The sequence below is a fragment of the Meriones unguiculatus genome, chromosome 2 (genome assembly GCF_030254825.1).
Source record: "Meriones unguiculatus strain TT.TT164.6M chromosome 2, Bangor_MerUng_6.1, whole genome shotgun sequence".
Classification (NCBI taxonomy): Eukaryota; Metazoa; Chordata; class Mammalia; order Rodentia; family Muridae; genus Meriones; species Meriones unguiculatus.
The window spans coordinates 51,194,861-51,483,218 of NC_083350.1; the positions used below are offsets into that span (position 1 = coordinate 51,194,861).

Here is a 288,358-nt window from a genome sequence, read left to right on the forward strand (position 1 = left end):
AGATTAGAAAATGACCAGATTTCTGCATTTCTGTTGGGTGTAGTAACATACGCCTGTGGTCTTAACACTTGAGACATGGAGACAGGGAAGAGAAATTCAAGCCTGTACTACATAGTTTGAGGCCAGCTTGAACTGTGTGGAGATTCTATTTTAACAACAAAAACTAGATTAAGGATATATATGGTTTTTGACACAGGGTTTCTTCTTAGCCTTTGCTGTCCTGGACTCATTTTGTAGAGCAGGCTGGCCTACAAAATTCAGTGATCCACCTGCTTCTGCCTCTCTGAGTGCAGGGATTACAGGCACGTGCCACCTGATCAGTGATATTTGAACCCTTGGAAGAGCTGCCGTTGCTCTTAACTGCTGAGCTGTCTCTAGCACTCTCCCCAAAGTAATTTCTAACACTTAGAAACAGCTGGGACCAGAAATGTACTGGTGGTTATGCTGAGAAGAGAGTATACAAGGTTTCTGCCATTGAACTGGGAATTGGTACTTAGAGGTAGGACACAGAAAAGGCAGGGGGAGAAGTCAGGGATGCCTATAAGCTGAAAACAGTATCTCTTCCAGGATAGTGAAGGTCCAATTGCAGGATGGCCGTTTCCTGGAAAGACAGGAAAAGGCTCAGACTGTTGCTGTTTATGGCCTGATAATTCCAGCAGCCTTCCCTCATAGCCTGCCTTAAGTCCTATATGCTGCTGGAAGTGGGACAGTGGGGGCTGGGAACAGACTTGGGGTCTCTTAAGGTAGTTGGGTATCACAGTTGTGCAGATGAGCATTGAATACTGAGGAGAACAATGGAGCCAAGACGTTTCTTTAAATGTTTACTAAGCAGCCAGAAGGTGACATACTCTGTTCCGCAGTGCCAGCCCTGAGGGGACAGCCAGGGTTTGGGAGGAATATGTACAGACTAGAGAAAGCTAAAGGCTTGTCAGGTTGTCTAGCTGCCCCAGAACTAAAGAGAGCCCAGAACCAACAAGTCACTCTTTTCCAGATTAGATGAGGCCAGGTGGCCCTTGGATACCCTAGAAGAGGTGGTGGCAATAGTGGCATAAGAGTTCCTTTTGTAATTTCACACAGGTCATCTCACACTGGATTACATGTCCATCTCAAATTGTTCGTCATCTGGGGAGAGAAGGCAAGAGAGCACAGTTACCCATTTAAGTTTTTGTAAGTTCAGCTAGTATAGGAACCCCTCTTGGAATTGAACCCCAACTACACTTCACAAAGGCAGTTAAATAGCTGTTCCTATTTTCTTTACCGGTTATCTCTTCCTCTGTTTGCTTCTCTTCCTTCAGCAACTCCAGCTTGGAGGGTGGTACTGTTGGGAGAGTTGTGACCCCGGGAATCTGAGGAAGGCAGCATGGAGGTGTCCGGGCAATGGGTGAGTTCTTGCACTCTAGCAGGAACTTTCGGTCGTAGATGATCCTGGTGCCTGTGATGGAGGACTGAAGAGTCAGGAACTTGAACACATTACTGCCCAACTAAGATTCAGCTGGCAAATGCTCCCAACCAAGTTTAGTCTAAGCATCAATTAAGGCAAGTTGAACATTCTGGCTAGTCCTAGCCTTAGGCTAGGATGGGTCACAGAAGTAGGGGTCACAGTCTTGAGGAGGAACACCACACTTCAAACTAGTCTGCAGGTTACAGATCTCATTGTTTTGGTGTATCAAGTGGGGCCTAACAACCTCTCACCAAAAAGTTCAATAACATTTCCGAATTCCATCCAGTGTAGTCTCCTGGGCTCTCACCTCTTGCAAGGGGGACTTGGCACTCCTTGGAAAACATGATGCCCCACCCCCAGTCCTTTAGGGCTAGTTAGCCTCACCCATGGGAATGCAGCCAAGTGTCCTCGAAGAGCCCTGCCCTGTTCTTGCTGCTCTCTTCTGCTTCCACATGGCAGGAACCTGTTTGCCAGCCTAGCAGCTCATGGCCCAATGCTGCAATCACTACATAATACTTGCTGCTTTATGTTGAGCCACCTATCGCAGCACTTCTCAGCCTTTGAGTTGCGACCCCTGGGGGTTTGCGTCAAACAAACTTTTCACGGGGGTCGCCTAAGACCATAAAAAAACAAAACCCATGTTTCCATCACATTAATTAACAGCAGCAAGGTAAGTTATGCAGTAGCAACGAAAATAATTTTTATGGTTGGGGTCACCACAACATGGATTGTATTAAAGGGTCACAGCAATTGGAAGGTTGAGAACCACTTGTTCTATTAGGACTTAAATTATTCCCCAGCATCAGTGATTTGGTGCAGCGTAGGCATGGAGCACAGCAGAGAAAGAATTGCTACAAAGTGGGTTTAAAGCATTGTTGCGCTGCTCTAGAGTTTTTTGAGAAAACAAGTTTTAAATACTTTCCTTCAACGCTATAATTTGAAGAGGCCCCGGGAAGCAATTCCAAGGTCAACCCTACCCCACCCTCATACAGTCCCTGTCCGCTGACCTCCCGGGGTAGTTGCATATAGTGTACCGCCCGGCGTGGTGCTGTAGCAGTCTGGCAGCCGGTCCTGGCACCCCGGAATTGGGCAACTCGTGAACGCAGACATAGCGAGCAGCAGAAGGTAACAACAGGTGCCTTGAAAGCGCGGAAAACAATTCTGGGATATAAGCAGTAGCGCGTGGCAGGAGGCAACACTAGGGCACGTCACACCCGGGGAGGGCCATTGGCCCGTCACTTAACTTGAAGGCTCCGCCCCCTTAACCTGAGGGCTCCGCCCACCCGCCCAGGGAACTCTCAGGATCTGCACAGACCGGAGAGATGTTGAGTTTATTTATTTATTTACTAGTTATACCTGGATGTTGTGAGGAGTAATATAGCATTACTATTAACCATGCTTTTTGGTAAAAGTATGCCCTCAGAGCTTGTAGGAGGGGAAGACAGGCTCCCTCTTGAGTGACTTCAGCTTAGCTTTGTGGTGCCTCTGATAGCAATTTGGTCACAGTGCCATTAGATGGTCTGCCCTTGAGCACAACAGGAAGGTCAGAGGCTTTGTGACTGTCACTTAAGGTTCAGTAAACTAGGGAATGGAGGAGGGGAAGGCTGTAGTCAAGAGAGGCCAGCCCTTTGATCAGACACAGCTAACTAAGGGCGTGGTGAGGATGAGGAAGCTTAGCTAGTTAGCGCTCTGGAAAGGAACATCAAAGATAGGCTTGTTAGAGAGTAGATTTAATTTTTTAAATTCTTATTTTTTAGACAGGATCTTACAGTCCTAACTGTCCTGGAACTTGGTATATAGACCAGACTGGCTTTGAACTCAGCGATCTATATGCCTCTAAGGATGCTGGTCTTTTTTGTTGTTGTTTCAAGACAGGGTTTCTCTGTGTAGCCTTGGGTGTCCTAGACCAGGTGTTGTAGACCAGGCTAACCTTGAACTCACAGAGATCCTACTGCTTCTGCCTCCCCCAGTACTGGGACTACAGGCATGTGCCACCATGCTAAGGGTGCTGGTCTTAAAGGAATGCACCACCAAGCCTGGCTGAGATTGAATTTTAAAAAATACTTAAGCACAGTGATATGACAGGCAATTCCTGTTATTGCAGAAACTGCAGGTTTTCAGAATCACATTTCAGGTAACAAGTGTACATTTATTTTTATTATTCTTTAAAAGGTATATTGGAGTCTCTTAAAAAGTGGTGCATGTCTAAGCAGACTGGGTAATTGTCTGACAATTTCACTTTTGTTTGTTTCTTTGAGATAGGGTTTTTCTGTTTTAGCCGTGGCTATCCTGTAGACCAGGATGACCTCAAACTCTCAGAGAGTTTGTCTGCCTCTGCCTCCTGAGTGCTGGGATCACAGTATGCACCACCACTACCCAATGACAATTTCACTTTTAAGCAAAGTGAGAAAGTAGCTAAGAGTGGGGGCATGGAGGATGGTGATACTGAAGATGAGTTCATTGGGCGGTGGCAATGTAGACAGAGAAATGGATGAAATTCAGATACACAGAAGGACAAAGTATCGGCTAGTGAGATAGCTCAGCAAACTAAGACACTTGCTGTCAAGCCTGATGATATAAGTTCGATCCTTGGAACTTTTATAAGTGGAAGGAGAGATCCAATTCTTGCAAGCAGTCCTCTAATCTCTATGTAGGCATGGTGACATGCACGTACCCCTCCCCCCAATAAATGTAATGAAAATTTAAAGGTGAAGGATAAAGTAATCTGGTCAAGGGCAGGCTAAGGAAAATGGAGATAAGCTAACTTCGAATCTCCTGGCTTGAGAGTCTTGGTAGCTGTAACTGTAAAAGGGAAAACAAAAAGGGGCATGTCTTACATTTAGGAATGAATACTGTGTGCAGAGTAACAAAATAGAGTAAGGAGCTGAAATAACTGGAAGTTCAAGGGGAAAACTGTGTCTAGATAGGAATAAAATGAAATACAAGAGTATGGGATGGCATCATCTGAGAAGGTGCAGAACAAGAAAATGTATAGCACACCAATATTTAATAATAAAGTGATTCACCAAAATAGACTGAGAAATAGAACTCCAGGGGCGGGATGTATGTGGCGCCATGCTTCTTTGCTCCCCCCAGCACTGGGAAGGCAGAAGCAGGCAGATCCCAAGTTTGAGACCAGCCTGGTCCACATAGTGAGGCAAACAACAGAAAAACTAAAGGGGCTGAAGAAGTAGCTCAGCTGGTAGAGTGCTTGTGTGGTACGCTCAAGGTTCCGGTTTGATCCCCAGCAGTGCCAAAATGAGAACAAAACCCAAACAAATTCTAGGTTTTCTTTCTTTTTATTTTTTAAAATAATTTATTTCTTTTTTAAATTTTATGTGCATCGGTGTTTAGTCTGCATGTGTTTCGGTGTGAGGGTGTCAGCTCGGCGTTACAGACAGTTGTGAGCTGCCATGTGGTGAACCAGCGTCCTCTGGAAGAACAGTCAGTGCTCTTAACTGCTGAGTACTCTCTCCATCCCCCTAGAGGTTTTCAAGAAAGGTGCATGATGTGAATGAGGTCCTCCTTGAATCTCTATTATAAAACAGCAGCCAGTCCTACTACTATTGCTTTTCTTACGTTACTCTTCTATAACATACTGTCAGGGCTAGGAAACTAGCCAGATTCCATATCCACACAACCTCACAACATGGATAAAGCATCAGAAGTTAAAGTTACAGAGTTAACACTAATTACTGTTTGATACAGAAGCAAAATCAACCAACCAAAAATCAAAACAAAAACTATGAGTAGGACATTTAAGCCTATAAGGCAAACACAAGATATCTACCACTTAAGCAAATAGCTTTGAATTCCTAGTAGTACCACCAAAAACAAAAACAAAAACAAAAAACCTGGTTATGGTGGCATAAACCTTTATTCCAAGTACTAGGCAGGCAGATCTTGTCTGTACGTGAAAAGTACACACAGACAAGTTTGATATCAGCTAATATGTTCAAGATCATGTCCTCTAATTCAGGTCTTGAAGCCCAGGCTCATGCCCTCAATTATTATTTTGATATGGAGGACTTCATATGTTGTTCAGATTAGTATTGAGCTCCTAGGCTCAAGCGATTCTCCTGCCTCAAGCAGAACTTTCAGGCAAATGCCACTATGCCTGGTTTCATGACCCTTATTGGATGTATTAACATACTTAGGATTTTGATACTTCATTTCCTAGAGAGTGAAGGTGAAAGATTAGGATTTTGATACTTCATTTCCTAGAGAGTGAAGGTGAAAGACCTAACCTGTGTTCAATTGCCAAATCACTGAGGGTAAACAGAAAACACAACGTCATCATCAGCCTTCATCCCAGGACAGGGTCCTCGGGAAGATATAAACAGCTGTATTATTTGGTAAAAGTACTAGTCATAGAACAAGATGTTCAGAAGCTGTTTTCATACAGGCTTGTTTGCCTCTTCTGGGTTTACAGTGTGGTCCAAAGGTCTTCAACACCAGGATAGAACCATGCATAACAAGTTCCTCCTGTTTGGACTTTTGCTGGGGAGGTGCAGGAGGAGCTGAGATAAGCATCTCATGGAGCCGAGGCTGGTGTTAAAATCCTGACCCCCCTTATCACCACATAAGGATGCACCACATGCTGGACTCTTTGTTTGGCTTAGAACTCATATGCCTAGCTTTCCCTTTCTACAAGCAGACAGACCTTTTGTGTGTTATGGTTGGGAGGAGGATAAACAGAAACCATAAGGTTTAATTAAGCTTTCTTACCTCTGGTTAGAAGAGGCCACCCCTGGCTGTCCAATTCTCTTCTTTGGTCTCATTAGTTGAGGTGATGGAACTTCCCCCTTGAGAGCAGGGACTGAAGAAAGCACACTGGCCTATAAAAGGGCAAGTCAGCACACTGTAGCCACAACAGTTTTAAAGGGTTCTAAAACATCAATAATTTTATTACACTGGACACTACTTGAAAGAAGTGGATCCGGAAACCTTGAAGACAGAATTTAATTCCCTGAAAGAGTTTTATTCTTATGGGGTTTGACATGTGCCTTACTTAGCAGGATTCACTAAAACTTAAGGGCTCACTATGGATGTGTAACATTCTTCTGCTTCCACTAACTTCCATATCAATACTGGTCTCTAGAATAGAAGGCTTTTGATTACAATTATCAGATCAAAACCTCAGAACTGTAAACATTTGTTTTCAGTATTCCCAATGCCATCTATCCATTTTCATCAACAAGAAAAAGAAGAAAATCTGGGTTAGAACTGCAAGACTCCTTTGGTTAATTTGTTTGATTTCATGTTCAAATGGGGAATCTGAAGCCCAGAAATGAGATGACTTGCCTAAAGCCACACAGTTGTAAGTGACAGAAATGAAAATAGGGTTTAGTCCTTTAACTTTCACTCCGTTGTACCCACACTGCCTCCCTCCATCCCTTGTATGTTTTGAAAATAATCAAGTTCTTACCTGAGCTAGGTTTTATCCAATGTTCAAGTTGGTAAAAGAGCAGTAAAGTAATGTCAGGAGAGGCAGGAAGAGGAAGAAGAGATTATAGCAGGTAAAATAGGGCTGGGATTAGGCTACCAAGATCCAAATAGAAAGGGGATGATGTTGGTGAAAGGGAAGGGAGGAAGGTCTCCCCAGGAGCTCCTTCTACTGCACAATACCTCTTTTTCCCTAATTCTCTGAGTTTCTCCTTCCTTTCTCTTCACGGATTCTAGTCACTGAGACAGAATTTCTTCCTCTGTTGTGTTGAAGGTTTATAAATAGATTTTAAGGGCTCCTCCAGATCACTCAAATACTTTACAAGATATGTAGATGTTCAAAGCGATCATTCTACCCTAGAGTGAGATGGATTCTGGATGTGGTCACTATAAAGACAATGAACTTCACAACCAGTGGCACTTTCCGGATTAATCAAACACAGAAAAAATAAATATGTAAAATGTTATGAAAGACCAAAGAACCCACATGTGGTAGTTCTTACACAGAACTAACAAGGTATTTCTGACTTGGTGATGACTTAGGACCCAGGCAAAGATTATTAAGAATTCTTCAGCCAGGCGCAGTGGTGCAAGCCTGCCTCTGGGAGGCAGAGGCAGGCAGATCTCTGTGAAGTTGAAGCCAGCCTGGTCTCCAAAGTGAGTAGTGAGTCCAGAAAAGCCAAGGCTACACAGAGAAACCCTGTCTTGAAAAACCAAAAACAAACCAAAACAAAAAACCAAACTTCATTGCTGACAGAGTAGAAAAGTGCTGCTTGCATAATTTTCTGCTCTTAGTTGGTGTGTGTCTGTGTGAGTGCTTTCTCAAGTCCCCAAAATTGTGTTTTTTAAAAATACTGTTTATAAAGCTGAGATACTGAACCACATTAAAACACAACTGATAACCATATGCTTCAGTTTCCTTTCTCTGTTGTGTCAGATTCTTGGCATAGTATGGTATACGGTTTGGCCAACCTAGTCCAGTCTTTTTGTGATTAATTTGCTAACCATATTGGCTCTTCATTTTTGAGACCATTGAAGTAAACCCAGCATTAGTCACTCTCTCTCTCTCTCTCTCTCTCTCTCTCTCTCTCTCTCTCACACACACACAACATACACACATAAAAACTCAGTGATTCACCATAACTTGTTAACAGAAGTCATCCCTCCCCCCACTTATGTTCAACTCAAATGCCAAGAAGCACAAAAGGAACACAAAGTGAATGATTTGGGTATCCCTAAATCTTTTCAATGTGAGTAAAGCCTAAGGTTCTTACTAACACAGTTATGATCCATTAAGATCAAAACCTAACCAAATGGCCTGTTTGCTAACATCAACTAAGAAAAACTGACAGGCCTTAAAGTCCTCATATTTAATAAGGGGAGAGCCAGGAGAACAAGAAACAGCTAACAAGCATTAGCAGTGCTTTTATGGCTGTCCAAGAATAGACACTACAGTGTTAAATGTAAAAAAAAAGTTACAAATAAATACAGCATTAAGCAATTTAATTCAATATGAGTGTGGTTTGGCTGGCATCTTTATGACCACTGAAAGGATCACACCCCACTTCTAAACACTGTTCATTTCTTTTTTTTTATTGAATATTCTGGTAAATATTTCACATTAATACAGGCTACATTAAGTAGAGCCACTATATGACAAGAAATTTACTCATATTTTTCCTTTTAAGTATGTAAACAATTATACATGTAGTTATCATTCTAAAAAGTTGAAACATGTAATCATCTAATTCTCTTCTGCATACAAGTAGCATTCAGGATGTTTAGCCAAAAGCACTAGGTTCATCTGATCTTGAGTCAAAAATGGCTAAACTAACCAGAGAACATACTCAGGTAGATAGGAAAGCAATTTGTTCTTAAACAATGGGCAATCAAATTTCCATTGCTAAAGCCTCAGAGAATATTTTAGTTAGGCACATTAAAAAAACAAGAACAAAATAAAAAAACCCCAGAGTTCTTCCATAGTCATAGATTTCCCAAACAAGGCTAAAGAGGAAAGACCTTCTAACTTAGTTGACATATTTGAGATGCATGTTTCCAATATGAGGTGCCCACGTGCCAGGCCAAATCTGAAAAGGGGGAGGAAAAATTGGAATTTCTAATTAGGAATCTTTACACATTTGTGAAATGAATATATAAATTCAATGGCAATGCAGTGTTTCTGCCTAGGAAGAATACACATACAAAAAACAGAATGTTTAGTACCATCATCTTGATAATGAAAACTTAATTCAGATTAACAGTCATTATTTAGATGTTACATTTCCCATCAAATTCAGAGTCTCATGACAAATCTGAAACGTGGAAGAGCTTTAAGCCCGTTTTACCTGCTGGGCATCAGTGCATTCAGTTGAATTCTGGATAACTTTTATCATAGGGTTCCAGGCAGGATCTGGGTTATGAAGTCCATTGAACAGTGGGCCACCTGACACATCAGCAAGCTGAGGGTGAGAGGGGATAATGGTGCCTCCATACATGGAGATCGGCAGGCCCTAAAGCAGCAAAAAAATAAAAAAAAGTAAGAGTAATTCTGTATGAGTGTTTACACCTATAATTTGGCTATTAGGCAGCCAGGAAACCAGAGAACACAAAAGAACACCAAATTCAATAGCCTGTTCTTTAGAGAGTAGAGGCCTCCCTCAAATGTGTGGCATAGAAAGTGAAGCAAAACTCAAATCTCTCAGGTCTTTTAGAAGGATTGGGGCATCTTCAGGATAATCAAGGGAAAAGTACTGCAAGATAACAGTACCGTCTTAAAATTGAACAAAAGACCTGGTGGTCATAGAAGCTAAAGGGTGACTTTCACACAAACTTCTCCTTAACAACTGATTACAGTGGCTGGCAATGAGTCAAAGTTACAAGGACACATGCCAACTCACTGTAGAAAAATCCACAAAGGCACTTACCATCGGCTGGTGAAAAATGTTAGAGGGAGCTACCATTCCAGAATCATCTCTCTCCATTGGTTGATGCTGGGAAAATGTGCTTGGATCTGATAATTGTTGATGCATTGGATGGTTCCCTATAACAGATTGTGACCAACCTGATAAGCCTTCTAGAAAAGAGAATAGAAAAGAGTGTTAATTTACCTAGGTAAAACAATAAAATATTACCACTTTACTATTTCTTTATATCAAATTTTATCAAAATAATTGTTCTCAAGAGTTCCAAGAACATTTATCACAGTCTGGCAAGCTATAACCAATCAAACAAACAAACAACTTCCTAGAAAAACAGGTGAATGTCCCTGCATACTCCCAATTCCTTATCTGAAAGAAATTTAAATATAATTATCCTATTCTGCACTCTTAAGATAGAAAGGAATTTTGAGTTGAGTCATATTCCATATGAGAAAGGAACCCATTCTGGTAGCCTAGGTTAGCCTGGAACTCTTGATTCTGCCTCCTGAGCCACCATGTCCACCTTAATCTTTTACTCCTGATCAATTCTATATATCACTGCCCCCCCCCCAAACATTCTAGACTAGGATAGAATGAATCCTTCAGAGATCTAAATACCTTTCTCTCACTGAATATTAAGTATAGAAACTAAATATTTTTCTTCTTTTATGCTTTTAGTATGCTGTACTGCGTGCCCATAAAGAGCTAAAGTTTTTGGTTCTGTGCGCTATTAGAGAGCCAACCATGGCTCTGTGTAGTCAAGGCAAACGCTCTACTTTTGGCTGTATCACCAGTCTTTTATTTTGTGGGAGAAGGCCTAAATGTGTAACAGCACAGACTGGGACCTGAACTCCCTGTGTAACTCATGATGATCTGGAACTGGAGATCCTCCTGCCTAAGACTTGTGAATGCGAGAAGTACAGGCCTGTACCAATATACACGTTTATGGAATTCAGTTTTTGAAAAAAATTTTCATGTGTATGTGTGCATGCCTGAGTATATGTGTGTGTACCACTTGCATCTAGGAGCAAGAGGTCTGAAGAGGCACAGATGCTCTGGAACTAGGGTTACAGCCAACTGGGAGCTGCCATTTGTGTGTTCAGAACTGAACCTAGGTCCTCTGCAAGAGCACCAAGTGCTCTTAACCACTGAGTTATCTCCCCAGCCCTTCTTCCCCTACCCCTAGGAACTAAGTTTTAATGGCAAACTCTAATAACTTACTCAAAATGTCTCAGTAGAGGGTAAGGTAATTGTACCTGACATAGCATTAACACCAAATGACCAGATCCCACTGTGTCCAACAGGAGCAACAAAACTGGTCCCTACAGGGGCTTGTGTAACAGATCCTCCTTGCCGAATCCTGGCCAGCCTCTCTGTTCCAATAGGAGGAGGTATCTTTCGATCCTGACTGGCACTGTTTCCTTTTGGTTGTTGGCCCAATGTTGGAGGTGCAGAAGTGGCTGAAAGAGGTGAAGATGATCCCGAAGAAACAGATGGAATAGGAGAGTCACCTGGTGGCAAAATATTTCTCTATTGTTTTATTAAATATAAAAACTAAAGAAATATGAGAAGCCTCGTAAAGATCTATTCCAACAACAAAGATTCTGTAAAGAATAGTTCATTTGAAAGGATAATTCAAATGAAAATATTTTCTATAACAATTGTTTAGACTACTTCTGCCTGAAGTATAAAGAACTTGTAAGATTTTTCCCAATGAAACTAAACAAAGGTAGAAGAGAATTGCTATTATACTAAATAATCTTCTGAAAACATTAATTACATCTTACATTTACTGAGGCAGTGTTTAAAAAGTACTTAAATTACTGTCCGGAATTCTTTCCCATTTCTATAGCCTGATTTTTCCATAAGGAAGAGACATTAATAATAAAATCATTCTTGAATTCAAGTGATAGCTATGGTTCTTCAATGGACATAGTCACAAAAACTAATACAGATCAGGCATGATGGTGCATGCCTTTAATCATAGTACTCTGGAGGTGGAAGAAGGTGGATCTCTGTGAGTCTGAGCCAGTTCAGTCTAAACAAAACAAAAGCTGTAGCTATAGCCTACTGCTAAAGAATTTGCCTACTTATGTGCAAGGCCCAGAGCTCAACTCCTAGAACAAGGTGTGGAGGAAACTATCATATATTATGTGACATCAAATAATTCCCATGTTCTAAATACTGATATGAGTGAAAATAAAGGTATATCTATAAAGGACAATAATACATTCATAAAATGTAAAATAAGTGTGAAATCATACCAGAATGACCACCTACAATCAATCAGCTTCTTTTCAGAGTTGAGAAATTTCACAACACTGCTCTCACGGGACCTTTAGGAAACTACTATGTGTATTACTTCGGATTCTTGATCCGAAGTCCAATGGAAACATTTTTGGTTTGATCACATACAAGCCTGGGGTACCTGTATATTGCTTGTTTTACTAAAACCACTACATAGTTTACTCTGAAACAAATCGCTTAACAACATATTCAAGATTCTTTGAAAAATTTCTCTAGAATTCCTACATGTGTTTGAGGCACTTGTCCAAGGATGGGGAGAAAAATGTTGTCTGTTGAAACTAGGAGTCCCGACAGGTGCTGGCCCTTGCAGGAAAACCCTTGTCCCTGGTATGCCAGAGAAACTTGTCAAAGGAGCCGCAGCAGATGGGGAACTGCCTGATGGGTCAATAGATGGCAACCCTGGAATAAAACAGGTTCAAGACATCCAATTAGCTGAGGCTTTAAAATGGAAAGTGGAAAGTTTATTAATATTTTTTAAGGTAAGAAAACATACAGCTTATTTTTCATAAATTACAGAAAAATGAACTCATGTATATGATACTACATTGCCAAACCCAATTTCTTATAATCAGAATATGACCCAGTATCTCTAACTATAAGCAAGTGAGCCTGATGTTTAAAATGGAAGTCATCTGAATGTTCTAGATAAATCTTCAAGCTTTTGTTACTGAATGGAACATAAAATAAGACCATATTGTATATGTCTAAGTGGCATTTGCCCAATAATATCTGCATTCTCTTTTGAGAAAAATCTTTTAAGTATAGCTGATTATTTACAAAGATATAGTAATTTCCAATGAAGATGAACAAAATTTCTTTCTTCACAAAAATAAAAACCTACTAAAATAACATTAATTTCAATATTCTGCAAACTATATCACAGCTTCTATTACTTTGTATAAATCTGAATTTAGTACTTTCCTTAAATTCCACTGATTTCCCTAGTGAGTGTATTATGAATATGAGACAAAGTTCTGAGAAAGATTATACTACGTACTCATTTCCCATCCATAATAAGTAGTTTTTGTTTTTTTAAGTTACTTATTTTAATGTGCATACCACACAAATGTGTGATCTTGCATTTAGGAGTTGGTTCTCTTGGTCCACCATGTGGTTACTGGGGACTGAACTCTGGCAGTCAGGCAATGGTGACAGGCCATCTGGCAGCCCCTAAGTAGTTACACCCATGTATAGCTCTATATTTATTGTTTTTATTTTTAAGTTTATTTATTTACATAAATGCATGTTTTGCCTGCATGTGTGTATGTAGACCAAATGCATGCCTAGTACCTTCAGAGGTCAGAAGAGGGTAGCTGGGTGTGGTGACTCACACATTTAGTTCTAGCACTAGGAGGCTGAGGCAAGTGTGAGTTCAGACCAACCAGACATACTGCCTCAAAAAAAAAAAAAAGGAAAATGTTGAATGTGAAACTGAAGTTACAGATGGTTATACTCTAAACTACCTGCTGAGCCATCACCTCTCCAGCTTTTTTACACACACACACACACACACACAATATATATATATATATATATATATATATATATATATATATATATATATCTTTAAGAGGATATATATATCTTTAAGAGGATATATATATATCCGTCTTTAAGGGGATATAGATAGATAGATAGATAGATAGATATCTTTAAGGAGAAGAGGAATCAGGAGAAGCCCAGAGGGCTTCTGGCCAGGCAGTCTAGCTAAGTTGGTGAGTCTAGTTCAGTGAGAGATCCTGTCTCAAAAAATAAGGTGGAGAAGGAGTGGTGATATGGACCTTGCAGTCAAGGACCTTGCCATCAAACCTAATGACCTGAATTTTTTTTCTCAGGAACCCATGTTGGAGAAAGAGAACTAACTCCTGCAAGTTAAGTTGTTTTCTAACCTCCACATATGTGCTGTGTGTCTACATGCAGACATCACACACACACACACACACACACACACACACCATAAAATATATAGAAGGTGGAGAAGGACTGAAGAGAAGAGCCAGAGGTTAAAAACATTCAGTTGTTCTTTCAAGACCTGAGTTTGGTCCCCAGCACTGTATCTGGTGGCTCACAACTGCCTGTAACTCTAGCACAAGGGAATATGACACTCTTCTTATCTGGAAGCACTGGCATATAGGCACATACATATATACACAGACATAAATGAAAATAAGAATAGCTGGAGAAATATTGAGGAGGACATCTGACATTTATCCCCAGTCTCCAGGTGCATGTGCACACACCCTCCCCATTCTCTGATTTTTTTCAATCAAAGCCTGAGCACACAAACAGTGAGTTGTCCTTTCTCACTGGGAGTTCTGAAATGTTTGCTTACAGAAGAAAACATGAAGATAATAGTTTGGACAGTAAACAGTCTTGCTAGGCATTATCTCTATTTGAAAAACAGCTATGTTTTTCTGAAAAGACAAGTATCTCTAAACATATATGAAATAAAAGCAAGGCTAATGATATCCAGAACAACATAAATTAGTAGTGTACAACTAGGAAAAGGGCTAAAGAGTAGTTTTCCAAATGAGGGGAAATAGTAAGTGGCAGTAGTATTTCTTCTTTCCAATTATTTTTCATTATGTGTTTGAGTGTATCTGTGCATGTGAACTTGAATTCAGAAGAGGGCTTCAGATCTCATGGAGCTGGAGTTATAAGCAGTTGTGAGGCACATGATGTGGGGGATGGGAACTGAACTCAGGTTTCCTGGAAGAGCAGAAATTGCTCTTAAAAGCTGACTCTTCTCCTAAGTTACCAATAGTGTTTCTTTTCTTTTAAAATAATGTACTTATTTTTAAAAATTAATTTTATTTATTTTTTGTGTGTGGGTGTTCTGTCTGCATGTATGTATGTATGTATGTATGTATGTATGTATGTATGTGCATGCCTGGTCCCTGTGGAGACCAGAAAAGGGTATCAGATTCCTTAGTACTGGAGCTACAGACAGTTGTGAGCTGCTGCCCTGTGGCTGGTAGGAACTGAACCCCAGGTCATCTGTAAGAGCAGCCAGCTCTCTTAACTGCTCCCTCTAGCATTCACATTTTTACTAGAGACAGGATTTTGCTATGTAGTTCAGGTTAGCCTGCAACTTGTGATCTTTCTACCTTAGCCTCCTAAATGCTGCAATTACAGGTGTATGGTACTATGGCCAGCTCTAAAATGACATTACTTTTTTTTACCCCAAGTTTTGAAATAATCATAGAAATACAAGAATTTCTCATTTTTCAGTACAGATTGAATGAAAATTTTGCTCTTACTCTGCAAAACACATTTCCTCCTTCAAATATCTCCAAGCCAAAACTGGCTTCTAATCTATCTATATCTTTCTTATAATATTCCAACAAATAATTGGTATCTTTTTCCCTTGATAATTTCACACATGTGTATAATACACTCTGACAGTCACTTATTTTACTCCTACCCGTCAGCTCCCCTTCTTCTGTACGAATCTCTTTTCTATATTCACTGGGTTTTGTTTAATAGCCTATGAAATTTTACTAGGGGCATCTGTGTAACCCTGCGTTTGGAACCATCTGAGCCTGATGGGTTCACCAGTGGGTATACAACTGGATACTATGCCTACCCCCCTCTTAGTATCTGTTGGTTGCCAACAGACAGCAGTAAATTTAAGGAGCCCCCAGAGTCCCTTCTCCCCTCATAGCAACCTCTAATTTCTAAGTCAAGAAGTCAAAGCCGGACATGGTGGTTCCCACTTATAGCTGTAAGTTTAAGGCCAGTGTAGTTACAGAATGAGACCTTGTCTCCAACAAAAAAATTTATTAAGAGTCAGCACATGACCAGAATCTCTTTAAGCAGCTCCATCTAATGTAAGTGATGGTGTGTGCCACTAATGTAATATCAAGTAGTATGCAGTTCCAATGTTTTCAATCAGAAAAGCAAATAATCACTATATTGTTTAAAAGTCTGTAAATTTGGAATCCTTGAAGTATACCATGAATCCTCTTTATTAACATAATTTGACATCAATTTCCAAAAAAACTAGACCAATTCAAGGTATAATCTCCTTACTGTTAGGTATAGAAATAGAGAAAAAGTATGAAATAGCTTATTTTATGTGATTCATATATAGCAATTTTGGGGTCCCATTTAAGCAGCATTAACTAAAAGGCATTATTTCTTTGAGGTAAGATAGTATTAGGTACAAAATAAATGCCTATTAGCTTGAAAGGTGAGTTACAACGGCCCCACATTTAGTTACAGGAACACTTAATGATGACTTACCAACTGGACTACTAGAAACTCTCTGTGAAGGCGGTCTGAAGCCAGGTGCCTTGGAGTTGTCAGGGTGCACATTTTCCAAGTGTCCAAGTACAGAGTTACTCAGGAAAGCTGACTGAACGGTGAAAGAGGCATCTGCAGCAACTCTCGAAGGTAGTGGACCATCTCCCCACCCTTGGTTAGCTGGCACCTGACTGCTATCAAAAAGACTACTGAAGTGATTAAAAAGTGTGGCTGGGCCAAATGGAGGCTGCAAAGACTTGTTTGCTGGGTTTATGTGCATCTGAGAACCACTCATAATGTTCACAGCTGATGAAAGCTGCACTGCAGCTGGTGGGCCTTGAGGTGGTGTTAAAGAAACTGGATTGGTAACAAAAATTGACTGGGGATCCTGGTGTATAGTTGCATTTGGTACCACTGAGTAAAAAGAACCTCTGGGCTGCATTCGATGAGAAACTCGAGGTGCTGGTACAGCTAATTGAGGTAAATTGCCAGTGTCCTGATTATCAGCAGCAACCAATCTGGGTGATGCCAAAGTCAATGGAGCAGGTTCTGCATTAGAGGCAAAAGGCATTGACACAGGATTTAAATCAGACACATTGGATGGCTGTCCCTCTTCTTGTATATTACTGGAGGGGGGAGTAGAACTACTGGATGGGCGAGTTTCTGAAGCTCCTGAGGTGTTGCTGGCAGAGCTATTACAGCTGTTTGCAGTTGGAGATGGTGTACATAGATTTGTCAAGGGCTGGTCTTGTGTGGACACTTTCTCTTTGGGAGGAGGTATGACAGAAAAAGAGTCTACTTTTTGTGAACAAAGTTGGACTTGAGGAGTAGTTGTAGGCATAAATGTGGTGGTAACTTGTCCACTAGTGGTAGATATGGAGGAGACAGAAGGCAAGGAACTACTAGTGCTTGTCACAGAGGAAATCACTGTTGCTGGAGGACTGGTCTTAGGTGCACAAGCAAACAACTGCTTTCTGACTGAGGAAGGAGTCCGGGTATTAGTCATACATAGCTGCTGACTGGCAGCAGCTACAGAAGAGACAGTGATAGGACAACCAGCAGTAGCTAGTCCAGGAGATTCAGACGGTAAAACAGGTCCATTCTGGTTAGGTAGACGGGCTGTATTACTACTATGCTTTGGAGAACTATTTGCATTGCCAGGATTCACAGGTCTCACTGGGAATGGTCCCCAGGTATTAGGTGAAGGTGAGAAGGTTCCTCCAAACTGGGCCATGGGTAAGCGAGGATGCCGAATCTGTTGCATAGTTTGAGCAGCCAGCAGAGCCAAATGAGGATGAGGATAAGCTAAGGGAAGCGACACTGGGAAAGGAGATCGTACATTTGTTGGCACATTCTTACTAAGTTTATTAGTGGGCGGGAACGTAGATAATGTTGTTGCCTGTGATGTTACAAGAGCAGGAGCACCCAAGGGAAATGCATTCTTGCTGGAAGTTGTTGTGGTGCCTACTCCAGATGAGAAGTTTGTATGAATGGACTTGGTGCTGGCAGGCGTCCTGATATGGTTTTTAGGAATCAAATCTTCTAGTTCCTTTGCAGGATCTTGAATAAGTGCGTTGATAAGTTGGACTGCGTGCCTTGTTGATTCTGTACCACCCCTGGAGAATAAATGAAATTAGACTAGCAATATAAACCACAAAAATACACCTTAGGTAATAGTTTTTATAACTGGAAAATTTTTTTCAAATATTTTAATTTTGTTTTTTTCCCTAGATAACCTTATGAATCACATTTTTTTCTAGTTGAACCCAGGGCTTAATATATAGTAGGCAAGTAATTTACCATTGAGCTACATCCCAACTTTCAAATGAAATTCCTACCTAATAAAAGCATGCTTCTTATAAAGTTTTGATGGAGAACTTGTAATATGTAAGTTATTTTTACAGTTACCTTATTGTAATCATTCTCTCTCCATTCTTATCTTTTTGTTTATCTACATCAATATGGGCACCAGTAACATCTTGTATTGCTGTAATGTTGCATCCTCCTCTTCCCATTATTCTGGATACCACTGAGGCTGGAACAGACAATTTCTTTGACCTATAAAATGAAGGCTATCCATGAGCTTATGAAATCAAATGTCTTTAAATATTAAATAATGGAATAAAAAGATAAAATGTATATTAATAGAATTTTTAGAATATTCTTGAACTTTAAATAATTAAATTCTTATTTTAGAAATTATTATATTGAATTTAGCTAAGAAAAATTATATTAAAAATTAGATTGAGTTTGAAGTCAGTCTGATCTACATTGTGAGTTCCAGTGCTGCCAGAGCCAAACAAGATACCTTGTCTCAAAAAAAAAAAGAACAAACAAAACAACTATTTAGTTACTTACAATGTAATATTCACAAGTCAACTAATCTGCAACTAACATCTCTCTCTCTCTCTCTCTCTTTTGGAGACAGGGTTTCTCTGTATAGTCTTGACTATTGTCCTGGACTTGCTTTGTAGACCAGGCTGGCCTCCAACTCACAGAGATCCAATTGCCTCTGCCTCCCTGAGTGCTGAGATTACAGGCATATGCCACTGCACCCAGCTTCTCTCTCTAAACTAGAAACAAAAAGCATACCAGTAGGAATGCTGGTAGCAGCACACACCTGTGGTCTCAGCACTTACAAGGCTGAGGCAATTTGGATTTCTATGAATGCAAGGGCAACCTGGTATACGTAAATAGTGCCAGGCCAGCTGGGGCTACACAGTGAAACCCTGTCTCAAAAACAAAGCAAAATATACACTGACTCATATATATTAGCTTGTAATTTTAAGCCATAAACAGTTCATATTTAGCAATTTTCAAAAGTCTCAAATTTGGCCTCTATAAAATACAATTTATTACATTGTTATATCACATAAAATATGCACGTAAATTTTATATAGTTTCTAATTTTGTTCTAGCATATTCTGGATTTACTATGATGTTATAGTTTATAATAATGGTTACATTCAAATTATTAATCATATCATAAAAGATGGAGATAGGGCTGGAGAATATCTAGAAGTTTAAGAGCACTGGCTGTTCTTACAAAGGTCCTGAATTCAATTTCCACCACACGGTGGCTCAGAACCATCTATAATGAGATCTGGTGCCCTCTTTTGGCCTGCTGGCACACATGCAGGCAGAATACTGTATAAATAATAAATGAATAAAATCTAAAAAAAAAAAAAAAAAAAAAGATCAATAGATACGGTAGTATACACCTGCAATCCTCTTCTTGGACAGTGGAGGGAAGTGGATCAGGGATTTAAGGTTAGCTTTTGCTGTATGTCAAATTAAAGGTTAGTCTAGGCTGCATCAACTCATAAATAAACAAAACAAAGTAAAACAAAAAGCCGTTGTGGTGGCATACTCCCCGAGATGGAATTAATCTACTTACCTTCTAACAACTTCTTTCCACCCTTCTTCTCTCTTTTGACACCTTTTAGGACTAGTGAGATTCAGCTTCATGGTTGGAGAACTTAATGGCAATGACTTGTAGCTTGTTGACATGGAATTTGCATTTGTTTCACCTTCAAGGCTGAGAAAAGAGAATTATGGAGTTCAACAAAAAATATACTTCAAGGCAGAAATTCAAGAGACTACATAGACAAACTGATATTTGAAATACTTTTTAAAGTTTGGTACATTCAATAATCAAGACAGGAAAACAAAATAAACAAAGAGCCTATCAAAAGGGGTTATTCAATAAAATTAACAGTTAAATAAAATAAAAACGGTAATATTTTTAAACTTCAGACTAACAATCTTGTTCAAATATCTAATAATCTTTACAATGAGCACAAGATTAAGAGGACAGAGTCAAATTTTAGTTCTGAAGCTTGGAGACAAAATATGCCAGCAGTGGTGGCACATGCCTGTAATCCCAGCACTCTGGGAGGCAGAGGCAGGCGGATCACTGTGAGTTCAAGCCTAGGTTGGTATACAAAGTGAGCCCAGTATGGCCAAGGATAACAGGGAAACTCTGTCTTGAAAAAACAAACCAACAACAAAAGGATAATATTATAGACACTATTTAATACAACCTGTACTTAAACAACATACCATAACATTTTATGCCAGACATGAAATAGAAACAGGGAGCACAGAGTTAACAAAACAGAAAAATTTACCGTGTCTGAGTCTTGGAAGTGGCAGTAACTGTCTTTTCTTCTTGAGAATTGAGAACTGTGGGGCACCTCCTGTCACTGGTGGAATTCACATCCATGGTGAAATTTAATTCTTGGCTCTTACCACCACTACTACTCTCACTGTTGCAGTCTGTGCTATCTAAGTTATCCGAATCACTGTTCCCACCTGTACCACCACCTCTGGGTTCTCCATTTATTTTATTTTTATCTGCTTTTTGTTGTGCTAAAGATATATTTGGTTCAGATAAAATTAAATGTGCTGTGGGAGGGGACTCTTTTGTCTTATTCTTCTTATTTTTCCGATTAGTGCTGGGGGTTGTCACTACATTGGCTCTTTTTTTCCCAAATACATTTGTGAAGGTGGCAGATGTAGCAGAGATTCCAATTGTGGTAGTAGTAGTTGCACTCGGAGGCTCTATGGGAATTTCTTGTTCCACTGAAATAAAAAAAATTTAACAATGAGGGCCAAAGATCTCAAAACAAATCATGACAGAATACATGTAAGAATTCATAATAAATCAATCTCTAAGGTCATATTTTCCTTTTCACTAATAAAGAAATCCTTGTTATTAGAATATTCTGATATATAAGTTGGCATAAAATATATACCATTAGTGTTCTTTTTTGGGAAAAAAAAAGGATTTGTTTATTCTTATTTTTTGGGCATTGGTGTTTTATCTGCAAGTATGTCTGTGTGAAGGTGTCAGATCCCCTGGAAATGGAGTTGGAGACAGTTGTGAGCTGCCATGCAAGTGTCAGGAATTGGACATGAGTCTTCTGGAAAAGAAGCCAGAGCTCTAACACTACGCAATCTCTCCAGCCCTACGTGTGTGTGTGTGTGTGTGTGTGTGTGTGTGTGTGTGTGTGTGTGTGACAGGGTTTAGAGCCCTGGCTGTCCTGGATTTAACTTGTAGAGCAGGCAGGCCTCAAACTAAAGATCTACTTGTCTCTGCCTCCCAAGTGCTGGGATTAAAAGCATGTGCCACCACACCTAGCACCATTAGTATTTTTATATTTTTGGTTGTGAGCCCAGCATTTAAGGGCTGAGCCATCACCCCAGCCCACCATTAGTATTCTTAAAGTTGATAATACAAGTTCTATAAGCTATTCAAAAACCACAATATACTCTGAATTTAGGAAAAAATTAGAATGGTATTGAGGAACTAGAATTCAATTAATTTGTCTTCTCCAAGAACTGCTAGGCATTGCCATAAACATCTCAACTGACAAGTCTACCCACAGTGGTTTTAAAGCCTTAACCTTAGCAAGAATTTCTGGAGGAATTACTGTATTAGAGAAGTTAGAAGTAGAGAAGAACCTTTTAGTGTACTCATTTAATATATACAAGTTAACTTAAATTACACTTCACTGAGCCAGGCAGTAGTGGCGCGAACCTTTAATCCCAGCACTTGGGAGGCAGAGACAGGCGGATCTGTTAATTCAAAGCCAGCCTGGTCTACAGCGTGAGTTCCAGAACAGTCAGGATTACACAGAGAAACCCTGTCTCAAAAAAAAAAAGAAAGAAAGAAAAGAAAAAAGGAAAGAATAAGAAGAAGAAAGAAAAAAAGAAGAAAAATATGTGGGACACCTCTTTAAATCATGCTTGCTTTCACCTTCGTGTTTTCTCTATTAGTTTATACTGGGAGGCACTAAATATTGCTACGAAAGCCAGCTACCAATTTCCGATTAAAATAATGAAACATTTAACAGGAGTGGCCCCAAAAGGTTAATTTAAAATTTACTTATTATTTATTTATGTAGTGATAGGGTCTTTCTATGCCTGAATTCCAGGTAATTCAATTCCCCTGTCTCAGCATCCTAAGTGATGGGATTACAGGTTTACTCTTCCATGCTAACAAAGGATAATTTTAGATGTAATTCAGATGAGTCACTTTTTCTTACCATCTTCATCATTCTCCTCTTCATCTTCACCCTCTGGTTGTTCTGAATTCTCTTTAGGTTTGTTCCCCTCGTCTTCCTGTTTCCTTTTCTGCTCTTCTTTTTTCTTTTTTCTCTTTTCTTTTCTTTTCTCTCTTTTAGCTGCAAGAGCTTGCTTTCTGCTCTCTTCTCTTGACTGCAAATAAAGTGTGTCATTTAACATTATGATGTAAAAACAATTTTTGTATTTATTTTGTGTGCAGGTGTTTCACCTAGGTATGTACCACTTGGCATGCTTGGGGCCTGAGGAGGTCAAAAGCAGGCAGGAGGTCCTCTAGAACCAGAGTTATGGACGGTTGTAAGCCACCAATGTGAGTGCTGGGTACAAACCCGGGCTCTCTGTAAGTGCAACACAAGAGCTCTAACAGCTGAGCCATCTCTCCAGCCCCAATAATGTAATCATTTAAAATATTAAATGAAATGGCATTTTTGTTTTTTACTTCTCATGGATATCAGTCTCAAATACATTTATAAAATCAACAAGAGAAAAACAAATGGAGTGTCATAAAAATGAAATATATTTATAACTCAAGTAGTCATCAACAATGTGAAAAAACATCTAGGACACCAATAAATATAAATATAATTTATCTGATGAGGAACATGTACACCTACAACATACAGACATCTCTTATTACTCACTAGTAATCAAATAACCTAACTGAAAAATCAACTATCAGGCTGGGGTTACAGCTCTGTGGTAGAGTGCTTGCTAAACATGTGGTAGTGGCAGGCAAGACATCAGGTCAGACTGGAATGCTAGTGTGCACCTATGACGCCAGAGCTCAGGAGGCTGAAAGTCCATGGCCAGCGTGTATCAGCACAGTGAAATCCTGCCTTCGAACTAAAATACTAAATAAAAACTACATTGCTGGGGGAGGGAGGGTGAGACTGGGAAGGGTAGGGAGGAGGGAGGGGCTTATGGGGGGATACAAAGGGAATAAAGTATAATTAATAAAATAAAAAAAACTACATTGCTAAACTAAATTTTAAAGGAAATAAAACCATATATTAATATGTAAAAAAAAAATGTCAGTTACTCCTTAATAGGGCTGTTAAAAATAAATAGGAAGGGCTAAAGATATGGCTCAGTGGTTAAGAATATGTACTACCTTACAGAGGACACAAGTTTGGTTCCCAGAACCCATATTAGAGCAGTTCACAGGTGCCTATAACTCCAATTCTAGTGGAATCTGATGCCTCTGGGCAGTGTATACATACACTTAAAAAGAAAAGAAATAAACCAAAAACAGACTGGGCGTGGTGGAATATGGCTTTAATCCCAGTACTTAGGAGGCAAAAGCAGGCACATCTCTGAGTTATAGGCCTGTCTGGGCTTTAGAGAAAGACTAAATAAATAGAGGGAGTGGGGAAGGGTAGGTGGCTGAAAATAGACTGTGGTGATTAATGAACGCACAAGCCAATGAATATTCTATACTGATTAGTATAACTTTAAATGGATAAGTTCTATGATATATAAATTAAATCTCAGTAAAAATATAGAAAAATACAATTCTGTGGCATATATTTGCCTAAAATGTAGTTATCTTGATCTTTATAAAGGACTGGCATATTTCACTATAAAAATGTTAAGAAGAGGGCTGAAGAGGTGGTTGAGGGGTTAAGAGCCCTGGCTCTTCTTCCAAAGGACCTGAGTTCCAACACCCAGCAACCACATGACGACACGCAACCATCTATAATGAGATCTGGTGCCCTCTTCTGGCCTGCAGGTGTACATGCAGGCAGAATACTGTATAAACAATAAATAAATATTTTAAAAAAAATCAAACAAATAAATAAATAAAGCTTTTTAAAATGTTAAGACTAATAAAGAAATGATTTTTCCTTACTTTATAAAAAAATTTAAAACCACATTTAGAACTCTTTACTGTCTTTCAGTTTTGCTAACATCTGTGGTTAACATAAAAAATAACATTTTCTTTTCAGAAAACAGCCAACAATAGTAACAGATGCTTAGCACTGTAATAAAAAAAGTCTGAAAAGAGAAAACACGTTACCTATATTTCTAGGAAAATTATGCGAAACAGGCTCATCAGAAGAAAAGCATTTTCCAGCTGGGCCTGGTGGTATTGGCTTAAAATTCCAGCTGCTTGGTAGGACGAGACAGGAAGATTGCAATTTCAAGGCCATCCTAAGTCATAAAGTAAGTATATGACCACCCTAGGACACTTGATAAGATCCTGTCTTAAAATAAAAGCAAGAAGAAGGCTAGGGATAGCTCGGGGGTAGAGTGCTTGCCTACCCTGCCTGAGAGTAGAAAAATTGCCTAGTATGTGTATGGCTCTAGGTCTAATCCTCAGCATCACACACATACAGTTAAATTAAAATGGAAACAACAACAAAAGAACAACAAAACAAAATGTGATGGGTATGGCACACCCTTGCAATCCCAGTACTTGCGAGGCTAAGGTGGACATGCTGGTATGGATTTAATTGCAGCTGAGGCTGCATGGGCTAAAAGTATGGTTCTACCTCAAACCACAAACAAAAATCAAAATTAAAAAATAAAACAGAACATGTATATACCTTCTTTCTCAGTATATGGAAGTCCTAAAATTAACTTCCAGCTTGATGGTGGTGATGGCAGCTGCAGTATACACCTGTAATCCCAGCACTTAGGAAGGCAGACACAGGTGGATCTCTGATAGTTCAAGGCCAGCCTGGTCTACAAAGCGAGTCCAGGACAGCCAAGGCTACACAGAGAAACCCTGTCTTGAAAAACCAAAGAAAAAAACAAAACAAACAAATAAACAAAAAAACCCACAATCTGGGTTTTAAATTTTTAAACCTTTCTCCAGACAGTGCGGGGGAACAAACCTAGGATTTTCCTAAACATCTAGACAAGAATGAAAACTTTACAAAGAAACTCAATAATTACCTTTTAATTCTATTTTCCTAAAGACTACTATTCAGGGAGACAACAAATTACTTCCGTTTTGATTTCTAACAGGGAGCTCACCCCACCCCTCACCTTTTCCAGATCCAGCTCTTTTAGGAGAATGCTTGCATTTTTATTTGCCTCTGCAGCCTGCTGGTCTTTAGCCTTCACAATCGTCTCAACACATTGGTGACACTTCTTCAGCAGTTCCTGCAGGGCAAAGTACAGAAAATTTTAAAATAAAGGGTCCAGTGTAAGTGGCGCTGAATAGAAAGGTGCACAAGTTAAACCTCAAATAATAAGAATTGGCTAAATTAAACTTTGACTTTAGTCCTGTATCAATCTTTCATGAGAATGAAGCACCTATAAAAAAATAATTTTATTTTTGAGTCAGCATCTCAGCTCACAGTAGCCTCCAACCCACTAAATTATTGAGGCACGCCTTGAAGTTAGTTTAGTTGCTGAACCTCCTTCTTCTGACCTCCAAATGCTGGAACTACAGGTATGCAACTGCAAGTGGCTTTTTTTTTTGTCCTGAGACAACCTGCCTTTGCCTCTCAAGTACTGAGATAAGTATGCATTGCCATGTAAGACAAAGGCATCTTTTTTTTTTTTTTTTCCTTTTCTTTTTATTCCTGTTTTTCTTTTAGCTTTTCCAGACAGGGTTTCTCTGTGTAGCCCTGGCTGTCCTGGAACTCACTCTGTAGACCAGGCTAGCCTTGAACTAACAGAGATCTTCCTGCCTCTGTCTCCAGAGTGCTGGGATTAAAGGTGTGCCCTACCACCTGGCTTGGTATCTTTCTTTCTTTTAAAAGGTATTCAGCCACTTTTGATGTGAACTGATAGACTAAGATCAGAAAGGAGAGGAGAACCTCCCCTATCAGTGGATTTGGGGAGTGGCATGCATGCGGAGGGAGGGTGGGATTGGGAGGGGAGGAGGGAGGGGCTTATGGGGGGGATGCAGAATGAATAAAGTATAATTGATGAAAAATTTTAAAAAAGGGAAAAAAATAAAAAAAATTTAAAAACAAAACAAAACAAAAAAAGGTATTCTTAGAAAATCTTCTAATCAAGTTAACGAAATTAAATAAACCATCACTATGATGCACAGGAGGAAGGTAACTTCAAATACGTTATCAAAAGTATCATACCTATCTACTTTGCTAATGGATAAGCCGAAAGACCCATGTTCATTCTCTTTTTCCAAGAAATGTTTTTTCTGGATAGCCCTGGCTGTCCTGGAACTCATTCTGTAGTCCAGGATGGCTTCGATCTCAGAGATGCACCTGCCTCTGTCTTCCCAGTGATGGTGTTAAAGGCTATGTGCCATCACCACCCAGTAAAACCCATGTTCTTAATCTTTACATAACAAGTTCTTTGTTTGGTGCTGGGACTGAACTCATGACCTTGACAGCTAAACATACACACTTACCACTGAAGACATGCCCAGGGGAAACAAGGTCTTAATTGTACTTCTTGGCATATAGTACCACAAAGAATGAAAATGTGCTTCAATAATAAACTTACCTTATCTGTAATTGTTGCTATGTATCTCATGCATTCTATATCAGATGGAAACTGATTGACTTCCTTCACCAAATACTGAACAACTTTTACATGACCCTGTAAAAAGCACAAAACCCCACAGATTTTGAAATTTTATCCATATTTAACACCTTACTGTGAAAAATTAACATTTTAAAAGTTTCCTAAATTTATAGTTAAAATATGGACACTGTAAAGAGAAAAAAGTAAGCAGAACATGCTTAAGGATATAGAGGAACAGGCTGGTCACTGTGGGACATGTCTTTAGTCCCTGCACTCAAAAGGCAGAGAAAGACAGATGGATCTTTGTGACTTTGAAGCCAGCCTAATCTACACAGTGAGTTTCAGGACAGTAGGACTACATAAAGACACCCTGTCTCAAAAAACAAAAGCAAGCAAGCAAACAAACACTATATGGTACACAAGACATTAATTTTCTCATTTCCCACAAAAAGGAGGAAAACTATTGAAAATAGCATTTTATATAATAAATCTACTATTAGGGTAAAAATGGAAAATGTTTAATGAACCACAGATAAAAGGATACTAAGTCTGTAAGCACAGACTTAGGTTTCAAAGCATTATTTGGGTTTCATTTTATTAATACACAAGGTGGTATTTTTTTGAGCTTTATGACTTGAATATAGTTAAAACACATACACTCTCTCTCTTGTCAAAAGCCATTCTGTTAAAGGAATTCAGTAGGCATGTGGACTTTCTGGAAGGGATCCAGCAATTTCCAAGATCTGTATCATGATGTACCACAGAACTGCTTTCAACCTCTGCCCCCTCCACTCCCATTTCTGCACTGATGCGTCTCTCAAAAATCTGGCATGGTATGAACCCTCACTTTCTGGGCTGAAGTAGTATTTACCCACTCTGACTGAACAAACTTTCTAGGGATCTTTTTGAAGATGTACTACTATTCAGATGAATTAATTCCTGATTATAGAATTCTTGGTTTGAGTCAAACAATCTTAGAAGCTAAACAGTTGATAGAAAGTTTACAGCTACAGTATATATACTTCTGTGGACCTGCAGACGCCTCACTAGGAGACAGGCTTGGGACAGATTTGTGGCTTCAGATAACTTTCTCTCTGGAAATGGCACCAGGAATCCTGGTACGCACCATAAACATGGACAAGTTGGCTTAAACTTCCCACGAACCTAAAATATAATGGGGCTACCAAGAAATGTCTAAATTAAGTACAAACCTTAATCTCAAAATATACAAACTGTTTCTTTGTAATTCCCTATACCTTGTCAGCTTAAGGCATACAAAACTGTCTTTCTAAATTTACTTTGTTTCTTGGAATGAAAGACAGATACAATTATTGTCTTGAACTCACTATAAACTAAGAGATAGCTGGAAAATGTGTAGCCAGGTCAGTCTTAATTAAATAAACATATATCTTGTTATAACCTCTTGGACCCTGTTAACTTTTTGGCCTTGTCAACCTTTGCCATTCTGAACTCGCTATGAACTTATGTAATGAATACACAGATAAGAAATGTTTAGTTTTAATGAAGACATGTAACCTGTTACACTTTCGAATTCATCTGTTTTTGTGATTAACTGCCTTTTTGACTATGAGGTAATTCGTTTTCTGACATGGAGAGGTTTGTTTCCAAAGCATAAAAGTTGTGAGACCAGACAATAAACAGGATTGAAGTTTTTAACTTCATCCATTTTCCCTCTTGGTCCTGTGTGGCATGAGTGGTCTTTACTTATTTCCTCTCTTCTTTCTTTTCTCTTGTTGATTTACCCAATGGTTAGCAAATTCAGAGTTTTACCATCAGCCTTCTAAGAAAAGTAGACCAAGCATACTTCAGTCTGCTTCCTTCACAGAAGCTGGCAGGCCTGTCCTTGCACACAAAATCAAAGAAGGACCCTGTCCCCATTTTTTACAACTCCTTGCAGTTTTTGGCTAGAAGCTGCTTTTTTAGCCCTGGCTGCAGAAAAAAGTAGTCAGTTACCTTGTCTCCCTCTCCTCTTCCCTGTCCTTACTGACTGCCTTTTACAGTCTCAAAACTTAAAAGCTTTTGAATTTAGGTACAGAATGTGAGAAAAACAAAAAACAAAAACAAAAAAAACAAACGCCAGTCACAAGCCAGACTGGCTCCATTTGTTGACCCTGCGTTCACATGCCTCAGGCCTTTCCTTCCCTGAATCAAGTCAAAGCTGAATTTGACTTCACATGGATATTATATCTCTCTCTCCTTTCCTTCAAGACAGGGTTTCTATGTGTAGTCCTGGCTGGCCTGGAACTCATTCTTAGACCAGGCTGTCGAACTCAAGAGATCCACTTGTCTCTACCTTTTCTGGGATTAAAGTTGTGTGCCACCACAACCAGCTGATAAAACACTTTCTAAATGCCCTTACTGGGGACTGAATGATAGGTAATAAAGTCTAAGCACATCTACTTTAAATAATAGTTTTCCCATCCTACGAAGGTCCTGCAACATCCCTAAGAGAGTCTGTCTCAGGTTGATGTGATGACTCAGCTGATGAAAGCACCTGCCAGAGCCTGACAACTCCAATATGACACCCAGGACCCACATGGTAGGAGAGAACTGAGTTCTGCAGGCTGTCTTCTGAATTCCACTCACACCCCGCCCCCAGAAACAATTCTCATATACACACACTTAACAACAACAAAAGACATCAGAGTTTTTCTGAGGTAGACAAGAAAATAGAAAGCAGTTACCTCTGAAATTAATTGAAAACAGGTAGTAGATGATCTTCTAGGGTTATGAAAGTATCTTTTACCTTTGCATTTATACAAAGTCATTACACCAAGGACAAAATTTATGTTCTTTAATCTAAATTAAATTTTAATTAAAAGGTTTCTTTTCTCTTTTTCTTTTCTTTCTTTCTTTCTTTCTTTTTTTTTTTTTTTTAAGAACTGGAGAGATGACTCCATGGTTAAGCATGTATACTGTTTTTCAGATGATCCAAGTGTGGTTCTCAGGATCTAGGATCTAAAGCCTCTGGTCTCCACTTGCATGCCCATGCACATGCCCACACACAGACATACACAACATATAAACAATTTAAAAAAATGGGGTGGGGTGGGGGTGGAGAAATGGCAGAAGACTGGGGGTTCAGTTTTTTGCATACACATGATGGTTTATAACCATCTGTGACTTGCGTTTCACAGGACCCAATGCTCTCTTCTGGCCTCCCTGCATACCAAACAGTCATATGCACGCAGGCAAACATTCATACACATAAAATAAATTTTGGTTTTTAAGTCTTAAATTGGGTGTGATGACACATGCCTTTAAGTTCAGACCTTGAAAGGCAGAGACTTTGTGAGTTTGAAGCCATCCTGATCTACATTTTCAGTTCCAGGACAGTCAAGGTTACATAGAAAGATTTGTCTTAAAAACAAAACAAAAAACCAAAAGCACAATAAATAAATAAATAAATAAACTGGGAATAAACAGGAAGAAAATAATAGTAATGTTTCTTAGTTATCATGGGCATAAATATGATAAAAAATTTTGAATATATAATTACAAATTAAAAGAAAAATAAAAGAAAAATAAATTTCAACCATAAAATCTTTCTCGGGTATTAGAGACGTCTCAGAAAAAGTCACGTAAAATGAGAAAGTGTGAGTAGAATGGTGACTCAGTTTGAAGAGCAATGGAGTAAATTTTCAAAAAAAGTTAATAAATGAGCAACAGCGTGTGGCAGTTAAAAATCCAGCGCATTCCAAGCCAGTGGCAACACAAGGTAGTGCACAAAAAGAAGAAGGGCGACAATCAATGATTAGGCCATGGAAGTAAACAAGAGTAAAATTATGCAGGGCTAGGTTTCATAGACCACATGCTTTGTTATTTGTCAGTAATTCTAAGATGTACGGATTAAAAAGACAGCAGAAAGATGAGCGCGTATACACATAAACACACACATATATATGAGACCGATTTTTAAGAAAGCTCCTTCCTTTTCATTCTGAAACAACTATCTGTATATAGCTATTGCTTTCCTTACATCTCATGGGTATGTGCATGTGTCTGTTGTCTATTCATGTAAGTGTGGGTGGGTGTGTACACAGAGGCCAGAGCACGACTCTGGTAGTTTTACTCTATTGTTCTCTGCCTTATTGCCTTGATAGGGTTTTTCCCTGAACCAGAAGCTTGCAATTCTGGCTGGATTGTCTCTAATCCCAAATGTTGGGGTTCCAGGCAGGTGTAGCTATGCCTGGCTTTTAATGTTGGTGCTAGTCATTCCAACTCAGGTCCTCTTGCATGCAAAGCAAGAATTCTTAAATCACTGAGCTATCACCCTAGCCCCAAATTTTATTATGTTTTCAGTAATATGACATAATAAAAGCTGATCAAGAAACCAAATGAATTAAAAGCAAAGCTAATTACAGTGAACTACCGAATTACCTAGGTTTAGCCACAAAATAATGGAAAGACAGCAATGTTTTCTGTTTTGTTTTGTTTCAGATAGGGACACATATATCCCATGCCCTTTAACTTACTTTCATAGCCAAGGGTAGCCGTGAACTCTGGACCTTTCTGCCTTTACCTCCTGAGTGGTGGGATTACAGGATGTGCCACCATACTTGGTAATAGTATTATTTGCTTGATTTTTTTTTAAGATGGGTGTCTTACTTTGTAGTCCTAGCTGCCCTGAATCTCATGTGGAGCAGTGGCCTTGAACTCAGAGGTTCTCCTGAGTGCTGGGATTAAAGGCATGAAACACCATGTCCAGAAATAAGCAGTGACTTTATATGCAGATACACTTAACAATATGAGTTTATACTCTGCACATGGTTTCAACACAGACTTGTTTTAAAATTATTAAATATTATCTTTTCCCCATAGGTCATATTACCTTGCGAAATGCTGACATAAGAGGTGTGATTTTTCGGTTGTCTGCTGCATCCACATCAGCACCTGCTTGCACTAGTAACTGTACTACATCAAAATGACCACCATTGGATGCCAGCCAAAGTGGTGTGTTTCCTTTCTTGTTACGAACATCAATATGAGCTCCCCTACAAATAAAAAATAGTAATCAACAGTTTGTTTGCTGTAAGAGGCTGACATTTTATAGTATTTTCTTACCATGCAACAATTTGTTTTTAAAATGTTGGTAAAGTTACTTTTAAAGAGCATGAAAGAAATCACTGGAGTTCTACATATATCAACAGAAATATACTTACCTGTTAATGAGGAGCTCACAGAATTTGTAGTGGCCTTTGTCTGCGGCTATTGTCAAAGCTGTGTCTCTTGAGGAAGGCACAGGAGGAGCATTCACATCTGCTCCTTTATCAAGGAGAACTCTTCCAACCTCGGCATATCCTCCAGAAGCCGCCTCCATCAAGGGGGTAAGACCAGTCTGTTTAAATCAGTAAAGAATGCAATGGAATTATGGAATTTCTTAAAAAGGCTCAACTAATTCATATTTAAGTAGATTCTATTTCTGATTTTCTCTATAAAACGACTAAATAGCTTTGTGTTTTCAACTGTACTAACTCAGCTTTGTGGTAGTTCATGTAATCCCAACTCTTGGCAGGTGGAATCAGGAGGACCAGGCTCAGGAGCTCAGGGCAATCCCTAGTATAGACCACATGAAATCCTGTCTCAACAGCAGCTCCCCAAAATAAATAAACAAGCAAGCAAATAAATACATTCTATTAAATAGCAAATGAAATTGTTAGATTTAATGAGATGTGCCAGAGTATACTCACTCACAATCTTATGTAAGAAAAGAGAAAAGCAAAACCAGGTATGGAAAAACCTGAACTCAGCTCTCAAGATGCTAAGGCAGAAAGCCTGAGTTTAGGGAGCTAGAATTGCAGTTGGTTTGCTCATTCCCTCAGCTCCATCCCTTGGGAAGAGTCTTACTTATATAGCCCACACTGGCCTTGAACTTGAATTCTTCCCCAGCTTCTACAATTTTAGAATTTTAAGAGTATGCTATCATGCCTGGGTTTTAAAAAAAAAAAAAACAAAAAACAAAAAAACAAGATACTTCTTAAGACAGGTGTGATCCCTGTAATCCACATATAAAGGAGGTAGAATCAGAAAGTTGAATTTAAGCGTAGTCTGAGTTACTGTCTCTAAAAAATGAAATCCCCAAACCAAAATGAAACAAAATAAATAAACAAATACTACAACTTATACTAGTCTCCAGACACTATGCATCATTCTAGAGCTTTTAATAGGTGAACAGACCATAATTGATATTTGAAATTGAAAAGGACAAGGCTATCTTCTAGATATCAGACGGCCACTGCATCCATGAAATCACAACACAAGACTGAACAATCAACTTTCCATCATGGATGGCAAAGGAGATCCTAAGGCTGCACCCCTTCCTAAGAGGGTCCATATGCAGTGGTTGCTGGAAGGGAGGAAATCCTATTCCTCTGTACTGTAACCACTGGTAGGTAAGGTGTCCTTGCTCAAACAGATAACCCCCCAACCTCCCTCCTGGGCTCATGAAAAACGTGTTTGTATGTGTATGTAAGCTGTTTTGATGGCTTAGTAGATAAAGGCACATGATGCCAAGCCTGGCCACCTTAGTTTGAGTCCAAAATCCACAGCTAGAATAAGAAAACCAACACCCTCAGGTTATCCTCTGACTTGCACACATTTCTCTGGCATGCACGTGTATACATGGAACACATATACACAAAAATAAGTAAAACAAAGCATAATACAAAATAGTTAAAAAGAGAGAAACTTGTTAGGAAGAAAGGGTTCATTGGGACAAAGAAGATATTAGGGGAGGGAACATGATCAAGGCAAATTATACAGATATATATATATATATATATGAAAATGTGAAAGAATTACCCCTCAATTTCTTTATAGAGTCCATAGTATAACCATCAATTCTGGGCTTTTATTTTGGGGAAATATTTGATTTCTAATATAACCCCTACAAATTAATGCTCTGTTTGAATCTTCTTGTAAGCATTTTTATTTAATTAATTATATTATTCTGTATATGTGTTTGGGAGGGGGATGCATATACCACAGCACACGTGTGGAAGTCAGAAGACTTCCCTTCCACTATGTGGGTTCTAGGGATCTCAGGTCATCAGGCTAAAAGGCAAATACTGCCACCCACTAAGCCATCTCTCTAACGCCCAAACTTTTTTGTTTGAGACAGGATTTCATGGTATTGCAATACATGTTAAGAATACTGAGGGACTGAAAAGATGGCTAAGCAGCTAGGAGTACTGGCTCCTCTTATAAATGATCTAGGCTCAGTTCCTAGCAACCTTGTCATGGCTCACAACCACCTGTAACTCCAGTTTTAAGATCAACATGCTCTTTTAGCCTCTGCAGTCACCAGATATGTACATGGTACACATACATACATTCATAAACATTCGTACACATAATTTTTTTAAAAAATTAAAAAGGCTAGGAGTAGTGGTGCATGCCTTTGATACCAGCACTGAGCAAGCAGAGGTAGGAGGATCTCTGTAGCTAGCCTGGTCTACAAAGAGGTCAAGTTCTAAGACAGCTACATAAAGAGATCCTATCTGAAAATAAAAAATAAAGGAAAAAAGATTAACTGTTAGAACTGACGATGAAATTTCATTAACTGTTAGAACTGATGAAATTTCCATTCAGATTTTCCAATCTTAAATGACTTATGGTTTCAGCTATCTCATTGAAAAAACTTCCACCTACCTATATAAGTATCTGATATTTCAAGGTAAAGAAATTCAAAGTACTGATGTACTAATTGCTATTTCTAAATACTATTCCAAATACTCATGAATCTCTCAGAATTTGTCATGTTTAAATCAGATGTTAGTTGTCCAAATTTTTTAATCCATGAACATATTTTGTTTAAGATTTTTACCAATGGTAAGTACATGTCTTAGTGAAGAGAATTTTTAAAATGTTAATAGTTTGTATTAACTGTTTAATTCCTTAAGTCTGCACTGGGGATGAGTTGAAACGGCATGTTTGTTTCTATAGAACTGAAATTTTAAAAAGTTGACAAGTTATAAAATTCTTACCTTTGCCCTATGTTCAACATTGGCTTTGCGGTCCAAGAGCAAACTCACTACTTCTGCTCGACCCTGGAAACAGGCCAGGGTGAGAGCTGTGTTCCGGTTGGTCTCTATTTGTGCATTAATGTCTGAACCCATATCAAGCAGCAATTTCACTGCGGGAACATGTCCATTCATTGCAGCCAACATCAATGGAGAAATACCTAGTTTACTCCCAGTCCTAAGGAAGAAAGGTGCTCAGAAAATTAGTACGTTACCTTGTTTTTTCAAAAAAGCATGACAGATGAAAATGTCAGTAAAGATTTCTAACATAGATGAACAGGAATGGCAAAAAATTCGTAATTTAAAACATAATTCCTACTTAAAAAGACACAACTAATTAAAGTAAAAACTCAGCAATCATGAATAATAAAATAAGTGAACAGGTGATACCTTGAATTAATTTCTGCCCCAGCATTAAGCAAAATCTTAATAATATTCACATATCCTCCAGATGCAGCCAGACTCAGTGGTGTATAATCAGACACATTCCTATGCTCCTTATTGGCTCCTCGGGCAAGCAGCAAATCTACCACCTACAAAGTAAAATACGGGCAGAGAAACCAAGGTTACACTAGTTCTCAATTTTAAGGGTACACAAATAAATAGTACCTTCAATTTTTTTTGTCTACTATCTGACATTCTAATGTATTTTATTTTATTAGGCCTTAAATATTAAAAATATCAGTACTAGATAAACAGATTCTTTCTTTCTTTTTTTGGTGGTCATATTTATTTTTGAGACAGAGTCTTCTAATGTAGCCAAGGCTGGCCTAGAACTTGCAAGCAATTCTCCTGCCTCAACTTCCTAAGTGCTAAGATTATAAATATGCAACATCATATCCAATGGAATTTTGTATCAAAAAATTAAAATCTGTGAGCTTCTGTGGCAGCTCTCTGGGGGACTGCCTCAGGACTCTCTCAGGACTGCCTCAACCTCAAGGCAACCCCAGCTACTTAAGAGACTCTATCTCAAACAAAGAAAGTCAGAGTGTTGTGCTGTTTGAAGACCAGCCTGTGTTACATGAGACCTTGTCCTAAGAACTCATGATAAGAGCTTAAAAAAAAATAATAATAAAAATAAGTAAGTAAATAAAAAGTCTCGTTATATTGAAACAAGACACTTTCTATTTGTCAATTAATAAGCACTGGATTTACATTTACATATGTCAGAATTGTACTCAACTCAAAGCCAATAAATGTAGAAATAAAGACAACTGTTATTTGTTTTTATAGATAAAAACCATTCCTTTAAAGGGTATACACTATTTCCATTATACTTAATAAACATTTCAATCTTCAGAATGTTTATGGCAGTAGTTCTCAACCTGTAGGTCATGACCCCTTTGGGGGATGAAAAACCCTTTCATAGTGCAGCGTATCAGATACCCTGAATATCAGATATTTAAAATTATGATTTATAAGAGTAGCAAAATTACAGTAATGAAGTAGCAATGAAAATAATTTTATGGTTGGGGGTCACCACAACAACAGGAACTGTATCACATCATTAGTAGGAAGGCTCAGCAGTTAAGAGAACCTACTGAACTTGACAGGACCCAAGTTCAGCCATTCCCAGCACCTAAATTAAGCAGCTCATAACCATCTATAACTTGAGCCTTAAGATCATAAATCTTTGGGCTCCACAGGTGTCCACATGCACATTCATACATACATAAGCATGCATACTTTTAAAGAAAAATCTCGAGTAGTAATCATATACACATTTAAAAACATAAGCAAAATATTTCCAAGAGAAAACTAGTATTAACATACCTCCTGACGTCCACCAGAACACGCCAAAGAAAGTGGAGTATCCTTAGTTCGCTCAGATTGTGCCTCTATATCTCCACCTTTATCCAAAAGAATTTCAACAACTCCAACATGCCCCGCTGTTGCCGCCAGGATCAGTGGGGTAAAACCTAGATTAGAAAACAAAAAATTCTAACAAATTTGTGTTCTTTTATTTACTTTAATGTCACTGTTTTCAATTCCCTTTTATTTTAATTTAAAAGACTTCAGGGCAGATACTGACAAACAATTTATGCTCTAAATTCTAATTTGTTAATGATAAAATACACAAACACCTGGCAAAAGGAAATGCTAAATCAAATAAAAGCTATTAAAGTTCACACTTTTAAACCACATCAGGATTAATGAAAAAGGCATCCACAATTTTTTGAGCCTAGGGCCTAAATCATGCTAGGAAAGAGCACAGCCCCACTACTCCATCACCTTCCTTGATTTATTTCACTTTCCAAACTTTAGAAAATTATTTGGTTCTGTAGATGAATGAGCCTGAAAACTATTTATTTTACCACTAAGAATATAAGAGCCTGAAAACAGTAGTGCATGCCTTTAATCCCAGCACTTGGGAGGCAGAGGCAGGTGGACCTCTGAGTGAGGCTAGCCTGGTCTACAGTATGTTCTAAGACAGCCAGAGCTACACAGAGAAACTCTGTCTTGGGAAAAAAAAACAACCCACCTTTATTATTATTCATATATATATTAACTATTCATAGTAAAAATTGCACACTTTGAAGGGTGTAAATACTTAGATTTTATTTGAGTGATAGTTCTTACCTTTTTTGTCTCTGTGCTCAATTTTAGCATCTCGTGCAATCAGAACAGACACAAGTTCTTCATGACCACCTGCACAGGCTAGGGTTAAAGCTGTGTCATGATTGCTTTCAGTCTAAGAGAGGAAAAAAAATCATTTATATATTTACAAGAGCTCTCAATAAACATACAACCATATTTTTTCCTTTCAAAATAAATTAGAACAAATGAAACAAAGTCATACAGAATCTACTCACATGTGCATCGATGTCAACTGAAGGATACACAGGGGGCATAGATGGGGCAACCACAGTGCTTGGAGTCTGAGAACAGGATTCAGGTGTAGGACATTCTGTGGTCTGAGAGGGGTTGTTTGAGCCAACAGGCACTCTGGTACTCACAGCTGAAAAATAATATTTACATACCTAAATTCTACTTAAATGAATAATACTGTTTGTACACAGAAAAACACGTAAAACAAAAATGTCAATGAGTAACATACTATAGTGAAATCACAAGCTTTGGAGTCAGAAGAACCTATACTGAATGACTTTTTTTTTTTTTTAACTCATGCAATTTATTTAACTTAATTGAGCCTCAATTTATATGTATAATGAAGATGCGTATATAATACCTGCCTTGAGAAGTCTGGGGGAGACCACTTGAGATAGTAAGTGTAACTGAGCACAGGGCCTGTTGTTACTGCACATAAAATCAATGGTGGAATCTTACACTAGCAACAAGCACTATATCATTTTGTAATTTAAGAGTTTTTAAGTCAGGTATGATGATCTACATTTGTAATCTTAGGACTCAGAAGTCTGAGGCAGGAAGATCACAAGTTCAAGGCAAGAGTGGGACAGCCCTCAAAAAGCAAAAAAAAAAAAGAATGCTTATCTTAGTTTGCAAAAGTTAGACAAAAATGTTCTGTAAATAACGAAAAGGGGAGGGTTAATAAGTTAGATAATTTCTCACATAGAACAGCAAGGAATGTGTTTTTAAAATTCAGCATTTACTTTTCTTTCTTTTGAGTCAGGGTCTTACTATGCAGTCCTGCCTTACCTGGAACTCTCTACGTAGACCAATCTGACCTCAAGCGCAAACACGCCTGCTTGGATTAAAGGTGTGCACCACCATGCCCAGTTAGTATTTACTTTTAAAGTTAGGTAAAAGCAATTTCTCAAAGTCAAACTATCTTTAAAATGAATGCTAGAAATTTATATTTGAAGTCTCAAAATTTGGAGTTTGCAGTTTTGAATGGTGATACACCCCTGTAATTGGGAGTTAGAAGCAGGAAGGCTAAGAGTTCAAAGTCATCTCCAGCTACACAGTAAATTCAAGGCTAGTTTGGGCTTCATGAGACCTTAGTCTCAGAAAAATCAAACCCAAAATGTGGTGTCTAAAAACACAAAGTTGAAAGTTATATTTTATGTGTTATATCTTTGTTTCATGGAGGATGAAGTTTTGGCTCACAAAGTGTTAAGTGGGACTAATATTAAAGGATTTAACAATGCCTCACACAAGGTAAGTGCTCAATAAATGTAAATTTAGACATTTTATAATGCTTTCAGCACTATTATTCAATGTATTGGAAAATAAAAACATTACTGTTCAAGAAAGCAAAAAACTCAGCAAAAAATATAACCAATGGTATAAAAAAATTAAGCTTCCTTGATGGCAATAAACTTATAAAGGACTCAACTTAGTAATTTATTAAGTTTTTTGTTTGTTTGTTTGTTTGTTTAAGACAGAGTCTCCTGTAGTCCAGGCTGGCCTAAAACTTGATGTGAAGCTAAAGCTGGCCTTGAACTACTGATCCTCCCCCCTCCTGCTTCCACCTTCCAAGTGTGGGGATTACTGATATTTGCCACTCCAAGTTTAATCTAGTAGTTAAAATAACTCAACAAAATTTAAGATGCCTGGATTTGTTTCTTCAAGAATTATCCCCTTTTCTCCCCACCAATATATAAAACCATCCTGGCAATATAAATCCCAGCAACTTTAGTCACCATAAGAACAACTTTTAAGTACCCAGCTATAAATAGGAATGATTATTTAAAGCTTGAAAACTTTTTGTCATTCAATGAAAGCGGCAGATAATGTTACATCTCAGAATATCTGATATGTTTGGAAGACAGCGCCAAAAAACACCCCCCCCCAACATACTAGATTGATACGTAACACCTTACTGATAGATTTATGGTGGTGGGTCTTATGAATATTAATGTATACCTTAGAAAATAATTATATTTCTATCAGTTTATTCATGCCATCTCTTTTTGAAAAGCAAGGTATTTAAATTTTTTTAAGTATTTGACTAGAATAAAAAGCTAGAATATGATGTTATGAAAGACTCCTTTACAGAACTTACTTAAAAAAAAAAAATCAACACACTTCCTGTGTATTTAACAGCTCTATTACCCAAAACATGGTATTGCTTTTTGTACATTTTTATACTACATTATTCTAGGATATTTTCTCTGTAATAATGACAATCAGAACCATTCCATGGAAAGTGACTTTAATAGGATTAATTACAAATGAAAGTTATAAAGTTTGTATTAGAAGAACATTATACTTTAGAACCATGACATTTTCATGAATTTTAAAACATTTCCTATCTCTGAACAAAATGTCTCTTAAAATGACAGTAGACAACTACAACAAAAAAAAAATCAATATACAATTCAAATTTAAAAATTACACTGTTCAAAAGTAGGGCAATAGAAGAACCAAGTATAATATTTTTAACCTGACTTTTTATGAAACCAAGCAAAAATTTGTATATAGTATGGAATAACAAATCTTAACAAAAATTTTGCTCCTACTAGATAGACAAAAATATGTTGTATGGTTTTAATCATTTAGTGGATATGGTGCTAGTACTTGGGAGATAGAAGATGGAGTATTCAGAGTTTAAGGCTAGCCTGGACTACATGAGACTCTGTCTCAAAAAACAAAAGTCCCAGGCCTGGTGGTACGATTTTATAAGCCAGCTGCTCCAGAGGTCAAGGCAGGAGGATTACAAATTCAAGGTATGCCTGGCTACAGGGTGAATTCAAGGACAGATCCTATCTCAAAATCATAAAAACACAAACTGGGCTGGGCTGAGAACATAGAAAGAGGACTTCTGTAACATTTGTAACAAAACAGCAGAAATTTTACTATCATTGGGTATACATCATAGTAATAATAAAACAGTTTTCATTTAAATTAAAGCCTAACCCAGGTGGTGGTGGTGGCACACACTTTTAATCCCAGCCCTCAAGCAGGCAGAACTCAGAAATCTACCTGCCCCTGCCTCATTGGGGCAGCCTGGTCTATAGAAGTTGTTCCAGGACACCAGAGCTACATAGAGATACCCTGTCTTGAAAAATAAAACAAAACAAAAATTAAAGCCTAATAATAAATATTAACATTAGAGGAAATTGTTATTTAAAATGTCTTATAAATCCCTTCAAAATAAGAGGATTTCCTAATTCTTGAAAAAATTTAGTTGTAATTACTGTATACATGTTGTATATGTGTGTATCACACGTATGTTGGGATACCCATAGCTGAATTCTGATCCCATAGAGTTGGAGTGGCGTGTGTGTGTGTGTGTGTGTACATGAAAGACAGGGTCATACTATGTAGCCCTGGCTGGCCTAGAACTCTTAATGTAGACAAGGTTGGCCTTTAGCTCACAGAGCCATCTGCCTCTGCCTCCTGAATGCCAGGATTAAAGGCATGTTTGTGTCACCATGCCAAGTTCTGGTGATTATGAGCCACCTGACATGGGTGCTGGGAACTGAACTTTGGTCCTCTGGAAGGACAGTATATACTCTTAATCTCTAAGCCATCTCTCCAGCCCTAATTTTTTATTTCTAAACTTAACAATGATTATTGCAGTATCACTTAAATACATTAAAACTGTAATATAAATGAGCTCATAAAAATGCCAACAGTAATACTGTATTAGACACAAAATCATATTAAAACTCACATGCATATCAAATCCTAATATAAAAATAAGAGCAACTGTTATCTAATAGGATTTAGAAGTATAAGAAATAATAGATTTTTTAAGATAATGCAGAACTTTATTCAAATCAGATACATAATATGACACCTAAGGTGTTTTTTGTTTGTTTGTTTGTTTGTTTGTTTGTTTTTCAGACAAGGCCTTATTATGTAGCTCTGGTTGGCCTGAAACTCAGGGATCTACCTTCCTCTGCTTTGAGGGTCCCCAAATTCAAGGCCTTCAGCACCACACCAGGCTTCACTAAGGCTCTTTAATATGGCCAAAATAAGTGAAATTTCTACTGTAACTAGCAGCTCCCCATACTATTCCCCTTACAAAGCAAATGGATATAGATGTATTAAATAAAGGTGAGAAGGAACTCCTGTGTCTAGGAAATGTACAGGGAAGATACTCTATACGTCCCTTCTCTAAGCTTTAGTTTCCAACAGAACTGGAGGTAGGAGAATCTATTTTATGGGAGAATTTTAAACAGCCTGAGATGGTTCAAATAAAGCAACTACCACAAAGCTTAGTACATGTTTAGTGTTCCATAGATGATAAACTGATACTGATTTTTAACCAATCCTCTTACATATTAATAAAAATTTTTGAATGCTTTCTACAACTGTTCAACAGTCAAAACTATTTTGAATTTCTTTAAATTGCTCTAAATTTCTAGGGTTTTGTTTTGTTTTTTAATCTAAGTATTTTTTCCTTCCTTTCCTTTGTGTTTACATGAGACAGTACAGCCCAGACGAGCCTTGAACTTGGTGTGTAATGAGAATGACTCTGAACTCCTGGTCCTCCTGGTCCTGCTTCCCAGGTGCTAGGATTACAGGTGTCAACAGGCCAAGAGGCCTGACCAACAAGGGATTTTTTTAAAAATTCAAGAAAATATATAAAGCTAAAGAAAATCAATAAAATACAAATATAAAATTAGAAATAAAAGTTCTAATAACTGCTTCCATGAGCACAGAATATACAATTTCATATTATTTGATAAACATTTTAACTTTTGAGATCACTTCTATTATGGAAACTGATAAAAGCCTAATGCTTTCAGAAGAGAGAGATTTGGGGTTCCTAATCAAGATTTAATATTCTGTTCATAACTGTACAGAATTTAACATATCTAAGAATACATGATACAGGCTGAGTAAGTGAACAAGTTATAACATTAATAAGTTATATATATATATATACATATATATAAACAATTCATTAATTATCATGAAAATATTTTAAAAGTTGAATAGCAATAATGAGATAACATTCTAAAAGAGGGAAATTTCAATTCTCTATGGTGGGAAATATATATATGTATTCTCCCAAGTGAAACTTTAAGATACCTACTATTCTCTTTCACTAATGAGAATAAATTTAAGTAGAATTAATTGTGTCAATGGCTTGTTCTATAACCCTACTGATATGCGTGAATGTTTTACAATTATATAGTTAGCTATTAATCTTGTATACTTTTTATCACAGTTAATTAAGAAAACTAGACTTGGGGAAAATATAAACAGAGAATACAATTATCACCATACATTTCAAAACAGATAAACTTCATAAAATACAACTTTTTATTTATCAATTTAAAAGTTAAAACTTATTTAGAATGCAATGAGCATTTAATGTCTAATATATATTAAGTTTTATTATCAATTAACATATAACCTAAAAGATGTTTTCTAAGGTAATTTTTAAAAGTTTTACATGAACTCTGTAAAAGAGCTTTTCTATTTAAAAATACTTCAATGAAATAAACATTTTCAAGAACCTTCTGTAAAAATTAGCATAAGGATAATTACAAATTTCCTTTAGAGCTGTTTCAGTTAAAGTAAAACTGACTTAAGAAGCTCTATAGGCCAAAGATATAAAAATTCAAATTAAACAATAACAATCGTAACTCCTTAAAATATTTCCCAGGATTTGAATTTTAAGAAACCTAGACATTCCTCTTCTTCACAGTGCTATCTACTACATGGCAGAGGAACCTCACTGGCAAAATTACATCTATTAATCAATGGAAGTAACACATATACCCAATAAAAATTCCTGATTTAATCTTATTCCACATTTTCAAAGATTCAGTAAAGATCAGGAGACTAAAAAGGCTCACAAAAGAAGAAAGAAAACTGGGATAGTATAATTGGGGTAGGAAGGGGAGGAGAATATGACAAGAGGAAACAGACAACAATAAGGAAAAAAAATGTTGCAATCAAGAGACAGAGGACTGGCCTGCCTTTGAATATCACTCCAGCTACATCTTAGTTCTTGGTCTTCATCCACTGTCAACAGCCATTCTGGCTGCAATTCTGAACTGGGCTCTCATGGAGGTGATACATTCACCAGCCATCTTTAGGAAGGTAAATGATTAATTGCACTGTTTTCCCACTGCTGCAAGGACAATGAAAGGGAAAGTAAACTTGTGCACCTCATTTCATGTCTAGTTGTAATTTTCCACATAACAATAAACAGAAACATACACTTTAAGATTATCAGTCTTTTTTCTTTTTGGGTGTATGTGCACAAATGTGCGTGTATGCATGCACACTCTTAAGTGTGTCTGTATGCTTGTTCATCAAGAGTTAACACAAAAATTCCAACCTCCAAACAGCAAGTACAATAGTTTAAGTGTACTTTAATCTTTTCAACATAAACTCTATACAATGGACTGTTGAGCTTTTCCCATTTAATTAAATTGGTCTAATAACAAAACACAGTATCATTTAAAATTCTAATGCCCAAACATGAGATTCACAGGCAAGAAAATGAAATGGGTAGCCTTGCCTGCATACTTCTAAACCCTACAAAAAAATTCTACTGAGCGCTCCTACCCAGGAAGTAACAGAGTAACTTTGACACCAAATTTTTAAAGGATTATGATAACTTTGTTGGTCTTTGAAATGTGCTTGTTTTGTTTTTAAGTAGAAAAGGGAAACACCCTTTATGTGTTAGTACTATTGGACTTACTGAAATTCACTTACAAAATTCCTAAGAATTTTACAAAGACAGTTCTAAAATAGAGAAGTACAAAGTCTTGTGTTGTTGAAGGGGCATTTAAAGAAGTTGAGCACACAGATTAAAGAAAAAGTATCTTAGGTATATTTCTTAACCCACCTGCTATCAGGTCATCAAGAGTGTCGGTAAGCGTCTGGGCTGGAGTTGCAACCATGAGTCCATCTGGCTCTTGAACTAACAGCCCCTGCTCATGTCCAGCAATCGCAATCTGAGGCTGTCCTATAATCTGCTGGTTACCTGATACTTTCTGAAGCACAAGAGAATTTGTTCCATTAGAACCTAAGTCACTGGAAAAGTTACATTGTGGAGATGATAGAGGCTGGACTGGGACAGAGTCAATTTGTTCAGCTGATGCTGGAGACTGTTGCTTATCATCAATACCATGATCTTTAAGTAAGACTGTATCAACCTGGGGCGAATCTGAAGAGTGATCCTCTGGGAAACGGCCATCTTCTTCCCCTGCCACGAAGATTCCTCTATGAGAGCACTGCTGGTGTGGAGACTCTGCATCTCTCTGACCTTTGGTTTCCAAGTATTCTTTGGTAAATTGCTGCTGTGTTTTCATCTGTAACTGCCTTTCCACTTTCTGCAGTTCTTTCAGTATTTTCTTCTTCTTCTGGACTTGTTCTTCTCTGTTCTTTTTAAGTTCTTCGATCTTATCCTTGTTGAGAGGCTCACCTTGAATTAACTCCAAAGACTTAAGCTGGGCTTTCTCAATGGCACTAATTCTTTGTCCCAGCTCATTCAGCTTGCCCTCAGTCTCTTCTACTATGCACTCCAAAGGCTGGTATGGGTGAAAAGGTGGCAGTAGGTCCTGGTCTGCTACCTGCAGAGAACTGGACTTCTGCTTGGATGCACCTAAGCACATGAAAAATGTTTGAAAATGTGCCATGCTGAAAAAAAGAGAAAGAGAGAGAGAAAGAGAAAGAAAGAAAGAGAGAGAAAAGGAAAAAACCCCAAAACATAACCTCCCAAAATTCCCCCAAACACACACACACACACACACACACACACACACACACACACAAAAGAAAACACATTCCTCCCCTCTCCCAGAGTTCCTTTCACCAACAATTACAAGTAATGCTACAGACTCTTCAGAAGTCACACCAGTGTGAGATAAATTAAACCTGCACTATTTCATCTGTTTTCATACAACAGAGGCTGGAATGTTGCCAACTCAAAAACAGAATTAAAAAAAAAACTTTACTCTTAAGTATAGGAGAATTTTGGAATTTATGATGGTACAAAGAGAAAAGTAGGAAAAACAAAAACAAAACAAAACAAAACAAAACAAAAGTCGTATTTTTCCTGAACAGGTTGGACTTTTTAAATCTAGCTGATTCTGTTAGTGCACCTTTAATCCTAGCATTCAGAGGCAGAGGCAGACAAAGAGATCTGAGTTCCAGGACAGCTGGTCTGTAATAGTAAATTCTAGGTCATCCAGGGCTACATAGTATCTTGGCCCAAAGAAACAAACAAAGTATCAAATATAAACAAAAATCAAAATGGCGGCAGGAACATTAATATTAGTTTAATTGCTCTTCCAGAACAAATCTTTCAGGAATAATTATACAAGTAATGTTTATTCAAAGAGAATAAAATGGGGCAAATATTTTTAAGCTGGCAAAATAATTCTATTTTTACATTAAAATACAATGTGAAATCAGTTTCTTAAGACATTTTCTTCTTTAGACAGGCATGTAAACCCATATGCCTGCAAAGTCAACACTCAGTAATACACAGTAGAAGAATAAGGGATTAAGGATTAGACTGTTACATAGCTGAGAGTGAGGCTAGCCTAAGCCACTAGAAACCTTGTTCTCAATAAACCAAAGATGGATCTTTATAAAATTCTCTATTAAAATTTCTAACATCTTAGTACCTAAACACTATATTAAACTTATACCACAAAAGATAATCTAAACTAATTTTAAATAAACCTTTCAAAGAATATCTACCTAAGAGAGAATTTATTAACAGGGAGAAAAATCTATATAGGAATACTCATATTGATAATATATTTTTTAAAGGTAACACATTATTTAAGGTTATTAAATATATTTGTTCCTCCCTTATAACAAATCTACTGAAAAGTAATTATTAATAGCCCTAAAAGGGATAAAGAAAAGTTTTGATATACTTGATTTGTTTGAGCAAATTCAGGGCTGAATCTTACTAAAAAAGAACTAGAACTACTTGTGGGGAGACGGGACAAATTATTGATGCATCCAACAACATAGATGAACTTCAAAACCATGCTAAATGAAAGAAGCCAAACACAAAATTATATATTGTAAAATTTCACTTAACATAAAATTTACAGAGAAAAGGCAAATATACAGATAAAAAAGAAAGTAGCGGTCTTATGCTAGGCAATGAGAATAAGGTTCAAATGCAAACAGGGAAGAAGATCTTTTGGAGGCAATAAAACCATTAAAACTAAGTGGGAACTGTATGGAGCAGTGAATGCCTGAAATTCCAGCAACTAGGAGGTTTAGGCAAGAGGATCAGGACTTTGAGACCAGCCTGGGCTACACAGTAAGACTGTTTCAATATCTCAAGAAAAACAATAATGAGGACCCCCATGAAACTTGATGGTGGCTACTCATAGAACTTGGCCAGTTTATCAAAACACACTGCATATTTTAAAATAAGTAAACTTAAAAGTTAAAAACAATAAGGCTTTTTTTTTTAATTTGTTTGCTTATTTTATGTGTTTGGATGTTTTGTCTGCAAGTATGTTTACACATGGCTGGAATCCACAAAGGCCAGAAAAAGGTGTCAGATCCACTGGGACTGGAGTTACCAGAGCTTGAGAATAGCTATATGGGTATTGGGAATCCAACCTGGGTCCTCTGCAAGAGCAACAATTGCTCTACACCACAGAGTGCAGTGAAGGTTTTTCGTTTTTTGGGTTTTTTTTCCCTGCCTAACGGAACTGGGTAAGGGCTGGAGAGATGGCTCAGAGTTTAAGAGCATTGGCTGCTCTTCCAGAGGCCCTGAGTTCAATTCCCAGCAACCACATGGTGGCTCACAACCATCTATAATGAGATCTGGTGCCCTCTTCTGGTGGGCAAGTATACATGCAGACAGAAACATTGTATACATAATAAATAAATCTTAAAAAGAGAACGGGGTAAAATAGCTGATTATTTTTCTGAATTGTAGCTAACATATAAAAAATTAGATAATTTAAGGTCTGGTGTGTGTGTGTGTAAGAGAGAGAGAGAGAGAGATTGAGTCTCAAACTCACAGTATCTTAAATGCTGGAGTTACAAGTACACACCATCACATTCAAGGACTTTTTTTTCTAACATTTTATTTGTTTGTTCAGGGAGAGGGAGAAGAGACAGAAAATGTGTGTGTGCTCATATGTCACAGAATATTGTGGAGGTCAGAAGACAACTTGCAGAAGTCAGTTTTCTTCCTTCTACCATGTAGAACCCAGGGATCAAATTTAGGACATCAGGCTAGGAGACAAATGCCTTTTCCCTCTGAGCCATTTGCCAGCCTCCACATGGGAAATTTAAAAAGAAAAATCATCTTGCACCAAAAATCATTCTCAGGTGTAAAAGACTTACACACTAAAGGAAAATAAGCCAGAGATATTAGAACTACAGGACAGATCTGGTGGCACACACCTATAATACTAATTCCCTAGCAAACAGAGGATGTAGATAAGGAATTCAAGGCCAACACAGTTAAGAGTATGTCTCTAAAAAATAAACTTTAGGTAGTTCAAAGATATGCAATATATGTTTTAACTTACTAAAATAAAATCCAAGGTTACCCCTAGATACTGTTTTCAGTAGAGTCAGAAGACCAGTTTCAGCACCACAATGTAATCACTTTCAGGGGTTTACTTACTTCCTAATGCAAATTTTGCAAAGCATGTCATATTTAATTTCATATTCCTATTTGAGCAAAAGAAAAAGACTTTTTTCTAAAGCCGTTAGATTTGACAGATAATTTGATTATCATTCTCATAAGACCTTAAAGGAGCCAAATGTTTTTAACAATTAACAAGAAAGAAAAAGGAGGTAAAACTGTCGCAAATAGCAATACATAAATCCTAGCACAGCAAGTAAAAATTTCAGCTTCATAAATAAATGTAATGTCATAAGCAGAGTAAATGTAAAGGCTAGCAAAGATTGAATTTTCCTTCAAATTGTCCTAATATAGCTGCTCTTGTACTAGGATTAAGGCTGACCAGAAGATAATTATATTATAACAACCCTGGACATTCACAGGTGCAGAGGAATTTTGACTTAGAACATGGCTGGTCTAGCAAGGGACCAAATCCAAAGACCTTCTAGGGCTGTGTGATCAGACTGGAATACAGATGTGCCTTTAATCCCAGGAGACAGAAGCAAGAAGATCTCATAGTTGGAGTCTGGTATAGAGCAAGTTTTAGGTAAAGAAAAGCTTGGGTCCAGGTATGGTGGTACATGCCTTTAATCTCATCAATCAGGAGACAAAGCATACAGATTTTTAAGTTCTAGTCAGTTCTGTTCAGGCAATTTACTTTATGGAGTTGCAAAGACAGTTATACAAGGACAGTTTCTTGTTTGTTCGTTTTTTCTTTTTTCTTCTTCTGTTTTTTGGGGGGGATCGGATGGGGGGTTGTTCCAAGACAGGGTTTCTCTGTCCTGGATCTCCCTTCATAGACCAAGCTGGCCTCAAACTAACACAGATTCACCTGCCTCTGCCTCCCCTGCTGGAATTAAAGGCGTGAGCCACCACTGCCCAGTTTACTAGGAAAGAGAGGTTCAAGAGGAAACAAACTAGACATAGGTGAGACAGAACAGAGAAGGAGGCAGAAGATTAGAACAGGTTATTACAGTTTTTTATGAGACCCAGCAGAACAAAAAGTCAGAGAAACCAGATTGAATCAGTCAGTTTGGAGAGGAGTTTGAGCCAGATGAGCTGAGTTGAACCAGCCAGCCAGAGTTAAGAACTAGAAAGGGTGAGCTTATTCAGCAGTTTTTAAATCTCAGCGGTTGAAAACATGCTAGGTCTAGATTAGATTGTACAGAGGCTAGAAGCTCCCAGGACTAGGCCTACGTTAGCAGACAGAGGCAGTAAGCCTCCAAGACAACAATGAAATCAGTTGAATAAAGAACTCCACAAGACCAACCGAGTCAAGTAACCTACGCCCATGGGGACTCAGAGATACCAAACTACCAACCTAAGTGCTTGCATGGATTGGACGTAGGTCCCTTATACTCATGGAGCTGATGGAGAGCTCAGTCTTCATGTGGGTCCCTTAGCAACTGGAGCAGGGGCTGTCACTAACATGGGACACGGTTGCTTGCTATTGGATCATGTTCTAGCTGGGCAGCCATGTCTGACCTCAGTGAAAGAAGTTGTGCTTAGTCCTGATGGGACATTAAGTGGTGGGGCAAGAAGGCACAAAGTGTGTGTGTGTGGAGCAGGGGGGATTCCTTTTTCTGAGGAGATGAGGGAAATGGGAGAAGAGGATGTGAGGGTGGAATTGGGAGGAAAGGAAGGAGACGGCTCTGATCTGTATGTAAAGTAAATAAAGAAAGAAAAAAAATGGGGGAAAAAAGATACTTTAACATCTAGTGATCAGAGCGGTAGGTTGGAAGAAAAACCCTAATGTGACTGGAGAAGAAAGACCACAACGTTGCAGAAAGCAGAGGACACCTGACAGAAACGTTCCAAAGGACAGGAGACATCTGACATAAAGCCTAGGATGAGAAATTGGCCTGGAATCATCTCCAGAGGAAGCATCAGTTTAGCTGGACACCCAAAGAAACTTGGGATACTTGGGAGAGCCTGAAGCAGGGAAGCAGCAGGGGCCTTGAGCCCAGAACAAAGAATGATGCATGAGCCTCTGAGACAGCAAATCATTATCAAATCACAGTAAGCCACCTTAAAAGATAATATTAATTATACATACAGACTTTTCCTGCATTAAAAAATGGGAAACTATTTCAGATTCTTTTTTTTTTTAACTTTTATTATTATTTTTACAGTATTCTGCCTGCGTGTGTGCCTACACATCAGAAGAGAGCATCAGATCTCATTATAAATGGTTGTGAGCCACCATGTGGTTGCTGGAAATTGAACTCAGGACCATTTGGAAGAACAGCCAGTGCTCTTAACCTCTGAGCCAACTCTGCAGCCCCCTATTTCAGATTCTTAAGACCAAGGGTAGGAGTTGAAATGTCCCTTGAAAAAGCAATAGCAGTACTTACTGCAACGGTGACCCCTGGAGTAAACCTCTCCATACTTTCAACTGCCATCTTTAATTTTTCCTCTCAAAAAAGGTTGAAAAAATAGCTCTACAATGAGAAAAATTAGCTATGATAGTACAAAAGCTTGAGGGACAAGACATAGCAGAAGGAAGAAAACTGGAAATGCTCAATTGTGAACCTACAGTACCTAATGAAATTAAAGATCAAGATAGACTTCACATTAACAATGCTAAGAAGGCCAGCTCTCCGGTGTGAAGCTCGGTTTGCTGGCATGTAGCTGGTTATGGAATGCAAGGGCTTAAGTGTCTAGTTTATGTGTGGATTCATAGAGATCTAACTGTACCTTAACAAACAGAAAGGGGGAATAAGATTAGCTGAAAGACACTGGACTGTAGGAAAAAAAAAAAAAAACTACTGAATTAGATCAACCTGTGTAACTTTAACATCAGATGTTTTTAACATCTGATGTTTAATGTTTTCCACTCCAAGAATGGAACTTGGAATGTGTTACTTTGGGGAACAGGTTTTGTCTGTATTTCTACAGGTGATGAAAGACTATTGTATGGGTTCCATAAAAACTGATAAAGATCTGGTCTGAGGGCAGACTGGAAAACTTTGATGCTGAAATGGACATTTATGGAAAGACAGATGATCAGGACAGCAGTTATGAAAGATAATCATATCAACGAATTTTCATCAGGAATTTTGGACTGTTTTGTTTGTTGGATTGATAACTGTTCCTATTGTAAAAGTTAAACTTTTTTAACTTTTAGCTTACACATAAAGGAAGAAGATGTAGATTTGAACAAGAGAGATTTCCTGAATAGAGAGAGGTGATATTTCATCAGACAGCTTGGTCACTCAGCCCAAATTAACTTATAAAGACTAATAAATACCTTTCCTTTGATCAGGCATGAAAACATAAAAATAATAAGATTATCAAATGATAATTTACGAAAGACACACTTGCCTTGCCTTACTGGCATGAAATGAAAAATGTATATTCTTAAATCATGTCTTAATTCCATGTTAGAATGTTAGACCCATCGTGGCCCACACTGTCTTGGACATTAGCTTTTGAGAGTTTTCTACTTAAATAAAAGGAGTATTTTTGTTCTTTGGCATTAAAAACACAGTTAAGAGATTTAAAATGTTTTTAGTAAATTCAAAGGATTACTACAGTTCAAACTTGTTCTCTAAATCTCTAATCTCTAAAAGTTGCAGTGATTTGGAGCTACAATAAAATATCTGAGCAAGGCGATGGTAGCTCCAATCCTTGCAAGACAGGTGGATCTCTATAAATTAGTTGTTTTCTACATTCTAGAGTTACAAAGAACAGGAAGGTGATGACTCACACTTTTAACCCTAGCACTTGGGAGGTACATACCTTTACTTGCAACACTTGGGAGGCTAAGGCAGGCACATAACAATTACAGTAATTTAAATTTATAAGCTGCTTGCAAAAGGTAGGCTGAAATTCAAAGCGAATGTCCTTTGTCATCTAAAAATGAATACACTTAGACCTTGAATTTATATATGAAGAGAAAGGGGGGCTGGAGAGATGGCTCAGAGGTTAAGAGCACTCGCTGTTCTTCCAAAGGTCCTGAGTTCAATTCCCAGCAACCACATGGTGGCTCATAACCATCTATAGTAAGATCTGGTGTGCAGGCAGATGTTGTATAAATAATAAATAAATCTTTTAAATAAAAGCCTTAAGAGAGAGAGAGAGAGAGAGAGAGAGAGAGAGAGAGAGAGAGAGAGAGAGAGAAAGGGGACTATAGGTATATTTATCCACACATACTAAAGTATTTTTACTTTTTTAAATTTATTAATTTTGTGCATCAGTGTGAAGGTGTCAGATCCTTCAGAACTGGAGTTATAGACAGCTGTGGGTGCCATGTGGGTGCTGGGAATTGAACCAGGGTCCTTGGGAAGAGCAGACAGTGCTCTTAACCACTAAGCCATCTCTCCAGCCCCATACTAAAGTATTTTTAATTTCAAATTTTCAAAAAAGTTTTTAAATTTTCAAATGAAAGATAATGCTTTTTCTCTTGCCAGAAAACATTTTGTCCTGGGAAAAATAAAACCTCATGAAAAAGGACCCCACATGAATTAGGATTGGGGAAGAGTTCTGTTTTCATCTTTCCAGGAGAATAAGAACATCTAAGGAATCTGGAGAGCACTGGTCCAGTGAAATAGCTGAAGAAAAAGGACAGATCATCAGGGAAAATGTCCTGAGTAAAAAAGCAATTTGGCCAAGTGGCACTATCCACCTCCAGCTTGTCTCTTCTACCCTCTACAGATATAAGTGGCAAATGGTCTTTATGTCATCCCAATTCAATTAAAAATTAAAGATGGCTTTGAGGTTGGAGTGGGTTCTCTCCTTCTCTCAACCCACTCATGGGTTTTGGGAAAACCCAAAGTCTAGGTTTAATATCAGAATAGCCAGCTGGTATGGGACAGAGGAAAACAAAAAAATAAGGGACTATTTTATTGCCACTAATTGCATACTCTTTTGGCTTTCATTTGACTCTCTAAAACTTAAGGAATGTTTTATTTATATAAACTTTCTATCATGATACCAGTAGTGATACAAGAGTATTAACTAATTCTAGAGATAACCTTCATCTAACTTCCTGTACATGTTTTTTAGTGTGAGTCTGAAGTAACTGGAAACAAAGTTTATGTACCTCGGATGTACTTAATACACTGTGATCTTCAAACCTCTCAGAGATTTGTTGAATATGCTGTTAAAGCCTGAAACTATGAAGCCTGCTGAGACATAACTGCAACCACTTTGTTTTCAGCATATTCAGCTTCCATTTTGTTTATAAGGTGAAATTAAGTTCAAAATTTTTAACCTTGCTTTCCTAGAAGGAGTTATTCATAGCTGACAGTAACAAAGCCTACCAAGATAATCTGTATTAACATACCCTGCCAGAGGGTCAAGCTGACCTTATATTTTCCTTTGATCCAGTAGTGTCATAACTCACAGTTAGGCTCCCGAGTCCTCACTGTGGCCCTAATCAATCAGCTTGGAAAAAGGATACTAACAAACCATCAATGTCAAGCCGAGACCAGTGTCTGAGTGGTCTGTGTGGCACTTCTTGGGCTGGAACAATGCCACTTAAAATGTGTAGGTTTTCTACCATTCCTAATAGCAACCTTTTACTCCAAGAAGATGATGGCACTCTGCAACAAATCCACCTGGATTGTAGCAATGCTACCATGAGGCAAAACTGTTCTGTGTCTTTTCTGCTACCAGGTTCTGCACAGCAGTGGTCACCTTTGGGTCGACTGCTATGTTCTACCTAGATAGGATTGCCACTAAGCTGACAAGCAATACCCAAAGATTAGATTCAGACTACAAACTGCTCAGGACATTCAAATTGCTAGTTCACAGAAGACTGCAAGAATGTTTTACAGAACTTTGAACTCAAAAGTACTTAATCCTAAAACTTCCAAATACACCCAAGCTGGACATTATGGGAAGCTTGGCAGAAATGGCTTCATTATTGTAAAGTTTTATTGTGTTAAAGTTAAAAATCTTTCCCTATTATTTAAAAAAAAAAAAAAAGGAAATATAGATCTTTGTATAGTGACACAAAATTAAGGTTAAATTTGGTTACACTGGTATAGATCTTTGTATACTGATACAAAATTGAGGTTATTTTTTATTTATTTATTTTGTTTTTTGAAAGATGGTTTCTCTGTATAGCCTTGGCTGTCCTTGATTCAATTTGTAGACCAGGCTGGCCTTGAACTCACAGAGATCCAATTGGATTACAGGCGTGTACCACCACGCCTGGCTGTATATTTTTATATTGTACCTATATAATTCTTAAAAATGCAATGTGAAGTCCTAGTAGTTTTCAAAGCTACTGTGTAGGGGGCTGGAGAAATGGCTCAGAGATTAAGAGCACTGTCTGCTCTTCCAGAGGTCCTGAGTTCAATTCCCAGCACACACATGGTGTCCCACAACCACCTATAATGAGATCTGGTGCCCTCTTCTGGTGTGCAGGTCGACAGACATAACATTGCTCACACAAATAAATAAATCTTTTTTTTTTTAAACTGTGTAGGATAATTAAGAAATGAAAGTTAACAGTCGATCAAACTTGCGGTCTTGTTAGTACTAGTTTAGTTAATTACAGAAATATACTTCCTAGGTTGAATAAATAGTTAATGACTAGAAACAAGCAATTCTAGAGATACTAAATAACTGACTCCCTCAGTTGTCCTTTGATCTAATCACATGTCATGACGTGTATGCATGTGCACATGGACACACACATAAAAAATGAAAACATAAAAATTTAAATGCATAAAAGGGAGCTTTTCCTTTTGAAATGTTGAAATAGTCAATACTTGAAATTTCCAAAGCTAGGGAATTAAAACTGTCTACATAGGGACACACCAAAGCACTAACACATAAACCAAAGGAGGTAGAAATAGAAAATCACCTGAAACTGTAGAAAGACAAGCTAGTGAATAAACATGCTGATAGGGTTCATTGACAATAAAATTTTAATATGAAATAAGTATTACAAGATAAGAAAATAAGATTTCCAACTCCTCCAAATATTTTCTGGCAGTGGGACACACACACACACACACACACACACACACACACACACACACCACACAGGGGGGGGGAAGATGTGTACATGGATAATTAACTCATTTATTTTTATGAACAACAGGTGAATGAGGTATGCACTTGCTAAACATTTAGCTCCTATTATTTGCAAGGCTGTATCAACTAATTAGTACAACATGCAATTAAAAAAAAAAAGATCAAACGAAAACATTTGTTATCTACAGGTTTGTTTTGTTTTTTTTTTTCTTTTTCTTTTTTTTTTTTTCAAGTCTGTGTAGGCCTGACTATACTGTAACTTTCTTTGTAGACTAGGCTGGCCTGCAATTTACAATGATTTGCCTGCCTCTGCCTCCAGACTGCTGGGATTAAAGGTGTGCACCACCATGCCTGGTCTCATTTTTCTACAATTTTTAAGTGGAAATCTCTTAACTGAGATGTTCAATGATAGACACGGTAACAGATTCATCAAACCTATCTCTTTTTACTAAAAGTAGTTATATGTAAAAGTACATTAAGTTTGGGCATGCATAAACTTATATAAGCATGATCACGCAATTAAAAATTAGTAGCAATATTAGTAAAGTTTACAGAATATTCTGTTTGAATTGCAACATATAAGTTTTTCTATATGGTTTAATAATTTCCCATAAAAACATGAGAGTTCATGACTCCAATAAACAATTCTGGAAGTGAGACAGCATACATTTTCCCTTTTTGGAGCTCTCTAAACATCACTCTGAAGTACAACTTTTGTAACTGCTCTTTTAAAGACAAGCTCTCACCATGCAGCACTGGCTGGCCTGGACCTCTATGTGGACCAGGATGGTCACTAACTCAGAAACCCACTTGTCACTGCCTAAGTGCTAGATTAAAAGTGGGTACCATCACACCCAGCCTTTTTATTTTATTTTGAGGCAGAGTCTTGCTTTATAATCTAGGATAGTCTTGAACTGACAGCCATTATCCTGCTTCAACTTCTCCTCTTCTAGGTTCATTACTATATCTTGATTTTTTTGAAGTATCTATTATTATATATTATTATATATTGTGTTAGTTTTGTTTTTAAGACAATCTCATAAGCCAAACCTGAACTTGAACTTCGCCCTTCTGCTTGTGCACATGTGTACATACACAGATACTATAGCTAAGGAGATGATTCAGACTGAATCTGGATCCTCAACATCCTCACAAAAAACTAGGTATGAAAACCCAGGCCAGTAATCTCACCAATGTGGAGGGAGAGATAGGAGGATTGCTGGGGCTGCTAGCCAGCCAGCCTAGTCAACTGGCGAGCTTCAAGTTCAGTGACGGATCCTGTCTCAAACAAATGAAGAATGATATAGGTATTTCTATCTGGCATCAACACCTTGTCTCCTAAGATGCACACATGCGCATGCACGCATGCACACACACACACACACACACACACACGAAAACATAGTGAGCATTTAATAAGAACTAGTAAGAAAAAAAATATGGACTTCAGACACACTGGAAGAATAACAGAAGGAAAATACAATACAAGAAAATAAAACAGGAGAGTAATAAAGACAAAATACTAGGAATTGAGTGTGAATTAATTGAGTTGAATTAATTCAACTTTGCATTTGAAGTATGAAAGAGAAGGAGGTGCAAGTCAGAAGGAAGAGAAAATGAAGTACTATAAAGTTCACAGAAAAGGAATTACTCCACAAGAAGATTTGAATTCCACAAAAGATACGTTGAGCTAGGACACATACACTTTAGTAGTAGAGTGTTTGCCTACTGTGTGAGAGGTATGGGTTCAATACTCAGTACCACAAATAAAAAGAAGAAAAACAACAAAATTTACACTTGCAGTGCTAAGAATTGAATCCAGGGTTTCTATATACCACAGAAACACAGCAAAGTGTCCTCTGACATCATGTGTCCTACAACATCATGTGTGTGACCATACACATATACACAAGATAAATACAATGTAATTTAAAAATACAATTGGTTTTAAGATGGAATTTTATAACCTGACTATCCATATCCATTGTTTGCTTTTTTAACATCAAGTAACCTTCCCCCCACCCCAGACAGACACTTGCTGTTTCCCTGACTGGGTTGCTGGGTTGGATCTTGCTATATAATCTAGACTAGCCTCAAACTCATAGAGATCTGTCTGCCTCTGTGATAGAATAAAGACTTGCATCACTATACCCGACCCAAATGACTTTTTCATTCTGAACTATTTTATTTTTATTTATGTGTATGCGTGCCCATGGATGACAGAAATGGTATTTGAACTCCTAGAATTGTAGTTATAAGTAGTTGTGAACTTCCCAACATAGGTCTTGGCAATCAAACTCAGGTTCTCTTCGTAGCAATCTTAACCACTAAACCACTTTCCAGCCCGCAAGTGATTTAAAATAAGTGTCTTTATAAAGCTAGTTAATTTTTATACCGCTCAGTAAAATAGTAAACCAGAATGGAGGAAATAAGTGGATTCCTAGTATAAGATAGTTTCTAAGCAAAAACAGTACTCATGAATATCAACATAAAGATCACCACCCAAGGTTTTCTGTTGCTTACACATTAGCTCTAGATTTAAAATACTTATTTCCTCTTTGAACAGTGCGTCTAGATTGTTTTTTGTTTGTTTGTTTGTTTTTGGTTGTTTTATAATTTTGTGTGAGCTTCTAAAAGTGAATTCCTGATGAATACTGAATTTCTGAAGCCCTAAGTCTTACAGTTTTTAATAGGGTTTAGCCGTTCAAATACAAAAACAAATCAGGTATGGGCACATGAACCTGTAATCCAGTACTTGGGAGGCAGAGACACAGGATAGTGGAGCTCTATCTTGCACCATACAATGAAATTCTAACTCAACAAACAAACAAACAAACAAACAAACACACAAACAGAAAAGTAGAACCACAGTCGCCTAGAAGGCAAAAGTGGTTGCTACAAGGCTGATGACCTGGCCGCGCAATGGTGGAGCACACCTGTAATCCTAGCACTCTGGGAGAAAAAGGCAGGTGATCTCTGTGAGTTTGAGGCCAACCTGGTCTCCAGAGCGAGTTCCAGGACAGCCACAGCTACACAGAGAAACTCTGTCTTGAGAAACAAAACAAAAACAAACCACAAAACAAGCCCAGTGACCCGAGTTTGATCCCTAGAACCCAACCACAGTTGGAAGGACAGAACCTATTCCACAAAGTTGTCCTCTGATCTCCCTACATGCGCTACTAGCACATGTATCCCCACACATATGTCATGTAAACACATGAACACAGTAATAATTATCTCCATCTGAAAACAAAAACAAGAAGTTTAAAATATTTTAGAAAAGGCTGTTAGCTGGTTATGATGTTCAGAGCCCTTTAAAAATATATGTTCTATTTGCTAAGATTAAAAACATCAGGAATCCAGGCATGGTGGCTACATTGCCATATACTTACATATTGAGTTGTGATTTCAATAGTCTTTATGGTATACTAAATAAGATGTATTCATAAATTTTTTATAGTAAGTTTTTTGGGCAGAGGGTACTGGTGGTAAAAACCAAGGCCTCATGTATGCTACATAATTGTTTCACTACTATACAACAGTTCCAACTCTTATGTAGTTTTTAATATCCTAGAAACTCAGCAAACTCAGATATTACAACATATAGTTATCAAGAAAAGATACTTTCACGTCTTCAAATGAAACAATAAGAGAACAAAACCAGAGCTAATAAGCTTGAACCCTTCCTTCAAACAGTGTAGACTCCTCTTAATCATTTGCAGCTCAGGCCTATAATTCTAGCACTTGGAAGGCTAAGGCAAGAAGACTGGCAAAAGCAGGAGTGAGGGCCACCTGAACTACATAGAGAGTTCCAGGACAGGTTAGGTTACAATGTGAAGCCCTGTCTTCAATGCCAAAAAATATAAGTCATTTAGAAAGTCACCTGGATTTTATTCACATACATTTTGATAATTAATCATCCAAGTTCACAGACTGATAATTATTTGTTCAGCTCATCCACTATATTCCAACATTATATGAACTGAATACAACATTTCAACCTCTTTCTCATTAAGTACATTGATGCTATAAAGTTATACTAGGCAGCCAGCACACATTTTTATTATTACACTATAGTTTGGCTAAAATACTGTCAAATAGAAGCTGGGTGTGGTAGCACATGCTCATATTTTCAGCACTAACGCAGAGGCAGAAAGACTGCCACAAGACCAGGCCCAGCCTGTTCTAACTAGTGAGTTCTAAGCCAGACACAGTTACATAGCAAGAGCCTCTCTTGAGAAGGAAAAGAAAAAAAAAAAAAAAAAAAAAAAAAAGGCTTGACAAATTTTTCTGCTTTAATGTAATAAAAAGTTTAATTTGCTTCTTAAGTAATTATATGTATGGCCAATAGAAAACTACATCTAGCAGTATGGTAGCAGGGAAAAAAGGAAGACAGTTTTCTAATTCTTTGGACTATCTTATTTAAGTATCCTCTAACACTACTGACATTTGTCAAAGTTATGCATCTCAACTAGCCACAGGTACATTAAGTGCCTATGTACTATTAAACTATAATTTATCAATTGAAAAAGTATCAATTTTAAGGAAAATAATTCAACAACTAACCTTTCTGCACTCCTAAAAGGGCAGGAGACGTTTCCTGGGAGGTTCTGTCGGGTTCCTGGGGAGGCACAACCATGGCAAGTGTGTGTACGGGTACACGTGGAACCTACAACGTCAACTCAGAAAAAGTCATCTCAGATCACAGGAGGAACAAAGGTCCATACATAAAACAAAGAAAACTTTGTTTTCTTCATATACCATCAAGTTCACTTTTTTCTTTCTTAGATTGATTTCCTTTATGTCTGTGAGTGTTTGCCTGAATGTATTTATGTGCTACATGGTAGCCTGGTGCTCTTGGCAGTCAGAAGAAGGCATAGGATCCTCTGGAATCGAATTTATAGATGATGAATAACAAGTGCTTCTGACTGTTGAACCATCTCTCCCACCCCCTTACTTTATTTACTAAAGCTTAAAATTTTTTAAAGTCTTCACCAAAAATAATTTCTGGGAATATGAATAAGAAGATTCAAAACAATCTATAAGTGCTTGATGATTTAGGTTAAATAATACTAACATTATTATCTCTTGACGTGAAAGCCTTGCTGTCCCAATTATAGTGAGAAGTACATATCACATACTCACTATATATTGACTAATTTACTTTTGTTCAAATTCCACATGAATAAAAGAAAAATTAAATTCTAACCTATTTAATGAATTGGAGTATACTATGAATTTCAAGGCTGACTAAACAGAAAAGAACTACTGCTTTCATTAAACAAAACCTTTCAAAGAACACTTATATCGATAAATAGTCTATTTCATTCTACCTGAGACTCATCTTGCGGCGGAGAGGTGAGCTGAGACACATCCGCGGCAGGAACCGGGAGAACATTGTTGGGATAATCCAACAGATACGAAACGACATCAGTGTGGCCACCTTTCGCAGCCTCAATCAGCATTGTTGATCCATCCTAAGAAAGAAATGGTCATAGTTAATTCTTTATAAAATTTATTCTTATACTCTGATAAAATTACTTAGTAAATCATATAAAATCATAAGTATTAATTTTACTTTCAGGTTTTGAGACACAGTTCTTGCTATTTAGCCTAAAACTTACTTTGGACTCCAGGCAATCCTGCTGCTTTGGTTTCCCAAACACTATGCCACCATAGGTAGTTCAAGTATCATTGATAGTAATAACTATTAAGCACTGAAATATCAAGCATATCTTTAATTATATCTTATTATTTGGTGGTTTTTATTTGTTTGCTTGTTTTTTTGTTTGTATTTTGTTGTTGTTGGAAACACAGTCTCAATACTGACTCCATGCTGGCTGTCCACTGACATTGGTACTGCCTCACTGAACCCTCACTGAAAGGATTATAGCCATAGGCCACCATACTCAGCTAGTATTACTTACACACTGTAGTTAAGAAGAATAACTTGGGCTGGGTGTGGTGGTGCAGCCCTTTAATCCCAGCACTTGTGAGACAGAGGCAGGAGCATCTCTATGAGTTTGAGACCAAAGTGAGCTCCAGAGACAGACAGAATTACAGAGAAACCCTGTTTCAAACAAAACCGAAAAAGTAGAATACCTTGAGTCGATGAGTAGGGTCAGCTCCATGAGCCAACAGTAGTTCAACCACTGCCAAGTGGCCTCCTGCACAGGCTAGTGACACTACCGTGTGATCATTATTGGCTGTAGCCCTATTCACATTGGCACCTTTTAAAGAAAAACAGGCGAAATCAAGTTTATAACATCATTTAAAGATTTTTCTCAAGTATAATAGATACAAAACAGTATATAAATCATAGGTATATAGCTTAAAACTTTTCACAAAGAGAACACACCTGTGTAGCTAGAACTCAGATCAAGAAATAGAACACTATCCACGACCCTTAAGTCCCATGATGTGCACCCTTTTCAGTTACCGTGGTAACTACTAACTCTGACTCCAAACTGGTGTCACGTAAGAAAACAAAACAAAACAAAAAACCAAAGTACTAAAAAAAAAAAAACAAGCCAAAGTACTGTTGTATTTTGTTTAATCTTCAACTAAAATAATCCCAAATCCCATAAAGACAACCTTTTGAGAAAGACAAGACAATAATGAATGATCTTACATTAAAACATGAAATTATGTTTTAAGTTGTGTTGGTATAATGTTCTTGTGGAATGTATACAATTTACCCTTGTTCATTCAAATGCTGATTTCTCTACCCCACTCTCTGGTTTCAATCCAGACACTGATTGTGATGCTTATTCTAAGCACCACCTGTCTCAATTTTGTGTAAATATGCCACCATTTGTTCTCTGTATTGTCAATAAAACAATAAGCCAATGCTGAGCAATGGAGAAAATAGAGTGGGACATCCTAGTCCGGAGAAGAAGAGGGAGAAGCAAGTGAGAGGGGATCTGAGAGAGAGAGCTGGGAGGAGAGGACCTGGAAACAGCAGGAGAGATGAACCAACTGGACCTAAAATATGTCTAAAAAGCAAGTATAATGAATGTGAGAAATCTGAATGGGAGAAGCTATGCATGTTTGAAGGTTTAGGATGGAGTAATTATTGCCCACAATTGTGTTCTAGGTTAATTAAATAAATCCTAGTCTCTGTGTGGTAATTTGGGTATACAGCTGGTTTAGGAATAATTGCTGTTTAATTAAAAGATAAATTAATATTAAATATTAATAATCAACAAAAGAGTTGTTTAATAATTGAATTCAGACAATGGAATCACTTAGCAATTGCTACAACCTAGAAAGGTGGTATTTGATGTGTTCTTAATTCCTGGCAATTCTAATTATATTCTTAGCAGGTTGTTGCTGGATATGACTAGGTGTTCTATTTAATTATAGAAGCACAAGAGAACTGTAGAAGTTATCCATCTGCTTCATAGTTGTCCCCTCACCCCAGCAGCCATAAACTGCCTGTAGCTATTGATCTAACTTATAAGGTTGAGCCTTGTAAGATTTCCCCATCCCTATTGGGATGCCTATTGGTAGTGTCACCATGTGGGTCTTGTTTATGTAACCATACTGTTTCAAGGAACATTTACTTATTTATTTGAGACAGGATCTCACTGGCTGGCCTGGAACTTCTAGAGATTAGGTCAGCCTAAAACTCACAGAGCTCCATCTGCCTTTCTCTGCATGCTAGCACAGGTATGCATCACCATGCACAGCCTTCATGGCATATTTTTTAAAAGACCTTTGTGTACTGTTAATGCAACCGTCTGACAAAAAGTACAGCATCTCCCACCTGAGTCTGCAGCAAAACTGCCTTGTAAGTGTCCAATATTTACTGGAGAACAGTGGTCATTTACATTTACCCTCTCCAGTTTTCAGGAACAATCATATACTGTTTGATGAAAAACCGAAAGACTAATAAGGAAATTTCTAGTAAGCACCCTCACAAACTCTATGTTTACTATATATAAATATAACGACAAAAAGTCTGACTATTTTTAACCACCAAGATTTTTCTCAGGAATGGAAGGCTTTTGAAAACTACCACTTTCTGAACTTGCTTTACCTTTGCTAATAAGAAACTGAACAGTGCACAAATGACCAGCTCTTGCAGCTTTCATCAAAGGTGTTCTTCCACCTTCAGATTCATGTTCCTATTAAAGAAACAAAAAAACAAATCAGTCAACTAATTAAACATTTAAGGACCCAGCACTAATGATACGATAAACAATGAGGATTTAATACTTACTCATGTGGACAGTTACACTACCAACCTCAATTATTCTAATGTATAGACTCTCTTCAGTTACACTAGATAGCATAAGCTATCATGGGCAAATTCAACCTTGCATACCCAACAATAATCATTAAAGATAACAACACTAATGTTTAGTTGGGTTTCCAATAACTTCATTTTTCTTTTTTTTTTTTTTTTTAAGATTTATTTATTTATTCAGTATGATGCCTGCGTGCCAGAAGAGAGCACCAGATGTCATAATAGATGGTTTTGAGCCACCATGTGGTTACTGGGAATTGAACTCATGACCTTTGAAAGAAGAGCCGGTGCTCTTAACCTCTGAGCTATCTCTCCAGCCCACAACTTCATTTTTCTAATTACAATTAGATTAACTATTCATTTGAACTCTTTGGGAGGGGGGAACTTAAGTCCTGTAAGGTGATTAAAAGGATCCAGATATTTTATTAAAAGCCATTAAAAATTCTACCAAAAGATGGAAGTTGTCCTCTGACCTCTCTGTGTGTGGCATACATACATCTATGCACACATACACTTTAAAGGATTCTACTAGAAAGTGAAAACAAGATACTATAGAAAATCATTATAGTATTTTATAAGTAAGGGGGAAAATATAACAATGGACAGAATTTTTTAAGAATAGAAACTAAACACTTAAATAGTTAAAGACAAAAGATATAGTATTAGCAGCAAGATCATGTTTCTTCTCTAGAAAGTTTGCCAGCTACAAGAATACTTCTAACCAGGCCTTATATATCAAATGGCACTCAATGGAACTTGTACGGTTAGTGTGCAAACTCTTACTACATTCACCTAAGTAGTGAAATTGTTGCTGATAACTTGCTTCTATGAAGAGTTTTCTTACCTATCCTCCAGGTTCATGTTTCAATTATACTACAAATGTAAATGAGAATTTTGCTGTTCCAGTTGATTTATTACTAAGAAAAGGCTGAAAAGGTGATGGTGACAGATTTTATCTCACTTAGCTGCCATACTTTCAATTTAAAAAGGTGCTTTGTCAACAGGGAAAACTAAGTGTGGGGGCTAGAGAGATGGTTGGCTCAGTAGTTAAGAGCACTTGCTGTTCTTTCAGAGGACCCAAGTTTGATTCCCAGAACCCACATGGTAGTTCACAAGCTTCTCTAACTCTAGTTCTAGGAAATCTGATGTCCTCTACTGGCTTCCCCAGGCACCAAACACACATGTGGTGTGCAGACATACACAACACACATAAACATCAAGTAAATAAAAAGTTAAATAAGTGTGGATTATCAGCCTATGAGAAAGTTTAAACTGGATTGCAGCAAAAGAAATTCCAATCCAAAAGGACTTTTTCTTTTAAATTTTATTTTGAGACAGGGTCTGCAGGCCTCAAAACCACAACTGTTCTGTCTCAGGCCCTGGAGGCACTAAGCCCACAAATACATCCTACCCACTATGTCTAAGAAAGAAGTGGCTATGAAGTCCAGGTTGTGTATATTGTTCAACTACTGATAAAATTAGTTTACTTTGACTTTTTATTGTTACACATGTTGATCAGGTAATATTTTTTACTAACTCTTAAGTTATGAGAGAATGAGTAGCTATAGATAATGCTAAAATAATCCAGTTTTAAAATGGATTTTGAATTTATGTGTAGGCAACTAGCATTTCTAGCCATCTAGATTAAAAAATATATACAGTGAAGACATCAAATGGTCTAAAAGACTTTGTCTAGCTTTTCTATCCGAATTCTTTTATTTTCCTTTACTGCACATTTTATTTACTATCATTTAAGTCTATTTCAAAACTATGTATCCATGGTTTGTGCCTGTCTTCCTAGCACCCACAAGTAGAGGCACACAAACAATTGAAAGCCTTCTTCAACTGCATGCAGAACTTGAGGCAAAACTTGGCTATTTGAGACTCCATCTCCAAAAAGGGCAAGTGACCTGATATGGTAGATAAAGGTGCTGGCAGCCTAAGCTGATGAGCGGAGTTCAAGCCCTGGTGCCACAGGGTGGAAGGAGACGAGACAACTGACTCTTTCAGTTGTCCTCTGATCTCCACAGGGGCAACGTGATTGTATGCACACAGAAGAGAAATAAATGTAAAAAAAAAAACTTAAGGAAAACAAAACAATAATGGAGGAAAAAAAATCACCTATACACCTATTTTCTTTTGTTAGCTTCATTTAAACATATGGTTTATTAAACAAAGGCTATGGAAATATTTACCATGTTTATTATATGTAGTATACCAGAATAGCTTTCAACACAAACTCATCAGCACCTCTCTGTCTTTTTACAAACACAAGTACAGAAAACAATCATGAACACATTTTTTTTTATTTGTTTTTGTTTTGAGACAGGATCTCTCACACAATAGCCCAAGTTGGCCTTGAATTCATTCTACAGAGCCCAAACTAGCTTTGAATTCATAGCAATCCTACTGACTTGCCCCCCTAGTTACTGGAATTATAGGCATAAGCTCCCATGCCTTGCTTGAATATACTTTTGATGCCATCAGTAGTCAAGCAACCACAGTTTGTGGCCATATTTACTCTATCTACAACTTTAGGCAATTTAAGCTAAAGATCCTTCAGTAAGATGGAGAAAGCATGTCACAGCTGTTATTCCTTCTTTTTAATTGTCAGGAACACACAATTCCACTACCACCTGATACTTCCTGCCAAACTTTTGTATTACAAAACTGAACTTTATTTTCAATACTCCAGTTTAATTTTTAAATGATAGTGCCTTATCAAAAGGGGGGGGGGGGAAACAACTGTGCTGCATTTTTTCTCCTGTCACGGAAGTCACTCAGTAGACCAGGCTAGTCTCAAATTTCAAATTCAGAGATTCACCTGCCTCTGCCTCCCAAGTGCTGGGATTTCCACTACACTCAGCAATGAAAATGTTCTTCTGCTTGAGCTGAGTCACCAACTGGACTTCTTTTACTTCATGTGTATTTTGCTTGTGATATTTAATCAAGAAATTAATGAGTAGAAGGTTGCTCAGTTAAATTTGAGATTCACTAACAGTAACTTTTATGTTCTTCTGGGAGATTAAAAAAATACTACATACAAATAACACTAAGGAAATGAACCACTAGCAATGCAACTCTGTCTATTGAGACATTATAATATTTTTAAATTGAAGAGGATTTTGTCAGTCAACAAAGTCTGTAAATTTCTTACCTTGAATTCAAACATCTCAAGTTCTATTTACCTATAATATCTACTCTATGTGGTAGCAGTTTATAAGCCTCAAAGGCCACTATCATCTAATCCTTGGCTTGAAACTGTGCTCCTCAAAATAGTCTTTTTGTCTTGAGAAAGAAAAAAAATAAACTTACGGATCTTGCCCTAAAAATGAGAATTAAATCTGGCTGTGAAGACCTTCTCGCTGGCACTTCAGGTGCATTTTCAAGTAAAACAATCCTAACTAATAAAGACTATAATCTTATGATCATTAAGGTTTTTGTTTATTTTTGCAACGAAGTCTGTCTATGTAGTCCTAGCTGTCCTGGAACTTACAGTGTAGACCAAGCTGTCCTTCAATCCCTACTTCTGCCTCCAGAGATAGACACCACACTGCTATAAGCGGTTTTGTTTAAGACAGGATAATCACTAAGTAACCTCAGTTGGCCTAGAACTCAGTATGTACAACAGGCTGGCCCCTAAGAGAGAGCTAGCTACCTAACACAGAAAGCTTGACGAGAGTTTTTTTTTTTTTTTTTAAGGATAGTCTTTTAATAAAATAGTCTTTTAATAAAATGTTAGTATAACTCTTGTAAGGAAGTAATTAATCTAAATTGCAGGCACCCCTGCCTTGGTCTCTAAAGAAAACTAAAGTTTCAAGCAGGAATAACATTTTAGAATATCTCACTAAGGATAATTAAGATGTCAAGAGGTGTAAGAAAAAAAATCAAATGCTATTTTAAGACGATTAGCTTTGTAGTTTTCCCTTTTGTTATAAATGTGTTTAATGCTTTTTAATCATTGACTAGAGTCAACAGGATCTCTACCAAATTAAAAAAAAATGTGGTCTGAAAAGTGTTCACTTACAAGTAACTCCAACCTCCTAGTGCACATGTTCCTATGATACAGACTGAGTAAAAAAGTACCGAGATAATTACATGATTTGAAGCTGACAGTCAAGTACTCAGTTTCTCTCCCTGTTCCCTCCCATAGTAATCTCAACTAATAGCAAACCCAGTTCAAACATTATAGTACAAAGTATCCATCATGAAACCTATTCTGATGTTTCTATAAAAAGAGAAATGGAACAAAAATTTGATCTATTATTCCTGTTTGACATGTAACTTCAAAAGAACATGGGCTACTTTAAATAACTGTCTGGGTATGCTTTGTGCACGCCTATGATTCCAGCACTCCAGAAGGCAGGGGTTGTCTTTAAAACAACAACAACCTACTCAAGCCTACTCAAACCTAAATGTGACTCATCCTGCTCACAAGCTCTAGACAGGAAGCAACTACTGTTGTTTTACCATATGGGCATGTTGTGAATGGTCAAAATGACCTCTAAATATTTATGTTGAGGCACTGGGAAAATGGCTCAGTGGTTAAAAGGGCTACTCGCTCTTTCAGAGGACCAGAGTTCTCTTCTTAGTACCAAATCAGGTCTGTAACTGCAGCTCCATGAGACCTTGACAGCTTCTCCTGGCCTCCCCGGGGCACCTACACACATGGCATACACATTAAAAAACAAAACAAAACAAAGCAAAAAACCCTACACTTATGTCAATAGATTAGTGCTACTCTGGAAGCTTTGATCAAAGACACTTCATTTTGCTGTGGTTGGTGTTACTGCAAAGTGCTAAGAATAAATGACTGTTGAATGCTTAGCCCTACATGGCATGGGTACCATTCTTCACCCACCAGCCCAAATCTCAGGGAATAGCACAGAAGGGTAGAGAGAATGTAAGAACTGAAGGAAGGGGTAGAGTCTTATGGAATGCTGTCTTCTGTGGCATGACAAGATCTTTACTCATCAACTCAGCAGCTGTGCTTACCTGCATAAGACCTACACATGACTGAGTTGTCAACATTCCCTTATGGAAGGGGGAGGGGCAGTTAACAGTTGCTGGGGGGTAGGGCCTCACAAGGCCCCATCCCTCCCTGAGGACCTAGAGGCAGTTAATGGTTGCTGGACAGTTTCTTCTGGTGTAGCTACTGGTAAGTTGCCCATGCTCCCATAAATAAACCTCATGAAGACCTGTAAGCAACCCTAAACTAAACTCACTGGGTCACAACATCAACAACAAAAAAACCCACGGAAGTAGAAGGGAGACTACTTTGGAAAAGGAAGGAAATCAGTGAAAAATGGGAAAGGGACAAGGGAGGGTAATGAAAGGGGGGAATAAATATGATCAAAATACATTATGTATTTGAAAATGTCATAATTGAACCCACTATTGTGTATAATGAATGCTAATAAAAGTATCAGGTAAGAAAGTTTTAGAAAGCCACATACTAAACACTGATCTGAATTTATTTTCTATGTATAATATTTTAAAATTATTTATTTTTATTTTATGTGCATTGCTGTTTTGCCTACATGTATGACTGTGAGAGGGTATCAGATCCCTTGGAACTGGAGTTACAGACAATTGTGAGCTGCCAGGTGGGTGATGGGAAGTGAACCCTGGTCCTTTGGAAGATCAGACCATGCTCATAACCACTAAGCCATCTCTCCAGCCCCCCATGTAGTACAGTATTAATGCACAAAAGCAAAGCAAATTAAGTACAGACATACAATAATATGGTTATGAAAATAAAACTTCTATTTATTTAATATCTGCCAAGAAATGAAGAGCACCCTCCACCTCATGCTTATACTATGATGCTCTGCTCACACAAACAAGATAAAGCAATTCTGAATTGAACACTCTGAAACTGTGAGTCAACTTAATTGTAAATGACAAAAAGTAACCCAAGGAATCATATTCATACTCATAATCATATTCATACTCATAATTGAGTACTAACATCAAGAAAAATTTCTTTCCTACTTTTTCGACCTATTTAAGTAGCATGAAACTGTATGAGGGAAAAAAAAAACGAGATGGATGATTTCCATTTTTTCACTTTCTGCTACTAGGAAAGAATCCATAAACAAAGCAAGTGTTCTACCACTGAGATATTGCTTCAGCCCATGATTTGAAATTATAATGTTAGATTCTTTTTTAATGAAATAGACAATGTATTAATTGCTTATTTTAGTGATAACAACTCTCATCTATTAAAACAGATAAACTCTTCCTCTGTAAAATATGTTGGTAAGCAGTCCTCATAAATAATTTTAAAAAATGGTATGTTTTATGATACATCTAGTACATATAAGGCTTTTAGTTTTTAATTATGTATATGGTGAGGAGGTCTGGGCATGAGTACAGGTGTTTGAGGATTCCTAGAACTGAAGTTACACATGGCTGTGAGCCACCCATCAAGAGTACTAGGAACCAAACTCAGGTCTTCTGCAAACCCATTCCTCTAGACTCATAAACACAAAGATTTGAAGAAAATTTATATAACACCACCATTACCAGTAATAATTTATACCTTAAAAATTTATCTTTTCAAGGATTTCATTTTATGACCACATAACCCATCCATGCTTGCAGACAGGTAACTAGATTAACATGATCTTTACAAATCATATAAACAGATTCTTTCAGTCACTTAACTACAATTCATCTGTTCAAATATCTCACTAAAAAGGAAAAGTGGTGGCTAGAGATGGCTCAACAATTAAAAGCACTTGCTGCTGCTCTTGCTGAGAACCAGGGTTCAGTTCCCATGTGTGTGTAGTGTGTGTCACATCTGGTTTATGCTGTGCTGGAAATCAAACTTGAAGCCTCAGGTATACTAGGCAGTCACTGTATCAACTGGAATTGAGCACCTACACACAGGAAGTAAAGGCCAGAACACCAGGGCTTCAAGGGTACCCATATCTATTACATGGCTCGTTCAGAGAAAGCCTGGGTAACATGAGACCATATCACAAAACAAGACAAAACAAAACATGACCCAAGTTTACTATTTCTCAGCATAAGAAAAGGCACTTCTACTATACTGTATTGTACTCCTTCGGAATTTTCCTTAAACTCTTTAACAACCACAGTAAAATTTACATGACCATAGTAAAATATTCTAAAGATGGTATAACATTTCATTTTACAAATAAGAATAATACAGCAGATTTTTTGTGGTTTTCTTTTGATTTGATTAGTCTGTTTTATGACTCTCACACCTTGGATGGCTTGGAACTCTCGCAACAATCCTTCTGTCTCAGTCTCCAGAGTACTCAGGTTACATGTGTAAACCATTCTCTCTACCTATTCATATCACATTAGTGATCTGATGAAATGATTAAGACTTTAGTTACTTTTCCAATGTTTAATGTATAAAATTTTAAGATGCACACACATCCATACACACACCAAGAAAGACAAAGAGGAGGAAAAGAAAAAGAAACAAACAGAAAGGCAGCACACTGAGATCTATCATAATCTCAGGTATCTCCCAGAAATGTTAACTCATACAGCAGATCCTGCTTGAGAAGAATGGGTGCTAGAGCTGAGAGATACCTTAGCAGGGAGTCTGCTGTGTACTCATAAGGACCAGAGTTCAGATCCACAGCACCCACATATATGCCAAGTTTATATGGTGTGGTCTGATATTATCCCAGCACATGGGAGACAGAGACAGGAGAAGCCAGCTAGCTAGATTAACCAAACTGGTAAATTGTAGGTTTAACTGAGAGACTCTACCTCAAGATAAAAGATGGAGAGTGATGGAGGAAGACATCAACCTCTGGCCTCCATCCACACCCACACCTCCACACGTTGTGGAGTGACAGATGGCTCCACAGGTAAAGGCGCTTGTCATACAAACTTGATGACCTGAGTTCAATCTCTAGATCCCGTAAGAGAACCGACTCTCCAAAGGTGTCCTCTGACCCTCACATTTGTGCACTTACACAAATCACATATACAATAATAATTAATTAAAATTTAAAAATATACTTATTAGAACAAAAAAAGGAATGAGTGCTTGGGGTGTAGTGGCACTATCCTGTAACCCCAGCATGTGGTAGACTAAGAAAAGAGCCTGGGGTCTACATAGCATCAGGCCAGCCAGAAAACACTGCAGAACGCTGTCTTAACAAACCAAAATGAATAATGCTCATCATTACAGCACTTAGAATTAGTAGAAATAGTATAACAATATTATACACTTTACTCAATTACTTTTCAACAATATTCTCAGGTATCTATTAGAGGATATCTCTTATGGAAATGATTAAAAGGTATTTGTATTAGTTTATCAAAATCAGTAAAACTTAAAATTCCCTTTATTTCTAGCTATATATGTCTCACACATATAAGCATTATAATTATTCATTGTATTACTTATAATTTTTCATAGCTCTAAGATTTACAATACATATGCACTTGCCACTTAATTTGATACTATGAAAAGCCAAATACAAAAAGAGAAAAAAATAAAATAAAATATGGTAATGTTGTTAGGAAGATGTATTGGCTTTTGTCTCCTTCTGTCATGCTGGGGCTGGACCTACGGCCTTGCAGATGTCAGGCAGACCCTCCACCACTCAACTGTCTTCAGAAGCAGCTTTGCTTTCAAATGCTTGCAGTCAGAGAATCACCCAAGTGAACTGACAGTTTATTCTATTCTGTGAATAGATAACTGAATCTTATGACATTATGTAATAAATAGCAGTTTAAAAAGTACAAGTTAAATGGGAGTAGGATGAGAAACTGATAGTTTTACCCAAGAAAACAAACAGTATTTTCTATTAAACATGCTTTTCAAATGCATATGAAATATCCAATAACTTACGGTAGCCAATTGAATGAATGTGTGTGTGACCACATGCACACATGAGGTTTGAGGACAACTTCTGAGAGTTATCTTTTTCCTTAGGATTTTTTTTTGTCTGTTTATTTATTTACTGATTGATTGATGCAGTATTCTGCCTGCATGTGTGCCAGCAGCAGGCCAGAAGAGGGCACCAGATCTCACCACAGATGTCTATGAGCTTGAACTCCGGACCTTTGGAAGAACAGCTGATGCTCTTAACCTCTGCACCATCTCTCCAGCCCCCGAGTTATCTTTTTCTACCATGTGGGTTCTGGGAATCAAACTGAAGTTGTCAAGTCTTGGCAGCAAAACCTTTACCCAAAGAGCCACACTATCAATCCCTATGATCATTACCAATGTTTTCAAATGATACAAATGAATAAGTATTAACATTCATGCATAAATATTTGAAATTCAAAATAGCTTACTAAATGGGCCCCTGCTTGAAGTAAAACATCTGCAACATCTGTATGTCCATTTTCACAAGCATAGGTTAGAGCTGTGTCTCCTGTTGCTGTGGTAGCATGTACATTAGCACCTAGGAAAAAAATAAAATCACACATTTACTCCAGAGTTGTAGAATTACATTAGTCCAATTTTACAAAATGGTGAAACTGAAGAATTCAAAATGTGAAGACAACATTAAAATATAGTTAGGTATTTATATTTCCCTTTCTGTCTTCTCTTATTTCCTTTAACTAAACTTCACAAAAACATGTTTTGCCTTACAACAAAACAATAAGCCAAATGATTTTAAAGCAGAGAATCTGCATGTATATCTGATAAAATACACCTTAAATAATATACAAAACCAAAAAACTTAAACAATGAATATTCATATTGATATTAATGTTGATCTGTATCCTGAAACAGTTCTATGAATATTATGGTCCAAATCAAGTGAATAATCATTAGTAAAAATGGAAATTTTTCTTGTTAAGAGAAACACAATAATTATCTAAGTTAAATGAAAACCTCAGTTATAAATTGGCAGTAAAACATGAATGACACTTCTTTTAAATGTTTAAGAAAAATATGTTAAGAAATAAATAAAAAAATAAAAATATATACTTCCTAATCCTGACCAACTAAAAAGTCATGGAGGCCAAAGGACCTTAAAAATAAAGGCTGGTAACATAGCTCCGCAATACTACCCCAGCCTGACAACATGTGTTTCTGTGGGAACCCACAGAAAAGTAAAAGGGGGAAGAAAAAAACTGACTTCATGAAACTGTTCTCTGCCCTCCACATAGACACTGAGGAATACCTGTGACCATGTACTCATGTGCATTTTTGAACACACACATACACACAAATATGCACACAGAACAGTAATTTTAAAAAAACACCAAACAATAAAACACTCCTCTCTCTCCCAGTAACACTGGCTACTTTTTAAGAATACTATGGGATCATCTTATCATTTTTAGAAATGGATAAATAAAAGAGGAGGAAAGTCAAGGCAAACTTTATCCTATAATTTCTACATGAATTCTTACCAAATTTTGATTAAGGGTAATTTCTTTTTATAGAAAGCCCCAGCTAATGAACAAGAATGGAGTAACAGAATTCTAGGATACCTCTACTTTGCAACTTCTCATAATCTCATAATCTAAGGGACCTAAACTGTGATAAAAGCTAATGACTGACACTATAAAAAAGGAGAGAAAAACAGATACTAAAAAGACAGATAGATACCCACTGAAGAAGTTATAGAAATATTGCTGAGTAGGTCTTCCTATCTTCAAAAATTCTACCTGAACACAACTGAGCCTCCCTCTAGAATTAACCATTAATTCATGAAAATATAAGGAAAAAGAAAATAATGTCAAGTATAATCACAGACAATCAGCAAAATGTATATAGAAGAAAGCCTAAAGAATAAGCTCACCGTATGTTCAACAACAACAAAAAATTCTCAAGGAAAAAAAAAAAAAAAAAAAGGATACAAAGAACCTGCAAATTAAAAAAAAAATTTATGCATGTCAATCATGGTAGTACACACCTTCAATCCCAGCACAATGGAGGAGGATCTCTGTGAGTTGGAGGCCCATCTAGTCGAAGCCAGCCAGGCAACTCAGTGACCCTGCTTGTTGTTGTTGCTGTTGTTTTGAGAAAGGGTTTCTCTATGTAGCCCTGGCTGTCCTGGAACTTGCTCTGTAGACCAGGCTGGCCTTGAACTCACAGAGATCCTACTAACTCTGCCCCCCAAGTGCTGGGAATAAAGGAAGGCACAACCTCATCCAGTACATAAAACTTAATAAGTATGTCATAAAATTAAAAGTATAAATGTTTATTTTAAATAAAAATTATTTTAAAACGAGGGAAGTGGGAAGTATATACATGAAATAAGATTGGCCATGAATTAAAATTGGGTGGGTAACAAGTTGAGCATGACAGGGCATACCTGTGACCCCAACTTGGGATGCGAAAGCAAGAGCAACAGGAGTTTAAAGTCAGGACTAGCCTCCTGTCACAAAAAATAAAACACACTCAAACCAAAGCCAAAAAAAAAAAGAAAAGGATTGGTTGAGGTTGGGGGTCATCATTCTAATCTGAAAACTCTGGAAACTTTACCTTTCAAGTCAATAGCAGGAGCCAAATATGATAAATCAACTGAGACTCAACAGAAAGTAATGTCAGGGCCTCTAGGTTTAATTACTGAATGCTAGTTAGGTTAGCTTGGTGAGATTATGTAGCAACTGTGCATCACTTAGTTTCAAGATTAAAAAAAAAAATTGTATAAGCCAGGTATCCTCCCCAGAAGGCTGAGTTAAGAGTTAAGAGGAATATATTACAGAGTCCCAGACTCAAAAGAGACAGAACAAACAGAATGAGTTTAATATTTTTTTTCCTTTCTTTTTCACACAGGGTCTCACTGTTTTACACAGGGTCTGCAACTTGCTGTGTAGACCAGGCTGGCTTTGAAATCAAAGATCCACCCTACCTCTGCCTCCTGAGTGCTCAGATTAAAGGCATGCACCACCACACCCAGCTATTATTTTTAATAACACAATTGCTAGAGGCAATTAATAAAGATAATATAAAAGCTAAGTAAAATATCTAATATTCAGAAGTTCTTTTGTTTTATGTTTGGTTTGTAGATACATAATCTCATGTAGCTCAGATACACTCTACTGTGGACAAGGATGGTCTTGAACTCCTGATCCTCCTGCTTCCACCTATATAAAGTTCTTTTGTTTTGTTTTGTTTTGAGACAGGTTTCACTATGTGGCCTAGAACTCAATTTATAGACCAGGCTAGATCCTCCTTCATCTGCTTCTCCAATGCAGAGACTACAGGCATGTACCACCATTTTAGAATTCAGCTTTAAAATAATGTATCAGAACTGGGCAGTGGTAGGAGCCCCCTTTAATCCCAGTGTTGGGAAGCAGAAGCAGGTGGATCTCTGTGAACTGAAATTCTAGCTAAGTGGCCTCTGTAAGGGCAACTTGATCTACAGAGTAAGTTCCAGGATAGCCAGAACCACATAGAGAAACCCTGTCTCAAAAACAAAACAAACAAAAAATAAAACAATGTATCAGACCTGGATAAAAATAAGAAACTCAATGTAACATTTAAAAGACAAAATTTGTCTTTTTATCAACTTTTTTCTGGCATATACTACAGACAACAGATATTCTAAAAAAATATACTTATTGCTTGATATTACTTAACAAAAAATAAAGCACAAATATTTGAAACAAGCACTTTTCCAATAACCTATTTCTCACTTTTTGGGGTCATGTATGACTGTGGTATATGTGTATATGTGTCTATGTGTCTATGTGTCTACGTGTATGTATACCTATGTGTAGAACATATTTGTAAAGGCCAAAGGGTGGCATCAGTTTTCTTCCTTAATGATACTCTATCTTATACACTGAGGTAGAGTCTTTAAATCTGCAGCTTGCCATAGTCCAGCTAGCCAGCTTGCTCTGCAGATTCCCTGTCCATTTCCCTGTCCCTGGGCTTACATGGTGGCCATCCGGCCCACCTGGCTTTTACATAGCTGCTGGGAATGACCCTCACGCTTGCATGGCAAGTGCCTTAACCAGCAGGGTCCTCTCTCCCTGACCCCTTTATTTTCTTTTTGAGGCAACTTAGAAAAGTCAAGAAATAAGCAGACTTAAAGTATCATGCCATAGCCATCTCCTCTCACCAACAAAGACTAAGCACGAAGAATTTTCTTCCAAAAGAAGAGAATGGAGAGTTTATAAGCAAACACTAAGCAAATAGTAACAATAGTAAGAAGTCCGTTAAAGACAAGGTCTTGCAATACTGCTCAGGCTGGCCTCACACTGCTCAGGCTGGCCTCACACTGCTGTGCTCAGGTGATCTTCCATCCTTGGCTTCCCCAGTACCTGAGACTAGAGATGCATGGCAAGCTAACAAAGCCAGAGCTTAATGCATACTAAGCAGGCCTCTAATACTGAGCTACATCCTTAACCCTAATTTTATTTTTAATAGACAGACAATACTTATATACATTTATGGAGTTCAGTGCTATATTATGAACACTAAAATAATCAGATCACATTAATTATTATCTATTACATATATATTATGCCTTAGTGATAAAAACATCCATGGTCTGCTCATATTAGAAATTTTGAATTAGGAGATGAAAAGATAGCTTAGCAAGCCTGATGACCTGAGTCTGACTCCTGAAATTCATAGTGGAAAGACAGAATCAAGTCAAGGCTGTCCTCTCTTTCACATATGTGCTGTGGCACAGGCATGCCTGCACTAAGATCCTCATACTCTCTCTCTCTAAATAGAAACTTTAAACACTAATAAAACACTCCATTATTCTTAAGCAGCATTACCATTCTATGCAGAAGGTAAGTCACTGAACCTTGGCACTCTCCGCCAAAATTCCCCTTTTTGCTATATATTCTTCATCCCCTTACACTATTCCTAGACTGATAGCCACCACTGTAGTCTCTATTTCTTAGTTCAACGTTTTTAGATTTGAGACATATAAAGTATTGTTTGTATTCTTCTTTCTGTGATGAAGACATTTTCAAAGCCACATACCAGCAGCCAGCAAATATTTAACCAACTCCAGGTGTCCCTCCTGAGACGCCTCCATGAGAGGTGTGGAGCAGCCAAGTTCTATGTCAGCCCCAGCCTTAATCAGGAAATCTGCAACCTCAGAGAAGCCTCCACAGCAAGCCAACGTAAGAGCAGTCTCTTGGGTTTCTTCTGTCTGGGCATTTATATTTGCACCTAAAAGCACAACAAAAGACAGAACTAGCTGCGAGAGAATTATAATACAGTTTTCAAATAAGCTGACAATCATCTACCATCTCTACTTAGGCTCAGCCTTCTAAAGTATCGAGAATTTTGTAAGATTCAAAGTCCAAAGCTTGCCTAGGCTACAGAAAATTTATTTTCTCATCAGTGCAAAAACAGTATCTACTTCAGCTGATACCCAAAACACCTAAGGAGGTTACTTAATAAAACACAATTGCATTACCTTGTGCCAACAACAGTGCCACCATCTCCTCATGCCCTTCTCGAGCAGCCTCCATCAAGGGTGTATATCCTTCGTCATTAACTTCTTCAAGATTTGCTCCTCTTTCAATAAGCAGTGCTGCCAATTCAACATGTCCACCACAGGCGGCTAGAGTCAACGGAGACTCAAAGGAATCCGCAGGCATATTCACTTGAGCACCACTGTCCAAAAGCAAACGTGCCACTTCTACATGGCCATCCTGCAGATGTTCAGGGTAAAACAAAGAAACAATTTTAGAGATTTTAGAGGCAAACAAGGGATTAAAGAAAGCTAATGTAGCTTAGATATCATACATTATCATCATGCCACCTGAGCCTTACCTAACACCCATGAATACTATTTTTTAAATGTTTAAGGGGCTGGAGAGATGGCTTAGTGGTTAAGAGCACTGACCGCTCTTCCAGAGGACCCAGATTCAATCCCTCTCACCCAAATGGCAGCTCACAACTACCTGTAACTCCAGTTCCAAGGGCACCAACACTCTCACACAAACATACAAAGGCAAAACATCAATGCACATAAATTAATGCTTACATTACCTTAATTTTCACAAGCTGAAAAATTCTCTAAAACAAATCTGAACTAGTAACAAATAATCACAATTCCAAATAATTTTGAATTTTTATATTGTTTGAAATTTAAAAAAAAAAGCTAACAAATTCCTGTTAATAGCACCTCAAGAAGAATTATTGGTCATACACCTGTCAGATCAAATAAAACCATTTACTCAAATTTAGAGGATTTTTATTTTCAAATGTAGGAACTGTATTAGATCTTCCTTAGAAACAAAGGCTTGACAAAGAAAGAAAAACAAAACAAAACAAAAACATTATGAACTGTGAAATCATTACCACTTGGGATTATGTCACTTAGCAAAGTCCCTATGGATTCATGCTGCTCTGTCTTTGCCTCACTGACTTGTTGCACCAAGAAAAGAATATTTTAAATACGTAAGATAAATATTTTTATTTATGGACAAGTTATTCATCAGGGTCTTACAAATGCTAAGCCCATATTTTAACCACTGAGCTCCACTCTAGTTTGCACATTTTTTGTTTGTTTTAAAGATTTTTGCTTATGTGTATATTTGTGTGCCTGTGAGTTTACGGACACCACATGCCAAGACAACAAAGGGCACTGGATCCCTCAGGGCTAGAGTTACAGGCAGTTGTGAGCCACCACATAGGTGCTAGAATATGAATATGCCTGAGCACTAAGACTCAGATTGTTTGAATGAAACTGGTCCCCATAGACTCATCTATTTGAAGGCCTAGTTCTTAGTGAGTAGCATTAAGAGGTACAGCTTTGTTGGAGAAGGTGTGTCACTGGGGGTGGGCTCTAAGGTTTCAAAAGCCCACAGCAGGCCCAGATTCTCTCTCTGCCTACTGTCTCTGGGCCAGGATGTAGCTCTCAGCTACTGCCCTAGTGCCATATGTGCTGTGATACTCCTGCCACAGTAGCAGTCTAACCCTGAAACTATACGCAAGCCCCCAACTGAAAACTTTTTTTCATAAAAGTTGCCTTGGTTCTATCTCTTTACAGTAATAGAACACTGACTAAGACACACAGACACACTCTTTACCTCTGAGCTATCTCTCCAGACCCTCAGTCCTCAGTTTTAGTTTTGTTTTTTCAAGACAGTTTCTCTATATAGCCTTGGCTGTCCTGAAACTAACTTTAGACCAGGCTGCCATCAAACTCAGAGATCTGCTGCCTCTGCCTCTCAAGTGCTGGGATCAAAGGCGTGAGCAACCACTGCCTGGCCGGTTTTAAATTCTTGACTTCACACTTTATATTGGCTTTAATACTTGTTTATAAGCACACCACACACAGGCATACAACACTAAAAACCTGAGTTCAAACCCATGGACACACATATTAGAAGAAATAAATACTGAAAGTCAACATTTAAGATATAATTCATATATATGTGTAATTTCTTTATTATATTTTAATTTATTTTGTACTGAGGGACAGGGGGAAGACAGGGAGAAGGGCTTGGTGGGATATATAGAGAAAATAAGAATGTTTGTGCAGGTCAGAGGACAAACTGTAGGAATTGATTCTGTTTTCACCATGTGGGTCAAACTCAGGATATCAGGCTTTAGAGTAAGCACCATTACCTGCTGAGCTATCTCATGGAACCTTGGCCAATTTTTAATCACTTTTGACACAAATGCCAACATTAGGGAACTTCATATTAAAACGTCAATCTTAAAAACTAAAAAATTAATCCTAGCCCTTGAGAGGCAGAGGAAAGTGGGGCTCTGTAAGTTTGAGGCCAGCCTGGTCTACATATCAAGTTCTTTTTTTCTTTTTTTTTTTTCCAAGTTCTTAAATTCCTAAAATGGCAGTGATGCTTGACTTTAGTTCCAGCACTTGGGAAGCCGAGTTCAAGGATAGCCTGGTCTACATAGTGAGTTCTATGGGCTATGTAGAAAGATTCTGTCATTTTTTTTATTTGTTTGTTTGTTTTGATTCTGTCTTTTAAAAAATATTGTTCAAATATTCTTTCTAAGACCTTAAGTATTATTGTATTTAAAAAAAGAATATTCATGTTTCCTTAACTTGAGCTTACAAAGACTGAAGGCCAGTGCGGGTTGGAACTTGGGTTGTCAGGCTTGGCAGCATTAGCCACACAATTTATCCAGTCAATAAATGAATGAGCTAAGGAATGGAACATGGTTCACAATAGAACCTTCCATCATGGATTTTGGGAATCGAATTTAGGTCATTCAGTTTGTGTGTCCAGTTTTTACCCATTGAAACAACTCACTGAATTTTTATAGAAGCTATAAAAATGTAGAGAGAAGGGCATGGTAGCTCACAACCTGTCATCCCAGCACTCAAGAAGCTAAGACAGGGGGATCACAGCAAACTAGCTTTGGCTATATAGTGAATTTCAGACCAATGTGGGCTAGAGTCAGACAAATAAGAGAACAAAACAACAGAGCTAAACATGTTGGAAATATGTCCAACATCACAAAAATTAAGTTTTATTAATAATATATTTGGGGCTGGGGCAGTGGCTTGGCAGTTAAGAGAACTGGTTGTTCTTCCAAAGGTTCTAGGCTTAATTCTCAAGTCCCACACAGTGAGTATAACTGCCTGTAACTCCAGTTCCAGGGGACCTGACACCCTCAATTGAACTCCATGGGCACTGCACAGACATGGTGCAGAGACATACATGCAGGAAATATACCCATAATACTTATAAAATAAAAAAAATAAAGAGGGAAAATTAATGTAAAAAATAAATGAAATATTAATTTTAAAACTAAAAACATTACACTGGGATTACAAGTTGCTTCAATCCTTTAAAGTCCACATATTAAAGCATTACCTGTTTTTTATTTAGAATTTGGTTAAAAATACAAGCCAAACATTAGCTAGAGATTGGGATCAGTTGAAGTGATTGCCTTTAAGCATGAGGGCATAAGACTGGTCGCCAGAAACCAAAATTGAAAAAAAAACAAAAAACAAAAAAAACTAGGTGTGTTAGTAGATAATAGTGGGGTTTCAGGCCAGTGAGAGATCCTGCCTCAACAAGACTGGATGCAGTCTACAGAGGAACAACACCCAGTTATCTGTTCTCTGGGCTTCGAAGGGCATATGTACCTGTACACACACAAGAACATAGGCCCACACAACAATAAGAACACAGACAAACACAACAGTAACAGTAACAACAATAATAATTTTCAGATAAATATGAATTTTTTCCCACAAGATTTCAAGTGAGCATAATTAAATTACCATGCAAGCCTCCATTAAGGCAGTGTGCATCTCATCAGTTTTGTGCTCTTGATCTGCACCAGCTTCAAGCAGAAATCGAACCATATCCAAATGGCCTTAAAAATAAGGTTAAAAATTATTAATTAAATATATGAGTATTAGGTTGAAGAGTTTTATTTTCAAATGTCTATATACAATTTATATAGTTTTATTTTTAATTTTAACCAATGACAGTTTTACAAAGCCAACTAAAGACAATTAAGTAGGTGCACTTTCAATAAGGTTATACTGTCTAAGTTTTAGAGACTGACTTTCTAAAGTATGTATTTCTAGTTATGTTTCATGTTTGTTCTCAGTTTTAATTTATGTAAACTTACAAAACACTGGAACCAAACAAAAAGCCAGGTAAAGTATATTAGAACATATTTTATAGAAATACAGCTTTAAATCACCATAACCTCACTGTGTCAATGAGCAGACAAACAAAAAAAAATTCCATTTAAAAATAATTCCAATCTTCTTGATACATTTAATTAAAAAAACTTAATAGTCAATAAAAAATACCAACAATTACAGTGTAAAAATAGGTGGAGGATATAAAATGGTAATTCAAGATATATAAATGGATATTAAACTGACAGAGGAGATATTAAATGAGACAATTATTTTAGCTACCAAGATGGCAAAGAATAAAGAGAATGATAATGTCCAGTACTAGAGAGGGTGTAAGGTGGGTAAAGGGTGTCTCAGAAACATAGTGGTCTAAGACACCTAGTAAATTGGTTCAACCTTTCTAGAAGGCAGTTTGGAAATATCTTATCAAAAGCCTTTAAAATGTCCATATCCTTTGACCCACCAATTCCACTTCCAGAATTTATCCTAAGGAAATAATCAGAGGATTAGGCAAAAATGTCTGCACAAGGGCACTATCACAGTGCTTTTAAGTGATAGTTTAAAAAAAAACAAAAAAAAAAAAAACCTGGGAACAAAAGGAAATTATGGTGTATCCACTTCATGTATTTGGCAGAGATTTTGAGTTCCCTACTCAACATCAATTCTTATTATTCTTGAAAAACAGGACTTAAATGTTATCTAGGTGGCAATATGCCTAACTTTTAAGACTATCTTCCTGCCTTCCTTGTAGCAGAGGGAAGCCAGTAAAATGCAGTGAGAGGTACAAAGCGAAACTTCTACAAGGACTTCTTAAAAGGAACGTTAATTGGAAGGCAGTTGCCGCTTTGTTCTTACCCTCTTCATCCTAAAATACGGACTACTTGGCTCTAACTGCCTTCTGGACTACACTTAACATTCAGGACAGAAACCACATACTAGGATGTACAACAGAAAAATAACACTCCTGGATCTTGATGACAAAATTAAATTGCAATACTAGCACAAGTAAGTTTACTTCTGGGTTTCTCTTCTGTACAGAACATTGTATTCTGTGGTACATGCAGGCAAACCAATCTAGAAAATCTAACTGAAATACTATGTGATAACCAAAAATTGTGTTACAAGAACATTTATTGAGATGAGTATATATTCATGACACCTCTAAATAAACATACTATAAAACTGGTAAATCATTTTATTTTATATGTTTTTTTTTAAAACTTGCTTAAAAATACACTGGACATACTGTTTACATGCTTTTTCACCTTTAGATGGACTATTACAGGTCATCTAAATTTTTCTCTGTGGTACATCTTATTTTTCAGGTTTTCTATATCAACTGTCTATCAGTACATCTGTGTATAACTCTTTAAAGGAAAAATCATATAGAACAAAAAGTATTAAATAATGAAAATCCTTAAATTTTTAAGTTGTTTGGTTGACATCAAAGTTAAATGAACTAAAAAAATAAATACATATTGGGATAGTACGCTAAATACAGATTAAAATGGGCTTTCTTTACGTCTTATAAAATAAGTTTATACCATAAGAAAAAAAACAATATGAAGTTAATTCAAATACTGAGGTAAAGAAGGAATATACAGTTAACTCAAATCGCAATACTTCAATACTTGAGGTGGCTATAAAAACAATTACAGATACTCCAGTATGAAAAGTACCTTTGTAGCAGGCAAGCGTCAGAGCACTTTCTTTGAACTCATTAGAATGAGTGTTGATGCCTGCACCGTGTTCTAGAAGAACTCTGGCAACTTCCACATGACCTGCACTGGCTGCTTCCATTAGGGGAGTATGTCCATTTTCATTATGGTCTTCTATATTTGCACCCTCATTAAGAAGTACTTTTACAATGTCAATAAATCCTCCAGCACAAGCATAAGTTAATGCAGTGTTTCCTAACAAAGAATAAGAAAAATACAAAATTATGAGACAATCGATTTCAGGCTACTGTTCTACTTATCTCTCTCCAATTTCTTAGCATAAACCACAACTCTATCTCAAGTTATATGTTTGTTTCTTGTTTTTTGTACGTGCTAAAGATTCAACCCAGGGTCTCACACGTGCTAGACAAACATGTTCTCTTTCCACGCCATCCCTGCAGTCTTTCCACACCACCCACATTAGTCTGGAATTCACAATTCTCTTGCCCCAACTTCATGTGTAGCCGGAAGTACAAGTGTAAAAAGCATCCTCAGCTCAGTATTTTTTTTTAACTGTCATATCTTTATTTTTTTTTATTTTTACTTTCTGTACATTGGTATTTCGATTGCATGTATGTACGTCTGTGTGAGAATGTCAGATCCCCTGGAACATGAGTTACTAACAGTAGTAAGCTGCCATGTGGGTGCTGGGAATTAAACCCCAGCCCTCTGGAAGAAGTCAGTGCTCTTAACCACTGGGCCATTACTCCAGCCCTAAAGCATGTCTTTATTTTCTGACAGAATTTCTTCAAATCCCAATACAAAATGCTATGCATTTTAACTGTCTAGGACTCAGCGAGGCAGAGGCAGGCAGATCACTGAGTTCAAGGCCAGCCTGATCTACAATCAAGTCCAGCTACAAAGAGAAACCCTGTCTCAAAAAATTAAAAACAAACAAGCAAACAAACAGGAGATATATTATGTATAAAGAAAAAGTTATGAGCTATATCACTGGGACAAAAAAAAAATTGTAGCAGAAAAACTGTTCCTCTTGACCAAATAAAACCTACACTGTTTTTCATATAGTCTTATTATGTAGACTAGAACTATCCTGGAATTCCTCATGAATCCAAGGTATGTTTTAAATACACAGCAATCCTCCTGCCTAAGATTATAGGCAAATGTCACTATGTGTGGTCCAAGTTCATGTTACAGATTTGCTGTCGTTGGACACAGGATTTTACTATCCTTAAACTCAAGAAGCCACCTACTCCAGCCTACTGAGTGCTAGGCATTCAGAAAGGCTGCACACTGGCTTAAAGAGTTTTCAGCAGGCTTGGTGGTGCATGCTATACTCCCAACATTCAGGAGGCTGATAAAAGAGCATTTTTATTAGCACAAGTGCCATCCTGGTCTACCGATTGAGACCATAACGAAACAACTACAACCAAGACTTTTAAAGATATCAAAGTCAAGGTTATTTTCAGATGGTTGCATTCATTCTCCCCGGTAACCTAATTTTTGAAAGGTATGTTTGTTTTGTGTGTGCACGAGGTGGGATGTGTCTACATGGCCTGTGAGTGGAAGGAGAGATAACTGTAAGAGCTGGTTCTCTCCTGTCACGTGGATCCTGAGAATTAAACTCAGTAACTGCCTTACCCACTGTGCTATCTCACCAATACTCCCATAATCAAATTTTTATTTATGATGTTATAAAAATTGTGCCTATTTTTGCTTCATATCAATTTATACATACCTGTTGCTGACTGGGAGTTGACATCTGCATCATGAAGAAGTAATAATTTCACAATATCTAAATAACCTCCACTGGAAGCTGCCATCAGAGGAGTTATATCGCCTTTATTCCCTCGATCTTCAACATTAGCATGCATAGCTAGCAGTACCTTTAAAAAGAGACAGTTGTTATTGCTTACTGCTAATAGTTCTTACAGAGAAAATAATCTGAAAAGATAAACTTTTGAGAAAGGATGAAAAAATAAGTAAAAATAATCACCTTTTAGGAAAATCCAATTTTTACTGATCAGGTGACAGGTCAGATGATATATTTTTACAATACCATGCATCTGAGGCTGGTCTCAAATTAACTAGGCAACCAAGGAAAACTCTGTATCCCAGATTCTCCTATTTCCACAACCCAAATGATTATAGGCATGCACCACAATTTCTAACTATTACATGTTAATCTTTAAATAAAGATTTCGTTAGCCATCCTATTACATATGTCCGCTCTTGTGAAAGAATTTGTGTCATATTTGAGATTGTCTAGCAAGAGAAAACAAAAATGGTTTAAGTTCCCAATATTGCTCAATATAGGAAAAAAAACATTAAAACTTGGGTAATTTAAATGGAGTAGAAATAAACTTCTACTTTCCCTTATGCTTTTATTTTTATTTGTTTTTTTAGAAACAGGGAATCCCTATCGGCCAGCCTGGCCTTGAACTTGTTATTTGCTTGTCCCAGTCTTCCAAGTGCTAGAATTACAGATGGTCACCACCACCTTAGTTATAAGTTGTCCCCTCTTTTAATTATTTTGTTAATTCTGTGTGTGTGAGGGGTTACACAAGGATCATGACACACATATGGATCAGAGGACAACTTGTGGGAGTTGGAGCCATCTACTTTCACTAGGTAGGCCTCAGTAATCAAACTCAAACTCAGGTCCTTGGCCTTGGCTGTGGGTAACCTTACCTGCTGAGCTATCTCACCCGACCAGTTATCTATTTTATTTTCTTCTTTAAAATTATTTTGTGTGGCCATGAGTGGTGGTGCACACCTGTAGTACCAGAACTCTGGGAGGCAGAGGCAGGTGGATCTCTGTGAGTTCAAGGCCAGCCTGGTCCATAAAGCTAAACCAAGGCTACAGAGACACCTGTCTCAAAATTTAAAAAAAAAAAAAATAAAAAAATTTGTGTATGAGTGCTTTGCCTGCCTGTATGTCTGGTGCTTGCACAGGCCATAAGTCACCAGATCCTCTGGAACTAGAGTTACAGATGATTGTGAGTCGCTATGTGGGTACTAGAAACCAAATTTGGGTCCTCTTGAAGAGCAGCCAGTGCTCTTAACAAACTAAGTCATCTCTGAAATCCCCATTATGTACCATTTCTTTTCTTTTTGAGACAGGGTTTCTCTGTGTGGCCCTGGCTGCCTTAGAAATCACTCTGTAGACCAGGCTAGCCTCAAATGTAAGCGATCCACCTGTCTCTGCCTCCCAAGTGATGGGATTAAAGGCATACACCAACACTGTCCAGCTTAAATACTATAATTAAAAGACAAGTTTAGAACTGAGGATATGGCTCAGTAGATAGGATTTATCATGAAAATCTGAGGGTTGGAGTTCCCAGCATTTGAGAAGAGATCCCCAAAGAAAGCGGACTAGCTTGAGCAGCAAACTGGTGAATTCCAGGCTTGCCAGAACAAAAGATCCTTATCTCAGTAAATAAAGTGGAGGGTAGTCAAACAGAACGTATGTACACAAAAATTTCAAAAGCAACAGCTTAAAATAGGATTATTAAATTATTCTTATTCAATATGATTAATTAGTTTTGAATATATGATAAAACAATAAACTATGCCTAGCTATGTGTACACAAAAATGAATTTTGTATGTTTCTAAAAGGGAAAAGGAAGGGAGGGTCACGGCTTCCACTTATAGCCCCTTTACCAGTAATAGAAATAACTGAGACACCCAAGCCCCTCTGTTTTAAACACTAAAGATCACTTTGGGCTGGGGATGTAGCTCAGGGGTAAAGAACCACACACAGGCCCTGAATTTGATGATTCCCCAGCACCACTAAAATGAATAGAGATTATTTCTGCTTACTTGTGCTAGTTCATAATATCCTGCTGAACAAGCCAAACACAGCAGGCTTTCTCCTTCTTCTGTATGTTCATTTACACTTCTGCCTTCATCTAGCAATTTACGAACAGCATTCACATCTCCATCTGAACAAGCTTCTGCCAGACTGCGACTAAAATCAAACATTACACAAAATTGACTGATGCAAAGACTCATAATCCTATGATATGAAATCACATTAGTTAGACACATATAAAAAATACACTAAGATAAACTGGCATGAATATTTTATATGCCAAACATCCTGTTTGTAACTGTAATTATATACTAAGTTCAACTAGGCAAAAATATGAATTTGAAAACGCTCACATTTTTTATTATTATAGGTATATTTTTAGGAGTTAGACAATTGTTAGCCACCACGTGAGTTCTGGGAACCAAACCCAGGTCCTTTTTAAGAGCAGCATCTCTTCTGAACCATCTCTTCTGCCCTACTTTTATTTTTTTAAAAAGTATACACACTATGGGTTTCATTACCAGATTTTCATACACACTTTATTTCAGTTGATTTTCTTCCTACACTGCTTTTCCAAACACTGTTCCAACAACTGCTATTTTATTTTTTATAATCTTTCTGGTAAACTGTTTTTATATCTGAAGTTGACTTCATAAAATAGCAATCCTCAAAGCTTACAGACCCAAAGGCAATGTCCAGAATCACTCTTGGGTTTTAGAGTCTAGAATTAAAGTAGCTTGTGTTTGTTGAATGATACAGGTCTAATGTAGTCCAAAAGTTCCCCAAACTCTATATAATACTGGGATTATACTCACATTTGACCATACCCAGCTAGGCACAAAGTGATTAAAGGCCAGCAAGATGACTGAGTTGGTAAAGGCAAATGCTGCCAAGCCTGACAACCCGAGTTCCAACCCGCACTGGCCTTCAGTCTTTGTAAGCTCAAGTTAAAGAAACATGAATATTCTTTTTTAAGTACAATAATACTTAAGGTCTTAGAAAGAATATTTGAACAATATTTTTTAAAAGACAGAATCAAAACAAACAAATAAAAAAACCATGACAGAATCTTTCTACATAGCCCACAGAACTCACTATGTAGACCAGGCTAGCCGTGAACTCAGAGATCCACCTGCCTCGGCTTCCCAAGTACTAAAGTCATGCAAGTCATGCATCACTGTGCCATTTTAGCAATTTAAGATTCTGGCCGATCCCAGCACTCAGGAGGCAGAGGCAGGCAGATCTCTATGAGCTCAAGTCCAGGACAGCCAAGGCTACACAGACAAACCCTGTCTCAAAAAAAAAAAAAAAAAAAAAAAAGGGAGATGACTCAGCAGTTAATGCTGCTTTGTGCAGAAGACCTGGGTTCAGTTCCGAATACGAGTTTATAACCATCTGTACGGACCTGGTACTCTTCTGACCTCCACAAGCACCAGGCATACAAATGATGCAAATATACTCATGCAGCAAGTATTCTCGCACATAAAATATTTTAAAAAATAATGCAATCATATATAAAATTACAGTGCTAGCCTGTTTATAGAGTTTTGTTTTTTTAGCTTTAAGTGTTAAAAATGACTTAAACTATAAATAAGGTAGTACAAAGGAACTATCTTTTTCTGTTGCTGTTTTCTGGTATGGGCTGAAGCTTAGCTTTCCTCAAAGCATTAACTCAGAGTAATCATAATGTACAAATGAATCCAGAAGTCTTGTAATTGAAAGGTGACATCACATTTTTGGCTCTTCTATTTGTGCTAACAGACACTGCTGTAACAGACTGTATAAAAGCCACCCATAGAGAGTCCAATTAATTGGTCCATGGTACTTTGCAACAGGGTCTCACTATATGTCCTGGCTGTCCTCGAACTCATGAAGATTAGGCTGTCCTTGAACTCAAGAGATCTGCTTGCCTCCTAAATGAGTTGAACTAACTGATCTTTTGCAAAGATAACAATTTTTTTCCTTTGTAAAAAAAAATTTTGAAGTATTAGGTAAACAAGCTTTTACTACCATACTGATTCACAAAAAAAGCTATTTTTAAACATAAGTCTATGGCAAAAGTCTTATTTTAGTTCAAAAAATCATGCTGTAAAATAACTAACTGAATCCATGAATTTATTTTTTATTTTTCCTTTTTTTTTTTTAAGATAGTAGTCTAGGCAGTCCTCAATGTACTATGTAGCCCGGGCTGGCCTTGAACTCACATCAATAACCTCATTTTAGTTGCACAAGTGCTGAGATTACAGGTATGCCCTCATGGCTAACTTAAATCCGTGAGTCTACACATATTGCCTATTAAAATGCAGATTTGATTCAGTGAATTTGGGTTACAGTCTTATGTTTCTTCTTCTTTTTAAAACTTCAAGTTATTTTGAAACAGGCTTTCTTATACAGCTCAGGATGATTTCAAATTTATTACGTAGCCATGGCTGGCATCAAACTGTTGATCCTCCTGCCTCTACCTCCCGAGTGCTAAATATTACAGACATATGCCACCACACACAGCCCAAGACTATACACTTCAAATAAGCTCTGATGTGATACTCATACTCTAGAGACAATATTTAAACAACCAGCAACTAGATTATTGAGTAAGTAAGCCATTCATTCCATTTATGACTACTCAAGAGAGTCAGGTTAGACTTAACTGTAAACTTTTAGACTATGTAATTTATTTTGAAGTAGAAACTAGGTCTTATTCAATTCGGATTTTCTCATATACAGTGATATCGAACACTCATTTTTTAATGTTTAATAGGGAGTGAATGTAAAGCCAGGTATGATGGATGACTCACACATAACACCAGCACTCAAGGAAGCTGATGGAGAACTGCTGAGAATGCAAGGGCTGCCTGGGCTTCAGAGTGAGATCCTATCTCAAAAATAAGTCCAGTGCCCAGCAGGGTGGTGTATATCTTTAATCCCAGGACTCAGGAGGCATAGACATGTAGATCTCTGTTGAGTTAAGAGTCCAGCCTTGTCTATCTGGCATGTTCCAAGATATGTAAAGCATTCCAGACTAGACCCTGTCTCAAAAAACAAAGCTAACATTTCCTGGGCAGTGCAGTATTTTCTGGGGGGAAAGGAGGATGCATGGGCACACATCCCTTTAATCCCAGCACTTGGTACTTAGCAAGCAGAGGCAGGCAGATCTCCAAATTCAAAGCTAGCCTGGTCTATAGAGACTTCCAGGACAATTAAAGCTATGTGTAGACTGTCTGAAAATAAAGAAACTTTTTTATATTTGTATAGTATGTACACATTCATACATACACTTAAAAATATAACATCCTTTCAAATACCCACTTGGTTCATGTTTTTCAAGAAAACATTTAAATACCAGCAAAGAAATGAACACATACGTATCTGCTTGTCCTGTACTGTGTGTGTTTTCCGCTCTCATCCGTGTCAGTGCAGCAGCAGCTTCGTCCAGCGCACAGCTAACTGAGGACGTCAGTCTCCGGAGCACTTCAGGGTCTGCAAAAGCTTTACCATCCGCAGTTGACAATTTGCCAATTCCTTAATCAATGAGGTAATGCAGGGAAAGAAAAAGCAAAAAGTGAAGATTGAAATTATTTTAGTTACCATTATATATGGCAAAGAAAAAACACAGTCTCCATATACAAAACTGATAGCAGATAAGTAAGGTTGATTTCAGTTCTACCATTAATGTTAAAGCCATGGCATAACCACCCATGTCCTAATATTTCCATCTTTACAATATACATAGTAATTTTTCCTATATTTAATTCTGAATTTGATTTACTATGATGCTTATTGTGCCAAATGAATAATATTTTACTTGAAAAACTGCCATTATCAGTAAAATATCTAGTATAGGATCCTGTCCATTCTGTTTTCAGTAGTAATGAAGGAAAGACCCTATAACTTATCAGAATTAATACTCCAACATTTTCCCCCCTTTTGGTCAAATACGCACTTAACATTGTCTGGGGTAATGTTTTAAATTAAGTTGAGTCAGACAAACAGCATAAATGAAAAGCCAAAGTATGCAACATCCAAAGAATTTATGTAATTTTAGAGACAGGCTCCACAATTTCTTTAATAACTTTTTGCTTGTCATTCATGGGTGAAAAATAAGATTTCCTTCCTTTGACATAAAATATGTTAAAAGGTTGTTAACAAGCTTTCTGAATCTCTACTTAATAGTACAGTTTGAGGTTTTGGCTTTCAATCTTTATTATTATTTGTATGTATGAACATGCAAGTACAGTGTATACTCTACAGTGCATGCACATATGTGTAGGTGCACATGCTTTTATGTAGTCCAGAGGAAGATACCACGTCTTGCTCTACCTTAGTCCTGAACTCAGTCGCCCACTAAACCAAGAGCTAGGGTGACAACAGCAGGCCCCAGGGAATCTCCTGCCTGACCCCCCAGAGCACCGGAGTTACAAGCCTGCCACAGCTGACTTTTTACATGGTTGTAGAGCCAAACTAAAATCCTCATGCTTGCATAGCAATCACTCTATCCATACAGGCATCTATCCAACACCTCTTTATCTTGTTTTGTTTTTTTTAAACATATGGACTTGCAACATAGTCCAGGCTGGTCCTGAACTTCTGATTCTCTTGCCTTCAGTTTCCTGAACACTGAGATCATTAGGTGTTCAACACACACCTGGTTAATAGTACTAGGAAGCTGAGTTAATTTATTTGCTTTAAGATTTTTTTATTTGGGATTTTCAGCATTTTAAGAGTCTTTATTTTATTTATTTATTGTCTAGGTTGGCCTCCAAGTTAATATACAACTGAAGCTGGCTCTGAACTCCTGATCCTTCTGACTGCAACTCCTAAGATTACAGATTTATAACACAAGGCCAGCTAACAGATAATATAAGGTAAAAGTATGGCACTTAATGTGTAGCCATTCCTCATTCATTCATTTGAGGCATGGTCTCGAGTCCTGGTTACTTATTTATTTTGCTTTCTTTCTTTTGCTCTCTCTCTCTCTTTCTTTGAGGCAAGGTTTCTCTAGTCCTGGTTACTCATTTATTTGGTTTTGGTGTTGTTTTGTTTTGTTTTGGAACAGGGTCTCTCTCTATGTGGTCCTTGCTACCCAGGGAACTCAATATGTAGCTCAGGCTATCCTCGAACTTGGAAATCCACCTGCGACTGCCTACTGAGTGCTGGAATTAAAGGTATGTGCTATCATGCCTGGATTTACATACCATTTTAAAAATAAAATATATGAGAAAATGAGATGCTGGCTCACTGAGTAAAAGCGCCTGCTGCCAAGCCTGTTGACTGGAATTCAACCTCAGTGGCCCACAGGGTAACAGGAGAAAACTAACTCCTGGAAGTTATTCTTTGACCTCCAAACTCATGATGTGACACAAGCACCCACACACATAAATATGGGCAAATTAAAAAATAATAATAATAATCAAATTTATTTATCTTTATTAATTTCTTAATAAATTTTTTTGAGCTAGGTCAATATGTAACCAAGGCTGGCTTTCAACTCCTGATCCTTTCACCTTACCCTCCCAGGTGCTGCACATACCTACCTACACATAAAGTCAAGGAAAAAAAAAAAAAAAGAGTAAATGATAGAATTTCAGTTTACAGGCCTGGGCAGAGTGGCCACAGATCTGTAGTAATCTTTCTGCCTCTACGTCCCAAGTGCAGAATTGTAAGCTTGCACTCCAACAGTTGGCTAGACTTCCTTCTCTGTTTTGTTTTTGAGACAAAGTCTTGCAATGGAGGCTAAATGGTCTTGAATTTAAGGCAATCCTCTAGCCTCGGTGTCCCAAGTGATAGGATCACAGGCTTGTGCTACCACACCCTGCTCTACATTTCTGTATTTTGGAGAAGATAAAAGGCTTTAATTACAGTGTAACTGAAATTGTATAATAAATAATGAGCTGACTATACATTATAAAATAATAACTATATATTATTTTGAGAAAACATTGTGTGTGTTTTTTAACATAGTCCATAACTTATAACTCGTGATCTTTGTGCCTCAGCTTCCCTCATACGTGTATACCACAACACCCAGTGAGAAAGCATGTTTATCATTGAGATATTTTAGTTTCATGTATGTCTGTGAGTCGCCATGTGAATGCTGAGAATTAAACTCAGGTCCTCGAGAAGAGCAGCCAGTGCTCTTAACTGCTGAGCCATCTCTCCAGCCCCCGAATCAGTTTTCTGAGACAGGGTCTCATCCTGTAGCTCCAGCTGACTTGGATCACTATGTAGCGCAGACTGTTAGGCAACATGCCTCTGCCCACAGAGGACAAGCATCGCTGTGAGCTATCACATAAGGCCTACCACAGATTTTCTTGGCTGATACTTCAAAACCAGTAGTTTGGCACAGCTTGGTCTACTTTAGTCTAAGTTTGTGTTCATTTAAAAATAAAAATAGCTATTTTTTATTTTTAGGTAAGGTAAGCATCAATTAAAATAAATAAACAACTTAGAGTTCCCTGAATCAATTCAAATACAGTAAAAAAGTTGGAAAACTACATTTAACTGATATATTTTTATGCACCTGGTGTTTTCCTTGTTAACTAGACATCTTTACTACCTTAAAAATGAGTTGAGTCAAAAAATTATTCACTGTATTCAATCAATATTTTTTAAAATATAGAATGTGAACTTTTAGGAAATTAAAAAAAAAAATCACTGAGATAACCTTGTATGACACTTTAGAGAGATCTATCGTTTTTTGTTGTGAGACAGGCTCTCTACACATGGATACCAGTCTGGTCCTACAGAGATCCACCTGCCTCTGCCTCCCAAGTGCTGAAAGGTGTACGCCACCATTCCTTATGAGATCTGCTCTAAAAATAGAGAGAGAGAATACCCGCTGCTTCTAGCAATGCTTCCAGTCTCGCCTGGGTCTCTGGATCCACTGTGCGCAAGTCTGCTCCTTCTGCTGGACCTGATAAGAATATCTCTGATGTTTTAAGGACTGGGTTATCCAAATCTTCTTGGTCCAAAATAAATGATTCAACCTGTTTATGAATTAAAGATGGAATAATGATGAAACTGATGAGAAATGATTACAATAACTATACTCTAAGTCGATATTATTTGTAATTAAAACATAGCCAGATTATTATATAAACATGAGCTATGGGAACAGAACTTTAAGGGAACATTCTCTGTTAATATTTTTTTTAAGATTTATTTATTATTTATACAGTATACTGTACTGCATGTGTGCCTGCGCACCAGAAGAAGGCACCAGATCACAAGATAAGATGGTTATGAGCCACACCATGTGATTGCTGGGAATTGAACTCAGGACTTTCAGAACAGCCAGTATTCTTAACCTCTGAGCCATCTCTCCAGCCCTCTCTGTTAATCTTCAAGCATGATGACAGGTATAACGCAGACACATTAAATAGGCTTCTTGGAGAGCACTATATCTTTATATTCCTAGCACAGAGCATAAAAATGCATATATACATGTGATTTTTTGGAGTACATGCACATAACCTCTTAGAAAGTTGTATACAGAACAAGACAGCAAAATAATAATCACACACAAACACATTAGTTCTCCTAGTGCAGACCTACAGTCCTAGCTCTCAAGAAGCTGATGCAAAAAGATCAAAGTGCAAGGTTTACCGAGGGAACTTAATAAGACCCTGTCCTAAGTCAACAGAAAAATGGCTGGGTGGGCCAGTGGCCAAGAGTAAAAGTATTTGCTGGCAAGCCTGACAATCAAATTTGGTCATGGGAACCCACATGACCACACATAAAAGACAACTGAATTCTGCAAGTTATCCTCAGATCTTTACACTGAAATCCACATGCAGACACACACACACACACAGAGGAAAAGACACAGAGACACACAGATAAATAAATGTAAGAAGAGGGGTTGGGTGCATGTCTTACACTTGCCTAGAATGTTCAAAACTCTGGACTCAATCTCCACACTGAAAAACATAATAGCATTACTAGGCCATTATAAGACAATTTTTCTCTTTCCTAAATAATTTACTCTGACTCTAAAAAATGGAAGTCAGATATACCCACTGCTGGATATAGTGGAGCATGCCTAAGAATACATCATACCCAGCAGCATACTTTGCTGAAATTAATAAATGGTATGAACAAAAATCAATTTAAAAATATACATAGAACCCTCTAATTAAATCAAGTTAATTAATTGAATTTTTAAAACTTAAGGTGAACATGTTTCTTGGAATGTATTAAGATTTATTTTCCTTTTTAGTTACTTGTATATGTATGTGCTTATGGGTGTGTATGTTAACATGAGCACAGGTGTCCTCAGAAACCAGAAACAAAGAAGCTGCCAGATCCCTAGAATTAGAATTAGGTGGTGTTGAGCTGCCTGACATAGATGGCTCAGGTATAACACAGCCTTAGCCATTGAGCCCTTTTCTAACCCTCAATTAATATAAATATTTATATTAAACTATTTTAATATATATTTAATATTAAACTATGACCAAAGTAAACTATTTTACTTTTTTCTATCTACTGTTCTGCTTCCAATCTCAAAAAGGTGTAAAAAAAATTGAAATAAAACTTTAAATTAAGGTGGGCAGTTGTGGCACTCACTTTTAATATCAGCACTTTGGAGGCAGAGGCAGGCTGATCTCTAAGTTTGAGCCTAGCCTGGTCTACAAAGCAAGTCCCAGGACAGCCAGGGTAACAAGGAGAAACCCTGTCTCGAAAAACAAAAACAAAACGAAAAAATTTCAATTATACTAACATGGCTTAACACTGGTAAAATGATTAAAGAAAAAAAATCTTTCAATGATCAGTAGTAACTAGTTGTTATCTCACTCTCAACCTATGTTTCTAAAAATAATTTTTTTAAAGGACATTCTAGGAGTTAGGTGCAGAACGAACAATTACTTAGCAAGCTGAAGGCTGTAGTTCTAGGTTTCAACCTCCAGTATTGCCAAAAAAAAAAAAAAAAAAAGACAGTCCTAACATAAAACATACATTTTATTTTTATTATATATTTACACTGAATAAAGACAACTTTACACTCAATAAAGACAACCTGGTCTCAAAACAAAAACAAAACAAAACACAAAACAGGTTATAGTGTGGTGCACACTTGTATTTTCAGCTATTTGGGATGCTGATACAGAATGATCAATGAAGCCACAAGCTGAGACTAGCCTGGGCAACATAGCCAAGAACCAATCTCAAAAACAAATAAACAATTACTATAAACATAGGCTTATCATTCCTAAACTGGCTAAGATCAAGTGTATAGCTGGGCATGGTGGCACACTCCTTTAATTGAAGCATTGAGAGGCAGAGGCAGGCAGATCTCTTGAGTTCCAGGACAAACAGGGCTATGTAGACAGACTCTGTCCACCCCCAAAAGAAGATAAGGATATAAACAGATTTTAAAACCCAAAGATCTGAATTCAAATTCTGACTCTTGCTGGATATGGGAGTACACATCTATACACACCTATTTATCCTAGCATAAAGCTAGGAAAGGAGATGTCAAGTTCAAGGCTAGCCTGGACTGTGATATAGAAATCCTGCCTCAAAAATTAAGAAAAAAAGAAAAAGAAAAAAACCTAGCTCTATCATTAACTAAATATAACTCTGTGTATGTTATATATTTCATTTGTTTCCCCATACACAAATTCGGAACCATATAATTTTCCTTATATGGTACTTACAAGATTTGTTTTTAGAATGTATAAGCAAGCCTTTTAGTTCAGTGACAATGAGCACTCAACGTATTATAATTATTACTATGTTTCTAGAAGCCAAAGCAGTGAAAACATATACACCAGGACATTCAATAGCTTGCTGTTCAGAACTACAGCAATTTGGTATGGCTCAAATATTAAAAGTAAATGGAAGACAGTGAAAATTAAGCTGGAAAGACAACAAAAGCAAATTCCTAATCTTGCATGCTATGAAAACTTTTTCTTTCTTTTTTGGGGGGACTACTTTATAGGCCAGGCTAGCAGCAATCCTATTACCTCAACCTCCACAGTTCAGAACTACAAATGTAAGCCACCACAGCAAGCTGAACTAAGTAACATTTTGGTAAAAACAGAATTTACACACACTCAAACACACACAGTAAATAAATTAATAAGATAAAGTAGTCTGAATTTTGCTAAAACATGAACATAAGACAGCTATCCATGATGACTGAGTAGGAATGCTTTTATTAAATTATTTAAATTTTTAATGTTTTATTTAAAATATTACCCTTGTAAGCCCACCTCTTAAGGCTCATCCACGGCCTCAAATGAAGACTTAAACACTACCTTTATAAAGATCATCCAATTAATGCACAGCAAGAGTTTATACATTGATTTTGGTATCTTGGATTGTCACAGAACCATAACAAAATTAAATATAATGAGGTCATTAAATTGCAACATGCCTAAAACATGCAACGATATAATTCATCAAAAGGAGTTTAAAAGAACATGTAAAGTTTTCTCATTCCTTGAAATGTTCATATTACTGAAAAAGCTGATATCTTTAAGAACAGGAAACTTTTTTCATCATCTAAAGCCTAGCATAAAGCTTAATAAATAGTAGACCCTAAATAAATAAATCTACTCCAAAATACCAATCAGGCTACGCCTGGTGGTATATAAAGTAGAGACAAGAAGTTCAAAGCCTACTAGAACTGAGTTCAAGGCCAGCCTGGGCAATTTACTAAAACTCTTATCTCAAAAAATAAAAAGATGGCTGGAATCCTTAAGCACCATAAAAGAAAAGATAAAAAGCTAGGAAGCAGGCATTGTTGCTCAGGCCTATAATTTCAACACTTATGAAACTGAAATAAGATTGCTGTAAGTTTCAGGGAAGCCTGGGCTACACATAGTGTGTTATAAAGCAGCCTGGATCACACTACAACATGAGATGATTCTGGGTTTCAATCTCAACATGGATGGATAAATGAATGGATAAACAACTAACCAAACAATTCATTTTCACTAATTTTTCCTTGCTATTTTGTGTGTGTGTGCGTGCAAGCACACGCCCAACAGTATGTAAATGCAGGTCAAAAGACAACTTTTCAAAACCAGTTCTCTCTTTCCACTATAAAGGTTCCAGGGATTGAACTCAGGTCATCAGGTTTGATGGCAAGCATTTTACCAGAATTCTTAAGTTATCAAGGACTAAAACCACTGAAAGACCTTTTCTGTTTTCTTTTTGCAGTACTGGGGACAGATCCTTGGGCCTTCACAGGATAGGCAAGTACTCTACCACTAACTACCATCACCAATTCTTGTTTTATTTTAGACTGAGACAGGGTCTTGTGTAACTCACTATGTAGCTACAAACAACCTTGACTTTCTGATCCTCCTGCTCCACCCTCAAGTGCTGAGATTACATGTATAAACCATCAAGTCTCCTTTATGTGGAGATGAAACCCAGGGATCCATCCATACTAGGTTAGCACTCCACCAACTGAGCTACAGCCTCTGCTGCTAGGAAGGAGGGAAAGAGGAAAAGCCAGAGTACAATCTAGGATGCCCTTCCTGCTCAGGCATCCTACACCTTGTTTTTTGAGACAAGATCTCTCTCACTGAGGCCCTGCAATAGCCAACTAGGTTAGACTAGGCTAGACTGGCTAGCTAGCAGCCAGCAAGCTCCAGGGGATTTACCAATCTTGGACTCTCCAGGGTAGAATTACAAACACACACTGCCACTCCTGGCTTTTTGGGAATCTAACTCAGATCACCAAACACTTTATCAACTATCTCCACAACCATAGTTATCTTCTGATTCCTTAATGCACAGGTCAGGCTGGGCTGGGCACCCCAAAAGAATTCCCCTCTATTGAGACACAGGCAGGGACCTTTACAATTCTTTCACTTTTATTTTTCTTTCTTTTGAGATAGAGTCCATGGTAGCTCAGGCTGTCTTCTAACTCTTAATTTAGTATTCACTGAGGACAGACAACCTTCAACTTCTCCTGCCTCTACCTCCCAAGTACTGCACCACCAAGCATGGTTTTATGCTGTACTGGAATAAAACCCAGATTTTCCTGTTATACTATGCAATTATTCTACCAATTGAGCTCCATTCCCAAGCCGGAACTATGGAATTTTATTATAAAAGATGAGTTCATGAAAAAGTCCTACTCACTAAACAGATTCTTCTGTAAACAATGAGTAAACAGTAAAAGATGACATAGTGGTTAAGAGCACATACTAATCTTGCACAAGACCAGAATTCTATTCCTAGCACCCACCTCTAACTCCAACTCCATCAGAATTTGATTCCTCTGGCATCCACTGACACAAGCACTCACAGACTCTACACACAGCTCCACACAGACATGTAATTAGAATGGAACACAGGATCTAAGAGATGTTTATCCACCTATGTTCAAAGCAGAATTATTCACAACCACCAAAAGCTGGGCACGGTGGTTTATCCCTATAAATCCATTCTGGAGGCTGAAAAAGGAGGATCAAGATTTCAAAGCCAGCTATGGTGACTTTATCCCTAGCACTGGGAGGCAGGAGGATTTCCGAGTTTAAGGCAGACCTGGTTTACATATGGAATACCGGGACAACTAGGACTAAATGGAGAGACACCGTTTAAAAAAAAAAAAAAAAAGTTCAAAGCCAGCATAGCCCTGTGCTTTCTCCAAGACTAGAAAGTCAGTGACTGTTTCAAGATCATCCTAAACTATATAGCAGGTTTGGGGCAAGTTTAGGCTTACCTCAAAAACACAAGAGAAAGGAAGAAGGAACTAAGGGAAAGAGGAAAAAGGCATAGGCACCTGTAATCCCAGAATTTAGAAATTAAAGGCACAAAGATCCTGAATTGTGCTGGAGAGATGGCTCAATGGTTAAGAGCACTGACTGTTCTTCCAAAAGACCCCGGATCAGTTCCAAGCACCCATGTGGCAGCTCACAGCTGTCTGTAATTCCAAGATCTGACACTCTCACACAGACACACAATGCATGCAAAATACCAATGCACATAAAATAAAAAATTAAAATAAAAAAAAAAGATCATGAGTTATAGGCCAACCTGGGCTGTATCATGTGTCACACTATCTCAAAACGGGGGGAGGGGAGGTAGGGGCTCACACCTTTAATCCCAGCACGGGGAGGCAGAGGCAGGCAGATCTCTGTGAATTGGAGACCAGCCCGGTCTAGAAAGAAAGTCCAGGACAGCCAAGGCTACACAGAGAAACCCTGTCTCAAAAAACAACCTAACAAACAAAACAAAAACAAAATCCTGTTTCAAAAAACAGAACAAAAAAAGGTAGGGAGTAGGTGGGGAAGGGGACAACAAAAATGGCTCTGCAGATAAAAACACTATCATGCATTGGGTCTCCAGATCCCAAATTGGAAGAAGAATCCTTCCAAAAGCTAGCCTCTGACCTCCATATTCTCTCCTTCCCTTTTTCCCACCCGCCCCCACACACACAATTAAAAAAAAAAAACATTTAAAAATGAAAAAGGAGTTCATTACTTTTTCTTTATTAGATTTATAAACTATGTTAGATATTTAAAGATGCCTTTAAAAATCAACAACCCTTAAAAACAAAAACAAAACTCTCATACTTCAAATTACAAATTACATACTTCACAGTAGTCTTCTACTCACACTAGCTACTTCTGCATTGCTCTAAATTCATAACCCATATAGTCATAATCATTAATTTATATGCCGTCTTACTGCTTTACTGAATGATACTGTCCAAGAATGGTACTGATCCATTAACAGTTACAGTAATAGCACACAGCCCCTTTTTAACATTTCTGACATCTCCAAAATTTACACACTAGACTATCACTGATTTTATCACTGATAAAACCCTTTCTATCTTGAACAAACTAAATGTCCCCCTAACAATTTTTGTATGTTTACTTTGAAGAAAACTAAGTAAAGTTTTTGAAAATATTTTAAGTGAAAGTTTTTTAACTGAGAAGCTTACTTTAGAAATTTTAAAACATTCCTGACTAGTTTTACATTATTCAGTACCTTCTTTCTATTTCTCTCTTGTTCCGATTATGTGTAAGTCGTAAAATGCTATGAAAAGCAGTGAGTCACCTTGTTTACCTAAAGTTTGAATACACAGCATTCATGACAAAACTGCCATCCCTGACAAGAGTGGCCTCTAAACCAGTGGTTCTCAAGCAAGAGCAACTTTGTTCTCTGGAGGCATCATATGAATGTCTGAAGAATTTAGTCTATCTCAATTAGCTGGTTACACCGGCATCTAGTGGACAGATAAAGATGCTGCTAGTACATGAGAGAGCCCTTACAACAAAGAATTATCTGGCCCCAAAATGTCAGTATGCTATTGAAAAACCCTGCTCTATATTATAGAACATAACTATAAAGGAAATTAATTAGCTCTTTCATCACTGAATGAAAACCAACTCTATATGGCCTGTGCTTTCGACTCTAAACTATAAACATACCTCTCCAGCCTGTGCTTTTGAATCTAAAAGTAATTTTCCAAGACAATAAAAAATCCTAAAAAAAAAAAAAATCCCTTACATAGCTTCTGCTATAATTTTCAGGGCCATATTCAGTATCTTTGTGCTTTTACATAATTGTAAATATGGCACATGCTTTAAAGAAACTATCAATATGATATAAATTTATTGAAAGAAGATTACTGGCTACCTTGAAAGAATTGAAGAGCTAGTTGAGGTGGGAAAAACTTTTTTACATTATCTTTTCTATCTATACTGTTGAATTGTTCTTCAAGAAACTAGTTTTATAATATATAATGTTTTATCTTTTTCCACCTGTAATGGAGATTGAACCCAGAGATACATGCATATTAGGCAAGAGTTTCGCCCTAACATTGAGCTACACCCTAAGCCCCATAACCTTGTGGTAATCCATTCCTCACACTCCCAATAGGGTTTTACTATGCAGTCCTGGCTGGCCTGAAACTCAAGTATAGTGTATAGACCAGGCTAACTTTGACCTCTAGAAATCTGTCTGCCTGGGATTAAAGGTATATTTGTGTACTACCACACCAGCATTTTTATAATTTTAAAAGATGTAACATATTATTCAGATATATATGCATATTCTTATGATAGAAATATTTAAAATCAATCTTAAAAAGTCCTTTCTTTAGAATTTTTTTTCTTTTTTCTTTTTGTTTGTTTGTTTCGAGACAAGATTCTCTGTGTAGCCTTGGCTGTCTTGGACTCACTTTGTAGACCAGGCTGACCTCAAACTCACAGATAGGCCTGCCTCTGGCTCCCAGAGTGCTGGGATTACAGGCACTTGTCACCACACCTAGCTAGAATTTTTTTTTTCAATCTGCTAAAAGGGGAAAAGTATCACTTTAAAATTTACATTTAGTTTGTAGGATTTGAGAGATGGCTCAGCAGGTAAGAGCAATGACTGTTCTTCTAGGACCCACATTCAAATGCTGGCACCCACATGGTAGCTCACAACTATCTGTAACTTAAAGAAATGACATTCTCACACAGACATAATACAAGCAGACAAAACACCAATGCACACTGAAACAAAAACAAAACAACAAACAACAACAAAAACTAGGAGTAGTGGTGCACACCTTTGATCCCAGCACTAGGGAGCCAGGGGCGGAGGTGGATCTCTGTAAGTTTGAAAACAGCTGGTCTACACAGTGAGTGCCAGGACAGCCAGAGCTACACAGTGAGACCCTGTCTCAAAAAAAAAAAAAAAAAAAAAAAACCAAAAATGGTTTATGAATTAGAAAGGTGGTTCAGTGGTTAAGTAGACTGACTGCTCTTCCAGAGGATCTGGGTAATTCCCAGAACCCACATGGTGGTCCACAACTATCTGTAACTCCAGTCCCAAGGAGATCCAAAGTCCTCATCTGGCCTCTGTGAGCACTGCACACACATATATACAAACCAAACCACTCATGCACATAAAGTAATTTAAAAAACAAAAACAAAACTGGTTTGTAAGGAGAGATGGCTCAGTGGTTAAGAGCATGGAATTGTCTTACAGACAACTTGAATTCAGATCCCAGCACCCACAATGAACTGCTTAACAGCTGTCTTCCAGCTCTAGGTATTCTGGCAAGCGTGCGCACACATGCACACATTCACTTCAATAAAATAATTTAAACTGATTTATATGGGTTTTGTTTTTGAGACAGGGTCTCGTGTAGATCAGGCTGGCTCTGCTATGAGACTGAGGCTGGCCTTTAACTCCTGACTCATTCTCCCAACTCACTGGATTATAGTTGTGTACTTAACTCTAAGAAAATTTTAACCTGACCTCTATTATCCAATGCATATTCTGACTCCTCTAGTCAGGGACTTATATGGATAAGGAAGAGACTCAACAACCCTGAAGAAATACAAAACAGACACCCCCCTATGTTTAAAGCCATATGCAATAGTTGGATCTGGTGGTATCAGCCTATTAACAACACTGAGGTTCAAGGAGAAGTATCATAAGTTTTATGTCTAGTGGAGCGGCACATGCCTTTAGTCCAGCATTAAGAAGCAGAGGTAGATGGAGCTCTACGCTTCTCAGGATAGCCAGGGTTTCACAATAAGACTGTCTACAAACAAACAAACAAAAAAGGTTTAATCCCTGGCTGAGCTAAACAGAAAGTTCAAGGCTAGCCTGAGCAATTTAGTAAGCTGCTATCTCAAATTTTACAAAGTCAAGAGGTGCTAGAGACAGAATACCTGCTAGCAAACACAAGGTCCTGGGTTTAATCCCCAGAACCACTAAACAAATAATCAAATGATGGCATTCTTAAACTAATATAACTTCATGGGGTTTTTTTGTTTTTGTTTTTTGGGTTTGTTGCTATTCTTTTTCTAGACAGAGTTTCTCTGTGTAGCTGTGACTGTCCTGGACTCACTTTGTAGACCTCAAACTCATAGTTACCTGCCTGCCTCTGCCTCCCCAAGTGCTGGGATTAAAGGCCTTTAACACGCCACCCACGTAACTTCAATATGTTTTTAAAAATTTATATGGAGGATAGTGAGATGGCTCAGCAATTACAAACACTTCCAGCAACACCTCAATTCAAGCCCTAGAACTCATAGTAAAAAGAATGGACTTCGGCAAGTTGTCCTAAAATATCCACAAGAATGTTATCGCACACACATGCCATTTGTGCATGCAAATAATAATAATAATAATTTTAAAAATTACTACTAGTAATAGTCTTGGACACCTTCTCAAACTACAGGATCTTTCAACTTAACCAGCAAGAGATATTACTGGGTCTTTCAAGTCTCATTTCTTACCTTCTCCTGCCCCACACTGGGGAAGACAACCTCCACTCCCAAACTATGTAACAACTAACTCATTGTCTCTATGGATCTAAGTACTGGCTCTAAAATAATTTAGAAAATGTAAACATGAGGATTTTATTATTATTCAAATACTTCACAGGTTACGTATTTTTCTATGAATAGTATTTGTTATCCCTTCCAAAATATCATGAACAAGAAAACAGAAAAAGTAAATAACTTATCTAAGCAAAATAGTTCGTTTCATTCACAAAGAGAGACTATATAACCTACTATTCTTACTGCTGCTTTGAGATACTTCAGAAATTTCTTTTCTGAAAGAAGGGAAAAAACCACAAAAAAAGTTTTTCCTTCTCCAAGGGTTAAGAATCTACATGCACACCAAACCCTATCTCCCTTCCCCCAAAACCCTGTAGCTCAGAGATCTGCATACCAAAACTAAAGTTTGTTGTTGTTTTGGTTGTTTATTTGTTTAGAAAAATTAACGAAGAAAAGCCAGGTAGCCAACCAAATCGGTGGTGGCCCAGGCAGAAGACTGACTGACTAGCACACACAAGTCCAGCTTGGACTACAAAGTGCAACCCTGTTCATAAAAGAAAAAAATCCAAATATGTACTCAATACCTAAATTCATTTTTTTTTCTGGCACAAAATATATAAGAGGAGACCCTTAACCCCAGAGCTTGGAGGGCAGAGGCAGGTGGATCTCTGAGTTTGAGGCCAGCCTGGTCTACAGAGTGAGTTCCAGGACAGTCAAGGTTACAAAGACAAACCCTGTCTTGAAAAAACAAACAACAAAATAAAAAACAAAACCAGGAAAATAAGAATAGGTGTTTCAGATTGGAAAGATGACTCAGGGTTAAGAGCACTGACACTCTTCCAAAGGACCCCAGTTCAACTCCTAGCACCCACATGGTAGCTCAGAACCAGCTGTAAAGCCAGTTTGAGGGAACACAACCACCTCTTCTGGACTCCATGGGCACCAAACACTCAAGTGGTGCACACACATATAGGCAAAACACCATTACATATATAACCAAAAATTTTATTTAAAATATGAAGCTAGGCATGGTGGTTCATGCACTCAATCCCAGTACTTGCAAGGCAGAAGCAGGCTAATCTCTGTGAGTTCAAGGCCAACTTGTCTACAAAGCCAGTTCCAGGCCAGCCAGGGCTATAAGACCTTAAGATCTTGCTTGTCTCAAAAAAGTATGACACGGTATAGATTGTGCCCATAGCTTTAACACATTGTTTGAAATGCCTGTGTGTGGCAGAGACAGACATTGAGACAGGAATTTGACTTGAAAGTTCACTAGCACTTTTATCTGTAAAGAAATTTAAACACTACTCATATAAAAGCAAATCAGCAACCTCTAATCTCATCCATGCCAATTATGTCAAAGTGGACCCGAAAATTCAAGGAGACTGTCTTCCCATAACATTTAGAATAAAGCCAATCTTTTCAGATTCTCTCTTTACAAATCACAAAGAAAACAAATCTTTAGAACCTAGTTAGTCACCACTTTATTGCCTAGCTAAACATCCATGTGTTCTGAGTTCAGCTCTCATCAAGCTTCACTGAAAGGATAAAAGCCTTCCACGAACCCAAAAGCGAGGAAGCTACATACTCTCCTAACAGCTGACTATCCAAGTAAAATTCTTTTCTCTTCTTGGCTTAGAATTTATTTTCTTATAGTGAAATTAAAATATATGGATGGATAACATACACAGCTTTTTTTTCCAAAGTGAAATCCAAAGAAACTCCTGTTCAGACCTAGGAAAAACAGTGCTGTAACTATACTCTGTAATAACTTCTCCTTATTCCTCTTAAATGCACAAGCCAGGATCACTGGTACAAAGAAATTCCTGTACTTTAACACCAGGACCAGAGGTTAAAGTCACAGGGATGAACCAGGACCAACGGAGAAGAAATACTTAGCTAGGCATGCTGGTGTAATCCAGCACTAAGATGATACAGGAAGGAGGATGAGAAAGTTCAGCCAGCCCGGTCTACAAAGCAACTCACAGGCTACATATCAATAATTAAAACATTCAATAAATCACAGTCAAAAATAATTCTGAGCACTTAAAACATCACAGTAGAGTTCTCTATCCTAACCATTGTCAAAGAAAGTAATAGTCAAGTTGTAAATGCATATGCATGTGAGCATGTGTGCAAAAATCTACATCTACAAGTTTGTGTCACCACCCTTTCCCCAAGAGACAGTAGCTACTATCCTAAATTGCTCACACCTAAAATTTGCACAGGGAAATGTGCATGTGCTAAAAGAAACGCAAAAGCTAAACTCCTTTCTTCACAAGGAAAAAAAAAAAGCTGTTTGTAGGCTGCCTCACCTTCTCCCAGGCTAAAAAACCTTAGCTTTCGACTATCCAGCAATTCCGAAGCTCAAAGCCTTGGAACTTCCTTTTCCTGCCTAACTTCACAAAACGTCCAAGAGCCAGTCACGTGATGCCCCCCCACTCCAACTTCGGCGTAAAAAGCTGAGAACTTAATGATACTCACCTGCCTCAAACTAAAGAGAAAATATGAGTTGCTCTACTTAAGTGCACGGGCCAGGCAACACGGAAGGCCGAGGCAAAGCGCGGACAGGCGCTCGGAGCCGGCCGCGCGCGCCAGCTCCTCAGGCTCCCTCAGTACCAAGGGCAGGGACTCCGGCGGGCGAGACCCCGCCCTCCCCCATCTCCAACCCGGGGTGGGCGGGAGGCAGCCCGCGGAGCCCGGGTTCCCGCGCGAAGCCCGCGGACCAAAGAACTCCCCATTGTGGGTGTCCGGGCGCTGACGGGAAGCCGTCCCGCTCCTGACGCGCGCCGGAGAGCAAGCCGAGCGCCCACTAGGCCCGCAGCGCTGCCACCGCCGCCGTGCAGGCGACCGCTGTCAGGGGAGCCTGCACCCGGGGGCGCGGGAGGGCGGCCCGGCCGGGGGGCCGGCTGGCTCCGAGGAGTCACCTCTCAGGCAGTGTTAGACACGGGGGTCCCGGGGCTTATACCTCGGACACCTCGTCCTCGTCGCTCCCCGAGGCACCACCTCCGCCGCCCGTCCTCAGCACGGCAGCCGCTAACTTGAAATCCAGCGCGCCGTCCCCTCCGCCCGCGCCGCCGCCGCCGCCGCCGCCGCCGCCGACTCCCGGAGCGGGCCCAGCCTCCCCAAAGAGCCTCACGGTGCGGATCCCCAGCCCGACCCCTCCCGGCGGAGGCGGCTCCGAGGCCCCGGCTGGGGCGGATCGCGGAGCTACCGAGTCCAGATCCTCCTCAAAGGAGGTGCCGCCGCCCCCGCTGTCCGTCAGCATGGTTCTCACGCAGAGCCGGAGACGCCGCCGAACCACTCGCGGCCACCGCCGCGCCTGATCCCGGGAAGGTGAGGAGCAAAGCAGGAGGAAGAAGCGTCTCCTTGCCCCCCCACCCCGTCCCAGCAGCGCCACTAACTTCTCACTGCCTAACCTGCTGCCTCCCGCCCCTCAGACTCATCACTGGTTGCGACTCCCGGGCGCCTCCAAATCATTGGCCAAGGAGGTCTGTCGTTCACGCTCTCCGTCACGCGCTACTAGCTGGCTCGCAGCCCCCAAGCTGCGTTGACCCGCGCAGGCCTAGGCGGTTGTGAACACCCGCCTCCTCCTTCTCCGGGGCCGACTTCCGGTCTCCTTCTCCATCTATTGGTCAGCCTCTGTGACTATCGTCTCACCTCCTCCAAGTGGATTAGTTGGGCTTGTGATCAGTCATAGCGAACCCTAACAACGGGGAACTCCATTGGCGCCTGAGATGGTCGGTCATTTTGGTCACGGGACGTCGCGTGGTGCAATTGGCCTGTGAGAGTATTGTTCATCCCGCCCCCCGTCTGAGGTGACGGGAAAAGGCTGGGGAATTTCCATTTCTCATTATTAGAGCGCCTGGGATCATTAAAGAAGCCGCGGTCGTCGGTGCCTCGGCTTCCGATGAGACAGGGGGCCGAAGAGGAAAAGTAATCCCCACAAAGTCCGAGAATCATTGACAAATCCGGACAAGAACACGGACTTGTAACTGCGGAGACCGGGGATTTGTATATTATCCTCAGAGGAAAGCGCTCCAAAGGTATCCGGCTGGAAAATGCCCAAAGTCAAGAGAAGCCGGAAAGCGCCGCCGGATGGCTGGGAGCTGATTGAACCAACGCTGGATGAACTGGATCAGAAGATGAGAGAGGCTGAAACTGAGCCCCACGAGGGAAAGCGGAAAGTGGAGTCTCTGTGGCCCATCTTCAGGATCCACCATCAAAAAACTCGTTACATCTTCGACCTCTTTAACCGAAGGAAAGCCATCAGCAGAGAGCTGTACGAGTATTGTATTAAAGAAGGCTACGCCGACAAGAACCTCATCGCCAAGTGGAAAAAGCAGGGCTACGAGAACCTGTGCTGCCTGCGCTGCATTCAGACTCGAGACACCAACTTCGGAACCAACTGCATCTGCCGCGTTCCCAAAAGCAAGCTGGAAGTGGGCCGCATCATCGAGTGCACGCACTGCGGCTGCCGGGGCTGCTCCGGGTGAGCCCGTGACCCTGGACTTTGGGGGGCTTTGGGCCTGTGGGCTCGGGCCTGTCGGGCCAGGTGCAGCATTACAAAGGAATTGCTTGTCATTGCTACCACAGGTACAAAATTAATTTCTGATGTAACTCCCTAAATAAAGTCTTTAAACAGAGGTAATGAATCTGAAATAGAGGAAACTGAGAAAAATGGGTATTTTCATTGTCTCCATCCATTTGAATAATACGTCTTGATTGCCTAACAACTAACCGGGAGCATAGGCAGTATGATTGAATCACTGTTTCCCCTGAGTCTCTAAGTTTATCATTAAGAAACTCTAAATTGGCTGGGCTCTCAGGGAGGCAGAGGCAGGGAAATCTCTTGAGTTCAAGGCTAACCTGGTCTACAAGACCAGCCAAGGTTACACAGAGAAACCTTATCTCAAAGAAGAAGAAAAAAAAAAGGAAGAAACTGTAAATTTCCTAGATTTTGGTTACAGCTGTGTAGTTCAAAATGATTGACTAGTTAATATACAGCTCTGTGTCTTTATTTTTTAGTTTATTGTTTTATGCACTTAAGTGTTTGCCTAATTGTATGGCCTGGGGCCCACAGAGGCTAGAAGGGACTGTAAGATCCCTTGAAACTGGAATTAGAAGTGGTTGTGAGCTGCCGTGTAGATGTTAAAGAGGCAGACCACGTGCTCTTAATCACCGAGCCACCTCTCAAGGCCCCTCTTTTTTTTTTTTTTTTTTTTTTTTGCTTATTGTGTGTGTTTACTTGGGCCACCGTGCTCCTATGGAGGTCAGAGGACAACTCTTGGTAGAGTGGGTTTTCTCATTTCTATTTTACCTAGTTGCCAGGAATCCAACTTGGGTTTCCAGGCCTACGTGGCAAGCATATCTATCAAATGAACCATCTCAGCTGCTTCTGGTTTTTATTCTATGAAACGGGAGCCTTACATGGCCCAGGCTGGCTTCAAACTTTCAATACAGTGGAGCCTGGCCTTGAACTTCTGATCTCCCCACTTTCACCTCCTATGCCTGGCTAGATTTTTGTTCTATTTTTGTTTGTTTCTTTTTATTGTGTAGCTCTGGCTGGCCTGGAACTCACTAAGTATGCCAGGCTGGCCTCAAACTCACAGAGATTCCCTCTGTTTCTGCCTTCCACGTGCTAGAAATAAAAGCTTGTGCCATCACATCTGGCCTGTTGCTATTGACAGGCTCTCTGTAGCCCAGACTAGACACGAATATTTTTGTGCTGTGTGTTTCTTGAGTTGGGTGTGGTGGGCCACACCCATAATTCTATCATTCAGGAAGCCAAGGCAGGAGAACTGAGACTTCAAAGTCAGATCTGCCTGCCTCTGCTGCTCAAGTGCTGGGATTGTGCCACCACCACCCTACAATATGAGAGGTTTTTTTTTTTTTTAAAGATTTATTTTTATTGTTTTTAATAATATGTATGTGTCTTTGTGTTGGTATATACATTTCAGTGCAGGGGTCCTCAGAGGCCAAAGAAGTGGGATACCCCGGAGCTGGAGTTACAGGTCCTTGTGAGCCACCTGGGTTGGTGCTGGGAACCAAATTTTAGTCCTCTTTGAAAGCATTAGGTGCTCTTATCCTCTGTGCCATCTCTTCAGCCCTACTGGACTATTGTTGTTTAAAAAACCAAAGAGCTTGAAAAAAATTCTCTCCAACTTATACAGTAGAGTTTCTCACATTGGAAGAGAAATTGCAGAAGTCAGCATGTCAAAAAAGCAATGGATGATCCTTGCCCTGGGAAAACCACCTTGATGATAGTATCTCCCCTACCATATATATATGTCTGACAAACACAATCACAAATACAAGGACTGTGACTACATGTAGTTTTATTAAGATTTATTTTTATTATTTTTACTTCTGTACAAAATGTGTGTACACATGTATGTGTACATAAATGGAAGTACTTACAGAGACCAGAGGTTTCAGATCTTCCAAGAGCTACAGTCAGTTGTGAGCCTCCCTGTGTGAGAACCAAACTTAAGTCTTATGGAAGAGCAGCAATTGCTCTTAAGCACTGAGCCATCTTTCCACCTTATACATGTAGTTCTTGGATGTGGACCCTGGATTTTCTCAAAACCAGGGATTTCTGCATACCAGTCTATCACATTTCATTCCGTCTGTAAAAGAAGAAGTAAACCAGTAACTTTAATTCACTGTGATATTGTCATTAAACCTTCATGATTCTATTCTGAAGATGAACTGGGGAGATAGCTCAGTAGATAAAGATACTTGCTTGCACAAGCATGAGGATATGAGCTCTGATTTTAAAAACCAGATGTAGGGGCTGGAGAAATAGTTTAGTGGTTAAGAGCTTTTGTCCTTGCTGGAGAGATGGCTCAGAGAAATTGTTGCTCTTGCAGAGAGAGGGCCTAGGTTCAATTCCCAGGACCCATACGATGGTTTACAACTGTCTATAAGTAGGGCATGGTGGCATATAATTTTAGTCCCAGCATGCCTTTTGTCCTAGAGAGGCAGAGGCAGGTGGATTTCTTAGTTCAGTCCCAGCGTGATCTTCAGAGCAAGTTCCACGACAGCCGAGAAACCCTGTCTCAAAACAAAGAGAAAAAAACCACAAAAACAAACCATCATAAGCCATAACTCCAGTTTCAGGGAATCTTACCCCCTTTTCTGACCTTGAGTAGTAGGCACACATGTAGTAAACACTTTAGGCCAGCAATGGTGGTACATATCTTTAATCCCAGCCCTTGGGAGGCAGAGGCAGGCAGGTATCTATGCGTTTGAGGCCAGCCTAGTCTGCACAGTGAGTTTCACACCAGCTAAGGGCAATTGTAGTAAGACCCTGCCTCAAGATTAAACTGAGGGATGGGGCCACCAGGAGGGCTTTTGCTGCTCTTGGAGAAGATCTGAGTTTGGTTCTTAGTACCCACATCATGGAGCTAACTACCAACTCCAAGGGATCCATCACCTTTCTCTCTAGCCTCAGACACCCTAAACTGACATTCACATAAGTAAAATATTTTTTAAAAATCTAAAGGGAAGGGGGACGGAGAGATAGTCCAGCGGTTAAGAGTATTTGTTGCTCTTACAGAAGCCTGGGGTTCCGTTCCTAGTACCGTCTTTCAACACCTCACAACTTCCTTTAAGTCAAGCATCAAGGAGTCTGATGCTCCGTCCTGGCCTCTGCATGCACTGAATTCAGATGCACGTCCATATGCAGACACATACACATAATTAAGAATAAAATCTTTTTTTAAAAAGCCAACTCTGTGTGTGTGTGTGTAACCCCAGTGCTGGGGCAGGGTAAGGGTCATCATCATCATAAAGACAGATCCTGGGGGCTTGCCTGCCACCCAGTCTAGTTAAAATGGCAAACTCCACATGGGCATAAACCAGACACACATATATACCACATACAAACAGGTGGCTGGTACATGGAGAATGTCAAACCCAAGGTTTGATTTCTGGCCTCTACACACATGTACACACATACACAAGCTCGTGCTTGCAAAAACTAATGAAGGGCTGGCAAGATGGCTCAGCAGGTAAAAACACTTGCCACAAGACTAATGACTTGGATGGTTCCAGGAACATATATATATGGTAGAGGGAGAGAACTGACCTCACTAGCTGCCCTCTGACCTCACACACTCAACAACCTATGTTTGTGCCCACATGTAGTAAGAATTTTGTTTCATTTAAAAACATATTAGAAGAATGTGTTTTTGTACCAGGTGTGGGATATGGGGCTGCCTCACAGTAGCTGGCTATGGTTTGCCTCGTGCTCTAGCAGAGGCATGATTTTGCCAGCTGCAGATGGTTTCTGCAATTGTGTGACGTTTGGAATTCTGGGGACTTTTCAGAGGATGTATAAATGCTAGCGCCATGATAGATTGGTTGGTGGCTGGATGCTGTTGGTCATTCATGGTTGGTTGAGGTTTGTTAAATAGTTGTTGAAAAGAAGTAAGAAGAAATTAGGTATCCTGACTTCGAAGATCAAACTTGCACCACGGGACTCAAGGCCTCTAATCAGCAGGAAGTAGTGTAACAGTAAAGTCACCCTCTTTCTCCTCTATCCTTTTTTCTCTCCTATCTAGTGTTATGGGGTTGGAAGGAAGGAAGAACCCAGAAAGTAGCAAAAGCTAACAACACAAATACAGATTTTATTTATTTATTCTCTATCTATCTATCTCTGTGTGTCTGTGTGTGTGTGTGCGCGTGCGCGCGCGTGTGCGTGCGCGTGTGTGTGTGTGTGTGTGTGTGTGTGTGCGTGTGCGTGCGCGCGCTGCATGTCATGGGTGATGCTAGGAAACAAACTTAGGTCCTCTGGTAGAGCATTTCTCCAGCTTCCCATTACCTTTTTTTTTAATTAATGGAGCCCAGCATGGTGATGCTCACCTTTAATCTCAACACTTGGATGATAAAGACAGGTAAATCAAGAGGTCAAGGCAACCTGGCAAGCAAGTTCAAGCCCAACCTAGGCTCTAAAAGACCATAAAAAGGACAAAAAAGGAAACATCAGTTAATGAAGCAGAGGGTGGTGGTACACACTTGTAGTCTTCAAACTGGAGAGGTACTGGCAGGAGAACCACTGGTTCTTGAAGTCAAACCTGGTCTACAAAGTGAATTCCAAACCATCCCAGGCTCTCAGGTGAGCCCCCTGCATGGTGGCACTATAGTTCCAAACCCAGCACCACCTGTTTAAGGCAGCTTGGTCAGCATACCAAGTTCCAGGCCAACCAGGAATGGAGTGAGATCTTTAAAAGGGGTGCGGGGGAGGGTTGTATCCACCTTAATCCTAATACAGTGGCTACAAAGTTTGAGGTCAGGTTAGGCTACATAAGCCCTTAACATAGTAAAAGAAAATTTACATATGCCTGACAGAAGTAGATTATGGCTTTGTGAATGGTAAGTATTAACTTCTGTTTAAAGTGTGTGTGTGTGTGTGTGTGTGTGTGTGTGTGTGTGTGTGTGTGTGATTCCCTGGAGCTGGAGTTAAACCTGATGTAAGTGCTGGGAACTGGGGCCTTTTCTAGAAGAGCAACTTTTTTAATGTGTGTAAGTGAGTGGGTATGTATATTGGGAAGCATGTAGAGGTCAGAACAGAGAAGAACTTGAGGAAATAAATTGTCTCCTTACACCCTGTGGATTCTAGCTAGAAACTGAACTGAGGTCATCAGGCTTGGTAGCAAGCCCCTTTATCCACTGAGCCATCTTGACCCATAAGCGACTTTTATTTAGTTGTGTTTTCAACTTATCTGTAAGTAATACATTACACTGGGTAATCAGAAAATCCAATAAAGGTGGTAAGAAAAAGATCACTATATAGGGACGTGGGGATTTAGCTCAGTTGGTAAAGCACCAGCCAAGCATGAGCAAGGTCCTGAGTTTGGTCCCCAGCATCTCATCAAACCAGGTATGGCTGCATTGGTTATAATCCTATCACTTGGAGAGGGAGGTAGAAATTACAAGTTCAAGGTCATCCTTGGGCTACATGAGACTGTCTTAAAGGCAGTGTTAGGAAAGGTGTGCAGGGGTCTTTTCATTTTTTTTTTTTTTTTAATCTTTCCTCTTTTGCTTGGTTTTTGAGACATGGTCTCACTCTAGCCTTAAACTCAAGGGAATTCAGAGCTGGAAAACTGGCTCAGCGGTTAAGAGCACTGGTTGTTCTTTTCCAGAGGACGTGGGTTCAATTGCCAGCACCCACATGGCAGTTCACAACTGTCTGTAACTCTTGCTCCAGGGGATATGACACCCTTATACAGAAATACATACAGGCAAAACACCAATTTACATAAAAATAAATAAAATTTTCAAAATCCTGGCCTGTAAATAAGCCTATAATCTAAAACATCAACAACAACAAAAACCCAAAGCAACAACAACAACAAAAAAAAACTCAAGGGAATTCTCATGCCTCGGCCTCCCAAGTGCTGAGATTCTGGGCATGCACCACCATGCCTGGGCTAGGAACAAACATTTTTCACTAGGGGTAAAGATGACCAGCTCATCTTTTGTGATTGGAGGAACTATGTAAAGTCAAGAACTCCAGAGAAACTGCTGAGCAGAAGCACGGGTCAATGTCCTTACAGTACTTGAACACAGTCCAAAAGATAGCAAATTGCAGAATGTCGACTAAGCTGCTTCTCCCCTGCTGAATCCTTGGAGAATATATTTTGGGTATTGGCTTCCCCGGAAGATGCATCTTTCCAGTGAAAGATGAAGACTTGCAGCAGTTCCATGAAATTCTCCCCATGTGGGTACATATTAAAGAAAAAGCCAAACATCATGCCATCATCCTCAGCACAAGAACCCACTCATTTCACAGGTTACTGTGGCCTGGCATTTAGTGAATCAGCACTTTTGAGTCAGAAGGACTCCTAGGAATACCCTAGGTTTCATAATTCTTTTACTTTTTTTTTTTTTTTTTTTTTTTTTTTTTTTTTTTTTTTTTTTCTGAGTATCACAAAAGTTTATTTAGCAAAAAGTTTCGTATGAAAATGTACATGACCCAATTCTACATCACAATCAAACAGGTCCTTTAAGGAGGGATGCGGATGCTTCTATTCAACAGACATCGTTTAGACTCTTTCCAAGGCTTCTAACATGATGATGCTGTTTCCTCGTATGACCACCATTCCTATGTTATTCTGTTGCCCACTAGTTGCCATCTCCACACACTCATCAATCACAAGATTCATAAAGGGATCAAAGCCCCGAAGTATTCCTTGTACATGTCTGCCACCATTTAACTTTAACGATAACTTCTTGTCCATAAATTTCTTCAGTTCCGGAGGGTGGGCCTTACTCATGGCGACTCCTCAGCGGGCTCGGCAGACGGGGAAGGAGCCATTCTTTTACTTTTTTAAAAGTCATTTGTTTTACTTTTGAGTGATAGGGTCTTGCTTTGTGGCCCCAGCTACAGACTGGTCTTGAATTCAATATTTGAAGAGCTTTCTTCTCTCTCTCTCTTTCTTCCCCCACCCCTTTGATACAGGGCCTCTCTAGTGTTCCTGATTGGCCTAGAATTCACTATGTAGACCAGGCTGGCCTCATACTCACAGGTCTACCTGCCTTTGACCCCTAAGTGCTGGTATCGAGGGCATATGTCACCATTCCTGGCTGTTAGTTTTGAGACAGGGTTTCATATACCCTAGGTTGGCCTCACACACAGCATATAGCTGAAACTGGTCTTGAACTCATGAACTTCCTGCCTCTTCTTCCCAAGTACCAATAACACAGGTGTTCTCAATCACACCAAGATCACAGCTCTATTGTTGTTATGTGTGTGATGTGAGGGGCCATTTTGTGGTAAGTGCTTTTAAAGCTCTGAGCTATCTTGCCTTCTCTCACATTTTCTTTTCAATACAGGAGTATCTGGAGAACTGGGCATGAGTGTCAATATCTCCTGGGAAAATCTCTAAGATAACATACAGGCTCTTAGCTGTCACCTTGTTCTCTGTGAGAATCAGAAGCACTTACCAAAGTGGGGAAGGAGCAGGCCCAGGACTCCAATTTGAGGAGCAATTTTAGCTTGCAGGTGAGGCCTGAGTCATCCTGCAGGCTGAGCTCTGAAACTCTTATGGAGTGTTTGAACTTACCTCAGTTTGCCACACCCCTCACTCACCAAGGCAGGCTCATAAATCAGGAGACGCCTTGCAGGCGTTCACCTGCAGGGCAAGGTGACAGTGCCACCCACCAGGTGTTCCTCCCTAAAGAAATGGATTGCTATCTACTGTGGCCCCAAGAGCAAGTCTGCTTGAGCCCTGAGTCTGCTAGAAGCTCCAGAAAAGAAAAGTGGTCAGGGCTCTCGTCTGGAACTTTTCATCTAGAAGGCTTTCTTAGACCCTGTGCTGGCAATGCTGGTGGAGCCAGGAAAGAAGAAAACAACAGTATTGGATTTTATCAGAGCTTTAGGTATAAAAGGTTTGTCAGTTAAAGAGAATTACTTCATATTACGGTGGTATACAGAACGCATGTCTGTGAAGTGGGAGGGCTTGTCGGTGACCTCTCAAATCCTCCGTTCATAAACTGGCAGTTTTTAATCAAGAGTGAGCCATATCCGAGAGCCTAGAGAAAGCAGCAATACTGTCCTAGCATTTCCTGTGAATGTTAGGAATGCTGGAGAGTGACAAAAGAACTCAGAAATAGAACAGAATTGGTTAGACTACTACTTAGAGCCTTGTAATCTCATGTCCAATAATTGGCCTCATGAGTTCTCTAGTGTTTTCTCACGTGTCACTAGCACTAGAGCAGATGAAATAAAATCTTTAGTAAGAACATCTTATAGGTGACTGTGTGTGTGTGTGTGTGTGTGTGAACACAAGTGTGTCTGCGGACGTCAGTTCTCTTCTTCCCATGGTTTTGAGGCATGGTCTCTCTTGTCTCCTCAGCTGGGATTACAGATAGGTCTACCGTATCCAGCCTTTTATTATTCTTTTTAAAGTGGGTTGGCCTCAAGACTTCAGACTTGCACCATGGCTGACCTGTGTCACTGGCCCATGTTTGGGAGATTTTTTTTTTTTTTTGATGTGGTGGTGGTTTTTTAAATTTTATACATATGGGTGTTTTGCCTGCACCTAAGCCCACATACCACATGCATGCAGTGCCCACAGAGGCAAGAAGAGGCATCAAATCCCGTGAAACAGATCTGAACTACTGTGTGGGTACTAGGGTCAAATTCAGATCTTAACACCCCTTTGATCATCATGCAATCTGTCCAGCCCCATCCCTGATTTTTTTTATATTCATCTACCTTTCCTTTAGCAAGCCTATGACAGGTGATGCAAAAACATAGATGAGCCAAGGTGTTGGTGGGGGGTGGGGGGTCGTACACATACGTGAATATTCATTAAAACCTTATTTGTCCATCAATGACGAAATGGTAAATAACTTATGATACAGCTAGATTATTGCCCGATTCGAAATATGCTTGTCTAAAGAAAAAAAATCACTAAGACATCCCATGCTGGTCTGCTGGAAGGGTCTCACGTAACCCAGACTACAGACATGAGTTCTTATCTGACACTTCCCACTTCGCTTTTAAAAGACAACATTTTACCCATGTATGCACTGCTTGAATGTGTTTACCAAACAGGTGGCAGTTTTATATTAACCTCTTAAGTCATCACCCTAAAATATCTAGCCCAGGGGGACTGCAGACATGGCTCAGTGATTAAGAGCATGTACTTCTCTTTCAAAAGACCCAAGTTCGGTTTCCAGCACCCACATGTAACAACCACATGTAACACTATCGCCAGGGTATCCAATGCTCTCTTCTGGCCCCCAAGGACATCTGTATGCACATGGTGTACACATATAACACAAATAAATAAAAATCTTTAAAAAAAATATGCTAGGCAGTGATAACTTATGCTTATAATCCCATCACTGGGGAGACAGAGTCAGGTAGACCTGTGAGTTTGAGGCCAGCTTGGTCTACAGAGTGAGTTCCAGGACAGCCAGGGCCACACAGAGAAACCTTGTCTTTAAAAAAAACAAACAACAAAAATGTTGCACAGGCTAGGCTGGAACTCACTATGTCACAACGGATATCTTTAAATTCCTGATCTCCCAAATCTAACTCATATATCTGCACCCACTTCCCATTTTATGTGGTGCTGGGATCAAACCCAGGGCTTTGTATCTGCTAAGCAAGCACTCTACATCCCTAGTTCTCTAATTTTCTTGGCAATATTGGAATTGACCCTCTGGGCACCAAGTATGCAAAGCAAGCAGAGTGCCCCTGAGCTACCCCCTAAACCTAAAGAAACTTCCCTCAGTTACCCAGATGGTCTTGAAAGTGACATCCTCCTGGCTCAACCCCTAGGGTAGCTGGGATTGTATGGCTTGTAATGTCAAGCTAGCCAACATTATCGGTTTGGTTTGGTTTGGTTTTTTGTTTTAGCGGAGTCTTCTGTAGCCCAAACTGGCCTTGGAACTCCTGACCCCCTTGCCTCTGCCTCCCTAATATTAGAACTAGAAGCATACATGAACAGGCACTTGGCAGAAATCCTTATTACCTCTTATCCTTACATAGTCTTCTGCAGCAGCTTGTATTCCACTCTTTGTTATAGGATCTCACTCTACAGCCGGGGCATACCTGGGACTCACTGTGTAACACAGGCTGGCCTCAAAGCAGCAGCAGTCCTCTACCTCAGCCTAAGAGCTGAGTTTACGAGCATGAGCCACATGCCTGACTCTTAAATCTGCAAAAGACGCTTATTTTAGAGAAATGGGAACTTCGGGACAAAATATTTGACAGGTTTTGACACAAACACACAGTTTTACCGCCACAGTTCTCCAAAGCATGATTTGTATATGTCCAGAGGTGTGAAGACCTTTGCAGGGAGCCCATGAAGTAGCAACTGTCTTTGAGGCCAGGCATAGTGCTGACCCGTGTAATCCCGGCACTTGGGAAACTCCAGTAGGAGGCTCACTATGAGCTGAGGCTAGTCTGAGCTACATTTTTAAACCCTGTCACAAGGAGGAGGAAGAAGAAGAGAGAAAGAGAGAGAACAATAGAAAAATAAAAACACCCCCTGGTACCTTAGTACAATTATTGAAGGCATTGGTATCAGATTTACCAGCACTTGAGGAGCATGAAAAGCAAATATTACTAAGAATGTTCTAGGTTTGGAGATTTATGTCAGAACACATACTTAACACGCACAAGGATCTGAATTATGTCTCCAGCACTGCACAAAGTAGATGTGGTAGCAGACAGCTCTTATCCTAGAACTGGGGAGATACAAGGTAAGAGGTTCAGAAGTTCAAGGCCAGCCTCTGATGGAGGGTCTAAGGCCATTTTGGGATAGAGGGTATCCTCGGGCTCACTCTCAAAAACCAAACAAAAAAGTAGACACACAAAGAAGATACATAAATGACCTAAAAGCATTCATTGAAAGATCTTCATCATTAGTAAGTATTATGGAAATTAAAGTCCACTATCAATAACAAAGACAGATAATAGCTTGCTAGTCTATCACTAAGGGAAGTCAGGGCTCATCACTTCTCCTCAGCCTGCTTTACCATACTTCACAGAACTGCCCAGAGGTGGCCCCGTCCACGTCCACAGTGCCATCAATCATCAATCAGGACAAAACTCCCACAGACTTACCACAGGCCAGTCTTATGGAGGCATTTTCTCAATTAAGATTCCCTCTTCCAGGGCCGGAGAGATGGCTCAGAGGTTAAGAACACTGGCTGCTGTTCTAAAGGTCCTGAGTTCAATTCCCAGCAGCCACAAGGTGGCTCACAACCATCTATAGTGAAATCTGGTGCCCTCTTCTGCCACCAGATGTGGTGGCACTCACCTTTAATCAGGAAGCAGAGGCCAGCCTGATCTACAAAGTGAGTTCCAGGACAGCCAGGGCTACCTGATATGTCTAAGTTCATATCACGTTGACAGAAAACAACCAGCACATACAACTACATGCTCAGATCCTTTTGCAAAGAAAAAAAAAAATTCAAGTATCAATGAAGCACTAAACAAAGGAACAGAAAGATAAAAAACTAAGAATTTAGAACCTTGAGGGAATCGGCACCACAGAAGAAGCCAGGAATCCACGTGGTAACCCTAGATTTTTATACCCGCAAACATTTGAGAACCATTATTCCACAGGTTCAGGCTAGAGGAGACAGGACTTAAATGGCTGATATGAAGGGTTTCTCTGGAGCTTGGGAGTCCTAATAACTCTATATACAGTTGTAGGTCTTTCATCTAAAGATTTCAAACAAGGTTATAGGCGTTAATTAATATTTGCAGCATGCAAGACTAAAAATCCATGCTCTTGGCCCTGTTTTATTGACAGAAAATGGTAGCTTATGTCTTAAGATCATTTGGCCTGGTTTGAAAGACTAATATGATGTGGGCAGTGGAGGAAGTCTAGAGTGTGTGAAGTACTAAGTGAAAGTGTATTGTTAACATGCACCCTAGCTCAGACTCAGCGAGAAATTGCAAAGCCTTCTACCTGCATGACCGGAGGAGACTCAGAAAAATGGGAAAGCCTTTCCAGTGGGTCCAAGCATAGACACTGGTAATGTATGCAGAAAATGCCCACCATAGCTTTCTCCTCCTGGATATTGTATGGCCTGAAAACTGCTCCCCTACAGAGTCTGTTCCCAGGAAGATAAGCTGAACCCGTCTCTGATCCAGCTGTATTCCATACACATTTGCCTCCATGTCTTCTCCTTTATCTTTATGGAATAACCCTGCCCCCAGTTCAACTCTATGTAAGAAACACACGGAGATTTTGGTGTGCTGCAGTTTCTGCATCAAGGAGCCCAGTCTGCCCAAACACATCTTTCCTGTGTGTCCCATGTCTGTATCTGTCTTTTCTTCATTCCCTAGCTGCCCAAGACAGACATCCATCCCTGGAGCTGTGCAGTATAAAGCCAACACTGACTTCAAATATCTTTCCCCAAAAACAATGATGAGTGTACGTGTGTATATACATAGGTGTACAAATGCCTTAGTTCATCTATCTTTTTTGAGACTGGGTTTCATAATATATACCCTTCTCTGTCCTTGAATTCCTACAAGTCCTCAGTTGAGCTTGAGAACAGTTTAGGCTATAACAATATGACCTTGTTTATCTTTTTGTTTGTTGTTTTGTTTTGTTCCTAGATAGGGTTTCTTAGTATAACAGCCCTGGCTGTCCTGGATCTCATTTTGTAGACCAGGCTGGCCTCGAATCACAAAGATCCCCTTGCCTCTGCCTCCCCAGTGCTGAGATTAAAGGCATATGACACTATGCTGGCTTGTTTTTTTGTTTTGTTTTGTTTTGTTTTGTTTTTTTAATGTGTGTGTATGTGTATTTATATAGTCTGGAGATATAGCTCAGTGGTAGAGTGGTAGAATTTTTGCCTAACATTCAAATCCAGTCCTGTAAATCTGCCTGTATTCCTTGTGATAGTGCTTTGGTTATTGTTTTGTTTTGTTTTCATTAAAAGACAAAGAAGCCAACAAACACTTTTCAGAGGCCGGAGAGATAGGAGGCTCAGCAGTTAAGTGCACTTATTTTCAGAGCTTCCAGATGACCCTGAGTCTCTTCCCAGTACCCATGTTGGAGGTTTGCCACTGCCTGTAACTCCAGCTCCAGGGATTCAAAACCCTCCTCTGGCCTCTGCAGGCACCGTGTCCATGTGCCACACACACAGGCATAAAGATAAATTTTTAAAGATGGAGGAAAAAATTGATTTACATTTACTTGGGGATAGGTGGGTCCATGTGTTGCACAGCAGGAATTTTGAAATCAGAGGAGAATTTGGGGCATTGGTGTTTTCGTTCCACCATATGGGTTTAAGGGATCAACTGCTCAGTGGCAAGCAGTTACCTGCTTAGCTCACCAGTCTGGTTTTGCTTTTGTTTTTGTTTTTAATGTGTGTGAGTGCTTTCCCTGGAAGTATATCTGTGCACCTCTGCACCTGGCAGCCTCCAAGGCCAGAAGAAGGTGTGACATTCCCTGGATATGGAGTTATAGATGGTTGTAAGTGGCTAGGTAGGTTCTTAGAACTGTACCCAGGTCCTCTGGAAGAGCAGCTAGTGGGCTCATTGTTTTTTTTTTTTTTTTCTTTTTACATTTATTTAAGGAGGTGGGGTCTTGTGCATGCACGAGCGCGTACACATGCATGTACATGCCACAACATGCATATGGATGTCAGAGGACTTGATTCTCTCATTGCACCATGTAGGTCCAGTTGACTGAACTCAGGTGAAGCAAGTGCCTCTATCCAGCAAGCATCTTACCAGCTCTTTTGAAGTTTTTGGGGTTTTTTTTGTTTTTGTTTTTGTTTTTGTTTTGGCTGGTTGTTTTGGCTTGGTTTTTGTATTATTTTGTTGCTTTACTATTTATTGACTTTATTTATTTATTTTGTTTGTTTTGAAACAGTACTTCTCAGAGAAGTCTGGCCTTGAACTCACAGGAATACTCCTGCTTCTGCCTCCCAAGTGCTGGGATCAAAGGCATCCACCACTATACCAGCAAAGATAAATCTCTTTACTACTTGCTAGAGAATGTCACCTGAACATCTATCTGGGGGCGGCTCCAACAGTCTCCCATACTGAAAGAAGATTTGAATCTTGGGAATCATCTAGTCAACCGTCTTTATTTCCATGAGACTCAGAGACAAGGCCCTCATTAAGGACACCCAAGAAGTGTATGACAACATTAGACTGAGAACCAGGTCTTTGAACTCCAGGGTGTACATTTAAGGCTGCTCCTACACACAGCATGCGTTCCCCCAGCCCTGTCAGGAAGACTAAAGGCTGCCCCAGGTTTCTAGGGAGCTCCCTCACCAATCTGCCCAGCTCTGAGCACCCAGGCACAGAGGTTGAAATGAGGTCTGGGGCAGAGCTATGGTGGCCCCAGTCCTGTGTTTTGTTTTGTTTGTTTTTGAAACAGGGTCTTATATGACCCAAGCTAGTCTCAAACTCATTATGTAGTTGAATTCCTAATTCTCCTGCCACTGCCTTCTGAGCGCTGGAATTACAGAAGTGTACAACTATCCCCAGGTTAAAATATCTTATTTTTAACACTGTATTCAATTCATTGCTGCTCTCTTTGAGGACAGGAGTATCTGGGGAGCATGTGTTCTCCAAGCAGGAGCTCTACCATTGAGCCCCATCCCCATCCTCATCCCCTTCACTGTTACTAGCTGCTCTTCTTTGGTTTGGGTGTTTTAAGACAGAGTCTTGCTATGTAGCTAAAGCGGGCCATGAGCCTACCCTGCGGCCAAGGCTGGCCTCAAACCCTCAATCCTCCCACTTCAGCATCTCCAGTGCTAGGATTTCAGGTGTGCATCACACCTGGCTCATTATTCTTTTTTTTTTTTTTAATTATTTACAAAGTATTTTTAAAGATTTATTTATTTTTACTTTATGTCTACATGTATTTAAGGATACTTTTTGCATGCCTGGTGCTCAAGGAGGCTGGAAGAGAGTGTGGCATCCCCTGGGGCTGGAGTTAAGGACAGTTATAAGCTGCCATATGGATGCTGGGAATCATACTCAAGTCCTCTGGAAGAGCTGCAAGTGTTCTTTGACCGCTGAGGCATCTCTCCAGTCCCTAAAAATATATATAATATGTAAAGTTTTAAGTTTGCCTACAAAATGATAAGTTTCATTGTGGTATTTTCATACTCATTTTTTAATTCCACTCCTAGGTGTATACATAATAGAAATCCTTGTACTTGCAGAAGACATTTTGTATACTCTCTTACCTTTTTCAACTTATAAAATTATTTGTCATATGCAGATATTGTGGCTTGAATGAGAATAGCCAACAGGCTCATATATTGAATATTGGTCCCTGGTTGGTAGGACTGTTTGGGAAAGATTAGGTGTGGTCTTTTTGGCAGAGGTGTGTCACTAGGGGTAGGCTTTTTGCTTTGTTTTGTTTTGTTTTGTTTTGTTTTGTTTTTTGAGTCAGGGTTTCTCTTTGTAGCCTTGGCTGACCTGTGCTTTGTAGACCAGGCTGGCCTCAAACTCACATTGATCTGCTTTCATCAGCCTCCCAGAGTCCTGGGATTAAAGGCTGTGCCACTATGCCCCATTGGAGTGGGCTTTGAGGTTTCAAAAAACTGGACCCCTTCTGAGTCCCTCTCTCTCCGCCTTGAGCTTGTAAGTCAAGGTGTGAGCTCTCAGATACTCTGCCAGTGCCTGCCTGCCGCCATGCTTCCCACTGTGATGGTCATGAACTTTGAGTCTCTGAAAGTGGAAGCCCCAAATTAAATATTTCCTTTATAAGTTTCTCTGGTCATGGTGTTTTATCACAGCAATAGAAAAGCAAGTAAGACAACAGATAATAAGAATGAGATAGCTATATATGTTGAGAAAATACCCAATAAATATTAAGTAACAGGAATGTTATGAAAATCCATAGTATAATTCAATTTAATAAACCCCATTTTGTTCACTGAAATAAATCATTTTGTTTGTTTGTTTGTTTGTTGAGATAGGGTTTCTCTGTGTAGCCCTGGCTGTCCTGGACTTACTTTGTTGACCTCGAACTCACAGAGATCTGCCTACCTCAGCCTCCCCAGTGCTGAGATTACAGGTGTGGGCCACCTCACCTAGCTCTGAAATAAATTTTAACATCAAACACAAAAATATAGGCAGTGGTTATTGCCTGTAAATTTCAATTTCAAAATTATAAATTTCTATAATGTTTCAACATTTTAAGATAACCTTATTTACTTTTGTAATCAATAAAATAATAAAGGTTTTTTTTTTAGCTTCATAAAAAAAGTGTCAGGGAGAGAATACCTATTCTGGAAAAAAGGATAGGTTTTTGTCTTGTTTTGTTTTGTTGTTTGTCTTTCCATATAATGCTGCCCATCCTGGAACTCCATGTAGACCAGGCTGGTGGCCGGCCTTCACTTCATAGAATCCACTTGTCTCTGCTGGGTCAAGGGCATGTGCAAGCATGCCCAGACTCCCCGACCCCCTTTTTGAGACAAAGTCTCACACTTAGACTGGCTTTAAATCTGTGGCAGTCTTCCTGCCTCAATCTACTAAGTGTTGAGATTACAGATGTGAACCACATACCTGACATTTTTTCCCTCTCTTTTGCAAATATTAAAGATGCACCGGAAGAGGGCACCAGACCTCACTATAGATGGCTGTGAGCCACCATATGGTTGCTGGGAATTGAACTCAGGACCTTTAGAAGAACAGTCAGCATTCTTAACCTCTGAGCCATCTAGAAAAGGTGATCCCTACAAGCTATAAAAAGAGGATTTGTGAGTACTTAAAAAATAGAAAAACTTCTTAGCTGGACAGTGGTGTCACACACCTTTAATCCCAGCACTTGGGAGGCAGAGGGAGGTGGATCTCTGAGTTTGAGGACAGCCTGATCTACGAAGTCAGTTCCAGGACAGGCAGCTACACAGAGAAATTCAGTCTTAAAGAAGGAAAAGAAAAAAAAAAGAAAGGGCCCTTCCACATCATGCCAGGCCTTCTGAGGAGTTGCCATGATTAAGGCCCACCCTCCCGAACTGAAGACATTTATGGACAGGAAGTTATCATTAAAGTCAAATGGTGGCAGACATGTATAAGGAACACTATGGGGCTTTGATCCCTATATGAATCTTGTGATCAATGGGTATGTGGAGATGGCAACTAGTGGGCAGCAGAATAACATCAGAACGGTGGTCATACGAGGAGACAGCAGCATCATGTGAGAAGCCTTGGAAAGAGCCTAAATGACATCTGTTCAGCAGAGGCATCCACATCCCTCCTTTGATTGTGATGTAGAATTGGGTCATGCACATTTTCATATGAAACTTTTTGCTAAATAAACTTTTGTGATACTCAGGAAAAAAAAGGTCTCACAAACCAGTGGCTCCCTGCTGCATCCCACCCCCAGCTCCAAATGTCTTTGTCATCTGCCCTTCCATCCTGCATCAGTATTCCAGATCCCCAGCCAGCAACATCCAGCAGTGAAGCCAAAGGCCACAAATGTTCTGACTTCCTGAGTAAAACGCCTGTGAACTGAGAGAAGACAGTGATCCCGAAGTGTGCGCAAGGACACAGCAGGGCAAGGAAAAGGGACTGGGAAAGCCTGAGAGATGCTGCCCTGACTTAGTCAGTGAATTGTCCTTTTCTATTTAGCCCCTCCCACCCATGCCCTCAAACAGGCAGAGCCAGCCATGGCGGCACACTCTTGTAATCTCAGCACTCAGGATAAAGCAGGACGGTCACAAGTTGGAGGACGGCCTGGGTTATATAGTAGTACCCTCTCAATTAAGAAAAAGTCCACTTCGAGTGATAGAGGTTCTTGGACCAGTAGAGGCGTGGAAGGGCGTCCTGTTACCCTTCAGCTCCTAGGCTCGTGTACACAGTGTGGCTTCTGCGTAGAAAATTTCCCCTCCATCTTATCCTGACTCACTTCCATTCATTCTTCAGATTTCAAATTACGGGCCACTTTCGACTAGAAACCCTTTCTTACTGCTCCCACACCTCCACGTGAGACGTGTGCTTCTTCCCTTATCCAGCACTCTCCCACTAAAAGTTGCTCACGTGTCTCTCTCTCTCCCACCACAGTTTAAGCTTCCTGAGATCAGGGGCTATGGTTGCTTTCCTCAGCGCTGTCTATGTTGATATAAGTCAGAAGTGCTATATGGGTGAATACAATGAAATGCAGGGAGAGCAAGGGAGAGAGAACCCTCCACTTGTATGGAGGGAGCATGGTTCTTAGCAGGGCGGAGGCTCCGGGGCAGGAGCATAGGCTGTATTCTCCCTTCCTCTGCCTCCCCTTCCTAGTGGACATCTCACCCCTCCCTCTCTCCTCTTCGCCTCCATCTCCTGGGATCGGTTTGGAATGAGCTTTAACTCCCTCTAGTGGCAAAACTTCAGAACGACCCCTGGGAACTCATTCTTCCCTTTGGGAAGTTCCTTCTACTTCCTTCCGCAACAGCAGAGTTCAAGGACCGGAATATAAGTAGGAAAGCAGGATATCCATTCAGCAAACAGGAGGTTTCAAGATCTGAGCCCGCCCCACCTCTCCTTCCTCAACACCAAGAGCACTGACTTGCCTCACACCCTCACCTTGTGGGCGTCTCCTGGGCTCTCCACACTCTGACTCCAGCTAATTCACAGAGATGTTGATTTCTGGGGCCTTTGGCTGATACATCAGTTCTGACTGTGGAAGAAACATCCAAAGACAGTTTGGGAACAGACAAAAAAGGGAGAGAGAGAGAAGCATAAATAAAGGGACTGAGCAACTGGCTGTGAATCCACATTCAAAACAAAACAGAGATCACGGTTGAGAATAGTTCAGGGAGCTGCGTGCTGAGCTCTGCCTCCACAGGCCCTTAAACCAGAACCCTGCCTGTGGATGAAGATCTCCCTAAGCCCCTCATTCCGCCTATTTTGATTCAAAGACAGAGGGAATGGTTGTGTTGGTCAGGCCTTCGGGTTGAATGAAGGTATCAGACGTTAGGGACGGCTGTGCACAACAATCTCCCAACCCTCCCCCATTCCGTTTAGAAGGACTCAGCTTGCAGCTTACGTCTTCACTGTCATTTCCACCAAACAAGCGCTCTGGCTCAGTCCGGTTCTCAGAGATGTTCTTCTCCTCCTCTGGCATGAGCTCATCCAGCCAGAGGAGTTCCTGTGGCGAAAAGACCCACTCCAGCACCTTTCGGACTCCCACCAGGCCCAGTAACTGCAGAAGCAGAAGCAAATCCCTTGGCTCTCAGCAACAGCCACTGGGACTTCCAGTGAGGGCTAACACAGTCCTATGAACTGGATCCTTTTTTCTTTTTTCTTTGTTTGATATTGCTTTGTTTTTGTTTTTTGAAACGTGGTTTTATGTAGCTCAGTAGCCTTGAACTTGCCCTGTAGCTGAGGATTACCTTGAGCTCCTGACCTCTCAAGTGTTAGTGCTGGGATTACAAGTGTGTACCATCAAAGCCTAGCCTTTTTTTTTTTTTTTTGAGACACGTATTCTCACTGAATGCTGGAATCACAGGTGTTCACCACCAACCCCATCCACCTTTGTTTTGCTTTAATTTTTAGGACAGGATCTCACTTTGAGGTTCAAGCTGGCCTCAAACACAATGTGATCCTTCTGCCTCAGTTTCCCAAGTATTTGGATTACAGGCCAAAAAAATCCCACTGTACCCAGTTATAGTTTATTCTCATCACATAGAAGACAACTGAAGCCCTGACTGATTAGTAAATTTCCTGAGGTCACACACGTGGCATGTGGTAACTACGTTGGTCCTATTCCAAAGCCCGTGGCTCTTAACTTTATCTTCTGATAAGCCTCACTGAGAAACAAATGTGCCAGCATTGCTCTTCAAGAATCTCAGTTATTGGGAGGGAAGGGTGGCATTGTAGACCAGCCTAAATTAGTTAGGAAAGCTGGTGAGTCGCTTATCCTACGATTAGTTCTCCTGTAAGTATCCCCCCCACCCATCTTTCTTGGTCTCAGGATTTCCAACCAGGAAGAGCCAGAAAAGTAGGTGAGAGGAGTGCTTTTCAGCCACGCTCCCTGGCTCAGAGTCTCCCAGAACCACTCAACAAGCCCCTCCAAATTACCATGAGTGGGAAGATAATGGCCGCAGGGGTAGACTTGATTATCCAAAGCAGACCCAGGCAGGCAAGCTGGATGGCTGTGAACAGGTGAACTCTACCCAGGGGCACGTGCCTCAAGAGCAGCAGGTCTGGCTGGTGTTTCTTTGGCATCAACAACAGCTGCACTCTCTTCACGAACTGGGAGAAAGAGAGGAAGAGAAAGCAGGACCTAGTGGTAATTCGGAGAAGCACTGCCGTGGGCAGGGAAGAAGGCTCCCTTGGCCTCCCCATCGAGAGCATGGCAAAAGAGCTCCTGTGTCCAGGAGAAGCAGGATAATGGATAGGACTGGGGCCGCTGGGTGGTTTGTGACGAGCTCACCTGGATGCTGCCGAGTGCCGCCACCCCCATGTACAGGAAGATGCCGTAGAGCACAGGCATCGGGATGAACTAGCAGGAAAAAGCAGGGAGGCATCGAAGGAGCTTACCTTCCAGCCTCCCAGATGCCCACCCTCGGCCTCCAGAGTGGAGTCCTCCAGGCCTTTCTCTTCCTCTCACATTCCACATGCCTGATTTCATCAAGTCTTTTCACGTCAATCACATGAGATAAATCATTATCATTTTCTGCATTTTACAGACAGGTGAGGAGACCCAGAGACAAAGTAATTTGCCCCTACCTCACCTGCCTCTGCAGTCTTTTTAGTCCATCACGGCATCGATGGCCTAGAACTTTACATCCTCCTGTCCTATTCCTGAATGTTGTGATTATAACATTGAGCTACCATATCTTGTCTTACCCATCACCTTTCCCTCTTCTCTACATGCTCTCAAACACTGTCCTCCCCCACCCCCATCCATGCGCTAGCGTTTGCTTCTTTTGCTTTACTGTTCTTTCCTCTTAAAACGTTCCTTTTGCTTGGGCATTGTGGCACACACCTGTGATCCCCATACTTGGGAGGCAGACACAGGAAGATGGCTATAAATTCAAAGCCAGCCTGGTCTGTGTAGCAAGTTCCATGCTAGCCAAGGCTCCAAAGTAAAACCCTGTCTCAACCAACCAACCAACCAATGGATCAATCAATCAGTTAATCAAATACTTGGATTTCATATCCATTCATGCTTCATCTTATTTCACCCAGGAAAAGGTCTTCTCTGTCTGCTCAGTCTGAAGTAGCCACAGCGCTGTTTGCAAAACTTTTTAAATACTTATTTACTATTATTGTTATATGTGTGCCACAGTTTGTGTATGGAGGCCAAAGGTCGATTTATGGGGGTGGCTTTTCTCCTTCCACCACAGGTTCTAAGGACTGCACCCAGGTCAGTCGTCAGTCCTGCGTGGCAAGGGCTTTTGCCCACTCAACCTCTGACCAGGCCAGGCCTAGCACTCTTAATCATTTTATCCGGTGTTGTTTTCTCATAGAAGTTATCACATGAAGTTATCCTGTTGCCTTAACTTCTAAAAAGCTGTCTTCTCTCAGCAGACTCCAAGGAGGATGGAGACAGTTCTGGCAACAGCGGCTGGCACGCCATTTATGAGAGTCAGCCTACTTAGCAAGTGGTTAATCCGGTCTGTCTGGCTGTCCCACTGCACTACTCCTCCCAGCCTCTGTGACCTCGGCCCTGCCTCACCTCCTGCCTTTTGTCCTCTTGCCAATGACTCTTGTCTGACATTTCCACACCCTTCTTGACTGCTTTGCTATCTTGGCTTGTTGACCTTTTCTTCTGGAGCTAGCCAGTTATGTCTGTGTAGGGGTGTGTGTGTTTGTGTGCGTGTGTATGCATGCATGTGTGGTGTGTGAGTTTCTGGTAGTTTAGTTCCACATCCCTTTTCAATTCTCCTCTTCCCCTCTTGTAGGTACCAAGCACAGTGGGGTACCCAGTACAAGTTTCATGACCCTTGAGGAAGAGTAAAGTTTTTTTGCCTCACGGTTTCTCTGGGATATGAATATTCACTTAAACTCAAGCTTGTTGGAGGGCTGGAACAAAGGCATTATTAGAAGCCCAGGGGGTGATGGTATGCCACGTCCTAGTCCACTGAACACAAGTCCTACTGGCCAAAAACTTAGGTATATTTCTTTTATTTTTAATTTTATATAAGGTCTCATGTGGACCAAGACGGTTTCAAACCTGCTATATAACTGAGGTGAGGTTAGCCTTGAACTCAAACTCCTGATCCTCTGCCTCCCAAGTGCTGAATTACAAGTATAAAACGACCACACCTGGTCTATTCTGGTGTCTTTTGTTGTTATTGATACTACATTGTGAGTGGTCTGTGTCTGTGTAGGTGTATATAAGCACGGAGGTCAGAGAATAACTTATCGGAATCATCTCTCACCTTCATCCTGTAGACCAGACCTAGTATAAAACTCAGGTCTTCGGGCTTGTTAGCAAATGCTTTTATTCTCTGAGCCATCTCAGACTCCTTCTGGTTTTTTTGGTTTCTTTTGAGACAGGGTCTCACACTGTAGCCCAAGCTGGCATGCAGCTTACTGTGTATACAAGCTGACCTGAAATTTGAAGCAAGCCTCCTACCTCAACTCCCAGTTCTGGGATTACAGGCCTAAGCCACCATGCTCCAGAAGTCTGGATTTTTTGTTTGTTTTTGTTTTGTTTTGTTTTTTTAATTTGAGAAATGGATGCCTGGTAGACACTTACAAGTTACTTTATATTTGTAACCTTCAGGTTTCTCATTTGTGGAGTATGTGTATCTCTTAGAGCTAGTCAGCATGAGGATTAACTGAAACCATATACTCAGCCAGTGTCAGCTCTGTTGTTATTGCTGCACTGGCCCTTATCCTGGCCAAACACGCACCTTGAGCACAGGTGCCAGGAAGACGGAGACTCCTGTGAGGATGAACACAGCCAAGCCTGTCAGCCGCTGTTCCCTGTGGGGAGAAGGAGGAATTAGCTGGGTCTGAGCACACTCCTAACACCCAGGCTAGAGACCTTAACCCAGCCTGGTACAGACATGGCAGCCAGAGAAGAGAAGAAGTATTCCCTCAACAGGATACCTGGCAAAGGGCCTTCGCCTGCTGTGAAAAACGGAAAGAAAAGGCAGGGCACTCCAGCATGGGGCTCCTGGCCTCTCCATCAGTTCAGGTTCATCCTTGTTTTGTTTGTTTGGTTTTGTTTTTGGTTTTTCGAGACAGGACTTTTCTACAGCTGTCCTGGAACTCACTCTGTAGGTCAGGCTGGCCTCAAGCTCACATAGATCTGCCTGCCTCTGCCTCTCTCCCAAGTGCTGGGATTAAATGTGTGCATCACTATGCCTAACTGCTGTTTTTATGTTTTACTTAGGTGGGAAATTAATAATTTTTCACTGCCATAAAGACTTACAGTCCATAATTCACCAAATTTGTCAGTTTTATGATTTTAGGTAGACTGAGTTCCTAAGAGTCACAAAATTGTTTTTGTCACGGATTCCTTTGCAACATACATTGAGTGGGGACTGTATCTCACCCTCCACTTTAGCCCTGACTGCATTCACCCTTACATTTATAGTGCTCTCTTGGAGGCTCCTTGCCCATCTCAAAGTGCAGAATCCACCACCCACTTATCCACTGCAGTTCCTAGAGGCCACAAGCTAAGAATTGAAGCTATTCAAATAACTCGCACATCCCTTCTCACTCCAGCCTACTGATTATAGGCTTCACCTGATGCCCAGAAAGTGGGGGGCTTCGCCAGGGACACAGGCTTCGCTCTCTTTCCGAAGACTGTCCATGTGGGCCAAGGAGATGACAGTGGCTGAGACGTACCAAGGCAGCCCAAGTGCTGATGTGAAGAGCATCAAAACAGCCACACAGAAGAGGTCCAGGTGGAAGCCGGCTCCCTTCTGCAGGGGAGGCGGGTTGTTCGGAAGCTAGAAGCGCAGCCTGGACCCCCACCCTGGAGTTTCCGTCCCTAGTCTGGGACTTTACCTGAAAGCCTTACTTACCTGCAGTCTATATTCTGCACGGTTGAGAATGACTGCCGTGATCTGCTGGTCCATGAAGATAAGGATAGACAGTAGTAGAGCAGGCACAGCAGCTGCCACACTCAACCACCAGGGGTTAGCACCGGAAGGAGACACCAGCCAGCCACGCCCGGGGAGTGTAGGCTGAGGGGACATTCCACGGACAGGTTGGAAAACGTCTCCCAAGAATGCTTCACCTGCATAGCCCTACCCCCACCCTGGCACTCTCCCACAATGCACCTCTTGCTCCCAAGACCTTAGATGCTAGGTAATAGCACTGTCACAGACATACGTACAGACACACACACACACACACACACACTACTCTCCTTCTCCTCCAGTATATGCCAGTGCCTTAAAAGAACAGAAGGAAGCAGGGCTCTGAACTTTGGTTCCCGGGGGCCCTCTTTCTCTGGAGGAAAAACTGGCGAATACAAGCTGCACACACTGCTTTGTGCTTATTCCCAGCCTTCCCTCTTAGTCTCCCCCTCCCCCCCAACACATACACACCCAGAACGGGGCAGCTCAGGTTCAGACCTGCCACCACTGTCTGGCAGAGGTGGAGCAGGGTTAGGTGTGTCTGCGTCTGCTCTGATTATAAGCGTCTGTGGTGGGGAGGGGGCCCAGGCGGTTGGCAGGGGTTCTGAGCCCTAAAGCCACCCCTGGAGAGCCTCCTTGCTGTTCTGCCCTGGTGGGGCCTGGGGGGAAAGTTTTCCGATTGTCCAGGCAAAGTCTGGTCCTGTATACTGTCATGCCCTACAGAAGAAGCTCCAGCTTTACTGAATCTGAGTTGACAGTGAGGGATGAAAAGAAGAGCAGGGTGTATGGAAGTGAGGGATGAAAAGAAGAGCAGGGTGTATGGAAGTGGGCAGGGCCGATGGCAGGGAGAAGCCATAACAGCAGCACATACTGAGGTATGTGCCAAACATTGTAGTACCTATGATATGTAAACTCTAAAACAACCTATGGCAGGACTGCTTTCAATTATCCCATCGTGATGCATGCCTGGAATCACAGCATATGGGATCAGATAGGGGCTTAAAATAGGAGGATATGAGTTCAAGGACAGCCTCAGCTACGTAGGGAGTTTGAGGAAAATCTGAACTACATGAGACTCTGTCTTTTAAAAAGTAGATGCCTAGGGGTTGGAGAGAAGGCTCAGAGATTAAGAGTACTGGCTACTCTTCCAGAGGTCATGAGTTCAATTCTCATCAACCACACTGTGGCTCATGACCATCTATAATGAGATCTGCTGCAGGCACACATGCAGGCAGAAAACTGTACATAAATAAATAAAAATAAATAAATCTTTTTAAAAAATTTTAAAAGGTAGATGCCTAGAGCAAGCTAGGAAGAGGCAGAAATGGAATTCAAACCCAAGGCCTGCTACCTAGAGCCCATCTTCCAACACCTACCCTATAATAATAATAACCACTGTATACAGCATTCTCTATGCACGTACGTGTCTGTCGGAACACCTCATTTTATCACTCAGCAATTCTGTGAAGCCATTATTTTTACTGTCTCTATCATGAGTGAAGGAAGAAGCTCAGAGGAAAAGAAGCATGGAATTTATTGTATCTTATTACTCAAAACCTGCTGGCCCCACTATCCATCCTCTCCCCTCCTCATTCGGTCCAGCTCTCACCTTGAATTCCGTGGGCACCAAGAGCTTTGGTGTGGCTAGGCCCAGAAAGGCGTCAAGGCCACAGCCCAGCAGGATGGCCAGGACGGAGGAAAAGTCGCCGATCACCTTGCGTACCTGGCCATACAGTGGGTGGTTTAGTCTGGGTCTGCCATCCCATTCCTTTTTTTTAACCTTTCCCATTTGCAGACAGAATCTAAGGCCAAACACAGACCTTTCCCACAGAGAGAAAGATGGCACTCACCACAGAGGGGAAGAGGCGGCTGTTCTTCACGTGCTTGAGGGCAATGGCACAAAGGAAAGAGGCAAAGAAGAGGAGAAGGGAGAAGAAGGCGATGTCTGGAACAGTATGACAACCAGGGCCGCGAGGGTAGCCTCCTTGCTGGAAGCACTCTGACGGAGGCAGCAAGGATGCATTGACCAGGCCTAGGTGCTGAATAGAGGAGTGGCCAGTTATTGGACAACGGGCGACAGAGGAAAGTGCTCCAGTGTCTTGGACCCACCTCAAAGGAAGGGGAACCCGCAGAGACATCAGGGACTCAGGATGGGCCATAGGCTAAGTGAAAGTAACCAGTGAAGCTTTCTTCCCTCCATGGGCGGGAAGAGCCGAAGACCACCAACTCTATGCCTTCTCGGACCTTCTCAGGAGGAGGCTCTCACCAGGCTTAAGGCATGATCTGTGTCTTCAAGCCTTGTGCTCATCCACTCAGATGCATTCCCTGGGAAGCAGATAATTCAGGCGTAAGCCCTCCTTCCTTGAGAAACTATTCTCCAAAGGATCCTAACGTGTTATTCCACCTAAACGAGAAAGTTCTTCATGCTGATGCCTCTGGTTCTGTTGCACTTGGGTGCGTTCTCAGGTTGCTGCTCCACATACTCATGCCCTCAGATTCTCTACCCATCCGTGTCTCTGGTGCTGAGTACAAAACCGAGCATCAAACATGGACCAAATTTGTGAGCTCAGAAATTTATGTGTACCAGAGCAAGACCCGGTCTCATTCAGGTCTAGTAGACTCACGCACACATTAAAAATTATCCAGGGCCTGGAGAGATGGCTCAGAGGTTTAAGAGCACTGGCTGCTCTTCCAGAGGTCCTGAGCTCAATTCCCAGTAGCCATATGGTGGCTCATAACCATCTATAACAAGATCTGGTGCCCTCTTCTGGTGTGAAGGCACACATGTAGGCAGAACACGGTGTACATAATAACTAAATAGGTGTTTGAAAACAGAAAAGATACGCTTTTAGCTAGGTAGTTGGTGGTTCATGCTTATGATCCCAGCAGTTGGAGATGGAGGCAGGAGAATCAGCAGTTCAGCGTCATCTTTGGTTAAATATTGAATTGGAGACCAGACTACACCTGGGACCCTGTCTCACCCAGGACTACCACCTCCCCGCAAAGGACACTTTGCCTGTGGCTGATGCTGCATTCCACGTGGAGGGATCCATGCAGGTGTAACACAGACCTCTCCACATACTTATCTGCTCTCACTCAGATATGATTTACTTGATCGGTGAATTTGGGAAAGGAAGCTAGGCGTGCCTGGTCCTGCCCTTCCCTCTCCCTTTTCTCTGGAGTAATCCGCCTGGTTGGTGTAGCCAGCTCTGCTCCTCTGGTGCAACACAGTCCCCCATCCAGTGCTGCCGCCCTTGGTCGGGTAAGTGTAATTCTGGCTTCCCTCTTAAGAAGCCATATGTAGAACCCACACTCTTCCATCAGGACAGAGGTGAGGACAATACTGCGACCTCCATAGATTTATTTTGTAACAGGTCCAGAACCAGAAGGGGGACTGCTGGCTACTGGAGAAGTACTCAACATGTTGCCAAACTTAGTCCATTTCCCACCTCTTTCCTCACCAGGACAAAATGCCCAGTTTCCCTCACCTACCTCCTGGGCCTGGGTATTGACAGAAGCACCCATAGGCAGGAGATCCTGGCCTTTGGATTGGATAGGCATGGATCAAGTTGAGCATTTTCCCCATGGCATCATAAATGAAGATGAGGCTGATGAGAGCACAGAAGCCTTCCTCTGTGAAGCGGGTGAAGTAACGCACCAGCAAGCTGGCCTCTGTAGCCACCAGTACCAGGCAAAATGTGGCCACCCAGATGCCTACCCACAGGCGGAAGGGCAGGTAGTCCAGGTTGTAATCTCTGTGGGAGTGAGAGACAGGGCTGTGTGCATCTATCCCAGATCAGACGCATCCTCGAGCGAGAGACAGCACCCACCCTCTCTCTTCACCCAGTTAGGACCAGCTGAGGGTGTGCCCTCCCATGGGCTGGTGAAGTGGGAGAGGTCTCCTACCTGCTAAAAGAGAAAAGCAGACGCTCAAATACCAGCACTGGCCCCGTGCTACTAAGGATGGTGAGGGGCTGACCTGCCATTAGGCAGAAGGCAGCTCCAGCCACCGCTGTGCCCAGGAAGCTCTCCAGCACTCCCTGGAAGTGGACAGAGCTCACCGTAAGACCCCGGGAATCCCAACATAGGAGCCCAAGCTTCTGTGGGGTCTCAGCCCTGCTCGCAGTCCCAAGAGGTCAGGCAAGCGGTGTCCAGAGTTTATGCCAATCCCATTACACAAATCCACGCACCTGGGCACCTTCAGTGGCATCTCCCAGCAGACCCCCAAAAGTGATGGCATTCGTGACTGTAGCCAGGTAAATGTAGAGCACAGCCGGGAAACACTGGGGGTGTAGGGCGTCCAAGAAATCGCTGGGGTACCAGCATGCCTTCCGGCGCACGTCCTGAATAAGACCCCCAAACAGCCTCCCGCCCAAGGGTCGTCAGCGATCCAGGATTCCTCATCCCACGCCTGCCTCCTGCTTTTCTCTGTATCCAGCATCGCCCCTCCCTCATTGTCTACACATTTTGATGCCCCTGTGACTCTTTCATAGGATCCCAACCCTTGCTCCTACCCAGCTCCCCTCACCTGCCGGTCCTTTGCAATTCTGGGCTGGGTGCGTGGGGCCCATGGTGGTGCTTGTCCTCTGCCAAGGCTGCACTTTGAAGGCAGAGCCCGGTGACCTCCTGCAGTTCTGACGGGAGCCTGGGCAGAATGGGAACCCCAGACTGGCTGACATCTCCAGTCAACCTGAGATTTGCTTCTAGGGTAGTTGATGCCCCGCCCCCTGGAGGCTACTGCGACGGGAGCTGAGGGCGTCCTCAAGCTGTCAGACAGAAGTTAGATCCGGGTCACAGTCCCAACGTATGAATGCCAAGCTTAGCTGGGGATCGCGGTAGACCCATAACCAAGGGAAAGATCTCTGTGAAATTATGACCCCAGGTACCTTTTGTGCTGAGAGGGTAGGCTTTTGGGCGGGGGAATCCGGGCTGTCCGGTCCCACCGACCTGGGGGTAGAGCTGTCACCTCCTGTAGAAAGGCATCCAGGGCTGCCAAGAGGTCATGAAGATTGCTTGCCCGACGAGCTGACCACTGGAATTGCTGCATTTAATCCCACAGAATGGACGGTGAGTGCATGTTTGCACTCATGTGTTTTAACTTGTATTTTCCCAAAACCACACTCACCCAGGCTACAAGCGGACAAATTCATGATTTACTCGTAAACACATACACTCATTCTTTCTTTCTTTCATTCTGTGCCTACCTTGGGCCAGTATTACAGCTACATTGGTAGATACGGAGACTTCAGCCCCCGTGTTACAGAAACAAAGCCGCACTCTGCCTCACTGTTACTCCTGATCACATACACACAGTGCATTCACATGTTCCATCCACGCACACACATTTGCACATACGCACACACATTTGCACATATGCACACAGAGGAACGCCTGGCCCACTCACCTGGTCACTGAGGAGGACAGCTGCCGCCCGACCCATCTCATGGTAGCTCCTTCCTGGGGTGGGAGGACCCAAAAGGAGGCAGAAAAACCTGAAGAAGGAATGGGGCTTCCAGGATGCTTCCTCATAGGGCAGCACTCCTGCTGATTAAAGCAGCTTGTGACTGACACTTAGCTCTGACCTCTGACCTCCCTACCTGCTCAAGTACACACCAGCTCTGCCGAACCACCCCTAGGGAGCATTTCCTACACACTCTCAGGGAACTGGAATCAAAGACCCTATGCTCCTCAGTAAAGGCCCTTCTTTTGGGCCCAGGAGCCCTGGCTCGGTCACCTCACCTGCTGGGCAGGATCACCTCTGTAAGAGGCTCCAGCACCACTGGATTCCGCAGTCTCAGGAAGGCCCCTAGTGGCTGTGTCAGGAAGCCCAGCTCTCCTGCTAACACGGCTGCTGCCTCAGCTCCTGGAGGCAGCTTCTGTCTCAAGGGGTTCTGGTGCTGAATGGCAGAGGATGAGAGGTTATTGAAGGAGGGTGATGTCGGCAGAAACTCAACAGCCGAAGAGCCTGATGGTAGGTGGGGCTCTGTTAATTCCTGATCGTCTTCCTCCCAGCCTTGGCCGAGGAAGGACCACAAACCTTCAGGAGGGCGTCCTCATCACGAGAGGCGGTTCTGAAAGCCTTAGACCCTGCAAGAACAGGAACACAGAGTGGTGAAGAAGAGCACGGCTTCAGGGACAGGCCCACCAGGGCGTCCCAGGCTGGGGGCAGTTGTGATGCCACCCTCCAGGGTAACTGAAGACTGAATGAGAAGACACTGCTTGTGAGGCTCCCGGCACAGTGCCTCCCAAGCACGCCTCTTTGAAGAGCCCTGGCTGTTATGCCCCTGGCACTCCCACTCTACTGCCTTCACCATTACCAGCAGTTTCTTCTGGCCCACGAACGTTGGCCTGAGGATTTGGCTCAAACAAAGAAGATACCTGGGATCGTCTTACCCCAGAGTTTTGATCCCAGGCCCAAAGAGGAATCTCTCACCTTTGCAGGGCCTGATGCCTGTGGTCTCGATGTGGTGCTGGGGTCTCTGCAGAAGCAGCGCCTGAAGCTGCCCTCTCAGTTCTGGGCTCAGTGACTCCTCACCGACCACCTGCTCTGGAGAACAGATGTGAAGTTCAAAGCCTCTCCTAACATCTCTGTCCTTCCACTGGCTCCCTTGCCCACTTCTTCCTCTGAGTCTCAGGAAATTCAAGAGCCAATGAACCCCCTCTCTCGTTTTGACACAAGGGTCTCACTACATAAGCCAATCTGTCCAAATTTTCAGCGATCATCCTGCCTTTGCCTCCCGAGTGGTGAGATTACAGACGTGTGCCACCACGCCCAGCTGCTTTACCATCACTATTTCTGTGACAGAAATAGAAAAATCCCTGGGCTAGGATAAGCTCTGGAAGATCCCAAGACTTTAAGAGAAATTCCCACGAAATGGAATGTCTTCCCCAGCCTACCCACAAGCTCCAGGAGGCTCTGAGCTTGACAGTCCAGCAGTACAATGCCCTCAGCCAACAGTCTTCGAAGTTCCTGGAGGTTGGGTAGTGCCAGGGTAGGCACATGGGGGGCACTCCACCGGCCTGCGCCTACTTCTAGCTTTTCCTCAAACAGCAACCACCTGTGATGGAGGGATAGACAGTGCTGTTGGGAGAATCTCCCGTGTCAAGGACATGGGTAGGGCAGGGTGCCTGCCTTTGGCCCAGTTGTTCAGCATCTCTCTCCCTGAACATTTGCCCCTCATTAGGTCTTAGAGAGCTCAAAACCATATTGGTTTTGTATTGTAGAAGAAGCTGAGTCTAATGCAGAGAAGAAGACAAAGGAAAAGAAATCCTACTTTGAGGTAGGACAGATGCTATAGAACTAGCCAGGTCCCACTCACCTGCCTGTCTCTCTCCACTCCAGTGCCTGGGGCCAGCCTAGCAGCTCATTTAGTTGAATGAAGAGCACTGGGTCCTTGGATGCCCCCAATTCCCCATTGTCTGTGTCTGAGGGGCCATCAAGGCTAGGGCCAGGGCCAAGGCCACTGTCCAGTTCCTCTGCAAGAACATTTTCGTGAGCACCAGAATGTTCAAAATCCTCTTGTCCTGGCAGCTTCATCTTGGAAAAACTTGCATAGAATCTTGGGGGCTGTGCAGTGTGGGGGCCCTCTGGCTGGCTGCATTTATACCTGTCAGCACAGTACAGCATCACAAAAGCAAAAGCCTGTTGGCTCCGGGAAATACTGGTCATGTCCTCCTCTACTTGGTGTCTGACCCCCGACGGCCTGTTTGTAAAACTTACCTAGCCTTTCCCAGACCTTTCAGAGGGGCCAGCTTGTGTGTATGCATCAGGTCTGACCTCCCTGTGTTTTGCATACACAGACAGGCGTAACTGAGGACCATACCAGATTCTGTTGCCCCTAGCCGTCCTGTATCAAATATTAACACCACAAATCCAGGGCTGTTTGGGTGTCAACAATATAGCCTAGGGGTCACAGACACACACTTGACAAATAAGGAACTAATAGAGTACTAGGTCTGTGGGCGATCAGGCGGGTGAAGGAGACATAAGGTAGAGGCCCCACCTGTTAGATGGGCTAATTTTGGAAAGCGGCGTGTGTGTGTGTGTGTGTGTGTGTGTGTGTGTGTGTGTGTGTGACACAGAGAGAGATCCGGGAGCAAAAAGAATGTGGTCCTTTATCAAAGTCTATTGATTCTACCTTCCAAATATACCCAGAATCCAACCATGTTCACCAGCTCCAGCATTCAGGCCACTATCATTTCCCACCTGAATTGTTTCAGTAGCCCACTAGCCTTTTGCAATAATCTTTCTGGCTTTGCCTCTTTCTTCTTTCCCAAAGTCCATGTTTCATAGAGCAGCCATAAGGATTTTGTTGTATTTTTGAATCACGGTCTCATTATGTACCCTGGCCGGCCTGGAATTTGTTACAGAGACCAAGCTGGTCTTGAACTCTCAGAAATCTGCATGCCTGTGCCTCTTGACTGCTGGGCTTAAAGGCATATGCTACTACCCATAGCTGAGGGTTCTTTTAAATTTTTTTGTAGGGCTAGAGAGATGGCTCAACGGTTAAGAACATTTCTTGCAGGCTGGAGAGATGGCTCAGAGGTTAAGAGCACTGGCACTGGCTGTTCTCCCAAAGGTCCTGAGTTCAATTCCCAGTAACCACATGGTGCCTCATAATCATCTGTAATAATATCTGATGCCCTCCTTCTGCTGGGTCACATGCAAGGGCAGAATAGTAATAAATAAATCTTTAAAAAATTTTGCTTTCTTCTAGGGGACCCAGGTTTGATTCCCAGCACCCACATGGCAGCTCAGAACACTTTGTAACTCCAGGGAATATGACACCCTTTCCCCTGGTCTTCTCAGGCACAAGGCACACACACATGATGGAGGGGCAGACATAGACGTAAGCAAAACACATGGACTAACAGATACACAAACACACACAAAGTCTTTCTCACCTGAACCTGTGGCACAGGCCTGTAATCCCAACTGCTTGGGGGGCTGGAGTACTAAGTGAGGAGTGTGCCCCCAACCCCCACGCGCCTTCTCTCTCACACACATGTCAATGAGCTATGCCTTGAGTCCAACCCCTTTTTGATTTCTGCGTGTGCGGGCACTCCCTTCTCCAGCTGCAAGCTACTCTCCCCGAATAGAGTACCCGAGACCGAAGGGAACGCCTCCGGCTTCCCAGCTGGCCGCACCAACTTGCATCTTTTGCCGCTGGTGACAGCACCAGCCCACCCACCTTCCTGAACCCATCTCCACCCCTCTCTTTGCCGCCTTTTTTCCTAACCTCCTACCCTCCAGCCCCCAGCCCCTTTCTGTGTAATGAAAAGGCTGTTCTCTGCAAGGAACGCTTTCTCCCTTGGTCCTCACATGCCTGGATCCTTGCGCCTAGGTCTTATCTCAAATGACTTAACTCTTGGAACCTTCCCTCTGGGGTCATTCTATGACATTTCTGTTTTGTTTTCTTACCTAGCAGTCATCACTACTAGTAACCTTATTTATCGTTTGTTTGTGGTTTATTGCCTCACCACACACTTACAGCTGTACAGCCCATGAAGCGGTATCTTATTTGACTTGCCCCTGAGCCTTGAGCAGCCTGGCACACGGTGGCTCTCAATAAATTCTTGTTCGATGAACGCATAGAAAGGAAGGGGTTGGGCCAAGAGCCTCGCTTCTTCTGGAGGCCACAGGAGGGCGCTGCTCCCCGCGGCCTGAATCGCTGGAGCCGCTCCCTATGGCCAAGCGGTTATGTTTTTGTTTTTCTGCCAGGGCTCGGAAATGGCAAAATGGAAGGGACAAATATTTGAATCTCTGCCTAGTCCTGGCCCAACGCAGACTGGCCCCTAGGGATGGCGTGTGGAGGAGCATCTAAGGACAGGGAGGGAAAGGACAATCAGGTTCGTCTGAATGAAATTAAACCCCTCATTGGAAATGGGCTTCAGGTGTCTGTCCTCCAACCTCCTCTGGCTCAGGATATTGGTCCAAGGCAGGGGAAAGGTGGTTTCAGTCCCCAGAGGACAGAAACTGCCTAGAGGATGAAAATGCAGGGGAACCCCTGTGACCATTCCTTCAAGAATGTGTCCCAACCTTAGGGGGCAAGTGACTCAAGAAAGCTTGAGGGGAGAGAATCATGGGTTTGGCATGAATATCCCCAAACACACACATCCTCCATCATAACTTCTGCCAAAGTTTGGAAGGTCTTTCCTTGCCCATCTCTGTGGCCCCATTTCAGGAGTTCCTTATCATCGCTGGGGCCACTTCACCTACTGCCCAGACCTCATTTCAGCCTCTGCACCTGGGTGCCCAGAGCTGGGCAGATTAGAGAAGGAGCAGCCTACAAACCCAGGGCAGCCCTCAGTCTCCTATACGGGGCCAGGGGGAGGCATGCTGTGTGTAGAAACAGCCCTAGATGTGCAGCCCCTGAATTCAAAGACCTGGTTTTCATCATGGTGCTGTCATAGACTTCCTGAGTATCCTTGATGAAGGACCTTGTCTACGAATCTTAGATGCCCTTCATGGAAACAAAGATAGATAAATAATTACCAAGATTTAAATGGCCCTGCAGTAAGAGATGGAAGACTGTCATAGGCAAGGGTGTCCCCCAAGCCCCACCCACCACTTAAGCATAGGTGACATTCTGAAAAGTGGTAAAGAGATTTCTCTTTGCTGAACAAAACAGAGCCTAGCGGGGTGGCACACACATTTATCCTAGCACTGGGGAGGCAGAGGCAGGTGGATCTCTGTGAGTCCGAGAACAGCCTAGCCTACATAGAGTTCCAGGATAGCAAAGGCTACATAGTGAGACCTTGCATCAAACAAAGCCAAAAACAGGCAGTGATGGCATACATCTTTAATACCAGAAATCAGAGGCAGGTGGATCTCTGAGTTGAGGCCAGCCTGGTCTACAGAGTGAGTTCCAGGATAGCCAGGGCTATGCAGAGAAACCCTGTTTTGGAAAAAACAATGAACCAAATAACAAGAGACACACACACACCAAAACAGGTATTGTCAATACCAAGTAGCCAAGACAGATGAACCTACACAGAAAGAATTTGTACAAGAAACCTCATCAATAATCATATTTAGAACAACACTTTTACAAAGGCTACATGAGGGTCTGGAGAGATGGTTCAGTGGTGGTTAAGGGCACTGCATGCTCTCCTAAAGGATCTGGGTTTAATTCCCAGCATCCACATGGAACCTCACAATTGTCTGTTACTCCATTTCCGGCATCCAACATCCTCACAGAGACATACATGCCAACAAATTCATTAGTTAGTTAAATGAAAAAAAAAACAAAACAAAAAACAAAACAAAACAAAACAAAAACATACAAGGAATACAAGAGAGCTCTTTTGGTGTATATTTTTAAAAAGCATTTGTTTGTGTGTATGTGTGCGCACGTGCGCGCGCACCCGTGCACACACGCACACTTGCTTGTGTGTGCATGGAGGTTGGAGGACAACTATCAGAATTCAATTCTCTCCACCTGTGAGACCCAGGGATTGAACTCAGCTTGCCGGGCTCAGTGGCAAGCATCCTTACCCACTGACCCTCTCACTGACCCTCTTGCATGTCTTTTACATCAGTAGTTTTCAATTCCTTCAAAATCTGAGCTGGGGATGTAGTACAGTTGGTAAAATATTTTCCTAGCATGTGTGAAGCCCCGTGTTCAGTCCTTCCCGCCGAACAAACTGGATGTGGCGGTGCATGTCTGTAATGCTGGCACTTGGGAGATGTAAGCAGGCAATTTAGAACTTCAGAATCATCCTTGGAGGACAGCGTATGATACATGAGACCCTGCCTCAAAAGGCGGGGAGGGGCAGGCAGTGGTGCATGCCTTTAACCCCAGCACTTAGGAGGCAGAGGCAGGTGGGTCTCCGTGAGTTTGAGGCCAGCCCTGTCTATAGAGCTAATTCTAGGACATCCAAGACTATATACACAATGAAACCCTGTTTCAAAAAATGACTCTTTTTTCAAACTTCATTTTTCTAACATCTGCTGTTAACACTCTTTTGCTATCCTGAAATGAAGTTCAAAGATAATGCCCTATCTGCACACTTAGTCTTAAAATTAATACCTAGAGGCATGCACAATGGAGTACCTTTAGTTCCAAAGGTAGAGAGAGAAGGAATGCTTGAGCTCAGGAGTTCAAAGTCAGCCTGGACATAATAGCAAGACACCCCCCCCATCTCAAAACAAAGTCATTTCAATATGTAAATCCTTAGTCAAGACTATTCTAAAAATGACATTGCATGCATCTACACAGGCTTACCAGGAATGTGACAGCTATAAATACTGACTGATGCAGATCCCACCAAAATGAACATTCCATTTTAACGTCCTTTCTGGAAAAGTTCAAGGAAAACCTCTCTATATTTTGTATAAATTAGAAATGAACTTATGATCAAGTAGTCAGGTTTCCAGCCAGGGGGAAAAAAAAAACCCAGCAGGAAGCTCAAAAGAAAAAATGAAATGTACAGCAATTTCTTTGTTTTCTATTTTAGGTATTTTTAGATTTTTTTTTTTTGTATATGGGTGTTTTGCCTGCATGTACGTTAAGTCCACTATGTTCATGCAGAGTCCTTGAAGACTGGATGATATCAGATCCCCTAGTACCAGAGCTAAGGACAGTTGTGAGCTGCCAGGTGGGTTCTGGGAATTAAACCTGGGTCCTCTGGAAGAGCAGCCAGTGCTTTTTAACTGCTGAGTCATCTCCAACCCCTCTTCTTCTTTTCTTTTCTTTTCTTTTCTTTTCTTTTCTTTTCTTTTCTTTTCTTTTCTTTTCTTTTCTTTTCTTTTCGTAATTAATTCTTTGAGAATTTCATACAAAGTATTCTGATCATATTTACTCTCCTTTCCCCTCCCCCAACTCCTCCCAGATCCTCCCTGACGCCCTCCCCACCCAACTTCTTGTCCTGCTTCTCTCTTTTTGGACTCATTGGGTCCATGTGTGCTGAGTGATCACTCCGGTCATGGGGTCTGCCCTGGATATGCCAGGTGTCGAAGCTTTAAGGAAAACTGACTTCTCCCTTTCCCAGAGCTAGCCACTCACCAGCTCCTCAGCTAGGGGTGGGGGCTTGCTGTCCCCCGACTCTCCTCTATGCCTGGATTTTTGTCCGGCTTGAGATTACGCAGGTTTTAAGTGTGCTGTATAATTTCGGATTCATATATGTATCTGTCCTGCTATGTCTAGAAACCATTGTTGCCTTGAATTCATTTATCACCTCTGGCTCTTACAAATCTTTCTGCCCCCTCTTCTGCATAGGTCTCTGAGCCTTGAGGGAGGAATATGCTTTAGTCATCCCATTTATGGCTGAGGTCTGTATTTTTGTTTGTTTGTTTAGACAGGGTCTCTCTATGTACTCTTGCCTGGGATGGAATTCACTGTGTAGACCAGGATGGTTTTGAACCCAACAGAGATCTGTCTGCCTCCTGCTTCCTTGTGCTGGGTTTATAACACAGATGTGCACAGCCACACCTGGCTGGACATGAACTTTGGCTTTGTAGCCCTGATTCCCCCCCCCCACTCCTTTTTTTCCAGATTCCTTAAAAAGTCCCTGATAACAAACAGAAAACCAAAAAAACCACCTCCCCCTCAAATTCCTAGAGTGTCCTGCAGGGGGCAGTACCACTTCCCTCCTGAATCATTGTCTTAGAGCAGCCCTCACTGTAAACGGTGGTTAAACTGTTAAATTGCCGCCCTATAACTGCATACCAACGAGGAACTGGGCATGCACATTTCCAGTACAGAGTATGGTATGACTGCATTCCAAGGTTAAGCATTGGAAAAATTAACAAAGAGTACTGACTTATTCACACGGAGCTCTGCACTTTCCTAAGCACTTCAGAGACTATGTCCTTTGATTGCCCCAAGAACACTGCAAGTGGATTCTTACCCTCAACTACTTACAAGCAAAGAGGCTGAGTCACACATGAAAGCTATGGTGCCTGTAGATTGGCCGCTGTACATAGTTCAGAGATTGTCTCAGCGAGCCTTTGAAAGTTCCATGCCAGAGAGCAACACACGATGGACCTCCGTGGCCAAAGCCGAGATGTGGCACGGTTGTTTGAACCCCTCGTTTTTTTCTCTGTGAGGCTTGAGGATGGAGATGGGTTGTCTGAGGAAAGAGGAATCCTTTGCTCCCTTCCTGCTGGCAGAAAACCATCTGTGTTAGGGAATGGCTGACAGACAGAGTCACAGAAATGCAGATGGAAATAGAAACGAACGGGAGGGAATTGGGGACATTATAAATGTCCCTTTCCTGGCTGAGTGTCATGGATTTCTGGACGTTTCTACCAAAGCTTCTCCCTACCACATCCATTCCTGGTCTTCATACCGTTCAAACCCTGGTCCCGCTCAGATGCCTGGGTGTGTATGGCGTACTCACTACCAAATGAATACTCGGGCCAGTATCAAGACGTGCAGGGGACCCCAAAGACAGGCCAGAATCCAACATTTAAAAATTATAAAGATTCTAAATTTGCTTGATGAGCTGACTCAGGATAGGAGAAAGCAGCCGGAGGCAGGGAAACAGTGGCCTTTCACCTTAAGCTTCTGAGTCTGGGCGACTCTTGGTTGCTAAAGAATCCCTTAGCAGAGGTGCCCTCTGCCATCACTCTCCCCAACCCAACAGAGCCCTAGGGCTGCCTAGGGTGTGCTACCAAATCTTCTGCCCGAGAGCTTATGGATGAACTCTGAGCCAGAACCACTGTTCTCTGGTTGAGGTTTCCAAACTTCTGGATATACTACCTCATCACCACACACAGCCATCTCTGGTGCTCCCTCCCTGAGGAAGGCTGGTCCAGGGTAAAGCAGTATTTTCAGATTATCTACTCTAGATTGTCACAGAGCTATCTCGGCAAGCCTTTGGATCGCAGCATGACAAATAAAAAATAAAAGAGCATGATGGACCTCCCTGGCTATAGGCATAGCACAATTGTCTTAACCCCTCTTTTTTTTTTTTTTTTTTTCAAGCGAGGAATCTAGGACTTGTTGAGTGCATGGATATATGTATCAAATCCCCACCTGAAAAGGAAAAAGGGAGGAAGAAAGAGAGGGGTTGAATTTGCTCATTTAACAAATGTCATTAATACCTACAGCATGTCAGGCATCATATTCTATTTCATCCATGTGATCTGATTTATTCATCACGAGAGCCTTATGAGGGTCACTGTCATTGCCTTTGGTTTCAGATGTATAAAATGCCTGTAAGAAGACACAGAATAACTTGCTACAGGTTAGAAAGCTAAACAAAGGAGCTGGAGAGGTGGCTCAGTGGGTGAGGGCGTTTGCTGCCATACCTGATGGCCTGAATTTGTTATCTGAGGTCCATAGGGTAGAGGGACTCCAACAAGTGTTTCATAACTAACAAGTAAAGCAAAACAAATAAATGTAAATTAAAGCTGAAAAAATAACAAGCAAAAACAAAACAAAGCCCCTTACGAATCAGCCCCAAAATCTGAACTCACTGTTGCCTAATTCCTAAGACAGTATCCATTTCACTAGCTACTCTGCTGCCCTCCCCCAACCCACCTTTCTGCCCAGTTAGGCAGTGATTACCGTCATCTATCACCAGGACTCCCCCAGCTGCTGCTGCTGCTGCTGCTGCTGCTGCTGCTGACATTGTCTGCAGGGGCAGAGGAGAAAGCTGCTGCCTTCTCATCCGCTTGATATTGCTCAGATATCGTCACGCTGAGGACAGACGCCCAAATGAAAGAGAGGGCTGCAAGTGGGTCAGCCATGGCGAGCCTAGCTGGCTGACCCTGGGCTGTCACATACGCCCCTGGGAGCGCTAATCCTTTAAAATGGGGGTGATGATGCCAGCATGTCTAATGTCGTGAGGATGGAGCAAGGCGACACTTGCTAAGTACTGAACACACGAATGTGTCTCTCACACGTCCTCTGCCCCTGCCTCAGAGGTTCTGATTCCAAAAAGTTTCTGCTTCTTTGTTTGAGACGATGTCATATAGCCCAGGCTGGCCTTGAAACCTTGATATTTCTGTCTTTACATAACACTTTGTTTGTTTCATTGTTTTTATAGTATAGGGCCCTGTTACATGCTAAGAGTGTGCTCTTCCAATGAGTTACACACCCAACCTGGAGTCTAGACCTTTTTTGTTTGTTTGTTTTTGTCTTGTTTTGTTTTTCCGGACAGGGTAGGCTCTCTGCCTAGCCCTGGCTGTCTTAGAACTCTCTCTCTCTGCAGACTAGTCTGGCCTAAAACTCAGATCTACCTGCCTCTGCCTCCTGAGTGCTGGAGCTAAAGGTGTGCACCACCTCATATGGCTGGGCCTTTCTATCTTTACTATCTCCCGTGGTGATTCTGATGCACAGCCAGGTTTAGAGGAACCTACCTACAAGGTATGCATAGCAGCTACAGAAAGGAAAGAGTCATAGGCGGTCCCTCTCCCAGAGCCCCACCTCACTGCACCCCCATTTCTTGTAGCTACTTTTTTCTCAGCTCCTCCACACTGGTGTGCAAGAGTTCTCTCCAAATCAAGGGCTCAGTGCTTTAGCAATGAGTCAGCAGCACTCAGAGTCCTGAGGAGCCTGCCTTTTCAGCCGCCTGGGAACCCAGCCTGAGCTGGGAAACAGGATGCCATGGGGTTTGTTCTAGATTAGTTCCCTTTTGACTCACTGGTAGCAAAAGGCTAGTCAGAGAAGCCTCACTTTGCTCACGCTCCAAAAGAGAGTTCAAGAAGCAGACTTGTCCATTGGAACTCTGCTTAGGAGCATGTCCCTTGCTGTTGACAATGAGAGCAAGTAGAAGGACGTGGGCAGGAGGAACAAAAAATATGGAACAGTCTTACACAACCCTTCTTTCCCATTCCTATCTCATTTGATTCTCACAATGATGGGGAACAAAATTCACTGCTCTTTCTGCTGATCTCTAAATGTGTCAAGCTTGTTTCTACACCCACTCTTTGCACTGTTGGCGAGACTCGGAATGCTCTGCCACAACTGATCACGAATCTGTTTCTTCTCAGCCAGGCCTCAGCCTACTGGTTGACTTTTCAGATAAGGCTTTGCTAGTCCATCATCAACTCTAAGGTGTGAATGCAGGCACGAGAACACATCCTCTTCTAGCAGGTAGTTTAAAGCTCTCATCTTAGCATTCACTGACTCCCTTGCATCTGAAAGTGTTCCACGGATAAATGTTTATGGAATAAGCCTCCTAATGGGGCTACCCCAGGATGAATTATGATTGAATTTTTTTTTTTTTTTGCTTTGTTTTTGAGACTCATCCTCATGTAGTCCAGATAGGACTCAAATTCAATATATGGATGAGGATGACCTTGCACTCCTGACCCTCTTTCCTCCACCTTCTAAGAGCTGGGATCACCATGTCCAGGGCTTTGTTTATTTTTGTTGGTGTTGGTTGTGATGGTGGTAGTGGTGATGTTGGTGGTGATGGTGGTGGTGGTATTGGTGATATTGGTGCTGTGTTCTTGGTGGTGATGATGGGGATTTTTTTTTTTTTGCCTTTATTATTTGCCTTTTTTTGAGGAGCTAAAGATGAAAACCAGGGCTTTGCATATCTTAGGCAAACTCTCTACCACTGAGCTGCATTCCCAGCCTGTAATTTTGTTTTATTTTGCTGGTCCCAGGCTACCTACAGTTCTGAGAAGGGAAGTGACTATCCCAAATCCATTTCAGGTCTTTCCTCTTTTTTTTTTTTTTTCTCCAGGCCCTTCCTTGTAAAACCTGACACACAGACCTGGATAGGGTGAGGCTCCCGGGTGTGATGAAAGCTTGGAGTTGCCCCAACAAGGCTGAGCTGACGTAGTGGTGAGACGGAAGGACCTACCATAGGAAGGAAGAAGCAGGCTAGGACAGGGGAGCAGGGTGTGAATGACGGGAGGGGGAAAGGGGAGTGATTTGGTCATGTGTCAGGAAGTGTCTTCCCTCCACCCTGCCCTGGAGAGAACCCTGACCCCTAGATGGCTTCGGTTTTAAGATCGAACACCTGCTGGAGGAAATGAGGTGTGGCTGGGGTGGTGGCTAGCTTCTGAGGACCTCGTCCCGATACTGAGCACCCAGAGGAATTCCAAGGTGGCTTTTGGCCAAATAGGTGACAAGTAAGCTTCCATCTGAGACCATTTTGAGGACACTTGGACCCTGACACGTGGCCAGACCAGGCGTCTTCTAGGAAAGGGAGAGAAAAGGGTATCTAAGGAAAAAGAGTCAGCTTTGGATGTCTAGAGATAGCGTCAACAGCAGTAACAGGCCACAGGTATTGAGAGCTTATACCTATGACCGCAGTTTCTGCTTTATGTTTGCTCCCTCGCCCAGCCCTCAGAAAGCCTTCTGCACAGCAGGCATTGTTGGTATTACTATTGTTATCCCCATTTGAGATATGTAGAAACCGAGGCTCGGTGAAATTAATTATCTTAGGCTGGAGACATGGCCTCAGCAGGTAAGAGCATTGCTGCTCCTCCAGAGGACCCGGGCTCGATTCCCTGCTTTCACATAGGGGCTCACAACCATCTGTAACTCCAGTCCCAGGGACTCTGACCGCCTCTTCTGACCTCTGTGGGCACCAGGCAAGCATGTTCTACACAGACATACACGCAGGCAACACCAGTACACATCAAATAAATCAAATTGACCTTCTTCCAAAAAATAAAATCCATTGTGTTGTGCAAGTTCACACAGAAAACAGCAATCCAAGTGTGCAGACACCGCAGTGCACGGTAGAAACTTAAGGGCTGGGAGTGTGGTCAGGGAAAATTAAGAAGGGGAAGCCAGATTGACCCCTGCAGAAGTGGGGGTGGGTTGGGGAGAAAGAATGGGATAGACAGTGTATAAATAGTAGGGCCTGTTTTTATCCCTACACATGGCTGAATCAGGCAAGTGCTCTGTCTGGCACAATTTGAAGGTTCTGAATGCCAACCCAGCCCTGTGTCAAACTCCCTACCCAGCACGTCCCTGGAAGCTGAAATACTTAGCGAGGGAGTCATTATTTGAGTCAGGACATTGGCTCCGGACGACCCCCAGTAAAAATACACCAGTTGGAAGACAACCGCGTCAGTCTGCGTTGCACGTACCATCAAGGTTAGCTAGTCGGGTCCTTTGAGAGGAGAGCTTATGTTTCCTTAACACCCAAGGAAAAGTATGGGGCTTGTCCTATAATCTCTGTCTCTCTGATTGCAAAGCCTGGGAATTATACGGCATAGCTCAGAAATCCTAAAGTAGACTATGCCCCCTGGGGAAAAGCAGTGGAAGCCACTCCTAACTTCCTTTGCTGTTGCTGGACTGGCATCAAATGATTGCAATTTCGTGTCTGGTCCCTTTGCCCTCGGGAGACCAGCCGGCATTCGTGTTTCTAATTTTTTTTTAAAACAATAAACAAATAATTGTTTACTGCTTGCTATCGTCTGAACGCAGACGCCCAGCGCGGCACAGGGACTTGTCAAAGATGCAAGGACGCAGGCCAGGAGCAGCTCTCAGATCAGCTTTCGCTGGGCTGCACCGTGACAGGCGTTGGAGGGAAGGTAGGATCCGGTCTTCGCCACCTGCTGGTCATTCGCCCTACACCCACACTTGGGTCCGGCTGCTTTGGCCTGGTCCCAAAAATGCGAGCACCTCCCGGTCCTCCCGCCGCGATCGCCTAGTCCGGGGCAGCGCGTCGGGCGCCTCCAGCCGGACGGGCTTCCCGGCGCGGGAGGGGGAGGGGAGGGGGCGGTGCCGGGTGGGGCGGGGCTCCCGCTGCTTCCCCGGAGCCTTATTCCCGGCCGCGCGCTGCCAGCGAACGCTCAGTCGGCCCAGGGAGCTGCACGCGGCGAGCGGCTGGTTGGCCTGACGGACGGTCAAGGGCTGGAGTGGGCGCGCGGACGGACCGCGAACAGACGGACGCGCCTCGGTCGCAAGGTTCCCAGGCAGGATCTCCCCGGGAGGCGGGCAGCGCCCGGTGGAATCTCGCTGCCCCTCGCTGCCTGGCCCCCGAGTGCAAGCGTCCAGCGGCCGCCGCATCCAAAGTGATCGCTGCCTCTCCTTCCCCGCCAGGCTCGGGACCATGAAGCCGCTGCCGTCGGTGGCGCTGAAGCTCTTTCTGGCCGCAGGTGAGAGCTGATGTCTCCGAGGTCGGGGGTGGGGTGGGCGCCGTGCGGGGGACACGTGGGAAGGTCGCTGCGGCGACCCCACCCCCACCCCCTCCAGCGAGCCACTTGGCGGGGCCCGTGCGGCCTTGGAGGGCGGGCGTGGACCTCGGTGGCATGGTGAAGGCGGGGTGCAGGCGAAGGGTCTGATGAGGCCTCCTCTCTTCCCTGGTCCAGTGTTGTCCGCGTTGGTGACCGGTGAGAGTCTGGAGCGGCTTCGGAGAGGTCTGGCGGCAGCAACCAGCAACCCTGACCCTCCTACTGGATCCACACACCAGCTGTTACCCACGGGAGGCGATCGCACTCAGGAAGTCCAGGACTTGGATAAGACAGACCTGGACATTTTCAGAGGTGGGTGTGGAGGCCGCCTAACCTTAGATGCTGGTTGAAGATAAAGCGTGCGCAAGGCTGGGGATTTAGCTCAGTGGTAGAGCGTTTGCCTAGCTAACGCGCAAGGCTCTGGGTTCGGTCCTCAGCTCTGAAATAAAACAAAACACACAGGTCTAAGATTTATACTTTTACTCCCGCCCCTGCGCTGGGGGCTGAAGGGATGTTTATGACATATTTCAAGGAAAAGCTTGTGGCCTGATTGGTGTTGGGGATCCTGGAATATAATGCTATCATTCGTGTCCTCACTCACCTGGTGTGGATTCCTACTTCTTTATACTTTGGAGCAAACTGAAAGAGGCAGGTTGTCCTCTGAGGTAAGCTAGACGGTAGGAGGAAGCCATGATCACGATGCTTTCTCTACAGTGTCTATGCAAAAAAAAAAAAAAAAAAAAAAGGAGGGGGGATGGGAGGTGCAAGTCCTATCTGGTATCTGATTGTGACTGGATATGTGATGATTATATATAAAACGAGATGATGGGTGGGAACATTGAAAGTGTGCAGTGATAGTCTCCTTCATCCTCCTGCCTCCAGGCAGTTAGGAACTCCTGGCCTTGGTAGATGAGGCCAGCACCCCTGCAGCTGGCTATGAATGGTGCGTGTTGGGGCCCTAGAAGGCTATTTTGAAATGCGGTGGGTCTGAGACTTGTAGACTCTCTGGCCACTTATAGAATATCCAAGGAGACTCCAAGAGGAAAGAGCTATGTGTGATCCTATAACCTGTATCTGGGGCTGAACAGAACAGGGGGACTGGGCCAAGTCTGGAGCCCAAGGGCCTCCCTGCCTCTGGCCCCTTGCAGTGATTCTCAGAGGTGGAGCCAGCTCTAAGCCCTGTGGGCCCCCGGAATGACTATGTTTGGTTGGAGAAACACACCTGTTCAGCCCCACCTGCTGCTCAGCCTGCCTGCCCGATCCTCACCCAAGGCTTCCCTAGGTACTTTCTCTGCTTCCTCGAGAGTCTGCTCCAAAACTGAGGCTGGGATCCCACACTTCATCCTCTCAAAAGTGGCTCCTTGGGGTCATCCATGTCCTGAGCAGTCCAGACTCTCCTGGCTCTCTCTCTCTTAGACTGGGTAGGGCTGGGCATGGCTGTGACTCACCCCCCACCCACATGGCTGCTCCTCATACCTCTGCCAACCTGACTCACTCTTTTCAGCAGGAGCCTAGCTTGTCAATCTTATTCTGCCTCTCTCTCTAATAGCCTCGGGTCCTCCTCCTTTGCTTTCCCTGAAGTCCTGATAACTGGCTTCCTCTGGCCACGGGCATCACCTTATGTGCGCTCTGAAGGAGCCTGGAATAGGACTAGACACCCCAGTTCTCCTCCTAATCCTGCACTACCCTGGGGCAAGTTCCTACCTTTGGGGATTTTACTGTTTTCATCTTGAAAAATGCCCTGGCATTGTTGAAGTCTCATCTCTCTTAGGGGTTCTATGTCCCTAATCTAACCTGTCATGTTCACCTTTCTGCCAGAGTCAGGCTATAGCTGTGGACAGTAAGCACTTTTAGACTATTGGATTCAGGGAGGGGGAAGGCTGGCATCAGACTCCTGGGCTAGTGGCCAGTCCAAGCTGGATGCAAGTTGTTTTCCCCCCAATACCTGCAGCCTGGGAAGAAGAGGGGAGTTGTCATGGTGGACAGTTCCTTGTACATAGTGTAACCCCCACCTTATCCCAGCTGTAAATAGGACATTTGAGGATAACCCTAATTGGATGTTTGAAAAAGTGAATAAATTGTTAAAGGGCACAGGGAGGGGCAGATATTTTGCCCAAACTCAAAAAAGTAAAGTCCTTTAAATCAGGGCTGGCCCCACTGGCTGTTTCAGAGCTAGGTTCTGCACCCATCTTGTTCCCTGTTCCCAATGGGAACTCCAGAAGGGATGTTCCAAATCTAATAGACACTCTTCATTTAGAAACTTCCTATCCCAAAACAGCCAAGTTCCTTCTCCCAAAGCAATTTTTGTCTGTGACATATCTTCCTGCAAGTGGGTCACTGAGTAGGGGATCAGGAAATGAGGCTGACTGAAGGCTTCAATAGAATCAGGTAGATGCAGGGCCATCGGAGACGGGGTAGAAAGCAGGGAAAACACGACTGCAAGGCTCGCAGCTCTGTGCCTGGAGCTGCAGTTACTCTGGCTTTCTTAGAATGAGGTTCTTCTTCCTTGGGATCTACCCTGACCTCTATTTCCTCTTCAAGTTTCCTCTTTCTGCTGGTTCTTAAAGAGCTTTCCCAGACCCCTGACTGCAGGTGGGGTCAAAGAGTGCGTGCACCAGATGTGCACATCTGTAATCCCAGCACTCAAGGAGGCAGAGGTGGATCTCTGTGAGTTCAAGGCCAGCATGGTCTAGAAAGTGAGTCCAGGACAGCCAGGGTTACACAGAGAAACACTGTCTCAAAAATCCAGAAAAAAAAAAAAAAAAGAAAGTGTGCATCCTCAAAAGTACCCGACTGTAATCCCATGTTTCTAACGATGGTGTGGGCGGCATGAGAGTCTCAGGTTAGCCTGGCTTACATCTGGAGATGCTTTTTCAAAGAGTAGAAAGGCTGAACCAGTACCTTTTTTCTGCAGTGGATTTCTCCTCCAAGCCACAAGCGCTAGCCACGCCAAGCAAAGAAAAGAATGGGAGAAAAAAGAAGAAAGGCAAGGGATTAGGAAAGAAGAGAGACCCATGTCTTAAGAAATACAAGGACTTCTGCATCCATGGGGAATGTCGGTACCTGAAGGATCTCCGGACTCCCTCTTGCCAGTAAGTGCTCCGTTCCCAGAAGGAATCTCATCCTCACACTGCCAGTCACATGATCTTTCTCTTTGTCACTGTTCCTTGAATTCATAATTTCACCCAGTTTCTTTTCAACCCCTGGGAGGAAGTTCAAAGGAAGGGACATATTTTTAGTCAGCGGAAGTCCCCGCCGCTGCCGCCGCCACCACCACCACCTCCAAAAAGGATGCAATTTCCTGTGCCATGGGTTTGTGACGCTCCTTCAAGCTTCAGGACATTTCCTCCTGCATAACCATAAATGAGCATGTGTCTAGGAGGGCTGGCGCTTGTGAAGGAGGTCCTTCATTCCTGCCTTGGGCCCTTCTCTGGAAAGGAGAGCGGATAGGAAACATGGCAGAGTGGGTTCCTAGTTAACATGAGGTGCCTTAAGTTACATGCCATGCAGGAGCATGTGCTCAAGTGTGTGCCCGTGAGTGAACAGGTGTGCCTTGATTCTAAGGCATGGCAGGACTACACGGAGGGGAAGGAGCATGTAGAGTGACTTGAAGCCCCGCTTTTTTCACCCCCCTTCTTCCCTGTCAGGAGAGAGACAGACTGTTGGAACCCCGTGACTCTGCATAGGAGACTGGACAGTTCGAGTTGCTCCCACTCTGTCAAAACTCTGTATTGTGTCTCCTCCTCCTGTGACTAGCATAGGTCCTTGGACTCTTTATTTGCCAGTTGGCAGACAGACTCGTTGCTTCCCCCCTTCACAGTCAGCGTGTCCTTTCCTGTAATGTCACAGGCAGGAGCTTGCTGTATTGGAGAGACTTAAGAATGGCAGAAACAACTGCGTGGTTGTGGCGGCACACTCTTTTAATCCCCAGCACTAGGGAGGCTGAGGCAGGCGGATCTCTGTGAGTGAACAGCCAACCTGGTCTACAGAGTGAGTTTCAGAATAGCCAGGGCTACACAGAGAAGCCCTGTCTCGAGAAACCGAAAAAAAAAAAAAAGGCAGAGTCTCTGTCTGCTCCTTCCCAATGTCCCAGGACAGGACAGGAAATGTTTGTCTTAAATGTGTAAAATGGCATCATCAACTCAGAGTGGAGAAAGTGACTCTGAGGGCAGTCAAGACGGGTGAGAGTCAGGAGTCCGTCTAGCCACACTGGTTCAGGATGTTTGTGGCTCGGGGTGTTTTGGTGAATGGATGTGCAGAGCTTTTATTGATCTGCCGAGAAGCAGGGCTCCCCAGGCCTCCTAAGCTCAGAGAACACAACAAGTGTGCTTAAGGCCACCTTCCCAGTGGCTCTAGTGATAATAATCATATTGGTATTGTTTCTTTGAAATCTGAATTGTTTACGTTTAAATCAAATTCAGCCCAGCAGGCATGGTGAGTACTTACTTGGTGCTGTACACTGTGAAGGGATGAAAAGAGATGGGTCTTTTGAGATTTCCAAAAAGGCCTCTGCTGGGAGGGCAGAACTTTCTCTACTCCAAAAATGAGGAACCCACAGAGAGCGAGTAGGAAGTTATTTGCATGACATCAACAGCTAAATAAATTCGTGGGAAGAAGATGGGGGGTCTCACTCCTATCCCAGCATGCTTTTCATGCTCCTAGGACACACTGCATGTTAGCTTTCCTCCTCTATATCTGTCCTTATAGAATTGAGCAGAATTTCACGGGAGCAGCTTTTGTACCCAGACACTCGTGAGGATTTCACTTGTCCATTACTGTATCAGCTTCATAAGCAGGCTGCCTAGGGTAGGTTCTCTGACACAGAGCTCCTGGTTTGCGGCAGCATAACATCTGTGCACCTACATCTGTGTCCCTTCTTGTGGCTTCTCCTCTACTTTAGACCCAGAAACTGCCAGCTAGGGTGTGTCCAGGCTGCTGTGGTGAACTTGAGGCGAGCTGGCTTTCTAAACCAGCCTCTGACAGCCCCCAGGGACAGGAAAATCCTTCTGTGTCACCAGCCAGAAGTCACCCTCAAAGAGCAGTTTTCTTGAGCTTCTGACTGGCTGCTGACCCAGAAATTGGTTGCAAAGTTTCCTGTGGCTGCAGCAAACTTGAGGGTAGCTGGGTTGGGAAGGACTCGGCTGGGATAGAGGAGGCCTGGAGTTTCACTGTGTGCACTGCTCACAAGCAGAGGACCCCTTCTTCAGACTCCACGGGGCTTGAGCCTCTCATGCATTGTATCATGACTCACATGAGTGGGGCCTGGGCCTTTCATGATGCCCCAGTGAGGCAGGCTTTTCTTATCTCTCTGATTTGACATGAGGAAACCAAAGCTTAGAAAAGTAATGTGTCTTGCCCAAGATCACCTGGCTAGAAATAGCAGAACCAGTCTGGAACTCACTTATTCTCATCTTCTCTATCAAATGATGCTCCCTCCACCTCCCGGGGAAGCTATGGAGACATATATGATTATGTAGAAGATATTTCTGGACTCCAGGAGGAGCTCCTGTTGTCTTGCAAGTTCTGAAGTGGGTCACAGACATGGAGAGGAGAAATATGTCCTAGTTTGATGGATGTGTGTGTTGGCTTGGGGCGAGACACATGATCTTGCCCTGCATCCAGGGATGCTTTGAATGTACTCAACCCTCCTCCTTCCCTGGGGAAGCCAGGCTTTGAAGGGAGGGAGAAGTGGGTAATATTAGCACACTTACATTATTATCCTTTTGACTCAGGACAGAGGTGGTTGGAAGGATTATATAACTGAATTGCAGGACTCTGAGGCCAAGTTTTATTTCTACCATCTGAGTAACTACCTGTGGGGTTTGAAATGATGGTTTGGAAGTGCAAAACAGATTCAAATTCAGCTTCCGTCTCCTGGCATAGCATAGTTGCTGAAGTCATCCAGACTGCTGGGTTAAATCCAGGGCTCTAGTACTCACTAACTTTGTAACCTTGGCATGTTACTTAGCAGGAGTTAAGCCTTGATTTCTTCAAAATGGGAATGGTAACTTCTCCTTCACAAGCGGTCAGACTTCAAATGTTAAATGTTATCAAAAGGCCCGAGTTCAAGCCTTGGCCCCAAGTTCAAGCCTCGGCACCAAGTTCAAGCCTCGGCACCAAAGACCAAAGAAAATAATCCTCGTGAAACAGTTAATGCAGAGTAGCTCATGGTAGGCCTTTGTTATTTGCTATTTATTGCTACCACATTATTGTTATTGATTATTATTCAAAGCCTTAGCAATAAATAGCAAATAACAAAGGTCTACCATGATATGTTTTCTTAGGGTTACCTGCGTTGCTCAGAGTGGATGGAATTGTAGGGGCTTCTGACCTTGGCCTTGCTGCTTCCTAGTTATGAGACTTGACAAATCCCTTAGTCTCTGTGACCCCTTATCTCTGCACACACATGATTTTCCAGGGACCCTCCCAGGAGCTCTCTTTAGGTCGTGGTAGGGTAGGGATGTATTTTTTCTGACTCTGACTCAGGGGCCAGAGATGCTGAGGAGGCCAGGTAAGGAGCATATCCTGTCCTTTGCGGACCTGACCTACCTTTAAGGTGCTTTGTGTCCAGGCGTAGGTGCAGGGCAGTGCTAAGGGATGTAGTGCCACTCCACTTGACCCCTTTGCCAGGGCTCCCCGGAGCCTCCCAGGGCCCTGCCAGCAGGAAGGAGGGCTTCATCCTGACTCTGAGGCTCCAGGTGCACAACCTCCTCCCAGAGAAGGTGCAGTTCAGAACAGAGGACCACCCAGTTCTCTGTGCCTCCTTCAGCAGCTACTGGCCTAACATCCCCAAACTGACAGGCCTACCTCCTGCCCCAGCTGCTGGGTGAGCAGTTGTGGAGTATGTCTGAACAAAGTTAGAGGGTCCATGCCCATGCTGCTGCTGCTGCTGCTGCTGCTGCTGCCCTGCTGCGTGACCTTGGGAAGCCGCGCCACCTTTCTGCAGCGTGGGGCTCCTCCTACATCAAAGGATCTCAGGGATGCTCAAAGGAAGGGATGTGAATGTGTTTCTTCAGCAGTCTTCCTAAGAGCTCTAAGGAAATGCTTTGTGTTCGAGGAGGCGGTTGTCACATGATTTGTTTCTCGAGTGAGAAGAGCCCAGGGATTGTTTCTGACATTCTTTCATGCTGTTACAGGGTGGCTGGGCAGGGAGATGTTATCTTGGTTTGTTTGCTTTGTCCTGGGATGAAGGAGGCCTGAGAGCCTGGCATTCCGAGGCCAAAGGCTGCCGTTTAGCTCCCAGGTTGGGAGCTAGGAGTTAAATGAAGGAAATGAGAAAAATGATTCCTGGCAAAGGGACAGGGCCTATTAATAGGCTGAGCAGCGGTGGGGAGGGGCTGCATGCTGGATGCGCTGATGGGCAAGGCTGGGTTTATTTCTGGGTCAGAATGTCGAAGGGCCTCTCTAGAGGGAGTGATACCGAATCCCCCTCAACTCAATCCATCAGCCCTTATGCCCAAGTCCTCTTAAGTGGCTTAAGCAGAACACCTTAGGACAGATGTAATAGATTAGACCCATGTGGAATACATCTAAACTGAGACCTTCAGCTCCTCCTTCACTTTTTCCCCGCCTGAAGCAGGACTCTGGGGGCAGGGCGGGTGAAGAGAGGGGCAGAGCGGATGGACGCAGGCGCCGTTAACTCTATCTTCTTCTTGTTATTCTAGCTGCCACCCTGGTTACCATGGAGCGAGGTGTCATGGGCTGACCCTACCAGTGGAGAATCCCCTATATACATATGACCACACTACAGTTTTGGCTGTGGTGGCTGTAGTGTTGTCCTCTGTCTGTCTGCTTGTCATAGTGGGACTTCTCATGTTTAGGTGAGTGTTGGGGGCCCTTTGCAGACTTGTCTTGGGAACCACTTATTTCCTTCACCTCGTAGGACTCAGAGCCTCTTTTCATATCCCTAGATCTTGGGTTTGTTACTGTGTACTTTCTAGAATCTGTTTTGCCTGACACAGCATGTAGAGCCCAGGGTGCCTATTTCCAGGCCTTACAGGTTCATTTCCTCCCTCTGTGGCCTGGTGACTCACCCACGGAGAAACCTCTAAGGACGTTTCTTTCTCCCAGAATTGGTGTATGTTTTGGTAGTAAAGGCATGGGTAATATTATTGATGGTAATCTTTCAGTGAGTCTATAAGGATATTTTGAGGACCAAATAAAAAAAGTTAGGGGTGATGGGTACATACCTAGTATGAGGCCAGCCTGGACTACATAGAAAATGCTGGGTGATGAGGCGCTGTCTCTAAAAACATGCATATACATTTAGTATATATACATACATATATATAAATATACACAAATATGTAAATTATCTGCTGGTGGAGACAGGAACCCCTCAGGGAAGCTGAACTTTGGCTAAAGACTCATGAGTTGCCTTACCTTCTGGGCTTTTCCAAGAAATAGCCATCGTGGGGTGGGAGTTCCTTCAGAGGGCTGGCTGTGGGACCTGCACTTTGTCATTTCCTCACAACCCTTATCTCCCTCAGGTACCATAGGCGAGGAGGTTATGATGTGGAAAATGAAGAAAAGGTGAAGCTGGGCATGGCGACTTCCCACTGAGGAGGACCTGCATGCAAGGTAATGGTCCATCCTTTGCCCTGGGCAGCAATGGACAGGCCAAGGCATGGGTGGGTCTTGGGTCTGTTTCAGTGATTGCTGAGTTCTCTTGGTCAGGGGTTGCAGGGGCTGGGTTACTACTGTGGGGTCAGAGCTCCCGTGTAGAATTGTTTCCAGAGACTTGGTGAGGCTTCTCTGGTTAGCTTACAAGGTTGTGACACCCCCAGAACCCCCTCCTAATGCTTTTTGCATTTCACAAGATTGGACCCAGCGTTAATTGCCTCCCTCTTGTGCTTCAGAAACCTTCAGGGGATGGCTACCTCTGAGACAGTGGTTCATTACAAGATCTACAGAGGGACAGTACTTCAAAGGCAGCCATGAAGACCTGCTTCTTCATTCCCAGTTGCTACTCTGACTGGGCCTCCCGTAATCGCTCTGCAAAAATATCAGAGCCTCCAAGTGCCAAACAGACTATGCCCACTGGGATCCGGATCAGAAGGAAGCAGAGGCGAGAGGGCCATTCAGGTCTTTCTGATTCTCCTCCACTGACCCCCTGGCTTGTTGAAACACTTAGCTTCTGGATTGAAGTGCCAGCTAGTTTTCATGTGCTCCAGGGTTTCTGACTGAAAAAAAAAAAAAAAATGAGAGGAATGATGAGCGATTTATGGACTGGGAGAGAGCAACAGAGTTGGAAGCCATGTGGCCAAGTAGCCACAAGGGATCTGCTGTTTGGACCCTCCAGCACGCTGGATTTGATGAGCTAACTGTGAAATACCACAAGCCCAAGAACTCTGAATTTTGGGACTTCTACCCAGAGAGGAAACATAACAACTATTTTTTTTTCTGTTATTTGTTTGTAAAATGCCTCTTAAATTATATATTTATTTTATCCTATGTATGTTAATTTATTTAGTTTTTAACAATCTAACAATAATATTTCAAGTGCCTAGACTGTTACTTTGGCCATATTCTGGCCCACCTCTTTGCAGCTCTACAGCCTGGCTCAGCGCCACGCTGCCGTTTGCTCTATAGCCCATCTATAGTAATTTATTGTCTGTCTACATTTCAGAAGCTATCCCACGAGCAGAGTATCCCAGCGGGGGTTGTGTATGGTCAGAATGCAGGGATTGATTTGGGTAGAGCCACTCCATGAGTTGGACTGCAGTCTCGCCTAGGTGATTTTTGTCTGCTGTTTGTGTTTCGAAAGCCCAAGGTGCTGACGTCGACGTGTAATAGATATTGGTGTTTGCCTGAGTCCTCTCCCTTTCAAACCTCAAAAGAGGTTGGGTGTCCATGCCTGCAGTTTCCTGGTCCCTTGTCCTCCATCACCCTGTCCCACTCTCCCTTGTGTCAAGATGTCTCCCTTACTCCTGCCATTCTTCTGGTGCTACTCCGTGCAGGGGCTGGTAAAGCAGAGGACAGTTTGGAAAAGGTGTTAGTGAAGAAAAAGGCTGAGGAGGGACAGGGAATGTTGGAGTCGACTATCTCGGTAGTTGATTACCTATCGGTCACTACAAAGAAAGTTGGTGGTGGGGAAGGTTTTGGGTAAGCAAACTGTGTCTGCTGTCACAGTCCCTGTGGAAGTTTCCGGTGCCATTTCTGAACTGTTACAACCTATATTTCCAAAACCTGGTTCATATTTATACTTTGTGATCCAAATAAAGATAACCCTTACTCCATGGTCTGCTTAGTTTTGGTTTGGCTTGTTTGTTTGTTTAGGGTATCACTGTTGAATCCTGGCTATCCTGGAACTCTCTATGTAGACCAAGCTGGTCTTGAATTCAGATCTGTCAGCCTTGTCACCTGAGTGCTAGGAGAAAAGGCTTGTACCACCACACCTGACTTGTTTGTTTGGTTTTTATATACATGAGTGTGCGGGCCAGAGCTTGACTTTGGGTGTCTTTCACAATTGCTCTCCTTTATTATTTATTTTATTATTTTTATTATTATTATCTTATTTAGACAAAGTCTCACTACATAGCTTAGAACTCAAGAGATCTGCCTATCTCTGCCTCTTAAGGGATGAGATTAAAGGCATGTGAGCTACCATGTCCTGTTTGCTCTTCTTATTTTTTGAAACAGTCTCTCACTGAGCTCATCGGTTCATTACGGCTAGGCTAGTGTGCCAATGAGCTTCAGGGATTATCCTATGTCTGCCTTTTACTATCCAGGGTCTGGAATTTCAGACACATGCCAGTGTATTGGCTTTTATATGGGCACGGGGGATACAAACCAAGGTCCTCTTATGTACATATAAAACAACTTCACTCACTGAGCCATTCCCCTGCCCTATTCTGCTTGCTTTAACTGGGAACTTGTTTAACACAGGAATTTTCTTTTTCTTTCTTTTCTTCTCTCTTTCTCTCTCCCTTCCCCCTCTCCCCCCCCCCCCCGTCTGGTTTGTTTGCGTTTTGTTTTTTTGTTAATTAGTTGCTTTTTTAAGTCAGGGTTTCTCTGTGTAGGTCTGGCTGAATTGAAACTCACTCTGTAGACCAAGCTAGCTTTGAACTCTATGATCTGCCTCCCAAGTGCTGGAAACATTGGAATTTTCTAAGCTGTCTCAGTGTTAGACATGTTTATGGACACTGTTCTCAGTATTCACAGCTCCATGGTGGGGGGTTGTTGTTGGATATATATTTCCTGTTGATTTATCTTTTAGTTAAGCAACGGTTATTCCTAAACCAGCTGAATACTCAAATCACCACACAGAGACTGGGATTTATTTAATTAACCTAGAGCACAATGCTGGGCAACAGCTACTCCATCCTAAACCTCCAAGCCCGCATAGTTTCCTACCATTCAGATTCACCCATTATACTTGCTTTTAGTGGTATCTTAGGTCCAATTCATTTCTCCACGTGGTTCCAAGACCGTCTCCAGATTCTCTCCTCTCTCTCTCCCGCTTCCTTCCTCTTCCAACCCACTCCCGAACCAGGATGTCCTACCCTATCCTCTCCATTGCTCAGCAATGTGGCTGGTTGTTTTAATTAACAGTTTAGAGAACAAATGGTGGCATGTTTACACAAACTTGAGACAGGTAATGTTTAGATTAAGCATCACAATGCAATGTCCAGATTGAAACCAGATAATGGGGGAGAGAAATCAGCATTTGAATGAACAAGGGTAAATTGTATACATTCCAAAAGAACATTATACCAATGGGGGTTGGGGGGGGACTATTACTATATCATTTTCCTAAAAGGGGAAATTGAGGCTCAGGTTGTATACCTTGCCTAAGAATACACAGTGAGCCAGGACTAGTAATTTTGTTCTCTTACTATCTCTCACACAAGAAACACTAGAACTGGTATAGGAAGTCTGGCTGGCTGGGCTTTTGAATGTTCAATTGTCAAGCCCTCGACTCAGGATTTAGTTGTGTGCTGTACATGCAAGCAGCTATTGCTGCTGGAAAGAACAAGATGTTTTTGCCTTTCCTCTCGTGCTCCGCAGCCAATCCACCAGCCACTCTCATCAGCTCTACTTTTTGAAGGTATGTATGCAACCTCTTATGATCATCACCCAATCCTGGACTCTGGGGCCGCCTTCTGCCTTCCCACGTGCTTCTTGGCCAAAATGATCATTTACTTAAAACATAACTCGGGACTGGGAGTGGCAGCTTAGTGGTAGAACATGGGTTTACATACAAGACGTCCAAGGTTTGAGTCCCCACATACTGATAAATCATAAATTTACCCATAAATCAGATCTTGTCTACTTTGAAGACCCTCCCCGTCACCCTAATTATACACAAAACATTCCTCAACATACCCTTCTCTCCTGACAGGGACTCAAGCTCCTTCATCATTCCTAATTCCTGCTAACACATCCTGTTTGTTTATTGTTAATCTGCTCCTACTAAAATATTAGCCCAATGATGGGTTTATTCTAATAAAGCTGAGATGTAGGTATTCAGTATTTGTTACATTTATACATTGTTGTAAGAAACTAAACTCCAATCCAAAACTAACACGTGGGCAGATTCAATCTAGTGTTGCCCTGAACATTGTTGGGTTTTGAGAGGTGCCTCTGTCAGGGAAGGTGGACTGGACAACAGGATAAAAGTGAAATTAAGGGCCCGTCATGATGCATGGTGTCCTGGATGAGCTGGAGGCAAGGAAAGCCATCATACAAGTGTCCTGGGTTGTCACTCCTTTTTCCCATCTCTCCTTGGAGAAAAGTTTTTCTGGGAGCCCAAAGAGAGATGTTTTTCCTTCCTTCCTTCCTTCCTTCCTTCCTTCCTTCCTTCCTTCCTTCCTTCTTCCTCCTTTCCTTTCCTTCCTTCCTTCCTCCTTTCCTTCCTTCCCTTCTTCTTCTTCCTTCTTCTTGTTCTTCTTCTTGTCGTTCTTGTTCTTGTTGTTGTTCCTCTTCTTCCTCCTCCTCCTCTTCTTCTTCCTCCTCTTCTTCTTCTCCTTCGCAAAGGTGACCAGCAGACTAAAGTATCCTTGGAAGAAACTATCTTCAATACTCAGCTCTTGCTAAAGGATACATGACTATAAAATCAACAGCTCACTGTTTATTATTTTTATTGTAGAAGCTCATACATATGAGGTCAGAGGACAATTTACAAAGTACTCTTCTCTCTTTCCAAACTGGGGAGCCCAGAGGTAGACTCATTTTGTCCACCTTGGCAGCAAGTTCCTTTACCCACTGAACCATCTTGTTGCTCTCCCTTTCTCCCTTCCTTCCTTCCTTCCTTCCTTCCTTCCTTCCTTCCTTCTCTTCCTTTTCTCTTTGACAGTCTTACTGTGTAGCCCAGGGTCATCCCAAACCTTCCATCTCCCTGCCCCAGACTTCTGAGTGCTGGGATTACTAGTGGCCACCACTCTACCTGGCCCACATAGAGATCTTGTATGTACTTTGACTATCTTTTTAAAACTCTGGCAACCAGTGTGGCAGTTTATGTTGACTGTCAATTGGCAAGGTTTAGAATCATCAAGGGAACAAAGCTCTAGGCATCTCTGTGAGGGATTTCTAGATTAGGTTAACTGAGGTGAGAGGGGAGGACCTCTCTAGCTGTGAGTGGCACCATCCCGTAGCTTAAACCCAGACTGAGTATTAAAAGGAACTCAAACCTGGCACCATCATTCATCTCTCCCCTTCTTGACTGAGGATACAATGTAACTGGCTGCCTCAGACTCTTGATACATGATTTCCCTGCCATGAAATACTGTGTAAACTGTCAACCAAAACAAACCCTTCTTTCCTCAAGTTGTCTGTGTCAGATGTTTTATCACCCAGTGAGACGCACAGCTAATAAGACCAGTAACTGCCAAAGCTGTATGATCGTTCTGTCACCCAAGAATTCTATTCCTAGAAGTATATGCAACAGAAACAGGTACCAGTGTTCACCAAAACCTAAAACATTGAATAATATGAGGGTGCTAGAGAGATGGCTCAGTGGTTAAGAGCACGGACTGCTCTTCCAGAGAACCTGGGTTCAATTCCCAGCAACCACATGGCAGTTCACAACTGTCTGTAACTCCAACGCCCTCACACAGACATACATGCAGGCAAAACACCAATGCACATGAAATAAAAATAAATAAAATAAATAACTGACTGGGGAAAAAAAAAACCCTAATGATCTTCACATTACTTACAATCACTGAAAACTGGAAACCAGTCAGGTATTGTGGGACACCACCATAATCTTAGTACTTAGGAGGTGGAGGCAGGAGAATTGTTAGTTTGAGATTAGCCCGAGCTACATATACCCTGTCTCAAAACAAAAGACAACAAAACAAAAACACAGGGCTGCGGGCTGTAGTTTAGGGTAAGGTGGGCTATTAATGTTTGATGGTGAAATAGATAAACAAACTGGCAAATTTTGACAATGAAGTTCTAAACAGTAGTGTGGATAAATCTTACAACATGACAGACCTAAGTAAGGGCATTTTGTGTGGATCCAATTACATAAAACTGGAAAACTGGGCCAGTCAGATGGCTCAGCCAAGCCTGACTACCAGAGTCTGATCCCTGCAATCCACTGAGTGGAAGAGAACTGACTCCCCAGATTGCATGAGCCCTCCTCCCTCACAGTAATAATAAATACATGGTACTAAAAATAAAACTAATTCATAGGAGAAGAAATCTGGAAAGAGACACTGGCTGGGATCAGCAGCGACTGGAAACAGAGAGGAGACATCTGGTGTTCTGATAACGTGTTCTGTGATCTGCTGCCTGGATTCCCAGGACTATTCATGCTGAGAAAATTCGCTGAATATGACTTGCACATTTTCCTCTGCGTTAAGTTTCACTCGAGAGATTGTTTAGTGTATTATTATATATGTGGGGAGATGTAGTGGCACATGTATGAAGGTCAGAGGACAACTCTCTAGAGTGAGTTTTCTCTGATCTTTACATGAGTTCCAGGGATCAAACTCAGGTCCTCAAGCTTGGTCCAAACACTTGGGAAATAAAGTCAGGAGGATCAGAAGTTCATGGTCACACTTATCTCTAGAGAAAGTTTGAGGCCCTCCTGGGCTACATGAAACCCTATCACAAATAAACAAAAGCAAAACAACATAGAACAATGGTTTGGATAAAGGACAGTTGCTCCTGCCTTCTGTTCAGTTCTGTGAAGAACCAATGTCTCAAGCAGGTAATCACAAAGAATAGTAAAGAGGTCAGAATTAACTGGAGAGGGGATTTCTTTGGCTCTCCATGGGGCTCTTTTCCTGGCTCTAAGTTTCCAACGGGCAGAGCCGGGCTTTCTGAGCACACTTTGACCTCTAGCTGATATTTCCTTCAGGCTCAGGGCTTCATGCCTCTCCTCCACTGTCCTCTCCTCATGCCCCTGGTGCTAATGGAAGCTCTAACTGGAGGTTTCTGGCCTTCTCTGTAGTCGATACCATGGTCTTGGGAGCTACTGAACTAGAAGGTAGGTGCTCTTTATCTGTGGCACAACAGAGAAAACTGAGACAGAGGAGTTAGATGATATGCTTATTGTTAAGGGATAAAGACAGGACACTGAGGAACTTAATTCTCAAGTCTGAGTTCTAACTTCTAGGTGACATTCCTGGATTCTTCAGGCTGGACTGTTTATCTGTCTGTCTGTCTATCATCTATCTATTTGTCTTTCTCTCTCTCTAAGACAGTGTCTCTCTATGTAGCTCTGGCTCCTGTAGCTCTCTATGTAGACCAGGCTGACCTGAAACTCCCAGAGATGCACCTGTCTCTGCCGCCCATGTGCTGGGATCAGAGGAGTGCGCCACCACGCCCATCCTTAGTTCACTCTTCTTATATCCAGAAATAATGTAGAAAAACAATCATTTGAAGAAGATTCAGAGACAGGCCTAGTGATGCATGCCCGTAACCCCAGCAATTGGGAGAGTCAAGAGGATCAAGAATTCAAAATCACCCCCAGCTACATACTGAGTTTTCTTTATTTGAGACAGGGTCCAATGGCTCCCTATGTAGCCCAGGCTGGCCACAATTCTTTGACCTGTCCAAAGTGCTAATTCGTGGCACATTTAGAGCTGACACTCGGGGCCTCTGCCGGTTTTCCACTCCACTTTAAACGCAAACAATGCTTTTCAGTCACTGTCTCACATTTCATTGTCAAAGGGACCCTCACAAGTATTGGGGGGACTTAAGCAGCCATGGGACAGCAATTCTGTCCAAATATGTCATGTCAACTCCACTGAGGTTCTTCGCTTTGCCAACAATGCCTGAAAGTCAGGCTCCTGCAGGAGATGCTAATTCCTGAGACTTAGCTGGGCCTTCGAGGGTGGCATTCTTTGCTGCCGTAATTCACTTCAGCTTCATTCATTCAGCAAATATTTGTGGAGGCCTCCCTAACGCTTTCCAAATGAGGTGTCTGCGCTGAAGGAGAAGGCATCTTGATTCAGTGGTGGGAGGGTGCATTTTGGCGCAAGGACATTCGTTTATTCATTAAAAAAGGGGGGAGGGAGCATTTAAACAATGCCAATCTCTATTTTTGTCCCTGGAGAATCAGTCAGTGAATAACACTGACACAGGGACCTACGATATATGCACAAAGAAATACAGTCGTTTCAGAAATCGGTAATTTTGGAATAAGTAATATTCCTGGCGTTAGTGGGGACAGAATTCATTTATGTGGGGCGGGGGATCAGGGAGCGGCTCTCTGAGAAGTTAACACCTGACCTGAGACAATTGAGGAGCAGTTACATGAAGGTCCTGAGTTAAAAACAGGCTTCGGGGAAAACATGGATTTAGTAGGTGTAAGAGGCAGGAGGGGCCTCTGCAGCTGCAGTACTGTCATTAGAGTTTAGGAGAGGGAGGACCAGGCCACAAGGAGCCTCCCTTACAGCCTGCGGTAAACAGCTTGGAAGCCAAGGAGCAATGACCCGGGGGATGATGTGGTTTGATTTACGTGTTAGAAATATGACTGTTATGCAGGGAATGGGTTCTGCAGGACACAGTGGAAGAAGCAGGAGTTAGACGTTAGTTAGTAAGAAGTTAGGAGACGACTATATCGACCCGGCCAGAGACAGTGATGGCCAGGATGGAGGTGGCAGCTGAGAAGGTAGTGGAGAACTCTCAGAAGCAGGGTACGTGTGGGGGGACGCACCGCTAAACTGTGCTGGGAGACTGGGGTGGATGTGGGGCCTGGCACTCCTGATCCTCCTGCTACTGCCTCCCAGGACTAGGATTGCAGGTGCCTGTCGCTACCCCCAGCTGAAACCCTGTTCTTTGTATGGTGTTTTCTCGACCTGGTTGTATTTGATCCTTAAATGCATCAGGAACAGGGTAGTGGTTTTAACCCCAGATTAATGACTGACAGGCCTGGGCTTTGGAGGGGTGAAGTAATCACACTTGGCCGCTATTAGCTAATGTAATTTTGCCTAATGCTGACCTTGTCTGGGGGACCCAGCCTCCTCAATGACCATGACTCACCCTGGCCACTATTCTCATGAGAGGAGAGGACAAGGCTCTAACGTTTCCTTCTTGATGCAGTTAGGTGCCTGACCCAGGCCAAGTGCCCAAGAGGGGGCACAGGGCAGGATGGTTGCCTGTATGCCAACCTCATCCAAGAGCAGAAGAAGAACTCAGAGCTACCCCAGCCACCACCAAATTGATAGAGTTTGGTAGTTGTTTGCCAGTTGTTGTTGTTTTTAAACTTTTTAAGACTGCACATTTTTGATTGCCCCTCTGATTGATGGATTAGCTCATTGACACCCACACAACTGTGAAGGAGGCCAACTGCTCTCTTGCTTTTCAAAGAATATCCCCTCCTCTCTCCTTCCTCCCTTTCCCCCTCCCTTTCTCTCTTTAGTTTTCCCTGCCAGTATTTTGCCCATTACTAACCAGCAGGGAATCTCAGGAAAAGGTCTCCTTTCAGGGCTGGAGGGCTCTAGTGGGTAGGTCAGAGTCTGTGTGGGAGGTTGCCCAAAGGCATACATTGTGGGTGGAGGAACCAGACAGGAGGAATTAAGTCACCCCTTTCCTCAACCCTTATTTCCTCACCCAACCTATAAGTCACTGCAATGGTTTCTTTATAATGTGGGCCTAGTTTCATTTTAACTAAACCGTCCAGTTTTGACAGTGAAGCAGGATTTCCTGGGTATGTGACAGGAGGTAAAAGCTACCAGCCTGTTTTTTGTTTGTTTGTTTGTCTGTTGTTTGTTTTGTACCTCTTGTTACGGGCAACTTAAAAGCTACACAAACCATACAGTTACTCAAGGTGAGGCAGACAGGAACAGGGGATAGTTCAGGAAGCTGGGACAGGGCAGCACTCGGTGTGGATTGTGTACACTTCCTCTTCTAGGCAACCTAATAAGCATCTACAGCCCTCTCTGAACAGTGCACCCAGCAACCCAAACCCCCACCTGCACTAAGCTGTACATACCCTACTCTCTGAACAATGGGATGTTTCCCCTTCCCTGAGTGACCATTGAGCTTTGACAGTTTCTACTCAAATATATTTCTGATGCACCCTGGTACAGAGCAGGGAGAGCCCATCCAACGTGAACTGGTTTGGGGCTCGTGTTCATAACACAAAACCGTTACTCAGGTTATCTTTTAGGAAGAACCTCCTGTTTAGCATCTAATGCTTATGCATAATTAGGTGTGTAATTAAAATCAGATGAGTTATGGGAAGGGATGTGAACAGGAGAAAAATAACTATATGACCTAATCAATCAAAACAGAACCAGCCTCACTACACCGTTTAGTAACTGCTCTAGCTAACTTTCTATTGCTGTGAGAAAGACCATGACCAAAATCCACCTGTAGAAGAAAGGGTTTATTTGGTTTACACATCCCAAGATGCAATCCATTGAGAGAAGTCAAGGCAGAAATTGGAGGTAGGATTCTGGAGGCAGAAATTGAAGCAGAGTCCATGGAGGAACGATGCTTCCTGGCTTCTCATCCTACTTTTTTTTTTTTTTTCCAAGACAGGGTTTCTCTATGTAACCCTGGCTTTCCTGGAGCTGGCCTTGAACTCAGATCCTTCTGCCTCTGCTTGTCCAGGGTGGAGACTAAAAAGTGTGCACCACCACCGTCTGGATCATCCTACTTTTTTATACAACTCAGGACCATGGGCCCAGAGGCCGCCCTCCCACATCAATTCTTAATCAAGAATAAAAATCAAATGTAACACTGTGAGTTCGAGGCCAGCCTGGTCTAAAAAGTGAGTCCAGGACAGCCAAGGCTACACAGTCTTGTAAAAACCCTGACTCTAAAGAACAAAACAAAACAACTATGACAACAGCAAAATTAAATATAAGCAAGTCTGACTTGCCTACCGTCCAACCTGATGGAGGTGTGTTCTCAGTTGACGTTCTTTTTCCCAGATAACTCTCGCTTATATCAAAGTTGACAATAACTAATCATGACAGTAACCAAACTCCTCCTTCTCTTGAACCCTACAAAAGAAAGCCCCAAACAATACTCAGAGTCCTTGAACAACTCCTCTCATGTGGTCTGCCGTGTACTTGCAGGGATCTGATCTTTTTTTATAAGACTTATTTCGTTTATGTGCATATGTGAGTGTCTGCATGTGTGTGTATGCACCACACGCATGCCTTGAAGAGGCCAGAAGAGTGTCCGTTCTCCTAGAATGGGAATTACAGTTGGTCGTGAGGTACCGCTCTAGGAACTGATCTGAGCCTTCTGTAGGAACAGCCAGCAGTCTCAGCTGCAGCGTAATCTCGTCAGCCCTGTATTCCAATAGCTTGCTGCTTTGCTTTACATAAAGTTGAAAATATGCTGCTGTTTGCAAATATGCGTGGGCTCTTATTTCAATCTCTTAAGTAAGCCAAGAATCTGGAAACACCGGATCCCGACCCACTAGCAAAAAAAGCCTCTACGAAGGTCTGGCTTTTTTCTAGTCTCTGAGTGGGTGGAATCGGAGGAAGCAGTCTGCTCAAAATGGGGGGTGGGGATGGCTAATCAAATCAATTCAGGGATGTGTGCTGGTGTAAGAAGCCGGACTCAAGTTCAACCCTGAAGACAGACTCTTCTTCCAGGTGTGTTTCTGGACACGTGGAGAGAGTATGCCACCCACAGCTGAGCCAGGCACCATTTGTTCCCATGTCACCTAGCTTTGGACAATGCATGAAAAACAGGTCCTCTACCCACAGCAGCTTTGCTGTTCCTCCTGCATGCCTCTCATCCCATTTGCTCACTTATTTCTCCCCACTGTGAATCCTTGGAGCCTGTGCTGGGGAATTTTATGTCAACCTCACGCAAGCTAGAGTCATCTGAGAGGAGGGAAACTCGATTGAAAAAAAGGCCTCCATAGCTGCAGGCAAGCCTGTTAGGCATTTTCTTAATTAGTGACTGATGTGGGAAGGCCCAGCCCATTGTGCCATCCTGGGTGGGTGGTCCTGGGTTCTATAAAAAGCAGACTATGAGAAGCAAACCAGTAAGCAGCACTTCTCCATGGCCTCGGCATCAGCGCCTGCCTCCAGGTTCCTGCCCTGCTTACCCCTGCCCTGTCCTGGCTCCCTTCAGTCATGAATAATGATGTGGAAGCATAAGGCAGATAAACCCGTTCCTTTCCAAGTTGCTTTGGTCATGGCATCTCATCACAGTTCTAGAAGCGCTAACGAAGACAGAGCCTGTCCTTTGGCAGGTCTGCTCTCCTGCACTTAGTTCAGTCTGTAGCAAACTGTAGACACCCATTGAGCTTTTGATTCCTATACGAATGAATGGGTAGTTGAATAAGTAAATGAGCACACAAATAAATGAATTAGTGAAGAGAAAGTAGAAGCTGGGCTTTAGCAGGGTGTGCTGGGTCTTGACTGTGATACCAACGCTGAAAAGGCCAAGGAAGGACTGCTGCCAGTTCAAGCCAGTCTGGGGGTGGTTAAGATGGCTCAGTGGGTAAAAGCATTTGCAACAAAGTCTGAGGATCTGAGTTCAATGCCCAGGACACACAGAGTGAAGAGCACAAACTCAAGAAAGTCTTCTGAACTCTACAGCATGTCAGCACTCATGCCCATACACAATGATGAATAAGTTACATATGAGACCTCCTAGTTTTTTGAGGATTGGTTTTTTTTTGGGGGGGTTCTTTCTTTCTTTCTTTCTTTCTTTCTTTCTTTCTTTCTTTCTTTCTTTCTTTCTTTCTTTCTTTTTGAGACAGGGTTTCTCTGTGTAGCCTTGTCTGTCCTGGATTTGCTCTGTAGACCAAGTTGGCCTCCAACTCACAGTGATCTGCCTACCTCTGCCTCCCGAGTGCTGGGATTAAAGGCATGTGCCACCACACCCAGCTGACCTCCTACTTTTAGCTTTTCTTCTTTAGTTTTTGAGACAGGATCTCACTGTATACAGCCTCCAACTCATTACATAGATCAGGTTGCCCTCAAACTCAGATCCACTTCCAAGTGCTGAGGTTAAAGGCATGTACCACCATGCCCACTCAGCCTCATTGTTCTTGGTAGAGTTTTTTAGAGATTACTGTGTACATAAAGTGTTTATCACAGCACAGATGGAATAAGTAAGTGCTCATGAATGATAGCTATTACCATCCTTTGTTATTTTTACCCTCGTGTTGGGTCTTGTTTGCACTTCCTCTTCTGGACTCATGGCCCAGCTGAGTTCTTTCCAAACTCAAGGCTTAGCCTATAGGGCTGTTCCAGTAGGTACAAGATGGGGTCAGGCCGTGTAAGGGTGGCTACAGCCTGAGTTTTGCTGAGGGAAGGAAATTGTGGCAGTAGCTTGTTTAATGCCAGGCAAGCAGGTCAGCTGCCACCCCCATTGTTTCAGGCTTTCTTTGCTGGCGGTGTCCTTAGGAAAATAGAAACAGTGCTGCATTTAAGGTGCCCGGATGACAGCCACATCAACTATGTGACCTTTTCCTAGGAAGCCTGGTTTCCATGGTGATCGAGGCCTTGCTCTCTTTCTCAAGTCATGCTCTATGGCTCTTAGACTGCCATGGAATGTGATGGCAGTGGCCCTGGCAGCTGGGTGGGGACATCTGCCCAGGGTCTGCCCCCTCCAACATCTCCAGGGTGGGGGAGGGGCTGAGCCGCCCCAGACTGACTGATACCCACAGTAGCCTTTTGACTGGAAAAGAAGCTCTTAGCCCTGACACCCCTTTCAACCCTGTCCTGTATACACACACTGAATGGCTCATGGCCAGATGAATGTCAGGCTGGGCAGAAAGAAGGAGTCTCTTTCTGTGCTCCCCCATGTCAGGCAAGAGGCCTTGACCCCTTCTATCTCATCTTGGCAGGCTGGGCTGAGAGAGTGCCTGCCTCCAGGGCCTTGGCAAAGAGCGTGTTCCACCAGCCTCTGCAGCTGCCAGAACAGGAGCTGAATATCCAGTGAGGGTATCTGCCAAAGCTTGCTAACTTCTCTCTTCTTTCTCAGAGCTATGCAAACGGAGGCGCTGAGGAATGCTGCAGCAACTAACTTCCCTGCCTCTGGCTTCCCTCCTCCCAGGGCCTGTGTTCTCCCAACCCCCAGGCTGCAGTCACAACAGAAAAATGTAGGGGAAGAAAGAAATCCCCCAGTGTGTCATGACATTACATTTCCGCCTGGCGCCCAGAAACAAGAAAAGTAGGTGGAGGCCCAGGACGTCTCATGGCCCAGCCAGCCAGAGGCGACTGGTTCACGTCACTGCTTCCTGGGACAAATCACCTGCTCCTTTGGAGCTCTTTCCTCGTGAATACATGGGTGTGAGCCAGGCACGGTGGTACAAGCCTATACGCTCAGTATTCAGGAGGTGGAGGCAGGAGAGGAAGTACAGGGTCGTTCTCTGATATACAACACGCTTGAATCCTCCTGAACGTAATAAAATAAAATTAAAATTAAAGTGGGGCGCGTCACCTTGACTCCGATCACAAGGGAACCGAGAAGATGGGGATTTACCATTCGTTGTCACCGAGAGCACTGATATTCCCAAGGCACTAGGCACTAGGACGGCAACTTCATATTCGCTTATTCAGGTTGATGTTTTTCAATCAAGGTCTCACTGTGTATCCCTGGCTGGCCTCAGATTCACTATAAGGGTGAGACTGACTTCAAATTCAGAGAGATCTTCCTCCTCCTGCCTCCCAGTTTGCGGGATTCAAGCAAGCATCACCATGCCTGGCCAGCATGGCAACTTTAAACGTTGGATGGTATTCTACTAATCCATTGCTCACAAGTAGTCATTTACCAGGCAGCCTGATACCTGCTTTGCTTTGTGTTCCTGTATCCAGCACCCAGACCCTGTCTTTTAACCGGAAAGACAGACAGTCAAACGAATCACAACAACCAAAGGAACTGGGATGGGAAGCAGGAGACATGGGGCCAGGGGGCAGAGGGCACTTCTCTGAGAAAGTGAGATTGAGGCTAAGACACAAAGAAACCAGTGAAGAGGAAGGTTGAGTGTTGTAGGCAGAGGGGACAGAACGAGGAAATGAAAGAAGCTTGGTTTGTCGCCTGCAGATAGATGGGTCGGGGTCAGAAGAATGGCAGGAGGAGGCGGCGTCCTGCAGGGCCTTCAAGGCTGTGCCAGAGTCAGGATGTATTGACAAGGTGATTGATGGGGAGATGGCCTAGGGTGTTTAAGTGATTGTAGGAAGGGGTTGGTGGGAACAGATCCACTTTGGGGAAGAAGATTCAGGCCGAAGTGCTAGAGGAGAGAAGCATATGAACTTAAGATACACAGAGGGTGAAAGACAGGGAAGGAGAGTCAAGAATGACCTTTAGTTTGAGGCTTATATGCCTGGGTGGAAAGTGATGCCATCCACCAAGAGGGCCTACAGTGGGGAAGAGGCTGCAGGTAGGGTGTGCTTCACTGAGCTAAATAACAAGTGGCACTTTAAGTGGTGACAACCTTGTAGGCTGGGATGTCCAGTGCACAGCTGTCAGGGTGTAAACACTAAGTCCAGAGCCTGGGGGGAATCTTCTGGGCTGGACTGAGGTCATTAGCCTGCAGAACAAGGTAGGGGGTAATTCAGATAATACCAGCAATTCTCAGAGAACTCCCAGCTGCAGAGACGCATCAAAAGCTGTCCCAGTCAGGTAATGTCTAAATTAGGTGCTTCTGAGAGGTGCAGTGATGGACACCTTTAATCCTAGCACTTGGGAGCCAGAGGCAGTTGGATATCTGTGACTTAGAGGTCAGCCTAGTCTATAGAGCGAATTCCAGGACAGCCGGAGCTACACAATAGAGAAACCTTGTGTCAAAAAAAACCCCAAAACAATAAAATAAAAATTAAAATGTCATTACAAGTTGCCTGCTCTTTTCCAAGGAGAGGATTGGGGACCCAGGTCCTTCCTTGGTCCTTCTGTCTCCACCACTTGAAGTGTTGCCAGACAGTGCAAGAGTGTGAACAATGTACCAAAGGAACAAGAAACTGCAGTTATCTGGGTGACCCTGAGAGAGAAGACAAGGTTTTGCCAGCCGCTTCCCTCTGTCACAGGAAGGCACAGAGTTACGTGAACCCAGGGGCTTGCACCTACTCATTTCCATACAGGGCAGAAAGAAGGATGGACAAATCCGCTTTCTCCTTCCTCCTTCTCCTGCCTGCTTTAAGTCTAAGGAGAGAAGTGGCTCCAGACCATTCTGATGTGCTCTGTAAATTGAGCAGCCCCTCGAGATGGAATGATTTCACCAAGCTGGCTGTTGGCCATGCTACTGGCCAAGCCTTGATCTTCAGAGACGGCCTGCCATTCATGCTCACTGCCCTTTCCTTCCAACTAGCATCTGTTATGTGCTGGGCACAATGTTCTAGAAATGAGCAATCTCTATATTGTATTAGTTGGCTTGTTTATCCTTTGCCCCTCTCACTACGGTGCAGGTTTCAGAAGTGTCGTCTGGAGGCAGCTGAGTATGGCTCAGTGAGTGGTAGATTGTTTGCCTAGCAGTCACAGGGCCCTGAGATGGATTCCCAGCACTGAAAGAAAAAAGTTTGGAAAGATTTGGGACTGTGAACGTAGCTCAATTGGTAAGTACTTACCTAGCATTCAGGAAGCCTTGCTAGGGTCCATCCCAAACAACAGTAAAAGCCAGATGTGCTGGGGCCACAAAAGGGCTTAGCATAGAAAGGTACTTGCCACCAAGCCTGAGGACTTGAGTTTGATTCCCAGAACCCACAAGGTGGAAGGAGAGAACCTCTTCCCACACGCGGTATTCTGATTCTATATGTGTACCATAGTACGCACCCTCCCCCCAAATAAACGGAACAAGAAAACAGGAATGATGGCACACACTTGTAATCCTAGCACTTGGGAGGCAGAGGCAGGAGGATCAGAAGTGAAGGTCATCTTCAGCTCTTCAGCAAGTTCAAGCTAGCCTACACTACTGGAAACTCGGTCTCAAATTGTGGAATTCATGTCTTATCTTACCTATGACTGTGTCCCTAGTACCCAGATCGGTGCCTACCATGCTGGAAGAATTTTTTGGGGAAAAAAAAAAAGTCAGATAAATGGATGGTTGAATGAGGACCGTTGTGGGAGTTCACATCTGTAACGAGTACTATTTAAGGGGAATGATGGCTGGTGGCACAGGGACTTCAGGCAGTCGACGGATGTCTTCCCAGGGAGGAGACTTAGAGTTCCAGGTAACAGAGAGATGGAAGAGCATATTCAGAGACCAAGCACAAAAGAACGCAAGTGAGCTGTGTGTAGCGGCATGTGCCTGCAACCTCGGCGCTGAGGAGGCAGAGGGGAGAAGACTGAGGATTTGAGCCATCCTGGACTATACAGAGAGACCCTGCCTTTTCAAAAAGGATGGGGAACAAAGACAGTCCAGAGGGCCAGTGCTTAGAGGACACTCTGGTAGATTCCATCTGTCTGATTCTACTTCCTATGCAGAGACCTTTGGGTTTTTTGTTTTTTTTTTTTCTTTACAAAACAGGTACTAAAGTCTGGCATGAGCTTATGCCTATAATCCCAACATTTAGAAGGTGGAGGCAAAAGGGATTGCCAAGAGTTTGAGAGTTTGAGGCCAGCCTGGGCTGTGCCTCGAGAGCGTGTCAAATACAAACAAGCAAAGAAAGAAAGAAATAGGAAAGATTAAGGAGCCGGCTGAGTCAGAGAGCGCTCACCCTGCATATGTAAAGACCTGAAATCCAAGCTCTAGGACCAGAGGAAACTCTGGTTTAGTACCCAGGTCCCATGTTGTATTGCTCACAGCTGCCTGTAACTCAAGCTCCAGGGGCCTGGATACTGTTTCCTGGTCTCCATGGTGGGCAGTCAGATGATACACACATAAATAAAAAATAAAATAAATCCTTAAGAGTGGTGCACACCTTTAATCCTAGTGCCTGGGAGGCAAAAGCAGGTGGATCTCCAAGTGTAACTCTAGCCTGTTCTACTTAATGAGTTCTAGGCTACATGGTAAAACCTTGTTTGTTTGTTATTTAGAGAAAACAAGCAGCCAGGTGTGGTGGTGCACACTTGTAAATCCCAGCACCAAGAGGTAGAGACGGGAAAACCTGTGGGGCTCAACAGCTAGTCAGCTTAGCCTAATTGGTGAGTTCCAGGCCAGTAAAGAGATACTGTGTCAAAGGAGATGGAGGGTGGTCCTGAGGACAACACCTGAGGTTGTCTTCAAAATCCACCTGCACAACAAAGAGTAGAGCCCAGTGGCACACACCTCTACAGCCAGCCCTTAGGAGGCAGAACCAGGCCAACCTCTGTGGGGCTGGTGAGATGGCTCAGTAGGCAAAGGTGCAGTCCGGGAAGGCTGATGGCTGGAGTTCAGTCCTCTGAGGGAGAGAGATGACTCCACAGACTTGTCCTCTGACCTCCACGTGCACACCATGGCACAGGTGCTGCATATGAATTAGACACACACGATAACAAATAGACCATCCTCGGCTACATAACAAATTCAAGGACAGCCTGAGTCACCTGAGACCTGGAGAGATGGCAATTAAGAGCCCTGACTGCTCTCCCAGAGGTTCTGGGTTCAATTTCTACATCCCACATGTCCTCTAACAGCTGTCATTAATTCCAGTCCCAGGGGAATCAGACGCCCTCTTCTGGCCATCGAGGGAAATTCATGCAAGTGGTGCACAGACTCACGTGCAAGCTAAACACTCAAACAGGTAAAATAAAAATCTCAAAAATAATTTTTGGTTTGTTTGTTTTGAGATAGTGTTTATCTGCATAGTCCTGGCTGTCCTGGAACTTGGTCTGTAGACCAGGCTGACCTTGAACTCAGAGATCCATCTGAACTAAAGTCATTGGTCACCATGCTTGGCAAAATAAAACTAAACAAAACCAAAAACAGACACATGAACGGATGGGGTGGGGGAAAACAGCTGACTAAATTTTTCTAAGACTTCATTTGATTATGGCAACAGCTCAGAGAGATCACCATTATAAGCACGGAAGTCAAATGTTAAAAGAAACGAAGATGAGAAGTGGTGGCTTGCCTAGGCTCAAATATTTGAAAGCTTGGCCATTAGGGAGTGGTGATACTTAAGAGAGGTTAGGAGGTGTGGCCTTGTTGGAGAAAAATGTGTCGCTGTGGGTGGGCTCTGAGGTTTCTAGGGACCAAGCCAGGTCCAATGTCTCTTTCTTTGCCTGCTGCCTGAAGATTTGCATGTAGAACTTTCAGCTACTCTCCAGCACCATGTCTGCCTTCATGCCATCACATCATGCTCTCTGCCATGACCGTAATGGGCTGAGCCTCTGAAATCACAAGCAAGCCCCAATTAAATGTTTTGTTTTATACGAGGTGCTGAGTCATGGTGTCTCTGCACAGCAATAGAACACTGACTAAGACAACTCCGAAAGGCTCGTGTGTTTGGACGCTGGGTCTCCAGTTAGTGGAACTGTTTGGGAAGGATTAGGAGGTGTGGCCCTGTTAGAGGAAGCGTGTCACTGGGGGAGGGCTGTGAGGTTTCAAAAGCCCATGGCATGTCCTGCCTTCATCAGGGTGAACCCTTACCTGCTTCTCCAGCATTCTGTCTGCCTGCCACCACGCTCCCTGCCATGAGGACCATGGACTCATCCTCTGAAACTGTAAGCAAGCTTCCAATTAAATGCTTTCTTTCAAAGATTGCCTTGGTCACGATGTCTCCTCAGAGCAGCTAAGACAGGAAACAAGGCTGAAGTCATACTTCAGTAAAGCTGAAGTGCTTCTCTATACAAAGGGCCTTAAGGGAAATGCTAGTCTCTGTGGGGAGCACACCACTCTGAACTGCAGGGGCAGGCTGCAAACTGACAGAGCCTGAGGACGGAACTGCGAAGAAGCCAGTAGTCAGATGGATAGGCAGTTAGGAAGGGCTCACCAGGGACTTCTGGGCTGCTTAGCACAGAGTTATAGAAGAGTGAAGAACAATCCCTGCCTCCAAGGCCCACTCTGTCTGGTGCTGGGAGCCACATGGACACCAGAACTGTAGCTTCATTGTGAGTGAATAGCAGGATGAAGCGAGAGTTGCAGAGTACAGGACCATGAGGAAAGCTGCCATGTAGGGAACTCAGTGGGGCACAAAAGATGCACAAGAACTGATAGTCTAGGCTCATCAGGCTGCCCTCTGCTTCCATTTGTCCCACCAGCACCTGTGGGTTGCTGGTTATGCGCTAAGTGCTGCGGGAAGGCAATGAAGGACAGACACAGCACTCCCCTCAGGCTGGAAGACACTGCAGCCTCTCACTACCCTCAGGGGCACTTCTGCTCACACGCACCTGGCAACAAGACCCTCTGGAGACAGAAGTGATCACAGCATTTGCTTGGAGACCAGAATCCAAAGGCCAGAGCAGGAGGCTGAATTTCCTGGCACATGGCTTCTACTGTTCGCATTTTTAATAGATTTATTTATTTGTCTTATGTATATGAGTGCTCTGTTTTCATGCACACCAGAAAAGGGAATTAGATTCCATTACAGATGGTTGAGAGCCACCATGTGGCTGCTGGGAATTGAACTCAGGACCTCTGGAAGAGCAGCCAATGCACCTAACTGCTGAGCCCTCTCTCCAGCTTTCTGTTTTCGTTTTTATATGTGGGTATTCCATGAATTCATGTGCGTGGTATGGGTGTGTCTGTGTGGTGTGTGTGTGTGTGTGTATGTATGTGTGGTGTGTATGTGGTGTGTAATGAACTAAACTACTAAAACTGTAAGCAAGCCGTAATTTAATGTTTTGTTTTGTACAAGGTGCTGTAGTCACGGTGTCTCTGCATAGCAACAGAACACTGACTAAGACAACCCCCGAAGGCTCGTGTGTTTGGATGGTGGGTCTCCAGTTAGCAGAACTGTTTGGGAAGGATTGGGAGGTGTGGCCTGTTAGAGGAGGTGTGTCACTGGGGGTGGGCTTTGAGGTTTGTGTGGTGTGGCGTGTGTGTGTGTGGGTGTGGGTGTGTGTATGTGTGAGTATGGTGTGGGGTGTATGTGTGTATGTGTATGTATGTATATATGTGCAGTGTGCCTGTGTGTATGTGTGTGTGTGTGTGAGGTGTGTGTGCAGCATGTGTGTATGTGTATATGCATGTACATGGTGTGTGATGTGTATGTGTGCATATGTGTGTGTATGTGGTGTGTATGTGTATATGCATGTACGTGGTGTGGGTGTGTGGTGTGTATGTGTGCATATGTGTGTGCACATGTGTACACGTGTGGTACAGAGAGATGAACTGGGCTTTTTACATGCGCATGCTCAGTAAGCACCTTACCTCTAAACTGTATCCCCAGTCTTATTACTTTTAGTTTTCTTAACTTAAAAGTTTTAAAATATTTATTTATTCATCTCTCTACTTATGGGTATGAGCGTTTTGTATGTGCACTGTGTGCTTGCCCTGCCTCTAGGCCTGCACCACCGGGCCTAGAGAATTCCTTTTGAGAAGCCAGTGATGGGAAGGAGAGATGGTTCAGCAGGGAAAGATGCCTGCCGCCAAGCCTGGCTCTCTGAGTTCAGTGTCCGGCCCCCACCTGGCAGAAGGAGAGAACCAGCTCCTGCAAACAGTTGCTTCTGACATGGTCACATACGCATATGTGTAATATAAATGACATAAGTAAAGCCTGAAATGAACAGGAAAAAAAAATCAAAATTAAAACAAAATTACACAGCTGGGAATGGCGGCACGGTCGGCCGTTAGTCCTACCACTGGGGAGGCAGAAGCCGGGGGATCTTTGTGAGTTTAAAGCCAGTCTAGTCTACATAGTGAATTCCAGGCCAGCCAGGGCTACATACAGTTCCTGTCTCAAAAAGACCAACCAATCAAACAAACAAACAAAAAGAATAAAAATTAGGTTGGAGAGATAGCTCAGTAGTTGAGAGTACTTACACTCTTCCAGAGGACCCGGGTTCAATTCCTGGCCCCCACATGGTGCTCACAGCCACACATAACTTCAGTCCTAGAGAATCCGTCACTTTGTTCTGTTCTCTAAGTGCAGCAGGCACGAATGTGGATCACAGACATACATAAATTAAAACACCCATACATGTAAAAAGTTAAAAACAAACAAAGAGAATCACATCATGATACTATTAAAAACAATAACAGTGGGTGCTGGGGAGAGCATCAGTCAAGAGCACTTATTCTTGCACAAGACCTGAGTTCAGTTCCCAGCACCCAAATGGCTGCCCATCTATAACAGGTCCCTGGGGACCTGACAGCCTCTTCCAGCCTCCGTGGGCACCAGGTAAGCAAATGGTACACAGACATATATTTAGGGAAAACACTCAAACACATACTATAAAATAAATAGATATAGAAAGAGCTAAACCCCAGACCCAACAGTGATAGAACTGGGTTGTAGCTCAGTTGTTCTTGGTTGGTGCTGAGCATGCATGAGGCCCTGGGTTCCATCTCTGGTTGTTAGTGTATGTCTGTGATCACAGGACTTGGGAATTAGAAGCAGGTGGAACAGTAGTTCAAGACCATCTGTGGTCACATTATGAGTTCAAGACCAGCCTAGGCTACATGAAGTTCTGTCCCCCCACCAAAGATAAAAAAGGTCATGAAGAACAACTATAATGTGCTTTTCAAGAAGGCAACTGGGGGACTGAGTGTCAGCTGAACTTTCTTCATGAAAAGCCCACTGAGTTGAGATCCACAGGCTAAGTTGTAAGTGACTAGGCTGAATGCAGAGAATATTCTATCAAAGAACTCAGTACATAGAAAACATGGAGTCACAGAGCGGTGGCAGCACACACCTTTAATCCCAGGACTCAGGAGGCAGCAGCAGGCAGATCTCTGAGTTCTAGGCTAGCCTGGTCTACAGAGTGGGTCTCAAGACAGCCAGAGATACATAGAGAAAGGTTGTCTTGAAAAACAAACAAAAAGATAAAGAAACAAAGGCATCCTGGAGTCAAGAAGCTGCTTGACCTGTTCTAGGAATCCAGGGGAAATTACTGGATGGGAAGGAAAGTGTAGGATGTGAAGGAAAAGATGTTTACAACCACCACAGTTTCTATGAACCAGCCTATGATAGATGGTGAGGACGACAGAAGACTCAAGGGACTGTATCTAGAGCCTAGCATCCCCTAGACACATTCTTGTTGCAGGCATAAATAAGCAGATTTGGTGCAATGAATGGGCTTTTGTTTAGATACTGAACTTGCCAAGAAGTAATGGGGTTGAGTTAATGCTCTACTGCCCACGGGTTGAGGGTTTGCAGTCTCTGGTGGTGCCCCTCAGAAACCTGAAGTGTGAGTTAAGCAAGTCAGAGGAAAGCTGATTCGCCTGGGTGTCAGCTGTGGTCACAGTGCAACTTCTTTGGCCCATGACCACCTTTTTTCTATAGCTTCTTGGGTTAGCTCTCTCTCCAAGAATTCTAATCCTCTGCTTGTCATAAACACCGGAAGTATTTACGTCAGAATGGCTTTCAAGTGCCAAGCTCTGAGGTAATTTTTAATTCTCCCTTCTAAGAAAACACCTCTGGCTGGGTGGTGGTGATGCATGCCTTTAATCCCAGCATTTGGGAGGCAGAGGCAGGTGGAGGCAGGTGAGTTTGAGGTCAGCCTGGTCTACAGAGTGAGTTCCAGAACAGCCAGGGTTACACAGAGAAACCCTGTCTTGAGAAACAAAGCAAAACAGAACAATGCAAAAGCACCTCTGTTACTATCCTCGTCTAGTACTGCCAGGCATGGTGATGGTACACATCTTTAATCCCAGGACTCAGGAGACAGAGACAGGCAGAGTTCAAGGTCAGCCTGGTCTACAAAATAAGATCTTGTCTAAGAAAAAAAAAAAAGGGGGGGGGCATATTCTCTTGACCCTGCACCCTGTGCAGCTCCAGGAGAGGGGCTGGGGACTCCGCACTTTTCAAACTCTTGTCCTTCAGATGAGGCTTCCTAGTCTGTCACAAAGGAAGGCGTCCCTGCCATACACTCTTGCTGCTATGAATGAATTCCACCATGTTTTCCTGCCTGAATGGACTGTTCTCTCCAAAAACCAACCTTTTCCTGTTTAGAAATAAAATAAAATAGAGCTTCTGGGTCAGCAAGATAGCTTAATAGATAAACTAATTGCCCTTCTAGACTGACCTGAATTCTATGCCCCTGTGGAAAGAGAGAACCCACTCTACAAACTTAATTTCTGACTTCCACACATACTGTGGCGCTCTGTGACACACAGACTGTAAGCCCAGTACAGCGCTCACATGTACACACACACACACACACACACACACACGGATGACAACAATAATAAATAACACAAAACTCCTTTGGTAATTTTGATGACAAGTCATGTCTTTGGGAACATCATTTTGAAGCAGTAATTTTTTAAAAAAAAAAATTATCTGATAGCTGAGCGTAGTGATACATGTCTTTAACCCCAGAGAGCAGGAGAGATCTCTGTGAGGTCAGCCTGGTCTATGGAGTGAGTTCCAGTGCAGTCAGAGCTACACTGTGAGATCCAGTCTCAGAAAAGAATCATTTAATTATTATTTTATGTGTTTGGGTGCTTTGCCTGGATGTATGTTTGTGCACCTGCTGCTTGAGGAAGCCGGAAAATTCCTGGAAGTAGAATTATGGAGGGTTGTGAGCTGCCATGTGGACACTGGGAACTGAATGCATGTCCTCTGCATGCCAGTGATCTTACCTACTGAGTCATCTCTGCAGCCCCTGGGGTAGTAATTCTTAACCTGGGGGTTATTGGAACCTTTTTTAGATGCTGTGGAGACTAGGCCTTTAGTGGTTTGATAAGATTGGCCCCCATAGGCTCACAGATTTGAATGCTTAGGGAGTGGCATTAGGAAGTGTGGCCTTGTTAGAGTAGATGTAGCAGGAAGTGTGTCACTGGGGATGGGATCGAGGGTTTCTAATGTTCAAGCCAGGCCCGGGGTTTCTCTCTCTCTTCCTGCAGCCTGCAGATCCAGACGTAGACCTCACAGCTCCCTCTCCAGCGCCATGTCTGCCTGCATGCCACCATGCTTCCCACCATGACAACAATGGACTAAACCTCTGGACGGTAAACCGGCCCCAAGTAAATGTTTTCCTTATAGTAGTTGCTGTGGCCATGGCGTCTCTTCACAGCAATAGGACGCTGACCAAGACAAGGTCCACACAGAGCCAGAATAGCATCTACAGGTACAGTTAGCATACTCTGCTGAAGCTACCTAAACAGGTTGGTGTACCCACAGTACTCAGAATTTCCAATGAATTGCCCAATTACATTAATTTCTCTCTAGGGAGCTGAGCTGTGAAGCATCTATCTTGTCCTCCCTTGGTGCCTTGGGTTCAGGGTCCTGCTCAAGATTTACCTATCAAGAGTAAGTGATTGCAAGCAGGAGCTCCTTGGACCCAAGACAAACAGACATCTGAGTAAACTATTTTATTGGTTGAGTGGCTCATCAAAACTCCTCCAAGGGCAGGTAGAGTGGAAAGAACTCTGGAAAAGAATTCGAGGCTCTTGGGCTCCAGTCCTAACATGGACATCAATTCTCTCTCTTGAGCAAGAATATTCTTACTCTGTCAGCCAAGCTGACTTACAACTGACTATGAAGATATCCCAGGCTGGTCTTGAATTTATTGACAGCCTTCCTGCCTTGGTCTTCTGAGGGGTATGCTCAACCCAACCAGTTGTTTGAGTTCAGGATTCCTCCCCAGAAATTTCATGTAGAATCCCATACTTCAAAGAGCAGAACACAGTAGATATATGTGGCCTTGGCTGACATGGTCCCTCATGTTTTTTACTTATGGTTCTGCACAGCTTTCTGTAAGACTTATGAGGTCACTGAGGGTATTCTCCACAGTCGACCGAGCTTGCCATCTTCTCAAACCCACACAGGGCCCTCAGTTTCGGGGACAAAAGGAAGTGGAAACTTCCACACACACCCCCATCAGTGGCTGCCTCTATCTTTATATCTATATCTATGTTTATTGGTTTTGCTCTCTTTTTTTAAAAACGAGCTTTCCTTATGTAGGCCAACTTCAAACTCAAAAACAATCCTCCTGCCTCAGCCTCCTAAGTGCTGAGATTACAGGCGAGTGCCACCACATCTCACTATAATTTGTCTTTAATGAAACAAAGACACGATATTTAATGTCTCTGAGCTAGAGGAGCTGAAGGAATGTTAAGTGTTAGGTCCAGTCCTTTCCAGTGGGACACTTGCCCAAGGGATCTAGGGACTCTACTGCAAAGCAAGGCTATCTCATTGAGACACCAGATGGCTGCTCTCTATGAAAGACAGCATCACAGACTTCACGCGAATTGAGGTAGAACTGCTCTATTCACGAGGAAAGACGATGGGAAAAGTTTCAGTAGCCTGAGGTGCAGCGAGCATCTTTTTGTCCTTTTCGGCGGTGCCTCTTCCCTGAGAGGTGTATTTTGCTCTTCCGGCAAAGAGTCAATACTCTTCTACCCTCAGTCTGTGCACTTTTCAATCTTCATCTTACATTTTGTTTATTTTCACACAGAGTCTCATGTGGGCTCCAACTCCCTGTGCAGCTGAGGAAGACCTTGTAGGCCTGACCAGCCTGCCTCTGCTTTCGGAGGGCTGGATCTAAAGGTATGCGTTACCAAATCCAGGTTGTGTTGTGCCAAGCATGGAGCCCAGGAGTTTGTAGACAGGCGTTCCACCAACTGAGATAGATACCAAGCCTGCCATGTAAAAGTGACAACTCTAACCTCCCAGAAATGGCTCGGTGACTGTCACCTAGCCGATCAGAGCATTCTGTTCATCTGGTTCGGAAATGAATGTGAGGCTCAAGGCAGGCCAGCGAGAACCAATACTGAGATCCTTTCTGGAACCACGAAGGACAGTAACGTTGTCCTTCTTTCCACTGGAGGCGAGAGTGTTGCAGTGCTTACTTGCGCTTGCTAGTGGTCACATGTAAGAAATAATAACAGGCTGGGGTGATGGTGGCGGATACCTTTAATCCCAGCACTAGGGAGGCAGAGGCAGGCGGATCTCTGTGAGTTCAAGGCCAGCCTGGTCTAAAGAATGGGTTCCGGGACAGCCAGGGCTACACAGAGAAACCTCCTCTTGAAAAACAAACAAACAAAAATAATTAATAACAGAATCGATGGGTCTGGGGCCTATTTTATCTAAGTTCCTTGCTTGTACTAGCTATCACAGCCATTCTGCCTCCCCATTTTTAGCTCCTTCCAATTTTAGATACCTTAATTTAAACACCTACAACTGGGACCAGGGATTATCTCCATGGTAGCATACTTGCCTAACGTGTAAGGCCCTAGGTTGAATCCCAGCGCTGCAAAACCAAAGCAGCAACAACAAAGATGCTTGAGGTTGGATATGCGCATGCTCCGAGGGAAAGTGTTACCCGCCTGTGCTAGACACGGCCCTAAGAGTGGCAACAGTCCTCTGTCCTGGTATGTGTTGGTGCTTTCGGATGAAGCAAGTGTAAATGGAGTTTTGTCCAGATTTCACTTCAACTCCATTGCAGTCCTTTGCTTGGTGCGATGGACTGCAGACTTTCCGCTGAGTACCGTGTTGTGATGGTGGAGGTCTGGATTCTCCCTCAGGCTTTGCGATTCCTGATTTATTCCTCTCCTACTCTGAGGCAGAACCTCTGTGACTGGCTCTCACCTCTAGCAGGCCTCATACGCTCACTTTCTCTGGTGACCAACGGGCTAAAATCCAGACTTCATTATGCTCTGCTTCCTACCTTCCTCGCTTGCGCAGGTTTATTCATCAGTGCTGATTGAAAATACTCAACTTTCTTGGGAAGTTTCACAAACAGATTGACGTGGCAAGATGCCAGGGAAAAGCCACCGTCAGTTCCTGTCGATGACGACTCACTTCCTTTCCTTGCAAAGTTTCCATGACTGTTTTATTTGGTAGGCACAGTGACAACCCCTTTCCGGGCTGGGACCTCTGCCAGTCCCAAACTCACTTTGTCAGCGGGAAGGGCTAACTCATAGCGTCTCAGCCGTGTGTCACTTGGGTAGGGTCCTTCCCCGTCTCCATTCCTTAGACCGCCAGAGAGCTACCACAGAAGCTTTCCAAGGTTCCCAGCCCTTCCCATCCTAGTCTCGGGCACACTTTTGTAAGTACAGACTACTCCCCTGGGGAGGGGGCAGGGAGTGGGGGGGGAATTATGGTGCTAGAGATCAAATCTGGGGCCTCATGCATGCTAAGCATATATTTTTTCAGCTAGCCCCAACTACTTGCCCCTTTCTTGAGGATGTTGGAAGGCGGTCCATTCAGGGGGAGGAGTATTTCAAATCTCCATTCTTTAGCTCAGTTCCGTACACACAGTGGCTGCTCACAGGCCACACGGTCTCCAGCATCCTAGGACCATATTTTCTTACCATCTCGGGTGAGGTACCTGAGAGTGTGGGAACAAAGTGTCGACAAACAAAACAAAAAGAAACAGAAGAAAGAAACCAGGAGGGAAAAGTTTATAACAACTGTAATGTCAAGCCGATCAAAGCAAACCATGTGTTCCAGGCACCCTCTGGACACTCAGCATATGTAGAGTTCTTTAACCCCCACAGTGACCCTGGTAGTTATTATACTGCCTTGTGCCCACGCTTCATGTGGAAAGCCGAGGTGCAGAGCAATAAATAACTTATTTGACAACACGTACGCCATGATACCTGGCCTGCAAGCTTCCAGGATTCTCCTGCCTCTGCCTCCTATCTCCCCACAGGCATCCTGACCGCACAGATGCTCCTACACCCCACCTTCTGAGGTCCTAGGGGCCCAAACTGGTGTGCTCATGCCTTTACAGCAAGCACCTTACTCCCTGGATGAGCCATTCTCCAGCCCTAGGGATGCTTTTTACCATTATACCACACTGCCCCTTCCTATGGGCTGTGGGAGCTGTGTTTTATTTTGTTTTAGGCTTTTTTTTTGAGACAGGGTTTCTCTGCATAGCGCTGGCATTCTTGGAACTCGCTTCGTAGGCCAGGCCGTCCTCAAACTCTCTCAGCTATGACTGCTTCTGCCTCCCTAGTGCTGGGATTTAAAGGCACGCACCACCACGCTCAGTTATGATGGGAACTCTTATGGGAAAATAATAGGAAAGAAGCTCAGTGTGCACGCCTGTTGTACCACTGAGGGTTTCTGTTGGTGCAACAAGACACCATGACCAAAAGCAAATTAGGAGGGAAGGGTTTATTTCGCTTACTGGTTACAATCCAACATCCAGGGAAGTAAGAAAAGGAATCAAAGGCAGGAACTGGCCCAGAGGCCACAGAAGAACACTGCTTACCGGCTGCCCATGGACCACCTGCAGTGAGCTGGGCCCTCCCACATCAACCATCAACCAAGAAAACGCCCCACAGGCTTGCCCACAGGCCAGTCTGGTGGGGGCATTTTCTCAATGGAGGCTTCCTCTACCCAAATGACTCTAGCTTGTGTTAAGTCGACGTAAAAGTAGCCAGCACAACCTGTACGTCGAGCGGTTGGGCGGTATAGGCAGGTTCAAGGGCAGCCTTGAGTATGGAACCATCGTGGGCTCCGAGAGAGCCTATCTCAACAAGACAACAAACCATATATGTATGTATTAGCAAAGACAGTGTCTTTCTTACTTTTTTTTTTTTTTAAGTAACGCTGGGCCTTATTCTAGTTTTGTTTCCACTGCTGTGATAAAATACCCTGACAGAAAGTAACTTAGAGAAGAGGGTTTTATTTCTGCATACCTTTCCTGGTTATAGTTGATCATTATGGGATAGACAGGAACTGCACATAGCCAAATCACATCACATCCAAGAGCAGAAAAAAATAAAATAAAAATGGACGTACACTGTGGTTGGCTCAGTTTCTCCAGTTGTTATAGTTTCTTTCTTTGCTTGTTTATGTCAAGACAGGGCCTCACTATGTAGCTCTGGCTGTCCTGGAACTCACAGAGTTCTGCCTGCCTCTGCCTCCTGAGTGCTGGGATTAAAGATGTATGCCACCACTGACCAGCCAACTTTTTTTTTAATTTATTTTTATTTTATGTTCATTGGTGTTTTGCTTGCATGTATGTCTCTATGAAGGTTTCAGAAGCTCTGGAACTGGAGTTACAGACAGTTGTGCTGGGAATTGAACCCAGGTTTTTTAGAAAAGTAGTATTTTTAGCCACTGAGCCATCTCTCCAGGCCAGTTTTTCCACTTTAAAAAAAATTGTTCTATTTTATTTTATTTTATTTTATTTTATTTTATTTTATTTTATTTTATTTTATTTTTATGTGTATAAGTGTTAACCTGCATGTATGTATAGCTGCATATGTGTATACAGAAGTCATAAGAAAGTGTTGGATCCCTTGGAACTGAAGTTATAGACAGTTGTGAACCATGATGTGGGTGTTGGGAACTGAACCTGGATTCTCTGCAAGAGCAGCAAGCACTCTTAACTCCCAAGCCATCTCTCCATCTCTCCATTCATATGTAGCTAAAACACGATGCCTCTGGGTGGGTGGTGGTGGCACAAACCTTTAATCCCAGCACTTGGGAAGCAGAGGCAGGTGGAGCTCTGGGTTTGAGGCCTACAGAGTGAGTTCCAGGACAGGCGGAGGACAGCCAGAGAAATCCTGTCTGGGGAGAGGAGGGAGAACACCCTGTCTAGGGAAAGGCTGCCCAGGGAGGGCTGGGCCTTCCTGCATCAATTAATATAACCAGGACAACCTCTTCACTTCCTTCCCCCATCCCCCACAGAGGCACATAGGCCAACAATCTAAACTCCCTCGTTGTGACTCCTTTCTCCTGTAATTTTGGGTTCTGTCAAGTTAACAAAGCTAATCATCACAGGCTTCCTGTATGCTAGAGCACCATATTACTGTGCTAGACGGTCAGACTGCTTTGCATTCTATTTTGAGACAGGCTCAATAAGTTTCCCAGGCTGGCGTTGATTTTACAGTTCTGTCTCAGCAATTGGGTATACAGGCCTGTACCACTGGGTTGGTTGTCATTGTTGTTCTTATTAATAATAGTTTTGTATGTGTGTGTGTATATGTGTGTGTTTGTGTGTGTGTGTGTGTGTGTGTGTGTATGTGCATAATGCCACAGTACATACATGAATGGAGATCAGAAGGCAACTTTCAGGAGTCAGTTCACTCCTTCCACTTTGCTGAGGCAGGATCTCTGTTTGCAGTCCAGTTTCTGCTGGACTGCAAACTAGCCTAGCTTGCCCATGAGAGTACAGTCTCCTTTCTCTGTCTCCCATCTTGCTGGCTCTCAGACCCTTATTCATGGATTCCAGGGACTATCAGGCCTACAAGTTAAATACTTGTACAAGTTAAATGCTGAGTCATTCTGCTGGCCCTTATCTAGTAATTTAGTTGATACAGAAGCAGTTTTGATAAGGAGAAACCAAGGGAGAACTGGCTCAAGACGACACAGGATGTTTGAAAATCTGATGATCCCTGAAGACTTCTTTACCCACTGTAGCTCTGGCCTCTTGGTGTCTGGGTGGCTGCTCCCTTCTGATCGGGTTTCTCGTCTTCTGGGAATCGTGTTACACAAAGCACCTGTGGTAACCTTTAGAAGGGAGATACGGCCAGTGACTGTCCTGCTCATAACCCTCTGTGATGTCAGTGACACATGAGAGAACCCTAGCTCTGTAGCTTGACTCGGATGGCCCTCCAGCTCGGGCCCTCAGCACCACTGTGTCCCCTCTCTTTAGAGATTAACATGGTCCCTTCAGGCAGCAACACTAAACCACAACTGCTTGAGCCACCTGATCTCATAACATAGCCCAGGTTTGGCTTTGAACTTCTCTTCAAAAATTTGTTTTTATTACAGCATTGATTTATTTTATTTTGTGTGTGTATGTGTATGTATCACATGTAGTATATGTGTGCACATGCACACCATGGAATACATATGGGGGTCAGAGGATTTATAGGAGCCGCTCTTCACCTCTACCGTGTAGTTTTGTGGGTTCAAACTCAGGTTGCCTGCCTTGACAGCAAGCCATCTTACCAGATCCCGGCTTATCGATTTTTCTTGCTTGCTTGCTTACTTTGTTGTGGCTTGTTTATTTTGGTTTTAGCTTTTACATTTATTTATTTATTTATTTGGGTGTATGTATATGTCGGTGTAAGTGTGGAGGTCAGAGGACAACCTGTAGGAATCGGAGACTCTTTCCTACTGTGTGGGTTCCAAGGATCAGATTCAGGACAAAAGGCTCGGCGGCAAACACATTTACTCGCCATCTTGCTGGCTCTCAGGTGTTTCATTGTGTGGCCGGGTCCAGCAGCCAAATATTTCTCTTGAGTCACTAATAACCGTAGCTGAGTGCTGAGTCATCAGGACCTCAGTCGCAACACGGGGTTGTTTACTCTGACATTTTCGGTCCCTTTTCAGATCTTTCCGTTCTTTACTAAGTTCCTCCGGTGTCTCCCAGCCTCCACACCTGTAGTGCTATCTGGCGCCCAGGCCTCCTGATTCACTGACGTGCCGTTTGTGGCTTCCGTAGCTTTATAGGAAGACAACCCAGGAGCCACGGAGAGTCACTAAAACGTCCGTGCCCCAGTTTCCTTCTCGTGACGGAGACACAGGCTTCGTGCTGCCTCAGTCTTCAGCTCACAACATTACGTAGTCTATGCTGCCGGCCCCGTCTCTGTGCACATCCCTTCCCTTTGAAGGCATGAAGAAGGCTTGCCTGTGTCCCGTCTCCTCTGCCCAGACATGGCTGGAAAAGGTCATTATTGTTACCACAGGCAACTGTAGTGCCTAGTCAACCACCACAAACTCCGCTGCTGCGGAAGAGAGATGGAGGACAGATATGCAGCGGAAGTGGTGGGTTTCTGCTCTAAGTTCTCGTGTACGGAGCCATTTCCTAGTTTACCATGTTACTTGATTTTTCACATTTTTGTGAGCTATCTGTGAGAGTGGTTTAGTGGAGTGGTGAGAGTATATGTGTCTTAGTAACTCTTCTAACTTAGAAAAGGAGGCATTTACTTCGGGGCTTACAGTTCCAGAGGGTGAGTCCATGACCGTCCAGGTGGGAACCGTGGCAGCAGGAAGGCAGGCAGGCAGGCAGGCGTGATGCTGGAGAAGTGGCTGAGAGAGCTCACATCTTAACCCTTAACCCATAAGCATGAGGCAGAGAGGGGGTGGGGGGAGAGACAGAGAATTAATTGGGGAACAGCAGAAATGGTATGAAGTTCTTCTACAGAGGAGGTAATCCCGAGAATAGAAAACTGGAGGAGTATAGAGAAGGGGTTCCCAGCAACCCTCTTGTTCTCGCAGGGATCGAATGCAGCGCCTGCAGGGCTCATGCTAGGAAGACACTCTACCAACAAACTACATACATCCCAGGAGTTTTGCAGAAAAATAAGGTGTTTGTGACAAACAAAGGGGAAAGGATGTTCTTAGAAGAATGAAAGGCACTGAGACACAGGAGAAAGAGATAATGTGTAATGGCATAGCGCTGTGATTCCAGCAACCAGAAGGCAATCAGGAAGGTCAAGAGTTCAAGGTCATCCTCGGATACATATTAAGTCATGCTATCCTGAACTACATTATGCTATCCTGGACTAGATGAGATCCTGTCTCAAAAAACTGTATTAGCGCCACCAGATGACTCAGTAGGGTGGGCCCTTGCCACCAAGCCTGACGACCTGAGTTCTGTCTCTGGGCTTTCTGGCATGCACCATCGATGTCCCAGCAGTCCATGTTCCTTTTATCCTTAAATGACACAGTACCAGCTGCTTGTCTTGTTGCTGTGACAGAATACCCCACAAAAGCAAATTTAACGAAGGAGGGGCTTATTTTGTCTCACCGTTTAAAGGGTACCCATCCATCATGGCAGGGAGGGCACGACAGTAAGAGCCTGAGGCAGTCAGTCACATTTCATCCTCAGTCAGGAAGCAGATGAAGGCTCGCTCAGCATTCAGCATCTTTGCTAAGTCCAGAAGAACCGAACCCCATGAAACGGCGCTACCCACACCATCTTCCCACCTCAGCTGACCTACTCTAAACAGTGTCTCCTAAACAAGCCTAGAGATGTGTTTCTATGGTGATTCTACATCCCATCAAGTTTAAAATCAAGATTCACCTTTGTGGCTACAGCTATGTGTTTATCACTTTTTTTTTTTTTTTTTAGACAGGGTCTCATTTTGCAGTCCTAGCTCACACAGAATTTGATATGTACACCAGGCTGTCGTTGAACACAGAAAAAGCCACCTCACTCAGCCTCTGGAACACTGGGATTAAAGGCATACACCATTATACCCAGCCCACACTATTTTGGTTTTTTTGTTGTTGCTGTTGGAGACAGGGTTTCTCTGTGTAGCTTTGCCTATCCTGGACTCACTTTGTAGACCAAGCTGTCCTCGAACTCACAGAGATCTGCCTCTGCTTCCCTGAGTGCTGGATTACAGGCATGTGCCTCCACTCCCGGTTCTTTTTTTTTTTTTAAGATTTGTTTTGGCGGTCTGAATGCAGCCACGCATTGCAGGTGTGCAGAAGACATCCAGAGGCCTGCCAGCTGTGTGGCCTGCTGACAGCTGGAACCATTACAATATGCAAGTATGTGATGGAGACATGGGAAAGAAAAAGAAGTGGACTGGTTTGAACACCATGAAGAGAGGTGGAACTGGAGATGTAAGGGCAGAAAGGATTAGCCTCATGTGAGGAGCCTACCCTGCCACCTTAGGCCAAGGTGAAGTCCTGGACCATGCTGCCACTAAGGGCCATGTCTGGGTCTGTGGCCATGCAGCAGCAGGAGTCTCTGTCAATGTCCATGGCTTACATTGCCACCAAAGGCCATGCTGACGTCTCTGGTCTGGGTTGCTGCCTGGGACCATCATGTTGACGCCTGAGGGCTGTGCAGAGCTGGTTCTGTCCCTCACTGGCTGTGGCATTGGATGAGCTCACTGAGGCAGTGCTGGAGAGCTCATCCTTGTGGTGTGGATAAGGGAGAGCTGGTGGGCTGACCAGCTCAGATACCACCCAGGCCCAGATCCAGGACTTTGAGTTGGCCCACCCCAATATCTACCCCATCTATGATCTGCTGGAGCATGTGAAGAGGCAAGTCCTGCAGGTAGGATCTCCATGGCACAGGGCAACAATAAGATGTCCAAGAGGAGTCCAGGTGAGGATACAGGATCGATAATGTGACAGAAACCAGAGGCCTCGAGCCAGACCACTCACTGCAAAGGTAAAGATGTGTGGAATCTCTGTCACATACTACAGCTTCCACAACAAGATTTTATTTGTTTGGTTGGTTTTTTAGTTTATCTATCTATATTTTTTCATTTGGGGAGAAGGACAGTGGGATTGGGGTGCATGATGTGGACTTCACAAAGAATCAATAAAAAGCTGTTTAAAAGAAAAAGAGAGGCTTATTTGGTTTTTGTTCATGTATGTGTGTGATACCCTCAGAGGCCAGAGGAGGGTATCCAGTTCCTTAGAACTGTAGTTACATGTAGTTGTGAGCTACTTGGTGTGAGTGCTGGGGACCAAACCCAGGTTCTGAGACTTCTGTGTAGAGACACCATGACCAAGGCAACTCTTATAAAAGGATGTATTTATGGAGCCCTACATTGGCATAGGCTCCTGGGAGGCTATGGAGGTGACACCAGCTGAGACTCCCAGCAGTGGGGGATATGGAGATTGAAGTGGCCACCTTCTTATAGCCAGGGAGGGTAACATCAACTCATCCACAAAGCCTTTGACCCAAAATTTACCCTGCCTACAAGATGTGCAGGGATAAAGATGGGGCAGAGACTGAGGGAATGGCCAACCAATGTCTGGCCCAACCTGAGACACACCCTATGGGAGAGAGCCAACCCCTGATACTATTAATGATACTATGCTGTGCTTACAGACAAGAGCCTAACATAGCTGTCCTCTGAGAGGCTCTAACCAGCTGTGAATTGAAACAGATGCTGAGACCCACAGCCACACATTAAGCAGAGCTCAGGGGAGTCTTGGGAAGAGTTGGGAGAAGGCTAAAGAGACCCGGATGGGACAAGAACTCCACAAGAAGACTAACAGAGTCAACTAACCTGGGCCCATAGGGGCTTACAAAGACTGAAACACCAACCAAAGAACAAGCCTGGGCTGGACCTAGGCCATATGTACATATATGTAGCTGATGGGCAGCTTGGTCTTTATATGGGTCTCCTAGCAAGCATGGCCTCTGTTGCCTACTTTTGGATCACTTTCCCCTGCCTGGGCTGTCTTGTCTGGCCTCAGTGGAAAAAGATGAGCTTAGTCATAATGAGACTTGATGTGCTGGAGTGGGTTGAGGGGGGTGTCTCCCCTTTTCTGAGGAGAAGGGGAGAGGGTAAAAGGGGAAGAGGGTGGGCTGGTGGGAGGAGAGGAGGAAAGAGGCTGTGATTAAGATGTAAAATGAATGAATAAATAAATAGTATTAATTGGAGCTTGTTTACAGTTTCCGAGGCTTAGTCCATTATCATCATGGCGGGAAGCATGATGGCGTGTAGACGTGTTGGAGCAGTACCCGAGAGCTACATCCTATTCAGCAGGCAAAACAGACACTGAGCCTGGCATGGGCTTTAAACGCTTCAAAGCCCACCCTCTGCGACATACATCCTCCAGCAAGGCCACACCTCCCAATCCTTCTAATCCTATCAAGGAGTTCCTTTCTTCGGTGACTAAGTATTTAAGTATGAGCCTATGGGGACCATTCTTATTCAAACCACCACACTCAGGAAATGGCCATCTGTTTATTAATGTGGTTCTTTCTTATTTATTTAATGTTTAAGGTTTTTTGTTTGTTTGTTTTTGTTTTTGTTTTTGTTTTTGTTTGGTTTTTGAGACAGGGTTTCTCTGTGTAGTCCTGGCTGTCCTGGACTCCCTTTGTAGACCAGGTTGGCCTCAAACTCACAGAGATATGCCTGCCTCTGCCTCCCCGAGTGCTGGGATTACAGGCGTGTGCCACTGCGCCCAGCTTTTCTTTTTAGTTTTTATGAGACAAGGTTTCTCTGTGTAGCTCTGGCTGTCCTTGAACTCTCTTTGTAGACCAGGCTGGCCTTGAACTCACAGAGGTCCACGAGCATCTGCCTCCGGAGTGCAGGGATTGAAGATATGTGCTACCATGCCCAGCATGCTTGGTGTTTTTAATTTTTTACTTAAAAATGTTAAAAATTACATTAAAAGTGTGTGTGTGAGGGGGTGTATAGGCAATGATGTTCCTGTGGAGGTCAAAGAACAACTTAGGTTGTTAGTTTTGGTGGCATCTTTACCTGCTGAGCTATCTCACCAGCCTGCTATTTTGGTGTAATGTGTGGTGGCAAATGTCTTTGATCCCTGCTCTTCTGAGGCAGAGGCAGGCAGATCTCCATGTTAACAACCAGAACTACAGAGTAAGACCCTGTCTCAAAAACAAACAAAAAGAAGTAAAATCCTAGACCTTTTTTTTTTTCTTCAGTTTTTTGAGACAGGGTTTCTCTGTATAGCCTTAGTTGTCCTTGATTCCCTTTGTAGACCAGGCTGGTCTTGAACTTTCGGAGTTCCACTTAGCATCTGCCTCCCCAAGTGCTGGGATTACAGGCATGTGCCACTGAGCCAGGCTAAAATTCTGGACTTATAAAGCACTTAATAAACCTTACTGTTGAAAGATTAATAACATTTAATGTTGATTTATGTTTTAGTAAAGCAGCGGTTACTCCCTAACCAGCTGTGTACCCAAATGACCACATAGAGAGACTAGGATTTATTTGATTAGCCTAGAGCACAATGCTGTGCAAAAAAATGCTCCATCCTAAAGTTCCAAGATAGTATAGCTTCCTCGAATTCAGAGTTCCCACATTATTGGTTTAATAATGTGGGATTAATAACGTGAGTATTAGTTTGATACTCATTCAATATTATTTGTAAAATTTTTTGTGGATCTATGATATTGCTACTGTAATTAATTAATTATTTATTTAGTTTTGGTTTTTTGAGACAGGGTTTCTCTGTGTAGCCTTGGCTGTCCTGGACTCCATTTGTAGACCAGGCCACTGAGCCCAGCCAGCTACTGTAATTTTTGTTTTCTCTGTGTGAGTGTTTTGTGTGCCTGTATGTCTGTGTACCATGTGCATGCAGTACCCACAGGGACCAGAAGAGGGCATCGGACCCAATTGCAGTTACAGAAGGTTGTGCACTGGAATGTGGGTGCTGGGAATAGAACCTGGGTCCCCTGGAAGAGCAGTCAGTGCTCTTAGCCACTCAGATATCTCTCCAGGCCCTGTAATTAAAAAACATAACAAAACGTTTTGGGGGATGAGGGGCAGGTTGAGACAGGGTCCCATGTAACCCATGCTGGCCTGGAACTTGCTAGGTATGCAGCTTAGGCTCATGTTCAGTTTCTTGTCTTCTTGCCTCAACTCTACCTTCCAAGTGCTGGAATTACAGGCATGAGCCACTACTCCCTGATTCTTTTAAAATTTAATGAATTTAAATTCTATTTTGAGCCTAATATTTTTCTAATCAGAGAGAAAATTTTAAAATTTGAAAATGGTTTTTAAATAGAAGTAGTACTTTAATATAGAAAGTAGAACAATTAGCTGGGTGTGGCGGTGCACTCCTTTAATCTCAGCACTCAGGAAGGCAGAGGCAGGCACATCATTGTGAGTTTGAGGCCAGCCTGGTTCACAAAGAGAGTCCTGGACAGCCAGGACTGTTACACAGAGACACCTTGTCATGAAAAACATAAACAAACAAAAAACAGAAAAAAAGAAAGCAGAACAATTTAAAAATATTTAGCAATTCTATTTTATGTCTATTGTTTTATTTCTAGATTTGTTAAAAGTTAGAATATGAGAAGCTAATAGATAAAAGTAGAAAACAATATTGAAGTGTGTTATATATCAAATGACATATATTAATTGGCTCTTTTTTTGGCTATTGGGGTAGAGACAGTATCTTTCTATGTAGCTCTGGCAGTCCTGGAACTCAGTATTTAGAACTTACAGAGATCCACCTGCCTCTGTCTCCCAGGTGCTGGGATTAAAGGTGTATCTGACTAATATACCTGACTATTAATTGGCTCTTGATCCTGCTAATTATTGCCAACAAAATTGTGTCCATGACACTTCAATTTTTTTTCTGTAGATAGAAATCTCTGTAAAACTACATATATTTATGTTCCACTGTCATCCAGCACTCTGGAGTCTGAAGTAGAGGTTTGGAGTGAGCGTAAGACTCTGCCTCAGAATACACACACACACACACACACAATCACAAGGCCATAGGTTCAATCCCCAGCACCATACACAGACACACTGACATATATACAACAATAGCAATAAGACCCTGCAACCCACAAAATAACCTGGCATGATGGCACAAGACTGCAACTCAGCACCTGGGAGGTAGAGGTGAGAAGGTCAGAAGGCCTTTCTCATCTATGTAACAAGCTCAAGAGCAGCCTAGATTACGTGAGACCCTGTCTCAAAAACAAGACAGCAAAAACCCAAACAACCAAACAAAACACAAAACAGGGGCCGGGGGTTGTCAAGGTTGGTAAAGTGCTTGCTGTGCAAGCATAAGGACCGGAGTTCACATCCCTAGAGCCCATGTAAAGAGCCTGGTGCCGCAGAGTGCATCTCTAAGCTCTGTGTCAGGAGGCACAGACAAGCATGATGGAGCTTGCTGGCCAGCCAGTCTAGCTGTGTTGTCAAGTTCAGTGAGAAGTACTGTCTCAAAAATTAAGTGGAAAATGATAGAAAAAGATACTTGATTTTGATTTCTGCCCCCCCCACGACACAGACACACCTCCCCGTGTACACACATAAACACATATAGACACATATACCAAGATATAGACCAAGAAGAAGAAGGAGAAAGAGGAGAAGGAGAAGGAGGAGAAGGAGAAAAAGGAGGAGGAGGAGGTAGAGGAGAAGGAGGAGGAGGAGGAGAAGGAAGAAGAGGAGGAGGAGGAGGAGGAAGAGGAGGAGGAGAAGTAGAAGAAGATTTTCTTTGAAAGAGGAGCATGAGAGAAAGGGCAGAGAGGTCCCTCTCTCTTTGTTCCCTTTCACGCTAGACTGTGGACGTGGTAGTGACAAGCGGGCTTGGATCACACGGGTAAGACAGAAGGAGCCTGGAGGCTAATATACTAATATGCCTGCTTATGCAGACATGGCTGTGATGGAGAAAGACAGGTTTTATCTTGTTTGAGTGGTGACTATTACGGATTCCTGTCAGAGCAGCTGAATCTATATTATAACAATGCTGTTTATTCACACGGGTAAGGGTTGTTATTTCTACAGAGTGAACAGAGACTGCATTGATGCACTGGGGACTATTTTTCCCTTGTCAGGGAAGCAGTAGTTTCCAGCAGTTTGGCTAGGTCAAAAAAATTTAGTAGTCTTTCCATTTTGAGATAGTTTCACTAAAGAGTCCAGGCTGCCCTTTATAGTTGGCTTTGAACTCACTGTGTAGTCCAGGTTGGACAGAATGCAAGATCTGTCTCCTGAGCGTCAGGATGCCACCATACCTGGCCTTTTAGTTTATTATTTATTCATTTATATAGTTAGTTTTTTAGTTTTTTTGAGGCAGGGCTTCTCTGTGTGGCCCTAGCTGTCCTGGAACTCTTTCTGTAAGCAGGCTAGCCTTGAACTTACAAAGATCTGTCTGCCTCTGTCTCTGCCTCTGCCTCCCAAGTTCTGGGATTAAAGGCATGCACCACCACCAGCCAGCTTATACCTGGCTTTTTTTTTTTTAAATGAGCTTTATTGATCTGAATATATTAATTTGATATGTTTCCATTTGGGAAACCAGTTTCATAATAAAACTATTTTTTTACAGCTGTCATCTATCACCGTCTCTTTACTGGCCTATTGTGACACTGTCCTGAGTGGTTGTTCCACTCTTGATTTCTCCACTTCATTCTCCATCTGGAACCTACAATGTTCCTTTGAAAATGAGAGCGTATTGATATCTGGTTTGAAACCATTTAGTGGCTTCCAGGGCTGGGGAGACGGCTCAGTCAATAAATACCACATAAACATGAGAACTTGAGTTCAGATCCCTAGAACCCACATAGAAACATAGTCATGGCAGCACAGTTACATAACACTAGTGCTAGGGAGGCAGAGACAGGTGGGGCCCTGGAGGTCTTTGGCCAGCTTATCTAGTGAAGTAAAGAGGCTTGTCTCAAAAAATAAAACAAACAAAAAAACCAAGTAGTTGAGGAAAGAAGCCAAACATCACTGCCGTCTGTACACAGTTGCACATGCACACCTGCACACAGTAACAACTGGGCGATACACAGACACACCACACACATGTCCTGTAACACACCCCACGCTCCACACACATGGAAATTTAAAAAAATAAATAACATGAAATGGTTTGGTGGTTTCCAATCACACTCAAAAGGACGCCCTAACTATACAAGGCCTTCCTTTCTTGACCTGACCTCGTTCCTCTCTTCCCTGGCATCCTCCACCATCTAGCCGCATTGATTCTTTGTTTTTATTTTTCCAATACGTCCCGTTTTGTTTTCTTTTTCAAGACAGGGTTTCTCTGTCCTGTACTCAATTTGTAGACCAGGCTGGCCTGGAACTCACAGAAATCTGCTTGCCTCTGCCTCTCATGTGCTGGGATTAAAGGCGTGTACCACCAAGCCAGGCACCTTGTCCCATTTTGAGCTATGTTTGTGAGTGTATATGTATGTGTGTGAATGAGTGCATGCAGAAGACAGAGGACAACCCGGGTATTGTTCTGTAGGTACACACACACACACACACACACACAATTTTTAAACTATGTGTGGATGTGCCTGTGTGGACATATGCCACGTGTATGCAAGTGTCTTCCAAGGCCGGAGGCATTAGATCCCCTGCAGCTGGAGTTACAAGCAATTATGAGTCTCCTGAATGTGGGTGCTGGGAATCACACTCAGGTCCCCGTAGCTGCTCAACTTTCCAGGTTGGCTGGCCAGCTCGTCCTAGTGCCTACTTCCCCAGTGCTACAAGGCTCTGGTATTGTCTGTTTATTTTTGTTTTTGTTTGATTCAGGGCACCAAACTCAGGCTTTTGTCCAAGGCACTTTATCAAGTGAGTCATCACCTCAGCCTCAAATTCCTAGTTCCTTTGATTCCCACTGTCCGGGATACTCTTTCGTCAGTTCTTTTTTTTAACTTTTTTGGGTCTCCCTTCAAATGTTTCATTGTCCTAAAAATGCCCCACGTTTAAGTGACCTCCACTCATCTAGAATTTATTATTTTTAATTATGCACACAGGTGCGCATGAGCTTATATGTACAGGTGCTTGAAGAGGCTAGCAATGTTGGGAAATGGAGATAGGGGTGGTTGTAAGCCTTCTGACGTGGTGCTGAGAGTCAAACTCTGGCCTCTGGAAGAGGAGTCCATACTCTTTAACTGCTGACCCATCTCTCCAGTTCCTAATTTAAACTCTGTTTTAAAAACTGAACTTATTTAGTGTATGTGTGCATTTATAAGCATGTGTGGGGGGGGGTACACGCCTGTCAGGAAGTCAGAGGATAACTTGTGGGAGTCATTTCTCTGTACCACGTGGTTTCTCAGAATTGAACTCATGTAGTTAGGCTCGGTGCAACCTCCTTTACTGCCTGGACCATCTTGTGCACCTGACCTTGAACTTCTGATCCTCCTGCCCCTACCTACTCGGATCACAGGCACGCACCACCACACCTGTTTTGGCGGTGCTGTGGATCAATCCCAGAGTTTCAAGTGTGCTAGGCAAGCACTCTCCCAAGCAAGCTCCATCCCCATCCAGGAATCTGATTTCAAGAAACACACGCGTCTTGTCTTGAGAAGCACTGTGTCTGGCAGATCTTTGAGGATTCTTCCTTCCAGTAGTCTCACTGACATGTCTGAAGCTGGGGACTTTATATATCCCTGATAGCACAGGGATATTAGCTGAAGGACCGAATGGTTGATGAGTTCACCCCACAAAGCTGTTTCAATTGTGCAGCCCAAACGAAGATGTTCGTCTAGGTGTGGAAATTAAGAGCGAGCCACACCTCAGCGGTTACCCGTTTATCAAATTTAATCCGAATTCCCAATACTTAGGGCCACCTGTCTCAGGGCAGAGTGGTTGAGTAGGAGCATTTTCACGTTTGCGCAGGCGCAGAGGGAAGCCCAGCAATTAAACCTGAAAGTGCCCTTCCCCCGTCCCTTTCCGGCTCACTTCTAACGCAGGCGCACACAGTGCTCCAATATGGCGACCTCCGTGGATCTGGAGTTGAAGAAGGTAAAGGGGGCTTCTGAGCAGACGGAGCCTTCCGTCTGAATGATGAAGCGAGTGGGGGCAAGAGTAGGGGAGGAGGCTGGAGGCTCGCTGAAGGAGGAGGCTGGAGGGGGCGGGGTCTGGCCTGCCGGGGTCCTGAGACGGGCACCGCTCGGCTTCAGGTGGGGGCTCTGGCTAGCAGGAGCTGCTTCGGGCGGGTGGCCGGGCGGGTTGCTGGGTCTCGGGCTGGGCTGCGGTGCGTCCTTACGTTCCGAACTCCAGAAGTCATCTCTCTGTGCTTTGGAGACGTCAGGGACCCAATTTCATAGCAAGACCCGAAGACCGCATCTCACACTGATGCCCTTCAGAGTGCTTGCTGGAGCCAAGGCACCTGTAGTTTGATTTCCTCTTTTGAATTGAAAAACTCCAGGTTCAGCCTTTGCTTTTTTAGGTCATTTATTTTATGCCAGATACCTTGAAAAGTTCCTTGTGCCCTACACCTCAGAAAACCAGCCATTGTTATAGTAATGTTCAAGTCAAAGCCTTAATTCTCCCTGCCCATCTCCTTTTTAAAGAACTTGCCCGCCCTTCTCCCCCCTCCCCCTTCTTTCCCCTCTCCCCACCTTCCCCCCCCCAAAAAAAAATTCAGTAAGGTTTCCAAAAAAGCTGTCAGAGGAATTGGTTTATTTCTGTTCAATCAGTTGCTTTATAAATGGTTTTGTTGTTAGTTTGCATTGTTTTTTTTTTTTTTTTTTTTTTTTTTTTTTTTTTGTTTTGTTTTGAGTCAGTGTCTCAGTGTGTTCTAAATTGCCTGGGACTCACTATGAAGCCAGGCTGGCCTTGAACTCCAGGCAATCTTCTACCTCAACCTCTTGAGTTCGGAAATTACAACCTTGAGTCAAATGCTTGTTCATAAATGGGTTGTTAATTGGAAACTTTTTTTTTTTTTTTTTGCCACTTAAAAGTCTTAGGACCCTAATACTTCTAAGACTTTAGACTGTGCTTCCTTTGTGGAGTGGTTGCTGTAATTAGAAAGGACCCTAGAATTTGTTCAGTTTAATTCTACTTTTCTAGAAAGGTAAACTTCTAGTGTTTTCTGGTATGTGGTTTGGTTTGGTCAGGTCTTGAACCCCTAATGCTGTTTAGTGCCCCTACCTCCTGAGTATTAATTAGGATAATAGACATGTGCTAGGGTCACCGGCAAGAAAAGTCTTAAAAGATTGAGCTCCAGGCAGCAAGATGGGTCAGTGGATGAAGGCACTTGCTGGGTGCCCTGGCTGCTTAAGTTCTGTCCCTGGAACCCATGGCGGAACTGCTCAAAGGTGTACTCTAATGTCCCAGAGGCACACCCTAGTTCACTCAGACGACAGCCATAAATACATTTTTAAAATCTGGCCTAGAATTTGGTGGGTTCTTTAGATGAGAAACATTTTTAAAAGTTGTTTATTTGTGTGTGTGTGTGTTTGAGTGTCTAGACATACCTTCAAGGAGCTTAGTGGAGGTCAAAGAACAACTTTTGGGAGTTGGTTCTCTCTTACCAAATGGCCATCACACTCTGACCATAAGAGAGTGGCAGTCACTCAGAGGTCATCACACAGTGGCCATCACATGATGTCCACAGCACGATATAGTGGCCTCTGCATTGGCAATCATACAGTACCATCACCCAATGGCCCTTACAAAGTCTGTCACACAGTGATCATCAAACAGCGGTCATAAAAAAATTGACCATCACATTGTGGTCATCACAATGTGGTCAGCACACTTGTCACCACAAAGGACATTATAAAGTGGTCATCAGGCCTTCTAGGCAAGCTGAGCCATCTCACTGGCCCAGATTCTGGTTTGTTTCATTTTCTGCCCTAGAGACAGTCTCATGTGGTCTGGACTGACCAGGAACTTGGCTGTGTCCCCAGTGCTAGGATTTGCACCAAGGGCTTCTGACTGTTCATCTTGGTTTTTGAGAAAAGGCTTCTCACCATAACTTAGGGCTTGCCACTTTGGCTAGATTGTCTAGTGAGCTGCAGGGACCCTTTTTCTCTGCTTCCATGCCTAGCATTAAACAACAAGTTGTATTTTTATGTGTGTGAGTGTCTTGCCTGCTTGAATGTCTGTTTGTGTGTGCAGCCCCACAGGCTAGAAGAGGGCTTTGCATCCCCCCGAAACTGTAGTTACAGGTGGTCAGGAGCTGTTGTCTGGGTGCTGGGAACCAAACCCGGTCCTCTGCCAGAGCAGCCAGCGCTCTTAGTCCCTGAGCCATTCCTCCAGTTTCCAAGCTCAGCTTTCTTTGTGAACTGGGGAGTGAACCTTGGGTCAGCCGAGTGAGCTGTTTCCCTAGCTCCCAGTAACATCTTAAGTAGCTGCCACCGGTTAACCTTTGCCTAAGCAATACGACAGCTGAAATAGCTGTTGTTACTAATAAAAGAAGCCATTTGTTATTGCTCTGGGGATGCTAAGTATGTGCATCTTGCTTTTTGCCATTCTTGTCTTGAAATACGTAAACTTGGCCTTGTACAGCATTTTCTCATGCTGTAAATCTCAGTCTTTAAACTTTTTTTTTTGAGACATGGTCTTACCGTGTTTCCCCGACCAACTAGCCTGGAACTCACTATGTAGACCAGGCCAGCCTTGAAGTCACAAGAGATCCTCCTGCCTCTGCCTCCTGAGTAGAAATTAAAGAGTGTGTACCTCTATGCTGACATGTAAATCTCAGCTATATGTACATATATATGTGTGTGTGTGTGTATATGTATATTTGTGTGCAGGTGTGGGTACACACGTGCCATGATGCTAGTCAGAATATGAGGGGGTCAGAATATAATTTGGGGGGCTAGTTTTCTCTTTTTATTGTGTGGGTTCAGGTTCCAGGGAGGGAACTCGGGTTGTTAAGCTTGGTAATAAGTACATTTACCTACTGAGCCATCTCTTGGGCCTCTGTCTGCCTGTCTGCCCATTTGTCCATCCATCTATCCATTTACCCACCCAACCACCCTCTATCCATCCATCCATTCATCCATCCATCCATCCATCCATCCGCTCATCCACCCATATATCCATAGATAGATTAAAAATTAATATTAAGATGTGTGTGGACGCATGCACGCACGCACGCACGTACGTATGTGTGCATGTGCGAGTGCGCTTAAATGTTCACACAGATGCTGTGTGCCAAAATGCACATGTAGAGGTTAGGGGCAACTCAAGGGAGTCAGTTGTCTTACCTTGTAGCTCCCAGGGATCGAACTTAGGTCATCAGACTTGGTAGCAAAGCCTTTATCTGCTGAGCCAATCTCACTGGCCGTAAAATAAAAACCTTCTGTGAGACAGGCTATCTTGTAGCCCAGGTTGGCCTTGAGTATCTTATGTGTCTGAGTCCCAGTCACCTCCTGATCCTGATGCCTCCAGCTCCTGGTTGTTAGGATTTTAAGCGTGAGATCCCAGGTCTGGCCCTCCAGCCAGGTGTTTGAAATGTGAGGTGCTGTGGATTCTGGTTGTGTAATACAGGTGTGTCAAGTTGTTTCTTGCTTTGGATCTCTGGGTTTTATCTCGTGAGTATTTTATTTTATCTCCTTTTATAATCCTCTGGTTACTTGATATATGGTTATTTTTAAATGCACATTTGTTTTCCTTATTCATATTGATTGCACCATGTATGAATAGGGTCGGTGAATAGGGTCCATTTAGAATTTGGCATAATATTACTATTCTGTTTACTCTGATTTATGCTTATTTTGGTAAATTTCACAGCTTTGTCTGGTTAGCATGTTCTGTTTTTTTAATAAATCTGGGATTTGACGTAAATGCTTCCTTTAAAATGTTTACTTACTAAATCAAGCACTTGTTTCTCTTAGGCTTTCACAGAGCTTCAAGCCAAAGTTATTGATACTCAGCAGAAGGTAAAGCTTGCAGACATACAGATTGAGCAGCTAAACAGAACGAAAAAGCACGCACACCTTACGGACACAGAGATTATGACGCTGGTCGACGAAACTAACATGTATGAAGGTGTAGGAAGAATGTAAGTGACACATATCCTTCAGGGCGTTTTCTTGTGAGAGCTTTGGGTGAAGGAAATGGTGGGATTGGTCTTTTTACAGGTTGAGGTTAGGGGCTAGAGAGATGGCTCAGTGGGTTAAGAGCACTGTCTGCTCTTCCAAAGGACCCGGGTTCAGTTGCCAGCACCCACATGGCAGCTCACAACTCTCTATGCCCCCAACTCCAAGGGATCTGACACCTTCACACTAGTGCACATAAAATGAAATTAAATAAATTAGTAAAAAATACCTAAAAAAAAAGTTGGGGTTAAAATATAGAAATAACTTACAAGACCTTTCTTAAAAAGAAAAAGGAAAACCCCAGCAGTGTGTATGCTGGTATACTTGTCCCCTTCTTAAAAACAAGAACAAAAAGCAAATTTTTTTTTTTTTTTTGAGACATGGTTTCCTGAAACTTACTCTGTAGACCAGGCTGGCCTCGAATTCAGAGATCTACCTGCCTCTGCCTCCTAAGTGCTGGGATCAAAGGTGTGCATCACCACCACTTGGAAAAAAAACCAGATTTTTATTTTTTGTTTTTTTGAGACAGGGTTTCTCTCTGTATAGCCTTGGTTGTCCTGGGCTCGATCTGTAGACCAGGCTGGCCTCGAACTCACTGTGCCTCTGCTTCCCTGAGTGCTGGGATTACAGGTGTGTACCACCACACCTGGCAAAACCAGATTTTTATAATTTATTTGAAATTGTTTTTAGTGAGTGAAAATAGAGACCCTTTATGGAGAAAGGAAGACCGCTCCAGAGAACGTGAGTGGCTAGTGAGCAGGAAAGGTTTAAAAGCCCTGGTTATTAATAATTAACCACTTACATTACAGTTTTTTTTTTCCTATGTAGAAAACCTATTCTCCTTATGAGAGAGATTAAGTGTACTTCATGTTTTCTGAGAAAGTGAAGAATGGGAAGCCCTGTGTATGGGCCACATTCCATTACGGTTAGCTAAAGGGGCAGGACTGATGTTTTAAAGTGGGGAGTGGGGCTGTTATGTACTAGGTGGACCTTTAAGTTTGGAGAGCTTTTAGTTAGAAAGGAATGCGACCTCGGTGTCGAGATGACTTGTGTTGTGATTGACTGGAAGGAAGCCTAACATGTGTAAAATTCTGCAATGACTTTAGAATGACATCATGAAGAGGTGACCCTTCCCATGACTGATTCATTCTTTCTGCTAAGAAAGAAGTGACGGTGAATGTTGGATTTGCCTCCTCAAATGAACCGTGTACGTTTTCTCTTTAGTCCGTGGTGTTCATTTTGACTTATTTTGTGAGTTTTTGTGTTTATTTTTTGGACAGTCTCCCTCTGTTGCTCACTCTGGCCTCAGCCTCACCGTGTAGCAGGGGGTGACTGAGCTGGGCCTGCCCCCACGTTACCAAGCGCCGGGGTTACAGGTGTGCAATATCGGCTCCGGTGTTTGACGTTGTTAGTGGTGCAAAACAGGAGAGCAGAGCAGAAGCCTTGATTGTGCGTCGTGTATTGTGAAATGCATTCTTGGCATTCAGTGCTGGGTAATTTTATCCCTCAATTTGAATATCTTTAGGTCTTAGAACAGTAATGCTAGCCTATTAATATCCTTGAACTTCACATTATTACTTTGTTTATAATAGCTAAAGAATGTTTTTTTATTAGACAGTCTCTCTATGGACTTTTTTTTTTTTTGAGACAAGGACCCATGTAGCCCAGGCTAGCTTCCTGCTAGCTTTCCAGAGACCTTGGGCATCTGACTTTCCATCTCCCAAGTGCTAGGGTTCCCCAGGTAGGCTCTATTGAAATTAAAGTTTTCAATTTTAAAAACGTTTTAAATTGTAATTGTTTTATGTGTAACTCTAAGGATCAGTCCTGGGACCGTGTGCATGCCGACAAGTCCTCGGCCTCCGAGCTGCACCCCCAGCCCTGAAGTTTTATATTTAATTAGGAAACTGTCATTTGGTAAACATTCTGCATAAGTAAGTCTTGTGAGTTCCTTTTCTTTTTTTTCATACTGTCCAAAGTTCTACAGATAGAGAAGTAGTATTCCATGCAAAGAATTACAGAGTTTAAAGGCTAACATGTAAGTGCTTAATGGTAGAATGGTGGTATTTCATTTAGATTATGTTTCTTAAGGGAAATGTGTATTTTTAGAGTTTTGGATGAGCCTTGGCTTTAAAATGAACTTCATCTCATTCCGCACTTGGTGCGGTGTGAGTTTGCCCTGCGTCGTAGGGCATGTGAGGTGAACAGTGTCTGTTATTTGGCCAGAGTATTGGTGCCTCAGGGCTGGAGAGACTTGCAAGTGCCAGTCTGGTCATGAGGATGTTCCCTTTCTTGATGCTAACCCTGGAATACCTACTTCTGAATTTATGGTCTTGAGTAATCTTGAGTCTCACTGTTGTTCATTTCTTTAATTCTAGCCCTGACCTTCTTTTTTAAGTACTACTGGGGAATTCTGATTACGTGAGTTTACCCCAATTTGTATTTTGAAACAAGATTTTAAAATCTAAAACCCTGCTTTTATTTTAGAGCCTGCAGTAGATTTTTCTACTTTTCTTTTGACTCACAGTTACTGTTGTTGTTGTTTCGAATGCTGAATATTGAGCTGGGACCTCATCCATGCTAGACAAGTGCTATATCACTGAGCTACGTTTTGAGATTGAGCTGGTTTCATGTAGCCCCGCCTAGCCTGCATTTATTATAGTAGCCAAGATAGTCTTGAGCTCCTGTCAAGACCTCACCTCCCTCACCTCCCAGGAGTGAGATTATAGGTAGAGCTGATCCTGCAGTATCACCTCACCTACCCTTTCTGCTCTCCTGTCTGCTCACACCCATCCTTCACAGTGCCAGAATCGATCACTCCTCACAGAACCTTCATCTGTCACTGCAGGAGGAAATCTAAACTTGTTAGCCTCACATGCATGCTCATATTCTCTGCCTTTAATTGGTCCATCTAGCCTCAGGTCCTACTCCTTCCTATTTTTATACTCAGAATAGCACAGACATTTCATCTTATGGTCCTGCTTTTTGGTTCTTCTGTTCAGAAGGACTTTGAGACATCGTGTGGTTTTTAATATGCTCTGACTGCTTGGTGATGTTTCCCCCCCGGGCTGAGGGAAGAAGAGACCAATGTACCAGACATTTTTAACCCTTGCCGGATGTTTTTTGTGTTTTCATATATGTCATGTTTGGATCTTTGTTGATATTCGATACAGGGTTTCTCTGTGTAGCCGTTGCTGCCCTGGAACTTGCTCTGTGAACCAGGCTGGCCTCGAACTCACAGTGATCTGTCTGCCTCTGCTTCCCAACTGCTGGGATCAAAGGTGTGTGCCACCCCCACGCAGCTCGGAGCTTTGTTTATTCTGTTGTTGGCCTTCAGTATTCCTCTATTCCTCTTTCCCTTGTGAAAGTCTCATTCTTCCAGATACTGGCTCACGCCAGGCTGTGGTGCTACACTTTTTTAATCCCAGCACTTAGGAGGCAGAGGCAGTCAGATCTCTGTGACTTCAAGGCCAGCCTGGTTTACAGAGCAAGTTCCAGGACAGCCAAGGATACACAGAGTAACCCTGTCTCTAAACTATTCCCCATCCTCCAAAAAAAAGGTACAGCTCAGATCTTGGGATGTTTTTGAAACTTGTCCAGATTTACCCATTTTTTCTTCAGCAATACCAAGGCTTTTTGTTTTGGCTGTCAGTAAGTAGATCACATTGAGAGTGTGGTATGATCTTCCCAACCAGATCAACTCCCTTGAGACCATATACATATATTGACTTTGGTTCCTCCACTCTCAGAATAATGTTTGGTACAAAATACATGTTAAGTAAATATATTGATATGAACTGAATCTGATTGTTTTTCAGCCTAAAACAACTGTTCTTTTTGGGTTCTTTTTTATTTGACATAGGGTCTCAACCCAGGTTGGCCTTAACTCTAGGAGAGGGTGGTCTTGAACTCCTGATCTTCTTGCCTCTATCTTCTCAGTGCTGGGATTACAGGCCTGTACCAATATACCCAGCTTCTAGAGAAAAGTTATGTTTAGAAAGTATCAGTGGTTCAAGAATTAGAGTTTGTAATCCTATCTTAATATATAATGAAATATAAAAGTCATATGTAAAGCCATGTGTGGTTGTGAATGCTGGAAATCCCAGAGCTTGGGATCTTGGGCATGAGGATTGTCGCGTTTTAGGCCAATCTGACTACAGAGGGAGTTCCAAGCTAGTCTGGTTATATAGTGATACCTACTCAAAACTAGCAAATAAACAAAGTAACATTTTGACTAAAGTCATAGGAATTGTTTCTTAGCAGAAGTGCTTGATCTGATGATAGATTCTCTCTTTTGAGAAAGTTGACTAATTTTCAAATTAGTTTCAAGACTGACACAAAAGAAATCCCCAGACCTCCAGAATGATGCTGCAGGCCCAGTTCTTGGGGGAACAAGGGCTGTTCTGAACAGTGTAATTTCAGTATAATCATGTCTAACTTTTTTCATCCTCACATAGCTGGAAGACAGATTTCCCTTTTCGGGGTATGCTTGTATTTAAGCAGATCTTTGCAAGCCTGCATGCCCTCCAGCTTATATTTAGAGAAGGTTGGTAGTGTTAAATAACTTCTGTGTGGCTATTTTGGGGTTAAAGTAAGGGAAGCCAAGCTGCGGGGTCAGGAAAGATGGATTGCCCTCCACTGTAAGTGCCCCGTGCCCCGAGCCTCGCTGCTCAAAGCTGTGTCTGTCCGTCTTCTGGGTTGTTGCCAGCACATTTTCATTCTCTTACTTCATATTCTTCGGAGAGGCTGTTATGTAGCCTGATACTACTACCACCGATTTCTAGTTCTGCTGCTTAAGCTGTTTGTGAGCTGATCTCACCACTCCGCTTTGAGAAGTATGATGAAAGTTACAACTGTGGGATGATCTGTCTGGCTATTTGGAAATGTTTGTCTTTGCATCTTTCTAGCGTGCAAGGAGGGAACCCAGATTTCAAATAAATGTGTTGTGAATATTTTTTTGTATTTTTTTTCACAAATAACTGATTTCTAATCATGTGAGTTTTCCTTTTTACTCTGTATAGTCTAGGATGAGAAGTGCTTAAAAATAATTTTGATGTTGTGATAAGAATTATGTTTAACTGGACACAGATAACATTTAGCTATGCTAGTGCTTGAGAAGACTGTATTTTTATAGACAATAGGCATGATTCTGACCTTGATTTGATGTGAGGACTATCCTAATATTTTGTCGAGCAGTGAATAAACAACATTTCTAATTTTCAAAACAGATAAATTGGCCTTTTTTTTGACATGGGAGCAACTTGAGTAGATTAGCCTTTGAGAAGAATGATAAGTCCCTTTTTAAAGCTTGAAGCCGACTAAAAATAAATTGGTGCCTTATTTAAACCAATTTAGAGGTATGCTACCATTCTGTGGGTATTTTTTTACATTTAAGGAACTAAGAATGAACAATGGTATAAATCTACCAGCTGGATAAGCGTCTAGCAATGCAGAGGTTGTTGCTGGGGAGTGTGGCTATTTCTACTTGTTGAAGTAATTTTAAGGTTGATCTTTGTTGGTTGAAAGATCCAGAAGTATTAACTTAAGTCAAATGCTGCATAGGTAGAGAGCAAAAGAGTAGGTGCGCTTCTGGTAACCAAGAGATGCCCTGTGAAAAGCACTCAAGCAAAATTTCAACTAATTAGGGTAAAGGATCCTAAATTTGTCATCACAGCTTGGTGGATTTGCTGTTTGTTTAAAGTCGTAATGTTCATGCTGTCACTGTCTTTGTCAGTGTGGCTGTCGACACATAATTTCACTTGTGACATCCAGTAAAGTAGGACAATAGCTTACTTACGGTTCACACTAACAGTGCGTCACCTCAGGTTTGCAACCCTTTTACAATTTCATGTATCTGTATAGAGTTTATCTTCCAGTTAAGTGAGGTAATTTCAAAGATGAGGAAGTAATTTTTTTTTTTTTTTTTTTGGCAGGGGCATGGGAGGAGGAGTTGAGATAGGGTTTCTTTGGGTAGCCCTGGCTGGCCTGGAACTCATAAAGATCTGCCTGCCTCTGCCTCCCTGAGTGCTGGGATCACAGGCGTGTGCCACTGTGCTGGGTTAGGAAATAAAATGTAAAAAGCGTAGCGTAGCCAACATTATTGGCACTGTTTATAATGCTGTTGTGGTACAGTAAACATAGCTATGTTACTGCTCCAGCCAGAGTCAGTAATAAGTAATAATATTTACTTATTATTATTTTTAAAGATTTACTTATGTATATTCTTTGTCTGCATATACAGTCTGCACACCAGAAGAGGCCATCAGATTTGATAGGACTACAGTTATTGACTGCTGTGAGCCTCCATGTGGATGCTGGGAATTGAACTCATTAACTCTGGAAGAACAGCAGCCAGTGCCCTTTACTGCTGAGCCATCTTTCCAGCCCCAGGTTTAGATATTTAATGCTAAGTACAGATACGAAAAATGTATAGGTTTCTTTTGGTGGGAGAGCCCTATTGTAAATGGAAATATATAAGTTCCTTTTATATTCTTTCCATAGGGGTTAACCTGTATTTTAGGGTTTAGAAAGTAATGCGAAAATGATTTTCCTTCCTTCCTTCCTTTTTTTGTGGTGGGGGATGGGTTTTGAGATGGCGTTTCTCTGTGGAGCCTAGCTATCCTGAAATTCATTCTGTAGACCTGGCTATCTTGTAAATCCTCCTGACTCTGCCTCCTGAATGCTGGGATTAAAGGTGTGTCACTACCACCCAGCTGTGAAGACTTTTTTCAAAGGTAATATTTCAATTATTTTACTCTAAAACATTTTTATTTTTAAAAGAAGAGAGGTTCGTGCTTCTCGGCTGCATTTACTAATAGAGCAGGACTCACCCTTCTTGTGTTTTTATACGGAGTCATTTAAAGTCACTGCTTTCATTGCTCACGGTTGTAAGGGAAAGAAAAACAACTCTTCATGTTGTGTGTGGGAAAAATGACTTCAGTTTTGTTAATGTTAAATACGTATAGAACCCCAGATGGGCACATCTCCTTCTTCCCAGATTTAGGGCTCTAGAGAGAGGGGACCTTTGAGTAATCATCTTAATTTCCTTAAGTTGTCGATGATTTAAAGACTCGGTGCTCATTACGACTTGTCCTCCTGTGGTGTTCAGTGACATAATTGTTTTTAGGGCGAAGACCTCAGCAGACATTTGCGTAAGTCTTACACAATCATGCTTCTTCTGCAGAATAGGACTTTAATAATTCCTTCCTGTCTTCCCCTCCCATGTTTCCCAGAATGTAAACATTCTCACTGAAACACAGGAAATTAATTTTGAAAATGTGCTAATTAGGCCAATTGTTTAGAAAAAAATAGGAAAAAGGAGTTTCTTAAATAGTGCGAACATGCTAAAATAAAATTTTTTTTAATGTATCCTTATTATGGGGTTACTTATTTTAGGCTTTAAGTTTTTTTTTTTGTTTTTTTTTAAAGGAATGTAATCTATTTATTCTGTTACTTAGCATCTGCAATTCCTGACAGCAACAGACCTGATATAGGGGCTGGAGAGAGGGCTCTGTGGCTGGGAATACTGGCTGCTTGCTCTTTCAGAGGACCAGAGTTCAATTCCCAGCACCTATGTAGTGGCTTACAACCATTTATAACTCCAGGGGACCTGAAGTCCTCTTCTGGCTGCAATGGGCTCAGGCCCACATATGGTGCACAAACATATATGCAGGCAAAACATACATATAAAATAAAATATTAGATAACTTTAAAAAAAAAGACCTGAGATATAATACATATACATGTATAATATATATAATATATTTTTCCACCGAAAGGAGTGAACATCATCAGCCCCTGCTGCACGAAGACAGCAGTTATTCAACAACATGACAGGGTACCGTGCTATACTTAAGTTGATAAACAAGAGTACAGTTAACTCAGGGAAGACACCAAATACTTGCAGCAACCTGTGATAGTTTGTTACTGAGAAATGATGCTCTAGCTAGCTTAACTTGAGAACAAAACAGTTGATTTTAAGTTGTACTAAAGAATTTTTTGATTTTTAACTGCCACTTATGTCATAGTGACAAATTTAGGAACAGCTTGCTGTCTAATCTGTTTGAATGAGATGGCTGAAATGCTTGTGTCAAGGACCAAAGCCTGTTTAATGAAATACCCAAAAAGGTCTTGAAAGGACTGACTCCGGAGTCCGAGTCTCAGACCATTTCATGGATGCATGGTTGGTAATGATTTGCTAGTATTCTCATGTTTTAAATACTTGCATCAAAAATTGCTGGGCTCTAGAGTGATAGTACAAGGGCATAATCCATTGCTGGGTACATGGAGCTGAGACAGAAGGACTGAGAGTCTGATGATGTCTGAGGGAATATCTCATTGTCCTGGCCAGGAATTCTTTTTTTTTTTTTTTTTCGAGACAGGGTTTCTCTGTAAATTTGGCTGTCCTGGACTCACATTATAGACCCCAGATATCTGCCTATCTGCCTGCCTCTGTCTCCCAGAGTGGTGGGATTACAGGTGTGTGCCACCACAGCTGGCTCTGGCCAGGGATTCTTTACTCTTTAAAGAGTAAAGAGATTCTTTACCTCTCTTTAACTGTGTGTGTGTGTGTGTGTGTGTGTGTGTGTGTGTGTGTGTGTGTTTGTATGCGAGATGTTATGTCCTATGGAATTACAGGTGGTTGTAAACTGCCTCTTGTGGGTTCTGGGAACCGAACTTGGGACCACTGTAGCTGCAGCAAGCACTCCTAACCACTGAGACACTTTGCAGTCCCTGTCTCTCTCCTTTTAAAATAATCATTTTAATTAATTTAATCTCTCTTATATGGGTGCACATTCGGAAGTCAGGACAGCTTGGTGGCTGGTGCTCTTACCTGCTGGGCTGTCCTCACCTTCTCTAGTTTTGAGGCCTATCAGTTACTTTGAAATGGATCAGATGTTTAGAAGACATCATCCTTTTGGCTTCAGGGAGGACTTAAATCACTGTGATACCAAAACTTTTAAGCAGCTAGAGCCCAGCATTAAAAACATATCTCTAAATAGGTAAGGGCTCATGACTGCTCGTCTCTGCCCGTCTTTTTAGTCTTTTTATGTCTGCCGAGAGAACAGGATTTGGATGACAATCGCATTCTATTTTTTGTTTTGTTTTGCTTCATTCTGAGACATGTTCTCACACCGTAGCCTAGCCTGGTTTGGAGGAACCCACCATGTAGATCATGCTAGTTTCAAATTGAGGTTGATTTTCCTGACTCAGACCCCCAAGAGCTGGGATTGCTACACTGGCTTCTTAATATGCGTCGTCCTGTTTGTATGGTTCAGAATGACTTTAGATATGTTTAATTTTTTTTATGACTTTCTGTTCTTTTATCAACTTTCTGTATATATCCCATCAGTACTCATAAAATAGTAACTTCTTCTTCCATTATCCTTGGCTGTATTTTTTCCAGTATTATATTTTAACCTACTAGTGAAATAAAGATCAGATCTTTAAAAAAATAAAAAAAAAGAAGTAAGCGTTCTCACTATTTACTTCAACATTTGAGGTTTGATGAGGCCAAAATAAAAGTGGTAAACATCAGAGGTGATTACTTACCAGAATACTTAGAATGCCAAATAGTAACCCAAAATAAACATCTGTTTTAAAAATAGATTAACGTACTACAGCTTCCATTTCAGGAGTAATGGTTTTGACTTAAAAATAGACAGTGTTTTTTAAATTAGAACAAACTGAACCTTGCAGTGTACATTGCTTATCTCGAATGTTTGGAGGTGGGAGTGGGTCCCCAGGAGCCACGTGTCTAGTTCCCGCAGTGCGTTCTTGGTCCTCACCTGACCCATCAGGAAGGAGTCCAGCTGTGCGATCTTCCTCCGAAGCCTTGACTCTTCTTTGCACCTTTCTAGCGTTCCTTCTCAGTCTCGTCCCGTTTCCTTTTCTTTCTCATTTGTAGGTATTACATTGACTGTGGGCTCACCACTTAGAGTCCCCTCTTTTGTGTTATGTTTAATACTTCCTGGGATCTCTCTGTCTCTTTGAGATAGGGTATCTTATACAGCCCAGGCTGACCTTGAATTTACCGTATAGCTGAGAATGACCATGAAGTTCCTTTTGTGTGTACATGTGTAAGAGAGAGATGTTGGTCCTCTGGAAGAGCAGCAAATGCTCATAATTACCTGAGCCATCTCTCTAGCCCTTTTTTTTAAAGACAAGAGTTCACCGAACCTAGAACTCACCAGTTCAGCAAGATTAGTTGGCCGGTTATCTCCTATGTCTGCCTCCCCAGCCCTAGTATTACCAAGTGTCACCACCATGCCCGGCTTTTCACATGAGGGCCTGAATTTGCAGTCGTCATGGGATTACATGTCACAATACTTAGCTAATTAATTGCTATTATTCTCTTATGTGTTCACTCTGGGCAGATTGGGATTCATCGGAGAGAGAGAGAGAGAGAGAGAGAGAGAGAGAGACTGACTCTCTGTCTGGGAGATAACTCAATTAGAAAAATTTTGCCAAATAAGTATGAAGACCTGAGTTCAATCCCCAGCACCCAGGTAAAAAGGTGGTTGCATGATGGTATATTCTTATAAACCTGGCAGAGACAGATGGTTCACTGGAGTCTCGCTGGCCTAACCTGATTGGTGTGCCCCAGGTTCCAGTGAGAGATCCTGTCACAAAACCAGGGTAGAGTTGGGGATGGTGCCACTCCTTTAATCCCAGTACTCTGGAAGCAGAGGCAGGTGAATCTTGGTGAGTTTGAGGCCAGCCTTGTCTACACAGGGAGTTTCAGGCCAGCTAAGGCTATACAGGGAAATCCTGTCTTCAACAACAAGGTAGATGGCTCGTGAGGAACCACCTGGCTGGCATACTCACTCACACACTCTCAGGTATAGTGAGTGTGCATATATACATGCACTCTTACACAGAGACATACACATAAAGTAAATAAAAAATAATTTAGTTTTGCATAGTGTTGAAGACCTCTAATCTTAGCACTTAGGAGGCAAAGGCAGGTAGATCTCTGGAGTTCAAGACTGGGCTGATCTGCATAGTGAGTTCCAGGCCAACCAGGGCTATATAATGAGACCCTGTCTCAAACAAACAATGAAAAAACTTTAATTAAATTTTACTCAGTGGGTCAACGGTTAAGAGCACTGTCTGCTCGTCCAGAGGTCCTGAGTTCAATTCCCAGCAACCACATGGTGGCTCACAACCGTCTATACCCTCTACTGCCCCCTTCTGGCATGCAGGAGCACATGCAGATAGAGCGCCCATATACATAAAATAAATAAAATCTTATTAAAAATTTGTTTTCCTTAGTGTGTGTGGTGTATAGAGGTGTGGTACAGAGGACAACTTGTGGGGATTAGCAGATGTGCTCTCCACCTACCCTGAAGGTCCAGAGGATTGAACCCAGGTTATTAGGCTTGGCAGCAGGAACTTTAGTCCCTGAGCTGTCTCACTAGTGTGTTGATTAGTTTTTGTCGAATTGACACACTCTAAAGTCACATGGGAAGAATGAACCTCCGTTGAGGGTTGCCTTGGTTGCCTCCATCAAACTGGCCTGTTGGCACAGGTCTGTGGGGGCATTCTTAGTTCATGTGGGAGGGTCCAACTCATTATGTGCCGTGCCAAACCTTGGGCAGGTGGTCCTGGGTTGTATAGCAAAGAAAGCTGAGGCCAGGTGTGGTGGCACACTCCTTTGATTCCAGCACTGGGAGGGATCACACAGGTGGAGGGATCCTAGAGGCCAGCCTGGTCTACATAGTACGGGTCAAGACAGCCAGGGCTAGCAAAACAAAAATGACAGCACACAGACACATAAAATAATCAATCAAACAAAATAAAACAAATCCCAAAATCCTCAAACCAAGTAAGGAACCAGGCAAGCAAGCTGAGCAAGCATGTCAGTAAGCAACAGACGTCTTTGGCTCTGCCTCAGTTCCTGCCTCCAGGTCCCTGTCTTAGCTCAGTGATGGTTCTGACCTGGGAGTTGTAAAATGAAACAAGTCCTTTTCTCCCCTAAGTTTCTTTTGGTCAGTGTTTTATCATAGCAACAGAGAAGCAAACTAGAGCACCAACCTTCCAGTGTGTGGTTTTTGTTGTTTTTGAGACAGTGTCTCACTATTTTGCCCTGGCTATCCTGGATCTCACTATGTAAGTGGTTCTTAACCTTCCTAATGCTGCAACCTCTTAATACAGTTCCTGTGCTACTTTGTAACTGTAATTTTGTTACTGTTATGAATCGTAATTATCTGTGTTTTCCTATGGCCTTAGTCAAGGTCATTTGACCCATAGGTTGAGAACCACTGCACAGTGTAGACCAGGCTGGCCTCAAACTCTGAGGGATTTGCCTCCCAAGTGCTGTAATTTATGTGTATGTGTATGTTGTCAGGGCTAGGGACTTGCAAGTGTATGAAGATCAGGGGACAACTTGTGGGAGTTGCTTCTCTCATTCCACCAGGTGGGTTCTAGGGATTGAACTCAAGTTGTCAGTTACTTTTATCCTGCTCTCCGTTTCACTAGCCATAATTCTCTTTGTAGTTGAGAATGACCTTGAACACCACCCAGGTGTTGGGATTATAGGCACCAAACCTGGTTCATGGGATGACGGTGATTGAGCCAGTGTCTCCTGCAAGGCAAGTTCCCTGCCAACCGAGGAGCTGTGTGGCCTCGCTCCTGTGAATGTTTTCACTTCTCTGTATCGTCTAGGGAGTGACCTTTTTTACATAACATTTGAAAATATTTCTTCTCATTCTGAAGTTGGTTCTTCACTGTTGCTTGTTTCCTTTGCTGTGCAGATGATTATTTAATGGAATAACATCTTGTTTCTTATGATTTTGGGGTATCTTGTCTAGGAAGTCATTCTTTTTCTGTCTCTTCTCTATTTGAGACAGGCTGTCCCACCCAGGCTAGAGCTCACTAGGCTGGCTTTGTATTTGTAGCAATCCTTTTGTATCAGACCTTTGAAGTGCTGGGATTAGAGGAGTGAGCCACTCCTGCCGGGTTACCCTAGCTTTAACAGTGTCTTCAAGTGTTTTCTCTGTTTACCTCTAGAACTTTCAGAGTTTTGGGTCTTTGATGGATCAAGATCTTTTATACAGCTTTGTATAGTGTAAGAGACAGGAATCAAGTTTGATCTGTTGAATTTGTATTTCCAGTTTTCCCAGCACCATTTACTGAATAGGCTGTCCTTTCTCCAATGCATATGTTTGGTGCCTTTGAGAATTAGTTGGTTTGCTTGTTTGTTTTTGAGACAGGGTCTGTGTAGCCAAGGCTTGCCTGGAACTCACTGTGTAGTTGGGCTGTTTTCAAACATGATTTTCTCGCTTTTCACCTTCCAAGTGTTGGAGATTGAACCCAGGGTCTCGCACATGCAGGCAGGGATGCACTCTGTCACATAGCTATGTCCCCAGCCTGTATACTTCTCTTGGTGGAAGAACTGTTTGTAGCATTCCTGTGGCATATGTTTGCCAGCATAAAGATTCTCAGCTTTTGTTTGAATTTCTCTTTTATTTTTGAAGTGTTTTCACCTATTCTGGTGATAACTATTTTTTTTTTTAGCTCTTTGAAAATATCACATCATTGTATTCTTGCATAGTTTGTTATATTTCTTATCTCTGAATATAATGTGTCATTCTCTGGCTGCCCTTAAGAATGTCATAATCTTTGGTTTGCAGTAGTTCATACTTTGTCCAATTTTGTGTGTGTGTGTTTTCATTTTTGAAACTGGCTGGGACTCTGAATGTCTTAGAGTAGTGGCTTGTTTTGAACAGGACGGACATCGGAAGAGGGGGAAAACAGGGAACGGGACAGGAGCCTGCCCCAGAGGGCCTCTGAAAGACTACCCAGCAGGGTGTCAAAGTAGATGTTGAGCGCAGTGCAGGGAATTTTATCAAAGAAGGGGAAAATAGAAAAGACCTGCAGGGGACAGGAGCCCCACAAGGAGAGCAATAGAACCAGAAAATCTGGGCACAGGGGTCTTTTCTGAGACTGATACTCCAAACAAGGACCATGCATGGAGATAACCTAGAACCCCTGCACGGATGTAGCCTATGGCAGCTCATTATCCAAATGGGCTCCCTAGTAAGGGAACAGGGACTGTCTCTGACATGAACTCAGTGGCTGACTCTTTGATCACTTCCCCCTGAGGGGTGTGCAGCCTGACCAGGCCACAGAGGAAGACAGTGCAGCCAGTCCTGATGAGACCTGATAGGCTAGGGTCAGAAGGTAGGGGAGGAGGACCTCCCCTATCAGTGGACTGGGGGAGGGGCATGGGAGGAGATGAGGGATGGAAGGTAGGATTAGGAGGGCATGAGGGAGGGGGGCTAAAACTGGGATACAAAGTGAATAAACTGTAACATATATATATATATATATATATATATATATATATATATATGAAGTCCAAGTTCAGCTGGACGGTAGTGCTGCAAGCCTTTAATCCCAGCACTCCAGAAGCAAAGGCTGGCAGATCTCTGAATTCAAGGCCAGTCTACAGAGCAAGTTCCACGTAGCTAAGGCTATACAGAGAAACTCTGTCCTGAACCAAGCAAACAAAAAAAGCAAGTGCAAGTCAATGTTCTTTTTTTTTTTTTCTTTTAATTTGAGGCATGAGTAAGCAAGTCAGAGGACAACTCTGTAAGTTGGTTCCCTCCCCACCTTTATGTGGCTGGTTCTCAGGCTCCCACAGCGATTGCTTTACTTGCTGAGCTGTCTTGTATCCCCCTTGAGTCTATAATGCCTTTCTTATAGTTAACTTGAACTATGCCACTCTAACTAGGAGCAACTCTAAGTTAGGTTTTGAGCTTGACATATTTGGGGTCTATTGTTGTCTACTTTGGCCTGTAGCTTAGAGAAAGCCAGCTTGTGGTGATTGCCATGGCTCATGTGGCTGGTGCTGGAAACCTGAGTGGGAGCAAAAGGGATATTAAGAAAGACAGACATGGCAGAACATGATGGTGCGCGCCTGTAATACCAGCACTCTGGGAGGCAGAGGCAGGAAGATCTCTGTAAGTTCGAGTAAGTTCGAGGCCAGGCTGGTCTACAAAGTGAGTCCAGGACAGCCAAAAAAAAAAAAAAAAAAAAAAAGAAAGAAAGAAAAAGACAGACATTAGAGTAATGTAAAGCCGGGTGTGAGAGGGAGGTGCACCGAGAGGGAGGTACATGAGCAGTCTGTCTTTGTTATGGACAGCATCAAGGAAGGGGAGGGCTAGCTTATCTAGGGATCTCTGTAGGGGGGTGTCTGGGGGCTGGTCATGCAGTCATTCAGGAGGAGGAATGGAGCTTGTCACTTTTTGCAGATACTGATTTTAGCTACAGATTGGCCATTTCTCAGCATTTGTACCTGGACCCGGGAAGCTTTGCCTTTCCTATGAGACGGAGGCATTGGCGTACTTGACATGTCATGAATGCTTGCTTGGTCACACAGAGCCACACTTGCCTCACACTGTTTTGTTTAAGATTTTGTTTTTGTTTTTTTTGTTGTTTTGTTTTTCAAGACAGGGTTTCTCTGTGTAGCCTTGGCTGTCCCAGGAACTCGCTATGTAGACCAGGCTGGCCTTGACCTCAGAGTTCTTCCTGCCTGCGCCTCAAAAGTACAGGAATTAAAGGCATGCACCACTACTGCCTGGCTTGGATTAATTTTTATTGCTTTAAATTGTGTGTGTGTGTGTGTGTGTGTGTGTGTGTGTGTGTGTGCACGCACACACATGTCAGAGGCTAGAAGTGTTGGATCCTCTTAGAGCTGGAGTTACAGGTGGCCGGGAGCTGCCTAACATAGATGCCGAGAATCAGACTCTGGTCCTTTTTAAGGTATGATATGCTGTCTTCATGGCTGAGCCATCTCTCCAGCTCCTGTGTGTGTGTGTGGGTCTGTGGGTCTGTGGGTCTGTGTGGTTATATATGAAGATTATTTTATATGTATGAGTGTTTTGTCTGCATGTATATATGTGCACATATATTCTTTATTTGTTTGCTTGCTTTGAGAGAGGGTCTCACTATGTAGCTCTGCTGTTCTGGAATTTAGTACCTAGACCAGGCTGGCTTTGAACTCACAGAGACCTGCCTGCCTCTGCCTCCGCCTCCCAAGCACTGAGTTTAAAGGCGTGTATTGCTGTGCCTGGCTTGATTATGTATTCTTAAAAGATTATTTTTATTTGGTTATTCTACTTGCTCCTAGAGTAGTTTTCTTGTGTCTTACAAAGAGGCAAATTTATTTTGCCAGGACTCTTAGGCAATTTGCTTCAAATAGAAGAGTCTTTTTGGTAGAGCCTCACACTGGCCTGTTTTTACCTGGTGTCTGTTTCCTGTTTCCATATCAGTGCAAGTGCTCAAGGCCTCCAAAATTCCTCAGGGACTTTCAGGGTGAAAGCCACTTTCTGCTTTTTAACATAACTACTTTGGCTTTTTGAGATGGAGTATTGTGCAGCTGAGGCTAGCTTCCAACTTGCTCTGTAGCTGGGGATGACCTTCAACTCCTAATCCTCCTGCTTCTACTTCCTCCTGTCAGGATTACAGGTGTGCAGCACCTTGTCTAGTTCCAGTTAGGTTCATTCTTACTCTTCCTTTTTTGTGCTACTCAATTTATGGCTGTCCTGAAAGTGAAATGTCATTAGAATGTTGTAAGACACCTATGCAAACAAAGTCAGTGTTGTGGGCCTGTTATTTCTGAATGGCATGTGACTAAATGACCGTACTCTGTGAGTGGTAAACAGCGTTGCCACTAGCCCTGAATTGTATTTCTGGGAGGTGCATAATAATTTCGATCTATGCGGAATTGTAAGAAAGTGGAACTCGCCTGCCAGCCCTGTGTAGTATGATCTAAATCACAGCCTATGGTGTTCTCGTAGAGGGGCAAAACCCAGAGAAGTACGTTCCCCGGGTGACCTAATTGCAGATAAGCGAGGAATTGACACAGCAGGTCACATGTCTGAGAGGGGCTTTGCAGGGCCACAGGGCATTGGCTTCCAGGTGAAAATGGAGGCCTTTCAAAGCAGTGACTCTAACACAGGTTATGTAATCCCAGCTGTCACCTGCACACTTCTGCTCATCTTTTGTCACAGGAGAATTCTTTCCCTTTTCTTTGGTTCTTTTTTTGGGGTCGGGGAGGTACATTTTCAAACTCCAGATTTTTTTTTTTTTAATCTATTTGTTTGTAGAAACAATTAGGCAGGATTTCTGTGAGATTCTCTTTTAGAAACCGTATATTTTATACTTGTGAGACTATGACACATGGTGTATTGTCTCCAAATACTTCACTGCCTCTTAGATCATAGGTACATTGTTTCCTGAGGACTTCTCAGAAATCGTAGCCTTTTGGAGTCTTCCTAATAGTTGTGTAGAGTATCTGTGCCACCTTTGTATTGAGGGCTCAAACAACTCTCCATATGCTTTGTGTTTGAATTTTTTGTTTAACAGCCCTTTTAGGTACACATTTGGCCTTATAAAATGTTCCTCTTGTTTAAAACCTGGATAGCTGAGATGTTTTAGGTTCATAGTAGTAGGCTGGCTGGCTCTGGCCTGTGAAGTTGGCCTGGCTGACATAGCGACCTTAGGGATGTGTGGCCATGGGCAACATGGCTCTCTTGTTTACTGTTCTTGCTTTCTAGTGACTTTATTTTCTGCCCAAGGGATTTAGTATCCGTTCAGACAACTTTCTTTTTAAAGGCCACATAAAATAATGACTTGACCTCTAATCTTAGCTTTGAAAATTTCCCAGACACTAAGAAAGCTGATGTCTGATGACCTATCATTTGAGAATGCTACTCAGTGGTAGCTAGTGAGTGCTGTTTGAAAATGTGCATTTGACTTTGAAAATTGCTTTCATTCATAAATGACTTTACTAGCAAAATTGTGCATGAATGACATAATTGGCAGCTCCTGGACCTTGACTTATGTGATGCTTTTCACATCATGTCACTAAGACCCAGTGTAGTTGAAAACCCCTCTTCCTGAGTAACATTCCCTGATTTTGAAAGAGAAAACCCCTGAGTATGACACAGTTTTACCCGAAGTAACACTTGTCTCTTGGATCCAGTAAGAACGTTTAGTATGATGGGTTCTACAGGGAAAGACCTACACTTAATTAATCCTTATTTTTTATGTGTGTGAGCCATCTTTCCAGGACATAGTGAAGAAACGGCAGTTGAGACAGCTGGACTAAGGGCTGGAGAGGGAGCTCAGCCATTGAGAGCACGTGTTGCTCTTGCAGAGGACCCTGGTTCGTTTCCCGACACCACATGCTGGTTCACTACCATCTGTAACACCAGTGCCAGGACACTCCGTGTCCTCTTCTGACCTCCATGGATGACAGGCACACATGTAGTGCACACAGATACACACAAGGCAAAACGCTCATACACATAAAAGTAAAGTAAATCTTAGAAAGATAGCTGGGTGATTGGCTTCATGTGTGAAGCTTAAAAATTAGTGACATGAAATAGAGTCCACGGGGCTGTACCAATATGTATGTAAGGTGAGTTCATCAAGGAGAAGAAAACGCTTTTTCTCAGGTGTCGGGTCTCCAGTTGCTCTGTGGTCTCCTATCACTTGTTCAGTGTCCACGATAACAGTCTCTTGGTGGGATCCCACCGAGGCTCAGCGTTGTTGCATTGACGTTGGCAGAGGAGAATCACATGTTGTAACCGTGATTTGTTAGGCTTTCTTCACTAAAAGATAACGTTTAGTTCTTTGCTGCTGAACTGGTTAGTGCAGAGGTGAAACCACCCACTCACATAATTGTAATTGTTGGGTTGGAGAGATGGCTCAGAGGTTAAGAGCACTGGCTGCTCTTCGAGATGACCCAAGTTCAATTCCGAGCACCCGTCCAACACCCTCACAAAGATACCCATACCGGCAAAACACTAATGAATATAAAAAGTAATCTTCAAAAAGTAATTGTAATAGTTACTTGAAGTCTACGTTAGCCTGGTTAAATAACTCAAAGTTAATAACTTAAAGTGGTTTGAGTAATTGGGGTTTTTCCGTGGTTCTAGGAGAAGAGAAATACTTCATTCAACTCCCTTATTTGAGGCTCTGAAGTAGTTTGTTCTTCCTTTTCCTGCAGGAAAAATTACGAACTTAATGCCACAAAACAGATTCAGTGTTAATACATAAAGCTACCCCGTATTTGGGCCCTCAACAGTGGCAAATAATGTGCCTGTGAAATGGAAAAAGTTGAAATTTTCTGTTTGTGCGTTTTGAGCTCTTCAGAGGTATTATACACTGGGAATAATAATAAAAGACACTATGGCTTATACAGTGCCTTTGTGTGTGGAGCCCATATAGACACTGAGGCATTGATCTTAACACAGTGCTCGATTGTGACTTTAAAGGTCGTGAGTTACTGCTGCTACAAAAAGCCAGAGAGATGGAAGGACGCGCCAGTTTACAGACCCTGCTTTAAAAGTCCAAAAGTCAGACAGCTCAAGACTACCAGAAATTCTTGTTGCTTATATGTTGACTTTTTAATGCTTTTGGCATTTTCAAGATCAGATTGTCATTTAAATAAGGCAACAGAATTTACTTTTAATCCTTTATTTTCCCATGGCCAAGAAAACTTAAAAACAGTTATGGTTTTCAAAATTTATTTAATATAACAAATTTTTTTTTTTGGGTCCTGAATCTAGAGGTTGTCTGTTAGATTGCCTTGTTAACTGTGGTGTGTAACTATTGGTTTTGAATATAGTGGTCATGTGTCTTAACTTTCAACTCTTTGTTTTCTAGGTTTATTCTACAGTCCAAGGAAGTAATTCACAACCAACTGTTAGAAAAACAGAAAATAGCAGAAGAAAAAATTAAAGAGCTGGAGGTATGTCCAACAGCAGCAGTCAGCTTTTAGGGAACAAAAGTGATAGTCCCATTGTGTTACTAAATGAAAACATATGTCATATTTCCACTTTGCCTAATTTATTCTGTGTTAAAGCCATGGAACAGCCATATTTATGGCAGTATTTGAGGATAAGAAACAAAACTGTCTCCAGGTTGTGGGGTGCACGCCTTTAACCTAGCACTTGGGAGGCAGAGGCAGGTGGATCTCTGTGAGATCCTGGTCTGTGGAGGGAGTTCCAGGACCGCCAGGGCTCTAAAGAGAAATAAAACAAAACACAACGGTCTCACTCCTTTTTTTAAACTGTGGGCAAATTTAAAGATAAAGTGTTGATCTGAATGTTTTTTTCTCTACTGCCTTTTAATGGATATATTTTTTTTTGAAAAAAGGACATCAACAAAAAATCAATTTGAAAACCCATAAACAGAAGAGTAGTGCATAGTTTAAGTGGTGGATTATGGCAGATGGGCAGACGAATGGGCAACAGTCACAGCTGCTAGAGGGTCTGACTGTGTTTCTTTTCCATGCAAGTCCTTTATCTTAGATTTGAGTTTTACACACTGACAGAGTAGGGAGCCATAAGTAATAAACATCTGAGGGAGCGTGTGCTTTCCCACGAGGAAAGCCAACAACTTTAGAACCTGGGCAAATATGATAGACTAGGAAAGTATGGGGAAGCTCAAACTTATTTTTACAGTTGAAACCTTTCATGGGATTTTCTTTGGGGCTTTGGTGAAGGGGCTGTATATCACAGGGATTAGATCAGACCCAAAAATGGACCGTTTCTTAGGCACCAAGATTCCTGCGATCAGGGTCGCATAGGCCATGTGATCCGGCTTCTGCCAGTACTGTTGAGGCAGTGGTTTAGAATACCACTGCTGAATACTCTGCTGAGCTGGGGAGACACTCCCTCAAGCCTGTGGGGATTCCTCAGGGGCTGATTTGACGTGGCCTCAGAGCACGTAGTACCTAAAACCTAAGAGTTTCTTAGACTTATTTTAGTTTGATAATTTTTTTGGGGGGTGGGCGTTGAGACAGGGTTTCTCTGTGTAGCCCTGGCTGTACTGGACTTGCTCTGTAGATCAGACTGGCCTCGAACTCAGAGGTCCCCCTGCTTCTGCCTTCTGAGTTCTGGTGAAAGGGTTAGACTAACTTTGTAACCTGTATGTCTTTTAAAGCCTATAGTTTTGAGTTTTAGGTTCAGGTTAAGCTAAAGCCTCTTAGTACCTTTTTAGAGAATGGACCCCGTTGCGCAATGGTTAATAAACCTCTTGCTTTTGCAACGAGTAGTGGTCTGGGGGAGTTTCTGGGAAGGGTGCGATCTTGAACTCCTGAGCTGTGAGACCCCAGGTCTTACACTGGCATTAAGGGTGAGCACCACCACTGCCCTGCTTAACTGATAATTTAAACTAACTTGATATATTTGTGTATTGTAAAGATGCAGTGTAAAAATAAAAACAAAAACCATAAAGAAAAAACCCTGTCTGCCAGCCTGTAGTGTCCAGTTTGCGGTTACAGCCTTTATGCCTTTATGCTTTAGAGTAAATATCCTTCCTGCTGATTTCACTCAGAAAAAAACTAGAAATGTTTGAAAAACCCAAATGAAACTATTGTTCTTGGAGCCAGGTAAACAAATCTAAAACTCATCTGGATGAATAAAGAGCAGAATGCAAAGGTGGGGTGGGGCTGGGGCCCGAGGTCAACATGGGTGTCTTCCTCTGTAACTCTAGTTTTTGAGAGAGTCTCTCATTGAACCTGGGGCTCACTGATTTGGCTAGACTGGCTGGCCAGCATCTCCAGAAATCCACATGTCTATGCCTTCTCAGACCCAGTATTGCAGGTGGATATCATCACACCTGGCTTTCCGCATGGGTGCTGGGGATCTGAACTCAGGACCTCATGCTTGTCCAGCAGGCACTTTACCAACTGTGTCATCTTCTTATCTGGTTAATTGTTTTATGAAAACAGACCCAAAGCCAGTGATACATGTGTAAAAACTTATATTCCTGGGGTAATTGTTGTCTCAGAGACTTACTGCCTCTGTCTGCTAACCTAGGCCTAGTCCTAGGAGCCTTTAACAATCTAACCTAAGCCTAGCATGTTTTCAGCCTCTGAGAGTTACTGCTCAATAAGCTCACCCTTTCTAGTTCTTTCTGAGCTCTGGGCTGGCTGGTTCAACTCAGCAATTATGGCTCAAACTCCTCTCCAAGCTGGCTTATCCAATCTGGCTTTTCTCTCTTAGCCCCTGAGTTGCTGTTTGGCTTCAAACTAATTCTAGCAGTGTCTTTTAATCTCCTGGCTCCTTCTCATTCTCTGGCTCATTCTGTCTTTATCTGTGTTCTTTTTCTGTAATCTGCCTCTCTATTACTGTGCTGGTAAAACTGCCTCTTCTCTCTCTCTTATGCCCCTTAAGTGGCTTCTTTTTCAACCCTCTTCTTGTGAGAGTTGGACATACATTATCCTGTCAAATCTTCTCTGATTCTTCACCTTTCCTGCCACTCAGTTAGACAGCACTTTCAAACATGGGTGCTTCCTTCACAAACTAACTTTATGTTCATTGTTTGGGATTAAAAGCATATACCACCAGGCCTGGACCTGTGCTTCTCTTTACCTGAAACTTGCTCTATACCAAACTGGCCTTGAACTCAGATCTGCTTGCCTCTGTCACCTGGATTAAAGGTGTGCTTGCATTCCAGCCAGATGACACACACCTAGAAGATCTTTGGATGTGATCTCTTGCTAGAGCAGCCATGTTCTGAATCAAAATTCCTCTACACATGTGTTTAAATTTTCCTGTGTTACAGTTTTTGAGACTGAGTTCTCTTTAGTCCACACTGGACTTTAACTTGCTATGTAGCCAGAGATACTTCCTGTCTCTACTTCACAAGTTCTGAGATTTCAGGTATATGCTAACACTCCTGGCTTTTGAATGTTTTAAATGATATGTAAAGCTATATGTTAGTGTTAAACACTGGCTACTATAAATAAATCACTTAGGGCATGAGGATAAAATGATTTTTTTTCAAAATTATATCTATATCTATTTATCTGTCTGTCTGTCTGGTGGTGGGGCATGTGTATGCTGTGGTTTGTGTGTGGAAGTCAGAGGACAGCTTGCAGGACTCAGCTGTCTCCTTTTGCTCTGTGGGATCTAGAGATTGAACTCAGGTCGTCTGGCTTGTTGGCAAATGCCTTGCAGAAAATCTTGGTGGCCCTAGATTTTTTTCTTATAACCTGTGTTGAATAAATTATAAGTATACATTAACTATTTTGTGCAAATTTTAATTTGTATGTGTATTATGATACTTATGTGGAGATCAGGGACAGCTTTGGAAAATTGGTTTTGTGGGTTTTGTGGCTCAGACCGAGGTAGTTAGGCTTGTGTGGCAAGTATTATACCCTCTGGTCTTATATTTTTAGATTTTATAATTTTTTTAAGGGGCTTGGTGGGGTGGTGCATGCCTTTAATCCCAGCAGAAGCAGGCAGATCTCCACGCGTTCAAGGCCAGGACAGCCAAAGCTACACAGAGAAACCCTGTCTCAGAAAAACACTAAATTTTCAAGGGGTTTGGAGATGTTCATGAGCTAGTACAGCTCCTGAAGGACACCTCTGTTCAGTGCCTGCACCCATATCAAGTACGTCATATCTACTCAGCCTTTGTGGGCACCTATATACAGGTGGCACATGCACACACACACCTCACGTGCATACATACACACACACACACACACTCTCTCTCTCTCACACTCACGTGCGTGCACACACACACACTACCAAGGTAAAATTGCTGAAGATGGCTGTAGCTATTGCTCCGTTCTAATGAGTGCTAAGGAATTAATGAAAGCTACAAAAAAACCCTGCAGGGGCTAAATAGCCACTCTAGGATGTTGATTTTCTTCTTTCAGCTCTTTAGTTTTACATGTTACTTATATTATAAAAATAATATACCTATACTATAAAAAGCAAAAAAATTAAGCAGTAGAAAAAACTTAAAAATGAAAATGTAATCTTCTTGATTTCCTGTATTCTTTCAAGTGTTACGTATACAATTTGGTATGTATTCTTTCAACTTTGTTTAGTATTTTCACACATAATATATATATGTATGTGTATATATGTGTGTGTGTGTGTGTGTATACACATTTTTACAGAATAAAATGTTATTCTGTGTCACTTGGTTATTACCAGTAGCCTTCTGGTTAGTGCAGATTTGTATTTAATGTTTTGTTTTCTCTCTGTCATTGCTGCAGGCTCTTACTGCCTCTGCCTTCAGCTACTACATGAGCCTTAGATCTGCATTAGTGTATAGTCAGGTCTTGAAGATACCCCATATCTCCCAGATTTGCTAACAAGAAAGCACGTATTATATTAAGGCTACATCGGTCCTTTTTTGGTTTCTCAGTACCTATGAGAGTTGTGTTTATATCGTATTTTAGCCTAGCTGGTGCGCTATCTCTTTTTTTTTAAAACATGCTAATGCTATAATCATCAAATGCTTTATTGAGATTGGAAAGACAGTTCACTGGTTAAGAGCACTTGCTGTTCCTGCCCAGGACCCAGGTTCAGTTCCCAGCACCCACATGGCAGCTGACAATTGTCTGTAACTCCAGCTCCAGACTTCCGCTAACCTCTGGTCAGCAGGCACGTACGTGGTGCACAGACATGCATGCCAGATACCCATATCACATAAGATTTAAAAAAAAAAAAAATCTTTCAAGAAAGACCTTTTCTTGAAGCCCTGGCCATCACCCAGCAAAATAAATACATGTATAAAAAGATTAAAAAATACCTTTTTGTGGAAAAATTTGAATGATCGTCTGAACCCTTGGTGAGTTATAATCTCTTTTTATGCTACTGATGGGGATAGTGAATGCTGAAAGTTGGAATGGCTGTGGCTTTTTTTGCGGGGGGGGGCAGGGTTTCTCTTTGTAGCTTTGGCAGTCCAGCTTTGTAGACCAGGCTGGCTTTGAACTCACAGCCATCCCTCCACCTGCCTTTACCTCCTTGAGTGCTGAGCTTACAGATGTGTGCCACCGCGCCTGTCTGTAACCTGTTTTTATAACATCAGCTACCACGTGCGATCCTTATGTTTTTGTTGTTTGGTTTTGGTTTTTTATTTTGGAGACAGAATTTTCCTGTGTAGCCCTGGCTGTCCTGGAACTCAGTGTGTAGTAAACCAGGCTGGCCTTGAACTCTGAGATCTGCCTGCCTCTGTCTTCCCAGGGCTGGAATTTAAGGTGTGTCCCACTCTGACCTGAGGTTCTTCTCTGTTCCTTTAGCCTAAAACCCGCTTGTGTACTTGTATAGGCTCACATTAACCGTAATATTCTCTCTGCTTCTGACTTTCTTCTACTTACTTACTCAGTTAGTTGAGGAGAGATTCATGGGTTCCCTTTCTGTGAGGCATTTATGAACATGTCTTTCATCATTGGTCTAGTGGGCAGTGGTGTGTGTCTCTGTGGTCACGCTTGCACAACTCACAGTATGTGTTTTATACTTCTAGGAATTTCTTAGCTCACTGATTTCCGGCTCCATTGTTGTTGGAGTTGTATGTCAGTCTAACCGTTAACTTGTCTTTTGTCCTTCGCTGCATTTCACAGGTGCTCTTCCAGGATCTCTGGTGAGAGTGCACTGTTGAGGCTGCACCCCCTCTGTGGGCTGTCTCCAGTGTTAGGCACATCTGTGCTCTTTTGCCTCTGCCTTTTCCTTCTCTCCAGCAGGGTCACCAACCTTTCCACCATCCTGATTAGCTCAGCAGTGACAGAATAAGAGCCTTCCGGTCCTTGGCTCTTGTGATGTGTTGCCGTATGAGGGTGGTTGAAATACTGCCCTAGCCCAGGCTATGAGTAAAGTCCTGAAAGAAGAAGAGAAGTGACTTGAGAGCTGGGTATGAGGTGCTGTGATACTGCAGTTGGCTTAGCTCTGATCCCTGATGAGAGCACATCTTGAAGGAATTCCCATGGGTGAGGAAATTTTACTCTGCCCACTGAGGGTAACTTTTTCCACAGCACAGGCGGCACTTGTAGGGATGTCCAACTTTGCTTTAAGTATTTCATTTTGAGCTGGCATTGTTTGTGTGATGGGATGTCACAGGAATGTTTTAAAAACATGGGGGCTGGAGAGGTGGCTCAGTGGTTAGGGGCTTGTACCCAAGTTGAGTTCTCACTGCTCTTGCCAGGCTCTCACAGTCGCCTGGAACTGCAGCTCAAGGGGAATGGACACCCCTGGCCCCTGCAAGCACTTGCACTCACATGCACACCTCCCTTCTATACACACACAACTAAAAATAAATGAATCTTTATAAAAACTCAGACCTTTAAGCGTGGAGTGTACTCATTTCAGCTGCTTGTATAACTCGCTTTAGGATCCAGTACAATTTTAGTCTATCTATTTTATAATGAGCTATGGAATTTGAAGAAAGATGTATTAAATATAGTTTCACAATTATAAAGAAAATACCCATAATAATTATAAGGCTTGGAAGTCAAATATGGGCAAGACACCAGGGTCCCCCACTTGGTTTCTTATTGCTGTCACTGCCACTCGCCCTTGCCCCTTCCCCACAGGCAACCACTACCCTGGTTTTTTTTGAGATGAGGTTTCACTATAGAGCCCTGGCTAGCCTGCAACTTACTATGTTCATCAGGTTGGCTTCAAACTCACAAGAGGTCCTCCTGCCTCTGCCTCCTGAGTTCAGGCCTTAAAGGCATATTGCCACCATGCCTTCCTTCCTTCCTTCCTTCCTTCCTTCCTTCCTTCCTTCCTTCCTTCCTTCCTTCCTTCCTTCCTTTCCTCCCTCCCTCCCTCCCTTCCCTCCTTCCCTCCCTCCCTCCCTCCCTCCCTCCCTCCCTCCCTCCCTTCCTTCCCTTCCTTCCCTTCCTTCCCTCCTTCCCTTCCTCCCTCACTCCCTCTCTCCCTTCCTTCCTTCCTTCCTTCCTTCCTTCCTTCCTTCCTTCCTTCCTTCCTTCCTTCCTTCCTTCTTTGCGTACTTATTTATTTACTTGCTTTTTACTATCATAACTATTTTATTTTTCAACAAAAAGGATTTATTTTGGGGCTAGAGAGATGGCCCAGCCCTTGCTGCTCTTACAGAGGACCCAGGTTCAGTTCCCAACAGCTACATGGCAGCTCACAACTATCTGTAACTCCAGTTCTAGGGGTTCTGACATCTTCTGAACACCAAAGACACTAGACATGCATGAGATACACATGCATGTACACATGCAAAGCACTCCTACATATAAGATAAAAAATCTTTAGAGTTTTTTAAGTTTTAGTTTATGATTTTAAATTATTTGTGTATATATCACTGTGTGGGTATGTGTGTCAGTGTGCGTATGTGTATATATCAGTGTGTGGCCATGACTGTGTGTGTGGGTGTATGTCAGTGTATGGGGTATATGTGTGGTTATGTACATGAGAATTGCAAGCTGTAATTACAGGCACTCGGGGGTGCTGGGATTCAGTTTTAGATCCTCTGCAAGAGTAGTCAGTGGTTTTGACAGCTGGGTTATCTTTCCAGCCCCAAACTACCTATGGCCCCAGAGAGATAGTCCAGCCGTGAAGAGCACTGGCTACTCTTCTAGTGGATCGGGGTTCACTTCCCAGCACCCACATGGTGGCTGACAACTATGTAACTTCATTTCCAAGGGACCTGATGTCCTCTTCTGACTTCCGTGGGTATCAGGCATGCATGTGGTACACAGACATAAAGGCAAAACATCCGTGCACGTAGAATAAAACTTCAGTTTTATTACTTAGGATATTACTTCAGTGTATCCTAAAAGTAATATAACTTGCCCTCTTCTTGGACTTATTAAACAGAATCACTGAATTTTTTTCTTCCCTTGTTTCTTCTGCTCAGTGTGTGTGAGGTGCTTGTTATCTGCAGTGATTGGCGTATCTTCCCTGCTATCTAGAATCCTTATATAGAGGTACTAGCAGACAGTCAGTTGACTGTTGACACTACACTCTTGCTCAGGAGGGTCCTTCACCTCAGCAGAGTTTGAGTCCTGAAAAGAAATATAAAATGTGTCAGAAAATAACTCCATGAACTTCTAGCTTTCAGTAGTAGCTAGACAGCCAGAAACTTAACAGCCGTGTTTCTTTTTATTTTTATAAAATGCAAAGGCCAAGTTCCCAGCCTAGTTCCTATGTTTTCACTTGGCAGTTTGGGCCATGTGATGTCTTAGTGCCATGTACACTGAGATTTCAGACATGGCTGGTTACTTCTTTGTAGAGTTCATTAGCGTTCTCAGCATTTATAAGAGTAGATGTAAGAATAAAAGAGCCTGGCAGGCCCAGAGACCACGGTGAACTGTGGGATCCCTATGTCCTGATGTCATGAGCCGTAATGTAGCTGCAGGATCACCTGGTGTCTTCAGACGTGGTGTAGGCATAGGTCTCTCGAGGCCTGGAAGTACTCTTGTTTTGATCAAGTGTTCCCTGTATCAGTATTCCCAATGCCTTAGTGTGCATTTGTCGTGATCCAGTTGCACATTTGCTCAAATAGAAACTTTGTGTATTTCATATCCTCACTAGAAATATTTTTGGTCTGAGGAGAATCTAGACGTGGACTGTTCCTTTTACCTAGATAACTCTTACCTGTAAAGTACACATTACAGAGATTTCACATGCACATGCCTTTGGTTCACTCTGTTCCATGATGGTGTACCTTTATTTTATGGTTAAGGTAAAAAAAAAAAAATCAGTAATTACATGTGCATTGCAGTGAGCTCGGAGATGAGCTTCCTGCATGACTCATAGGTTGTGGTTTTTCTCATAGATCTAACTCTAGGGAGCCTTACTGTCTTTCTTTCAGTGTTTGCCTCTGTCAGACTTTGAATGCTACACAGAGTTACTGACCTCAGCCTTGGCTGTTATACACTTTATGTGTCCAGTTATAAATACAGACACCCTGTCTTCCTCATTCCTGTGCCTGAGAGTTTTTCAGGCTACCTAGAGACTTTTTTTTTTTTTTTTTTTATGAGTCACATTTGTAATTTTCTTTCACGGCAGTGGGCAGCTCCCTGGTCTTATCTCCCTGGTCTTATAACCATGTGGTACCTGGGAATTAGTGGACTTCCGCTTACCCTGATTCTCACTCTGTCAGTTCTGTTCTTATGTTCTGGTGATCTCCAGCTTCAAGTAAGAGGTGCTGATCAAGCAGGTACAGCCCAGCACATCGATAGCCGGCCATGCTGGAGGCGGAGGCAGGGGGATCAGAAGTTGAAGGGCTTCATAGTGTTACATAGTGAGTTCCAGGCCAGTCAGGGCTCCATGAGACCCTGTCTTAGACAGACAGATGGACAGGCAGGCAGACAAAAAGGTACTGGCCAGGAAAGGCCAGAATATTTAACACTCAGTGTAGGGAAGGCCACACCCATGTTAGTGAATGTGTTCATGGCATGATAGCATCTCCTTTCATATTTCTGCAGTAGTCACTTAAGCTGAAGAGATGTTCATATGATGCTTGACAGTAGCTTGTACCAGGCCTTAGAGAGGCGACTTGGCGTTGGGAGTGCTTACCGTTCTTGCAGAGAACCCTCGTTGGGTTCCTCATACCCTGGACCTGTACTCACACGCAAACACATGCACACAGTTTTTAAAACTGTAGTTCATACTAGCCATCACCAGTGTTTAAGATAGAGCTGTGGCGATAGCATGTTAACGTCACATACATGATCAGCATACACAGGAAGATGTTTTATTCACTTGTGGCACTTTATACTGTCTTATAGATTACACATCCCTTAGAATATTGGCATGTACACACGTATTCAACAAATGCTGATAACGGGTTAGATTTCCTTGATTGTACATGGGCATTTAATAAATTGCATCTTCTTATTCTTATTGGTTTCAGGCCATTTGCTGGTGCGCATGTCCCAGTCTTTGTTGGCGCGTTAGTCGCCATTTTAATTTACCATGCCATTAAAAAAATCATTTTGCTCTATGTCATTTACTTATTTTTGAAATTTAGTTACTGTTTTTTTCAATACAGGGTTTTTCTGTGTAGACCAGACTGGCCTTGAACTCAGAGATCGACCTGCCTCTGCCTCCACGTGCACCACCCGATTATCAGCCTTTTATAAATAGAATGTTTCAGGTTGATTTTGTGTTGCCAACTAGGATTAAATGGAAGAGGCTCTCCAGCGTCACCTTGTCTCCTTCCAAACGGTTCTCTCACCTGCCGCTGGCAGAATTTCAGCTCTACTCAGATGTTCTTTTGGGTTTGTAGTCAACTTATGATAGAGTTTTTCCAAAATGGACACAGATCTATTGAACCCCTTTAAAAATTTTGCAGTTATTACATTTATTTATTTATTAGTGTGTGTGTGTGTGTGTGTCTGTGTGTGTACGTGCGTGTGTGCACATATGCGGTGCTCTCATGTTCCCGAACTTAGCGCGTGATGAAGTACACATGTAGAGAGGTCAGTGGATGGCCATGGAAGTCAGTTCTCTCCTTCTGTCTTGTGGGGTTGGTCTTGAAGTCAGACGGAAGCTGCAGGTGCCTGTACTGAGCCATCCCATCAGCCAGTCCTGACTATTTCATAAAATAAAATTTAGTTTATTTGCTTCAGCTTTGATTTGTTTTTGAGATGAGGTCTCAGTGTAGCCGGAGCCTTTATGAACTTGCTATGTAGTTGAGGCTGTTCTAGGCCTCTGTCCTTCTGTTTTAACTTCCCAAGTGCTGGGATTACAGAGATGGACTACCACGCCTGGCTTCTGCCTTTGTTTTTAAGAAAACAGATGTGATCGTGGGACAGTGCTCCAGTTCAGGAAACCTTATCAGTTTCCACTGGTATTTTATACTGAAATACTATTTTTATATGTGACTCTAAAGGTTCAAACTGTGTGATGCTGCAAAGATGTGGAAAATGATTCTTCCTTATGGTTGGAGGAAGTGATGACTTGGTTGTTGGTTTTTGCTGGTGGTGTCTGATAATCCCCCTCCCTTTAGCTATTCTGGGCGTGTTTAGTTGTCAGGCGTTGTCCACTGAGTTGCTAAAAATAGCCAGTAAGGGGAGTGTGCTCTAAGGCCTTCACCAGTGAGCCTGTACATGTTCAGTCGAGTTCCTGTGAGAAAGGCAAAAAGAACCTGGTATCACTCTCATTGAATGGGTTTTTGTTTGTTTGTTTGTTTGTTTAAAATACTGACAAAAACATAGTTTGAGCACTCCCTCTTCTCAAACCCCAGAGGGCTTGCGTACCCACATCAGTTTACAGCGGAGAGCCGGCGTGCTCTGACTCACAGTTAGTGCTGGGGATTAACTGTGCAACTGTGGCCTTGTGCTTACGGCTTTTGATAGTGGGAATGTACTGTGGGTGTACGTGTGTGTGTGTGTGTGTGTGTGTGTGTGTAAGAGAGAGAGAAAGTTAGCGGGCAAATGAAGGTTGGTAGTTTGAATGGGAAAGTGAGTGTGTGGAGGAGAAACGTACTTAGTCCTATCCCGTTGTTTTGAGTCAGGTTGTTTGAAAAAAGCTAACCACATATGTGATTCCAATATACCTGCATCTAATTTAAAAGTGTAAACATTGTTTAGCGTGTGTGTGGGGGGATGCATTCGTGCACAGGCTCCTGCTTGTCAAGGTCATTCGTGTGTGGTGGTCAGAAGACAACTTGGCAGAGGAGTCATTTCTACCTACCAAGTAGGTCTTGAGGACCGCAAGCCCAGCTTGGCAGCAGACCTTGACTTCACTGAGCCATCTCCTTGGTCCATCCTGCCTGTCCATCCTGCATTTGATTTTAGCCGCCGTGCTGGCACAGAAAGCTGTGCCTGTGTTTTCTCTGATCTCTGTTCTCCACTCTGTAGAGGAGAGCCAACAGTCTATGACGCTGTTGAAGGATCCTTAGCTGCCTTTCCTTTCCCCGGCTGTGTGTCACAGTAGTGGATTGTGTGGAAAACAAGCAGACTTTTTTTTTTTTTTTTTTTTTTAAGACAGGGTTTCTTTGTGTATCCTTGGCTGTCCTGGACTTGCTTTGTAGACCAGGCTGGCCTGGCCTAGCAGAGATCCGCCTGCCTCCCCGAGTGCTGGGATCACAGGTGTGCACCCTTGCTCCCGGCTCAAGCAGACCTTCTTATGGTTCTGTTTCTCTGCATTCTTCATGACTTACCTGAGGACTTTTTGGGGTTTTCATATTCTCAGGTTTCTGAAGTCCAGTCTGAAATCTTTTTCTTTGAATAGTTCCTGTTTTGCTTTGGAATGGGGTATTGTCTGAATTTGAGCACTTTAACACTAGGGCCAAAATGGATTATTTTTATTACGAGTATTCACATGATGCTTTGCAGCCTGAGCAATGGGATAGCGCAGGCTTTGGGAATGCTTGCAGTTACATTTTTGTTTTTTCTCTCTCTCTCCCTTTCTCTATCTTCTCTCCCTCTCCTTTCTCCTCCTCTCTCCTTTCCCCCTTTCTCTGTCTCCCTCTCTTGTTTACTTTTTAAAAAATAATTTGTTTAATTTAATTTAATGTACATTAGTGTTTTGACTGCATGTATGTCTGTGAAGGTGTTGGATTCTCTAGAACAGGAGTTACAGACAGAGCACTTGGGAGGCTGAGGCAGGAAGATTTTGAGCTCCAGGCTGACAGATGGGGAGGTGGGATGTCAGCGTTCAGGCGCAGAGTCCTGGCTCACAGCAGTGGGTAGGAGGCGTGTGCAGTTGGAGTGCAGAGAACTGAATACTGCCCGCTGTGGGCAAGCATCGCTGCCTCTTGTGATCCCTGGTGAAGCTTAGGGGCTAGCTCTGTCCCTGGTTAGATGCTGCTTTTCCTCAGACTATATAGCAGCAGGGACTATCAATTTTTGTTGCCTGTTTGCTTGCTTGTTTATTTACTTATTGTTTAGTCTGTGTGTGTGTGTTGGGGTGCTAGGATATTGAACTTATGCTAGGCAAGCACTCTACTGCTGAGCTACATTCTCAGTCCAGGGCTATTAGTTTTCAGTCCTGACCTGCATTCACCTTTTTTGCATTTCCCTCACTTGCTCTAACCTAGAGCTGGCCATGCTTTGCTAGCTGAGGGAAGCACGTTTGCTCTTAAGTGGGAATGTAGAAGGTTGACATCAGGTTAGTTTCTGAGCTGAGTGTGTTCTGTTCATGGGATCACCTGCAGGGAGGGAATGGCAGAAGACATTAGTGGCTCTTTAGGGGCCTTTAACCACAAGAAATGCCCAGCTCCTCAAATTTTACTGAAGATGTCATAGATATATGGCACATTTGTTTGTTTGGTTTCTTTATTGAGATAGAGGCTCACTTTGTAGCCCAATCTAGGCTGGAAAATATCTGTCCTCCTGTTTCAGCCTCCCATGTGTTGGGACAGAGTTTGTATTTCATGCACTTAAAAACAAAAGAAAAAAAATAAAAATTGGTTGAATAAAAATCATTTCCTTAAAAGAAGAAGAAGAAGAAAACAAACCAAGTACTTTTCTTTCTATGCATAGTCACACGTATACACATACTTTTTCTTTAAGATTCAAGGATGTGCTAAGGAAAACTCCAGGTTTCGAATAACTTAGTTTACCTTGAAGAGTCTTAACCTTTGGTAGATACTATTTGCTGTGACACACGTATTAATGGATGTACTTGTGAACTCTTGGAGTAGGACAAAAGAATGAGAACTGCAGCTCTCACTTATTACCCTCTTGGGTAAATTACTGCTTCTAAGCCCAAATATGCTTGTGCAAAGTGCTACTGGAGTGGAGTAAGGAAGTTTCCCAACAGGAATGGAACCAGATGAAAGTCAGATGAATATCGATGTCTCGTATCTGTCCGTCCATCCATCCATATCTATCACCAGTCTATCAATCATCTTTCTCTCTCTCCTCGTTAATGAAGATTACATTGAAGGGGGTGGTATAATGAGCAGTATAACATGGTTTCTGCTGCTGCTCCAGAGATAGGCGTATAGATAAAGAGTGGGACAGTCACAGATCTAGAGAGGTAGACGGACCTTGTCAAACTCAGAAAGACGTGTGTTTTGCAAGTGAGTGTCTTCTCCCACATCAGTCAGCAATGCCAGTGGTTTCTCAAGACCATGACTTACGGGAGTGGGATAGGAGGAAAAGCATTTCTTCCTTACAAAACATTCCCACTTACAGCTTCATACATGTAAACTTAGTACTGTGCCTTACACACTCATTTATAATTTAGGTGTAAGACAGATAACTTTCGTTTGTTTGGAGACAGGGTTTGGCTGTCCTGAAACTCACTCAGTAGACCAGGCTGGCCTGGAACTCACAGAGATCCACCTGCCTCTACCTCCTGAGCCCTGTTCTTAAAGGTGTGCACCACCATACTGGCTTCCTGATACCTGTTTACTGATGCTGCATAGCAGCATCAAATGTTTGTTAAAGTTTTTTTTTTGTTTTTTTTTAAATTGGAAAAGGATCAAGATGTGCAAAATTTAGCCAACCTCAGGGCCTGAGGACGTAACTCAGTTCTGTTTGGTCAGCAGTGCCATTTGGACCAGGTGTGGGAACTCAGGCTTGCAATCCCAGTACTCAAAAGGAAGATCAGAAATTTAAGGTCACTCTTAAGCTAAATAATGCTTTTGCGGCAACCATGATTGTGCAAGACATGCAGTTACCACCCAGAATTAACAAATGAAAGCTTTTCCCCCCATTGGACGTGCTGGAGAGAGGACCCTGGCCCTCGTTCACGCTGGGCAAGCCCTTGCCACTGAGCCACACCCCATCTCAGCATTTTCTAATGTTCATTCAGTACTCTGAGGCCCAGATAGGCAGGTCTCTGTGAGTTGGAGGCCAGCCTGGTCTACATAGTGAATTCTAGGTGAGCCAGGGCTACATAGTGAGCCAAAACAAAGTGATGTAAAAAACAAAACAACTTACACAAGCCCACCACCTCCAGCAGCACACAATACTGATGAGATTGGAGTCTGAAAATCTCTCTTCCCCCATGTTAGTCTCATTGTTGGCCAGAAGAAGCTACTATCAATAGCGCAGGCTGTTTCCATGGTATATATGTGTGATGGATGACATGCCATTCATTTATTTTAACAACTTGTTTTTTTTTTTTCCCACTCAATAGCAGGTTTTAAAGCTCTAGCTACATAAGTAAATGCAGCTCATTGATTGTAAAGTAGTTTTCTGTATTTTATTTGAAAATCCACTGTTGATACCATAGTTTATCCCACAAAAGTGTGACCACGAGGCTTTAAGAGTCCTCCAAGAAGCAGAAACTCCTGGGCCGGTAGGGCTGGCTGTTGGGCATGAGGATGCCAACGTGATAGCTGCTGCTCTGACTCTTGATAGCCGTGAACAGTGGAGAAAACCATCTCATGAACTGGTGGCTTTTGCCCATAGTTTGGAAATAAAGATGACCTCTGCTTTGTAGGGCTAGGATCAGTCACAGAAAAGGGGGGATATCAGTGTAGGAACCCAGGATTCAGGGCTTTAGCCTTCAACTCATACATCATTTACTTTGGTGCTAAAGAAATGAAAATTCTTATAAACTTCTAAAAATCTTACAAACGCTTCCTCCCTTCTTCCCTCCCTCCCTCCCTCCCTCCCTCCCTCCCTATCTTCCTTCCTCCCTCCCCTCTTCCTCCCTCCCTTCCCCCTCCTCTTTTTCTTTCTTTTTTTCTTTTGTGTGTGGAACTTGGTTCTCTCCCAGTCTGTGGTTCCACAGATTTGTAACAGCACCTGTCTTTACTCTGCACCATTTCACCACCCCAAGACGTGGGGATTCTTTTGGAATGCTTGAATGTTACAGGATTTTTGATCATTTTATGAAGTGATAAGCCTCATAAAACATCAGCTCTCAGTAGAGATTGTGAATGGTTTCTATGTGGCCTACCATCTAGGGGTTGAAGAAAGGGCAAAATGGAACCACCCTTTGAATCATGTTTGCATAGAGAATTGTGCCAAGGACTCTTTTATTACTCCCAAGTCATTATAAATTTAATTGGTATTATGTCATCTACTTAGATCAGAGCTAATAGCATATGAAACTTCAGTCTGTTTACACCAGTTCCATGGTAGCATGGGTGGGTGTGGAGTTGGGGACAAATGACAACTGTGACGTTTGGTCACTGAATGATTTCATCATGGTCTGAACTCTGCATCAGTCACTCTGGATGGAGAATTGAGTGATGTGGACCTGATCTTTCCCTCAGAGCACTTGGCTGTGCACAAGGTCCTGTTTGCCTGTTTAGCCTAGAAGTTTAGCTTAGGGACAGCAGTGTTTCCTGGGATGACACCAACAGGTATAACTGAGCCTCCTTCCCTTTCCATTTGATGAAGCAAGAGCCAGGGGTTTTTGGAAAGCTTTATAAATAGCTCTTTGATATCGGAGTGGGTTTGTAGTCTCCGGTTCTGCCCTCTGCTGACCCACACCGACCAGCCAGGCGGTGCCTGTGACTCACCCATCTCTGCTTGCTGTGGCTTTGAGCTTGTTTTCACGGTCTCCAGGTCCTTTTATGGGTTTCCGGTTGCCATATCTCTATTATTTTAGTTATAAAAGTATGTTAACTCAGTTGGAAAGTAGTAATATGATCACATTGCCTTTGTTTGTTCATTGGCTCCCCGAGTTCCTTACCAGCTCATCAGTCTGCTTAGAGCATTCGATAACTTTCCGAAGTCAGTGCATCGGTCTGTGTTCCCCCGGCCAGTCTGTGTTTGAATTACTCAGGTTTCTGGGTGGGCTGCGGGGCCTGCAGGGTGCAGCTGGGTAATAGGGTGGTAGGAGCAAACTCTGATGCCCCTGTTTTCAGACAGAGGCTGCAGCATGAAGCGTTACCTGTGTGGGTGCCTCAGTCTGAGAATCCTTTCTGTAACTGCGTCAACATGCACTCAACATGAAACTTGTATGACCATCACTGCTGTGGTGCCAGAGTACTGGTCACCGGAAAGAGCCCATCTTGCTTACCCGTTACAGTTCCTTCCATTCCCTCTCTGTGCGGCAGCCATTCATCTTTTCTGTTTCTAGACTGCCCATTGTTTCTTTGAAAATTCCACTACACTTTGGATTCACTAACGTGCATGCTTGTACGTATCACGTGTGGGGGCACTTATGCTGTGACGTTTCTGTGAGGTCAGAGGGCAGCTGGGGGAGTCTGTCCTCTCCTACTGTGTGGGTTCCAGGACATGAGTACAGGCTGTGGTAGGGCTTGGTGCTAGGTCAATTGTTTTTGATATTTTTATGATGTGGCTTTTTGATGTTAGCTTAATCGTGATGTAGTGTTTATCAATACTTCCCTCCTCATTTTGTCAGAATAATAATCCATAGTATAAATATTTCATTATGGATGTGCCTATTCGTGAGCCTGTGCACTCTTCTGTGTGGCTAATGAAAGTCTGTGTAAATGGTTTCCCATTGCTTTTGAAATCCTTGGTTTCTCTTGGCATCCACCTCCCTGTGAAATTGACTCAGTGTTTTAACTTCGCAAACTGTTGCCCCTGTTACATTGTTGCCATCAATGCAGAGGGTTCTGGCTTCTCCATATCCTTCAGTGCAGGAGGGGAGCTCCGGCCTCTCCATGTCCTGGCCTCTCCATGTCCTGACCAACGCCTGTTATGTTCTCGTTTGACTTATGGTGCTCCCAGTGAGTGCAAAATATCTCATTATCATACTAGAATTTTGTGGTATTTGCAATTTGGTAATAAATAGTGGTGTCAAGCATCTTTTTGTGTACCAAATGTCCTTTTAAAAGAGAAATGCCTGTTTGAGTCCTTTGGTTTAGTTTAATTTTTGAATTTTGTTTACTTATTATGTATGATGATGTGTATGTGTGTGGGTTGTGTGGAGGGAGGTCAGGGGACAAGTTGCCATGGTCAGTCTGTCCTTCCCTCCTGTGAGCCTGGAGACTGAGTGTAGATCATTGGGTTTGTCGTTAAGTTAGAGCAGCTGCCCACAGAGCCACCTCGCCAGCCCCTTTGCTTGTTTTTTTAAATTGCTCATTTGTTTTTGATTTGTAAGAAAACAGCAATTCTTGATGTAGTTGGAGCCGAGAGCCGGGCCACAAGTCCACACACCTCAGAGTGAGCCCCACCTCCAACTGGGCTGAGTCAGTCACACCCCACTTCTAAGAATGTGAGGTGTTGGCTCTCGCTTCCTCTCCCAGCCTGGACACACCCTGTTCCTCTCTGCTTTACTGGGCCTTCAGGCCAAACTTCACCAGGAACACCTGATTTCTGGCTCAGGTACTCTCTAGCTTTTGTATTATTACTGCTGGAGTCTGATGGTCCCCCAGGCCTTCTGAGACCTGTCATCTTCTTCATGTCTTCTTCCTCTTCCTCCTCCTTTTTCTTCAAACAATTTATATGTGTGTGTGCCTGTGTATGTGTATGCCATGTTTGTGTAGTGCCCAGGGTAGTAGGAAAAGGGTGTCTGATCCTCTGGAGCTGGGGTCACAGTTGATTATAAGTCAGACCTTTGGAAGAGCAGCCAGTGCTCTTAACCTCTGAACCATCTCTCCAGCCCATCAGGCTTTTTTAATCTTGGGAAAACAAAAGTACTATATATTAAGAAAATTCTTAATTTATTAAAAAAAACAAACCTGTGTCTCTATGTTTCTCATTATATAAGTGTCTATTTTTCTCCTGTGGAGGGGCTCCGGGATATGGTGTGTAGGCTGTAACATCCTCAGCTGAGAAGGCAAGCGCTTTCCGTGGGGTCTCTGGAGTTTTCTGAACCGCCTTTTGCTGATTTCCTTGTACATAATGGGATTCTTAGCCTAGGCCTGATCGTCTCTGGGGACATTTTCTTGGCTGCTTTATTTCCTGAACAAAGCATTTCAGTCCCTCTCAGCATTTCCTGGGTGTAATTATACTCATGCTTCTACAGCAGTCTTGGGTCTTTGCAAGGCCCAGTGTCTCACTGGAAATTTCTTTCACATTTAAAATATTGCCTAATTTCTTTCATGAAACTTTGGGGTCAGGCCTCAAGGTGCAAGATATTCTAGAAACTGAGTAGGGCACCCTTCCCTTCCCACACAGCCCTTCTTCTCTTTCGCCCCTCCTCCCCTCTTTCCTTCTCCTTTTGTTAAGTTTTTCTGAGATAGGGGCTTGAGGCTGGGTGGCCTTGGCTGGCCTGACACTTTATAACCTGTCTCAGCCTCCCTGCTGCTGGGATGACAGGTGTGTGTCCCCATGTCAGGCCCACCAGTCCATATTCACTGCTCCCAATCATTTCTTGTGATCTCATCTCTTCCTGTCCCTTTCCTTTTGTTTTTCTCCTCTTTAACCTGTTAGTTTCTCATCTTCCTCCAGTCACAAAATGCTGAATTTCTTTAAGGGTAAATCCTCCATACTCTTAAGAATTCCATCCTTTCTCATTACCTCAAGGGCCGCTCGTTACCTTCATTGTTTATTTGCATTGGTGGCTGTGTGTATGCCATGTGTGTGGGAGCTCAGGTTTGCAGGGGTGGCTTCTCTTCATCATGTGAGTCCTGGGGAGCAAACCCAGGTGGTCCTGGCGGTACTCCCTTACCTTTTTACCATGCCACTGTGCATACATATATAAACGTGTGCATGTGGGTGTGAGTGCATGTATGTGTTTGCACATGTATGTGTTCATACACGTGTGTGTGATTTTTTTTTTTTTTTAATCTTTTGGTGGTACTAGGAACTGAATCCAGGGCTCCACATGTACTTGGGAAGTTCGAGTATAATGCGCTGAACTGTATAATCCTCAACCTCCCAAGTTATACTCCCCGATTTTCTGTTTCTTTTTTGTTTGTTTTGTTTTATTTTGTTTTGAGACAGGTTTCTCTCTCTAACTCTGGCTGTCCTGGACTCATTTTGTAGACCAGGCTGACCTCAAACTCAGAGAGATTTGACTGCCTCTGCCTCCTGAGTGCTGGGATTATAGGTGTGTGCTACTGTGCCTGGCTCTGTTTTGTTTTTTTTAAGACAGGGTCTCACTATGTTCCTGGCTAGCCTGGAACTCACTCTATAATCCAGGTTGGCTTCAGACGAACAGAGATTCTCTTGACTCTGCCTCCTGAGTGCTGGGATTAAAGGTGCCAGTTTTTTTTTTCCTGTTTTTGTTGTTCTTTTTTTAAGATAATTGTTTTTTAAAGATTGTTGCAACACTTCTAAGATAGTGTTTCTCACTAAGATAGTGTTTCTCAACCTGTGGATCACTACTCCTTCTAGGGAGTAGCTAAATTACAGTTATGAAGTAGCAACAAATATAATTTTATGGTGCTGAAGAGATGGTCTTCCAGAGGACCTAGGTTCAATTCCCAGCACCCGCATGGCAGTACACAACTGTCTAACTCCAGGGGATCTGACACCCTCACACAGACATAAGTTTAGAAAAAAAAAAAACAGCTAAATAAATCATTAAAAAAAACAAAAAAATACATAATTGTATGGTTAGGGGGAGTTCACCATAACATGAAGAACTGTGTCAAAGGGTCACGGTATGAGAAGGTTGAGAACAACTGCTCTCATAGATTTCCAGCACTTACATGTGTGTTCTGTGATCCTGTACTTCACAACTTCTCCAATCACAGAGCTCAGACAACTGTGTTTGCACATCAGAGGCAACCAGACCTTGATGGCTGCTGCTTTATACTCACTCGGCCAGCCCTGCTTTTTTTTTTTTTTTTTTTTTTTAACTGTATTCTGCCTCCATGTACACCTCAGGCCAGAAGAGGGCACCAGATCTCACTATAGATGGTTGTGAGCCACCATGTAGTTACTGGGAATTGAACTCAGGACCTTTGGAAGAGCAGCCAGTGCTCTTAACCTGTGAACCATCTCTCCAGCCCCCAGAGGGGCCTGTCTTGAGCCTGTGAGAGGTCTTTCTGTGGGCAGCTGAGTTTTCATTCTGGGCTTCGGTCAGAAGGCAGTGTTATACTTACCAGAGTTTAAAACCTAGTGGCTTTATGTTGTCCTCAAGATAAATACTGAGAGTTTGGAGGCTGAAGACCGTATGATGGGTTGGGTATTATGATGTACACCCTTAATCCCAGCACCCTGGAGGCAGAGACAGGGAGATATGAGTTTGAGGCTAGCCTCGGCTACATAGCAAGTTCCAGGATAGCCAGGGCTATGTAGAGAGACCTTGTCTCAAAAAACCAAAATCAGAAGAAAACCCTGTATAGTTCAATTGATTCTACTGATTCTCACTGTCCCAATGTCTGTTTCAGTTTTCTTTTTCTTTTTCTTCTTTCTTCTTCTTTTCTTCCTTCTTCAAGACACGATTTCTCTGTGTAGCTTTGGCTGTCCAGGCCTTGCTTTGTACACCGGGCTGGCCTTGAACTCTTATTGCTAGGCCTGCCTCTGCCTCACCGAGCGCTGGGACCAAAGGTGTGCGCCACCACACCTGGCTCTCTGTGCTTTAGTTTTATTGGTACCGAGCTTCCCAGACACACCCTGCTCCGTCCTATGCTCAAAATTACCTCTGCCGTAACCTTGATTACCTTAAATGCTGTAGACTGTGCTTTCCTTCAGAGGCCTTATTATGTTCTGTGGTAGTGTAAGAGTGGCCCTCATCGGCTCCTGTGCTTCACTGCTTAGTGGTGCTGCTTGAGAAGGACCAGGAGATGTGGCCTTGTTGGAGGAAGTGTGTCACGGTGGGTGGGCTTTGCAGTTTGAAAAGCCCACACAGGCCAAGAGTGTCTCCCATGCCCTTTAAAAACATCTTGAAAATTCGCTTGTTATTTGCTTTGCTTTGGAGAGCTCTTATCTATGTCAGGAGTTACTGTTGGGAGTGGCCTGTGACAGTGTGGGACTTGTTCACGCTTCTAATCCCAGTGCTCTGTGGGCCTGCCCTGTGCTGGGTGCTTGGTAAATGTTGGCGCTAAATGCATTGCGTGCCAGTTCTTGGTGCTAGGGTTGAAGTTTACCAAGTCCGACAAGCTGCCTCTTAAAGAGCTGTTGCCAATTGCAGCTCACGGCAGAGCGCGCTGGAGATGGCATTGCAGCAGAGGTCATGTTCCAGAGGTCCTTGAGCTGCCTTTAGTTGAATATTTAGGAAAGGAGTCATCTTTATTTTTTGAGACAGATCTCAGTATAGCTGTGGTTCCCCTGGAACTTGCTGTGTAGACCAGCCTGGTCTTGAACTCATCTGGCCTAGATCTCCTGCCCCTGCCTCCTAAGTGCAGGGATTAAAGGTGTGAGCCACCACACCTTGCTGCTTGTTTAGCTTTTTAATTTTTAACAATCGAGCAAATGGGTGAGTGCCGTTTTCTGAGCGAGGATGACCTGAAGAGAGTAGCTATAGGGCAGTCGCCTTTGCTGTAAGTGTGCTGACTGCTCTGTGCAGAACTGTCTCCAGGCATAGTAAGATACTTAACTGTCTGAGACTGGCAAGGAGGTTGGCCTGTCAGTATAAGAGGAGTTCAGGGCAGCTTCTTGGAACCACCAGGCAGGAGGAGGGCTCTCTAGAAGGTGGAACTCAGCCAGAGAAGCAGTGACGTCAGAGGAAGTGGTGGCTCTGAGAGCTAAGAGGATGCTGGATTCAAGAACTGCGGTGGATGCTGGTGAGGGATTGAAACAGGTCCTAGAGAAGCCTGGTGCTTGGACAGCAGGCCTCCCGGGGCTAAATGGTAGTTGTAGATCTTACAGAGGCAGCATTGGAGAGGGCTTAGGAAAGATAGAAGGTGGAGGCAGGTGCTGAAATGATTGGCTAAGGGTTTTGCAACCCTTCCACTTTGCTGGGGCAAGATCTCTGTCCTGTGCCTTGAGCACCCAGGTGATTCTCCTGTCTCTTTAGTCTGTCAGGACTGTAGGTTTGAGGCACTGTCTGGTTTTATTGTCCTTTGTTGGGTCCTGGGGACTGAACTCATGTTGTCAGGCTGTGTGGCAAGTGCTGCTCCCTGCTGAGCTATCTTGTTGACCCAAGAGAAACATTTTTCAGTATTTCATCTTAATGAATTTGTTTGCCAAGGATGGATCTTAAATAGCATAAGAACAAAGAGGCTAGCTGGTTTCTGGGAAGGCAAACAGGGATACAAATCAGTGCTTTAGTAGGACGGTGATTTCAATTCCTATGAAAACACAGGAGCAGCGTTCATTCTCACAGTGGGGAGAGGAGCTCAGAGTTGGCAGGAGAAAGCAGACTGATCATTAGCTTTCCCTCTTAGGTGACTGGGGTTAACATAGGCTGGCGTTTTGTCAGATAAATACAACAGACGGAGAGGACAAAGGAGAAAAGTATGTGCATAGGAAATAAGGTTGTTTTTGTTTTTAGAGAAAAATTCTTTGCTGTTCTGTGGAGCTCAGCTGGGTAGGTAGGGAAAGGGGCATGGTGGCCCAGTGAGTGGTGACTGTAGACTTGGCAGAGCCTAGTGTGAGGCACCAGTGGTCCAGAAGGTCTCGAGGCTGTGGTAGAGAGAGTGCAGTGTGGAGGGGGCGCAGGCACCCCGGTTGTGGAATCTAGTGGACGGCTCGAGCTAAGCAGCTGATGAGTAATGTAAGGAATACGGGGGGAAATATCTGTGGGTTGTCCGCTTTCTAGTTTAAGACTCCCGAGGATGCAGCCTTCGTGGACAGGAAGACAGAGAGGCGCTGTGAATGTCTGACACCAGGCTTGTTGAAGGAAAAAGTAGACAGAGCTGTTCCGTGATGAACTGAATGAATGAGTGAATGAACGGAAAAACAAGTGCGTGGAAACGGACATGTTTATTAGTTTTCATTGAAAGTTAAAAGTCGCCACAGTCTCTACCTGCTGTACTCGGTTCCATCCTGTACAGCTCTGTCTTTTTTAAGGCGAGAGGTTGGCAGCTCACAGCTGCTGAAGGTCTAGCCTTCAGCCTCTTCAAAGCCAGCTGTGCCTGGGGCTTAGCTCACACCACCGGTCCACACACTGTCGATGGCCACTTTTGTGCTGCACTTGCAGACAACCCATAAAAATCTGAACTATTTATTATCCAGCCTTTTATAGGAAAATTTTACTGACTCCTGATTTGGAACAGTGGCTCACGCACTTCAGCAGGTTTTGGAATCACCGGATGGCTGTAAAAACACAGATTACTGGACTCAACCCAGAGTTTCTGATTCAGTGAGTCTCGGTCGGGGCCCAAGAGTGTGCATTCTGACAGCTCCGTGTGACGCTGTACGTCTGGGGTGGGAACCACAGGAGAAGCGCTGCTCTTCAGGGCCCTTCTCCCCTCAATCTTTGCTGACTCAAATGTCCCAGCCTGTATCAGCGTCAGCCACCAGACAGGATTCCTGGGGTTCTGTCCCTACTGGTCATGGTTCTTTGAATAAAGCCAGTTGCATTTTCTTTGGACAAATTGCCTCCTCTGGCCCTACGGTCCCCGTAAGCTTCCCTTCACCCTTGTCTCTCCCAGGGTGTCTGATAGCCTGGGCTGTCTTGGAGCTTCAGGGGAACTCATTAGGGAAGGCGGCAGTAGAGGCCACATTCCCTCAGGGGGACTAATGGGCTGGCCCGTGGTTTGGAAGACACGCTAGAGCAGTGCAGCGCTTTGTCATGATGGCTTGAGTGAAACAGGGAGCAGAGGATCTAGCATGTACACCAGTGTGTGTGAGTGTGGGTGGAGGCCGGAGTCACATTGGGAGTCTTCATTAGTTGCTCACCACCTTATCCTTTGAAGCAGGGTCTCCCTGAACCTGGAGCTAGATTTGCCTAGACTGGCTGGTCAGTGGGCCCCAGGGATCTCCTGTCTCCTCATCTCTACTGCAGAGATCATAGGCAAATGTTGCCACATGAAGTATGTGCCGAGAACCCAAACTCCACCAACTGCGCCATCGCTCCAACCCTTGTTTGTGTTATGATTATTATTATTTCTTCTCTTCTTCTTTCACCTCTTTCCTTTTTCCTTCTTTTCCTCCTTCTTCTCCTCTTCCTCCTCCTCCTCTTGTTGTCACAATCAAGGGCAGGGTTTACAGGCATGCGCTACTATGCTTGTTTCTTGGACTTCTAATCTGGGATGTCAAGGGACAGATGAGGAGAAGGTAGCCTTTGCCTACAGTTTTCTGATTAATAGGAAACTTTGAAGCTGGCGCAGGGGTCTAGAGAAGCTGAAAGCATGGATACACCATGAGGAGAAAGTCTGTGGCTGGCGTAGACCAGACTCAGCAGAGTCCCTGAGGACTTGAATCTCACCAAATACCTCAGGCAGAAGAGAGTCTGAGACAGCGTTGTCTGTTGGCCCTGCAGCTTGGCTTGCAGGCACAGGGCTGGCTGGAGGCCTGCTTTGATCCACTGTGCGTCCCACTTTCCTTAGCTTCGTTTTATGTTTCACTTTAGGGTTCTGTGGTTGAGGGAGAATTAAGAGCCATAGTGAGGAGGCATGTTGAAACCCTAGAGAGCAGAGGGTCAGAGAGGAACTTCAAGGCTGGCGTGGTGCCGCACACCTATACTCCCAACACTTGGGAGATGGAGGTAGGATTGTGAGTTCAAAGCCAGCCTGGACTACAAAAACAGGCTGCATTTTTATTTTAAAAACAAACAAACAAACAACAACAATATAACACAAAAAACTTTTTTTTTTTTAATACCTCAAGGCACAACAGGCAGGAAGAAAAAAAAAGTGCTGATTTAGAAGAGCTCTCCTAAGAGGGAAAAATCATGGGGGGAATTACCTCAGGAGTCTAAGAGATTGTGTCATGTCCGGAAAGCTGTGGGTACTTGAACCTTGTCCCTCTGATGAGACTGAAAAAACAGCCTCAGACTGTCTCTCAGAAAAAGAACCTTGAGTCTATGAGCAATGACTTCAACAATGCCACTTCCCTGGCCATGCTGAGCCCCACAGGAAGTCTCAAACTTATCAAAAGAAGGTCCCACAAGAATGTCGCTGCACCCAGAGCTGTGTGGTTTGATGGACCTAGAGAATTCCCTAGGAACGGTTGTGAGAGGAACTGCATAGGGAGGCAGGAGGGAGCTGCAGCAAGGACAGCACATGCCTTTCCCAGGACTGCTGCTGGAAGGTGTGGGTTCCGGGGTCCCTGGCGCTTACAGGTGACCATTGTCTGTGTGCAGTTCACAGAAGCCCCGAGGCTGCCTCCAGATGTAGTGGTTTCTTACAGATCCCGGAGTCTAAACCTTGGGAACTTGAAAAGAAAGGATTGTTCTATAGCTATAGAAGTTGACCCGCTAATGCCTAAGGGCCTGCTCTGTTTGTGAGATCAAGGCTCTGATGTCTCTGTTGGCATCAGAGAAGTTTTAGTTGTAAATCTATATAACTAGGGGCAAAAGGGTAGGGGCCAAAGCCCAAACAGGAAAGCCATTGTGAAGAATGGTCCCTTTCTGCCTTTGCTTCTTGGGTGCATTTTCCCATTTATTGAACGCGGGAGGGAGACAAGGATCAGTGAGTGTACCAGTTCTCCCAGAATGATCTCCCAGTGAGTGCACCAGACTCAACCAGCAGGAGCCGCTGCGATGCACTGGCCGTCCTTCTAAGACGCCAGGATCTAGGCACCGGCAGAACCAGCTCTGCACACCAGACATTTCCTTCTTAGGTAGGGTGACACCTGAGAAAGGCTTGGGTTTGCGAAGTAATTAGGTCACAGGGGTGGAGGCCTTTGAGTGGGATTAGTGCCCTTATAAGAGATCAAGGAGGGCTGGAGAGATGGCTCAGAGGTTAAGAGCACTGGCTGCTCTTCCAGAGGCCCTGAGTTCAAGTCCCAGCAACCACATGGTGGCTCACAGCCATCTGTAATGAGATCTGATGCTGTCTTCTGGTGTGCAGGTGTACATGCAGACAGAACATTGTATACATAATATAAATAAAAATTAAAAAAAAGATCAAGGGGCTCATTTGCACACTTCGAGGAGGTGAGCCAGACAACACCAACCAGACCACATCCTTATTCTGCCTTGGTCATGGCCCCAGCCTGCTGAAGGTTTTTAAAAGCCTCCCAGGTTATGCTGTTTGGCTTTAGCAGTCCACAGACAACATAGCTTTGCCTTTTACTCTAGATGGGAAAACTACTGGAGAGAAGGAAGACCCCAGCCACGATGTGGAGGTCGAAGCAGAAGATTCACTTCAGAGAGGCACTTGATGAAGGCTCTGGAAACGTTCTGAGATGGGGCTAGCACAATGTGCCAGATTCAAGGGCAGTGCGTGGTGGCTTAGTCTAGACCCAGTGCAAGGTTGGAGCTGCTGTTCCAGAAAGAGGTGGCCCCACCTTTTAATCCTTTTAGGAACAAACTGCAGAGAGTCAAGGGAGAAAGGGCTAGCTAAATCTGGTTTTCTTAATTTTCTTTATCCTCTCTGAAGGTTTCCTTTGTGGTTTTGGTCAGTTTTCTCACAGTTGTTTCTGAGAGAAGTATGATCCCAGCATATAAATGTTTAGAGACATTTGCCAGTTGATGTGGTCAGAGTATGACAGAATAGGGTCCTTTAGGTCCGGAAGAGCCTTGGGTATGAAACTATGCCGGGGGACACACATCTCCTCAGGTCCCGTGTTGATTTCTTAGTTACCTAAGAAGTCACCACAAAGCCATAGATTTTTTTTTTTTTTTTTTAATTCTTTTCACATTTCTTGGACACTAAGAGTTCAGAATTAAGGGGTGGTGGGCTTGCGCTTCCTTTGAAGGCCTCAGAAAGAATGCTTGCTGTACTCCAGCTTTCTCACAGACAAATCAGTCAAGTCTCTATCCAGAGTACAGAGTACACCAGCACCCTCACTGTGTGAGCTGTCTTCAACTTCTTTCAAGGACATTGCCTGGAGGTAGAAGCCGTAATGTGCTTGAATCTAGAGACGTCTGTTCCCTATTATGAGGGTACTTGGGGGTAGCGGGGATTAGAACTTCAGGACACCTTTTTTGAGATAGTTTACTGTACAGCAGCTCTGGATTGGACATCATTTGGGCTTAGTTGTAATTGAGGCTGAGGTAGAACTATTGAAATGCTTAGAAAAGTACCACTATCAGGCTATTTGTTCATTTTTAAAGACTGTCCATTAGGTTTATTTAAACTGAAAATTTAGAAGTCTGGGTCTGATAGTACATACCTGTAACCTCAGCACTTGCAAGACTGAGGCAGGAGGACTGCTACAAGTTCAGAGCTGGCCTAGGCTATACATGGAAGTACCAGAACATCCCAGGTTACATAGGAAGGTCCTGTATCTAAAAATAAAAGCCAACCAGACAATTAGATTAAAAGAGAAGCTTATCTACCCTGTATGTATAGATGTTTTGTGTGCATGTATGTGTGCTATGTATGTTTCCTGGTGCCCAAGGACATCCAAAGACGGCAATGGATGCCCTAGAACTAGAGTTATGAATGGTTTTGAGTTACCATGCGGGCACTAGGAACAGAACCTGGGTCCTCTGCAAGATCCATCAGTGCTCACAGCTGCTGAGCTGTCTCTCCACCTCCTACACTGCCTTTTTTTTTTTTTTTTTTTAACTTGAAGTCTTTGGGTTATACAAGTGTAAAATTCCTGAAAGATTGAAGGAATAACTCCTATGTGATAAAACAGTATTCCTGCTGAGGATTATAACCTGCATTTGTTCAGAAGCCTGGGCAGGACAAAGTGGCCCTTGTGATAGTCTCAGTTTCTGGCTTTGCCATCTGTGATAGCAGTTCGTCAGATGAAACAGAGCTAGTAGAGCCAGGTCCCTGAGCACTAGCTGTGGCAGCGCTAGTCCCGCGTCCTCCACCAGTCCCGTCAGCACTCCCTTGAGGCCGGGTCCAAGCTGCCCAGGTGGTATGTGTCGCCGTGACTGCTATTCTTTGTGGGCACATTCCTCAGCGATGAGCCAGCAGCTATCAGCGTGCGCCTCAAACTCACAAGTAAAGTCTAAGAGCTGTTTATCAAAGGAAGTCCCCACTCTATCTCAGTGACAGGCCATATCAGGGCTTGCAGTGTACTTAAGCAAAATTCCATAGCAACAGTACACATTTGGGAATGCTGAATTGTCCCAGTCCTGATGGCTTTTATGGTGCTCCTGGTGTTGTAAGGAAGTGGGTGCAAGTTGGCAGATGGGAGGTGAGTCAGGGACTGGGCTTTTCCTGCCCAAGAGGAGATTTGATGGGAAGGTCAGGCTGGAGACAGGCTCACACAGAGCTGAGACAGACTTGTGCCTCGCTTCTGCGGGGCAAGCCTTGGAATGCGTCGTTTGGTAACTATCCGGCCATAGCAGGAGTTTAAGGCAGAGACTTGCAGACCGTACACCAGAGGTTTGGCACAAGTGACCACCTCGTAGAGAGGCTTTCCCTGTCTGTACCTTCAGTTCCTAAGCAGGTGAGGGCCTGTCAAGCAGGTTGTGATATATGGCCTACCTGCCCTCTGCCCTACTTTCCCTGGGTCAGGTGAGCACTTTGGGTGACGTGTAAAGGGCATTGGTGGCACCCAGGTCAGGATGTCACCACCCCAGTGCAGCTCCCTCAGTCACATGTACTCCGACTACATTCTTTGAGGACATTTCTACTGTTCCTCTAGTGGGCACTCTCTCTGCTAAGTGGGAACACAGCCACAGCTTTGTTCCCAGGGCAGGAGCCTGTGGTGAAGCCACCATACTTTAGGGATGAGCACAGGACAAAAAATGTGCACACATCATTTCCTTTGACTAATCTTTGTGGTCTTAGTCCTGATGTGGCTTCTGACAGTAGTTATGCTCCCTTGTCGAAGATGACGTTTTTAATGTAGGACCCAGATGGGACAGAAGGTGACTTCCACAGGCGCGCTCCACGCATGCGTCACTGCTCTGGATCGTGGCGGCAGCAGACTCATTAGAAAAGCAGACTGCACCCTGGTGCATCCGCCTGGTGAGATGTGCAGACTGTGGCTCTGGGCTCAGCGGACAGAGCGGTGTGTGCCGTCTGCTCTACACACCAGGGGCTATGGACGTCTGGCTCAGGCCATGGAAAACCCTGAGGAGACAGTCCACGGTGGGGCAGCTTTGTCCTGGAATGTTCTGGCCTGGCATAATGTCATGTACTTCCCTTGGGGGGAAGGGTGCTATGGTCTGCCCTCTACGGGGCATTTGTGCTTCCTGTGCCAGGCCAAGTCCTCCTGCTGCCTGAGGGGAATGCTGGGGACAGGTGAGCTTACCTGCCTTATTTGGCAGCCTGTTTCTGGCATCACTTCCGAGGACACCGGAGCCTGTGTCTGTAATGGCCACACCTGCTCACTTTGGTCCTAACCCCTCTTCCTTATATTACAGCAGAAGAAGTCCTACCTGGAGCGGAGCGTTAAGGAAGCAGAGGACAACATCCGAGAGATGCTGATGGCACGAAGGGCACAGTAGGAGCTGCTGAGAAAGTTCCTCCTCCTGACCCCTCCATCCTGTCAAGGCACGGGCTGCGCAGGGTGCTGGCCTCTCTGCCCCGTGGCCCCAGTCTCTCCATCATCTCCAGGCCCCTGCAGGTGCCACCTGAATGTTTGCCATCCCTGCCCAGGGCACTCTTTCCTGGGGCAAGCCAGCAGCTCTCAATAGAGGGAAGACTGGAGGGCAGATGGGGAAAGCTGTGCAAGCCTGTCTAGGCACGTGGGTTAGACAATAAAGGCTACGTGCCGCTTTTCTCCGGCTGAGGAGGGAGAGGCAAGTGTCTTCCTTAGCTCATGTCCCTTTTTCTCCCCTTTTTGGTCCTCCTGACAGGTGAGTCATAGGCCTCTATGTAGACCACAGGAGGAAGAAGGAAGACAAGTTTATAGGTGAAGGGGACAGAGTCATAGTGGGACTCAAGATTCCTTCCCTTTTTTCTCCCCAAAATTCCAAAACAATTCAACAGCCAGCAGCAAGTCCAGGCTGTCTGGCCATGGTGGGCACCGTGGTCCTGCCTCTTAGTGTTCCCCAAGGGGCAGTGGAGTTGGAGAGAGGGCTTGCACGTTGTTCTTGGGGACAGTACATCCATTGTGCAGCTTTCGGGAATTTCACTGCAGGTTAAACACAACTGCGCTAAAACTAGATGTGCACCCTCAAAGCTCCTCCCTTCCTGTCGCCTTGCAGTTGGCCATTGCACAAACTCTTGAGATAAGTTGCTGAATCCAGTAAATTGGGAGCATTGATCTAGTGTGTAATAGTGATATAAAATTGTTTCTGAGACACAATCTCATCTAGTCCAGGCTAGCCTCAAACTGACTGCTTAACCAAAGGTGACTTTCACTTCCTAAGCAGTGGAAGGGCACCTCCTCCCTCCTCGTGCCCCGCCCCCACTGTTGTTTTAGAAGGGCAGCTGGCAGGGCTACCCTGGTGCTCTGAAGCAAAGGACACTCTTGACTTGTTTTCTGACAGCTTAGTGACACCTTGTGGCCAAACATGAGATGAACAGGGTAGCTAGTTAGGACTCCTGGAGAGCAATCCCAGCAGCCCAGTCACCCAGAGGTCCCTTTCCCAGGTCCTGGGCAAAAGTGAGTCTGAGTTGTGTTGGTAAACATGCTTGCCTGAGCCATCCTTGACGCTGGGCCGTGGGCACCCACTTTTAGGAGGCAGCCAGAATAGAAGGAAAGTTCCTCTTTATGTATTAGACAATGGTTGTCACAAGCTGACCTGTGCACATCTTACAAACCTTGCTGGAAATACAGACGCACAGCCCCAAGGTAGTTTAGATTATCTGGAATAATTCAAACAGTCAGGTTTGGGGCAGATTTATTGAAACATACAGGGTGTGAGCAGAGATCCTAGTGGTGTATCACATCTTGCCATTACCTTGAGTGTATAATTTAAACATTATAAATATATATTTCGTAACTAAGCCTTTGGCCAAAAAAAGGTAAATTATTTAGCACATTTGTTAAAGATCAGTAAGAAATGAGTTCTGAACATTAAAAAGATCAAGTCACTGAATTAAATAAACCCTCACTAATCTAAAACTCCATAGGACTGAAGGTAGAGGCGTCTGTGCAGAGCTAGCCACTTAAAGCAATCACAGGAGATGGGACCAGGCACACCTATCAGAGGTGGCACAGAGTGGCCAAGCAGGAGAGCTGGGCTCCTCAGGTGAGCATGTCCCAGAGGCAGCAGCAACAGAGAGCAGTCCAACAGGCTGTGAGGCAGGTGGATGGGCCCAAGTCATCTCGTCTTTGGTCTTCCACCACATACACTGGAAAGAGAAATGAAAGGGGGAGTGAGAAGGCTGTAATGTAAACCTTAGGCCCTGCAGCCACCTCCCAGGACCAGACGGAGTGACAGCAGTGGCCCTGCCGCCTTCTGCCCGAGCCAAGGATGCAGAGGGAGGGTGGCTGGTCTCACCCACCGCTTCCTCTCCTCCCATCCCTCAAGACGATGACATCCTTCCTCCTAGGAATGAATACGAGGGACACTACAAAATGACCCTAAACCAAGGCAGTGAAGCTGCTGACCCTAGTCAGCTGATAAGCCAGGAAGCAACTGTTCCTGCCCTACAGAGGGTGTGAGGGTGTGTGTGTGTGTGGTAAGCCATGTGGAATTCAAGGAATGATTGGGAATAAACAATAAAAATCCACCAGACAGTGGTGGCACACACCTGAAATGCCAGCATTCAGGAGGCAGAGGTAGGCAGATTTCTGAGTTCAAGGCCAGAGTCCAGGCCAACCATGGCTACACAGAGCAACCCTGTCTCAAAAACAAAGCAACAGAAACCTTGAGTGATACTCAGTTGCAAAGCAGGGAGGACAGAGGCTCTGGAGGCCTTCAGAACGGAGATGGAAATCCGAGCCTATGCCTGAATATGCCTCGGTTTCTCTTCCCCTAGGGGCCTATTCTCCAGTGGGTAGCAGTTGGCAGCTACTTCTTTAAGCTTAGAACAACCATCAAAACCATACTAGTAAGGACTTCAAACTCCCACAACACAGGAATATGTGGATTTTTATGAATTGGACCAGTTCTGCACCAGACCTTCAGCTCTAGTCTTTTATGTATGTGTTTTCTATTTTTATACCTTGGTAGGAGAGTGCCCTGGCTTATTAGGGATCTGGCACAGGTTTAATGCTAGAGCACTCAGCCCCAGTCTCCAGCTACCATCCACTGGGGTGGTTGTTCACAATGGCAAGACTTAGCCAAAAGCCTACTACAGTGTCATCCAACCCTCAGCTTCCTTGAGTGACAGCTCCGGGTCACTAGTCTCCTGTTTCCCCTTAAGACCCTCTCCCTGGCACTAGTCGTAGGGCCTTGTCTCCCATGAGAACCAGTGGACCTTGAGCTTGCTCAGCTACATCAACACAAATGCTGAATCCTGCTTCCTTCACTGCCTGCCTCTCCAGATCAGCCAAGGTCACTCCTGCCAGGTCTAAATTTCAAATTCCTGGAAACCTGGGGACTTAGAGACTTCGAGCTTGTTCTTCCCAGACTGCTGGAGGTTGAAAAGATGCCCAAGGCATCCATTTCCAGAGGACAGTCTAGTCTCCCAAAGTCCTTCTGACTCCCCCTGCCTGTCACAGAGGCTAGGGGGGTGGGATCTGTAGGTCTCCTACATCCCTCTTTCTTGTTTTCTAGTTAATCAAAGCAGCAGGAATTAGCCCAGGAGCAAGTCCGAAGGAAGGCCTTCTAGAGCTTCACATCATAGCCTGTGAGCCTGGAGATGGTAAATCTTCCAATAGCATCTTCTAGATGGTGGATCTCTAACCAATCAGGAGCCTCACGGCTGTTGTTGGTGTTGCCACTGTCCCTGTCACCCCTTTGAGGGAATCTGCTTTGAGAATTCTCACACCTTCCCACTTTGGAATCAGTCAGGTATTCTGTGCTCAGTGGGCATGTCCTGAGGCCGAGCTGGGAGTGCCAGTTGGTCATACGGCAGGCACTGCAGCAGAGATGGCTGTAGCCAGGCGTTTGCACCCAGGTCAGATGGAATGTCCTGGTAAATGTCTCCTGTAGGCAAAGCGGTGTGTGTACGACTGGAAACTTTATGTAAGCTGTGCTAGCTCCGTGAGTCTTTCTCCTGCACCTCCTTTCAGTCTTTCTAGTTTTTTAAAAGAAGAAAAAGGAGGTTGGATGTCAAAAGCAATGGGTAGGTAGGGCTGCAGACCTGGTCCCTCCAGACCTGGTCTGGAGAGAGGTTCTGGCACTGTAGAGCTTGTTGAAATCCTTCCTGGAGATCAAGTGCCCCCCTGTGGCCAGTCTTGAGACAAAGACTGCGGCCTAGGCCCTCTAGTACATAGGACTTTTAAAAACTGGCTCCCTGGTTCACCTAAGGACTAACCTCATTCACTCACTAGAGTCACAGATGATCCTGTTTAACCTTAGGGGCCTCTGTACTGGTCCCAGGCAAGAAGGGTCTGAGGGAACTCTATTTCTAATGACCAGGCTGGGATGACATCAAATCTAGGTTCCTTTGTTGCTTTGTCTTTTGTTAAAGCCACCCCTCCACCTTGAAGCAGCTGTCAGTCTTCTCGGCGGAAGCCTGGTGTCTACAAAGGACAAGGATTTGTAACTTTGCCATCTGGGTGCAAATACAAGAATTGGTGGTGGGGTGGGAGAGCACAAGGCTCAGAGTAGGTCAGAATGGCTCCAGAGGCCTTAGGTGCAGAGCAAGTTTGGGAGGACTCAGACGCTTATGGGCAAGGCAGCTACCCACTTCTTAAGTCTCTGTGGTAGAAGAAAGGTAGACAGGCCATGCCAAGAGGCACAGTCTCCTGTGATCACGTGCCTCCCCGATTCCTGGGGTCTTTCCCCGGGGCCACCTGACATATCACACCAGACGCCCCTTGGTCTCAAGATAGTCCACAATCTCACAGGAGTCATTGACGAGGGAGGTGGGACAGGGCAGGGATGAGTCACGAATGTGAGCGCAGGCTTTCTCAGGTGATGTCAGCCTGACATCTGAAACCTTCACTCGCTCTGCTCTGACCTTCTGAATGATTAATCAAAGGCTCTGGTGTGCTGCTCGAGTCTACAAGTCCTTGTGCATGCCTGTGAGTGCAACTGCAAACACCACGGAGGAGGAGAGGCAGACAGTCTGCCGCCACACCTTTTTACATGGAGCGAGAGCCTTCGAGACGGCCATTGAAGCGCCACGTCACAGACCAGAGACAGGGCTTCCGGAGGGGTCTCAACTGTTAGGACCATTTCTCCCGTAGGATATGGGACTGTCAGGGCTTGGCACACCTCGGCCAGGTTCTGTGACCACAGCTACCTTGCCTGCTGAGCCTGGCTGTGCCCAGCCCCTGTGCCTTTCTAACCCTTATGTCTCAAGCTGCCTTGGGAAGCTTCAGGCCTCGTGATCGCTATGAAATTGACTCGTGAGAAACCAGGTTTCCTAGATCCCTACTCTCCCTACGTCAGTGTCCCGAGATACTCTGAGGTAGACCAGACTGAGAAACGGAATCTTCTGCCACCCCCTTGCTTGCTTCCACATGAGGCCAGGTTTATGGGTTGGTTTGGGAAAGAGAAGAGTCTTGACCTGAGTATGGATCCTGTTCCTAGTCACAATGAGTGCAGCTGAGAGGCTAAGGAAACCTAGGGAACCCCCGGGTCGTCCAGATGAGCCCCAAAGCAATCCCGCCTAGGGCTGTCACAGAGTCAGCTAGTTAGCACTGTTACCCCAGTGCTGAGAGCAGAGCACCTGGTAGCATCACTTGGATAAACAGAACTGAAAGGTGAGTGATGATACAGGAGGTCACAGTGTGGCGTTACCTTCAAAACCCTGAACCACAGCTGAGCACATCTACAGGCAGTCCCGGCCTAACATGCAGGACCGCACTGCCACCCTCTAGCTACACACTGGGACGGGGCTGGTTGGGGTGTTCTGCAAGCCTCTGAGCCAGAGATAAGATACAGGTGATGTGTAGAAGAACTGAGATCACGTTGGCCATATGGACTGGAGAGTCCAGCAAGAATCTGCCGCCACCACACAGGGAGTCAAAGGCGGATCCTTACCTGTGCATTCCACCTACTGCTTCCTGGACCTGGGCTCTGCGCATCAGGATGGCTCACCTCAGGCTGGCTACATGTGCCACGGGATATGGCAGTCTCCTTACTGTGCTCCATTTGAGGCCAATGAAGGTCAGCATGTTGGTCAAGATCTAGCTCCTGCCCTGCTCCAGAATGTGATCTGGAGTCAGAGCCCATCCCCTGAGAAGGACTTGCTCCAGTGGGCAACTGTGACAGAGTAAATTTCCTATATGCCTGCTAAGTGAGTGCCCAGCTGGCCCTCCAAGTGCTCTTGTTTAGCTTTTCCTCAGCTGTCTGACTCCTCATTGCTTGGTGCTCTCAAAATGATGGTTATGTACATAGGCTTAAATCCTGACTTGCTACTGACCCACTAATAATATGGAAGAAGTCACAGCTCTGACCTAACAAACTGGAAGGGAACTGGAAGGGTCTCATGAACAAAATGAGGAGGTGAAGTGTTTGGTGGACCTGGCAGGTGGTTGAGAAGGTAGACCACCACAGGAGCTACAAAGAGGACAGACTACAGGGGAAATTATGAAAATACAAGGTCTTCTTATGGATCTGTGACGGGGGAGCTTCTATTAACCTGTCTAACTGGTTCCATCTTATTAAGAATGATAGTCTAGACACAAGGTGAAGGGAATGTGTGGGGGGATACATGGACAGATGACAAAGGATGCGATCTGTGTGGCAGCCAGGATAGTAGGCAGATGCGCACAGCTTTAGCTGATGGGACCCTGCAGGGATTGGGGAGGGCGAACTAAATATCCAGACATTTGGTTCCTCGATAAAAGGAAGGAGAACCTCTCGAAGTTGTATGGGAACATTTTCCTGAATGTGGTATCTACAACTATCACTAGCACACTGATACTAAGTTCTGAAGAAAACAGGAAACTGGACAGCTGATGTCAACATCTAAGGGGCAAGGAGATGGCTCAGTTGGTAAATTGCCACACAATTGTGGGGAACCTGAGTTCCATGCCCAGCATCCCTGTAGAGAAGCCAAGTGTGATGGTCTGTGCCTGTAATCCTAGCACCGGTGAGGTGGAGGCAGGACAGTCTCTAGAGCTCACTGGCCAGCCAGTCTAACTGAACAAATGAGCTCCACGGGGGAGCTCATTTGGGGGAGAAGGGGAAAGACAGGGAGAGAGAGAGGTTGAGAGCGACCAGTTAGCCTCTGGTCTCCACATGCTGTGTATGTGAACACACAACTTTCAAAGTCATTACAAAGAAAAGTGTAACGTACCTCTAAAGCGCCACCCCCAGTGCCCCACCTCACTATGAGAGCACGTGCTGGCCAGGTGTTATCCCTGTTCTGCGCTCTGGTGTGCGCAGGGAAGTCAGAAGACAAGCTGCAGGAGTTGGTTATTTCCTCCACCATATGGGTCCTGGGAATCAAGCTGTCAGGCTTGGCAGCAGGCACCTTACACGCTGAGCCTTTTCTCTGGCCCTAGTTCTACCTTAGTTTTTGGAGGCTAAGGTTTCGTTAAACTTGGAGCTCACTAACTGGTGAGCAAGCCCCTAGGATCCTTCCACCTCTGCCCCGCTCCTTGATGGGGTTACAGGCACTCACTGACATGCTGTCCTTTTCACATGGGTGCTAACTCGGGTCTTCACGGCAAGCACTGTACAATCTCCTCAGCTGCATTTCACCTGGGTTTTTTGAGTCATGGTCTCCTACTACACCTGAAGCTCACCAATTTGACCAGATGAGCTGGACAATGAACTAGAGAGCCTCCTGTTTCCACATCCTCCCCGTGCAGGGACTGGATTACAGGTGTATGCATTACAACCCACCTTTCTGGGTGCTGGGAATGAGCTGTCTTCCTCATGTTTGCACGGCAAGCATGTAGCTGACTGAGCTATGTGTTTCTTAAAGGCTAATCAAATGTGAGTAATCTGGGTGAGAATGTTAAACCTTCCAGCAGGCATTGGGGGCGCGAGAGGCTGGAGGTTCCCAAGTGCTTACTGTTCTCCAGAAAAGATGTTACACAACAAGCAGGATTTAAACAGAGAAGGGAGGAAGGACTTCTTGCTGGGAGTTGGGGTGATTAACTGTAAAAGCATTACTAAGTTGAAGACAGAGCTACTCCTCTGTAGCAGGAGCCTTCAGATAAATTATGGGACTTATTTGAAAAGCCTCCATCCTCTACTGTGAATGAGACCATGAAGTTGTGGAAACTATTGCCCAGCATGCTGAAGAAAAGGCATATTATGACAGGTCAAAACTGAAGGCTCTCAGTAGGAAGAAATGAGAAGTTTCTTCCCTGAGTTTCTTGAGTATTTTCTCAAGCACCATTCACGGTGTCTTTTTTTTAAAAATATTTTTATTACATTTTTAAAATTTGGGAGTGGGATACATGACACTGTGTGTGTGTGTGGGGGGGGTGTTCACCCTACAGGACACGATTCCTTCTATCAGGTGGATCCTAGGGATCAAACTCAGATTGGTAGGCCTGACAGTAAGCACCCATTGAGCAACCATGCCAGTCCAGAACGGCTTTCTTGATTCGGTAGCCGTAGCTCTGTTTGTCTTGACAGAGCTACTGGAGAGTGGAGACCCTCCAGCTGGGCACAGGGCTGGCTGGCTTGCATGCAGAGCTCGGCCTTGCAAACTCGGCAGCAATCCCCACTGAGTGCAGGGCTCTTACACTGTGCCACATACCTGCACCAACTACCTGGGGCTCTATCCAGATGTGCTTATAAAATGAAAGGCTTACACTCGGATTTAAGTACAACAAAGAACTCATTTTGCTTTTGTATTTCTGAAAGAATTTCCCATGCTATTGAAAGAAGGAAACAAGCCACAAACAGGAATCCTAAATGGCCATTTCCTGCTACGGATCTTGGCTAGCACTCTGATATGCCCCAAGGGAAAGAGACCCTTAGCAAATAATGCTTCACATTGAGTGAGACAGAAAACCAGCTTCCTTTGATCCTGAGGTCAGCCAAAGGACTTCATGGGAGGGGACCAGAGAGCAGCACTACTCACTGCCTTCTGGACCACACCTGGCATCAGGTCAGCCTGGAGCAGATGTGAGGGAACTGGGGGAGATGTCGCTCTGAGGAGCCAAAGGGAAGGAGTCAACAAGTATGGGAGGCTCTAAAAGACAGTTTGTCTGGTGCAGAAAACCCAGCCTGGGTAACATCACTGCAGACAACAGAGAACCAGGGTCTCGCACCACAAATACATCTTCTAATGCAGGGATTTTGTTGTTTTGTTTTTTGAAACAGGGTCTCTCTGTAGCCCTAACTGGATTACTACTCACTATGGAAAGCAAACTGGCCTTGAGCTCACAGAAACCTGACTGCCTCTGATTAAAGGCTTGTACCCCCCACACCTGTTCTGTGTCAGTTGGTGAAGCTGGCTCAATGCCCCCTGTACAATAGTTGTGTGTCCTGACAGGTGTGAAGACTTGAAAGTGGAAAAGTCCTCATGAACCCACACCTCATGTGCTACCATGGTTCAACCAGCACCGGGAGCTTTAACTCCAGTCACCACACACAGCCAGTGGAAAAGCATGAATGTACAGAACAATCAAAAGATCCTACTTAAATACTTAGCAGGCTGCGGTCTTAGCCAGGGCTGCACAGTAAGACCCTGTCTGATATAAATAAATATGGAAATACGATCTTCTCCACAATGATCTAGATTTAATGTAATTCCAATAAAAATATGAGGCATATCATACATAAAATTTATGGAAAGACAAAAGAACTGCGATAAAACAAGATTCCCTCTAAAGTTACAGTAGTCAAGACAGTAAATTGTCCTGATGAATGGTGTCCAAGTCTCCGTAGGTCAAGAGAATACAAGAGAGAAAACAGGACTCGCACAAACTTGGCTAGCTGGTTCACAAATATGCAGAGTGAGCCCTGAAGGAAGGGGTGTTTTTCAAAGAATGCTGAAAGAAAAAACTGGAATGCAGAAAACAAAACAATCCTGAACTATCCTTTTTGTTTTTTGTTTTGTTTTGAGACAGGGATTTTTGAGACTAGCCCTGACTGTCCTGGAACTCACCCTTTAGTTCAGGCTGGCCTTGAACTCAGAGACGTGCACACCACACCAGAACTAAAACATTATATTTTATTTAAAAAAATTAACCTAAAATGGATTATGCATCTAAATATAAAATAGGAGAAGTTTAGGAGGAGATTAAAAAATCCTCATTACCTGATGTTACTTTAGCATTTTCTATAAAAGAAAAATTGGTAAATTGGATTTTATCAAAATTAAAAGTTTTTACTGTGTAATGTAGTGTAAACAGGATAAAATGGTAGACACACACCTATAATGCCAGCATTTGGGCAGGAGAGGCAGGGATATCAGGAGCATGGTTACCCTTGGTCTTTCAGTTGCTGAGAGCACTTGTTTTTGCGGAGGACCCAGTTCAGTTCATAGCACCCACAGGGTGGCTCACAACCACCAGTTCCAGAAGACCTGCAGCTCTCTTCTGAACCGTGTGGCTACCAGGCATGCGCACGTAGCATATACAGACATGCAGGCAAAACAGTTACACTTACCATCTTTAAAAAAAAAATTTTTTTTTTTTTTTTTTAAGTCAGGCATGGTGATGCACACTTTGAATCCCATTACTCAGGAGCAGAGGGACAGGCAGATCTTTTTGAGAACGAGGCTAGCCTGTTCTACAGAGCAAAGCTCTCTCGGCCACATAGAGAGATAACTGCATAATAAGAAAAGAAAAATACCTCAAACAAACAGAAATGCAGATCTATGGCCATAGCAATACAGTCTAGGGGGCTTGATCGGGTTCCTTTTCTAGTTAAAGAATGAAAAGGAGCCAGCAGCGGGGACACTTAGCATACCGTTTTTTATATGGGAACTTGGTAGGTGGAAAACCTCACTTCAAGTTAATGGTGAAGGCATGGCTGTGATATTTATAGATATGTTTTCCCCATAGCTCATAAATTCTTCCCAAGGTAGCACAAAAACCATACCCTGCCTTGTCAGAGTAATCATTAGAAAGGAAAGAATTCTGCATGGAAAGGCCATGAACAACTGGAATGACAGGCCTCGCTGGGTTTCCCCGCTTAGTCTGTGGCATGAGATCAGACTCCTTCTCTCCAGTCACACTACATGGCTGCCTGTGCTACAATACGGCTATTCCACTACAATGAAGTCTCCAGGAAACGAGACTTTCTGAACCACAAAAGGATGGGGTTCAGAAAAGTCAACATGTAGAGGTTCCTAAACAGTTGTGAACCCAGAAAAAGGCCCAGAGGCCCTTCCTCCACTCCTGCATCTCTTCATCAGCCTCTTCCAACTGCAATGTCTTTACGATAAACCAGGCAGCAGGCTTCCTGAGCTCTGTGAGCCGATCAAGGAAAGGCTGCAGGAATGATTTCTACAGCCAGTATCAGAAGCACCAGCAAAGTTTCCCAAGGCTTGAGGCTTGTGCCTGACACTGGTTATGGGACCAGTCCTAGTACCTCAGTCCTGTCTTGTCATCCTCGCCACTGCCCCCACCCCTGCCTGTGGCTCTAATGCCATCTCCTGGCAGGCACCTTCAGAGTGAACTGAGTGAGGACACCGGGCTGGCATCTGCCAGTGCTGTACAGACTGCCTGGTGCCTAGAAACCCCTCGACATGTGGCATGGGAAGTGATCTCTGATGTGACAGTATAGAGAAGAAACTTTCAAAACAGAAGAAGTGAGAACTCTATCTAGAAAATCTAAAGAATCAGTAAAAACAAACCGGGCAGACTGGAGAGATGCCCAGTGATTAAGAGTGTTCCCTCTGCATGAGGACCAGAGTTCAGATCCTAGCACACAAGTACAAGTCCAGCCGTGCGCAGGGCACAGGGATAATATTCCTGGGGCCTGCTGGCTTCCAAGTTAGTTAACCACACTGGCTCGGATTCAGAGAGAGTCCCTACACCTCAAAGAAATAAGTAGAGAAACCAGAGAAAGACACAGGTGGCTTTCCTCTGGCCTTCACACATGCATGTGCGTGTACTACTCTCTCTCACACACACACACATGCACGCACACACACACTCTCTTAAATAAACACAACTCTAAAACAACCAACACTATAAAAAAGAGAGCCTGACAGAAACTTGTAAGCCTGCACGCTTATAAACCAGACAAGCATTCATTCACTCATTCACGTATCAAAAAGAAACTTCTCATCCAGGCATAGCAGCACACAACTTCAATCCCAGCACCTGGGGGCAGAGACAGGTAGATCCGAGGTTGACACCAGCCTGGTCTACACAGAATTCCAGGACATCCAGAGCTACATAGTGAGACCTTGTCTTAAATACCTCCCCTTGCAAAAACAAAACAAACCAGGCTTCTCGAAGAATCAGTAGGAAAAGACAAATTAATAGGAAAAAAATAGTCTAAGAACATATACAAGGGGCTAAAGAGGTGGCTTAGAGGTAAAGGTACGTGCTGCTAATCCCAGTGACCTGAGTTCAACTCCTGAATGTTGCTGTCTCTGACCTCCACATGTGTGTCATGGCACATGTGCCCACGTAAAAGAAAATGTATATATATATGTATATATATATATATATATATATACATATATATATACACACACACACACACACACACACACACATATATGTCCCAAATGATGTCATATTTAGGTCATGTGATAGGACCAAGGTAATGACAGAGGACCCAGGTAATGTAATGTCATATATATATATACATATATATATACATATATAAAAACTTTTATATACACACATTTGGGAATATATGTATTTATAAATGTGTTTTTCTTCAAGGTCAATGGTAATCTGGAAGGCAAAAGATAAATTCTATTTCACACCCATTTATAGGAGCTAAACTTTCAAAGTCTGCAGGTTAGCTATTTTTTTTTTTTTCAAAGAAAGAAAAAACTTGAACTTGTATATCACTAGTTGTTTATTCCAGGAACAGGAGTAGTAGCTGCAGGAGCACTGGATCTTGGCTGCTCAGTCCAAGCTGTCCAGGAGGCAGCAGCAGCAGAGTGCAGCCCAGCACGCGGCCAGGACTGCCTGACACCCGCCATCCGTGGTGTTCTTCCTTTCCCGTTCCAAAATGTACACTGGGAGGTGGGGCAGGCGGGGGGAGAGAGAGACCAGTTAAGAAGGGGCTTGAGCAGCCACGGTCTGGCAGCATTTACCACACTGTAAGACTCACCCACACAAGACTGTCAGCTCCACGCGGGCGGGACAGGGGCCACTCCAGTGTCTGGCACCCAGCAGAAGCTGCCAGACTACCGTTTCTGGTCACCTCACTTTCCGTAAGTCATATGAAACCCCAACCAGCACCTCATTTGATGTCCAGTTTACAAACAGTTGGATGAGTGCTCCAATTTACAGCCCCTGTCCTAAGCCCAGAGTTCGTGGCGCTGGGGAAGCTTTACCTACTCTCATTTGATCCTCACAACCACGTGTAACACTGCCATCATGGTGACGTTCTCACACATCTTTACGGTAGGGGCAGCACTTCTGCAAGGGGATATTTGTAGGGACGGGATTCAACTACTTGATAAGAAAAAAAAATCAGTGAATTTACCCTAGTGTCCACTCAGCTAAATAAGGAAGAGAATATGCCAGAGAACAGGGAATACCAGCCTTTAAAGAGAGCTGGGCAGGTCTTCTATGTGGTCAAGAGAGTGAGCAAGGGAGGGACAGAGTAATGTTTTTATAGGTTTTATATGAAAAGAGTGACCTATGTCTCTGAGACAATGTAAGAAACTTAAATGTCAGAGTCTGGGTAAGAGTAGAGGTTTTTACTTCACAGTTTTCACCTTTCTTGAATCTATTTAATTTAAGCCACACTCAAAGGCGTTGTTCTAACTAAAATAGGAGGGAGGGGAGGGAGGGAGGGAGGGAGGGAGGGAGGGAGGGAGGGAGGGAGGGAGGGAGGGAGGGAGGGAAACAGGCAGAGAGAGGCCCAGCTCCTCCGGTGGGAAGGTTCCTGTCTGATTTTGGCTGTCTTGAACCCTCCTGTCCTCTCTGTAAGTGCTAGTTGTGGTGCTCGCTGACTTGGATTGCTCCTGAAGTCACTGTCAATCAAAAGTCCCACTGAGCCCAACTCCACCCAATCTATGCGCCCCTCAATGCCACACCTGGCAGCTCTGATCCTGGTCCATCTATTATCAGCCTCAATTCTAGTCAGACTCCTCAGACTTTGCTGCCTATTGGCCCTAGGTGAACACAAGGACTCAGGCCAGGCAGCAGAAGCCAGATCAACTTCCTGGCCCTCCCCATAGGCAGCCTCAGGGCCTAGAGGGTGAGCATCCCTTACTTGGGTCATTCCTAGAGCTGGGCCCAAACACATTCTGTCAAGGTTTCTGTAGAGCCCTGCTTCCTCCTAAGCAGCACACATTTCTACCCAGCCCCAGCCTCACCTTCTTTTCTCTGGGTTTTCCTAGGGAGCTGACAACTCGGCTGATCTGAGTCATGGAGGAAGAGGGCACAGGAAGCATCTAACACCGAGGAGGACTCTAGGTCCTGGGTCCCCTTTCTCTGCTCACCTCAGTATGACCCCTATGTTCCTCCTGTGTCCCAAGCAGAGTTCCTGCATCCCAAAACTCCAGTTACGGGTGCCCTCCAGTGCTGCTCGCCTGGCTCCTCAGGGGCACCCTATCAGGAGACGCTCTGGAGCCTACTCCAGAGTTCTACCAACACTGAGGATACGCCGCTCATCTTGTGCAAGTATCTCCTTTTGCTACTCCTTCTAGGTGGCCCTCCAACATCTGGAACACTAACATACAGGACTGCAGCCTTCTAGCCAGCACAGCTGCTTTCATCTAGGCACGGCCTTCATAATTTATCATTGCCATCTCTGGGCCCAAGCCCAGGAAGTCCTGCACATTACAGGTGGCCAGCATCTTATGGTACAATTTTATGGAGAAGAAACTGCCTCAGAGAGAGTTTGATTTTGTCCAGAGTCAGCTGTCGGCATTTCCTCACCAGTCTCCCGGCTAAGCTGCGGCACCTTCTCGCTGTCCCACACTTAACTCATAACCAACTCATTTGCTCAAGAACGTAGGCTCCCTGTCACAGCACTTTTTCCTTCACTGCCTGAACTATTCAGATTCCGTGGATCCTGTGGTTGTGTATGGCTTCAGATACCTCAGAGCCAAATGTCCTTCAGAGATTAAAGGCACAGTCTGGCAGTCAGGGACCAGATCCAGCATGGCTCACAGCTGTTCCCCAAGTGTGTGCATTAGCATACCGTTATGAGGCCCCGGCCAGCTCTCCGAACACGTAGGACATAAGTATCTGAAACAGTATATCCTGTCCCACCTGCAACAGGCAAAGAGGCCGCCCCAACTATGTTCTCAGGGTGCCTCTGTCCCTATCTCTCCAGCCCTTCTTACCTCAGGAGTCTGAGGTACAGCTGGCAGAAGTAAGTAAGGTAGGGGTGAAAGGAGCAGCAGGTTCTGCCAAGACTGGTGATGGAGGGTCAGATAAAAAAAAGAAAGAAAAAAAAACCTTTCCTGTATATAAAAGGATGGGATATATTATTTAGTTTTTGTCCGCAGTCCCTGGCTCCTAACTCTCTCCCAGAGGCAAGCCACAGAAACTAGGACTTCTCTTCCCTAAAGCAGGTTCACAGAAATACTAAGCCTTCCCTGTTTTTCTGTCTTGGAACTCCCTATAAAAAAATGAACTCCTTTAAGGCGCACTTGTGAATTCAGGTCCAGACTGGTCTACCTAGTGCGTTCCAGGACAGTCAGCACTATATAGCGAGACCCTGTCTCAAAAAAACAAAACAACAACAACAAAATGAACTCTCTTGGCCTCCCATGAAGTAGGTCAGAAGTCTCTCCTTATTCCCTTAGGGTCCTGCCCAATAGCCCTGGAGGGAGGAATCCTATACTGACAAGCCTGCTCTATTGGTGTCCTAGCTGACCCTTTACTTGATCAGTTCTCAACCTGTGGATAATGACCCCTTGGGGGTCAAATGACCCTTTCACAGGGGTCCCCTAAAAAACAGATATTTACATTACAGTTCATAACAATAGCAAAATGACAGTTATGAAGTGACAATGAAAATAACTTTATGGTTGGGGTTCACCACAACATGAGGAACTAACTGTATTAAAAGATCGAAGCATTAGGAAAGTTGAGAACCACTGCTTCAGTTCAATCATGGATTGCCTGTGCATAAAACATACAAAGGACAGAGTTTGGGTCTTCTGGACAGCCCCAAACTCAGGGCAGATCCTGGAAGAGTCTGATCTGTAGAGGGCACAAAAGTACTACTCTCTGCACTCTTTTGTGCTCCATGCCTCTTCCTCTATTTCTGTACTGGCTTTTATAATAAATCAGCAAACGTAAGTGTTCCCTGAGCCACTAAAGCAAACAAGTGAAGTGGGTTGTGGGGACTCCTGTGAGCAGCAGTTGACTGGAACTACAGGCAAAGCAAGAGAGACTCAGACTGGCATCTAGATGGAGGAGGACATGGAGGAGCCTGGGCTTTCAACCGCAGGATCTGATGCCATTCTGGGTAGACGACTTGAAAAGCTGATCAGACAATACCCAGGCTGGCATCTGGTGCTACAGAGCCAGATGCTTGCTTCTTTGGTGTTGTTTAAGGTCAGCAGCTTCTATGCTGTTGTTTAAGGTCACAGACATCTTCTGTTTTGATGGATGATAAGGGAACAGACAAAAAGAGGCACTTTTCACAACAGAAAGGGGTTTTCCTGGGTATCCTAAAGAGATGCAGTACTCTTTTTGTCGGCTTGACACAAACTGAGTCTTCTGGGAAGAGGGGGCCTCAGTTGAGGAATTGCCTGGACTGTGGGCAAGTTTGTGGGACATTTTCTTGACTGATGATTGATGTGGGAGGGCCTAGACCACTGTGGGTGTTGCCATTCCTGGTCAGGTGGTCTTGGAATGTGTAAGAAATCGGGCCGAGTCAGCCATAGAGAAGCCAAGAGGGGCAGCATCCCTCTAGGGACTCTACTTGAGCTCCTGCCTTAGCTTCCCTTGGTGATGGACTGTGATCCAGATGTTTACGACAAATAAACCCTTTCTTCCCTAGGTTGCATTTCACCGTAAATGCACATGAGTAAATACAGTAAAAAGCACATGAGGATAGATGTCCTCCATCTAAGTCATAAGCCTTAAGACATGGTGTCTCAGGCCAGAGAGATGGCTCAGAGGTTAAGCACACTGGCTGCTCTTCCAGAGATCCTGAGTTCAATTTCCAGTGACCACATGGTGGCTCACAATCATCTATAATGAGATCTGGTGCCCTCTTCTGGTGTGTAGGTGTACATGCAGACAGAACAGTGTATACAAAATAAATAAATAAATCTTAAAACAAAGACATAGTGTCTCAATTTTGTAGGAGGTACTATATTCAGTATTTCAGAATAGTGATTTTAATAAAACATTTCAAATTGAACTTAAATATACAATGATCTACCTGCTAGCCAAATAACCTTAGGTAGGAAATAATCTCTCTTTGCCTCGGTTGCCTCTACTGTAAAAGAGGGATATAATATTGGCAAATCTGCAGACCCAGGAGTTGTACAGACCATTCATTGTTAGAGCAGCACTAGGACACTGTGGATCACTAAGTAAACATCACTGAACTACTACTGTTATTCACAGGACTGTGAATTTTCGGGCAGGTCCCCTCCTGATCAAGTGAGGAATGGTCTTGGTGTATGTGTCCAGGGTAGCCTTGAACTCTCAAATTGCCTCTGACTCCCAAATGCTGGGATGACAGGCATGTGCCACCATGTCAGACAAAAGTAAGCCTCTTACAGGCAGGTCTAGATTAAAAGATAAATAAATAAAGGGAGACTTTATTCTTCCCTTGGACTCTAGGGGAAAAGCTTCTGGACTAAACAAGAGGCAGGAGGCAAATCCATATGCTGTTCTAGAAGCAAAGGGCCCCACTGTAAGAAAGGACAGTTCCTGTGGGGAAAGAATGTGCCACTCTAAGGAGAGACAGAATGAAGACCAGAGCTGGTAGACCCATGGGAGGAGAATGGCTTGGGGGTAGCCTTGAAATTAAGGTCTTGCCTCTGTATCCTTCCTTGCCCAAACACACAAACATCTCCACACAGTTACTGTCACTTTTCCTCTGGCCTCAACAGAACTGGAGTCCAGGTCACACCTTTGGGAAGTCCAGTGCTTAGAAGCCCAGGCAAGGCCCAGGTAGAGTACTTCCAAGGGCAGTGGAGGGAACCTTACATACTGAGCCTGAGACTCAGGAACCATGGGAAGCAGCATGGGGCTACAGCCCAAGAACATAAACATAGACAGACTGACATACACCTCACCCACTGAAGGCCCGAATAGCCTGAGCACCCTGGCAGGAACCCTGCTCCTCCCAAGGATTTCATCTGCACCTGCCTCGGGACCACCTGTTTGGGCCTCAGCCTTCCCAAGATCCAGAATGGGCAAGAACACCTGCGCGCACGCACACCCATCCACCTCCAGGAGCTGGTCTGGCTGCATACCTTCTGAATAACTCTTCTTTCCCCTTTCCTTGTCAAAGGAATGGCCTGCAGGGCAGGGGAAGAAAGTACCCCAGAGTCAGCTCCCAAACCAGCTGCCTGGCTCATTAACTGGCTGCTCCCAAGTGGATAGCAGAGACTCAGTTCAAGGTTGGATCACCTTGTGAAAATATCCTCCTTACCCTCTGTCCTCATTAAAAACCTCTGATCCTGAGGTATCTGCTTGTCCTCTAGCATTCAAGACAAACTCAAGACAACAACAGGTCATAATCCAGGCCACAGCCCTGATAGGTCCCTTATCTGGCTCAGATCTGCCTGGTACCCCTTTCCTCCCTAGTTCAGGTTCTAGTTCAGCCCTGCTTCTAACTTGAACTGTCCTTGTCATGTTTCAGAATTGATATTGGTGCTTAGTAGTGAGCACCTTAAGATGGAAATGTCGACAAACCGCCATCTGAATATTCTCCCTCTCTCCCAGCAGCCATGTGCCAGAGCAGCTGGGAAAAGTACCTGAGAAAAACCAGGAGGATCCTCCTTTGCTTTGCACCATCCCGGCTCTAAGCAGCTCCTTGAAGGAGCCTTCTGCACCTTCTCCAGACCACCAAGGCTCTTTCAAGCCTGAGATTCCTTGCAGGCATGTAAAACCAGCCTTATCAGCTGGGCTGAGGCAGAGAGGGGCTCACGTGAAACTTCAGATGAAAAAGAACCTGAGTCCAGGCCAGTCCAAGCTGCTGAGCATGTCTACAAGAACAGAGTGAGCTGGATAATGGACTAGCCAGTGATGCTTTCCTTTTCACTCTCGTCAACAAGGACACAGGACTATTGGACATACATTCATACACTGCAGCTGAATTCTGAGTTCCTTGTTAACACACTGAGATCCAGGGAAGGGTGGCAGGAACAGGGGCCGGCAGGATCTCTGTACCATTCACACGGGTTGCATGGCCCACGATCTAGGTCCTTACCTAGCATCTGTGGCTATGTAGAAGACCACACAACCAGCCATTTGCATTTCCAGCAGTAACGCCAGGCAAATACAGAGGGACCCAGGCCCAGGAAGCCTTATCTATAACAGGACAGCTGCAACCACAGAAAGCCCACTCCCAGGCAGGTGTGTCACTAGCTGGCGCAACCAGTCAGGTGGCAATTCCCAACACTGAGGAACTTCACAGGTGGGCCGTTTACAAGTGGACATCCACAGGTAATTCCACATTCTCTGCGTGCTGCAAGAACCAGTTGAGCAGGGTTAGCCCACGCCTTTCATCCCAGCACCTGGGAGGCAGACATAGGCATATCTCTATGAGTTTGAATTCAGCCTGGTCTGCAGAGAAAGTTCCAGGACAGCCAGAGAAAGGGTTTTTTGAGACAGGGTTTCAAGGGTTTTGAGAAACCCTGTCTCAAAAAACAACAACAACAGCAACAACAAAAAACTGTTGAAACAAAAGCAGATTATCAGAGCCAGCAAACTGGGGGGCACTGACATATCTACACAAAGCTTCTGAGTAGAAGACAAGAGTCCTCAGGCTTTAGCAGCTCATGGTTTCAAGTCTCAAAATGAAGCCATGAGAAGCCCAAAAGACCAGAATGATTCTGTCTGGCAGCCCCAGGCTGCCCCCTGAATGTCAAGGCTACCTCCCGCAGTTGCAAGGAAGTCACCAACTGAAGAACTCTCCATGGAAAGTGATATGTAAAAATGTAGCTGTAGCCTGTCATGAAGGCCGATCAAATATCAAAACGTAGGGTGATGCTGAGGTGACCACTCATGGGTGTGCTGCAGTCTAAATTTAGAAGGTGAGTAAAGCTGACTTTTGGTCTGAAAGCCAAGCCCTCAGAGGAGAAAGGTAATTTGTCAGCAACTAATCTTTGAAGACATCTGACTTTACTACCCTTGCCCCAAATAATTGAATGCAAGGACCTGAACAAATACTGCATACCCAAGATCATTATTTACACTATTTGAAATTATTTACAATGGCTGTAAGCTCAACACAAATCAATATCTACCAATGAATGAATAAACTAAATGTGGAATATATCTTCAGTGGAATATTATTCAGCCTCAAAAATAGAAGGAACTTTTGATAAACCCTTAGAACATGCTACATGAACTCAACCAGTTACAGAAGGGCAGATGGTAAATGACTATATGTTTCCATTTGTCTGAAATTACATACAGTAGCCAAATCCACAGGCAGAAAGTAGAATGCGGTTGTCAGGGGCAGAACAAAGGGGCTCTATTATTCAAGAGGTACCAAGTGTCAGTTTGGGAAGAAACATTTTGGGGACAATGACTGAATATTTGAATGCAGCTAATACCAGAGAGCTATGTCTTTAGATGTGGTCAAAAGAGCAGATTTTATGTTATGAGTATTTAGCTACATACATCCTTTCAAGGATTCTGAGTGGTATCAAAACCTACATTCGTTAGTCTCCTATTGATTCAGGAGGCTTCCGGGGCTCTTCAACATTCAGGAAGTCAGGACGCCACAGCTTAGTTCACTGTGGCGAGCATCTTTAGGCTGGTGGTTCAGGGACATTCTGTTCTAGCAGCAGTTTCAATTCTCCATGGGTCCTGTGCTCCCTGTGGCTAGCCTGGACGCCAGTCAGCCAGAGGCAAGTCCTGGTTAGCAAAAACCAAGTCTGCTCAGCCTGGCTCGGTGCCTGCCTGCTTTCCCGCCTGGAGACTTCCAGACTGCTCCTTCCGAGCACCTCTCACACCCAGCACTCCAGGAGAAACCAGCTGGAGCCACTCAGTCCTGCCTCACATGCTCACTGCTTTTCCTGATACAGACCGCCCTGGAGGAGGGCCCTGAAAAAGAAGAGTCTAACTTGGGGAGCTCATAGAACAGTTGGGGAGAAGAAATGAAGCCGCATAAATGCATGCCACACCAGGGAGAATCAACATGAAGCATGGTGAAACTCGGCATCAGGAAGGGCCCTCTTGTAACGGGCTGAGGCGGGATGGACGCCAACCCTGTACCACTTTTGTCAGACCCTGTCTTCTTCTGACCAGTACAGGCTCCATGGTGGTTCACGCTCCCAGGGTGAAATAGTGGTGAGGGGGGTCAACACGTGACCTGTTATACTGTATGTAGCAGCAGGAAAGGTGCTTGGAACCAGGGAACCATGAGAAGTGGGTGGGAAATGCGGGGGAGTAGAATAGAACCAGAGCGGCTTGGCAAGCCAGGCCTGGTGGCTGGGGTAGGATTGCCAAACTCAAGGACAGCTGGGAATTTTAGACTAGCCTGGGTAACTTTGTGAGAGAGACCTTGTCTCAAAATAATGCAAACATTTTAAAAGGACTGGAGATGCAGCTCAGTAGTGGAGTGTGCCCAGCCTCTAATGCAGGTGGCTCTGAATGTAACACTGCTAGGATGGTTTTAGAGAGCTAAACAGAAATCAGAGAAACCACTGTTTCTCAGTTTTTAGTACTGGAATTACAGGAAAAGGGGAAAGGGAGATGTTCCTTTGTGGGAAGCCAGTTCTTTGGAACCTGTTCAAATGGGCAGAGATCACCAAGGAGGAAGCTGCTGTTTCTTACCCGTCGTGTCCAGGTACAGAAAGGCACAGGCAGCTGTTATCTGCAATGTCAGCCTGACTCACATGGAGTGCCAGCCCCGGGAGTCTCATTCAAACAGTATCGGCCACATTCTCCAGGCAAGCAAACACAGCCATATCATTTCTACTGAACACAAAGCATGTTTTATCTTAGGTATACAGACCACAACTGGCTTCTACCCGGAACAGATTTCTAGGTTACTAATTAACAGCTCCCACAGATGTATTTATGCAAAAACACTCCAGGCTATTTTCTTCCTTGACCAGCAGACATAATTATACGACAGTAAAAATAGCTGTTTTCTCCCGAATGCAGTTAGAGCCCTGAACCCATTGAGTTCTGAGGTCAAGAATGGGACAGGATGACACTGCCAGTGACTATGTTGAGATGGTACAGACCTTACCAGTAAGAACTGGCTGGTCCATGCCTCCCCTCTGTGTACTGAGCACACTGCCCAGAGTTAGAGGAACTCTAAAGGTTATCCTTGCACATCTGGAAAGAACACTGTCACATCTGTTAGTCACAAATGCTGTTGTTTTTGTAACACTATGATAAACTAATATCCACCTGAAGGTCAATGCCAAAGGGTCCTGAAAACCACTCTCTTACTCATAGGCACACTTATTTATCAAGAGAGGCCAAAGGTTTCCCTAGTGGAGAAAGGGAGCTTTATGGCTAGAACTCTGTTGCCTGGAAGACAGGGCCAGCATTTAGAGAAACACCCTTCTCCCATAATCGACACTATCAGTCTGGCCAGCTTGTCATTAAGCATTCAAAAGATCCCCCACATTCCCACTGAACCAAGATGCTAATTTTTGCCATAAAACCCTAAAATGGGTAGTCCTTGGAGGTGAAGCAGGTATACTCAGGAAGGCTAGAACACACTTGATTTTCCCCAAACCACTGAGGAGAGTTCAGCTGCCCAAGGCAGCGGGTTTATTTATAGGGCCACCATTTAGGAAAACTGGAGACAAAACAGAAGCCCTCTCAGGGAACTCTGAGGTCCACCACGTCACTCACTCGCCCTGGGGCACACTCTTGGACAGTCTGAAACATTCCACCATCGGCCTGTGCACAGCAGACCATTATCTCAGCTGGCAACTGGCCCTGCCAAGGAACACACTGCAGAGAAAGGAGAGACAGCCTAGGGCAAGGCGCCTGCCCTACAGCCAGCCTCAAGGCCACTCTTGAAGCAACAGTTTCTCCCAGCTTTAGGTCCCTCATCTGTAAAATGCACCGGTTTCTTCACCGAGTTAATGCGAATAGGCCAGTGTCCAGGACAGGCCAGTGTGCAGTGTGTGTTGACAGCTATTGCTACTACCCAGACAGACACCCAAAGGAAGGAAGGCGGAGCCCCCAGGGGCCGAAGCATCTGGAAGTACCACGGCCACAGAACAGAGCTGGTAGAGCCTGCACTTACGTCTATGTAATGAACTAGCGTGTTTCTGAAGAACCAACGAGAGGCAAGGAATGCCAGCTGAGGGACAATCCAGAAAGGCCAGGAGTGCGTCCTCCCAATAAATAAAACTCCTAATCACACCGGCAGCCTCACAGTACTCGGGGCCAGCTGGCATCAAGAACCCTTCCAACACCCTACCCTCCTAACTTCTTCTCTCATGATTAAAGGGGGCAATGATAAGTGAGCGTTTCTAGGAATTCCTTTTGACCTTCAAGAAGAGCCCTGGTGAGCCCTCAGCAACTAGTTCCACCTGGATAAAACTGGTTAGGTCTTCAGTGACACTTAACTCTTTGCCCATAATCCGCCATAGGGAATTCAATAGGTCTAGCAGAAAGAAGGCACCAAATGAATAAATGAATAAGCAATCTGCTTTATGCTTCACAATTGTCACTGGAATGGCTCCTGAAATCACTTTCAAATCACTTGAAAGCAAGATGCAGGTTTAGATTTAGCTGACTGCTCTCTGAAGAACTATAAGTATTAGTAAAAGCACCAAAAATCAACCAGCCTCAGGTAGTGAAGGAAGACAGTTAATCGTATATATATATATATATATATATATATATATATATATATTCTTTTGAGACAGGGTCTCATTTTATAATCCAAGCGAGGCTCAAACTCACAATCCCCAGCCTTTAGCCCCTAGAACGCTGAAACCACAGGCAAGTGGCACCACGCTCACCTGCTATCCCCTTCTCTCAGCTCAAATGCTTCAAACAAGAGCTGGGCATACCCTAAACTTTTCATCAAGGGCTGACAGCAATCCCTGGCATCAGGACCATCACCTTAGACCACAGGAAGGATACCTTGGGAGAGGATCAAGCAAGTAAATGGAGCAGAGCGCAGCGGTGCTGCTGAGCAGTTGGCCAGGGAGAGCAGGCCCTGAGCCTTTTTGGAATTGTTCTCTTGGTTCTATAGCCCCAGAATATCCTGTCCACAGCCCAGGGAAATTCATGGTTACTCAAAGCCTTTCAGAATGTCTTGGGCAGGAGTTTTGGGGGGCATTCTAGAGTAAGGGAAAAGAATTGTGGTCTATAAATGACCCAAGATACACCTGGTACATGATACAAGCAAAAAGAAAAAAAAAAAAAAAAAAAACCGTTCTGCTCATTTAAGAACTCACAATAAAGAACCTTTTGAGGTTGTTTACTTTTTGTTTGTTTTGGGTCTCACTATGTAGTTCTCACTGTCCTGAACTCAATATCATTATGTAGACCAGGCTGGACTCTTAATTTACAAAGCTCCGCCTGCCTTTGCTTCCCAAATGCCCAAGTGGTGGAATTAAAGGTATGTGCCACCATGGCCAGCCTTCACATCTCCAGCCTCCATATTCAATCCTACACACTGCTTCTGTAAAATCCTCTTAGCTGGGCAAGTGCTTGAGAGTTCATGATGTAAATGAGGCCCTGGGCTCTCATCAAAGTCATCAAAGTTCAGAGAGAATCTAGGTACTATAAAATAAAGACCTAGGGAAATTCTACCTCCAAAAAAGTATGAAAAATCTCTTCTAGGCTGCTCCTATGGTCTTTGGGAAAGGGATGTTTAAAGGGAACAAGGCCTAAAGCCGAGGATCCCAAGGAGAAACCTGGGCTATACCCCAAGAACAGAAAATTATGGGAACATGTACAATCTGTTCCTCCCCCTTGCTTCAGAAAGCGCCTAATATCTAAAATGCCAAGAGTGAGTCATACCCCCTAGAACGAGGGACCTTTTCCAACCAGTACCCCAGTCTAAGCACACAGGCCAACTGCTGCAGCATGGAAGGGAAAGGAGGGGAGCCCAACTGGACCCCTGAAACTCAAGGGCTGCACCCTTGACTGCACAGAGCAGCAGGCTTCCTGGTGTGCGCTTACAACTTTCCCTATGAGTTGACAGGAAAATACTTCCTGGACAGAAGACCTAACTCTTCCAGGGAGCCATGGCAAGACAAGAGGGTTAATAGCTCCTGTATTGTCGGGGTCCAGTCACGGGGTCTGTTTCTGCGGATCCAAGTTCTTGCCAGTTGGACCCAAGTTCTCAACTTAGGAGGTTGGAGGTAGGCCTCATCAGTTCTGTAAGCCCAAGGACAACCTCTTATAGATACAAGCTCACCAGATTTAGGCTATGCTTAATATACTTGTCATAGTCCATTTAAGTCAAATACAAGTCTCCAACACTCTCTGTGGCTCAGTTTACTCTCCTGAAAAATGGCTACAAAAAGCACCAACCTCTTAGGACTGTTATAAAGCTAATATGAGATAGTCCTTGAAAAGCCATCAGTACAGTGCCTAGCACAAAACAGAAGAAAACTGTGGCTGTTATTGTTATTATTCTATTTTTAGATTAGTCAAGGGCTAAAATGAAAAGCAATCTTTTTGCAGTGCATTATACTGCTTTGAGATGTTTTTAAAAACAAGTACAGCTGGTCTGGGGAAACAGCCGAGTCATGTGCAAGCATGAGGACATGAATTTATAGCCCCAACACCCACATAAAAAGCTAGTCACGGTGGTACATGCTCATAAGCCTAGCCCTCGGGGATGCTGCTGAGCAGACAGACCCTGGGGACTTGCTGGCCAGCCAGTCCAGCAGAAACAATGAAGCGATCAGGAAGCAATCCTGTGTCAATTAATAAGGTAGAGAAACAACTGGGGAAGACATCCCAGGTGAGGCACATATTAGATTGGGGTGGAGGAAAACACAGTAAGGAGTCAGCAGAGAGACTAACATCTGAAATGGAGACCTCAGTATAAACTGACACCATTCCTGAAGACTCACATTGTCAGGGCCAAGGGCGGTCTAAAATGTTAACAGCGACAGGAACAACCGAACCCCCAGCACACTTTCATGCAGTACAGGGTCAGCTTCAAATCTATCCCCTGGATAAAGACCTTCTATCAGATGAACTGCAGAAAGGGCTGCATCATGGACTCGTGAGATGGCTCAGCTGTCTGCTGCCATGCCCCATAATCTGAGTTCAATTCCCGGGCCTCACATGGTGGAATGAGTGCATGCTGGTCACAGGCTCTACCATTTCCCCAGTTCCACAAGATACACTTGTATCTTGGAGACTAGAGCCTTCTGATACCTCTAGAGCTGGCGTTACGGAGGTTGTAACCCATGAAATATGGGTGCTGGGAACAGAGCTCGGACTTCTAGATGGGCAGTGCTCGCCTTAACCACTAAGCCATCTCTCCAGCGTCTACAAAATTAGCTTTAAAAAGGGGCCAGGTTTCTTGCTGTAAGGACCCAGGTCTAACAAGAGGCAGAAGCTCTGGGTGTTAGGGGAGCTAAGGAAGCTGGGCTGTGGAGACACCAACTTCCCCGGCCAAGGGTGATTCTGGATTTGGTCTTTACCGTGCCATGTCTGCAGCTGAGCCCTCACTCAGGAGAACAATCCTTGCTGCTTTTCTTGTCAGAAGTCTAATGAGAACCATCTGTGGCACACCCCCTCAACTCTGGAGAGCCACAATACCGGTAGAATGCAGACTTTTAAAAAGGTGTTTCCTGGGTAGCCAGTTCTCCTGGAAGGGACTTCCATGAAAACCCAAGGGAGACTTCAGCTGTAAAGAGGTTCTCCTCAGGTTTCCAGTATGGCTAACCACACTGGCCACTGGAAGGATGGTGCTAGGTGGCTTTGGGCATTGTGCCACATGAGCAGCTGGTGTGACAAGGGCCACATTGTCCTATGCAAGCCCTGGAGTCTAGGCCCTCACTGCACAGCTAATGCCTTATTACATTCAGAAGCACTTATCTAGTGGAGATCCCTGCCACTCTGGTGTCCCCAGAACTAGTGACCCGGAGCACTGGTCTTGCTCGGTAGAGTGCAGCTTGCAAAGAGGAATTCCAACAGCGTGTGCCCAGCCAGTCTTTCTGAGACTGACCCACTCCACCCCACCACAGCTTAAACTTCCTTAGCTGTCTCTGGAGAGCACTGTTTTTTTGTGACTTGTTTTCCTTGCCCCCTAAACGAGTGTCCTCACTGTTTCTACCGGCCTAATTAAAGAAAGCGTTGTGCAAGGTGAAGGATATGTGGGCATTTCGTTCTCAAGATGAGGTGGGGTAATATTTGGGCAGAAAACCCAGGCTGTATATAGATAAGGGGGGGAGGCTAAGAATACAATGACAAACTGGTCTCAACAACCCAGTTTGCTTCTAGCCAACAGGCACTGGATATACCCACCAACTAGCCAAGAAATATGTTGTGTTTTCATATTCCATTACCTCTGAGTGCTGAGTGCTGGCAAAGCCAAGCCTTTCAAAAACGAAAGGCAGAGAGATCCATCTGCCCCTACCTCCCAAGTGCTGAGCTTAAAGGCGAGTGCTAACACTCTTGGCTAGACTATCTTTACACAACCCACAGGTCCATGAGACTTAGGCACTTTTTGGGTAGTCTCTTTGGTAGCTGCGCTAAGTCCCTAGGAGAGTAGTAAAGGCCATTCTCACCTGCATTGTACTTAAAGGCTATCCCCTATGACAATGCAAAAAGAGCCCAAAAGTTAAACAGCTTGAAACTAGGTAGATTTGGGTTCAAATCAGGTTCAGCTAGCTACTATTTCAACAGAGCGTAAAAAAGTCATTTTATCCTCTTTCCTCTGGGACAGCTGTATGGGTTAAGGAGGACAATGTTCACAAAGCAAGCGAATCTTTTTAGATACAGTGACATTTGTGACCAGGCCTGAGTTACAAGATGCATATAACTGGTTGAAAGGGTGGTAGTTCCAAGGTTTAAATGTTTTAACCTTTTAAGTTGTGTGTGTCAGGGAGTGACCTTGAGGGAATTGCTCTCTCCTTCACCACGTGGTCCTGGGGCTCAAACTCAGCTCGTCAAGCTTGGCGGTAAGCACATTTATTCAGTGAGGCATCTTCCCCATCTTTTGGGGGGGGGGGCAGGGGGATGAGAACACATGATACATGGAAGCAAGTCAGGAAGGCTTTTGACCAGAGACCTGAGGAACAACAGCAAGACTTACAGCTTCTGTAAGTCCCTGGTCTCACATTGATATTGACATGTACCCAGAAGATGATCAATCCTCACTCAGAAAGGCAAATGGAACGGACATCGAAAGAGGGAGAAGACAGGGAACAGGACAGGAGCCTACCACAGAGGGCCTCTGAAAGACTCTACCCTGCAGAGTATCAGAGCAGATACTGAGACTCATAGCCAAACTTTGGGCAGAGTGCAGGGAATCTTATGAAAGAAGGGGTAGATAGAAAGACCTGGAGGGGACAAGAGCTCTACAAGGAGAGCAACAGAACCAAAAAATCTGGGTACAGGGGTCTTTTCTGAGACTGATACTCTGACCAAAGTCCATGCATGGAGATAATCTAGAACCCCTGAACAGATGTAGCCCATGGCAGCTCAGTCTCTAAGTTGTTGTTGCCCTAGTAATGAGAACAGGGACTATCTCCAACATGAACTCAATGGCTGGCTCTTAGATCACCTCTCCCCCTGATGGAGAAGCAGCCTTACCAGGCCAAAGAGGAAGACAATGCAGCCAGTCCTGATGAGACCTGATAAGGCTAGGGTCAGAGGGAAGGGGAGGAGAACTCCCTTATCAGTGGACTTGGGTAGGTCATGGGAGGAGATGAGGGAGGGAGGAAAAGAGGGTGGGACTGCGAGGGGGGATGAGGAAGGGCCTTACAGTTGCCATACAGAATGAATAAACTGTAATTTATTAAAAAAATAAATAAATTTTTAAAAATCAGACATTATAGGGGCCATGGTAATGCATACCTTTAATCCCAGCATTCGGAGGCAGAGGAAGGTGGATCTGTGAGTTCCAGGCAAGCCTGGTCTATAGAGTGAGTTCTAGGACAGTTGGGCTACACCAAGAAACCCTGTCAGAAAGAGAAAGAGAAAAAGAGAGAAAAAGAAAGAGAAAGAGAAAAAGAGAGAAAAAGAAAGAAAGAGAAAGAGAAAAAGAGAGAAAGAGAGAAAGAGAAAGAAAGGAAGGAAGGAAGGAAGGAAGGAAGGAAGGAAGGAAGGAAGGAAGGAAGGAAGGAAGGAAAAATTAGCAATTAATCCGTGAGTCTCTCAACCCAGAACCAGCAATGCAATAGGTGCTCAGTAAAGCAGCCATTGCCAAGAGGAGCCTAGGCTCCTAATTCAGATTGCTGGGTCTGAGTCTCAGCTCTGCAGGCTTGTCGCTGCCCAGCCATATGTTGGCCCTTGTACTTCTCTTTATCTACATGGCAGAGATAACAAGAAGGCTTCCCTCGGAGACTTGTTCTTAGGACTATGTGAGTTAGCATATAAAAGCACCCAACATACGTCAGCAAATATTTGCTCTGTTATTTAGCTAGTATTTATTATTTAATAAAAGAACCTCCTGATATTTAATATTAAAAAAACAAAACAAAAAAAAAAAAACGCTGGCCTGAAAGTTTTTGTTCTCATAGCCTTAATACAGGAATCGGTAGCATCCAGTCCTCTAGCCCCAGACTACGTAGAGACTCGGCAGCAAAGCCTGTCCAGAAGTT

At 43.0% G+C, this 288,358-nt stretch overlaps 7 protein-coding genes and 1 pseudogene across 21 annotated transcripts in view; 4 read left to right on the forward strand and 4 right to left on the reverse strand.

The window, feature by feature from the left end:
* Positions 1–808: 808 nt before the first annotated feature.
* Positions 809–108,330, reverse strand: Ankhd1 (ankyrin repeat and KH domain containing 1). 9 transcript variants are annotated; one of them, XM_021651685.2, is made up of 36 exons: positions 107,855–108,313; positions 94,467–94,617; positions 90,997–91,153; positions 87,643–87,790; positions 85,558–85,705; positions 83,823–84,056; positions 81,772–81,866; positions 77,977–78,214; positions 77,535–77,726; positions 72,923–73,032; positions 63,416–63,503; positions 61,477–61,604; positions 60,708–60,851; positions 59,941–59,995; positions 44,614–45,372; positions 37,745–37,890; positions 37,512–37,623; positions 36,705–36,850; positions 35,322–35,464; positions 34,896–35,109; positions 32,073–32,248; positions 31,742–31,904; positions 26,869–26,964; positions 25,435–25,551; positions 22,407–22,578; positions 20,487–20,940; positions 19,754–19,894; positions 18,265–18,414; positions 16,357–17,972; positions 12,337–12,510; positions 11,061–11,315; positions 9,811–9,959; positions 9,232–9,396; positions 6,170–6,279; positions 1,259–1,432; positions 809–1,122 (listed from the first exon to the last, which is right to left on the reverse strand). In XM_021651685.2, exons 1-36 carry the CDS (start codon positions 108,152–108,154, stop codon positions 1,119–1,121), a joined length of 7,824 nt encoding a protein of 2,607 aa, XP_021507360.1. In that variant the 5' UTR covers positions 108,155–108,313; the 3' UTR covers positions 809–1,118. The 9 variants fall into 9 exon arrangements, with proteins under 9 accessions (XP_021507360.1, XP_021507362.1, XP_021507359.1 ...); XM_021651687.2 differs by having other exon boundaries at positions 11,061–11,264; positions 59,941–60,043; XM_021651684.2 differs by having other exon boundaries at positions 59,941–60,043.
* A 358-nt stretch (positions 108,331–108,688) lies between these two features.
* On the forward strand, positions 108,689–109,567 carry LOC110557375 (protein BUD31 homolog). The gene has a single exon (XM_021651714.2). The coding sequence runs from the start codon at positions 108,948–108,950 to the stop codon at positions 109,380–109,382; it is 435 nt and encodes a 144-aa protein (XP_021507389.1). The 5' UTR covers positions 108,689–108,947; the 3' UTR covers positions 109,383–109,567.
* A 6,233-nt stretch (positions 109,568–115,800) lies between these two features.
* Positions 115,801–116,227, reverse strand: LOC132652338 (small nuclear ribonucleoprotein G). The gene has a single exon (XM_060377423.1). It carries the CDS (start codon positions 116,166–116,168, stop codon positions 115,938–115,940), a length of 231 nt encoding a protein of 76 aa, XP_060233406.1. The 5' UTR covers positions 116,169–116,227; the 3' UTR covers positions 115,801–115,937.
* A 7,283-nt stretch (positions 116,228–123,510) lies between these two features.
* Positions 123,511–140,959, reverse strand: Slc4a9 (solute carrier family 4 member 9). 6 transcript variants are annotated; one of them, XM_021651702.2, is made up of 22 exons: positions 140,688–140,959; positions 140,266–140,426; positions 139,802–139,915; positions 139,406–139,455; positions 139,108–139,265; positions 138,773–138,860; positions 138,255–138,409; positions 137,897–138,134; positions 137,559–137,651; positions 137,275–137,408; positions 136,861–137,123; positions 135,635–135,693; positions 135,219–135,407; positions 134,978–135,091; positions 133,312–133,473; positions 133,133–133,209; positions 132,190–132,262; positions 129,759–129,827; positions 129,404–129,577; positions 128,370–128,525; positions 127,907–128,000; positions 123,511–124,424 (listed from the first exon to the last, which is right to left on the reverse strand). In XM_021651702.2, the coding sequence occupies exons 1-21, from the start codon at positions 140,903–140,905 to the stop codon at positions 127,947–127,949; spliced, it is 2,799 nt and encodes a 932-aa protein (XP_021507377.1). In that variant the 5' UTR covers positions 140,906–140,959; the 3' UTR covers positions 123,511–124,424; positions 127,907–127,946. The 6 variants fall into 6 exon arrangements, with proteins under 6 accessions (XP_021507377.1, XP_021507378.1, XP_021507376.1 ...); XM_021651703.2 differs by having other exon boundaries at positions 123,512–124,424; positions 137,559–137,733; positions 137,897–138,013; positions 140,688–140,958; XM_021651701.2 differs by having other exon boundaries at positions 123,512–124,424; positions 128,370–128,471; positions 133,031–133,209; positions 140,688–140,958.
* On the forward strand, positions 125,843–126,561 carry LOC110557365 (small nuclear ribonucleoprotein G-like; annotated as a pseudogene).
* A 12,113-nt stretch (positions 140,960–153,072) lies between the features above and the next one.
* On the forward strand, positions 153,073–163,698 carry Hbegf (heparin binding EGF like growth factor). Its single transcript, XM_021651717.2, has 6 exons — positions 153,073–153,385; positions 153,599–153,772; positions 156,375–156,552; positions 161,125–161,280; positions 161,950–162,040; positions 162,319–163,698. The coding sequence occupies exons 1-5, from the start codon at positions 153,340–153,342 to the stop codon at positions 162,020–162,022; spliced, it is 627 nt and encodes a 208-aa protein (XP_021507392.1). The 5' UTR covers positions 153,073–153,339; the 3' UTR covers positions 162,023–162,040; positions 162,319–163,698.
* A 41,100-nt stretch (positions 163,699–204,798) lies between these two features.
* Positions 204,799–259,183, forward strand: Pfdn1 (prefoldin subunit 1). The gene is made up of 4 exons (XM_021651682.2): positions 204,799–204,926; positions 208,754–208,920; positions 228,635–228,719; positions 258,790–259,183. Exons 1-4 carry the CDS (start codon positions 204,894–204,896, stop codon positions 258,871–258,873), a joined length of 369 nt encoding a protein of 122 aa, XP_021507357.1. The 5' UTR covers positions 204,799–204,893; the 3' UTR covers positions 258,874–259,183.
* A 1,014-nt stretch (positions 259,184–260,197) lies between these two features.
* Positions 260,198–288,358, reverse strand: part of Cystm1 (cysteine rich transmembrane module containing 1) — a 55,768-nt gene continuing 27,607 nt past the window's right edge. For both annotated transcript variants that reach the window (XM_060377426.1, XM_060377425.1), the window contains exon 3: positions 260,198–260,668. In XM_060377426.1, the coding sequence (XP_060233409.1) occupies positions 260,562–260,668 (107 nt within the window). In that variant the 3' untranslated portion in view covers positions 260,198–260,561. The remainder of the gene's footprint in view (positions 260,669–288,358) is intronic.

Coding starts and splice junctions, on each gene's coding strand:
- Ankhd1 (XM_021651684.2), bottom strand. CDS start 108,154: ATGCTGACGGACAGCGGGGGCGGCGGCACCTCCTTTGAGGAGGATCTG. Junction 37,891..44,613: donor TCTTGATGACCTGATAGCAG/GTGGGTTAAGAA, acceptor ATTATTTTTCAG/CTGTGAGTACCAGAGTGCCT. Junction 25,552..26,868: donor TAGCAACAATTACAGATAAG/GTAAGTTTATTA, acceptor TTTGCCCTGCAG/GAACTGCTGAAGAAGTGTCA.
- Slc4a9 (XM_021651698.2), bottom strand. CDS start 140,905: ATGAAGCTGCCAGGACAAGAGGATTTTGAACATTCTGGTGCTCACGAA. Junction 133,474..134,977: donor TGGTGCCCACGGAATTCAAG/GTGAGAGCTGGA, acceptor ATGTCCCCTCAG/CCTACACTCCCCGGGCGTGG. Junction 132,263..133,030: donor CCCCACTTTCTGGGCATCAG/GTGAAGCCTATA, acceptor TTCTCCCCACAG/GGAACAGCGGCTGACAGGCT.
- Hbegf (XM_021651717.2), top strand. CDS start 153,340: ATGAAGCCGCTGCCGTCGGTGGCGCTGAAGCTCTTTCTGGCCGCAG. Junction 153,386..153,598: donor GAAGCTCTTTCTGGCCGCAG/GTGAGAGCTGAT, acceptor TCCCTGGTCCAG/TGTTGTCCGCGTTGGTGACC. Junction 153,773..156,374: donor AGACCTGGACATTTTCAGAG/GTGGGTGTGGAG, acceptor TTTTTTCTGCAG/TGGATTTCTCCTCCAAGCCA.
- Pfdn1 (XM_021651682.2), top strand. CDS start 204,894: ATGGCGACCTCCGTGGATCTGGAGTTGAAGAAG. Junction 208,921..228,634: donor TATGAAGGTGTAGGAAGAAT/GTAAGTGACACA, acceptor TTTGTTTTCTAG/GTTTATTCTACAGTCCAAGG. Junction 228,720..258,789: donor AAAAAATTAAAGAGCTGGAG/GTATGTCCAACA, acceptor CTTATATTACAG/CAGAAGAAGTCCTACCTGGA.
- LOC132652338 (XM_060377423.1), bottom strand. CDS start 116,168: ATGAGTAAGGCCCACCCTCCGGAACTGAAGAAATTTATGGACAAGAAG.
- LOC110557375 (XM_021651714.2), top strand. CDS start 108,948: ATGCCCAAAGTCAAGAGAAGCCGGAAAGCGCCGCCGGATGGCTGGGAG.